General features: G+C 38.9%; 2 protein-coding genes across 6 annotated transcripts; one reads left to right on the top strand and one right to left on the bottom strand.

Annotated features, from left to right (window-relative positions):
• The first annotated feature begins 868 nt into the window (after nt 1-868).
• On the top strand, nt 869-23,199 carry tfg (trafficking from ER to golgi regulator). 5 transcript variants are annotated; one of them, XM_062974811.1, is made up of 10 exons: nt 869-1,050; nt 4,451-4,563; nt 6,736-6,935; nt 11,131-11,214; nt 11,998-12,144; nt 14,213-14,380; nt 18,185-18,328; nt 19,892-19,984; nt 21,152-21,192; nt 22,393-22,451. In XM_062974811.1, the coding sequence occupies exons 3-9, from the start codon at nt 6,752-6,754 to the stop codon at nt 21,184-21,186; spliced, it is 855 nt and encodes a 284-aa protein (XP_062830881.1). In that variant the 5' UTR covers nt 869-1,050; nt 4,451-4,563; nt 6,736-6,751; the 3' UTR covers nt 21,187-21,192; nt 22,393-22,451. The 5 variants fall into 5 exon arrangements, with proteins under 5 accessions (XP_062830881.1, XP_062830882.1, XP_008106027.2 ...); XM_062974812.1 differs by having other exon boundaries at nt 22,396-22,451; XM_008107820.3 differs by lacking the exon at nt 21,152-21,192 and having other exon boundaries at nt 870-1,050; nt 22,396-23,199.
• A 2,989-nt stretch (nt 23,200-26,188) lies between these two features.
• abi3bp (ABI family member 3 binding protein) lies at nt 26,189-207,876 on the bottom strand. The gene is made up of 65 exons (XM_062974809.1): nt 207,683-207,876; nt 171,342-171,521; nt 153,473-153,541; nt 151,279-151,411; nt 149,460-149,641; nt 147,873-147,934; nt 142,680-142,731; nt 140,053-140,124; nt 138,216-138,308; nt 136,668-136,745; nt 130,043-130,117; nt 128,909-128,983; nt 124,068-124,139; nt 123,382-123,453; nt 117,076-117,150; nt 115,942-116,019; nt 115,431-115,505; nt 114,881-114,958; nt 113,722-113,796; nt 113,271-113,345; nt 110,998-111,072; nt 103,891-103,965; nt 101,736-101,816; nt 101,143-101,223; nt 100,974-101,054; nt 100,776-100,856; nt 100,577-100,657; nt 100,178-100,258; nt 99,989-100,069; nt 99,814-99,894; nt 99,620-99,700; nt 97,088-97,156; nt 88,438-88,548; nt 88,247-88,327; nt 88,052-88,132; nt 87,857-87,937; nt 87,087-87,167; nt 86,461-86,541; nt 85,596-85,664; nt 84,754-84,795; nt 84,184-84,255; nt 83,993-84,040; nt 83,344-83,412; nt 81,346-81,393; nt 78,869-78,943; nt 77,666-77,749; nt 74,962-75,039; nt 73,094-73,168; nt 71,818-71,892; nt 71,325-71,399; nt 67,663-67,743; nt 67,146-67,199; nt 65,785-65,841; nt 64,038-64,112; nt 60,612-60,719; nt 57,023-57,133; nt 53,761-53,892; nt 50,907-50,972; nt 49,330-49,542; nt 48,896-49,004; nt 39,211-39,290; nt 36,478-36,507; nt 32,898-33,059; nt 31,817-31,939; nt 26,189-27,860 (listed from the first exon to the last, which is right to left on the bottom strand). Exons 1-65 carry the CDS (start codon nt 207,756-207,758, stop codon nt 27,745-27,747), a joined length of 5,538 nt encoding a protein of 1,845 aa, XP_062830879.1. The 5' UTR covers nt 207,759-207,876; the 3' UTR covers nt 26,189-27,744.
• Between the last annotated feature and the right edge of the window lie 80,482 nt (nt 207,877-288,358).

Genomic DNA, 288,358 nt, shown 5'->3' on the forward strand with positions numbered 1-288,358 from the left:
GATAGGCATTGAGACCTGATCTCTAGAGCTGTACAGTAGTCCAACGCTCAAACATTTATTTTGCATTTTTGCACCAGATAAATGGCAAAAAACACAGTGAATGTTGTGGATTGATTGAATACAGCATAATGGCTACATCTATAAAGTGGCCATGTTGCCTTGGGATGTTGGGAGTCATTGCATCTGGAAGGCATCAAGATTAGGGAGAGCTATTCTGGCATATTTCAGTGAGTGGTATCCAGCCTCATGTTACCAAGGTAAGGATAAAATAGTTTTGTTTCAATTTCTCACAGCCTTTGAGTCATTGGACATTGCTGCCATAGAAAGAAAAATTATAGACATCCCTTAGTGAAGTCTGTCCAAGGCTGCATCCACACTGAAGAATGAATGCAGTTTGACACCACTTTAACGGTCATGGTTTATTGATATAAAATTACTGGGTATGTTCATGGTGCTCACTATAACCTGCAATGTCATTGGAGGAAGGGCTATTGGTGTCTCCTTAGTGGGAGCTATAGCTGTTTGTGGAGGCAGGAGCTTGTCTGTGCAAGTGGATACCCCAGCCACATACACACATACATTTTAACTTTTATTATGTGTATAGATTATTATTATTATTATCCCCCAATTGTAATCCCTGTTAAGGATCTGTGCATTTTTGGGAACATCCTATATTTGGTAATATTTTTTATAGTTCAAAAAAAAAAAAAGGCAGACGGCGCTCTCAATACTAAACAATGAGATCAAAGTCAACAGCAGGGAGGGGAAAAGAAGAAAGACTAGTTATGCGCATGCGTACAACGTGGGCCTAAGCGGCCTTAAAAAAACGCAGGAGGGAGAAATGGGACACCGTGTTAGGCGTGCCGTACGCGCCTGCGCAGTGCGGGTTTCCTCTGACGAAGCGGTTCGGGAGCGGTGACCCCCGCCGGCGGGTCGTGGGTGGTGTGCGCAGGCGCGGCGGCGACGGCGGCGGCCTGACAGGAGCAGGAGGGCAGGGACCGCCTCGGCAGCCTCCCTTTGCCACGTACGACGGCGGCTGGAGTAGCCTCGGTAAGGCCGCGGGCGGAGGAGAAGGCCGAGTGGGCCTCGCACCGCCGCCTCTCTTGCCTTGGTTTGAATGGGGAAGCCGAGAGCAGGGCGTCCGCGGGGCCCAGGAGGGCGCCGGGCTGGGGACTAGGCCGCGACCCCTCCTCCCTGTTTCGCACAGGAAGGCAAGGCGGCGACCTCGGCCCACCACTCACCTGCTGCCTCCCCTTATACAGCCGGACCGCTATATCCACGATCTCGGCCTCAGGGGTCCAATTATCCACGGTTTGGAAATACTTTTTTAAAACACAAGGAAACTTCCCTTTTGAAATGTTATGTCAGGGAAAACATTGCCTACGCCTTTGCGTAGAATCGAGCCTCTCTACGGATTTTGTAGTTTCTGTAGTGGGCCTTTGGGATGTGAGAGGAGAGGCGGGTAATAAATAGCGCGCCTTCTCTTCCTTCTCTTTTCCCTCCTCTTCTTCCTCTTTCCCCTCCTCTTCTTCCTATTCGTCTCTTCCTCCTCTTCTTCCTCCACTTCCTTTTCTTCCTCTTCTCCTTCCTCTTCGTCCTCCTCTACCTTTTCTCCCTCCTCCTTTTCTCCTTCCACCTTTCTCTCCTCCTCTTCTTCCTTCTCTTCTTCCTCCTCCGCCTTCTCCTTTTCTTCTTTCTCTTCCTCCTTTCTTCCCTTTCTTCCTCCTCCTCCTCTTCCTGCTCCTCTTCCTTTTCTTATTCTTTTCTCCTTCCTCCTCCTCTTCTCTTCCTTAATAATAATAATAAAGGTAAAGGTTTTCCCCTGACATTAAGTATAGTCATGTCCGACTCTGGGAGTCGGTGCTCATCTCCATTTCTAAGCCGAAGAGCCTGCGTTGTCCATAGACACTTCCAAGTCATGTGGCCAGCATGACTGTGTGGAGCGCTTTTACCTTCCTGCCGGAGTGGTACCTATTGATCTACTCACATTTACATGTTTTCGAACTGCTAGGTTGGCAGAAGCTGGAGCTGACAGCAGGAGCTCACTCCACTCCCCGGATTAGAACTGCCAACCTTTTGGTCAGCAAATTCAGCAACTCAGCAGTTTAGCCCACTGCGCCAGCGGGGCCTCCAGTAATAATAGTTTATTTCTAACCCTCCCTATCTCCCGGGGGGGGGGGGGGGCGCTCAGGGCAGCTTACAGACATAAAACATAAAAACTGACAAATATTCAATGTCATTTCAACAACATAATACATCTATACAAATAAGTTAAAGTAGAATAAAACAATGGCTGATAATCTGGCAGTCAACATCATGGAACATACAGTCAAGTAACTAACTTGTACAAAGTATAAAAATATAAAAAATATAGCTCTTCAATATTACAATATTGTCAGTTTCACTCCTCTTAAAGTGGTAATGATGTTACTCATCCTCCTCTCCATAGGCAAGTGAGCAAAGGTGGGGTTTTAACTCTTTCTTAATTTCTTTGTCCTCCTCCTCCTCTTCTACTTCTCTGCTGAAGTCCTGGAACCAAACCCCAGTGGATACCAAGGGCCCTCTATTCAAACGAAATATCCCTTTTACCAGTTGCTTCAGTAGTGTTTTGGAATTTGAATTTTAGTCATTTTAGTCTTGAAAATGGGGTCCAAGCCTCAATGTGAAATTTATTTATGATTTTATGTAACTGATCATCATCAGCAATCACTCGTGTCCGAATATGATTGCCTTCCAAGTGTGGGATCTTGGTGGTGGGTCCATAGATGACTATGGAGACCTCTTCTTGACCTGCATGTTCTTTTGCAGTGAGGGCATTGTTTCCCGATAACTGATACACTTACACTAAAAACGGCTTTCTACACAATATTTTTTGTCTATGAAACAAAGTTTGTGTAAAGTTGCCCTCAGTGTGTTAAGATTATGTATCCATGGATTCCGCCATGCATAGCTTGAAAATATTTTTTAAAGAATCCAAACAGTAGAGCTTGGCGTTGCCATTTTATATAAAGAGTACAGTTTTATTGCATCATTATATATAACATGGCACTTGAGCACCCACAGATGTTGGTATCTGTGAGAGGTCCTTGAACTACATTCAAATGGTTATCGGGGGTCTGTTATACATTGGAATTGCAGTTAAAAAGGTGTCACTATCTCAGCCACCATGTGAATGATTTTGGATTTTGGAGCATTTCAGATTTCTGGATAAGGGTTACTTATTCTGCACTGTATTTATTTTCTTTGGAGTTGGGTAGTGGTAGATGTAGCAATAGTAGCCTGTTGCAACATTCAGTGAATCAGTGCCTTTGAAGTGCCACAGTAACATTCCTGAGGCTGCCTGATGTGAAGGAGCAACAATTATGTTTTTTCAGTGGCCAGTGATCAGTGTACTATATTTGTGTCCATTAGCTATGGTTATGGCTTCAGGACTTGTCCCAGTCCAACAGTTTAAGCTCTGGAAGAAGGGAAGGTGTTTGGGGTATGGTTAAAAACCTCTTAGACTAGGAATTCTGCTTTCAGTCATGCTTGCCCAGTGTAAATATTCATATTTATAACAGTAGGAGAGACCAAGGTTGCAGCATTTCTGTCAATGCTCCTTGCTGTGGCAAGGGATCTGTATCAATCTAACGATACAGTTTTTAAAAATACATCATTTTGGTGTTTAGTCACTTGGCAAAGTGAAGCATCCTAAGGGAGAGTGAGCCAGCAGTTCTTACTTTCAAATTTATTTTTCTTTTGACTATTTCTACAATGAAGAAGGTGTGTAGTTATGTTTCTTTATTGATAGTGAAGAGCCCTGCAGTGTTTTATACAGGGTGTTTGAAAAAGAACTCCCTAGTTTTAAATATAAATAAATTAAAACTAGGGTGTTCTTTTCCAAACACCCTGTATGTTAAAGAAGAAGAACCATCTCCTTTAAGAAGTACAAAAGCCAACATTTAAGAAATGTTTTCAAGGAATTATCTTTCTCTCTCTTGCAAAAAAAAAAAAAAGGATTTCAGAGCTCTGGCATGAGTTAACAGTAGGCATGTGTACATACAAATGGAATGTGCATATGTAAAAGTGAACAATGCATAAACACAACTTTTTCTTGGCTTGATTCACTGCAGCAAGTGGCAGTGTTGAATTTATCTTTTAGGGAAGTGGTGTTGAGATGTTTCTTTTATTTGGTACAAGCCCTATTGGATAGATTGGTAAAATGTCAAGTATGAATCACATTATGGCAACCTGATGATATGCAATCTCTGTTAATTTTGTTGAGATGGAGTGATCCCCTCAATCCTATTGCCTTTATCTGGGGGGGGCAATCCTATTGTCCCCCCCCAGTTTTATTTTAAAGATGCAATTGTATCACTAGCTTATATATAAATTGTATGTACAAGCTTGTTACTGACTACGCCTTATTTGTAAGAGGCTGAAACTAAACTAAACTGGTGTTCCAATACAGATTCCACACACCACTGCCTATTATATTGGATCATCAGCACTGTATGGCGGGACATCATATCTCCAGCTGAAAGTAAAGAAATAATCTCACTTTTTGCTATATTTGCGAGACAGGTAAGTTCCACATTTGATTTGATTGCTTAGAATTTATTTGTTAGATTTTTTAATTAATCATTTCTTAGTTTTCCATTATTAGTTAATGGAGATAAATGTTATCTTAATGTTTACAGTGAAGTTGCTGTTTCCCCCTTGAAATCATTAGATCAAGATTAAGTGATTCAACAACTCTGCCATCTGTAGTAGAAAAGCCCAATTTTGTGATACTTGATTGTTTAATGATAATGACTTTTGGAAAATAGCTACTTCATTTCAAAATATTGAAATGGAGAATGCTTGGAGGCAAGCGGAAATGAGGTTTAGAACATTATAACTGCAAGCTGAAGTGCCATTTCCCTAAATTTTAAGTATTGTGCTTGAACCTTAAGCAGCTGTTATTCATTTGGGTCCAGTTAGAACAGTGGTTCTCAATCTGTGGGTCCTCAGGTGTTTTAGTCTATAACTCCCAGAAATCATAGCCAGTTTACCGGCTGTTAGGATTTCTGGGAGTTGAAGGCCAAAACAGGTTGAGAACCACTGAGTTAGAAGATCTTTATGTTCTAAGGAAAAATAAAGTAAACCTTGTAAGTCTGAGATTAGTCTGCAGATTAGGAACATTCTTAGTATTATAATTCACCTGTTCATGCTAAAAATGATATTTTGAAATGTGATCAGCTTCCAGTATTTAAAAATTTCCTTCTAATTTGACTTGAAGTAGTTCAAATAGTGATCTACGTTTAGTACTTTTATAGAAAGCTGGAACTATGTGCCTTTAGATCACCCCAAAAGAGAACAAAAGAACTGAGCAGATAGCTGTGAGCGGTTTGTATTACAGTAAAATCAATCCTGTTTGTATTATGTTGATAGTCGTCCCATATATAAGTAATTTAGAATGGTAGGATATATTGTGCTTCACAAAGATCAAAAGTATAGTGACCTTTGGTATCCCCCCTCCCCCCCCCCCCCCCCCCAATATGGAGAGACAAGTCCTATAACATAAAACGGTGTAGTAAAGTAGTGGCAAAATCCAGGCTTGCTTTTGGATATTATATTGTTCAGGAATATTTTCAAACCTTGGATGGATACAAAATCTGTTGATAAGGAGGGCCACCTGTATTATATTTCTGTCAGTCTCTCTTTTATTTCACATAGTCAGTTCTTTATCTAGAGTAGTTCCAGAAATATTCATACATAACTTGAGGTCAGAAGTATTTTGGAATTTGGATTTTTCAGATTTTGGAATACTTGTATTTGCATATATGTACATCATGAGCTCTCTTGGAAATCGGATTCAAATCTAAACACAAAATTCATTTATGTTTCATATATACCTTGTACACATATAGCCCGTATAAATTAATTTTGTACAACATTTCCAGTAATTTTGTACGACATTCTGAATAGTTTTGTGCATGAAATCAAATTTTAATCAGAACCATCAGAAAACAACACTTTTTGATTTTGGAGTATTCCAGGTTTCTGGACAAGGGAAGCACAACCTATAGTAGATCTAATGTGTGTACAGTTTTCTTCTAGGTAATTATCTTAAATTTCACAATATTTCTTTCTTCCCAGAAGCAATTTAACTTTGTTTTGAATACAATTAGCATACAGTATACACAGATTTTGCATTTGTGCATTTGGCCAGCCACCGATTAAGAATACAGTAGAGTCTCACTTATCCAACATAAACGGCAGAACGTTGGATTAGTGAATATGTTGGATAATAAGGAGGGATTAAGGAAAAGCCTATTAAACTTCAAATTACATTATGATTTTACAAATTAAGCACCAAAACATCATGTTTTACAACAAATTTGACAGAAAAAGCAGTTCAGTACACAGCAATGTTATGTAGTAATTACTGTATTTGCAAATTTAGCACCAAAATATCACAATATAGTGAAAAGATTGACTATAAAAACATTGACTACTAAAAGGCAGACTGCGTTGGATAATCCAGAACATTGGATAAGTGAGACTCTACTGTATATATTTTTAAAAGTTTCAAAAACAAATATTTGTGTTGTTTGTTAATTTATATAAGAGACACCATTTTACTACACCATTGTATACAATAGGACTCATGCATCCACAAAATACTGAGTGCCCATTGTACAAAAAGTCCACTTCATTCTATCATGGGTGATCCTTAATGTACATTTCTTTTATTCCTTATAACTCTTTAAGAAGAACGGAATCAATCATGAATGGACAGCTGGATTTGAGTGGAAAACTCATAATTAAAGCTCAGTTGGGTGATGATATTCGGAGAATCCCCATCCACAATGAGGACATCACGTATGATGAGTTAGTGCTGATGATGCAAAGAGTTTTTAGGGGGAAACTTCTGAGCAATGATGAAGTCACAATAAAATACAAAGATGAAGGTAAGATTTTTGTTTTACCTAACAGTAAATTGAAATTTTCTTTTGGTTTCTTCTGGTTATAGAATTTATTTACTTAATTACTTGAATTTTTAAGTAGCAAAAATTGAAGTAGCTAACTCTCCATATGGACTCAAGGCTATTAACAATAACATGACACAACAGAATAGAATTTAAAAACAAGACAAATACACAGAATGTCACCTGTTGGGGGTGCTTTGAATGTGATTTTCCTGCTTCTTGGCAGAGGGTTGGACTGGATGGCCCACGAGGTCTCTTCCAACTCTATGATTCTAAAACGATTTTTAAAAAAATATTTATTTCACGGATACAGACGTTAAAATACAATGCAAATAGAATTAAAATTACATTTAAAAATGAAACATTCCTACCCAATCCCTCCCACAACATCTCATTCCCTTAATGCCTGTTGGTAACAGATATGTCTTCACCTGCCTGCGAAAGGCAAGCATATATGGGGCCATCCTGGTCTCTCTAGGGAGGGAGTTCCAAAATCTTGGAGTAGCCACCAAAAAGACCCTCTCTTGTTCCCAACAAACATGCTTGAGAGGGTGCTGAGACAAAGAAAGGAGGCGCTCTCCAGATGATCTTAGTATTCTAATAGGCTCATAGAGAGACACAGTCCTTCAAATAACTTGAACCCAAGCCATATATGGCTTTATAAGTCAAAACCAGCACTTCGAATTGTACCTGGAAATGGGTTGGTCACCAATGGAGCTGATACAACAGGAGAGTTGTGTGCTTTCTGTCACCAGCCCCAGTTAATAACCTGGTTGCTGCTTGTTCGAATGTAGCTCTCCCTCTACTGATCTGCCTTAACCTATCCAAAGCAGTGTAACTTTGAAGTTAATCAGGGTTGTGCATTGTTTCATTGCTCATTGAAAGACCATCAGTGAATAGAAGGAATTTTCTGTTGGGACTAAGACTGAAACTTGGGTTCCCACTACTGGACTAATTATGCATTAGAACAGCTTTCGCTGTGGCACTGCCTTCCTCAGCATAGGAAAGAGGATTTTACTATGTAAACCCCGTGTTAGTGGACCATTTACTGCTATAAGGAACATCTCAAGAACACCTTTAGACAGTTTTCACCAGTCTCTGAAAGAAAATTATTTAACAGTTCTCGACAGAGACATAGCACTGAAGTAATCCGAATATAATTTCTGAAGTGTCTTATAGTTGGCAGTGAAATTAGGATGGGTAGAAAAACTAAGGTTTTGGTTTGTGTCGAAAAATGAAATGGCCTATAGTAATATATACAGTGTGGTTAAAATCTCCAATGTACATAAAACACCTTGACCATGTAAATAAGCATAGAAGGATTGGATAGAGCAGTGGTTCTCAACTGATGGATCCCCAGACGTTTTGGCCTTCAACTCCCAGAAAGCCTAACAGCTGGTAAACTGGCTGGGATTTCTGGGAGTTGTAGGCCAAAACACCTGTGGTCCCACAGTTTGAGAACCACTGGGGTAGGGGGTAGACTAGTGGTAATAACCACAGCATGAAGCAATTATGAAAGGCTTTCACTGTAAGCATTTGCAGCATTTCTCTGTATGTGTACCAGTGGTATCTGTAGATACTGTGATAGTATCTGTAGATACTGTAGATCTGTGTGGTACTGTGATAGCTGCTTCATTTTTTTTATTTGGGGTTTGAGTTTATTTTGGTTCCTCTAATCTAAAACCTAGTGAAACCTCTGCCATCATCTGTGTTTCAACTCACTATGAAACATATACCCCTTTTTAGTGACTTCTGAAGCTTATCTTTGGTATTTTCTATCACCGAGAAAGCCTTTATTCCTGTCATATATGCTTCTGAGTCCCCTTCGGGGTGAGAAGGGCGGCATATAAATGTAGTGAATAAATAAATAAATTCTGTGGATAGGGTCACTGAGGGTGCATCTACACTATAGAATTAATGCAGTTTGACACCACTTTAACATGTGACTCAATGCTATGGAATCTTGGAAACTATAGTTTACTGAGGTATCAGCACTGTTTGACAGAGAAGAATAAATGCATTGTAAAGCTACAATTTCCGTAGCATTGAGCCATGACAGTAAAAGTGATGTTAAACTTAATTACTTTTTTGCTTCAGGATGATCTACAGTGCCCTATATCCCAGGATCTGATGCCACATTTTCTGCTTTGAATTGGATTATAGGAGTCTCCACTGCCATATAATCTGGAATATGCAGATAATTTTGGATCATATCATGGGATAAAGGGAAGTGTAGAAGGGGTCTTAGAGAGGGATTCTGATTAGATACCAGCTTCTAATCAACATATTTAGAGATATAGAAAGAGTAATGCTCGTTCAAACCCGAAGCCGGTTTAGTCCAGCATTCTGTTTACGCAGAGGGAAAGCACATGCTTATTGGAGGCTCCCTAGCAGGACATGATGCAACTGTAATCCCTTCTAGTACTCCCCTGCAACTGATATACAAAGATGTACTATCTTTGGTTAGAGCAGGTGATTTATAGTCATCCTAACTAAGGCACCTTCTATACTGCCATATAAAACCCAGATCATCTGCTTTGAACTGGATTAAATGAGAGTGTAGACTCATATAATCCAGTTCAAAGCAGATCATGTGGATTATCTATTTGATAATTTGTATTATATGGCAGTATAGAAGGGGCCTAAAAGTTCCTGTTGATCATGACTTCCAAGTTGGTTGTATTTTTTTATAGAGCTGCTATGTGCACAGGTTTCGATTTACATCAAACTTACATTCCTGGACTTACGATGTAAATTGAGACTCCCATAAACGTGGGAGGCAATTGCTTAGAAAATAGTTGGGGGGTGAAGGGTTGCATTTTAGCAGAGCTGAAGTAGCCATGAAGTTAAGCCTTTGTCAGTTTTAAAAAGTGTCACAGCATAAAATGTTTTTAGGCAAAAATTGCTGATCCCAAAGGGACTTGGCTAGGATTAACCCCACTTCCCATCACAACTCCCCCACCTAAACAGAGGAAACTGCATTTGAGATGGTAAGACCCCAGTTTCTCACTCCCTTCCCACTCCAAGCACTGGAGACCTTTTTCCAGCCACACCAGAACTCCATGGTTCCAATTTCTTTATCCCACTCACAGTTCACTTCCTTTCAGCAACACCAAGATTGTACTTCCTTACTCTCCCTTTGAATTTATCCAATTTTAAAAGCTAAAAGAAATCCACTACAGTTAGCTTTTATTACAGTTTAAATCCCTACTTTTTTCTGGCATGCACAGGCAAGCTAGAACAACCAAACTTTGTGGGAGATACTTTATCTGTTTCTAGAAAAGACTTTGCTTGAAATGTTGTAAATTGGGATTATGCATATTGGGACTTGCCTTTATTTATTTATTTACTGTATTTCTGTCCTGCCCTATCCCAAGCGGCTTACAGCTTGGCACTGTAGATATTTCTATGATGCATAAGGTTATATCTTTTCAGAGAATTTGAACAGGAACAGTTTAAAAGTATTAGACATCGTCTTGGGTAGAGGTGTATATTTTCACTTACTATATTTTGTTCATGCACAAGAATAAATAACTTCAGTAATTTCTCCCTGCTATGCAAAATTATCAGAATTATTTGCATAAAACATATTATTTTCTGTGCAATAATGGTATTTGCAGAAACCATTTCTTTTTGCAAAGCAGGTTTTTTACTTTTTACTTGAAAAATATGTTGCTGCATACACTATGAATCTAACAACAACAACAACAACATTATTCTTATAACCCACACCCATCTCCCAGAAGGGACTCGGGGCGGCTTACATGGGGACCATGTCCACCATAAAACAAGGAATACAAAGATACATAATTAAAACATATAATAAACATTACAATTAAACAGTTAAAAAAGTAAAAACATCATAAAATAACATCAATCAGCATCAACCTATTATTTGACTGCTCTTTTGCTTGAAATGGCACAACCTAATATTAAAGGAACAGTTTTCTAGTTTAGGGATTTGACTGTTAAAATCAATTAGGGAGTGAGATTTTTCTCTCCCACCTCTGTTCTCTAAAAGGGCACAGTGTTTATTTTGATGCTATGACCATGAATCTTAATGTGCTGTATATTATTCTATTATGTGTGCTTTAAATTATTAACATGAACCTGCTACACGACTCATATTTTAACTGATGTTCTTAGATCCCGATTCCATGTTCTCTTTATTTGACAGATGGAGACCTTATAACAATCTTTGATAGTTCAGATCTATCTTTTGCTATCCAGTGCAGTAGGATACTGAAACTGACATTGTTTGGTATGTACATGTGCTTCTGGAGTCATTCAGCAGTTTTTATGTTTCTTCCTCCCCTCCTGATTATCTTAGTAACAAACATCCCTTTATTCATGTAGTCCTGTAGTAATTCAGGTAATAGACATTACAATAAATCATGTCTTGTACTTTAGAGAAGTATGTTTAATTTTAAAATGCTAAATTATAGAATTACAGTGTTCCCTCACTTATTGCGGGAGTTACGTTCCAGGACTACCCGCAATAAATGAAAATCTGCGAAATAGGGACACTATATTTACTCTAAATGTGTAGGAGAGCAAACCACAGACCACTTACTACAATGCAGTCTGTACTTAATTTTTGCAATTACAATATACAGTACACAGGCAGAGAAGAAGACCCCTTTTTTATTTCCAACCCTTTCCTACCCTCCCCCTCCCTTTTTCTCCCTCCCCCCCCCCCCTTCCAAAACCCTTTGCACACTGCAAAATCCCGCGAAACAGCAAAAATACAGTGATAAATGTGTACATTAATATTAATTGAAAACCCACGAAACAGCAAGGGAGCAAAAAGTGAACTGCGAAGTAGCGAGGGAACACTGTAGCTATAATAAAGTAGTAAGACAATGGGGAGGAACCTGTAGCATTCCAAAAGTTAGGACCACAAGGCATGCTGTCTGTGTCTGTTGGTTGTTTCTCACTCTTCCTGAGATCAAAAGAATGCTATAACTCTTAACTGTGGTGCATCATATTATGATAATTGATGTTTGTTCTATGAAAATTAGTTAGCATTATATCTGTTTTATAGTTAATGGACAGCCAAGGCCTCTAGAATCCAATCAAGTAAAATACCTCCGCCGAGAACTGATAGAACTTCGTAACAAAGTGAATCGTCTGCTGGATTGCTTAGAGCCACCTGCTGAGCCAGGGCATTCTACTAGCCTTCCTGAAAATGGTAAGTTAGCATTGGTCCTGCTTAAATATTACTTGAACCTTTAAGACATTGTGTAGGTGCACATATATGCACATGCCATATATGCCTGTACAATATTGTTTTCAACTGGAGTTTGCCTGGCAATTATGTCTGTAATGCTGTGGACCTTTAGTTTTTTTTTTTAAGTGCTTACACTTGCCATTTCTGTGGCCCTTGTTAGGACTGGTTAAAAAATAAACTGTGTCTAATTGAATAACAATCAATTACATATGAGCATCTCTATCTAGTCATGCTATGAAATAAATACTCTTAATAATATACTCCTTTTTGTTGGTTGCTGTCATGTACTAAGATATTCACCTTACCCCATATTCATCTTCCCAGCTCAGCTGTGACTGTGAGGAGAAGGTTCTGAGTGAACTTTGAGATCTTTTGAACAGTTTGAAGCCTAATTATTGGAACATCTTGTCTTATGGCATATTGCTCTTACATGTTAGTGCTATTCATGAAAATGTTTCCCATTCTATTATTTGTGAGAAAAGTAGTCTTCATAAACAATCAAGAAAATGCATTAGTGTATAATAAAGTTCACTTCTCTACAAGGGTTGAGAAAAACCAGAGAAGGTAGAGATGAGTGTATCTGAACTGACAAGGGGTCTCTGAACATAGTGGGGGTAAGGAAATAGGGCAGTGCTTCTCAACCTGTGGGTCCCTAGATGTTTTGGCCTTCAACTCCCAGAAATCCTAACAGCTGGTAAACTGGCTGGGATTTCTGGGAGTTGTAGGCCAAAACATCTGGGAACCCACAGGTTGAGAACCACAAACTAGGGGGAGAAGAGAATATCTGAACTGTGGTAATGCTGTGCTTATTACTAGTAATTTTATTTCTAACCCGCCTCCTTGTGGCACAAGGCGCGTTACAACATACAGTAGAGTCTCACTTATCCAACCCTCGCTTATCCAACGTTCTGGATTATCCAATGCATTTTTGTAGTCAATGTTTTCAATATATCATGCTATTTTGGTGTTACATTTGTAAATACAGTAATTACTACATAGCATTACTGTGTATTGAACTACTTTTTCTGTAGAATTTGTTGTATAACATGATGTTTTGGTGCTTAATTTGTAAAATCATAGCCTAATTTGATGTTTAATAGGCTTTTCCTTAATCTCTCCTTATTATCCAACATATTCGCTTATCCAACGTTCTGCCAGCCTGTTTACGTTGGATAAGCAAGACTCTACTGTAGCTAAAAGAATAGGAGCTGGCATGTGAAAAACATCTTTAAAAAGCCTCTTTGTGATAAGCTTTTAAAAATGTGTATACCTGTAACTACAGTATAAATTAAAGCCCTTGCACATTGATTTACAAAGACATACGGTACTGAAGACTGGATTTGGATTCAAATGAGTTCCCTAATATTTGGCTGAATTACGTGGCCATCATTGTGGACTGTTAAGCTCCTTTGAGTCTTTTCATTTTTATTAAACAAGAGCTTATTGTAGCTGATAGCAAAATCTAAATCAAACTGAGTAGCTAAATATTTTTTGTAAAGCAAATTAAGTAAATTATACTATATGGTTATATGTTACTAGTTTGTTTGTATTTTAGAATGACCTAGAACATAAGTTCTACATTTTGGCAATATCATTCTGTAGAAAGTCTCCTCCCCCGTTTGGTGATTATCAGTCACATTGTAGATGCAAACATCATATACTTCTTGTCTAAAAATGTTCAGCTGTTTATACAGTATCCTTGTACTAAGACAAAGATTATATGTCCCTTTAATCAGCTGCAAAATACAGGAACTTGATATGCTTCCTTTGGCTATAGTTATTTAAAAAAAATAGAGCATGTTGTGGAATATCTTACATTGTGTTTTGCCCTTTTTTAATACTGCTTGTAGAAGAATTGAAGAAAGTAAAAGCCCCAAAATATTGTAGTTTTTCTAGAATCCTAACAGATCATTACAATTCAATTATTTTTGAGGAGCAGAATGTCTTTTTAAGGATCAGCATAATTCTAAAAACAATAATTTTATACCAGTCATCTGAAATCCTCTGAAATTTTCCTTCTGTTTTACAGATGTTGCAGAGGGTAGAGAAGACAAGCCTACTACTACGGACTCCACTGTCAAGCCTTCTACTCAAGTTATAGCAGCAAGTATGTCTGCCTTTGATCCATTAAAAAATCAAGATGAAATCAACAAAAATGTCATGTCAGCATTTGGGCTGGCAGATGATCAGGCATCTGGTAAGAATATATATTTTATTGAAATCCTTGTTGAAATTTGGCCATATATTGTGAAGATTTGTACAATGAACATGGAGGAAGTACCAGATTGTTTCATTACATTTAAAAATATTGGCTAAACAAGGCAAGGTTTATCAAAACTGAAAACAAGTGTACAGTATAGCATTGAATTAGATACTCATTCTTATGGTATCCTCGGCCAAATAAAGGAGTTACTGAAATCTTAAATTAAATAAAAACTTATGTACGGGATATGATGGTGTTGGATGATCTTTGCATATCTGCCAATAGCTCTTGTTTCCAGTGACTTTTTGGTCTGTTGGTGAAGTGGTTATATAAGTAGTATGTTCCCAGTTTCAACAACTATTTCATGAAAGTCTCTTTTTAATGTAGGTTGATGTCTTGTTGGTAAAAAAAAAAGTACTAGTATAACTGTTTAGGTGTAGCAGAGAATGGAATGCAGTACTTCTCACACAGTGATCCAAAATCTCTCAAAACTTGTCTTCCTCTTGCAACCTCCTTTCCTTCCAAAATGACTATATAGGGCTCGGGGAGAGCAAGGGACAGTGGAGTGGTGTCCCTATAGCTGGATGCACAACAAAATAGCTTCTGGAACTTCCAGAGGGACACCTCGAAATTGTGTGTGTCCAACTGTAGGGATATAGCTAAATACTTCTCTAATGTTCCTGGGCTACAATGGGAGAGAAAAATAGTTCCACTGTGACAGGCCTTTACACCGTATTTATGAGTGCAGTATCTCTCCATTTGCCCATAGAGATAACACTGAAGTCTTATAAATTTTTTGGGGTTCTTCTGTCTCTCGTGCCATAATTCTAGAGGGAATTACTAGAGACCTTCTAGCTTTTTATATTATGGATATAGCAGGAACAGTCTGTGGCTAGGCGCTACTGCCAGTTAAGAATATGGGTTCCTTTTGTTATAAGCATAGCTTACACAAACTGAAAAGGGATGCTGTGTTAAAGGCTCAAAAAGCAGAAAATCAGTCCAAGTAGTTTCTCAGTGCAATGCTTTTTTCTGTATTGTGTGAAGGGCAGAATGGCTCGAAGGATTGTTGTTGATATGTTCATAGCACACAGAATTTTCATGGCACACTCTGGAAACAGGACCAAAAAGGTGGCTTTGCTGGAACAGTAGTCATGCAGCCAAAGAGTACACTGTCACTTAACCTCTGAATATGTCAGGATAAGGAGATGAGGTCACAAACTTCCTCTGGAATATAGTGGCCTTTGTCCCCTGCCTTCAGCCTACTGTGAGTAATACAGGAGTAGCAAACACCTAGTATAGGTGCTCTACTTATTCATTCTTAGTGTTTGTGAAATGAGGAAGCTTTCCCTTTCTCTAGACTTTTCAGCAACCTGTCTGAAACCTTTGCTGCCTTTGGCTTTCTCCAGAGTTTAAAGTGTATTCATACTTTGTAACATGTATGGTCCCTGAACACATTTTTTTGTGGATTGAAGCTTTCCACTTGGTTTTCTTTCTGCTGAATTTATCAATAATTCTTTGTATCACTATTTTATAATATTGTTTGTATTTATATTATATTTTATATTTCATTATATGTGAGTATTTTAGATATGCAAATAATTTATCTTAAAATCTGTTTTGATCTATGGAGCTCATATATTCTTATTAAATGAATAATATATGTCCAAGGCCGAAGCCCTCACAAATACATGTAGATAATAACATTATGTTGCATCTACTTACATTTCTATGAGGTTGAAGAAGCCTGCCTGCCTGAAGGAGCAAACCCTCCACTTTGTTCATTCTTCCTTATTTTAAGAGATCAATGTATTTGAAATGATAGAGAGTGTCAAGTTTATTAGGTTTGTTCTTGGACAGATTACTGTGACTATTAAAGGTATTCTCATTTGAATTGTCTCTGTAGTTTCACAGTTGCGTTGATCTGCTTCACTTGGTGCAAAGTTAGCTCTTGTCTGAGGCAAATTAAGCATATTACAGCTGTCCATGTTGATTGTACTTTGAGTGATGAAAATTGATCTGTCAGAAAGCAGTCAGATGACCAGTTCATGACAGCTGTCACATAGTTTGAATTTGCTGTGTGCTCAGCGCTGACCTTCAGTTGCATAAATTTAGTCTCCTGGTTCTATAAAACGTGAATATATTGGGAATATTCTACTCTGGAACTGAAAATAGAAAATTCCTGAAGATCAGCAGGAATAATTACCCTAGTGACAGTAGGCTTGATCTGACAACTAGAGCATAAGAAAAGAAGGAAAAATAATGGGGATTAAAGATGTGTGCTTGTAGGAGGAAAAAAAAAACCCTGTTTCCTGATTTGTGCATCTTTATAACCCTGAAAGAATAAAATGGTAGAAAATCGGAGCTGGAGATTACATAATATTATTTGCTCTGTTTTTTAAAGATATATATATATACACACACAAAGAAATCCTCATAGGGACTAGTAGATACATATACACCCTTCACTATATTTGAGGTAGAGGAACAAATAAAGTTGCTTTGGTATAGGTGAGGGAGGATAAGTAAGCAATGTAGACTCACTAAAATCAGATCGAGATAGTTCAACCCTGACTATTCACTTGTGGCAAAAATATATGTGATAATACTTCTGAGACATCCCTCAGGCAGTGCTTTGAAATGATATAAAATGCTTCAAAATTAGTTTGACCAAAGGCAATCACAGAAAAGAACAAAACAAATTACCTTTGGCAGATGACAATTCTGCTAGATGTAGACCCCAGCATCATTTTTGGGATTCTTAATATGCTCCAAATTCACTCCCAAGGGGCATAGATGGCATTTTCACTATATTAGGAGGCTTTCTAGGCCCCATGGGCTCAAAAATGAGTTTTAGAATTTATTTGAAAAATATATATATTGCCCTCAAGCACTAGTGGGTATGGGGCACACGTCCCCCACATTTTTTGAAATAGGAAATGAATTGTGCTTACTCCTATTGAAAAAAAGTGTTTTCCAGGTCTTAAAGTGGCACAGTGAGGCACTAAAACATGGCAAAAATGCTCCCATGCGTTTTTGTGAGAATTTGGGAGAAGAAATTAGTGCTTTTGTGGACGGGTGCAGTGGAGGAGTGCAGCCCTGCAAGATGTCCTGGGAGCAAATGTAATTCCCTAGGCTTCCACAGTTGCCCACCTTCTATACTATCACAGTTACTAACTACATCCTCAGTACCTCAGTATATACCTTAAAATAACTGCTGCTCAAATTGCAAAGTTGATAAAGCATTTTTTTAAAAAAAATGTATCAGGCAATTGTAGTTTAGTGGAAATTATTACTTTTTCTTCTAAGACCAGGCATTGAACTCATAATAAAATAAGTTTAGAAATTCTGAAAAAATGTAACAAAGCCCTTCAACACATCACACATAAACAAGCCAAATAAGAGTGTTTTGTTTTAAGCAGTTTATTAAGGAAGACAAGATTATCCCTTGTTGAAGTTGTCTGAACTATACTGTGAGTCCCAATGTCTTCTGCAACTCTCTTAGACCTAAATCCAGTCACTTATCCCATCTGTAATAGATCAATTGAATCAGTGGGATAAACATAAACTAATTTAACATTCATTCAATAGGTGTACTCTAGTTGGGACTAGCAATTCGCTTTATACCCCCGTTTTATTGTAAGAAATTGCCACATTTTGCAGTCTGTGCTAATTGATGATTCAGTATTAACCCTTTTGAATATGGAACCCAAGTATGCACATAAATGTTCATGAATACAATTAAGAGATAATACTGTTTTGCCAGTATTGTGTACAGGATATTTTCCCTTTCTTCCCTAGGACCCCCCAGTGCTCCTGTAGAAGAGCGTTCAGGAACACCTGATAGCATTGCTTCTGCCTCCTCTGCACCGCACCCACCAGGTGTTCAGTCCCAGCAGCAGCCACCCTATGGAGGCACTCAGCCCCAGACTGGTCAGATGGAAGGTGAGCAAAACCTATACTTCAGTTTACTGCTAGTAATGTATGGACTTGCTTTACACGTTCTACTTCCTGACATGCGCCTAACATTCTCCACTGTATGCAGATCTCTTGCTTCCTTAAACTACTCTGCCCAGTCCTTCTCACTATCACACCTTTCATGAATATGCATGTTAGTTGTCTCTCTGCCTTTGAACTCACCCAAATATACCCCTTTTAGAAAACCCGTGACTTTTCTCCTTAACCATTGTCTCCACAGGTTACCAAGTCTTAAGTGCATGTTACTGTGCTTGCTTACATTCAGCTCTCACTATGTTTGCCTTTCCTTTCCCATTCCTTTTGTCTTTCCTACTGCTAGAGTTCTGATTTTAAGTTCCTCAGGGCAGCAATTGTCCTGTGCGATAATTTGTAAAGAATCAGGTACTGTAAATTAATGACTTTATATGTCATAATACAGAGGTTTGTTTGAGTCACTTTAGTATAATTATCATTAATATAATACATATAAAGCGTATGTATCCAGGTTGCATTTTTTCCGTTCTGGCAGTGTAAATTTTAAAACACCAGATGGTGCTATTGCATTGTAACAGGACAGTTCTGTCAAGTTATGAAAGTTACCTTGCAAGAATTAGTAAGAAATAATATATTTCAGCAATGAAACATCTGATTTGTCCTGTGACATAAATGAATATTCCAGAAAAGCCTGCAGTGCACCTATGTAGATTTGCAAAGTAGAACTTATTTTTTATGTTGTGTACTAGACACTCAACAACTATGTTGTTATTATCTTTCCCAGCTATATACTATTCCTAAAAATAACTTGCACTATGAGCAGATAGTGGGTAGTAGAAGGTTGATAGATAAAATTAATTTGTGGCATTGAATACAGTAGAGTCTCACTTATCCAACACTCGCTTATCCAACGTTCTGGATTATCCAACGCATTTTTGTAGTCGATGTTTTCAATAAATCGTGATATTTTGGTGCTAAATTCGTAAATACAGTAATTACTACATAGCATAATTTCATATTGAACTACTTTTTCTGTCAAATGTGTTGTATAACATGATGTTTTGGTGCCTAATTTGTAAAATCATAACCTAATTTGATGTTTAATAGGCTTTTCCTTAATGCCTCCTTATTATCCAACATATTTGTTTATCCAACATTCTGCCAGCCCGTTTATGTTGGATAAGTGAGACTCTACTGTATTGGCAAAAACTTGTAAGCCGCTCTAAGTCCCCTCAGAGTGAGATAGAGCGGGATAAAAATAAACAGTCATGCAAAGCTGCTTCCTTGTTTCACATATCAGTATATATCCCTTTGAGAGGACTGTTCTTCCATGCAAAGGATATAATGTATTAGGGAATGTATCCTTTCACTGTTAAATTTAATGTAAAAATATAAAAGTGTTTATGGAAGGAGATTCTGTGAAAAACTTGCTTTATGAAAGGCTACTTAGTCATTCATTATATTCTAAAAATAATAACTGAAAGAATAAAATATGAGACAGATAAAACTGAAAAACACCAGTTTTAAGTTTGTAAGTGTTTAATTTTAAATTGTTAGGCCAAATATATCAACAGTATCCACAACAGCCAGGATATCCTGCTCAGCAGCCCCAAGCTCAGCCTCAGCAGCAATATGGTATGCAGTATCCAGGTAAGCAGGTGGTGGGTATGTTGGAATTGCTACATAGTATGGAATATGGTTATTTAGTTGCTTTGTGAACATATCTTTGTAGCTAGGTTCTCCTAGTAAATAAGGTTCTTTCTTGAATCTCCAGCTTCTTAACGCATGCTTTTGACAGAGCTGCACAAGTGCTCTTTTTGGAGAAGTAATCCCAAGCAGCATGGAACCATGCAACCATTTTATCAGCACTGACTGCATTGGGTTTGCTCAGTTCACAGGAACATAGTGTTGTGATGTAGGGTGGCTCCAACAAAGCTGTTTCTGCTTCTAAACAGCTCCCCAGTGATAACAGACAACATAAAGCTTACTGAATGTGTAACGTTCCTCCTCATTATTTTGGGTAGGGAATTTGCTCAAGAAATACCTTTGTGATAGACCAGCTAGAATGCTTTTTTATTAATCTGGTTGTGGAGTGTTTGCATATTAACACAAGAAGCACCAGAAAGAAGTACTTACTTGAAAATCTGCTTGCTTGCTTTTCCACTTGACCTGCAGAAAGCTTCTGGAACTCTTCAGCTGTAGTGCAACTGGTCAGACAGTCTCTTAAAGTGCTCAATAAATTAGATGAACATTTCAAACATAAAGGAATCTTTCTTTTGAAGAAAACGTGCATCTAAGTGTTTGCATCTGCTTTAGACATTGAGTTGTTGCAGCCATTAGTTATGAACAGCTATACAAGATTTAAGCCCTTACTGTGGAAGTAAATGTTAAACCTTCTTGAGCTGTTACCTACACCAGCACACACAGTGGATAGGAGTTCATTCTTCAAATTGAAATTGGCACAAAGTGTCCCCTTTCTGGGTTTAGTCTTATTACAGAGAAGTCATTCTATTTCTTTTTGGTCTTTAAGTATCCTTAGTATTGGAAGGCTTCCCCTACATAGATACTGAGAAATTGGTTTTGTTTCTTATGGTCCCCTTTGATCAGATGTGCTTAGAATTGGTCGGTTTAGCCATATTAGAAATCTAAATTTGGTAGTTTCCCTCTCTTTCAAAGATTTGCTTCCATAGTAAATTTTGAGCCCAAGTTCCAGGTGAGTTCAAAATTTACTCCAGTTTATTCTTCAGTCCTTGCTTTCTTTGTTCAGGGTCCTGACATTTTAATAATTGTTATGTATCTGGTATTTAATGCTAACAGGATTCCAGTCATTGGAGAGGTTTCATTGCAAGTAGCTTCAGGTGTGTTTCATGCTAGCAATAACTAGAATTACACATTTTTTCTCTAGGCTCTTTTGTTTTTATATGGGAAATCTGAAATTACATTTAAACACTGTTTATTAGAATGATAGATAGCAAAGCATAGTGTTAAAGACACTTAAACTATTGTCATCTTTGTACTTGTGAAAATGTCTCAAGATATTTTGTGTGTTTAAAATATGACTTTTCATGCGAGTTAAAGCTTTCAATAAAATAGGCTGAGCGTACATGAACTGACTAAAATGCAAGCATACAATAGTTGAGATATTCTTCAAGCCTTCAATATTTAATTATTATTTCATGAAACATACATGTAAGGCACTGTAATCAGCTCATATAGTTTCCTCCTCCTAACCACAATTGGCTCAGATATTATATACTAACTTGATCAAGCAGTGAGTGGACTCTCTTCCACACAATTTTTCTGTATTGGCATGCACCATGAAAACATTGCAGTTTGTTTGTGGAGGTCGTCACTTAATGCTGTAGCCAGAAGAAGGCCAGCATGTTCATGTTATTAGTCACCCTGTAGAGTACTTCTTTTGGGCTATGTTCTCTGTTTTATGCAGTGGACTTCATTGTATTTATTATTTACTATATTTACTATATTTTTATCCCGCCTTTCTCATCCTTGGGGGGACTCAAGGTGGCTTAAAAATGGCAGTACATAGTGCCTACAGCACTATGTTTTTCTTTTAAAAAGCAGTTCATTTTTCTCCACTCCATGCTAATTGAGCCTTTACATTCTTACAAGTCAAAAGATAGTCTAGTACAGACATGCACAACATCTGTTCTGGAGGCTGGATATGGCCTGCAAAGGACTTCCCTTCGGCCCCCAAAAGGCAGGCAAAGGAAGGGCTGACCATAGGAAAGGTGCGAGGCTGTCAAAGGGGCAAGGTGGCTGGAGTTCTCATCCCCTGTCGGCCCTTTCCCTGCCTGCCTGACCAGGAACGCAAGAGAAAAGGGCCAGTCAGCAAGGAGAAGCTCAGCCCCTTCATCAGCCTTGCACCACCAAAGAGGGAGCAAACTGGTGATGAGTTGCAGCCAATCATGATTAAGCACGGAGATAGGGAAGAGGAGAGGCCCCCAGAAGTTTTTAAAAAAAATATTGGCAGGTCTGAGATAGTATGTGTAACTTGCTGCTTTCACTTAAACATGTTCCTGTTTGTTTGCATTTTTCAGCAGGCTACAACCCACAGACTGCGCCTCAACAAGCACAGCAGCAGTTCCCAGCCTATAGTCAGCAGGCCTCCCAGGCTCCGGGTCCTGGCTTTGCCGGCCAGGGTCAGCAGTTGCCCGCTCAGCCTCCCCAGCAGTACCAGGCCGGCACCTATCCTGCACAGAACTATACCACACAAGCCTCCCAGTCAGCCAGTTATAATGTGCCCCCAGCCTCACAGCCTGGAATGGCTCCGAGCCAGCCGGGTACTTATCAGCCCCGACCAGGCTTCACTCCCCCGCCTGGGACTACAATGACCCCCCCTCCAAGTGGCCCTAATCCTTATGCTCGCAACCGCCCTTCTTTTGGCCAGGGCTACACCCAGCCAGGTCCTGGCTACCGATAAGAAAATTGTGTGCTGTTGAAAGGCCCCAGGTAAATCTAAGCAGCTGCTGATGCTATTCCATCCATACAGACTCCAAGGTTCTTAAAATAAAATACAAAAATTAATGAAAGGCAGAATATTGTATGGTATTGCTGTTGCTGTTTAATTTGCTGGAATAGATGACCAAACAAATCTTGTTTCCTGCTTTAAATTGTATTGGCTTTCTAGTTTAATATTGGTTCTCTGGAGACACTACCTAAATGTTTGTAAAGTAATGACATTCTAGCTTGCCCTATTAAACTGCTAGGTGAAAATCTAGCTGACTTATCTGGCTTGTTTTTACTAATAAAATGATGTACTAAATTAGATCCACTTGTTAAAAACTAAGTATAATGTATAAATTGTAACATGCACACAGAAATTGAATAAAACATTCAAACCTTCATTTAATTGTTGCATTTTTGAACTATGTGTGTAATACATACTAGCACATATAGTGACTTGTTTGAACCAAATCTTCATATAAAGATACATACTGTTCCCATATGCACATTCTTCTAATGTGTGAGTGGATAATTCCCATGACTGTAGGAGCTGAAAAATGACAATTTTAACTAGATGTTCATTTGGTGTATATCAGCACCATGTGCCGTCCGGAATGTCATGCTTGGGACAAAGGGGCTATTATGAGAGTTTATATTAAACATTTCCTAGATCAATGGGACAATATAAAGCTCATATTTGGAGAAATACTGAGCGAGTCGATTGAGTAAACTAAAGTACAGGTGTAATTCATGCCTGCAGTTGGTTTGATCTAATCCAGTATCTGCAGACTTTTCTTCTTATATAATTACACAGGCATCCCCAATCTGCTTAATTGGAATGAAAAGGATACTTTCATGTATGCGAGTGCGGTGGCACCCCTGGAACCGGAAAAGGCTGTTTGGACTGATGGGAGTATCTTATCTAAGCATCATTTAATTTTCACCTGGCAGTATTCATACAACTTCAGATGTTTTTTTATTATGTCAAAACAAAGGGTCATTTCTAAATGGAGCTGGGGGGGGGGGGGCAACGTGTTTTTAAAATTGATCATTTTTAGCCCAATATTTGCATGCACAGAAACCACACCCAGATTTGTTTTCTCACCTCTTTCTTGGTGTAAGTATAGAAGTGAAAGATTGTACAGGGAGTCTACAGCACTGATAGTGTATCTGGGAGAGAAAGAGAAAGAAAGGGAAAGATGCTATAGTAAACCACATGTTCTTTTAAGCATTCAGGAGAACAACCTCTGAGGATGCCTGCCATAGATGTGGGTGAAACTTCAGGAGAGAATGCTTCTGGAACATGGCCACACAGCCCAAAAGACATACAACAACCCTGTGATCCCGGCCATGAAAGCCTTCGACAACACATTCAGGAGAATTTTGGAACTGGCTACTGAGGAAGGTCATTGGGCAAAGCACAATTTAATAAATGTGCCAAAATGGAGTTACAGAAAACAATGTAAAAAGGTAAATGTTTCCCCTTGACAATGGTGCTTATCTCCATTTCTAAGCCAGCATCCATAGACGCTTCCAAGTCATGTGGCCGGCATGACTGCGTGGAGTGTTGTTACCTTCCTGCTGAAGCGGTACCTATTGATCTGCTCACATTCTCATGTTTTCAGATTGCTAGGTTGGCAGAAGCTGGGGCTAACAATGGGAGCTCACCCTGTCCTGCGGATTCGAACTGCTGACCTTCCAGTCAGCAGGTTCTGCAGCTTAGCAGTTTAACATGCTTAGCGCCATCGCAGTGAAATTTCTATGAATTTTGGGCAGATGTTCACTGGATTAACTATATAATAATAATAATTAATAATAATAATAATAATAATAATAATAATAATAATTCTTACCCGCCTCCTTGTGGCAGTTTACAACATAGCTAAAAATACACAATTATATGAAATACACACATTAAAATGTCTTTCTACAAATTACATTTATTAAAATACAAAGAATAATGATTAAAAGACAGTGGACATAAGACGCGAGTTTAAAATTCATTATTAAAACTGGCTTGATAGGCCTGCTGGAAGAGATGGTCTTCAGATGTATTTTAAAACCTGACAGCTCATTTAGCTGTTGGAGCTCTTCTGGCAGGTTGTTTCAGTCTTGGGGCGACCGATGAAAAGGTCCTCTGGGTGCAGACACAGTATTTCAGGTGGAGTGTAACCCCGTTCAGAACTGGTTGACACACCTCCAGCCCCAGATTAGGATTCTTGATGACAAGTACCTCTGTTTTGTCTGGATTCAGTTTCAGTTTGTTTCTCCTCATCCAGCCCATTAACCCCTTCAAGCATTCATTCAGAGGGGGCACTCTATCCTTAGCTGGAGCTGTTTTGGAAGAATGGAAAAATATATTTGGGTGTTGTCAGCATACTAATAGCACTCCATCCCATCCCTCCGGATGATTCCTCCCAGTGGTTTAATGTAAATGCTAAAAATCATTGTGGATAGAATAGCGTGCTTTGGGATGCCATATAACAGCTACTTTTATGAGGAACAGCTATACGCAAGCACTACCATCTGGAACCTGCCAATATTTGCATGAAATGTTAGCTTTAAGAATATAAAAGAAAAATATGAACACAAAGAAGCAAGAAGCATGTTTCTGACACACTTTAGCACTAGGAGAGTTCACCAAATAGTAATTTAGTTACCATCTGACCAATCAATATATGAGGCATGCCACTATTTCCTATGAATGGTCAGTATTAATAAAGTCCTGAAAAGTTTTCCACACAGAGTGTATCAGTGAACATGAGCAAATAAAGTGCCATGGGCTTCTCTTGCACCTACCTTGGGGAAACGGGTTTGTGTATGCAGGAGCTCCAGCCCTTTCTGAGGCAGAAGCAGCTGTCTACAGTGTTTTATGATCTTGTTGCCTCTTGATTAGTGCTAAGTTCAGTCCAGTAGTTCACCTCTGATCCTAGAACATGACTATCTCATTTATGTATTTTTCAGAAATATATACATCATTTTTCTAAATAGCTTCATTCATTTTTCTACCCTTTCAAAATGTGAAACACATAGTGTACATGTTCCAGAATGAGCAAAACAAATTAGAGTAAAGTCTAATTATAATGAAACTGATCACCTTGTGTGAAAAATTTGGCATGAAAAATAGAGCCCGTGGCCTTAATGCAATGTCTGAGATCTTTATATGATCTGATCTTTCCAACAAGCAGTTACTCTGGAATAATCCAACAGGAGATTGTCCTAATATTCATCTTGTACTATTAAATTGACTATCTGAATCTAGTGAGAGACCTTGTCAATGTATTTCAAGTAATCATTGGATTGATTCCCTTTTAGGATTCAAGTATTGAGAAATTTCAAATATAACTTTCAATTGTGTGTGTTTGCTGCATAGAAATGAAACAAATACTATTTATGATTAAAAAATTTATTAAGTGTACAGTGTACCTGCAATGTACTTAGAAGATTTTTTTACAATCAACCAACCCAAATATTCCTTGTATTCTTTCTTTATATTTTCTTACATTGAATAAACACCTTTAAAACCTACATCTCTTTATATATAATGTTTACATGTTTAAGCAATACAAATATAGCACTTGGTGTAGAGGGAGAAGGATATCCATTTTCAACAACAGTCTTCATATTGCCATTCTACAAAGCGGATCACATTACTCTTCAGTTTTATATAAAGAAAAAAATATCATTTAAAAATACAACAAATGTGTAGGTGCTTTTGTATATTCTGGACGTAATTCATTCTACACATTTTATTATCTTCTGCATTCATCTACACTTTTCTTAGACAAAGCTGCATGATCATTTTCAAAAGTACATGTAAATCTTGTTTATTGATGTGACAACATTGGCTTCTCCTTAGATACAGTGTGCCAATTATGTGTGGACATGCACTTATTTTGAAGGAAAATTTCCTTGGAAGCAATAAGCAAGTATCTACATAGGTGTATTTTAAAGGGAAAGGCTGTAGTTGAAACATGCCTTTCATAAGAGACTTAATACATGTGTACCTTATACTTGGTTATTCTTGCTGGAACATCCAAAATTTTGCCAAGTGGCCTTGTATTGTTTGCAGGATTGTTTTAAGGTTATACATGTAATGCTCTTGTCTCATCTACTGCAGCAAATGGTTGCCCTTAACCTTTGCACCAAAGCAAAAATTAAATTTCTGTAGAGAAAGAATCTACAATGATGGATAGCTTCAATTTATACCAAAAGTAAATGCCACAAGAAAATATCTGTACAAGCCCTTTAAGAGTCAACTCCAGTCATGCAGGACCTTTAATGACACATTATTGTTTCCTCATAATGATGTCCTATTTAACATGCAGAGTTAATACGGATGATGAGTATTTTACCACACATCTACATGGTAGAATGGTTGCAAGTATGGTGTCTGTCGTGTGGTTCACTGGCATAGTTTTACAATGTTTTCATCGGTACGGACTATCTGAGTGCAAACATACATATAGCACCATCAGCTGTAGAACTGTATATTTTCAGAAATGTACATATGAAGTAGCACAAACATTATTCAGGAGTTAACCTGACTGAATAATTTAAATGTGTTTGAAAGATGAACAAGAACATGAACTCCAGTAAAGCTCAGAATACATACTTGTTCCTTAGCAACTTTTCAATAAAGGTGCCTCAAAATGTTGCAACACTGATAAATAATAAACTACATCTTTTAAAATATGTTGATGGTACCATAAAAGACTAATAGGGAGCCAGCTTCCCAAGACATCCTTTTATGACATCTAACTCTTCCCACAAAAGATCTGTAAATATGGAAACTTTAAACCAGCCAACAGTACAGTTGAAACAGTTATTGTCATTAGACTTTAGCATGACAAAGATAATACCATGACACATTTCCATTTCTGAGTTTCTCTGGGACAGTCATAACTGTATCCAATCTTTTGTTGTTCAGTTCATCTGTTTTCTCACTACCATTTCCCAGGTATTGTCGTTCCACACTCATACCAATGAACGTAATTAGTATGTGTCTCAGCTCCTATTCTCCCAAAATGGACAGGTTCCTGTCGAACAGCTCTAAAAAATCCTGGTAAAACAAAATGGAAAAGCCCAACATTTAATGGATTCTACTTTAAAATTTCCAGCACCATTAGCTGTTTATATGGGAACAAAAACTAGTATATTCCATGGAGAATCAGAATTTTCCTAAAAGTGAAAGTCACTTTAATTTTACATTAGGACATGCATAAACAATAACTATAGTGCTATGTATTGGATTCTGGCCAGACTCCCGCAAGCACCAATAAGCAGCTGCTGAGATTGATATGGGTCTGTTCCTTGGTCAAATTGAAATGGTATCTTCCTGATGGTCTTTCTTCCTCCTGTGAGCAATCTTTGACATGATAAGCAGAAAAAAGACTGATGTTGTAAATCCCTCTTGTGCCAGAGATCGGTCATGAAAAGGATGGGTGAATAGGAATTTCAGGCAGCCACTTCTTGATTGACAGAGGAACAGATCTCAGTCAATCCCAGCAATTGCTTATGAGTGGGATTTAGGGGATTCTCATGGTTCCTATGTAGCCCCTAAATTATAGGGTGTGTAGGGATTGTGAATATGTTGCATTTACAAATAGATAACTTTAGATTATTTATTCATAACTGTCCAACAGGATTCTCACCATTATTTGGAGTTCTGAAGTTGGTTGTCATCAGTATACAGATGTTACCCAGCGCTCTCTCTCTCCTTCCCTCCCTCCCTCCCTCGCTTTCTCTCTCTCTCTCTCTCTCTTTCTTTCAGCTAATATCAAAGGTGCCTTGTTAGACTACTATAAAGCGCTGTATGTGGGGTTGCCCTTGAAAAGTCCAAAAGTTGTAACTAGCATAAAACATAATTTCAGACTGTTGTCAGATGTGTGTTTTTGTAACATCTGATGTGTCAGATTTTGTAACATCAGTTTTACAAGAACTGCACTGCCTTCCAATGTGCTCCCAAGATCACTTCAAGCTGTTGGTTGTAACCCACAACTTTTCAAGACAGCCTGGAGCAAGAACATCTGAAATACCTCTTCCTCTGGTGTGAGCCTGGCTGAAATTCAGGATCCTCAGCAGATACTCCATTGTGCTTTTCACTTCTCTCTAAAGTTAGGTGGGTGGATACACAAAATGCGGCTTTCTCTGTGGCAATACTACAACTGTTGGGATCTCCCAAGAAAAGTCAGGCTAACCCCATCCCTTCTGAGTTTCTCATGAGCAGCTAAGTATTGTTTCATTTGGTTTTCAAACTTTTATTAGAGATGGCTGCTCTTGCTGTTTTAACTACCTGTGGTTCTAAACTATTTTCAAACTTGGATTCCAGTCTGTTTCTAACTGCTTTTATTTGTATATTTAATGTTTTACAAGTTTTTATGTCTTGTACATCAATTGCCCTGGGCACCCTGGTGGGTTGAGAGGGGAATGAAACTCATGGCATGATATAAATTTGGTATCCCACTCAATGGAATAGCAGGGAGAGGAGATGGTTTGTGTCCAAGAACTGGAGATTTCCCTCTCCACTGTGTGAGCCTCTTTCCCCATGGGTGACAGAGAAATCTAGTCTGCCTGAATGTCTGTTAGACAATTAGTTTTTATAAATCAAGAATTTTAAAATGTTTAAGCTGTGGTTTAGTATTATTTTAACTCTGGTAAAATATATTTACCAGCTATAGTTCTGTAGATGGTACACAAAATAAAGCAACAACAAAACTGAAAACCAGTAAAATAAAATAAAAAAACTATTTTTTCCTATTTTAATTTTTGTGCTGATGAGATACTGTATACGCTATTAGATTTTTAAAAGCATAGCTTGTCATTGTAACTTTTTTTGTTGTACAGCCAGGGGCGGTTCAACCAAGTGGCAAACTAGGCAGTTGCCTGTGGTGCCATCCTGTAGGGGGCGCAGTTGAGGCAACTCCTGCCTCCGCAAGGAAGGCGTTTGTCGCTTTGGGGAGCAGAGAAATGCCGCTTCTCTGCTCTCCAATGTGGCGAATGCCTTCCTTCTCGCACCTTCCTTGCGGCCAGGTCTCTGGGCTGCCTGGCCATGTTCCAGAAGCATTCTCTCCTGACGTTTCACCCACATCTATGGCAGGCATCCTCAGAGGTTCTGAGGTCTGTTGGAAGCTAGGTAAGTGGGGTTTATATATCTGTGGAAAGTCCAGGGTGGGAGAAAGAGCTCTTGTCTGTTTGAGGCTAGTGTGAATGTTGCAATTGGCCAGCCTGATTACCATTTAATGGCCTTGCAGATTCAAAGCCTGGCTGTTTCCTCCCTGGAGGCATCCTTGGTTGGGAGGTGTTAGCTGGCCCTGATTGTTTCCTGTCTGGATTTCCCCTGTTTTCAGAGTGTTGTTCTTTATTTAGGCTTTTCTTTAATCCCTCATTATCCAACATTTTTGCTTATCCAATGCTTTTATTTTTCAGTGATTGGTTTGGGGGGGGAGGGGGGGCAAAATTCTGTTCGCCTATACAGTAGAGTCTCACTTATCCAACATTCACTTATCCAACATTCTGGATTATCCAACACATTTTTATAGTCAATGTTTTCAATAAATCGTGATATTTTGGTGCTAAATTCATAAATACAGTAATTACTACATAGCATTACTGCATATTGAACTACTTTTTCTGTCAAATTTGTTGTATAACATGACGTATTGGTGCTTAATTTGTAAAATCATAACCTAATTTGATGTTTAATATGCTTCTCCTTAATCTCTCCTTATTATCCAACATATTCGCTTATCCAACGTTCTGCCGGCCCATTTATGTTGGATAAGTGAGACTCTGCTGTACTTGAAAATTACCTGTGTACAGCATATAGAGAACTATTACTGGTAGGCTCACTTATACATTCAGTGAAGGCAGGAAAACTGTTTAGTCAAAATAAACTTGATAGTTGTCATCCTCTTATGGACGGACATCAAAGTAATACTGGCATATATCTTTTTTGTCACTGAGGAGAGAATTTCACTTTCTCTTGCACAACATCTTACACATGCCTCAGAAGACACCTGATTCATGCTGAGATAGTAACACTTTTGCTTTCTGATCGTTCAACAGAGCTAAAAGGGATAGGCTAACAAAGCTGCATATGTTTTGCCAGAGAAGATTGAGAGGAGGCATGATAGACATGTATAAAAATTTGAAAGGATGTCATAAGGAAAAAAGCAGGCTTGTTTTCTGCTGCCCTGGAAACTATGACTCGGAGCGATGGGTTCCAATTACAGGAAAGGAGATTCCACCTGAACATTAGGAAAAACTTCCTGACCATAAGAGCTGTTCAATAGTAGAACTTTCTGCATCGGAGTGTGGTGGAAGCTCCTTTTCTGGAGGTTTTTGAACAGAGGCTAGATGGCCGTCTGTCAGGGGTACTTTGATTGTGCTTTTCCTGCATGGCAGGGGGTTGGACTAGATGGCTCATGTAGTCTCTTCCCATTCTATGATTCATGCACCATTTTTTTGAAAATAAATTGCCTTCAGGTTATGTGTATAAAGTGTATATGAAACAATAGATTTTCTGCCTAGACTTGTGTTCCATCTCCAAAATATCTTATTATGTATGCATATCAAAATACAGGAATTCCAAAATCTGGAAAAGTCACACATTAAAAACATTTATGGTCCCATTCATTTTGGATAAGAGTCTCAGTCTGTACTATCGCAATTGGAACACCATATATTTAACATCTCTTTGCTACATTTTGGAGGGAAAGTATTTGGTAGCACAGTATTTTCCTGGAAAGGGATTGCTTCTTTGGATTATATGGGTTTCTTGTTAAGGCTGAGGGCTCTTCCAGACAGGCCTTATGTTCCAGGATCTAATCCCAGGTTTTCTGCTTTCAACTGAATTATATGAGTCCGCACTACCAGATAATCTGGAATAAACAAAAAACCTGGGATCAGTTCATGGGATATAGGACCTGTCTGGAAGGGCCCTAAGTGCTTTACACCCAGTGCTAACTTGTGTGTGTAGATTGTGTTTGAATGCAATATAAACCCTTAAAGACATACCATCTTTGGTAGATAGTTGATCTGATGGAATCTGTTGCCCAGTTCTTCCGTCTAAATATGAGTCCACAAACTGACAATGATCTTCTCCATATCCTCTCTGGTCTCCTATATTATAAAATTTACCTGAAAATATTAAGAGTACTTTTAATAATTAATAAAATGTAAGCACCATAAAGAAAAATAAGACAAATATTTGTGATATTTCTTACAAATGTTGGCAGATTCGTACAAGCAGTCGGGTGTACATTCACAATATCTCTGTAAATTGTGTTGAGCTAAATCTGTTCAAATAGCGAACTATGAGAGCCCTTACCTCCTTTGTATGCTTTAGGGTAAGAAATGGCTTTTAGTGTTTACATTTTCAAATTGACATTTCGGGCTCCTTTTCACATCCACTGGAGCAATACTCAACATGTAACCCACTCTTCTTTTTTGTAATGGCTGTTTGCTGAGATGCTTACATTAGAGGTTTGTGAAATGAGATCAGTAAGGGCTGAAGTTTTATAGGATCAGTGCTGGCATGTTTACATTGGCAGACACACTCAAACAAACTAAGGTTGTGTGACTAATACCTATACATTTGTTTTAAATGAGAGTAATGCAAATAATACAGCCAGCAGGACCCTGTCTCAGTCTTAGATGGTATCAGTTACCCAAATAGCTTTTGTCTGCCATAGGTTTATGATGTCACACACAATACTTATTTCCCAACAATCTGTATTTCTGTACTGTGGCTTTTGGGTTTATGCCCATTCCAGTGGGATCCTGTGGGAAACATCATATTTCAAGACATGTGTTACCAGTGAAACAACATACTTACGTAGCAGTGTCTTTGTGATGGCTTACGGCTTTTTGATCACGTGCACGTGAGCCATTCCCATGTTTTATAGTCACACCTTTCATTATTCAATAATGTATCATGCAACTAATTTGTGCAGCAATGATATCATGCACCAGCTATTTTAAGTGTATCAGGACTGACACATACCGCTCTGCTTCCACAAAGCCCTTTACTAACAGTGCGTATAGTTAGTCACCCTACATGGCTACTAGTTGATGGTGCTTGCCTTCAGCATCATACCTGTAAGTGTATCGCTGAGATAGATTTTGTATCGGAGTGAATTGCATAGTTGTACACCAACAAATTTCTTGTACCAGGTTCTTTTGACATACTGTTTCCCTTTGCATTCAGAATAGGTATCAGAATTAAATTTGATTTCAGTCCAAATGGCATCTTTTCCCACTGAAACAAAACAAGAAATAAGAAGCTGGCTGTTATATGCAAAAATGTGTGATAGGAACATTGTACTCAAGTGAAAGAGGGAGTAAGTAATTAAGTAAGTAAAAGTTTATTTGTATATCGCCCTCTCTCCCGAAAGGGACTCAGGGCGGTTTCCAATATAAAATCAGCATAAAACATTGTACAATAAAACACCGAAAACACTATAAAACGCTATAAGAATTAAAAACAAAAACAAAACATAACAATTGACTAAAACAATCACATAAGCAGAAGGAATATAATCACTCAAATAATATATGAATCTGCAAAGAAAAAAGAAAAAAGACCACTGGGATGGAGGAGAGGATGGCCTGGAGGGACCACTAGAACTAAAATACAATGTTATATTCTAATATGCTTTCGGGCAGAGGAATATAGTGCAATGTTTCAAGTCAAAGAGATGGCCTGTGCAACTACTATAGCTATGGGCTCGGTTATCCAAAAGCGCAGTGGAAGAGCCAGGTTTTAAGCAGCTTTTTGAAGGAAGCCAGGGTGGGTGCTTGCCAGATCTCCTCCGGAAGGGAATTCCAGATCCGGGGAGCAACAGTAGAAAAGGCCCGCTCCCTTGTCCCCGCCAACCGAGCCTGGGATGGTGGCGGGAGCGAAAGAAGTTCCCTACTGGATGAACGAAGAGGACGAGTGGGTTCATAGTGGGAGATGCGGTCAAAAAGGTAGGCGGGTCCCAAACCGTTTAGGGTTTTATAGGTAAGAACCTGCACCTTGAATTGGGACCGGAAAATAATCGGTAGCCAGTGGAGCTCCTTAAACAGGACAGCAACACAATTACTTTGCATCTATTTATAAAAGTCTCCCCTGATTTTCACACTCCCAGTTCAACTCATAATAACAACACACAAAATGAACCAGGCCAAAGAATTGACAGTTTCGGTGCAGTGTGAGACCAAGTATCCCTCCTCAGAAGGCAATGTTTCCAGCTCCCTGAAAATGTTATCCAGGGCTTGGGGGGCTATTCCAGTTGGGGCAAACTGTGATGTTGGGGATGGGATCAATGAAAATCTAGAATAGCTTTCCCCAAATTCTGGTCTTCTGGACGGTTTGGATTTCAGTTCTCAGAATCCCTGACCATTGGACAATTCCAAGATACCTGGAGGATTAGAGTTTGGGAATAACTGATCTACAAGAAGTATTTTTTTTGTGCGCTCATACATCTATATAAGACAGTTTCTGGGTCCAGTTCAATGGCACATACAAAATAAAGCTAACCGACTAAAAGAGAAATATGTTGGCAGATTTCAGAAAAGAACTAGATAAAAGGCCTTTAAATTGGCTTCATGTGCCATTTGGATGCAGAGGCGTTAGGATTCAGAGGCCTTTGAAAGAGCTATGCCCTTGGAGGCAGTTCCAGTGAAGAGTTGCCCACAGTTCATCTATCTCTATTGCCTCCTTCTTCTACAACCTCAAGGCATAGAAAAGGGTAGTCCTGGTGCCTAAGGCACCACCCTTTCCTGGTAGTGCCTTAGGATCTCGTTTTCCTGACAGTGGCTTGGAGTTTCTCTGCCAATGACTGAGAGTGATTCCCTTTTTAAACTTTTCCTGCCTCTCTTTTAGGGCAAGGGAAGGGGGGATAGGGGAGATGTCAGATTGTAGGATTAAAGTACTCAGTGGGAAATTTCCCTTCTCTGAAGCCCAAGATAATCAGATCATCTGCATTTGGACCCTAGAGGGCAAGAGAATTAATGCTGCAAGAACAAATTCTATAATCTGGCTTTACCAGAAGAAAAAAAAAATTCTATCTCATATAGGACTTATATGAACTCTATGTTCATATGGGAATGAAATGTTAGTGTAAATTAGGTGACTCTTGAAGGACATTGGGTAAATAGGCAAATTCACACTAGGTGAATTCATACTGGTGGTGAATCATTTGCACCAATTACTGATAATTCTTTGAAACAAATGAAGAGTAATGGCCCTGAGGTGATGAGGTAGGGTGGAAAAACAAACATAATTCACTCTGCATATTTTGGTTTTGACATAAGACTGACTGCACATTTATTCAAGTTCTGAGAATAACAGGTTCTAATCTATGAAGAAATTTAACATATAGTTGGCCTCCACAGTTGCAGATTAAGCATTCACAGATTTTTCTGATTGTTGTATTTGCTGCTGCTGCCTCTAGTCAAGTCTAGTCATGTCCGACTCTGGGGGTTGGTGCTCATCTCCATTTCTAAGCTGAAGAGCTACCATTGTCCGTAGACACCTCCAAGATCTACATGGAGACCTTGTGTGGGGGGGGGTATATATATATACACATACACATACCCCCCCCCCCCCCCCACATATTTATATACATAAACATGCATATATTTTCTCTCCATGCATTTTCTACATTGCCTTGTCTCAAGCCAGCATGGAATGAAGTCCACATAGGCATGATTTTTCCACTTTTGCAGGGATCCTGCACCCTCTACAAATGCGGAGGGACTAGTGTATTATACTGAAATATAAAAAGATGCATGAAAGTTGTATGGCATCCAGATTGTGGAACTTTATTTTTCATGAAATCCAGTTGGTCCATTTCCAAAGACTCTTCAGCATCTGGGAAAAATGCATTGCTAATTGCTTGCATTGTTTCAAGCTTTTTTGCACTCACTTCTCTATTATTTTTGCTGGCTCTGTCTTTTAGTGCTTTGTTCTTTTTATTGCTGTTTATATCATTGTTTTAATGGTGATGTAAGCTGCCTTCAGGGGACTGGGTGGCAGGAACAAAAGGCAAAATGCAAACAACTTTACAAATTAAATTCTGAGGAAATGTTTCACTCAGAGCTATATGTAATGAAGATAGTTGAATGTCAAAGCACAAAAGAACCAGTGTCCCAAACAAATCTTCTAAATGAAGAAAACTACCCTCTCTGGATTATATTGAATCTTTTCCTGCTTGCTAGGAATTTATAAGGAGCATAAATTCCTCCTGCACAAACTGATGGCAGTTTTTTCTCTCTCTAGTGCAGTTCAACTTTTTGAAAGCTCAACCAGAAGCTGACGGCATATTTTCTATAGCACAGTGGCAGAACACTGCCGTGTGTTCTGCTAAATCACTTATTAAGTGAGAAACAGCCTATTCATTTCACAAGCCTGTCTTTTAATTTAATGACAGGCCGAGAAAATACGAGCTGTGCCTGGCTTCTTTCTGCCTGTTGGTTCGGAGCCATTGGAGTGCCACATCATGTTGATGGGACAGTTCTCAGGTAAACATTGAAACTGGCAGAGATGTCTTTGCAAATGGTATAGGATGAAAAAAGTGAAATCATGTGAAAATGTTTTTCTCTTCCAGACCCATTCTGTCATATGGCAGTACATTATCTCACCTCAGAAAAATGTTCTCAACAGACTGTGCTACATGTATAAAAGGACTTACTTGAAATTGGCTCAGTTACTCTTGGGTCCGCTGAGGAAAAAGAAAGAAGCACAGGGTCAGACTGAAAATAATAGCACATCCAATCCATAAAGATGCCAGAAAAGTTTCTCCCCACTTTCTGACATAAATTATAATCTCTGAAATTACAATTTTGTCTGAATTTGGGATAGAACTGTTGGGAAACTACACTGAACTAATAAGTTATTCACAGATGAGTTCCAGTGACTGCAGGACAGTGCCATTAAAAATTTGGCCAGCATTGTCTATCAGCTATTTTTAAAAATATGCTTAGTTACATATACTTACATTTATCTAGTAGTGATCGTGAATATGGAATAGCTATGGATGAATACATCTAGGTACTCATGATTGCTACTCAGTCATGATTGTGACACTACCACCATGATTGTAACGCCTTACCACAACTTACTTTACTTAAGATTTTTGCTTACTTTACTCTATCCCCAATTTACTAGACTTTACAACAACTTGCTTTAACATCGGCTGCATGGCCAGAAGGAGGAACATGAGTGAATGTTGTTTCAATCAGGTATTGAAGGGCTGGGTTAGAAAACGTTATTTAGGAATAATTGAGACAGGCAAATTGCAACTACAGCAGGACAGCAGTATCTTTGCTCTAGACCAGTGGTTCTCAACCTGTGGGTCCCCAGATGTTTTGGCCTTCAACTCCTAGAAACCCTAACAGCTGGTAAACTGGCTGGGATTTCTGGGAGTTGTAGGTCAAAACACCTAGGGATGCACAGTTTGAGAACCACTGCCCTAGACGTATCACATGATGCCTCTCCTTTCCAACCGCTATCCCAGTGGGAGACTGTTGGAAGGCATTATTTTTACAAATGGTGATCCTTAATAGTTTATTTGTGCTCATAACAGAAATTGTTTCCAAGATGTTTCCCATCAAGAGAGCAGCGGGAAAGAAGTGATGTCCTGTAATAAGAACAAAGCAAAGGTGCCGATGTTCTGCTGTAAGGGTGATTTCTCTGCCTTGTGTAATGAACTCCTTAATTAAGTACCGTAGTTGATACAGAGTGGGCAGACATTTGCTCTGTACTTTATACTTTGCTTCTCTCAACCCTGGTATGCACCAGTTTAAACCTGGTGCCAGATAATACCTATTTGGTGTTTTACGACAGTGTAATGTTATGCTGATATTGTACACATTCTGAAGGGGTGAGCAGCCGCCATGCACTCTTACAAAATGTGCACTATGATGGTTTAGTAATGTATATGGCTTTTAAAATTCCAACAGTTCATTAATGAGTGAGATGACACCAGATCCTCTCTGATTTTGAAAGGGTCAGCTTCAGGTAATACTTGGATGGGAGACTGGCAACAAGTAGTAGTAGTAGTAGTAGTAGTAGTAGTAGTAGTAGTAGTAATAAACAACTTTATTCTTAAATCCATCTCCCCGAAGGGACTTAAGGCGGCTTACATGGGGATCAAGCCCTAAAAACACAATGATACATAGCCTAAAATAACATTCCAAAATTAATACATAAGATATATAAAAACATCAAACATCATAATTCAATAATTCAACAACTAATCAATGCTGTGGACATATTCAGAGTTGGGGTGAGGGATACAATTTGTGTATAGTAGGAGTAAAGGCCATTGGTAAAGAGAGGCATAAATCAATAGTAGGTGCTATCGGCTATGTTTCAGAGAAAGGACCTGGCAAAACCACATCTGAGTATTCTTCGCCTGATAAAATCTTCAAAAATTTATAGGGGATAAGAGATGACTTGAAGGCCTAGGGCTGCCAAGGAATGGTTATGGTTATGTCGAGATTATGGAGGTGTTGCTTACTATCTGGTTGCATGACAAGCAACACATGCTGAAATCCCTTCGTTTACACCCCCATTAAGGATACAAGAGTTTTCAATTTGACAGTTCTAACTAGAAAGCTGCTCTTATTTTAAAAAAAGAAATCCCACTATAGCAACATCCTTTTTCTCAATAACATTACCCCAACCACTAAACCTAGCCACAAATGGTTTAATAACAAAAGGTTATGGTAGGACCATATTCCCATTATTAAGAAAACACCACAGATCAATCCAATATTTAAAGAGAAGACACAGCACATGGATTTTTCCCTATAGCTATGTCATTTAAGCTTGCCTCTCAAAATCCTCAATACTATAAGAAGCGCTCTCTCTCTCTCTCTCTCTCTCTCTCTCTCTCTCTCTCTCTCTCTCTGTGTGTGTGTGTGTGTATATATATATATATATATATTTCATGTTGGAAGCGGCTTGAGAACATACTACAAGTCAGTTCTGGTGTGAGAGAATTGGCTGTCTACAGAGACGTTGCCCAGGAGAAGCCTGGATGTGTTGCTGGGAGGCTTCTCTCATGTCCTCGTAAGCTAGAGCTGACAGATGGGAGCTCATACTGTCTCACGGATTTGAAATGGCAACCTTCAGGTAAGCTGTTCAGCCGGCACAAGGGTTTAACGCTTTAACCCATTGTACCACCGCGGATCAGTTGCAATATATTACAAACAAAGCATTATAAACAAAGTAGCATTATATTATAAACAAGCATCCACAGTAAGCTCAGAAGTGTCCACCAGAACCTACTCATAGCAGCATGGGTCATAAAACCACAATTATCACTTACAGTTGCCATTCTATAACACAAACCAATGTTAAGGAAAGCAGAGACCTAAAGAGACTTGTAAATACCCGATACAATTATTGACACTCTTACCTGATTCAGTTTTGAATGGCATTGATTCACTACTTGGACCTTCACCAAGGGGATTGCTTGGTATCACCTGAAATGCGTAACTAAGAAGAAAACAATGAAAATTGTGAGTTCTGATTCTGAATTTTAATATCACTCCTACCTCTTGTAAAACAATAATACTTTGAAGACTATTGTAGGGTTCATAAGAAAATAAAGATAATATAGTTTGAAAATTTAACAAAAAGTGTTGTCTAAATACACCCCACATGACATAATATCTGTGTTTGAAACACTTTGTATTTTGAAAACATACTATCACATAAGAAGAATGCACATATTTTATTTTGTATCATATACATACTACAGAAACCCAGTAGGTATTTATTGTATTATATTATATTATAAGTGATGTAGGCAGGTTCCAAAAAAAACTAAACAAGAAGATACAATTTAATGAAATGTAGTAAAAAAAAGCATAGAAATGTATATAATAGCAATCACAAAATCTAAAGAAAGGGAGTAAAGATAAATATACCGTATATACTCGAGTATAAGCTGACCCGAATATAAGCCGAGACACCTAATTTTTCCACAAAAAAACTGGGAAAACATTGACTCCAGTATAAGCCGAGATACCAATAAAATTACATTAATTGAGGCATCAGTAGTTTAAATGTTTTTGAATCTTTACATCAAACTGTAATTTAAGATATGACTGTTCAACTCTGATTAAATCATTATTTTCATCTTCTTCAATGTAAATGTGCTTATGCATCCTTTTAATAATAATAGAGTGAAATAATAAATGTAATAATAATAATAAATGCAGTAAAATAATAAATGTAATAATAAATAGAGTAAAATAATAAATGTATTAATAATAATAAAAATAGAGTAAAATAAATGTAAAGGTAACAATAATATAGAAACATAATAAATGTAATAATAATAATAATTAATAAAGTAAAATAATAAATGTAACAATACCCATAATAATAGAGAAAAATAATAAATATACCATATATACTTGAGTATAAGCTGACCTGAATATAAGCCCACCAGGACCCTCACCTGAGTATAAGCCGAGGAGGGTTTTTTCAGTCCTAAAAAATGGCTGAAAAACTAGGCTTATACTCGAGTATATACAGTTAGTATCAAGCACATATCTTTGAAGAAGTCTAAAAAAGAAGCACCATAACTGAGAAGTCCTACTCTCTCTTGTAGACACTTTATCATGAAAGAGCATCAGAAAATGACTTTAAGACTCCAAAAAAGCACATATAGGAAAAAATAAATATTGAGAGTTTTTGTTGCCAAGTTGTTTAAGGTTTTAAACCTCACAGATGTATATTCCCACTGAACAAACAATTTCTAATGGAAGCATACCATCTGGGGCCTCATCAGAAAGGCCAAGCGAAGTGTCCTGGCTTCCATGAGAAAAGAGAGGGTTGGAGGGGTGAATCTGTTGCCCTGTGCTTTCTGCAGCGCTTTCCCTATCACATGGGGAAAGTGTCACCGCCTTGGAGAGGCCTCCCATGTTGGGGAGCGGGGCCTCCATCAGAAGTCACACAATATCATGTGATGTCCACAAGGGACTCCATCCTGAAGATGGGGTATAAACTTCTTAGGATGCTGTTTAAGGTAGGTATGATGAGGTCCAGAGTCACACCAGAGAACTAAGGAAATGTCTAGGACTAGCATCATGGAATGAAATGTATTAGGTAAAGGTAAAGGTTTCCCCTGACGTTAAGTCCAGTTGTGACTGACTCTGGGGGTTGGTGTTCATCTCCATTTCTAAGCCGAAGAGCCGACATTGTCCATAGACATCTCCAGGTCATGTGGCTGGCATGACTGCATGGAGCACCATTATCTTCCCGCCAGAGCGGTACCTATTGATCTACTCACATTTGCATGTTTTTGAACTGCTAGGTTGGCAGGAGCTGGGGCTAACAGCGGCTGCTCATTCCGCTCCCGGGATTTGAACCTCGGACCTTTTGGTCCACAAGTTCAGCAGCTCAGCGCTTTAACACACTGTGCCACCAGGAGCCCAGTGTATTACAAACAATAAGTCCACTAAGTGGTTTTGTGTGCCTTTTGTTTTCAGCTAACTGGAGTAAGTGGAGGATTAGCTACATGTACATTTCAACCCATTCCACACAAGATAATAAATTCACTAGCACAGATTAAGTGTGTGTTATTTATACTGCAATAAGAACTTTTTCCATAGGAAATTGCTATCCCATATGGAATTCTGGCAAGCCAAAGGAATGGTACTATTTTCCAAATCATGCAACAGTAGAGAAATGTAAGTGCATACGACAGAGAAGAAGGAATTTTAACTGAGTTTTAATATGCAATTTAAGACTCGCTAGTTAAAAAGGTATGTGTATTATGGTCGTGCCTTGTTTAGTAAAGAGTTATATTGATACTGAATGTTTTCAGTAATATTATATACTACTAGTTTTTATTTTTAGACATACAATGTTGTCAGAGAGCCAGCATGGTGTAGTTGTTTAGGTGTTGGACTATGACTCCAGAGACCAGGACTGAATCCCCACTTGACCATGGAAACCCACAAGGTAACCTTGGATAAGTCACACTCTTTCAGCCTCTGAGGAAGGCAAGACAAACCCCCTCTGAGCAAATTTTGCCAGGAAAATCCTTGATAAGTTGTTTTAGGATTGCCACAAACTAGAAATAACTTGAAAGCACGCAACAATAGAATGTTGTGACATTTACTGGTTATAGAAAGGACTAGTTTGTTGCTATCTTAAAAAACTAACCATAGAAAGTTATTTAAATTGGAAATATCTATATTTTATCTTCAGTAAATCAATCTACGCCAGGTAATAAGGTGGAGTCACTCTGAAGACCATATGGGAATCGAGTCAATGTTTAGCATCTATGCATCATGTTAATTTCAAATAGCTAGTGTAGCATGAATAGTCACTGACATGTTGACATTATCCAGGAGTTTTATGTCTGAGAGAAGGGAACTGAGCTAAAATGAGATCACAAATTACTACACAGATTAAAATTACATAAATGTAATGTAATACTGGTGACCCATGGGCTGAATGCTCTCCTCTCAGACCTCAAACTGAGACTGTAGATACAACCAGGATGTAGTACTATCTTAGTTACCATAATATATCCTGGGATGCATCCAAGTTTTACTGAAGAGAGTAGAATGGACGGCAGTGAAAGTCATGCAGCAACATGGAAAAAAAAGGTCACTTTTTGTCATGTCCTGTTGAGCAGTGGGAAGTCCTGTTGTGTGAAAAGGCTTTTTGTTCAGTGCCCTGTTCTGTGGAAGTAATCCCTGTTGCCTCATTACAAATAATCACAGTTCTTTAACATTACCAACACCCATATCAGTCTCTTCTGGTGTACATGTATCCTGCAATAAAAGTTCTATCTGTTACCACCCACATAGACAACACATGGACACTGGTATATATGTAATATAACTATTACACTATTCTGAGTCATGACAGATTCAGGCAATTTTTTCCATTTATTCCACAGGGCACCTGAATAAAAAAATGGGAATCTTAGGAAAAGTCTGTAGCGGTTTTCCAGCATGCAGTTTTAGGTGTCACATTGATTTGTTTTTATTTCTTTCATATGGAAAATTATGCAAGTGCAGTTATAAATGAAAAATAATGAAAGTCAAATATACAGTTGTATGATTCTTGGCAGAATGTTGCATATTTCTACATAATAAAATGTTTTTAAAGAGAAGAATGGCAGAGTTAGGAGGGCTTGAGATGACAAGCAAGCCCACAAGTAGCCCACCTGCATGGAGACTCAGAGAATATTATTCCAGGAATTCACATTTCAGAAGCAGGAAATAATTAACCTGTAATGGCTACAGAAGATCAGCTATTAGGGTGTTTGAAGGACAGGTATGTTAGAGCCATGGCAGTATAAGAGCAATCTGAGGAACTCTAATTATTATTATTAATGATAATGATAATGATGATAATGATAATAATAATAATAATAATAATAATAAGCTTTACTTATATTCCACCCCCTCTCCCTGGAGGGACTCGGGGCAGCTTACAACAAAACAAACAAATGCAATAAATAATATAATTTATAAATTATTTATACCTCGCTTTATCTCTCCTGAAGGAGACTCAAAGCAGCTTAACATAAAAACATTAGCATAAAATTTAATATATGCAAATATACAAACATTAAAACAGAATTAAATATAAACAGTATTAAAAAAATTCACAGTCAAAACATATTCAAAGTTAGAAACCACAGCACCCCCTGACTTGATCTTAAAAACCTAATGTGCTGGACCAAAATGCAAGCAGTCAGAGAAAGGAAGGCCATACTGGAGTACTGAGGAGCCCATTCTGCATCTTGCTATCTGCACACCACCTTCAGGATTGCAACCTTTCACATTGCATTCCCATTACATAGAAACCCTAATACAGATTATTTGCTCACATTTTCAGTATTTTATGAAGTACCGGTATGTGAAGTAGCTTAAACACCACTATTTTGGCATCAGTGGAAGTTTAACTTTACATTTCCTTTCATTTCTGTTCAATGTCTGCTCTTCCTAATACTCTTTGTAAAATGTATAGAATTTTGTAGAAAAGTTTCTTTACTTAGAAAGATGTGCTATGTAAATTTGGGAGCCTTTAAAACCAAACAATTTAATGAAGTAGGAATAAGATTTGTGTGATCATGAAAACATTTCTCTTAAAGCCAGTGGTGTTGGCTTAGCTGCAAAAAGCAAAAAGCAATGGATTATTGTAGATGTACTTGTGAAAATAGCAGGCTATTACCACTAAACGTGTCCAGATCATAGAGAGACTAATGGTTAAGATGGATTGTTCAAATATAAAACGTTTAAACAATGGCCTAAAGCAAACAATATCCAGCTTCTAAATGAAATCCAAGATCCTGCATCCTGGCTTGTGATATACTTATACTTTACAACAATGGAACCACACCATGGAGACAATACACAGTGATGTTAAGAGAGCTGTGATGATGCATAATGAGATACAATCGATCCTCTTTTGAAAGGGAACTTACATCCCAAGACAGGATATTTCACAAAATGTCCAGTTGCAGAAAAGGGCTCCCACTGCACGATGGAGCAACACACACAGTGGGACCATTTTCCAAGTACAGGACTTTCCACTGCCCTCCATACTGGATTACTAGTGCCCCATGGCTCTTTTGGGAGGGTCACTACCCCTTTGCATTGTGATTTCCCAAGGGAAGACGGTCTCATTAATTGCCTATGCCATTGCATGTTTCTGCTGATTGTGAAATTGCTACACTGCTTGTTCTGCTTGTGCAATGATACAAGTGGTGCATCTACAACAATGCTTCCCTTCTGTGTTCATGGGGTGGAAGTGACAGGATCCTTACATTGGCTGTCTTATGATTGGCTGCCACAGTGATTTTGTCCATACTTAGCTGTAAAGGAAAAGGATGAGGGAGGGATAAATAAGCACTACATAGATACACAGGTGCTAAATGGGCAGCAATGCCTACTGCAGGTGACGCTGGGCACAGATAGCCAGTTAACAGAAGGAAGTCATCACTCTGCTGATCCAGGAAACTCCACTTCCTTGAGATGCCATTTGGAAGGGCAATCGTGTACCCTCTATTTAAGATAATAAGTATTGCTGACAAATTATTGCCATTGTTGACAATCACTTTACCCACAAGTGTTTGTCTCCATTTGTTTGTGGCACAGATCTGCAGAAATGAGTGGAGAGGCATAAGTTTCATGGAATGAAACATTTTAACTGAAGTTTCCTCTGGTATTCATGATAACATAAGGCCCAATCACATTACATTTTTATAGTGCAATTATTCTACTCTGCCATGATCCATCTGAAGGAGTCCAGGGATTTGCAGTTTAAGGAGAGGCATATATAATTCCAAGGAGCCCTGGTGGTGAAGTGCATTAAAGCACTAAGCTGGAGACCGAAAGATCCCAGGTTCAAACCCCAGGAACGGCGTGAGCGGCCACTGTTAGCCCCAGCTTCTGCCAACCTAGCAGTTCGAAAACATGCAAATGTGAGTAGATCAATAGGTACTTCTCCAGCGGGAAGGTAACGCCGTTCCATGCAGTCATGCTGGTCACATGACCTTGGAGGTGTCTATGGACAACGGCAGTTCTTCGGCTTAGAAATGGAGATGAGCACCAACCCCCAGAGTCAGACATGCTTACTTACTTACTTACTTACTTACTTAGGCGATCCCTCGTAGTTCGAGGACGATAGTCTTCCATCCTTGATATCTTGGGGGTGGGTTCTTAGGTGGCTGAAGAGACCTATTCTTGACCCGCATATTCTCCCGCAGTGAGGACATCGGTTTCCAGGTGGAAGGCGGTCCCGGTCAGGGTTGGCTTGACGCTCCTTCCTCTTGGCACGTTTCTCCCTTAAGCCCTCCGTTTGTGCCTCTTCAAACTCCACAGCACTGCTGGTTACAGCTGACCTCCAATTGGAGCGCTCAAGGGTCAGGGCTTCCCAGTTCTCAGTGTCTATGTCACAGTTTTTAAGGTTGGCTTTGAGCCCATCTTTAAATCTCTTTTCCTGCCCACCAACATTCCGTTTCCCATTCTTGAGTTCGGAGTAGAGGAGCTGCTTTGGGAGACGGTGATCGGGCATTCGGACAACGTGGCTAGTCCAGCGGAGTTGATGGCGTAGGAGCATCGCTTCAATGCTGGTGGTCTTTGCTTCTTCAAGCAAGCTGACATTTGTCCGCCTGTCTTCCCAAGAGATTTGCAGGATTTTCCTGAGGCAACGCTGATGGAAACGCTCCAGGAGTTTGGTGTGACGTCTGTAGACAGTCCACGTTTCGCAGGCGTAGAGCAGGGTTGGGAGGACAATGGCTTTATAAACAAGCACCTTGGTCTCTCTACGGATGTCCCGGTCATCAAACACTCTCTGCTTCATACGGAAAAATGCTGCACTCGCAGAGCTCAGGCGGTGTTGTATTTCAGTGTCGATGTTGACTTTTGTGGAGAGATGGCTGCCAAGGTAGCGGAAATGGTCAACATTTTCTAATGTTACACCGTTAAGCTGTATTCCTGGCTTTGCAGAGGGATTAGCTGGTGCCTGTTGGAAGAGCACTTTGGTTTTCTCGATGTTCAATGAGAGGCCGAGCTTCTCGTATGCTTCTGCGAAGGTGTTTAGAGTGGCTTGTAGGTCTTCTTCTGAATGTGCACAGACTACGTTGTCATCAGCATATTGGAGTTCTATAACAGATGTTGTGGTGACCTTGGTTTTGGCTCTCAGTCTGCTGAGGTTAAATAGCTTGCCATCTGTCCGATAGATGATTTCCACTCCAGACATGACTGGACTTAACATCAGGGGAAACCTTTACCTTTTTAAAATATATATAATTTCAGACAAAGAGCTCTTGAATGTCTCTAAACTACAAACCTCAAGATTCTGCAGAACATTGCCACAGCAGTTAAAGTGGAATGTAATACATTAAAACCGTATTGTGACAGAGCACATAGTGTGAACAAAAACTATGATCTATTTCAGCTGAATGAGCCTGTATCTGACAGTCAAACCAACATTATCCAAAATGGATTGAACTGAAACGGCCCATTATAACAGACTCGAACTTAGTTAAGGTCATGCTGGAGTGTAATCAGAATACATAACCAGTCATGGCTTGTTAGGGGATTCATCAAATGTATGGATGGTCTAACTGTAACTATAATTAGGCTATATATTCCTTAACTATTAATGAGTATTTTATTATTATTTGTGAATTGCTTCATGCTCTTCCAATGAAATAAAAGATCAAGCCACTTGAATAAAAAGATCCACAACATGCCATGTTGTTTTGATTGACTAACTAGCCAATTTTGATTCAGTCCAACAACATTTAATAATTTGATGAATGTCAAATGAACCAAATTATGGGTAGATTGTTTTGTACTTTCCTAGTGGCTTGCATTTTCATAAGTCTGAAAATGCTATTTTCCCTTGCTCTCAAAGATGGCAAACATTATTTTTGATAGCTCTCCAGGTTCAAAAGCCAAAAAACTCCCCACCTAAGGAACAAGAATCAAGTTAACCAATGAAAAGTACTGATTATCAGGCATGTCTGGGAATGAGAAAATAGAACACCTGCATCAGTTTGGCATCTTTAACAAATACACAGAATTTTTCCAGTAATACAGCCGCCCAACAATGTCAAAGGGGGAAAATCTTAGCAAGTTTGAAGATTTCCACTGTGGAAAGAAATTAATGTCCAAAGCAAATCTCCCTGTCGTTAGTCTTCCATTTCACTTTAATTTGTGTTTTCAAATATAATAATAAGATGCATATTGCAGGACATGCCATAACATCCTCCCTCATTTACCCATCAATTTTTTTTCTAGTGGATGTGCCATTCATTTATAACACTCACAGTGATCCTGAAAAACCATGTTAGAAATGTTCTGCAGTTACATGTTGTGCTCATAATAAATCAAGCTTTACATCCTGTTTTCACCACTTGCCTGATATGTGAAGATGCATCTATAGCAGTGGTTCTCAACTTGTGGGTCCCCAGATGTTTTGGCCTTCAACTCCCAGAAATCCTAACAGCTGGTAAACTAGCTGAGATTTCTGGGAATTGTAGGCCAAAACCTGGGAACGCCAGGTTGAGAACACCTGGGAAACACCATGTTGAGAACCATTGATCTATAGAGATAATCTTGGATTACAACAAGGAATACCCTTCAGTGTGTGCAAGAGGCACAATTGTATCAGCTCTTGCTCTGTGGATAAATGATGCATACTCCCCAGCGTGCAGCTACAACCTGTTGTTTAGTTCTAAATAAGCAGAATACAGAACATGCTGGTGAAGCATCATCAAAGCATCTGATATGTGTTCCCTGCCCTTTCCAAGGATGCTTAAGAGCTGGATCTGTTACATGGCATCAACTGCATTTATTAATAGTGTTAGCAATACAGGAAGGGGAAATGGGAATGAGAACTGGGGAGAACACTCCTCAAAATAAAGCTCTTTCTTATTGCATCTAACAGAGGTTTTAATTCAGAGTTTTAGAACATACAAACATTTAATTAACATGGGATATTAGCTTCAGGAGCCTAAACTAAGTATAAAGTGAACGCTGCCATGCAAACTATCAGGTGATTTTCAGTTTTGTGATCTGATAGCTTTTAAGTATATACTCCCAGGCTTCTTCCGGGCAGCATTTTAATCTGCATTGAAGAGGGTTTAACCCCCCCCCCCCAAAAAAGCCTTAAAATAGAAAATAACTTACCTGGTGGCCATTATCCCTTTTGGCATGGTTTTTGGAATGTACCATTTTGGCCACCCTGTCTCTTCAGACCTCCCATTGCGCCTGAAGAAGCAAATTGGGCTGTGCGGACTGGCCCCTCTGTAGTCCAGGACTACACACAGGGTTCAAACTCCATTAGACACCAGGTCTTTCAGGAAGACCCAGGCCTAATGGAGTATCAAATTCATTTGGGACAAAGCAGGGTTTTCCTGCTTGTCTCAAATTAATTTGGTTTTACCGGATATGTCATTTGACCATCTGATAAAACCGTGGGAGCTCATGCATCATGGGCCCTGTCTGGGTGGACCCCTACTTGAAATCATCTTGCATGCAAGAACAAATTAAGAGCCAGTTTCTAATCTTACTCCAGGCATACTATACGATTCCTGAATTTTCTAACAGCCTTACCTTGTGTTAGGTTTCAGGTTTTCCACTGTAGAATGGGTTTGATTTGTAGTTATAATGGATGTGTCTCTTACATCAGAGCTCCCATTTTCAGTTGACACAACTTTATATTCTAAAATATAGAAAGATCTTATTCAAACAAGCATTGTTACTCATTTTATCTCCTAATCACAACTGTATAATCAGTACTTCATTTTTCTTATAAAGTGAAATCAGAAGTTGCTTATCTGTAAATACATTGTGTATGCACACAAATTGTGACTCATATAGAGTCACAAATGGAACATTCTATAGCTGGATAGCTCTTGACAAGAGTACCCAGGCCCTATGTTCATACCCATATGTACAATGACTAAAGTGGGAGAAGGGATCTAAGTTTTTAAAATTAAAAATACCAATACTGAGATGCTCTCTGGTGGAAAAGGAGAAAACCTAACCTGTAACAGTTTCATTCTGTGGCTTTTCCCAATCCAGTATGACAAAGGATGGGCAACCCTCAACAGTCACCACAGTGAGGTTAGTTGGAGGCTTTCGTGGAGGAGTAGTGGCTGTGTCTATATTCTCGCCATCCTCTGTTGGAAAGTGTTGGAGTGTATCTGTAATGGAACATGGTACATCTTCTTCTTTTTTCATGTACTTCACATGGTCACCTAGAAAAACACACATACACACATAGTTACTTTCTAAAATGATGCTTTATGCGATAGGTTCCCATAATCAAGAACTTCTCTACAAAAAGCATTTTAATTGTCAACCAGCATATATCAAAGAGAAAGTGCTGGGTTAATAGATTTTACTACAATAATGCAACTCTAACATGGTTCCTATGGAGGAAGTGTCATTAAATCAACAGGATATCTGTCATTACTGTCTATCTAATGGATATCTTTGGGACTAACCCAAAACATGTGTCACACAGTAGCCAAATCAGTGGAGTAGAAAGTAATAGACATTTTAATCTGATGTTTCACGAATGTTCACAACTCAGGAAGGCTTCTTTCCAGGCACACAAGCAGAGAGTGAAGCTTAGGGTATCAGGAATCCTGCATGATGAACTACACCTCTTGAATTACCTTTTCTACCAAGGATTAAAGATGCAGTGGATCTATTTTCATCCCTAGTTCAGCCGTAAAATTCCTCAGAAGGTCAGGGTATATATATATATATATGTAGCATTTTCAATGGCACATCTTTTTTTAGACCTCCTAGGTAAAGATAAAGGTTTCCCCTGACGTTAAGTCCAGTCATGTCTGACTCTGGGGATTGGTGCTCATCTCCATTTCTAAGCCGAAGAGCCGGAGTTGTCTGTAGACACCTCCAAGGTCATGTGGCCGGCATTACCTTCCCACCGGATTTACTCACATTGGCATGTTTTCGAACTGCTAGGTTGGCAGAAGCTGAAGCTAACAGCAGGCGCTTACTCTGCTCCCGGGATTTGAACCTGGGACCTTTCGGTCTGCAAGTTCAGCAGCTCAGTGCTTTAACACACTTCACCACCGGGACCTCCTACATATAGTAATATACCTCCAAACAGAAAATAAGTATGCCAGGCAGAAAGGTTGAGCCTAACCTCTGTTTTTCTAATCATAGAGAAGTTATTTTTTGCATGAGTGGGGAAAGAGGCAATATTCCAGTTTTCTTGCTTTCCAACTGTATTTTGTAACTACAATATAGAGTTTGTTGTTGTATAGTAGATGGAAATCTAAAATACAAACTTTTGAACACTGCTGCTTTTAAAAATCTTTTTGTCGAAAACATCCATTTTGCAATCAACACCTGACAATGCTATGATCAGTTACATAGTTATTTCCTTGGTATTGCACATGTTGACTGGATAAGTCCAGTGACCAAGCTATCGACTGTATATCAAGGACTATAGTGGTGACAACTTGGGAAAATGATTGTAACCCCAGAGTACAAGTGAAGGAAAATGAATGGATTCTTTGTTCTGGAATTTGAAGCAAAACTAATACATTTCCTTAGTACCTTACAACTGCAGATGTTTTAGTCATACCTGTATACCTTGGTGTGCCTGCAACATCCGTCTCTGTTGTAGGAAGTGAGCTGAACATTGGATTACCTAAGGAGAAGAAAACCAAAATAGTGCTTTGCAAAGTTAAAATGACACTTCATATTTCATCTCGCATTTTAATCTCAAGCAGTCTCTTAATTCCTCCCCTTGGTGTATGCTTGGAGTCATACTGGCTTTTTCTTCAGGGTGAGCTGGATTTGGCTGTGATGGAAAATACATGCTTCTTTGCACTGCCAAAACAAAGATAATCATAACCCAAATGACTGAGCTCATTATTGTTGTTGGAGTCACTTCATGCATAATATACATAATCCTCTTCAGAGCTCTAAAAAAAGGAGTTTGAGTTTCACCAATACTGCTGTCATTTCACTCATTGTCTGTCTCCTCAGGGAGCATATCCTAAACCTAGCAACACTTGAAATATGTTGATAGCAAATCTGAGCCAATTCTCTTTTTTATGTTCCTTAGTATCCAGGGAAAGATGCGGACACCAGTGACGCTAGCCAAGTGGAACATGCCAAGCAAAATTAGGCCTGATGAATTTATGCTGGTAAATATAGTAAAGAATGTAATGGGCCAAATTCTGAATTAGATATATACATCCTACTAACATAAGCAAGAAATAGAATATGCATTTATGACATAATTCTAAAATGCCTTTAAGTAATGCAACATTTTATTCAAAGGCTAAGTATGTTTATTTTTAATACTTTCTAGAAACAAAACAAAACTGTAGAGTAGTGCAACTATACTACAGTGGTAAATCTCCCCTGAAGAAATCTTTCCTTGAAAATCCTGTGATAGGTTAGGGTTGCCCTAAATCAAAGATGACTTGAGGGCACATAACAACAAATATTAACCCCAGCATATTCCCTTATCCCTATATCATATCCACCTTTAAAGTCAAACAAGCAATGAGTTTATAAGGGGAGTCTCCCTTCTCAAGGAAGCTATGGATGAGAGAGCATGGCTTACAACCTGCATGACATTGGGTAAATCACTCTCTCAGCCTAACAGGAAGTCAGTTGCCATTTATTGGAGTCAATACAAACACACACACACACCGCCGCCGCCGCCACCACCAACAAACAACAGCAATTTCCTATGTACTTTTATTAATTAGCCATTACTTATGCTTTCTCTGGGCGTTTACTGTATTAAATAATGAGAAACAGCATTTTGTTATTGGTTCCTGCAAATGACTACGCTTTTGTTGTCCACTCAGGCCCCTTATACACTGCCATATAAAATCCAGAGTATCTGCTTTGAACTGGATTATGTGGAAGTGTAGACTCATATAATTCAGTTCAAAGCAGATAATGTGGGTTATCTGTTTTGATAATCTGAATTATATGGCAGTGTAGAAGGGCCCATAGTGCCATTATTCCACTTCAACTGCCATGGCTGCATCCCAGGTGTAGTGAATCCAAGACTCTCTGGATGAGAACCCTAGATGCTTCTCTTTAAACAGCAGATCCCAGGATTCCACAGGATGTTGCCCTGGCAGTTAAAGCAGGATGATAATGCCAGTGTATTGTGATAAGACTTTAAGTTCATTGATCAGGAGCTGGTGGCCACCCCATCAAATTGCACCCTAACCCTAATCTGAATTTGAGTTTATTTTCCATCTTTTCTTCTCACTTCCTCTCCCATTATCCCATGGGATAACTACTCAAATTTGCAGTGTTACTGTGTAGGATTTGAAAGGCTAGTGGAACATTTCTGGCATTTAGAATGATGGAACATTATGAGCTATCATGAACATAGAACAGGGATGGAATTCATGCGGCCCTCCAATACTGCTACAGTCCAAGTATTCCTAACCATTGGTTATGCTGCTGGCACAGAAGCTAGGACTGCACAATGGGCAGTTCTACAATGACAAATATTGAGGGTTGGTTTCAGCCTGCATCTTAACCTGAGAGGCATCCAGAGCAAACTTGGGAGGGTGTCCATACTGCTAAGCTGTACTGAAGCAAGTTTGATGCCACTGGGCAGGATCCAAATGCCACCCCCTGATATCCCTGTGAGTGCCAGCTGCAGCAGAGACCAGGGGATGGGGGGACACCTGCTGCTATGCAGCCTTCCTCCCTTGTTCCATGTCATGTGACTGGCAAAGGAACCTGAGAGAAGTGAGAAAGAAGGGGGACAGCTACCTCTGTTTCTGGGCTGCCTGAGAACAAGGAGTGCAGGATGGCTGTCGTGACACTCACCACTGGATGGCTGTCGGGACACCCACCACTGGTTCCACATCGGGACCTATTAGTGTCTGCACTGCCAGAACACAGGAAAGCTTGAATTCCGGTGCAAGATATGGGCTTTCCCTTGTGTTTTTGGAATGCTCTCTACAAAGAAATCAGACAGGCGCCATCTCTAGCTAACTTTAGGAAAGAACTAAAAATCTGGATGTGGGAGCTGGCTTTCAAAAATGGTTCACTACTTTTCATTTGATGGTGGTCTTTCAGTTTTGTCAATACCTATTGGTTTTTAATGGTTTTGCTCCAAAGTACAATATGTTTTAAACCCAGTACAATTTCTAACCCATGTATTTATTTATTGTGATATCTTTTAAAAAATTGTTTATGATTATTGGTTATATATTATGTCTTGTCCTTTTGGTTTCTCTTTATATATGTATAGTGATTTGATTCTGTTGTGAGCTGCCCCAAGTCCTTGTGGAGAGAGGGCAGGATATAAATAAAGATGATGATTATTATAATATTTGAAATATTGTTTCTGCTGAAATGCTATAGTTTATTTTGCCAGTCTAACAACCCCGCCCCCCCCCCCCACAAAAGCAGAGAAAACCCACAAAATATGCAACCACAGTTCTTACTATAATCTGGAGAAGAAGCTGCTGTAGGTGGCTTTTTATGTGAGCTTGTTTTTGCAAGACCAGTTGGCCCAGCGGGCTTAATTGGGGAAGATGCTGCAGAAGGTGGAGGTGCTCGTGGCATCAAGATATTTCCTGTTTGAAAATAAATGTAAATCTGAAAGGCAAGTTGAAATTACAGTAGCCTTGATTCTGTATAAAACATTCATAGGTCATAAAAGAGATATAATTTTTCAGAGATTTTATTCAGTCATTCTAGAGCAGTGGTTCCCAACCTGTGGTCTGTGGACCACCAGTGGTCTGCAAGAACTAAAATATGGTCCGCGGCCTCACCGTTGCAATGAGAGCGACTAGTTATATGAAACCCTCTTATAGTGCCGAAGCTGATTAAATATGATTTTCTATGGGTGAGCAGATGGGGACTATTGAATGGCATATGTTCTGTATTAGAAACAAGAGCTGGTGTGGTCTGTCCAATGCAATTTTCTGAATCAGCACCCCAAATAACCAAACCAAATCTAAAGTTGACCAAAAACTGATTTGTAACCCTTTTGGTACTAATGTTGGAGACTGGTCCCTGGTCAAAGTGGTCCATGGTAAAAAAAATGTTGGAAAACACTGTCCTAGAGATACATAGGCAGATAGGGATTTTCATTTAAGTATAAGATGTAGAAAATTTAGGTTGAATTTGCTTAAAAACTTGCCCTGAGGGTAGTGAACCTTCTAATATCTTTCTACTTATTTCTGCCACAAGCCATCTGACAAAAGCGTTAAACATGGGTGGAGCTTGTAAGTAAAAAAGAGGCAAGAAAAGACTGTCCCATGGATGACATAAAGAATCATCATAGACCCTTACCCACTCTATCTCATTAATAGGGTTGTGATAAGTCAAAGTTGACTTGGTGGCAATTAAAAATGACAACAAAACTTAAATACATATATTTGAAATAAATGCATGTTTTCCCTATTTCTATTTTTCTTCTACTTCATTAATTTTCTCTGCAAATTATCAATTGATAGTCCCTTGGGAAGAAATAACACAAATAATAAGTGTACCTGGATCAAGAAGACACTCGAAACTGAAATGTCTTCTCTGCATTAAAAACAGGAGATAAGCTACTAAAAGTTATAACTGTTAGGTAACTTTAATAAGTGCTGAGAGATTTACTTATATTAAACATATGTAAACCTTTTTGGCAAATCTGAATGAAGTTATTTGTTATTCCTTGTTAGAAGTACTTTTCTATATATCTAGAAGATTTGAAACTGTTTGATACTTTTGATTAAGACGAGTAGAGTGAGTGTATTTAAAATCTTGTCTTGCCAACAAAAATTCAGAAGCTCTTGGTAAGTTTATCAAAAGGTCTGACTACTCCCTTCTTTGTCAATTATTTTTAGTGTCCCTTCATACAATGCATAATGAAAAAATATGTTTACATGATGAAGGAAAGAAAAATGAGATATTTTTAAAAGTTTAAAAAAATCAAGAAAAAGAAAAACAAGTCTTCTCAAATTCCTTACACTTCTGTACTGGAAATCCACTATTGAGAAATACATATTCCCATATGATAGCCTATCTCTCCTTCTCTAGAGTTTACTAGACCCTTTAACACATATAAATTCTAGTTCAAATTAATCCAAGGCAATCCTGTTTTTTTGGATACTGGAGATAATAATAATAATAGCAACAACAACAACAACAACAACAACAACAACAACAACAACAACAACAACAACATTTATTTATATCCCACTCCCCTCACCCCGAAAGGACTCAAGGTGGCTTACAACAGAGAACAACACAGTAATAATATAAAAATAATATACTATATTTACACCCTGCCCCATCGGGGTGGCTTACAACATGGATGAATACAATAAAAATGCATAGAAAATAAATAACAAACAAAAGAATAACACATCAGATCAATATAAGACAAAACAAAATAAGCTAAAGCATGAGTAAACAAAAATTAAACAAGCATTATAAAACATTAGTTAAAATCACAGTAATTCTTATAAGTTAAATAAGAGTCCTACTACCTGATGCATAATAATACTCAACAACCAAAGTAACAAAACTCATCAACTAACAAATCAACAAATCATAATACATAGACAAAAATAAAGCCAGACAATAAACATATTAATTATAACATCACAAAACCATCAAAATATATAAAACTTTCTGATAAGTTAAAACATATTAGGCACAAGAGGTAAAAAGACCAGCTCCTATTGATAAAATAGGGCAGGCAGGTACCTCGGGTACATTTATTGGTACTGCATCAATGCCGGTGTCTAAGTCAGAGCGGATATGAGTAACTTTGTCTGTAAAATAGTGTGGGAAATCACAACACTGAGCCACTGAGTGGTCAGGGGTCCTGCCCTGAGAATCAGGGTGAAGGAGCCCGCTGACCACTTGGAACAGCTCTCCTGGTCTATTAGTTGCAGACACATTGCAGGCAGTCGAGTAAGATTTCTTGGCTACCTCCATTGCTGCGGAGTAGGCCCTAAGGAAGGCTCCAACTAGTGCTTGGTCAGATTTGTCCTGAGTCTTCCGCCAGCGGCACTCTAGTCTCCATCTCGCTTGCTTCATCACCATTAGTTCCCTGGTAAACCAAGGAGCCAATTTGGCTTTACTAAGTGAAAGGGGAAATTCAGGGGTGATTGTGATAGATATTCCACATATCATGCCCAGGACTAAGGAAGCTATAACATTTGGACTCTAGCAAAAACTATTGATTTATTTCCATTTGTGGAGTTTCCAAAAAGTACCAAATCCAAAAAAAGAGAGAGAAAAATGAGTTGTGGTGGCAGCACATTGGTGGCTAGGAGTAGAATATTATGTACATATAAAAACTATCAAAATGTATCAAATCACTTTGGTACATAGCTTGTAAAAATGCATTTTATAGCAAAAGAATGCATATCCTCAGCATGTCTCCCCCGCCCCCCCAATTTGTTCAGATGGATATGGTACCTTTTGGCAACAAGCTCCACATTTGGACTTTGAAGGCTAACAACATCACCAAAAACAACTGAAAAAATAAAACCATTAAAATATTAGTAAAAACCACTTGAACAATCATTAGATATGCATTCTTCCTAAAAGCACTGAGAATAGGAACTGATTGCAACTCTGAGTGGAATGTTATGCACAGGTGCAAACAGCCTGGAAACATCAAAAGAGAACTGTCTTATGAACATAAATTATGAATAAATGTATAAATAAATCAATCCACTGCTTGAATATTTTACATACCTGAGCGCCCAGGTTTACCAGTCACCGTGTTTGGCGGCAATGGTTTTCTTCGGACTGGTGTAGGTTTGGCGGAAGCTAAGGGAGATCGTGGAGGGCCGGGTGGTGTAGCTACTGTATAACGTTACAAGACACCACTGTTAGCGGAGGAACCCGCACACCACGAAATCAGAAAGAGAAAAATGGCTAAGAGCTACACTTCTCAAGCAAAAATTTAAGGCATGAGCTTCAGCGAGAAGAACTGCAAAAGAACACAAAACATAGACAGGGAAGAGCTGAAAGGAGTTATTTAGAGCTTTTTTCATTTCTTGCATGCTTTCAGCATTAGACCAAACAATAGCATAGCAAGGCTGTTAAGTCAGTTCGCCACAATTTATCCTTCTCCTTCAGTTAAATATCTTTACAGTGTTTGGGCATGGTATTATATTAAGGGAATATCTAAGATGCTATAATTAAACGGTGTTAGTAAAACAGTTAGACCAAAGTGAGAACAATGTCCATTGTTTTCTATTGATATGGCCACTGCTTTACCAATGGAATGATGAGGAAAGGGGGAAAATAGCGACCTAAAGAATGAATCAGTAAACGTCTCCTGCCAAAGGACATTTAACGTATGTAGTGGAGCCAGGGCTCATGGAGTCAAAACTCCAGGAATTAGCAAGAATTGTGACATTATTTGTCACCTTCTTAGACTCTCCTCTTCTGACTTTAGCAGTAATCTATAGAGCAGCTGGAGGGGAAATGGACTTCCCCAACAACAAGGCATTGCTACAAACTATCCCTGTTGTATTGCAGGTGGCTCTATACAAGACATACAACCTCATCACATAGAGGTCGAGAAGTGTCTTCTACCCGTTTCTTGGTTCTGCCAGCACACTGCTGGCACAGAGTCTGTCAGAGCCCATCAGATGATGCAGGGCTACTTCTGGCAGGGCTCCATTGAGCTCTGAATTGGCAGCACAGAGAGATGGAGCCCTGTGGAGTCCATACACCCAACTCCTCATAGAAGAAGTTGAGGAGGAAGCTGGGGACAATGGGGAAACATTGTGGGAAGGGATCTCACGACCAAAGACAGTAAAGGCACAAAGTGGTATACTGCCCCTAGGTTTGCCACTCTGTCCCCCGGCTTCTTTGCCTCCATGAGATGAGGTTCTTATTCCTAATAGAGATGAATGCTTCTACAAACTGTTTTTGAATCAACACAGTGAGCTGCACCTTTGAACTCTCCATGGAGGTATTTTTGTGAAGACCGTGATGTTATGTGTTTCAAAATTCATCCCTACATCTTTATTTAATATGTCAACTGGTAGGAAGAGGAAAACTTGATTTCTACATGTTTAACTTGATTTCTAAATGTTTAATGCCCAGGAAGACGGCAGCCTGGCTGCTTTGAGAATAATGATTGGGTTGAGAATGAATGACAATACTAGTTCTTTATTTTCTGCTGTATTCCTCATAATTATATACACACAGTAGCGGAAGAGCTGGTTTGCACAGTCTCAAATATTCTATATATCTGCCCACAGCAGTTCCTATCAAAATATATGTTTTCAATCTTGTGCCCATCTTCATGCCCGACTAATGTTCTTATACACGGGGTCCTAAAATATAATAAAGGAGAACTGTACATTTTCAGAGGCAGAAATAGCTGTACCCACCCTGCTTCAAGGAATTGCTATACAGTAATAAGAATACTTAAATTTATTGCCCTAGTTCTTCAAAGCCTTGTATATTTATGGTGGAATGTTTAAATTAATGAATGATGCAATTGCTCCTTTGCTTGAGTGGATGTCTTAACTGCCAGCAGCAAACATTTTATGCACATGTCATGAATCCCAATGTTCTTTAAAGGAATTAAAAGAATTATGTAGTTCACCATTTTAAAACCTTTCTTTCCATGCACTATTCCCAAGCTTTAATACTAAGAAAATTCAATGGGCATCAGTATAAAAACAAGCTCATGCATAGCTTCAGAGAGATTGTAGTACATGAATGAAAGACCAGCAAATAGAAATGCCATAGCACTGCTAAGTACCAATGTGATGAATACAAATAAATATAATTTATATTCATTTCAGTAGGACACATGTTCAAGAGGATTATCAATTTATTTTTATTTATTTTATTTCTTAAATTTATAACAATTATGAATTATAGCAATTACCTAATTACATAAAATTTAATTAAGATTTCAACGTATGCAATCCTCTTGGAGAGAAGGTCACAAAACTCATTGGAACTTGCTTTCAGGGTTGTTAATTTATTAGCTAATATTTTGGACCAGAATAAAGTGACCTGGAACCTAAAAATGACAATGAACATGTGGCTACTTGTTCCCTATTGCCTTTTTTCTAGGGAGTGGCAGATATGTTGAACAAGTGGGGATGTAGTGAGGGAAGCTACACTCATGGAGAGGACTTGGTGAGCACAAAAGTGTCCTCAATAAGATCCAATCCAAAATGCCTAATGATTTCAATCCAAGATTTTACTTAGTAGAGTTCTGCAGATGATGGAGTAAGGGATTACAAATATGGTTGTCTTCTGTCATCCTGTATTTCTGGTGCACCTTCCTATGCTATTGGGGAACCTTAGAGAACATTATGAAAAGTGGGTTGTGCTTCCCATGGGCAAGGGGGAATCAGAAAAATACCACATTACCATATCCTCCAGTAGGAGACATTAAACCTGTCCTGATTCTCAATACTAGTGGAAGGAGATCTTCCATTTGCAGAGAAACAAATCAATTTTTCAAAGTGAAATAATTTTTATTTTAGGCTTGCTTATGCTTAGGCAACAAAATGCACTTTGTAGTGATAAAGTTTTGAAGGCTTAGGCTTTATTCATTTGAGAGCAATGCTTGTCTGTCCCATACTCTGCAAAAATTACTATAAAAGAAAATGGTGGAAATTTGTATGTCATTTTTCATCACAGGATTGGAACTATTGATAAATAACAATAAATATTGTATTTATATTGGCCTAAATAAATGTGAAGGTAATGGTGGTATCACTGTTTTTGATTCCTATCACAAATAGATTTCTGTAATACTGAAAATATACTCTGGAGTCGTCAAGCACCCAGAGCAGGTATTTTGGGCAAAGGTGGCTGAAAGGAAAAGGTGGATTGCTCCCTCCTCTTTGAAGTCATGGACAATAATAATAATCAATAACGCATAATCAAAAATTAAATGATAATATAACTGATCAATTACTTGACATCTAACATTAAAACACAACACAAATCTAGCCAAATTTAAAAATAACATTAACATTATAAAAATTTTATGCAGCCAACAAAGCTAGGGTGAAACAACATTTCCGGTTGATGGTAATTTTACCACCAACATTGTCTCGGCTCTGTAGAGATGTATGTTTGAGTGATATGACAGCTTGGCCTTCAGGGTGTCAATATGTTTGCAAGTCTATGAACATAGGCTAAGAATCAGAACCATCAGTATCATTGACAATTATTTAAAAAAGACTTTCAAAAACCTCAATATTTACATTGATGGGGTAAAAATATAATGTTTGGAATGAAAATTAAATTATATAGTGTAATTTATGTTGCTCAAAAAAGTAGAAACTAATCTTACCAGGGTCTGGCTTTTTTCTTGACACTGAGGAATGAATGGATGAGTTGGAGCGTACACTAGAACTTGTGCTGAGAAGCTTGGTAGCATCTTGGTCAGTTAGTTTATCACCTGTGAGATAAAAATGAAATACATATGTACTATATCACAAGTTTACGAAATCACGAGAAACAGTTATCCCACCTAATGATATCTCATGAATGCTTATAAATGATAGAGAAATACCAGTGAATGTGGCAATTGTTCATTATATATATTCAGTCCTGTAAATCCACAATTTATCAACTTTCCTAAATGTATGGAATGCTTATACTTTTGAAAGGTTCAAAATTCAGAGTTAGCATGTACAAGACAGTTCAGTTGATAAAATATTAGAAAATGTATTCAGCACTGTCTTATAATTTGAGTGCAACAAAATGTCAGACTTGTAGCACCTAACATGTAAAATCTGTTTCACACTGAATTCCGTGTAAAGTAGACCAAAAACAAGAACTTTCAGAACCACAACAAGAAACAGAAAAAAAAACCAAAGGCCTAAATTTTGGGTGAAAATATTTATGTCAACCAAAGAGAAATAAATGCATTTCAATAAGATCAAGTTAATATACATGGTTTTTCTGCCCATGTTCTGCTTCAGAAGACCTTTTGGGAGAGTTGGGGCTTAGATACAATGACTTGGCTCATGACACTCATCAAACTCAACGCTGAGTGCAATGTTGAATGTGGGTCTCTCCAGTCCTGGTCGATTATTACACCAAGGTGTCTTCAATCAGTTTTGGTTGTCTGCTTTTCCCTGACCGACCCCTGTACTGTTGCTAAACCTTGGAAGAGGGGGATGACAGAGGATAACAGCGTGAAAGAAATCACTACTACTAGAAAATTTCTGTATCAAAATCTACCAATATAAAGATAGGTCTTCTTTTACTGCTATGTTTTAGTTTGAGGAAAGATTACTGTGGTTTTAATTCAATGCTTGCTGGAATGTTACCATTGGGAAAATGCAAGGCATCCAAGACAAAGTATTTCTCAAGAGCTAGACATTCTGATTTAATTACCTGACACTGGGAAGCTATAGGAGGATTGAGTTTGTTCTAATCCCTTGACTAATCCCTGTAAATCTACATATTAGGCCCCTTGTCCAAATGACATATTGTGAAGGGAACAGTGGACAAAACATGCATAATTTCCGGGCCTCTTTTTGGAAGGGAATTTTTTCTCCTCTGCATCTGCTTGGTCACTACATCACAGAACTGGCAGTATAAGAAGCTGTTGTGATCTGATATTTATATACTTCTCAAAGTTTTTGTAGAAATCAGTCATGCAATGATTACTTTTGGTAAACCAAGAAGATGCTTGACTGAAATTTTAGTTGTGGTTTGATCTACTCCATTTGTATGGCTTGTACCTTTTTCTGGATGATATCACATAAAGTGAACATAGCTGGGAAATGGAAAACTGATGCTAACCACCTATATGAAACTGATTTTTTTAAATGAAGGCAAGTTTTAACTGGCAAGGACAGCATCAACACCTGGCATTTTTGGGCAGATTCCGGGGACTCAGTACCGTGGCAGAACTTTTTATTGATTTCTACCCCGGGTCTCTGCATTGAAGTTGGCATTTAGAGAAGCACTGGGTGGTATTGCTCTGAGGCACAGTGGAAAATGTAATGGGCTAGACACCCAGGCACCCAGTTCTGTTGGGAAACTGCCATCATCACAAGATAAACTGTTAGAGACAATTAAAGAGGAGTGAGGTACTGCAGGAAACTTTATCCAAAGCTCTCTCAAACACAGACCTAGACCTGGTCATTGATTCATTGGACATGCTGCCTAAGAGTAAGATGGCTAAATACTTCTGAAAAGGATATCCTTTATAGAGAATGTTCTGGTGTAGGAACAGGTACTTGGACTTTCCATCACATCATCAGCTTCATTGTCATCACCACTTGAAATGAATGGCTCAAGTGGAATATAGGAAAGGTAGCTCTCAACCACATATTTACCAAGAATAAAAACTGATCATGGGCCTTAAAATTATTTCAGATTTCCTAGTTCAGGCATGAAGTTTGTAATGGGAAAATATTTTTTCCAGCTCTATAAAATTGGAGGTAGGGGTTGTGATCATCTGGATCATCACATTCTTTGTTGGATTGTATCTCCACCAGCTCTAGCAGCATAGCCAATGTTGACGGATAATGAGGGTTGACTTCCAAAAACCTCTGAAAGACAGTATGTTCCTCATTTCAATATAAATATAAAAGGATGTTTTGTCCTCTATATTCTTGCAGCTCCTTCCCACTTCTAAAAAAAATACTGTTGTAAGACATGCAAATAAAAACGGTAAAACATATGCTTATATGTCTCCCATTCTATATCTTGATTCAGTTTGTTGATGCTATGACAATCCTTGAAAATTTTATCCTATTACCTGTATAAAGTATATTCTGGTAACATTTTGTTTGATTTGGCAAGGTTTATTAATGAACGGCAGCCGTATACAAGAAGACTATTTAAAGGTCACTTGTCAAATTACTAAGCAGAAATAGTTACTACATTTGAGAGGATGGAATAATTTGCCTAACACCATTTGGAACAAGCTTTAAAATCCAGGCAACCTGACCTATTTAACACAGTTTATCCTCATAAATTCTCCATAAAATAATAATTAAAAAAAAACCTTTAGGTGCACTTCAACAAATCTTATATATTCTCTATATAACCTGAGATGGATTTTCATTTTTCAGACTGAAATTACCTGTATCAGAAACACAAGATTCCATCTGTCAGCCCACTCCCAAGCACAATGTATGGTAATTACCCCAAATGCAGAAACTTATTACATTATTAATACGTAATCTCCCATTATTTCCATTAGGCTTCCTTTCAGTTAACTGCATTTAGGATTGTACCTAATTCAATGTTCTAAAATAAATAATTCAAAACATTCAGCCAGATTACCTATCTGTTCATTCCCCACAATTTAGTTCAGTTGATGTTGAAGGCCTTGAGGCCACTTCCGAAATGTGGAGATTCTAAGGGGTTTTCTTGACAAGGTTTGCTCAAAGAAGGGTTGCTTTTGCCTTACTCTGAAGATGAGAAAATATGACTTGCCCAAGGTCATCAAAGGGGTTTCCACACCTGAGCAGGATTCAGACTCTGGTCTTCAGAGTCATAGTCTATGCTCAAGCCACCACATCACAATGTGCCACAATACCACAGTTCAGTTAGAAGCACACAAAACACTTATCAAGGCAACATAGAGCTGGAAGAGGCCACAAGGGTTACCCAGTTCTTTCTCCTTACATGCCTTTTAAGAGAGAGAGAGAAACGGAAAGAAATGAAGAGAAATAAAAAGGAAAAAGAAAAGAGCGACAACTGTTCTTGTTTATCTCAGTTACAACAGTTAAGAAGACCATACAAGTAATACCTCTTGATAGTTTATTCCATGCTACTCCTCCAGGTGTTCGTGTTCTACCTGGGACTGGTGTTGTTTTATTTACGACTGAAAATAAAAATACAGATGATGGAAAGTAATTTAAAACAATTATTATTGACTATTGCAAAACTTTGTACTGATTACTGTAGACAGGAAAGAAGTTTTATGGATATATATTTGTTACACCTGATTTCATGGAAGGGTGTGTGTGTTTGATTTCCCCCTCCATATTACAGACAACTCAGTTCACAATGATACTTCACCCATAGTTTGAAGGTCAATATTCTTGGTACTGATATCAACAGGAAGGATGACATGTCCTTCCATCTTTAGAGTGTCCCAGAAAATGTCATGTTCTTCACCTTAGCATCTTTCACAGTATCAAAATCTTGAGTTTCATTGGCTGTCTATCCTAGACTATGAGGTAATGCTAGGTACAATGAAAGCGGAATTAGCATTTTTAATATTAATTTGTTGTTTATTTACTAGATTGATAATTAAGGACCTCTTTAGGAATGAAATAATTTTAAATCTCCCCTTAAGAAATGAATTCAATGAACTGGGCATCTGGTAGAGTTTCATAATGTGGAAAACACATTGGAAACATCTCAGTGCTGAAGTCATCCAATGGAAGAGTCAAGAGAACAGGGAGTCGGGTGGGGTTTGTAGAACCTGTTCTATGGGCATGTCTAGGAGGTTCCACAAGGCATTAAAATACAATTTGGAGCTGTATCGAGGTCAAGATGTTCACAAAAATACATCCCTAATACATATCCAGCCAGAAAGAGTGTACCAAAAAACCTCACTGGAAATTCTGGAATAAGTCATAAAATCTTCTGCATCAGTTTATATCCCATGCAGAGTTGAACTCAATTCAGAAAAGGAAGGGCAAATGTTTGTGTATTTGAAACAACTGGAAACAGAGCTTGTGCCAGAAGGCAAACAAACACCTACCCACATAGGAAACTACAGCGTTCCAATGAGAACGCCTGCTTTCCATCCTTTGTACCTTTGCTCTTTCACTGATCCCAAACAGACATGCTGCTGCACATACTGGTCTTTTTGCTCTCCATCAGTGCTCATCATGCCAATTGTCATTGGTGCATCTCGCCAGATAGGGTAAGAAAAAAAATCCTGGGTTCAGATTGACTTGCAACCAGCAGATCATTTTAGTCACCATCCCAGTCTGGAACTGGTTCCTGGGGTACTTGTGTAGGTGCTCCACAGTGAACTGGTTCTCTTTAATCCATGTCCTGACTCAGTTCAAATGACTGTATAAAACCACCCTCAGAAGATTTCTTCTGGCTTTTCAGGAAAAGTCTGATCTCCTTTATGTAGCCTTTACTCATACAGGATTTTTCTTCAGGTGGGGCAGGTATAGGAAGGAATTGCAAGCCAAGATCTGGAATCTTGAAACCAATGCAGTTTTGACATAGATTAACTGTCTGATTCTCACCCAAACAGACCATAGCATTTGTGAAGGGGGTCTTTCTGTTGCAAGCCACACACTCCTTAAAGAAAAATTATGAGGCCACAGGTCTAATGGCTGATATTCTTGCCTCAAAAGTATGGTTGGTGTCCTTTTAAATAAAAATTTAGAACAAAACTCCCACAGTATGTTCATCATTCTATTATCCTCTTTTTAAACTTTTCTAAGGTTTAAAAAAATCAAGATAATTAAGATGCTTTAACTGTAAAGACAAACTTAAAAGAACATCTAAAAAGTGATATATATTACCAGGCCTGGAACGTGTCTTATCAGTAGTCTTAGGTTTAGCTGTAGTAACATGCACGGCTATTAGAAAGAAAGAAAAAATAGTTTAATTTTTGAGAATATGAATAATAATAAAGATAACATACAGCATGAAAGAGGATCCAAATACCATAAACTGTAATAAAAATGGGCATACTTTACAGAGAATAGCATTATCTAAGATCTATTTTAAAGGGTTATACAAGTTTACAGAGCATTTATACAACCCAAACCATGATTTGTTTGTGCACAATCCCTAGACCAAACATTTGATATATTCTTTTTTAAAAAATAATTTGTATTGAGTTTTATAACATTTAAAGGGGAGAGAAAGGAAGGGAAGAAAAAGATGTCAAATATATCTACATTTCAGGAACTTAGCCATTAAAGAGTTTGTCTGGACTTATGCATTCATCCAGCATATCTTTATACATTTCATAAATGGTACTGCTATAATATTTTGGACACTGAGCTACACTGCACCATGTGGATTCTATTGTCTTGCTTTTGCTATAAACTCTGTGTGCAACATTAATTAGGCAAATATTTCAGCCTAACTTCCATGGGAGGAGAGTTCCACATTTGAGGCACTGCTACAGAGAAAGCTTTGTTATATGTACCCTAACTTCACACAAGAGGGCCTATTCTGAAGATCTCCAATTTCTAGCAGGATCATATGGGAAGAAGTGGTCTTTGAGATATCTTGGTCCCAAGTCACTTACGGATTTTAGGTCAATAACAATATCTTGAATTGAGCTTGGAAGCAAATAGGAAGCTAGTGCCCTTCTGCAGGACTGGTGTCACATGGTCTTTAAAATGCATAGACACAAGACTTGCTGCTCCATTTGGCACTCGTTGAAACATCCAAGCACTTTTCAAGGTTAGCCTCAAAAGTGGCACAGTATAAAAGTCTAATCAAGAGGCAACTAAGGCAGAGGGACTGCAACCTTATCCAGAACAGTCTGAGATCCCAATTCCAATAAATACATCAATAAAGCAGAATTAATATTTCTACAGCATATTTGAAGAAGTATTTATTTACTATAATTCCTAGATTGTGATGTAGCGTAAAAGAAACCCTTCCAAGCTGTTTTGTGCAAGTCATGTCCATCTACCACCCCTGCAAAGTTAATGTTTAGACAATTGTGCCTCAAAGTGATTCACTCTGATCCAGAAAAAAAACTCTGATGGGGAGGTTAAAAAAGATGTGATTAAAAAGCAAATCTGGATATTACAATGTACATATTATCAAACTCATAGATGCAAACTATATATTTGAAGCTCCTGAGATGTTTAACAACAACAAAAAAAGAATGAATTCAAATAAGACAGAATATATAAGTTACCAGTTTTCAAATGTGGACTCTCAGTTGTTACACCACTATGGGTCTTGGTTGAAGCTAAAAACAAAACATTTGAACTTGTTAGTTATGAATGGTGCCTCCTTTAAATGGAATGCTATGAAGTTCTAACAACAAGTAAAACTTTTTCAAAGGAATTTAGAAGTTAAAGCACACAGTGCTGGAATCCTGGCAGAATGTAATGCTTTCATAGAAGATGGACCCTTTGATTTAAAGAGGAATTTTAGAATTAACAAGCCCAGCTAGGTAAGCATGCCTGATGAGAAAACATAGTTTGTGCAGGAGGTGAAGGTTCTATATGAAAAAGCAAGGATATGATCTGGAACCAATCATGAGGAATGTGTTCTATAGCACAGTCAAAATGAAAAGAAGCAAGTAAAATCTCCCCCCCCCCCACACACAAACATGTAGAGTTTATATACCCTGTAAGAAAGGCAAGTAAACAAAACAACATTTAGGCTAGCATTAAATAAATACATAAATGAATAAATAAATAGATTACCCAAACCATCTTTGGGACCATTGAAAACATGAATATGAAGGTTAATTGATCCTGGATATGTTGGGTGTATTGCATCTGGAACTACAGGGGACAAAACAGGCATGGCACTGGGATTAGTCAGAACTTGTTCATATAAGATGAGAATGAGTACAGATTGATATCCCCTATCTGGAAATCTGAAATGCAAAATGTGCTGACATTCAAAATTGTCCACATGGGAGTGGTTGAGACATTGCCACCTTTGCTCTCTGTTGGTTCAATGCACACAATTTTTGTTTATTGCACAAAATTGTTAAAAGTATTTTGTATAAAAATATCTTCAGACATGTGTAAATAAACCATAAATGAATTCTGTGTTTAATTTGAATCCCATACCCACAATATCCTACATATATTTGAAATATTTGCATATGTGTGTGTGTGTGTGTGTGTGTGTGTGTGTATGTGTGCAAAAAATCCAAAATTTGTAATCCAAAACACTTCGAGTCCCAAGCATTTCAGATAAGGCATTCTCAACCGGGAGTAAGAAATGACATTGAGTATACAAAATACATTTTCCATTTTACCATCATTAATTCACTTTAATTATTATGAATATACTTATATATTTTTCTCTGTGCTCAGGGCAATCAGAATGACTTATTTCTATGATAAAAATGTCAACATCAAAAGTAGTTTGGTTGTTGTGGGTCTTCAAGTCATTTCCAGCTTAAGGTGACACTGTCATAAGATTTTATTATATGAGGAATTAAAACTTATGAATCTAAGACAGACCTGCACAAGAATCTGATTAAGTATTAATGGGTGTCTTGTTATACTTAAAAGCAAGTATCAGACCTGCAGTCATTTGTTATTTTCTTTCCCAAAGAATACCTCAGCACCCATGTGGGCTATAAACCATGTGTTTTGCTTTGGCAGCATTCAAGATATGGGCAATGTTGATCTGGGGTCCCAGGGAACCGCTATATCTAGATGGCATGTAAAGTTCTCTGATGTAAAGCTCCCTGACGTAAGATATCTGGGTTTGAGAAGAAATAGGACCAAGAGAGAGTAACAAAAGGGAGGTTCTATTTCTTTTCCCTACCTCACCCATTCCTCAGCTCCCATTATGACCCAAACAAATGGGTCATATGAAGGTCTTGAAAGAAAAATTGGGAATCTTCAAAGTAGAAAAGGTAGGATGTCTTGAGAAATATGCTGTCTCCCTGTGGCAAAAATCCACCATGTAACTGACCGGCTGATGAGACTCAGCAAGCTCACTGACCTGACCACCATCCTTTCCTATTGATTCATGTAGGAAGCAGCAATATTGCAAAACATAGTCTTCAAAAGATCAGAAAAGATTTTGAAGCTCTCAGAAGAAAGCTAAAAGATCTTAATGTACAGGTTGTATTTTCATCTGTCCTCACAATTGCATGATGTGGCCCAGGAAGGGTGAGAAAAATAGTAGAGGTGAATGACTGGCTCCGCAGATGGTGTCAAAAAGAATGATCTGGCTTCCTGGACCATGGTCTGCTTTCATAGGAAGATGGGCTTCTGGCACAGGATGGACTTCACCTTACAGAAGTTGTAAGGAATGTTTTTGCTGAGAGACTTGCAAACTTGATCATTCGGACTTCAAACTAAGTTGTGTGGGGAAGGACGACAATAGCCTTGGGAACAGTAGTTTATCAAGGCCCAGAGGGAACAGCCTAAAAGCTAAAGAGATGGTTGGACTAACGAAACAAGTACCAAAAAGTGAAAGGACAATAATATCAAATAAACAGCTACAGTGAATATCCCATGGGCTTAGATGTCTCTACACTAATGCCCAAAGGATGGGTAATAAGTAAGTTGAACCAGAACTTTTAGCATAACAAAACATTTATGTAATAGGCATAACGAAAACCTGATGGGATGAGTCCTATGTGGAATGTGGTAATAGAGGGATATAACTTATTTCAGAGAAATAGGCCAAACAGAAGAGGGGCTGAAGTAGCATTATATGTCAAGGAGGTTTACACCTGTGAAGGGATGCAAGATTTCAATCCTGGAAATCAGGTTGACAGCATCTGATTTAAGAATTAAGGGAACAATGACTGAAAAAGATATAGTTGTGGATGTTTACTACAGACCTCCGAGCCAGACTGAAGAACTGGATGAAGCCTTCCTTGAACAGATGACCAAGCATGCAGAGAGAGATATAGTAGTAATGGTAGATTTCAACTATTCTGATACATTTGTTGGAAAACAAGCTCTGTTAAGAGTACAAAGTCCAACAAATTCCTCACTTGTCTTGCACACAATTTTATTGTTCAGATGGTGGAAGAGGCAACAAGAGGATCAGCTATTCTCTATCTGATCCTAGCCAACAATGAGGACCTGGTAAATGGAGTGGAAGTGGAAGGATCCTTAGGTAGGAGTGACCATGTGCTCCTGGTGATACAGATGAAAGGGGAAAGTAAGGGCCCTTCCACACAGCCATATAACCCAGAATATCAAGGCAGAAAATCCCACAATATCTGCTTTGAACTGGGTTATCTGAGTCTACACTGCCATATATTCCAGTTCAAAGCAGAAAACGTGGGAATTTATTCAGCTGTGTGGAAGGGGCCTCAAAAAAGTCAGGCATGCATTTCAGACTTTAGGGGAGCTGAATTTAGGAACTTTAAGGAAATATTGAGCGTGATTGCATGGATAGGAATACTAAAAGAGAAGGGAGCTAATGATGGATGGGAATTTCTTAAAAGTGAGATACTGAAGGCACAATTGCAAATAGTGCCATCAAGAAGAAGAAAAAATAGGAGAAGTGTAAAGAAACTGGAATGGATGTCCAATGAACTTTCAGCTGAGCTAAGATTTAAAGGAGACATGTATAAAAAATAGAAAAAAGGGGAAATCACCAAAGAGGAATTAAAACAAATAACCAACTCATGTACGGAAAAGGTCCTAAAGGATAAAGCACAAAATGAACTCAAGCTTGCCAGGGTGATAAATGACAACATAAAAGTTCTTTGGTTATGTCAGTAGAAAAAGAAATACTGTGCCCAATTTTGGGCACCACAAATTGAAAGAGATAGGGCGACTAAAATGATCAAAGGTCTGGACAACAGGCCCTATGAGGAGCTGCTTAAAGAGCTGGGGATGTTTAGTCTGCTGAAGAGAAGGCTGAGAGGAGACATAATACCCATGTATAAATATGTGAAAGGATGTCACAAGGAGGAGGGAGCAAGCTTGTTGTCAACTGCCCTGGAAACTAGGACTCAGAGCAATGGGTTCAAATTACAGGAAAGGAGATTCCATTACAAAGACCTTTCCGACTGTAAGAGCTGTTCAACAGTGGAACTCTCTGCCTCAGAGTGTGGTGGAAGCTTCTTCTTTAAAGACTTTTAAACAGAGGCTGGCCATCTGCCAGGGGTACTTTGATTGTGCTTTTCCTGCATGGCAGGGAGTTGGAGCAGATGGCCCACGAGGTCTTTTCCAACTCTATGATTCTATGATTCTACGTTTCTTCATGTGTCACATGTAACATCAATCAAATGGCATACTTTCTGAATATTTACATTTGAAACCACAATAAAACTGATTAGAACAAGATGCTATTAACTTTCTTAAAGACTATTAACTCATTTTAAAAGCTTGCAAAATTCCTACCTACACAATTTAAAAAAGAATGCAATTACCAGGTTTACTTGGAGGACCATCTAGTTTGCCAGATGTTTTGGGTTTAGAAGAAATAAACCATGTTTCTTTTGGAGCTAGAAAAAAGGAGTGGAATTGTTATTGTAGTATTTAGAAATCATAGACTCATGCTATGTTTAGTTCAAATGAAAGTACAAGTCCATGTGTTGCTGAATATCTGATTAAAAGAGCTTGAAAAATTAGAAAACAGTGCCATGATACACAGTGACTGTGGATGAAGAATGTTTATGCTTTGTGGATACCAATATCTTAGGTTTAAGATGGAAGAGGAGGAGAAATTTCTTGTTAATTTATGTTCTGAGTTCCAGAAAAGGCATTCCTAAAGCAGACATGAGACAACAGAGCCAAACAAAGACATTAATGGAGAAGTAGTAAATAAAGTAAATGGCTGTCACAACATAAAATAATGGTGCAGGTTATTTTGATGCTGAAAAGAGAATGAACAGCAAATTAACTTCACTATGGAAGTTTTACCCATAATTGTCTTTATTTGTTCAGAAGACACAGTAGGTTTGAGTACAAATGGTTGAGAGGTTGTTCGATGTACTGCTGTTGGAAGGAAAAAGTGAACATTTTTATAAAGCTGGGATAAAAGAAATGTTAAGTTGTTATAGAAAAAAAATGACACTGGTAATAGTGTAATAGCTCGTCCATTGCAAATAATACTTTTCAAAGGAGACTGGGAAAAACTATGATAGCTATTTAAAACAAATATTGAAAAAGTGTTGAACATTCAAAAGCACAATGTATAAGGAATAACAAAAAAATGGAAAGAGTTTTTGTAAGTTGTGATGTGTGTGTTTATACCTTCAATTCACCTTTCACAATTCCATAACTTTCATAGGTTTTTCTCTGACAAGGAATACTCAGATATAACCTCCAATAATGTATAGAGCTGACAAAATATGATAACAAAATATTCTGAAGCAACTACAACTTTTGTTCTAATTACAAACATAGCTATATATGAGTGCATATGTATTTTTGATATTAACATTTAATGTTGTATGTAGGAAGTAGCTTTCATGTGTAACCCTAAAAAATCTGACTTGTAAACTTATGGAAGTAAGCTTGCTGCAGAATCTAGGATTGATAAAAAATGAAGAGCTGTGGAATATTCCCACAATAGGTAGGCCAAGTGCATTTCATGGTCCTCCAGGGCCCTATAGTTCCCTGAAATATCTCTTCCCAGCTACTGCCCATTTTTACACATTTGGTGGCTTTGTGTAATCCACTGGAATTTGGGCTCTACACCTCACAAAATGGTTCACCTTGACTTTCACGATCTCTAGATTTCTCCCTAAAAATTGTGCAGGAGGGGGAAATCATGGCATTCCAGATGTTTTTGCACAGCAACTTTCTTTCACCATTGGTTATGCTAGCTGGAGCTGATGGGAGCTGTAGACTAACAACATTTGAAGAGCCACCAGGCATAGATAACTACATTATCTACTCCTGGTGACAAGGATGACACTGTTGTTTAGCAGTTGATCTTTAAGTGGTACTTCCAAGAAGAAGAAAACCCAGACATTTCTGTCTTCTCAAGTCAAATTGATGTTAAATCTGGAAAGCATATAATAGTTTCTACAGAAGACAAGGGATGGGGATATCATGTTCTACCCTTATGACTATAGCTGCTCAGGCATTACCAGGAGGAATTTGGCTCTTTTTCTCTAAAAATAAAGAAAGTGAGGTTTGGCTAACAATAGAATTATATGAATGTATAGAATTACAGAAGTGACTCAATTACCAGGTTTTGTCTCTACCATTCTTGGCTTGGTGGATGGATTTGATTTATTAGGAATGAACTGTTCCACTGTTGAAGCTGAAATAAAAAAAATTAAACCTGGATTTTAAACCACAAGAATATATTTGTCCCTCAGTCTGAAAAAAGCTAAGTATGTGAAAGCAACTATGGAAGCCAACTAGGAGAAATCATAACTGCAACTATTATAACAGTCATCATCATCATCACCATCAACTTTTGAATAATAAATGTTCTCCTCATTAGTGTTCATAGACAGTTGTGGACAGAAGCAGACAAAATAATGTTAGGGACTACTTTCCAGCTTTATTCGGGAAACATTGAGTCAAGAAAAAATTAGCTAAAGACTAAGGACCTCATCACATTGAGGTCCAAAAGCCGGGGGACAGCAGGGAAAACTGTGGGGTAGCATAACGTTTCATGCCCTTACCATCATTGGTCATGGGATTCCTTCTCACAATGTTTCCCCGCTGTTCCCAGCTTCCTCCAACATCTTCCCTAGCTTCTACAGAGGAGTCATGTGTACATCTGACTCCTCTGGGCTCTGCTTCTTGGTGCTGCTGGCATGCTGGCAGCATGGAGCCCTGCAGTAAGTAGCGCTGCAGTAAGTAGCCCTGCAGTATTTGATGGGCTCCCGGGGTCTTCCTGCTGGCAACATGCCAGCAGTGCAGAGAAGCACAGGAAAGACTCCATGTGATGAGGTGGTAAGGCATAGAAGCACAGAATGTTGAATCTGGGAAGAATCGCAAGGACTGTTTAGTCTGATCTCAATACATAATTAAAACACTTTTGAAAAATAGTCATACAATGTCTGTTTAAAGACCTCCAAAGTCCACTACCCTCTCAAGTAGTCTATTCCACTGTCAAACATAGTTGAGATGCATAAGTGGTATGTCTTTAATTTTCTAGACCATGGAGCAAAGGAAAGCACACGCTTTCTAGATCTTCACTCCACTGGACCAGAACCTAACACTCACCTGGCCATTTTAACAACTTAAATAATAATAGTGATGTAAACATCGCTATTATTATTTAAGTTGTTAAAATGACCAGGTGATGGTGATGATGGTGATGAACCTACAGTGCCAAATAATAGCATCATTTGTCTCCAAATAATGTCGATAAGCTGCACTTGTGTTTAATGTTCAAATGATCAGCAAGTTTTAAAACTGTGCATTTTCCTTTTCTGTATTCCAAACTACATATTTAGTTCATCACTTCATGTACTGCATGAGATAGGAAACTCATGCCACAATAATAAATGACTTAGGTGGTGTATGAGAAAGCTGCATGTGTGGTTAGAGAAATTCTTTGATATTTTCACAGCAACTGTTCTCATTGCTTTTCACAGTGAATAGAAGCAGTGTGTCCTTTGCCATGGGGAATCACTGCAGGATATTTTCAAAGTTCTGTTTCCATGTGTGGCTTACTTCATCTCCCTGCCTCATGTGAATGATTGCAGGCATAATATTTTCAAGATAATTAATTACAGATATTTTATAGCCTATTCTAAACACTTCAACAAAGTATGCAAGACCTACAAATGTCAACTCAAGGCTAATTGTGATAAAAAATGAATAAAATAATCAATATTTTCCTTTCTATAGAAAGAGTGTTGAAACAAAATTAATCTTGCTGTCATTGTTGAAGTAAAAGATGGAGACTGATGTGGAAATGTTGTTGCTGTACTAATTTTTTCATGTGAAAATCAATCACATTTTGTGCCAAATGGGTAGTTGAACATGTGGAAAGAAAAACTGTATATTAGTTGCTGTAGTCTGACACACAGTTCTTCTGGGAATGTCTTCTGCAAAAGTTAAGAGAAAAACATGACTGTGAATAAATACAATTACCCAGTGTTGCTTTTGCCTTTTCAGGAACATGAGGTACCATGATAGTTATAGGGTCTGGAGAAAATGGAGTAATTTCTGCTGGAAAATAAAATAAAGGATATGCCAAAATAACATGAGAACTGGAGAAAATGCATAATTATTTGACACCGCTGTGCCAAGATAGTTTCAAATCACTTTAAGCACTACTCTCATATGTATAACATAACTCCTTAGTTGTGAACGTTTACCCCTTTTGCTTTTTCATGCTAAGAGTGGATTTGAGGATACAGCCCAAGTAACTTCTTTCAGACATCTTCTGCAGAAAAATCTTAATACATTTTTATTCATTTCTTTTCCCCGCCCCTATTTCATTGTCTTTCTGGGAGTGTTTTTTTTTCCTATGGGGAAATCACACATTCTTGCCCATAATGAATAAGAAGTGATAGGGAAGCAAAAGATGGCTTACTTCCCATTATGCAACTTGAAGAATGACTGACACCAACAACTTCTTCATACATCAGGATCAGGGCTTATTTAGTTGAGAAAAAAGGCATAAAGAAAGACCTCTATAGTATACTAAAAAAAAAAAACAAGCATGAAGAAAGACCTCCTCTCAAAATAAATCTCTTGGTGTTGACTAGTGAAGTTATTTGCCAAGGGGCCCCAGCTGTTCTGCACAAACTTCACAAATAGAAAATCACATAGACTTACAATGAAATGCAAAAAGGAGTATAGTTGTATACTAAGAATTACTTATATAAGTTTATATAAATTTGATGATAAAGACATCAAAGTAACACACACACACACACACACACACACACACACATCTTGGTTCAGTCATGAATCAAAATGGAGACTCTAGTCAATAAATCAGAAGATTAAGACTTGAAAGTGCAACTATTAAGGAACTAGATATGAGTAGAATGTGTAAATATGTAACATTAAATAATGAAGTCAGACTCATCCAGGCCATAGTATTTCCATTTTCTATGTATGGTAATGAAAGCTGGACAGTGAAGATAGCTGACAGGAAGAAAACCAACTTATTTGAAATATGGTGCTGTGGGAGAGTTCTAGGGAAACCACTGGCTGCCAAAAGACAAATGAATGGATCTGAGGTCAATTTAAGTGTGAACTCTCACTAGAAGCCAGAATGACTAAACTAGGCTGAAGTGATGCTTTGGACCCGTTACGAGCTGACTTATTTATTTATTTACAACATTTTTACCCCACCTTTCCCACCCAAAGGTATTTAAGACAGCTCAAGAATTGGTTCAACGGAAAATATGATAATGCTAAGAAAAGTGGAGGAGAGTAAAGAAGACAAAGATCATATTCTTGATGGATTGGCTCTCTAAGAGCATGGCCCTGCTCTTGCAAAACCTCAACATAACTGTTAATAACCAGTAACAACGGCGTTTTGGGTGGCCTCTCATTCATGGCTTGACATAAGCCAAACATGACTAGATGGTAAATAATAACAACAGACTTTTATATAATTGCATTTTTTGTTTTGTTTTATGTAGGCAATGTAATAAATCAATTTATTAAATCCATGCAGAGTAGTACACAGGGGTGTTTTGTCTTTGAAGCCCAGGCTTTGCTCTTCCCATCGACTTTTAATATCTGATTGTGTCTTTATTTTGCCTTTAGAAGCTCTATAGCTGTTGTGAATAAACACTTCCATATGGGTAATGTATTGAAACAACTGTTTCTTTTTAAGAACATTCATGAACTGATTGCTTTAGACTACTATAGAGTGGAAAAAATGATTTTGAAATCCAGTCCTCACAGAATATAAATCAGTTCTGCTGTATTTCAACATTGCTTCACTGGGAAATCTTTTCATTTATTAAAAAAAAACCTTTGGAAAACAAATGTGTTAGAAAGCAAAATTCTTCAATATAGGTCAAAATATTGCACTGGAACATGTTGATCAAGTTCCCCATTGGCAAAAAAGAGAACTTTTCTATTCAATACTTTTAGTAGCGAACATTCTTCTAAGGTTTTTAATAATACAAGTTCTATAAAACTTCAGACTTCCTTAGAAATCACAAATCCTCCAATTCTGGCACAACAATCCTAATCCTTGATGGGGTGAGAACAGATTGTTACAAGTGGTAACAAAAAGGAATTATGCATGTTCAAAGTAGTTAAATATTCACACACTTAAAAATTGATCCCTTCACGATAGTTCTGTGAGAAAATTATAAGATGTTAGAGCTCTTCTACACATGCTGTAAAACCCGGAAGTAACCGGGTTAAAAAGGGTTAGCCAAATACGTTTAGCCAAAGTCCAGGAGAAATCGAGTTAATAACTGAAAAACACGTGTTAAAAAGGTGCACTTAAAACCTGATTCCGGTGGAGTTGCAGTGGTCTATCATTTTTGTATCCTCCTGACCAGGTTCCCCATCCCACAGTCAAAATTGTTCTAGTGTATTTACTTAAGGGTGGGTAACCGGGATTTTTGACTCCATTATAAACATGGATTTTGGCACTGTCTGGAATTGCCCTTAGTCTCTAGTCATAAGAAAAGGTAGTGTATCAAATATTAGAGAAGTTGAAGAATTATAAACGCTAATCATATCCACTTTCTCAGCTTAAGTTGGAGCATCACATACATGCATGTGCCCAAATACTCATGAGAGAAAGTTTAATTACACGAATTTGTTCAAAGACCTAGTGTGTTGTGAAATAAACCATGAGTTATGAGCTATTTACCTGATTTTGTTGGAGGTACTTTGAGACTGGATTTTGTTGGAGGTACTTTAGGCTTGGATGAAACACGTCGGTTGCCTTTTGGACCTGAAAGAAAGTAGTAAAAATAAAGTTGTGCCCTCACCATCTTAGTATTGCTCAGGGCAAGGAGCAATTTTTCTTGAATGGCCTCCTTATCCCAATACATTTCTGTGCTAGGGCTTCCAAATATGCAGGAAATGGCTTCAGCCTTCCAGTTCATATGTCAAACGGCTCTTTTCTTCAGAAATTGACTTGCTGGGGATAAGGGAAAGAATGTAGTTTTTCTTCTTAAGGCAGGAGACTCCAATGGAGCCATATGTCATGGTGGAGTTGTATTAAAGTATGCACAGATTTAGGATTGTAGTTGCAGCCTTGGCTTTATGTACTATATGTTTAAAAAACTTTAGTTAAAAAAATCAATTCAGAAATTTTCAATGGCTGAATCAAATGTATAAATACTTGCCATAAGCACTGTGTATACACATATATCCATGTACATACACAAAATTGAAACCTGTCAAAGTGATATCAACATATCCAACACTGTATTAATTTTAAGTCAGCTGTGCTCTAGTCCATTTTTTAAAGATATATTGGGCACAATCCAATTTACTATAGTATTTCAGTTTACCTAAACCAAATTAAAACTGACAACATAGCATGGATGATCTCTTAAACCCTAGAAAATGACTACGTGTACTGAGGAAAACAAAAAACCTAGCACGATATGTATGGAAATGTATTTTACACAAGGCATTACAAGAAAAATGACTTACACAGTTGGCCAAACATGTGATTTGAAAGGAAAAACATTGTTCTGGTTGCTAAGCAGTGATTCATCTATTTTTATATATTCAGTTGGCATGTTTGTTCCACATACTCAACAGATAAGAAAAAGAATCAACAAAGATACATCTGGCTGTTATTTTTGACTAATCATGCACATCACTCTTCAAATATTTTAATAAAGCTTTTATGTGCTTGGGTATGTGGCATTGTGGGGAGTGCTGCATATGGTAAAAAGCTGGAGATTACTAAAGTGTCCCTTTTCTCACTGGGTGGAGAAATTTTTGTAATCATTTGTTTTCAACCTGCTTATAGGTCTGTGTAGGTCAAATCGTTCCTAATAAAAGAGAACGATTCAATATTATTTTGCATAAACTAAAGATATGAATGAATACTTACTAGGTTTGGTTCGCATTACACTAGGGCTGGGAGATGTTTTTAACCTGGCAGGAACTCGACTTGTTTCTTTAGGAGCTGAAACAATTAATCACAAATCCTTTTAGTATAATTTCGTGACCACAGTGCTGCCAAAAGAAGCTTCAAACAAAGATCCATTCTACAATGGATATGAAAAAACAATACATAGAGACTAACAGTGACCATGAGCATGCTTAATGGAGATGTTGAAATCAAGGTTATAAATGTTAGTATAAAGGCAATGATGTAGTGAAAGGCTTGGAATGTCACATTCTAAAAATGTTGTATGAACAATAATTTGAAACAGTTGTGAACAGACATGGCAGGCCATTTCAGGTAATTTTTCATGCAATTGGCTTTCAGCAGCCCATTGGAATTTTGTATCCTTTCTTTGAACAGGTCATGCTATGTCATATATTACATATAGTTTTAGAAATCCTTTCTTAATTTTGAAAGCAGTTTGTTGTGAAGGTGTGTTTGTTGGTTTTACTATAACTACAGCCCCTTCCAAACTGCTGAATAAAATCCCACATTATCTGCTTTGAACTGGAATATATGGCATTGTGGACTCAGATAACCCAGTTCAAAGCAAATATTGTGGGATTTTCTGCCTTGATATTCTGGGTTATATGACTGAGTGGAAGGGCCCTACATTTCTCCTGCCATGGTCTAAGATAAAAACTGTCAATATAAGCTATTATTAGCTCCTAAGTAGTTTTTGAGAGTAGGGAATTTTTGGCTGATTTATGGCAAAAGATTCTATCTCCATTCTTGTATATTTATTTACCATATTTGTACCCCACCTTTCTCAACCCTGAGGGGACTCAGAGTTCATCAGAACTATATTGTAGTTCTGATGAAATTTAGAGTTATTGATGCCAATTAGTAATTCAATTAAGAAGACAGACACAGGGCTTATCTTCACTAGTTTTTAAAAAATCAGTATTCAGTCCAAATCTGGCCCTTGCAATATTTTTGACGCATGGCAGTTTCCAGTAAGAATTGAGCATTTTTTGCCTCTAATTTGACTTAGCTTCACTGAGTAAAGCCAACACTGAATTGCCCTGAGCCCCCTTCGGGGTTGAGAAGGGCTGTATATAAAAACCACAAAATAAATAAATAAATAAACAAAGTAAGGATATACCCCAGAATTTGAAGGATGGTTTTGTGGCCATCTGGATTACTGGATCAAGTCTTTTTCAGACTGATCCATTGTCCACACACACACACACTGATGTTATTATCCTGCCCCTGTGCTGATCAATGCAGGGAAGGGGATGGGTGTCTATATGTCATCACCACCTCTTTTTGTCAGCCATTAAGCTCCTTGTGAGTGCCTGGACATCATGGCCGCCTCTGTTACGGTCAGAATGGGGAGCTTACATGATTAGCAAGCAGGACAAGGTTGGTCTATCTCCTGATTGTGCAGGTTCCCCATTATGACTTCAATAGATGTGATTGAGAGCTCTGTGGCTGATAAGAAATAACAGCAGTGGTAACACTGATGACAAGAAGTTGCCCCAAAGGAGCTAATGTGTTCTGTCTGAACACCAGTGTGTCTGCCTGCCTGGACACCAATGTGGCACCACAATGCCTTCAGCCTGGGGTATGGGGCCGACAACACAGTCAATCTGAGACCAGACCAGATCATAATGCTCCAGACTGACCCCAGATTAAATTGACTGGTGTAGACAAAGCCATAGTTGCTAAGGCTGCATTCAGCAATCTCATTTTAACTCAAGGCAAAGCATTTAAACTCACATAGACCCTTAAAAAAACCTTGAAAAGAATTGTATGAAGTCTTGTGCAACTCCAAGACCTTTGCCTGGTCCAGGATCCCCTTTTTCATGTACCATTCTCTGACTAGGTTAGGGCCAGACTTTCTATAAAGAAAAAGGCTTTTTTGTAATAGAAAAGCAAACATTCCTTCATTATGATTTCACATGCTATGCATCTTCTTGTGGAATTTCATTTTCTAGATCTAGCACAGTAAAATGCTATGGAAGAGACATCAATAGGTAAACTAAAAGTGATGATATAATTTCCAGCATGTTACAGACATGGCATGCAATTTTAGCTAGTTTTATTTGAAAAGGAAAACAAATACAGTAGAGTCTCACTCATCCAAGCCTCGCTTATCCAAGTTTCTGGATTATCCAAGCCATTTCTGTAGCCAATGTTTTCAATATATTGTGACATTTTGGTGCTAAATTTGTAAATACAGTAATTACAACATAACATTACTGCGTATTGAACTGCTTTTTCTGTCAAATTTGTTGTATAACATGATGTTGTGGTCCTTAATTTGTAAAATCATAACCTAATTTGATGTTTAATAGGCTTTTCCTTAATCCCCCCTTATTATCCAAGATATTCGCTTATCCAAGCTTTTGCCGGCCCGTTTAGCTTGGATAAGTGAGACTGTACTGTATAACCATCCATAATTAAAATGTTTTTACCCAGAGTTGATTTTGGCTGCTCCATTCTAAAGGTAACTGGTTCCATGTCTGCATAAATAATATTAATAAATAAAAATACCAAAATTGAGTTTTAATTTTGTCAATCATTGTGACAGCTAAGAGAAAAAGGATTATTGACCTTGACATTATATATTTGTCTTCTGTAGTGGTAGGAAAGCATCTTCTGGATAGGTTGCTCTACCTCATTTACTGCTAATATTTTTAATCAATAAGGGTTGTCTAATATAACAACAACAATAACAACAACAACAACAACAACAATAACAACAACATCTCCCTGAAGGGTCTTGCGGCGGCTCACAAAAGCACTCCAAAGTGCAATACACAAAAATACACAATACATAGCATATAAACAATGACAACTAATTTACACAATGATTTTGCATAAAACGACACATAAACCCATGTTACTAAGATTTAAAGACTCCGCGCATGAGAGAGCATGAGATCCGATAGCCATCACCAGCCAATTTCTTAGCATTAATTTGGGAGTTCTGAGTGAAATATAGCAGTTTACAGGAGAGGATCTGATACAAATGATGACAGACAGTGATCTAAGATCAATTCGTGAACTATGCAGTTCATGAACTATTTCTTCCTGGGTGATAGAGGAGAACAGAGAATAATCCCCGCCTTCTCAACTGAACAATTCTTGGGGTCAAGGATCTATCAGAGAATCAAAGCACAATTGCCACAAAACAGGAGAAAAATCTGTTCATCTTGCAATTTGCTAGTGAATCAAAGATCCACTACCAGATATCAGTCCAAATGCAATATCACAAGGTGAAATAGCTTTGTCATCTGCATAGTCCTTGTCATCTGACTCAATGCAACTCTTTCTTTAAAGTCTCCTGATCATGCTCACAACTAAATTTAAAAAGGTGCTTGTGTTGCATCATTGTAAAACAGGAAGCATTCAGGAGGAGGAGGAAGAAGAAGAACTGCAGAAGTAAGACCATGAGCAAGAGGAAGAGTGGGAGCTAGTAGTAGTAATTAGAGTAAAAGGATGGAAAAGTCAGCTGAAAGTAGCAGCACACAACTTAAACCTAGTCAGAATTGAGGAAAAACTTTCTTCTCTTGCTAAGGAGATATTCAGTTCAACATTATTCATTAAAAATATTGCCTGTTTGACTGACTGGAATAGAGCAACCCATCTAAAAGATGTCATCTAGATGGAAGTCACTCTCAATTAGTGTATAACTCAACTAACATGAAGACGTCACCCAATCAACTTCAAGTAAAAGTTGAATTTCATTCCACATGTGTGTCCTTTGGCTACTACTAATAAAAAAGGGCAATGAATATGAACATTGTTTCAAATAGCCATAACAGGATGAAACTGCAAATGTAGTAACTACAGGATCTCTTTCATTATATAAACAATGAATATTGGAATTGTATTATAATTTCATTAATATCTGTTTATTAGCAGGGAGGACAGTTGTCAGGGAGATAAAATTAGTTTATACAGTAGGATCAATTGACAGCGATTTAGATCCCCCCTAAGATTTGTCATAATTGAAAAGATACTAGCAAATTAAAACCAGTATGAGTATTTGCATCCATCAGCTTTTCTAGGCTGTGTCATATGGGATATGCTCTAGAAATGTCAATCAAAGCCCATTAGAACAATCAATTTTCCAGCTATTATTTATTTATTTACCACATTTATATGCCGCCCTTCTCACCTCAAATGAGATGCAAGGTGGCCTTAAAGATAGGCAATAATTCATTGCCATATAAAACAAAGGTAAATTAAAATAAGCAATTACATTAAAAACATGGAGTTAAAACAGCTTAGAAGCAACATTTAAAACCCACACAGTCCAAAAAACTATCAATAAATCAGATTTTCCAAGATAAAGCAATACTGTCTTGAATCTTTAGGAGAAAGAAGAAAGTATATTTTAAGCTATAGCAAAATAGGTTTAAAATTAAAACTGATGGACTCATTCAGAGAAAGCATAAGGAATTTACCAGGCTTAGTTTGTGGCACATCAGTGATTAACCAGTTTTTAGGTCTGGTAGACATAGGAGGTCTCTCTTCTGAAAATAAAATAATAAATTAAATTTATAACTGAGATCATTGTTCAGAAATCTGGTTCTGGTATCAATGAACATAGATACTGTTCAAGAAAAGTACTAATCCCCATTATAGATTAAGGAGTAGGGAAGGCAAAGAATTGAATAGGGGAAAAAAGAGTTCACTCTATATGAAGATTAAATATTAAGTTGTCTACCCATGAACCAGGGAGGTCCCGGTGGCGCAGTGGGTTAAACCACTGGGCTGCTGAACTTGCTGACCGAAAGGTCAGCGGTTTGAATCCGGGAGCGGAGTGAGCTCTCGCTGTTAGCCCCCGCTTCTGCAAACCTAGCAGTTCGAAAACATGCAAATATGAGTAGATCAATAGGTACTTCTCTGGCGAGGAGGTAACGCCGTTCCATGCAGTCATGCTGGTCACATGACCTTCGAGGTGTCTATGGACAATGCTGGCTCTTCGGTTTAGAAATGGAGATGAGCACCAACCCACAGAGTTGAACACAACTAGACTTAATGTCAGGGGAAACCTTTACCTTTACCCTACCCATGAATAAGCATAGATAATAATATCATATGATTAATTACCTGTTTCTATCTTTGGTGGATCAGTTTCAAGGACAATTGGTTCAATAACTGTATAGACATAAAACAATATTTTTACTTAATCGTAAAGTTTCTTGTTCTGTATTTGTTTAATGTACTTTATTGATGTAATATATACACAGGATAATTAAAATAAATAAATAAAATATATGTGATAATATGAAAAAAATTACCAGGCTTCGTATGTAGCGGATGAGGTGTCATCGTTGTTTTGGGACTGTAGATGTGTTCCTTCACTTTGGGAGCTGAAAGAGAAAACACAGTCCAGAATAGTTAAAACTTCTATAGGCTTGGATTTTGCATTTTAGCTCTGGAGGTAAGGTGAAAAAACAAAAGCATGCTGTGGATATATAAAGGCAGACATACACAAAGAGTTCAGAAGGAAGAATTGCCTTGATACAAGCAAAAGAATTAATTTAGGTAGATTATGACATTCATGACAGCTTCTGGAATCCAGCTTTAAAGGGTAATGTGCTGCCTTCATTGCAGTGTAATGTGGCAACCTCCAGCTGCTTTCAGAGCTAACAAAATCGCTGTGCAAGGAAAGGAAAAACAACATTGTGGGAGAAAAAGAAACAAAATGATTAAAGTGCCAAGTGATCAACATACCTAGAGAGAAGATGAATTTTAATGGGAAAAAATGGATGATGTTAGATGATCTTGCAGAAGGAGAAAATGGAAATAGGCTTCTGATATAAGAACATGTAACAGGAAGATCAGCCAGATCACCAGAAAAACTTTACCTACTATTGGAAGTTCATTGCTAAACGTAACAGGTTCCAAGACTGTACCAGAGAAAAAGGGAACTATTAAAATGAGGAATACCTTGCTTAATGAACTTAACTATTACATTAATTAAAATACAGAATGAAAAACAGATCATTCCTGGAGCAAGAAAACGAACAGCTGGTGCCCACGTAGGGTAAAGAACTTGCTTTAAGTTGGCACAGAGTCACTGAAGTCAATGAAATCATATTATTTAAAACTAATCACTCAGGTTTACTAGTATATAGATTAGGAAGTATGCAATAAGCAAAATTGTACACTTGTTTGCTTTTGTCAATCATCAATTTGGCCATTAGCCTTTGGTAGCAAGCAGATTAACAGTGATACATTAAGGGCAGCGAAAATTGAGATGAATATGAAAAAGTGACTTCAGAAAGAAACAAGGGAACATCTAGGCTCCTTCTACACTGCCATACAATCCAGTTCAAAGTAGATAATCTGGATTTTATATGGCAGCGTAGAAGGGGCCTTAGGTGATATCTTTGGAAAAGTAACTAGCTTTCAGTGTAATTTACCTTGCAGAGTTTGGCGAGTATTAAATAAATTAAAATATATGTGCTGATCTGAGCTTTTTAAGAGGTAGATTTGAGGAAAGATTTGACTGGAGGAGGTGTACCACCTGCTATAGCCATTTATATTATTGGCTAATACCTTCATATAACACAGTTAACTGTATTTTCATTGGTAAACAGCGCTCTTCCATCTCTAAGTTGGCACTGTACCCCACCAGCAATACATTGTAACAAGTGATGCATCACAGAAGGCTTTATCGGAATCATTTGCAAAAACACATAATTACCAGAATCAATAAATGGGAGTTCTGTTGTTGTAGGTACTTTAAAAGAAAAATTATCTGCTTCAGCTGAATCTGGGGAAAAATGAAATCATTCAAGTGTCGGTGAATTGAAGGGCATTTTTATATCTCTTGCTGTAGAATATATCTCAAATTCTGCTCACATTTAAGACTTTATTTGTATGCACATTTATTTTGAAATAAGTTTTTTTTGCCATCAGTGGGCTTAATTTTCTACCAAGTGTGTTGCTTTTCAAAGTACTGCAAGACTAATTCCACATGTTCAAATGGGTGTTGAAATACGACACATCTCTCAATGTCATCAATCAAATGTCTACTAAAATGCAGGTATGACAACAATATGGGAAATTTTCTTCAAGTAGTAGAGGACAAAAAGTTTCACAGGATATGCCCAAGACCAAGTATATGCCTAGCATCCTTTTATCTGCGTCAAATCTCTCTTCCTGGCTTGGCCATGGAAACCCACTGGATGGCCTTGGGCAAATCATACCCTCTCAGCCTCCAAGGAAGGCTAGGGCAGAATCTCTCTGAACAAATATTGCCAAAAAAGCTTTATAATATGGCTATCTTAAGTTCAGCATAAGTCAGAAACAACTAGACAGTATACAGCAATAACAATATTCATTATTCAGTTTACAGCTGCTACCCATCTAAACTAAAAACAGCACTGGCCCTACTTCCTTGATGATTTTGAGGGTCTTCTGCTTTATAATATCCTTGACACCTTTCCAAGTGTCTATCTGGAATGTATGCATAATTTAAAAAATGATTTTTCTTGTTCACAATAGAATGTAGTAATGTATTGCTTAGCACAGATAACTAAAACATATTTTTTTAAAAGTTACTCTACCAGGTTTGCTATCTTGTACTTCTGGCATGATATAGTCAGGCTCTTTGGGCTTAGAAGGAATGGAGCTTGATTCAGAAGAAGCTGGGGAAAAGATCCAGTCCAGAATCAATTCATGCTGTACTGGCAGCAAAATAAACAATCAAACACACTAATGTATTGTTTAGAGTATATTATTAGAACACATTTTTAATAAGTTACTCTACCGGGTTTGCTATCTTGTACATTTGGCATGATATATTCAGTTTCTTTAGGTTTAGAAGGAATATAGCTCATTTCATAAGAAGCTAGAAAGAGAGATCCAGTCCAGAATTAATTCATGTTGTACTAACAGTGAAACACACACACACACACACACACACACACACACACTAATGTACTGTTTAGTGTAAATAACTAAAACACACTTTAAAATAGTCTACCAGGTTTGCTATCTTGTAATTCTGGCATGATATAATCAATTTCTTTAGGTTTCGAAAGAATAAAACTCGATTAATAACAAACTGGGAAAAATGATTCAGACCAGAATTCATTCATATTGTACTGACAGTGAAACAAACAAACACCCACACCCACAAATGTATTGTTTGGCACATATAACTAGAACACATTTTAATAAGTTACTCTACCAGGTTTGCTATCTTGTGCATCTGGCATTATATAGTCAGTTTCTTTAGGTTTAGAAGGAATATAGCTCGTTTCATAAGAAGCTAGAAAAAAAAGATCCAGTCCAGAATTAATTCATGTTGTACTGACAGTGAAACAAACAAACACATACACACACAAATGTATTATTTGGTGCAGATAACTAGAACACATTTTAAAATCGTTTGTCTACCAGTCCTCCGTGTCCTTATGCCAAAAAAGACCAGGGAGGCAGGCACACAGCACCTGAGAGCCCTCTGAAGCACTCTCATTCACTGAGAGCGCTCTCATTCATTGAAGCGCTCTCATTCACTCATTCACCATTCAACCGGCATAAGGACGGTGCAAGCGGCCTCATCCTTATACTTGGAGGACAGCTCAAGGAAGGCACACGGTGGCTGAGAGCCCTCTGGAGCACTCTCAGCTATCACCTGTCTTGCCCTCCTCCTGGCAAGAGGACAGCCCGAGGATCAGGGGAGGAGGATCGGGGAAGTTGTTGCAGGTCCTGCCTTTCTCTTGGCATAAGGATGAGGCAAGCAGCCCTGTCCTTATGCTGGGAGGACAACCTGAGGATGACCAAGGCCCTGGCCTGCCCCCTCCCAGGCCCTACACTTGCAGGCCTGCCCTGTCCAGCGCACAAACAACTCCCCTCTCTCCCAGCCAGGCCCACAATGTGGCCCTAAGGCAAAAAAGTTTGCCCATGCCTGGGGTTAAGTGCATATAACAAGAACACATTTTTAAAAAGTTACTCTACCCGGTTTGCTATCTTGTACTTCCGGCATGACATAGTCAGGTTCCTTAGGTTTAGAAGGAATGGAGCTTGATTCATAAGAAACTGGAAAAAAAGATCCAGTCCAAAATTAATTCCTACATACTGGCAGCAAAACAAACATATTAAGGTATAGTTCTGCACAAATAATTAAAAGACATTTTAAAAAAGTTACTCTACCGGGTTTTCTATCTTGTATGTCTGGCATGATATAGGCATGTTCCTTAGATTTAGAAGGAATGGAGTTTGATTCATAAGAAGCTGGAAAAAAGATCCAATCCAGAATTAATTCCCACTACACTGACAGCAAAAGAAACACACGAATGCATTGTTAAGTGGAAATATCTAAAACACATTTTTAAAAAGTTACTCTACCGGGTTTGCTATCTTGTACTTCTGGCATGATATAGTCAGTTTCTTTAGATTTAGATGGAATTGAGTTTGATTCAGAAGAAGCTGGAAGAAAGGCCCAGTCCTGAATTAATTCATGCCGCACTGACAAATGAGCACACTAATGTATTGTTTAGCGCATATAACTAGAACACATTTTTAAAAAGTTACTCTACCAGGTTTACTATCTTGTACATCCACTCTACCAGGTTTGCTATCTTGTACTTCTGGCATGATATAGACAGTTTCTTTAGGTTTAGAAGGAATGGAGCTTGATTCAAAAGAAGCTGGAAAAAAAAGATCCAAACCTGAATGTAATCACACTGTACTGACAGCAGAACACACAAACACGCATACATCATGTATATAATAATAATAATAATAATAATAATAATAATAATAATAATAATAATAATAATAATAATAACCCCCCCCCCCCAGGTGCCAAATGGCCAAACAATAAAGTGTCACCAGCCAGAGGCCTAGAAATATCTGGGCATATTACAGCTGGACAACATCAAGCATGAACATGTGAAGACTGTGGTCAATAAAGAATACACACAAAGGGTCAGAAAAATTCTCAAAAGCAAGCTCAATGGAGGCAACACCATCAAGGCCATAAACACCTGGGCCATACCTGTCATAAGATATACTGCTGGCATCATAAACTGGACACAGATGGAACTGGACAATTTGGACAGAAAAACAAGAAAACTCATGACCATTCATCATTCACTGCACCCTCGCAGTGATGTTGACCGGCTATATCTGCCTAGAAGATCAGGGGGCAGAGGACTCTTACAAGTAAAACAAGCAGTCAAAGAAGAAGAACACGCCCTGGCAGAATATGTAAAGCAAAGTGAAGAACCTGCTTTGAAGTCATAGAATCATAGAATAGTAGAGTTGGAAGAGACCTCAAGGGCCATCTAGTCCAACCCCCCGCTAAGAAGCAGGAAATCGCATTCAAAGCACCCCCGACAGATGGCCATCCAGCCTCTGCTTAAAAGCCTCCAAAGAAGGAGCCTCCACCACGGCCCGGGGGAGAGAGTTCCACTGCCGAACAGCCCTCACAGTGAGGAAGTTCTTCCTGATGTTCAGGTGGAATCTCCTTTCCTGTAGTTTGAAGCCATTGTTCCGTGTCCTAGTCTGCAGGGCAGCAGAAAATAAGCTTGCTCCCTCCTCCCTATGACTTCCCCTCACATATTTGTACATGGCTATCATGTCTCCTCTCAGCCTTCTCTTCTGCAGGCTAAACATGCCCAGCTCTTTAAGCCTCTCCTCATAGGGCTTGTTCTCCAGACCCTTAATCATTTTAGTTGCCCTCCTCTGGACGCTTTCCAGCTTGTCAGCATCTCCCTTCATCTGCGGTGCCCAAAACTGGACACAGTATTCCAGGTGTGGTCTGACCAAGGCAGAATAGAGGGGGAGCATGACTTCCCTGGATCTAGACGTTATTCCCCTATTGATGCAGGCCAAAATCCCATTGGCTTTTTTAGCTGCCGCATCACATTGTAGGCTCATGTTTAACTTGTTGTCCACGAGGACTCCAAGATCTTTTTCGCACACACTGCTGTCAAGCCAGGCGTCCCCCATTCTGTATCTTTGATTTCCATTTTTTCTGCCGAAGTGAAGTATCTTGCATTTGTCCCTGTTGAACTTCATTTTGTTAGTTTCGGCCCATCTCTCTAGTCTGTCAAGATCATTTTGAATTCTGCTCCTGTCTTCTGGAGTGTTAGCTATCCCTCCGAGTTTGGTGTCATCTGCAAACTTGATGATCGTGCCTTCTAACCCTTCGTCTAAGTCGTTAATAAAGATGTTGAACAGAACCGGGCCCAGGACGGAGCCCTGCGGCACTCCACTTGTCACTTCTTTCCATGATGAAGACGACGCATTGGTGAGCACCCTTTGGGTTCGTTCGCTTAGCCAATTACAGATCCACCTAACCGTAGTTTTGTCTAGCCCACATTTTACTAGTTTGTTTGCCAGAAGGTCGTGGGGGACTTTGTCGAAGGCCTTACTGAAATCTAGATATGCTACATCCACGGCATTCCCTGTATCGACCCAACTCGTAACTCTATCGAAAAAAGAGATCAGATTAGTCTGGCATGACTTGTTTTTGGTAAATCCGTGTTGACTATTAGCAATGACCGCATTTGTTTCTAAGTGTTTGCAGACCACTTCCTTAATGATCTTTTCCAGAATCTTGCCTGGTATTGATGTGAGGCTGACCGGACGGTAATTGTTTGGGTCGTTCTTTTTTCCCTTCTTGAAGATAGGGACCACATTCGCCCTCCTCCAATCTGCTGGGACTTCTCCTGTTCTCCAAGAACTCTCGAAGATGATTGCCAGTGGTTCTGAAATAACTTCCGCTAGTTCCTTCAATACTCTTGGATGTAGCTGATCTGGCCCTGGGGACTTGAATTCGTTTAGAGTGGCCAGGTGTTCCTGGACAACTTGTTTCCCTATTTGGGGTTGGATTTCCCCCAATCCTTCGTCCATTCCATGTTGCTGAGGTTGAAGATGGCTTTCTTTTTGTGAGAAGACCGAGGCAAAGAAGGCATTAAGCAGTTCTGCCTTTTCCCTATCCCCTGTCACCATCACCCCATCTACTCCTTGCAGTGGCCCTATCGCCTCCTTGTTCTTCCTTTTTCTACCAACATAAGCAAAAAAACCTTTTTTGTTGTTTTTTATGTCCCTGGCAAGCCTGAGCTCATTTTGCGCTTTAGCCTTGCGAACCTTTTCCCTACAGGAGTTGGCTATACGTTTGAATTCTTCTTTGGTGATTTCTCCCCTTTTCCACTTCTTGTGCATGTCACTTTTGAGCTTTAGCTCAGTTAGAAGTTCTTTGGACATCCATTCTGGCTTCTTTGCACTTGTCTTATTTTTCTTCTTTGTTGGCACTGTTTGCATTTGCGCCTTGAGTATTTCACTTTTGAAAAACTCCCATCCATCCTTAACTCCCTTGTTTTTTAATATCGGCGTCCATGGAATGCCGCTCAGTAATTCCTTCATTTTTTGGAAGTCAGCTCTCTTAAAGTCCAGAATGCGTGTTTGACTTGTCTTAGTTTCAGCATTCCTTTGTATTGCAAACTGCAGGAGCACATGGTCACTTGCCCCTAAGGATCCAACCACTTCAACTGTATTGATCAGGTCTTCCACATTTGTTAAGATTAGGTCAAGAGTTGCTGATCCCCTTGTTGCCTCTTCTACCTTCTGGACCATAAAATTATCTGCAAGGCAAGTGAGGAATTTGTTGGACTTTGTACTCTTGGCTGAGTTTGTTTTCCAGCAGATATCGGGATAATTGAAATCGCCCATGACTACTATATCTCTTCTTTGTGCCTGTTTGGTCAGCTGTTGACAGAAGGCTTCATCAAGTCCTTCATCCTGACTCGGAGGTCTGTAGTAGACACCCACGACAAGATCTTTTTGAGTCCCGGTTCCCTTGATTCTTATCCAGATGCTTTCAAGCTGGTTTCCCGGATTACAGTCTTGCATTTCTTCTGCAACGTAACTGTTTTTGACATATAAAGCTACTCCCCCTCCTCTCCCCTTTGTTCTATTTATGTGAAAGAGGTTATAGCCCTCAATGGTTAAATTCCAGTGATGGGAGTCATCCCACCAGGTTTCAGTGATGCCTATGACATCGTATGTGTGGTGCTGTGCTAGGAGTTGGAGTTCGTCTTGCTTATTTCCCATGCTCTGAGCATTGGTGTAAAGACATGTAAGCCCCTGTGACCTCCCCTCGAACTGTTTATTTGGGATTATTGTGCTCTCTGTACTTGGTCCTTGCTGTGTTTGTGCAGCCCTCCGTTTAGCCTTACGGCGGTTCCCTGTGGTCGTGGGTAATATAGTGTTCGCCAGGCTGTTGTTCCCCTCCCCCAGTGGATTTAGTTTAAAGTGCGCCTGATGAGGTTTGTGAGTCTGTGTGCAAAAAGATGTTTTCCTACTTGTGTGAGATGCACCCCATCGCTTGCCAGTAGTCCATCCTCTTGGAAGAGTAGACCATGGTCAAGGAAGCCAAAATGCTCCTCTTGACACCATTTTCTGAGCCAGTTATTGACCTGTACTATTTTTCCGGCCCTTGTAGAGCCATGTCCTACAACGGGGAGGAGGGATGAAAAGATCACATGTACATTATACAGTTTTAGCTTTGTTCCCAGAGCTCGAAAATCATTTGTGATCTTTTGAAAAGTATGCCTAGCGGTGTCATTGGTACCTACATGAATCAACATAAGGTGGGGAGGGTGATGGGGCTTTAGGAGCCTGCTGAGCCTCTGAGTGATATGGTGTATTTTTGCCCCCGGGAGGCAGCATGTTTCTCGAGCCATCCCATCTGGTCTGGAAATGATGGCTTCCGTTCCTCTAAGGAGGGAGTCACCTACTACCAAGACCTGTTTCCTTTGAGGATTGACAGGGTCCCTTTTGTGCAAGACAGTGTGTATGTCCCCTGAAGAGTGTTTCTGTTGAAGTGAATCATGTAGGTGTAAAGTGTTGTCCTCCTCCTCAACATCCCCAGTGCATTCATCAATGACAATCCATTGAGATACATCCGAGAGCCCATTACTCTCCCAAGGATGTTCCTGTTGCTCCTGGTCTATGATTGGGGATGGAGCATTTGCATGATTACATAAGTGTGACTGTGGTGATGCACTGTCCCTGTCAGGGCTATCCCCTGCGCATTGATCCAGGATGGTCCACTGAGTGGTATCTAAGAAACTGTGGTCCTCCACAAGATGTGTTTCCTGATTGTATGTTAATGATGTAAGAATTTCAAATCTGTTGTGTAAATGCAGCTGAGCAGAGGAGTTCTGTGGAGGCTGCCTGGTCCTGCGTCTCCTTCTATGGGTGACCTCCTTCCAAGCCTGAGGGTTGTCTACCTTTGAGTTGATCTCCCCATAAGGTTCCTGATCATGGTCTTGGTGGTGTTGGTGTGATGCAGGCTGCAGATCTACAGCAGCGTGTTGTGCAGTGTCCAAGAAGAGCTCGAGTGCCTGAATGTCCTTAAGGGTCTTAATACGGTGCTCGAGCTGTTGGATCCTCTGCTCCATCAGAGTCATCTGTTTGCACTTGGAGCAGATGTAGTTGTCTAGTTTTTGTGTGAAAAAGCGGAACATGCCACAGCTGGTGCATGTGATGGGAATGTTTTGCTTTTGTTGCATCTCTTGGTGAGCGTGGTGGCCAAGTGGGATCTTTGTACAGTTAAGTAATATGCACGAACTTTATGTGCAGACTGCAACAAACCACGTCTTTGTGTATTTGTTTATGTTGCTTTGTTTCCTGTATGTACTGCAAAGGATAGTTAGTAAAGGTGCGACACTGGCAAATAAAGCTTTCCCAGAAACTCAATTAACAGGGGACAATGCCTGCTGTCAATCAACTTAAGTACCTGGCTCTCTTTCAACACAACAGTCACACAACAGTTAGACTTTGACCACAGGAGCCAAGCCCAAACTCAGTTTAAAATCTTAGCCAAATCTTAGCCAAATCCTACCTGAAGCCAGGGAGCAAAAATGTCCTCCTGCTTCCTCTGCTTCTGCGAGAACCAACTGCCCTTCTGGGATCAGGCTCTGGCAGAAACTCACACTGGCAAATAAAGCTTTCCCAGAAACTCAATTAACAGGGGACAATGCCTGCTGTCAATCAACTTAAGTACCTGGCTCTCTTTCAACACAACAGTCACACAACAGTTAGACTTTGACCACAGGAGCCAAGCCCAAACTCAGTTTAAAATCTTAGCCAAATCTTAGCCAAATCCTACCTGAAGCCAGGGAGCAAAAATGTCCTCCTGCTTCCTCTGCTTCTGCGAGAACCAACTGTCCTTCTGGGATCAGGCTCTGGCAGAAACTCACACTGGCAAATAAAGCTTTCCCAGAAACTCAATTAACAGGGGACAATGCCTGCTGTCAATCAACTTAAGTACCTGGCTCTCTTTCAACACAACAGTCACACAACAGTTAGACTTTGACCACAGGAGCCAAGCCCAAACTCAGTTTAAAATCTTAGCCAAATCCTACCTGAAGCCAGGGAGCAAAAATGTCCTCCTGCTTCCTCTGCTTCTGCGAGAACCAACTGCCCTTCTGGGATCAGGCTCTGGCAGAAACTCACACTGGCAAATAAAGCTTTCCCAGAAACTCAATTAACAGGGGACAATGCCTGCTGTCAATCAACTTAAGTACCTGGCTCTCTTTCAACACAACAGTCACACAACAGTTAGACTTTGACCACAGGAGCCAAGCCCAAACTCAGTTTAAAATCTTAGCCAAAAATCAGAAACTCCTCAAAGCACAGCAGACAAAAAACCAATGCAAGAAAGCCACACTACAAACTAGAGCTGACAGCTGGCACAACAAAACATTGCATGGGAAGTTCCTTGACAAAATTGAAGGAAAAGCTGATAAGGAGAAGACCTGGCTCTGGCTCACAAACGGGACCCTGAAGAAGGAGACAGAAGGCCTGATCCTTGCAGCTCAGGAGCAAGCCATCAGAACAAATGCAATTAAGGCCAAGATCGAAAAATCAGCTGATGACCCAAAATGCAGACTGTGCGAGGAAACCGACGAAACCATTGATCATATCCTCAGCTGCTGTAAGAAAATTGCACAGACAGACTACAAACAGAGGCACAACTATGTGGCCCAAATTATTCATTGGAACCAGGACCGGCCCGAGGAAATTTTCGGGGGTGCGCAAAAATTTTTTTGCGCCCCCCCCACCGCGCCGTGGGAGGCGTGGTCAGATCTGGCCCCGCCTCCCACACTGCGCGCGGGTGCCCTGACCCCGCCCCCTATGGTGGGGGTGGCACAGGAGGAGTGGCCAGACCTGGCCCCGCCTCCCATGCTGTGTGCAGGCGCCCTGACCCCACCACCACGCGGTGAAGGTCCAGCTGCGGCTTGGAAGGACTGGACTCCCGCCACAGTCTGGCTGGGACAGGGCTGGCCACGCCTCCCGCGGCAGGCACCCTGTCCCAGCCAAGCTGCGGCGGGAGTCCTTCCAGGCCATGGCCTGGAGGGACGCCCGCTGCAGCAGGCGGGCGCCGCGGGAGGCGGGGTGGGACTTGGCCACGCATCCCGCGTCGTGCGGCCATGCCTCCCGCAGCGCAGGAGGCAGGGTCAGGGCACTGGAGGTGGGGCCAAGTGTGGCCACGCCTCCGCAGCGCGGGAGGCAGGGCCAGGGTGCCAGAGGCGGGGCCAAGTGTGGCCCCGCCTCCCAGGGGGCTCAATAGCACCCCTTGGAACATGGTGCCCAACGTGGGGGCGTGGCTAGCGTCCCGTGTTGGGCCGGGCCTGATTGGAACTTATGCCTCAAGTGCCACCTCCCAGCAGCAAAGAACTGGTGAGATCACAAACCTGCAAAAGTATTGGAAAATGAGCACGCAAAGATACTGTGGGACTTCCGAATCCAGACTGACAAAGTTCTGGAACACAACACACCAGACATCACAGTTGTGGAAAAGAAAAAGGTTTGGATCATTGATGTCGCCATCCCAGGTGACAGTTGCATTGATGAAAAACAACAGGAAAAACTCAGCCGCTATCAGGACCTCAAGATTGAACTTCAAAGACTCTGGCAGAAACCAGTACAGGTGTTCCCGGTGGTGATGGGCACATTGGGTGCCATGCCAAAAGATCTCAGCCGGCATTTGGAAACAATAGACATTGACAAAATTACGATCTGCCAGCTGCAAAAGGCCACCCTGTTGGGATCTGCGCACATCATCCGAAAATACATCACACAGTCCTAGACACTTGGGAAGTGTTCGACTTGTAATTTTGTGATATGAAATCCAGCATATCTATCTTGTTTGCTGTGTCATAATAAAATAATAATAATAATAATAATAATAATAATAATAATAATAATAATAATAATAATAATAATCTGAAACAGCACATTAAGGAATGTTAAAATGGAGGAAAATATGATGCAAGTAAGAAAAAAGTGACTTCAGAAAGTAACAAGGGAGATTTACTAAATATCTAATGGATTGCGAAATAAAGCCATCAAACTTTCATGGGTAAGTCACAGTTTTATTCAGGCCAGTGATATGGAGGCCAGATGGACTTAACAAGATATTGGTTCAAATTTTTATTTGTGGCAGAATTCTAGTTGATGCTTTAAATACATGGCTTTCAGTGTAATTTAAATTATAGACTTTTGAGAAATAAATAAATTAAAATATTCATATTAATCTGAACTTTTAAAGAGGGAATTAGGGAATTTTATTTACAGGATTGACTGACCATCTAGTATAGGCCATTTATGTGCTTTTACTATTGTCAATGTAACGTTTCCGGATTGTTATGTGTTTATGTGCTTTATATGGTTTCTTATTGTAAGCCGCTCCAAGTCCCTTTGGGGAGATGGGGTGGGATATAAATATAGTTTATTATTATTATTTTATTATAACACAGCAAACAAGATAGATATGCTGGATTTCATATCACAAAATCACAAGTCGAACACTTCCCAAGTGTCTAGGACTGTGTGATGTATTTTCGGATGATGCGTGCAGATCCCAGTAGGGTGGCCTTTTGTAGTTGGCAGATTGTGATTTTGTCAATGTCTATTGTTTCCAAATTATTATTATTATTATTATTATTATTATTATTATTATTATTATTATTGCGTATGTTATTGGCTCATACCTACATAGGTAGGTAGCTATATAACAACAACATGTCAATGTTTCTGTTGGTAAAAGCTCCTCTATGTCTAGCTTTGTGCTCCAGCTTTTAATTTCCACTGTATCTTACTAGCAATATAATGCAATAAGTCACATCATAGAAAGCTTTATCAGGGTCATTTGCAAAAGCACATAATTACCAGAGTCAATAAATGGCAGCTTTGATCCCGCAGGTGTTTTAAAATAAAAATTATCTGCTTCAGTTGGATCTGGCGGGGAAAGAATGAAATCATTCATGTGTCTGCAAATGGAAGGGTATTTTTATATCTGTTGCTGTAGGATATAATTCAAATTATATGCATGTTAAATTGTGTTTACTTCTAAGCACACTTATTTTGAAATAAGTTTTTTGTCTTCAGTAGGGCTTGCTTCTTACCATATGAGTTGAGGTGTGTTCCACATGTCAAAGTGTATTCTACATGCCAAATGTGGGGTTGAACGTGTTCTTAAGATATGGAATGACTTTCAGTGTCATGTGTCTAATGTCTTCTAAAATTCAAGTGTGATAATTATACCAGGGATTTTCTTCAAATGAAAGAAGTTTCACTGGACATGTCCAAGCCCAAGTACATGCCTAAAATCAAGTATATAATCTTGGCTGAAAAGCATAAAAGTTGAGAAAGAAAATTGAGCTCTTTGGAATCAAACCACAGATCTATCTAATGCATATTTATGTTTTCACAATTTTTGAGGTCTGGAAGCAATACATGTACAATAGCACTCTCCAGGTAATGTTTCCTAGCAACTAGTCTCGTGCATTTGTATGGAATCGCTATCTGCTTCTGTTTGCCCCATTCTTATGGCTGTGTTTCCGGTTCTGTCGGCCATTTTAAAAAATGAGTGCATATCCGAATGAGTTTTTCCACCCAAGGTCCAAAAAACCCTGAAGATTTTTGTCCAATGGGTGGCAAAGTGCCAGGGCCTACATCCAAGCATGCCACACTCCTGGCGTCCAGTGCTCAGCTGTAGGCCCTATCAGACCCTGCCAGCTGGGCCTATGAGTGTCGAGTGTTCAGTGCTCAGCTGTAGGTCCTGTCAGCTCAGCTGTAGGTCCTGTCTACATCCAAGTGAGCCTAGTGTTCAATGATCAGCACTCGGCTGTAGGCCCTGCCAGCCAGGCCTACATCTGAGCGGGCCGGGCACCTGGTGATTGGCAATAGGTGCTTGGCTGTAGGCCCTGTCAGCCAGGGCCTATATCTGAGCATGTTCGGTGATTGGCACTTGGTGCTTGGCTGTAGGCCCTGACTGGCAGAGCATACAGCCAAGTGCATTGAGCATCGAGTAAGAGGTGCTTGGCGTGCCGAAAATCAGAGACGGTAACCGGGCCCATGACTACTAGCAACTGACAGTGGGTGCAATATATCCTTAATAGTGAATGTAATATATAGCCACCATGATTAGTAACCACTGATAGCTATCTCTCTGAAGTATATGTCTAATCACCCATTAAACCTGCCCAACTTAAAAACGAATACACCTTTTGACTGCAAAATTCAGGATTCTTATGAATCATGTATAATTCTTCTTTCTGTTTGCCTCAAATATTCTATCATCCAGTTTAGTGAAATAACTTCAGGTTCTATTATTATTGCAGGTTGAAAAAATCTATTTTCTCCATAACATTCAGCATTTATACATATCTCCCATAATCCACTTTATTCCTTTCTAAAAATGACCATTTTGCTCTTTCCTTTGTTCTACAATATTCTTGGTTGCATTCCCAGTATCCAGGCTATAGAAATTCCACATAAGCAGGCCGCCAAAGTCACCCAGAAGGCACAAGATACACTCAATGCAGTCCTCCCACTTAAATGAATTGAAGGCCAAATTAGGTATGATTATGAATGTGTCACTTTCTAGAGCATTTTTTTTATTTTTAACCACCAGTAACAGCTTCCCTCCCACATTCTTTGTGATTATGTTTAATAATGCGGATTTTAAAAGCCACGTTCTTCTTTCACTGAACTCACAATATTAGTGCCCTAGTTGCTGCTAGGAGGAAATCCCAGAAGTCATAGGGTTGGAAGAGACCACAAGGGCCATTCAGTCCAACCCCTGCCATGCAGGAACAGACAAACTAATTGGCTCTGAGTAGTTCATTTGCTTATGCTTACATGTGTGCATCAGGATCGTCAATGGGAACTGCTGGAGTGGAACATTTTAGATGCCCAACATGACCAAGGCATCTTAAACTGTAAACTATACAAAGCACACTTTTCGTCATATCTAGTTTATCATCAGAAAGTTTATCTGGAACATACACATTTTTAAAAAACATCACTTTCTTCACTTAGTAGTTTTCATTCATAATAATAATAACAACTTTATTTATATCCCACCCTATCTATGCATGGGGACTTAGAGCAGTTTACAACAAGTTGTGGCAAACATTCAATGCCGTACAATACTAAACAAAAAATGAACAAGCCAAAACCACCCAATTCCAAATCATACAGAATATCCCAGGAATGGGCAAACTCTGCCCCCAGGTGTTTTGGACTTCAACTCCCACAATTCCTAACAGCCCACTGGCTGTTAGGAATTGTGGGAGTTGAAGTCCAAAACACCTGGAGGACCAGAGTTTGACCATGCCTGCAATATCCACATAAGACACTGTACTAATGCATTGTTTAGAACAAATAACTAAAGTATATTTTTAAAAGTTACTCTACCCGGTTTGCTATCTTGTACTTCCGGCATGACATAGTCAGGTTCCTTAGGTTTAGAAGGAATGGAGCTTGAGTCATAGGAAGCTGGAAAAAAGATCCAGTCCAAAATTAATTCCTACATACTGGCAGCAAAACAAACATATTAATGTATAGTTTTGCACAGATAATTAAAAGACATTTCTTAAAAGTTACTCTACCGGGTTTCCTGTCTTGTATGTCTGGCATGATATAGGCATGTTCCTTAGGTTTAGAAGGAATGGAACTTGATTCATAAGAAGCTGGAAAAAAGATCCAATCCAGAATTGATTCCCACTGTACTGACAGCAAAAGAAGCAGAAATATCTAAAACACATTTTTAAAAAGTTACTCTACCGGGTTTGCTATCTTGTATTTCTGGCATGATATGGTCAGTTTCTTTAGGTTTAGAAGGAATTGAGCTTGATTCATAAGAAGCTGGAAAAAAAAGATCCAGTCTAGAATTAGTTTATGCTATACTGACAAACGAACTCACTGATATATTGTTTAGTGCAGGTAACTACAGCACAATTTTTAAAAATTTACCAGGTTTGCCATCTTGTACTTCTGGCACGGTATAGTCAGATTTTTTAGGTTTTGAAGGAACAGAGGGTGGTTCATAAGAAGCTGGAAAGAAAGATCCAGTCCAGAATTAATTCATGTGTAATGATAGCAACCCCCCCCCCCCATACTAATGTATTGTTTAGCGCATATAACTAGAACACATTTTTAACAAGTTACTCTACCAGGTTTGCTATCTTGTACTTCTGGTATGGTATAGTCAGGTTCTTTGGGCTTAGAAGGAATAGCACTCAACTCATAAGAAGCCGGAAAAAAGATCCAGTCCAGAATTAATTCATGATGTAGCAACAATGAAATAAACAAACACACTAATGTATTGTTTGGCACATATAACTAGAACACATTTTTAAAAAGCTACTCTACCAGGTTTGCTATCTTGTATGTCTGGCACGATATTGGCAGGTTCTTTAGGTTTAGAAGAAATAGAGCTTGATTCATAAGAACCTGGGAAAAAAGATCCAGTCCAGAATTAATTCATGGGTACTGATAGTGAAAAAAACAAACACACTAATGTATTGTTTAGCGCATATAATTAGAACACATTTTTAACAAGATACTCTACCGGGTTTCCTATCTTGTACTTCTGGCATGGTATAATCAGGTTCTTTGTGTTTAGAAGGAATAGGACTCAATTCATAAGAAGCTAGAAAAAAGATCCAGTCCAGAATTAATACATGCTGTAGCAACAGTGAAACAAGCAAACACACTAATGTATTGTTTGGCATATATAACTAGAACATATTTTAAAAAGTTACTCTACCAGGTTTGCTATCTTGTATGTGTGGCATGATATTGGCAGGTTCTTTAGGTTTAGAAGGAACAGAGCTTGATTCATAAGAACCTGGGAAAAAGATCCAGTTGAGAATTAGTCCATATTGTACTGATAGCAAAACAATATAACTAGAGCATATTTTTAAAAGTTACTCTACCAGATTTGCTATCTTGTATGTCTGGCGTGATACTGGCAGATTCTTTAGGTTTGGAAGGAATAAAACTTGATTCATAAGAATCTGGGGAAAAAAGATCCAGTCTAGAATTAATTCACGCTCTTACTAACAGCAAAATAAATACAGTAATTCTTTGTTAAGTGCAAATAACTAAAACATATTTTTAAAAAGTTACTCTACCAGGTTTGCTATCTTGTATTTCCGGGACAATATAGTCAGGTTCTTTAGGTTTGGAAGGAATAAAACTTGATTCATAAGAATCTGGGGGAAAAAATCCAGTCTAGAATTAATTCACGCTGTTACTAACAGCAAAATAAATACAGTAATTCTTTGTTAAGTACATATAACTAAAAGATATTTTTAAAAAGTTACTCTACCAGGTTTGCTATCTTGTATTTCCGGGACAATATAGTCAGGTTCTTTAGGTTTGGAAGGAATAAAACTTGATTCATAAGAATCTGGGGAAAAAAGATCCAGTCTAGAATTAATTCACGCTGTTACTAACAGCAAAATAAATACAGTAATTCTTCGTTAAGTACAGATAACTAAAAGATATTTTTAAAAAGTTACTCTACCAGGTTTGCTATCTTGTATTTCCGGGACAATATAGTCAGGTTCTTTAGGTTTGAAAGGAATAGGGCTTGATTCATAAGAAGCTGGAAAAAAGATCCAGTCCAGAATTAATACTGTACTAACTGTAAAACACATACACATTATCTGTATTGTAGCAATAATGATCTTAAATCAGGAAATAATAAATTGGACACCTGACTTCAGCATAATCTCAGGAAAACAAAACAAATTTTCAAACATTCTTGACTTTTACATATCAAAGAAGATTCTGGTAAACATATTAAGGATCACTCCACGATCAAGAAAAGAAACAGCTGATACCCAACCAAGGTAAAATACCAGCTTTAAGTAGACACAGTGTTACTGAAGTAAATGAGAACACATTATTTAAAATGTAGCAACCTCAATTTGGCCATTACTCCCAGGCCAAAGACAGATGAAGAGAAATATGTTAAGGAAAGAGAAAACAGCGGAGAACACGATGAAGCAGGGAAGAAAGTGACTTCAGCTTTCTGGGAATAATGGATATAAAAGTAGGCCAATATTTTTTTCTAAGACTAATGTTAACTCACTATTTGGGTTATCAGACATGCAGTTTTATTTTGTGTATGTTAAATATGTATGTCCGGTTCTCATATAAAGTATGGGCAAGGGGGTCTACTATTAAATAAAAATAGAACATAGGGAATCTACTCTCTACTCCTACCTTGGTTGTCCCATACATCTACTTTGGCCTTGGCAGTCCCACCATTTAATTGCTGACCCTTTGAGAGAAACTGGGCATTCAGCGGCTCCTCATGCCTCAGTGTAATATCCAACCTCCCTTGCCTTTCACCTTTTTTCAAAGTTTGTTTCACAGAAAGGGAATTCCAACTTCTCATATGAAACTTTCCATATTGATTCATAGGCTCCTTCTGCATTGCACTATATCCCAGGATTTGATCCCAGATTATCTGATTTGAACTGAATTATATGAGTCTATACTCTTAGATAATCTGGTTAAGAAGATAATCTGGGATCAGATCCTGGGATATAGGGTAGTGTAGAAGGGGCCATATATTCATAGGCAGGCTGGCTAAACTTTGATTCTTTTGCAGATAATGAAGACAAAATAGTCCATCTACGAGCTCTTTCCAAAGCTGGTCTCCACCCTGCAAGTGAAACACCCCTTCTGTTAATTTGGCATGGTTGATTTTAAGTTGAGTCCATTTATGCTTTCTCAGGCATATCATCTATTTAACCCCATGCTACAGTCATTTATCTGGTTTGAAAAACTAGCTGAATCTAATTATGGGAGGTTTCTGGATTCTGGAGCCTTTTTTCTATGAGATTATGAATTTAGTAAGAAACCACAAATACGAGACAACGTTTCCTGGTACTGTTTATTTTGAGAACAAAATTATTTTAATGCATAATGCTCCTAAATTTTCGCAGATGATCTACTCAATAACTCTATTGGCAATGATTGAAAGGATTATGAAGGCTGACAGACTGGAGAGGGTGGCAGTTGGAATCATTTATGGAGAAAACTGGCACTGTGGCATTCAAATGCTAACTCAATGTGTCTACAGTAATTATGAGAAGTGTAACTAAGTCAAACTGTCAACCATCACATAACGAGATGTGGCAGTCCGTGTTAATACTTTGGTTTGAATTATTCTGTTCCTAGTGGGAGTTCTATGACTTAATACAGAGATGACAACATGTTCAGAGAAGTGTTCCAACAGATTAAGTCTAAAGCCTAGTGCATACTGTGATATAGTCCCCTTTTCTCTCAGACTACTGAGCTGAGAAGCAAGTAGCACGGAGGAAACAAATAAAGACCCATGCTTAGGTCTCTGCATGCCACAAATGTTTGCACCATCCATAACATAAGTTGGACTGCTAAGTTGCAATATACATGAAAAGGTTTCTTGAAGACACTTGTGGAAGATATGGGTTGAGTAAGATTCTACAGTTTCACATTTGGAGGTAGTATATCAGAACAATATCATTAACACCACTTGTATATATGACAATAGAAATATTCAAATATTTAAAAGGCTAATTGAATACTTATAAGGAATACGGTGATGCATAATGCACCAGATGAAAGGTTCTTCTAGAAGTGATAATAAATTATGAGAATGTTGACAATTAATTGAACTAAGATATTACCCATTGTTGCCACTGGAAGCTCAACAGCACCAGAAACCATAGTTGTGGCAGGAACTGGAATCAATGTTCTGGTAACTGCTGGAGTAAAGGATATTTTCTTGAGACAGAGAAAGGAAAGCTCAGAGATCAGGATTTCAGATCCAATATTTTAAGAATATGTGAGTCAGCATAGTATAGTGGTTTGAGCGCTCTGGGAGACTGGGGCTCATATCCCTATTTGGTCAAGGAAACCTACTAGCTGTCTTGGATAAATCAGGCTCTCTCAGTCTCAGAGGAATGAAATGGTACATCACCTCTGAACACATCCTTCTAACCAAACCTTGTGATGTTCAGATTCATATGTTCATTCACTTGTGATGTTTACATAATGGCCATAGAGAATTCAATATATTCAACACATACTAAATTGTCATTTGTTTAGATTTAATGTGAAAAAGTTTAGTCAGTGAATTGGATATAGAGCTAATATATTTTTTAAAGTAGCCGTAAATGCATTTTCAGAAGATTGAATCAAAGGCATATTTGCTGACAATTTCCCAGTAAGATGCATTTGGAGAAAAAAATGCACTTTCCTAAAACTCCAGAATATTTCTAGACCATCAAATGGTTGAATTATTCAGTAAATAAAGAACAGCAAAATGTGCCATATTTTAGAGTTGGAAGCATACAGTCTGATCCCAAAAAGTTTTTTTAGCACCAGAACCATGAAGGAAAAACATATCTTAAGGATAGACCCATGATTCAAAAGCAAACCGGCTGTTTACCTTTAATTGTGGTTCTTTGATTAGCCACCAGGGCCTTAACATGCATGGACTTGTACTAGCACAGAGCATCTTTCCAAAACATTCTAAAGCAGTGGTTCTCAACATGTGGGCCCCCAGTTGTCTTAGCCTACAACTCTCAGAAATCCCAGCCAGTTTACCAGCTATTAGGATTTCTGGGAGTTGAAGGCCAAAACATCTGGGGACCAACAGGTTGAGAACCACTGTTCTAAAGCTAGCAATTATTTTTGATGGTAGTCCCATCCCTTCTCCCTCCTACCTAAGTATCACTGCCCTTAACTGACACAATAGAATGTTAATAATACATATGTGTTGATGCCAGTAGAAAGGACAAGTGTCTGCATGCCCAGATGGCCACTCAAAAAAACATGGCTACACACAATTAATCTCTTCTTCATCATGGTCTCTGTGCATCATATATATGGCTAACAACTATCAATCTTACTTCAAGACATAGGTTGAAGCAGCTCATCAACAAGGGCCACTCATTGAAATATTGTTTCATTTCTTGAGTACATTTCCAGATGCTGCAGAAAGTAGTGCATAAAGATTGAAGGGCTGCACCCATGTAGCAGCTCTACATAAAAGGTAAAGGTTTTCCCCTGATGTTAAGTCCAGCCATGTCTGACTCTGGGAGTTGGTGCTAATCTCCATTTCTAAGCCGAAGAGCCGGCGTTGTCCGTAGACACCTCCAAGGTCATGGGGCCGGCATGACTGCATGGAGCGCCATTACCTTCCCGCCGGAGTAGACCTATTGATCTACTCACATTGGCATGTTTTCGAACTGCTAGGTTGGCAGGAGCTGGAGCTAACAGCGGCCACTCACGCTGCTCCCGGGGTTTGAACCTGGGACCTTTCGGTCTCCAGCTCAGTGCTTTAACGCACTTCGCCATCGGGGCTCCAGCAGCTCTACATACATCTTGCAAAAACATCTTGCAAAAACATACAGTGTCAATGTGGCTATTGCTGCAGTTGAATGACAACAAAGCAAGAAGGTAATGGCCAACTTGCTAACTGAAATAAAGTTGACTATGGAAACAGTGTACATAAGATAAGAATAAGGGGATCAGCCCAAAGCTGAAAGTAGATCAGGATAAAAGCAGGCAAGTTATGTCTTGAGATAAGTGAACATCAGAATGATATTTTTAGTCACAAAATTACCTTGTCTTTTATGCCAAATCAGATAAGCAGCACAGCTACAGTGTATCTTCTAACAGTGGTGACATTAATTAAAACACCAGCTTAAGTGACAGGTTATCCAAAAAATCTGTAGCCAATAGCTCATATGGATATTTGGTACAATGGGCCAAACCTACAGACAACCTCAATGACATGGAGTTCTTCTTAGTCGACATTTTTCCTCTGGCAATGCAAATAAAGCTGAATATGGAATTATGGCTTAAGATAAGCAGCCAATGCAGCTAGGCCAACTTTTATAGGAGGAAACACAACTCTGCATCCAACAACTCTAATAAAAAAACACTAATCACTATACACATGGAACTGCCAACATTTATGGCTGTTTTCTTGGAATCAATAAAATATCTTCAATAGAATCCTCCTGCACAGAAGAAGTTATCCTTTTCATTGTATTGCTCTGTAATCATTTCAAGATTTCTCCAACATACCTTCAGGTGGGAAGAGTTCTGAACTCTTTTTGATTACTGTTCCACATAATACCAAAAAACATCCAGTTACTAGTAGTGATGTATTTTCCACCAACAGTAACAAACAATTGTCCAGGACAGGATGCATTTGATGTTCCAATGTAGGATGCTGAGTGATAGAAACAGCAGTGCAAGCCCAGTTTTTTTTTTAAAAAAAGTCTTTGGAATCAGTAGGCTTTGCTATAAAAAGTACTTGGAGCATCCAAATAAAGAAGAACATTTTCTTATTTGACTGTGAGGTTTGACCCCGAGGAACACATTTGTAATATAATCTTAATAAAGTGCAAGTTTTGTATCCTGCTGAAAAGTTCTATGACAGTGTTAGACACTCTGAGATAGGTCCAGCTTTTTGATATCATTTTCCCACAGAGCAATTCAGTACAATCAATGACCTAGAATAAGCATCTTGACACAAGGCTCTAGACCTGAGCCACATACGTTCACCAATGTTCATGATAGAAATTAGTTAGGCTAAAAATCACTACTAGAGTCTGACTACCAGACATCATATCCCTTTTATGTCTATGAAAATTGGCACATTTAACTAAGGATTTGCTACACAATGGATCTGTTCAAGTGCCGACATTAACTGATTTCAGAAAAAATTAAATGGGTTAGCTTTCTTTCTTTTTCTTGAGACAAAAGGTCCATTAATTAAGCTATTTTGTGTTGTAAAAATACCTGCTTAAACAGGATTGCCATTAAATGAAATGGCACAAGAGTCATAATCCAAAAAGGGTAATCCAAAAATACAAAGGAGAAATCCAGGGGTTTATATAGGCCCCATCTACACTGCCATATAAAATCCATATTATCTGTTTTGAATTGGATTATATGGCAGTGTATGTATTATATGGCAGCCACCCCGAAGCCCCACAAAATAACCCCTAAACAGTTTTTAAAATTTACCGGGCACCATTACCTTCCTCCTCGTGCTCTCCTGGCACAGGGAAATGTTGTGAAAACCTGCTTTGTTCTGAATCAATTTGGTTTTACCTGAGGTGTCACTTAGATACCTCTGGTAAAAACAATACAGGTCTTGGTTTAAAGGCCTGTCTGGATGGTCCCTCAGTGAAATTACTAAGTGGAATGGAGATACCATCAAAAGATCTCCAGCTGTAGAAGGTTTTGGAAAGTTGCTCTGTGCCAATACATATTTGTGCTATGCATGTAGACCATATCACAGATATTTCACTATTTTAAGAGAGTTAAAAAGAGGAATACCAGCTTTTCTGGATGCTGCTCAAACTGCCCAAAATAACTTAGTTAAATAAGAGCTTAGTGTGATATTGTTGATTTAAATTACTAGTTGTAATTGATATATCTATTCCATAAAATATATGATGTCATTGTAATACATTTAAACTGGATTAAGATAAAGAAATGGTGTCACTAGAGGCTTTTGATCCTGCTCCCCAAACAAATTGATCACATTTGTATTTATAACTGGGTATACTGGAAGGTTCAGGAGTGTTCAGGAGTGACATCTCTGAAGTAACATAAATTTTTCTCCATGTGTCTTCCATAACCAAAAATAGATGCCTAAGGAATAGAATGTGTCTGATCACTTTTAAACTCAGTTTCTACTTTCCAGAACTTCTGTAACCTTCCAGAGCTCTAGCTAGTTATGATGAGAATAAGCAATTTTGAAATGTCAGTTTACATTATACATTGAAATGCAGCCTCTTGGTTAAATCTCCTGATTCATATTTAGGGAAAGATACAAGAAAGTCAAGTTTTAAATATCTAAAGGCACAATATTCTGTCTGATTTTGGAAGCTAAGCAGGGTCAGCTTTGGTTAGTACTTGGATGGAACAGTGCCAATGCATGCCTGATGAAATTTCAGAAAAAGGAACTGGTAAATTCCACCAATGAGTATTCCTTGTCTTAGAAAACTATATGAAATTTGTGGGATCACCATAAACTGACTGGCAATTTTGGTAAGAAAAGGAAGAACAAGGAGGTGATAGGGCCTCTGCGAGGAGAAGATGGGGTAATGCTGACAGGGAATAGGGAAAAGTCAGAACTAGTTAATGCCTTCTTTGCCTCCGTCTTCTCACAAAAAAAAAAAAGCCATCCTCAAACTTAGCAATATGGAGTGGATGAAGGATTGGGGGAAATCCAACCCCCAAATAGGGAAACAAGTCATCCAGGAATATCTGGCCGCTCTAAGTGAATTCAAGTCTCCAGGGCCAGATCAACTACACCCAAGAGTATTGAAGGAACTAGCAGAAGTTATTTTGGAACCACTAGCAATCATCTTTGAGAGTTCTTGGAGAATGGGAGAAGTCCCAGCAGATTGGAGGAGCGCAAATGTGATCCCTATCTTCAAGAAGGGAAAAAAAGGACAACCCTAACAATGACCATCCAGTCAGCCTCATGTCGATAACGGGCAAGATTCTGGAAAAGATCGTTAAGGAAGTGGTCTGCAAACATTTAGAAACAAATGCGGTCATCGCTAATAGTCAACACGGATTTATCTAAAACAAATCATGCCAGATGAATCTGATCTCTTTTTTTTGATAGAGTTACAAGTTGGGTAGATGCAGGGAATGCTGTGGACGTAGCCTATCTGGATTTCAGTAAGGCCTTTGACAAGGTCCCCCATGACCTTCTGGCAAACAAGCTAGTCAAATGTGGGCTAGACAGAACTACAGTTAAGTGGATCTGTAATTGGTTAAGCGAACGAACCCAAAGGGTGCTCACCAATGCGTCATCTTCATCCTGGAAAGAAGTCATGAGTGGAGTGCCGCAGGGCTCCATCCTGGGCCCGGTTCTGTTCAACATTTTTATTAACAAATTAGGTGAAGGGTTAGAAGGCATGATCATCAAGTTTGCAGATGACACCAAACTGGGAGGGATAACTAATATTTCAGAAGACAGGAGCAGAATACAAAATTATCTTAACAGATTAGAGAGATGGGCCGGAACTAACGAATGAAGTTCAACAGGGGCAAATGCAAGATACTCCACTTAGGCAGAAAAAATGAAATGCAAAGAGACAGAATGGGGGACTCCTGGCTTGACAGCAGTAAGTGTGAAAAAGATCTTGGAGTTCTCATGGATAACAAGTTAAACATGAGCCTACAATGTGATGCAGCAGCAAAAAAGCCAAAGGGATTTTGGTCTGCATAAATAGGAGTATAGTGTTTAGATCCAGGAAAGTCATGCTACCCCTTCTATTCTGCCTTGGTCAGACCACATCTGGAATACTATGTCCATTTCTGGGCACTGCAATTGAAGGGATATGCGGACAAGCTGAAAAATGTCCAGAGGAGGGCAACTAAAATGATTAAGGGTCTTGAGAACAAGTCCTATGAGGAGCGGCCTAAAGAGCTGGGCATGTTTAGCCTGCAGAAGAGAAGGCTGAGAAGCTGATAGCCATGCATAAATATGTGAGGGGAAGTCATAGGGAGGAGGGAGTAAGCTTGTTTTCTGCTGCCCTGGAGACTAGGACACGAAACAATGGCTTCAAACTACAGGAAAGGAGATTCCACCTTAACATTAGGAAGAACTTCCTCACTGTTAGAGTTGTTCAGCAGTGGAACTCTCTGCCCCAGAGTGTGGTGGAGACTCCTTTTTTGGAGGCTTTTAAGCAGAGGCTGGATGACAGAGAAATAATTACCACATTTTCCAGTACCACATGTTTTACAAAGAGCACTTGTGGAGATGTGACTTTGTTTCCAAGATCAGATAGAATTAGGTGCCTGCAGAATACATGTACATAAAGTATCAGTTACTTGAATCCACCTGTATATTATGCTCTGACAGAAAGAAAGAAATGAATATGCTATATGTAGTAAGAGGTGAAGAGTGATGAAATTTCTGTCTATTTTCCATCTCAAAAGCTGATCATGTCAACCATCAGTTCAACACTATGTGCAGGATTTAACGTCAACAGTCAAAAACCTACAAATTTCCAAGTGTAAAATGCAGAGAACCAGTCTTAGAAACCCTATGCCTATATGGTTCCTAACATATGCCATCTTCATAAAAATGAGCTATTTCTGATTTTAAATGTTCAGCTTCCAACTTATTAAGACTTAATAAATGTGGATATAAACAATGTTAGTAAGAAGCTGATCACAATGGAATATAGTTGCATAGCAATCTCAACCTTTGCAGAAACTATAGCATGAAAGTAAAAAAAATTAAGCAATTACATTTTCTCAAGACAGATTTTTTTTGCAGAATTAAACTATAGCTAAATCCAGCTAAAATGTTACTTTAGCTTGATTTTTATTATCATTTTTCTTTAGAAATCTTTCACATTTAATTATTATTATTTATTGTTACTTCTGTTGAGCTATCTATGAAATGCTACTAACTTTACTGTCATGAAAAACCAGGTTCAAAGCAAATTAGGTAACCACGAATTGATTTTCTCCAATACTTCTAAAAGAAACACAAGCTTTAGTGTTACTGTGAAATCTAAATGAATGTATAAAAGTTGTTTTTAATCACAGACATTAAAAATAGTGGTGATTATGTATAATATTATATTTAAAGAAAATATAATATGATTTTCTTATAAAAGAAAAAATACACGTGAGCAACATATGTTCAGTTTTTATGAAATATGTCATCAGATCAGTCAGAAGAAAGCTTGAGCCATGCTGTGGAACAAAACAGTTATAGGAAATTACATAGCAATTACCCGGTACAATCTTTGGCTGTTCCAGATGGGGATGGATTTGGGGCTTGGAAACAGGGATTTTTGTTTTACTGGGAACTGAAAGGAATAAAAGTGAAAATGTCATTCGAACGTGTTCAAGACAACATTAGCTGGTACCAAAAAGACATAAACAGCACAATCCACAGAGGGCTGCTCTTATAAGCCTCTAAAAATGATTGGGAACCTTCAATTCCAAACTTGCAATATTTTAGACAGCAAATAATGACTGAGATTTTTTTAAAAAAACAGCAATTGCTCAGCGTACACAACAAATTATATAGGTTTTGTGGAATTTTCCTCTTTTAATTTTTGGCTAAATTGAAAGCCACAAAGTTCTTTTGGGAGATCCCACAAGAATAAAGCATAATTTCCCAAGCATACGAAAGGGCTGCTGCTTACGAAAAATAATTTTGAAGTAAAATCTTATACACATTTTTCAGATGCACATTTCCTAATTTCAAAGGGAATTACTTTTAGAAAAGCATCCACAGCATTATACACAGAAGCACCACAGGATCTCATAAATAGTTTAAACATAGATTCTCATCACATGAGAATCTATTTAATTATGGAGAAGCAGAAGCCTTCATCAGTATATATACTGTATGTGGTTTGCAGGCCAGAAATTTTCAGAGTTAGAATGGAAATGGGCCAGCCTGTTAGCAGAATAGTGGCCAATCCCAGCATCCATCCATGTATCTGAAAGCTTCTTAATGCACTGCAAAGGTCAACTGTAACTATTTCAGGCCATAGGTGTGGTGGTGGGGGTGGGGATGTGAAGGCTGGAAATGTCTCCAGCCATTAGACAGGTAACTGCCAGGTGAACAGAGGGAGCAGGTTGCCTTAAAAAGGAATTTGATGCTTTGTTGTATGTATTTTTAAAAAGAAGTTAAAATCACTAGTGCTCTTGGAAATTCTGCAAGTGCAGTGATTCAAGATTCGCTTCCCGTAAATATCATGGTCATCTTCCCAGAAATACTAAAGATGTGCTTAGTACTATCAGAGGTTAAGCAAAGAGGGTTTGGGGCTCTGTTGAGAGGCTCCAATCCAGTGAAGAGAACAACACTAGATCATGAATATTAGAGGTAAATCTGAGATTCAGAAGTACAAACACATAGTGTGCTTATTCTGGAAGTATGACAGCAACATGATCCCTCATTGGTGTCACGATGGATCCCAACCAACTAAAGAAGAAAACAGCTTTTAAAAAGATACCAAAGAGAAACTACCAAGAAGTTTGTCAAAAAAGAGCAAAGAAATGCAAAGAAAATTTTTGGGCGTTTTCAACATTTTGCTATAAATGTTACACTAGTAACATTCAGCAGCATTGAAATTCTTATTGCTTTCAAGGAAAAATAATGAAAAATGAAAACATAAAAAATATAAGAAAAACTTTTAAGAAAATAGAAGTACAAATCAGGTTAGTAATATGTGAGAATCTACTACATTGTATTATATAGATTTGTCCTCTAGCCTTCTGCCCTGGAGACCAGGCAGTAGAAAAATCAAGTAGAGTTAGACAGAGAGAACTGATTCTATCCACATGAGGCCCAGAGGTCTCCATCTTGTATTCAACTATGTCATCATCTTTCCACAATTGAAGCCACATGACCATCTGCCACTGATGGGATAAATAAGTATACTATATACAGTCACACCTCTCCAGGAATTTCTAGTCTTCTAGCACAACTCTATGGCCAACTTCCAGAGGAAGCTGGCCATAGAATCACATTGGAGAATCCAGAGATTTTCTCTAGAAATCTCTTGAGCCTCATAATGAAGGACCTAGGGTTTCATAGAGACAACATTTTAATCAAATCGACAAAAGTCAAAACCGGAAATGAGGAGGGAAGATGGATATTCATATAAAAACTGACCCAAAAGTTCTGGGGTCAATATACGTATTGTACCATAACTCTTATAAAAAAAGGAACCATCGCTGAATAAAGTGAAAAAAAGGCTAGATCTTAGCCTGTCCTAAAACCTAGAAGCAGCACTGGTTACCCCTCTCTACTCTCACCACAGTGATATACTTCTGGCCTTTTTGGTTGGAAAATGGCAATGGTGGATGGGGACGGATAGACATCTCTCCACTCCAGAATTACCCTCAGCTTATATATGGGTCATATCAAAATTTGTACTTTAGCCCCCAAAACTCACCCTTAATTTATACATTGTCAACTTATATATTATTATACACATATTTAACTATTATTCCCCCTCTATAACTTTATGTAAACCTAATTATTCATTACCCTTTGTTGTTCTTGGAAATTCAACGGGTTTAAACATTTTACGTGTAGTGGTTTCCCACTGATGTTCTTTTTCTGCTATTTGAAAAAAAGGAAAAAAATAAATAAATCATGAGGGATTAGACATTTTTAGATAAATGATGAGTAAAATTAGACTTATTCCTATTGTCCAGGCTCAGTAAAGTACTTCTTGTTATGGAAAATAAATGAAAATTTGTTTCTTTCTGATTCTCCCCCCTCCCCCAATATTTCTGACTGAAGTTTTGTTACTACAAATGCTTTTATCCAAAGACGTTATGAATATTGTAGATAGTACAAAAAAGAACCACAGTAACCTCCCCACCCTGATAAATGGTTTTGCATTTATTCAGAGAAACTATATTTTATATAGGCTAACTTAACAAAATGAATGCTTTGAATGTTGATTATAATCCATGGCATGAAATGTAGTTACCATATTTAACGTCTGGCATTTTAGGTCTGGTAGAAGGTTTAGGTATAGAAGGAATAAAATTTGTTTCCACTGGAGCTGAAAAATAGGATGCATTACAATTTTAGCTTTCTATTGCCTTTTCCTTGTTAGGAAATTAGAATTCTATGAGCTACAGTGCCAGTGAAACAATATATTTTACAAAAACCTGTTTCAGTGCTAAGAATAAACCTTTTAAAGTTTATATAATAGCTAAAACACAGTTATCTTTTTGTTCCTTTCCTATAAGGGGCTTTTAGGAAAATTGCTACTCAGTTCATTGTTCGGTTTATATGTATGTTGTATGAGATTGTTTTCAATCTGTTGCATTTGCTATATAAAAACCATGTATAAGTACATAATATATATAAAATGGATAAAATCTGATAATCGTACAACAATAATTATGTTATTGGGCAGAAATATTTATTTATTTATTAATTATTACCCCCATTTATACCCCGCCTTTCCCCACCCTGAAGGGGACTCAAGGCGGCTTACACATGGCAACTATTCAATGCCTCACCACATACAGAAAGCTTAAAATAAATCAAATTAAAATTAATACATTATTAACAGTTAAAAAACAATACATTCAACATTAAAACCACGTCATCCAAACTGTAGTCCGAGGCCATTCCGTAATAATTTCACATATGCTAACTATAGTGTTACTCAGATATTATGTGGAGTTGGGGAGGATCCAATTAATTAACAGCATAATTGATTATTTTAATTAAATTGTTTCAAGTACCAGTCAAACTATTTCCCTATATTTGGCACATAAAAGGAAAGTTCCAAACCCACACTGAACTGAAATTTCCTCTCTTTCATGTATAACAGAGGAAGAAAGCAAGAAGTACAACGATTGATTGATTGCTGTCAAATATTCTTTCATCTGCATGGGGTCAACGGGATGTAGGTAAGCATGAATATTATAATGAGTTTCTAGAGATTCTTGTTCAAATGACTAACAAGAAAGTTTCTGAACCTGGTGAAAGAAAGCCACATATGATTTTTACTACAGTTTCTGTGTCAGGAAAAATATCTAAGTCAAAAAATAAAGAGAAGCTTAATAAGCAATGAAGACTACAATATTTAGGTATTAGAAAAACAAATATCAAGGATAAGCACTATGGAATACCTCCTGGTGTAGTCGTAGTTTTTTCAAGAATCCTAGAAGTTTTAGGGGTATTGTGCTTCAAAGGTGGTAGATTAGGGGCTAGAGAAATAAAAGAAATGAAATACTGAACAGAAAAAAGATAATTTTTACTATTTCAAGAACTGAAATATTTTCTGTTTACTGATAGCACATATATATTTAATATGGAAGTGGAAATATTATGTTGCAGAGCAGGGTGGGATATTGAAACTGACAATAATCATGTTGGCATACACAATTTTTTTTCTCAGAATCCTCCCTCCTGAGCAAAAATCAGAACAAAAAAAGAAAAGAGGAAAATAAAAACACCTATCACAGTATAGTTGCACAGTATAGTGGTACAGAATAGGCTGTGGCTCCTTTCCTGAAGAAATCTATATACAAAGAAAAATACATTCTTAGTTCCTGGGATCCTCAGAGGAGAAACAGCTATAAATGAAATGCATGTGTTAATTATACCGAGGTCCCAAAATGTTGTTTATTCATTTATTGATTGTGTCACCTGTATTAATAAATTTGCAGATTTATTTACCAGGTTTCACCTGCCTTCCTTCTGGGGTGTCAGAAGGTTTCCGTTTAAAAGGAATGAATGCCGTTTCAGGCGGCGCTGAAAAGAGGATCAAGGTTAGAATTGACATTTTTTAGGATTCAGTGAAGATATTCTGAAATACATAGAACATGCAGCAGGCTTGTAATGATAATGACAGCATTCCAGATGGAAGGATCAGCCAGTGGCTGAAAGTGATGGAGCTGTGAACCATTTACACTGATCTTAAGCAGTATTCCAGGGATGTAACACTTTCAGACAAAGACAGGTGTGGATAAATGTCAGTGAAGAGTGATGAATAACAAAAAGATGAACCATGCAACTTCCACAACCAAAATGAAATGTAAAGGTATGAGCCATGACTTGGTAGAAATAGGATAAAGATCACTACTGAAGGATGGTGATTATGTTCTGGAAAAATGAATTCACATGGAAAGAAAATAGCTTCTGATGGATCATGACATGTATAACCATTCAGAGTGAAAAACAACATTACCCAGTGTTGACTTTGGCCAGTCAAGAGGCTTAGCTGATTTAGGTGTGAGAGATTCCGGTGTGGGTTCATTTGTTACTGCTAGAAGAAATGTTGACAATGACAAGCATAAGAAACAGATAGAGCTACCCTGAAATAAAGGTTGTGCATGAGATAAGCTTCTTCTTTTTCTTTTTTTTGCAGGACAAAATCTGAAGAGCTTCCTTGATTCCAAGTACAGTGGGTGTTATAGATGAAGTACAGTAATTCGATTAAATCACATACTTTAAGGATTTTACAGCATTTGCGAATTTGAACAAATTCTGGGTGGTCATCAGTGTAGTTCAGTGATTCTCAACGTGTGGATCCCTAGGTGTTTTGGCCTAAAACTTCAAGAAATCCCATCCAGTTTACCAGCTGTTGGCATTTCTGGAAGTTGAAGGCCAAAACATCTGGGGACCCACACATTGAGAACCACTGGTCTAATTCTTTGGATTACGTTTCTTCAATTCACTGCTACTCTTAGCATTTAAAGGTTGTTTAAAAAGAGTTGAAAAACATGTGATTAGAAAAGATATAAATTTGCAAGTTACCTTGGTAGTAAAAACAATTACAACACTTGATTCCACTGGTTTACATTTAGTAGTGCTGCAGTTGTTGCTCATGCTATTGCTGAATTTTCAAGCTACCTGGTGTAACTTATGTAGTTGGCAAACATAGGCATGACTTGCCCCAATAAATTCCCAGTATCAAATAGAGTTCAAAAAAGGAACAAAGGGAATAGATGATAGGGGAAAATATATCTCCAAGGGGAAAGTAGTTATTACTCCTTAAGCTGAGATAAATCTTACACCTCAGAATATATAAATAGTAAGGGGATAAAACAAAGCAGAAGAAGAAAAGATGGCTCCCAGGAAGGGATATAAATAAGGTTGCCAGATCAGGATCCCCAAGGTTTCCAGAATGTAGATAGTAGAGTACATTCTTGTGCTAGTCCCACGTCAAGCAAATCACTGAATCCACTGCTCAATGTTAGGTCAACATTTATGTGGGTCCTGTTGATTCTACAGCTCTGCTTTAGCTGGGGCTACCAAAAAAAGTGAAGTTACTCTAAGTTAAGTAGTTGAAATTTATAATTATAGGATGACAGTTATATACCTCTTTTGGAGTCTGATATGTCAGTCTCGTCAGATGTTCTGGGCCTTGAAAGAGCAGGTTGTGTTTTGCTGGAAACTAAAAATAAATTAATAGTAATTGTATTTGTGACTATTTTGTTTAAGCCATCAAGACAGCTAGCGATTTTCCCCCCACAAAAGATATAGTGTGAGAGTTGATTTTTTAAAATGTTTGATTAGGCAAGCTCCCACTCTATTAACTTTTAAAAAAGATTTAAAAACATGGCTCTTCCGCTGTGCTTTTGGAGAGTAACTGTTATTTCTTTCTTTTCTTGCTCCTCTCCAACATCTTTCCTCTAGACGGTTCCACTTTCGTATGTCCCTGCTCCCCGTGGTCTCCATTCCCTTTATCTTTCTCACCGAGTTTTATCTTCGTATTCATGCGGCCGGCCCTGTTTTTACTGTTTCTTTGATTTGCGTTGTAGTGTATATTGTATATTATTACTTATTGTACTGTTTAATTGTTTTATGTTATGTTGTATTTATACTTGTTATATTGTTTTGCTCTGGGCATGGCCCCATGTAAGCCGCCCCGAGTCACCGTTGAGGAGATGGTGGCGGGGTATAAATAAAGTATTATTATTATTATTATTATTATTATTTGATTAGATTTCTTTTTAACTGCCCAGCTATAATTACAGAGTGCAAAATCTTGGCAAAGAAGCATTTAAGATATACAAACTAAAGTGGCAGCTTCTCCCTTGGGGAAAAAAGAGTACTATTCCTACATGGAAAGTTATAGTTTAATATCTTTTTCTTTCAAGTTTGAAAAATCAAGCTCAATCAGTATCTGTTATTGAAGACCTTTGTTTTAAATGATACGTGCTGAAAAATGTTTCACTTTTTGCAGACCTATCTGCTTCAAAGTGCCAGGAAACATGGTAATTGCCTTTACAGTATTTAGGCAGATCTTGCACTATGCACCAAAGTGTTATCAATTTTTTTATAATATATTTTTTCACTTCAAATGTTTTTGGATTTCAATATCTTTGTCCAATAATCATATTTTTTAAAAAATTAACCCACCTCTAATAGGTTAACATACTTTCAAGTGAAAAGTTAATCCTCTTTTTTATTTTATGCAGATGTTTTTCCAGTTAGTTGGCTGACTTTTTACAATTAACACCTAAAGCAGAACACAAACAAGTCACATATGGAAATCCTGGGCTAAAAAAAACCACTCCTCAGAATTAGAGTACAACAAAACAACTCTTTGTATCTCCATGCTAAGGAAAGGTTCAGACTGAGGACAGCGCAGGGAAGTGGTATGTTAATGGAACAAATAACTAACATTTGCACTAAGAAAAACATATTCTAAAAAGGCCTTTGTGTGCTTGAAGTCAGAAGAAAAAAATGAAAACAACAACTTCTAATTATGTAAGGACAAAACTGTGAGATTAAAAGATAGCTGCTATCTATTACATGGATTTAAAGTTTCTAAGTAGTCTTTAGCATTTAAATTTAGTTATTGTATTCTGGTGGTTACTGTGCTTGTCAGGATACCCTTGAATAAAATACTGTATCCCAGCTGATCATCCCCACAATTTGTGGTGATCCCTATTATTCTAGTACTAATTTCATATTTCAGAAAGAAATGTACTGATAATACATAATAAATTTGATTGCCTTTCAGAATTTTGGAATTAATTCCAAGCAGGAATTCTGCATGTTCCCATGCAAGTGTACCATGACAATTTTTGAATTGCATTTTCCCCCTACCATTTCATTATAGAGTTTAAAATGAGTTATATGGAGTTCGCAGAGAGCCTGGCATTAAGACACCAAATTATAATCAACAGTTAGAGTTAAGAGTCTGATAGTAAATGAATGTGGTTGGCAGTTTAAATATTCTGCTTCTCTACAGGCCACCATGGAATATGCTGCCTTGGAGTGTGGTGGAGCCTAGACCTGTGCACGGATCTGTTTTACTTCAGCCAAACTGGCTTTTTTGACTCTACCGGGTAGCCATAATGGCAAGGGCCCAGCCATCAGTTTTCCTGTCCATAATGTGACCACGTGGCAGCCGATCATAGTTGCATCCTGGCTTCAGTGTATTTAGTTACCTCTCTTCTAGAGTAGAAAGTACAAACAGCTTTTAGGAAGCATTAAACCCAAAGCAGAAAGGCGTGAGGGGGAAAAGGGCAGGTAGGGCCTGCAGTGCAAAAGCAGATCAAGAGAAAAGAGGGCTTTTTAAAGGAAGCCCAGGGGATAGCTCCAGGTCATTGCTCTTCCTTCCCAGTGGGAAGTGGGAAGCCTCCTTAAAAGCAGGGAGCGAGAGTACACGTTGTTGCCTATCTCCTCTAGAGTAGAAACAGCTTTAATGAAGCATTAAACCCAGGTCTCCTCTACAGACCAAAGGGAAAGGATCACAGAAAGAGTGTTATCTTAACTCTGATGCTTTTTAATCCAGGTCTTAATGAAGGATATAAGGACAAACAATGACATTGCCTAAAATGATGGGAAGGGGAGCCCAGGGAGCACAATTATTTACCACCAATGGGCCGGAGCTAGCCATATTTATTGGCTGCAGTCCGGAAACTCCATCGTGTGCCTGTTGTCGGGAGGAGCATGAAAATAGATAAGGGGTTTGATTGGTATTTGGCCAGCAGAAACTGATCGAAGTTCAGCTAAAATGCCCAAGCCTAGTGGAGTCCCCTTCTCTGGAGGTTTTTAAACAGTGGATAGATGTCCAGGTGTCAGGATTGTATTGCTTTTGTTATCTCTTTCACTCTTCTGATTCCATGATTCTATTATTTATCTCATTGGGAGATCTTTTGGAGCAAATTTGCAAGAGGTGCAAGGTGAACTAGTCTGCTTGAACAATTAGAGTTAGCTTACTGCTCACATTCAGATATGCTTAAAATTAGCATGGTTGCTGTATAATGTGTGGGTAAGTGTGGAATCTCTGCTTAAAATTAATTCCAGAATTCTGTTGTGCCTTTAAACGATTCTCTGGAAAAAGTTTAAATTAAAACATTTCCATGATGATATATGATTATGTTTAAGTCTTGTGAAACTGCTGTATTTCAGGAAATTCTGTGATTCCTTTAAAGCTTATCAGGAGTTTGTTAATGAGAACAATAAAAGAGGGAAGATTTCAAGAAAAACTGGAGCCAATGTAGGCTACTAAGTGTCTTCCAATGTCTTGCTAGGACACCAGGTTGTATCCAATGTCCACTGTCCCCTATAACACACAAGCACAACATTGGAGATGTTACAGTGTCCATCCACCTCAGGTGGATTTGGAGAATATTTTGGAAAGTTAGTGACATATAAAAATAGAAATATTGCCTATATGTAAAATTGTTTTTTTGTATTTTGACATTTTATTCAAAGTACAGTAGAGTCTCACTTATCCAACATAAACGGGCTGGCAGAACGTTGGATAAGCGAATATGTTGGATAATAAGGAGAGATTAAGGAAAAGCCTGTTAAACATCAAATTAGGTTATGATTTTACAAATTAAGCACCAAAACATCATGTTATACAACAAATTTGACAGAAAAAGTAGTTCAATATGCAGTAATGTTATGTTGTAATTACTGTATTTACAAATTTAGCACCAAAATATCACGATGTATTGAAAACACTGACTACAAAAATGCGTTGGATAATCCAGAACGTTGGATAAGCGAGTGTTGGATAAGTGAGACTCTACTGTATACTATTTACTACATTGTGAAATGGCAACTTTTAACATATTAAGGACAATGAGGCATTAATGGCAATAAGCTACAATGATCATTGTGGTCATTGCCTGACTATGTCCATATTTCATTCAGAGTAACAGAAAAACATGGATTATGCTGTGTGAGAACCTGTGTTTGGGCACATTACTATCAGATTTCCCAAGAATTGCTCAGAGTAACAATGTTGATTTAGGCATCACATAAATGATGTCTATACTCCTTTTTCAGACTCTCATACTTTAATTTCCAGTTGGTGCTCTTGCAGAAGACTATTTTTCCACACAGAACTCTTTCATGGCATATTTGTTTTTTGTTTTTTGCCATACATTTGTTTTCAAGACCTTTAAAGACATTGCACAGTCCTCTGTAATTTTATCTGTCTTTGTTGTTTCTCCTTGAAATCTACTGTAACCACTTTCTGCTTAGAAGTCAGCATTCATTTTGTATATTCCTGAATTTCCACACCTGAATAAGACTTTTAAATTAATGCTTCACTGGAAAATTTGCCTTTTTATTATCACATAGCAAGATCTGCCCTGCTTACACTTTAATTTGAAATTCCAAGGTCAAAAATACAAAAATAATCTCTTTCTGTAATAACAGAAAGTTAAATAACCAACAGCGTGAAATCATCTAAAGTAAATGGGATAGTATGTTCAGAGTGTTGTTGTTTTTTTTTTTCCAAAAAAGAAAACTGAATATTGGTCATCAAGTCCAGACAAGAAAACTATAGAAAATGAGAACATCATGGGCAGTGTTGGAGCAGTAAATTATGTGTGTTCCCCATGTGTCCTGGAACAAATGAATGAATAGGAAATATAATAATGTGTTCCATAAAGAAAGCAAAGGGAGATTGACATGTTTTGACAAGAGACTCTAAGATCTTTTAAAATTAGGCCACATCTGAATGTGTGGATAAAAAGCAAAATAAATTACTTCAGACTCCTAAAATCTGTTCACTAACAAGTTTTGATTGTCAAAAATCTACTTTAAAAAACATTTCAGATTGAGATTTTTTTTTGCTTGGATTTCTTACTATATTCTATTGACTATTCTGCATTTCTTATTTCATCTACTAAGAATTTTTCTTTAGAAGGAAATAGAAGGTCTTAAGGATCAGGCAGATCACGTATTATTAATTTCAACCATGGAAATATTCAATACATTTTCTCCCTGATTAAAACTGTAGCATTAGAAAGACAAATATCCATATGTAATCATCAAACTAAAATTCGATCAACTCATATTTGCCTGACTCACAAGCATGCACGGAGATACATTCTTTTAGCATTATAATTTTCAGTATGTTGATGCCATTTAATAATAATAATGATGACAACAATAATAATAATAGGAAATGAATTATTTTTTCCAAACAATTTTAGAATGATTACTAATAACACTGTTTACTTTTTAGAAAAATTATGAAAACAGATTAAAAATAATATTAGAAGGAATCCTAAAAATACACTGAATGGAGAACAGCTCTGAGGAGTGGTTACAAGAAAACAATATTTGAAAGGAAGTTGACTCTTATTTGGTGTCAGATAAGGAAAATGGCCAGAGTTATAAAGAAATAGGGTGTGGAAAATTATATAGGGTCAGTTTGAAACAGAGATAGGGATGAGATCAAACCAGAGATTTAGTTAGAAGTTGAGGTGTGTCATAGAATTGGAAAGGGCCCCAAGTTCATCAAGTTCAACTTGCCCTCGATGTGGAAAGTCCAGCTAGGGTACCTAGTTCAGGAAGCATCCTAATCTATCTTTGAGGATGTCCATAAAAACAAGATATCACCATCTCTCTAGGTAATTAATTGCATTGTCAAACAGCTCTTACTATGCATGTACATCCTTTATCCTGAAAGTGAATCAGCTCTGTGGCAGCTACATAATGCACAAAGCTGATTCGAGTTAACACATGCCAACTTCGCTTGAAACGATCTTGAACTGCATTAATAAAAGTAATGGTTGCTCTGAATTTTCCCCGAGAATCTGGAGCAAACCTTGACTTTGAGCACATGTAAACATATAGGTCGGTTCTGAGATGGACTGGCCACAACTGTTTACATATCCCGTATTACCTGGGTTCGAGTGGCCCAGGGACACAGGAGGACATTTATCACTCCCTCCTGTTTTCATCATAGAGGAAGCCTCTGAGTGTGATATAACTGGCGGCCATTGCTTATCACCTGGAATGATGTTGGCCAGTGTGCAAAGGCAATCAGAGAAGGAAGAGGGTAGGGAGTGATTCCTCCTGCCTCCCCCTCCATTCTTCTGTGTTGCTCTGGCACTCAGGCTGACATCACTGTTGGTTATGAATGATGGCCACCAACCATATCACACATTGAGGTTGCTGCTACAATATACTGTTGGATGATCAAGACTTCTACCCACAACAGCCTGAGTTTGTAATAAAAACCATTTAGAATTTAACACTCTGGATCAGACCTCTCTACATTATATGATGGTATAATATTTACATGCATTTACAGATGAAAGATTCAGATTTTAGATATGAAATGTTCTTTATCGTAAGACCCAACCTACTTTAACATCAAAATACAATGTTGAAATGTAGCTTTAGGGGAAAGAATAGTTACCTTGCTTTGTCCATGTGCCTTTTGGAACAGGCGTTTGGGATTCTGAAGAAACTGACTCTATTTCATGTGAAGCTACAGTAAAAGAAATGGCCAGGTCTTTACGGAAGTCACTGAATAAAAATTCATTTTGCAAGAAGTCTGTTTGTAAGGCTCATTCTTATAGTGGGCTTTCTAGGAAACAATTTACAAATACAGTAGAGTCTCACTTATCCAACACTCACTCATCCAACGTTCTGTATTATCCAACGCATTTTTGTAGTCAATATTTTCAATGCATTGTGATATTTTGGTGCTAAATTCATAAATACGGTAATTGCTACATAGCATTAATGTGTAATGAACTACTTTTTCTGTCAGATTTGTATAACATGATGTTTTGGTGCTTAATTTGTAAAATCATAACTTATTTTGATGTTTAATAGGCTTTTTCTTAATCTCTCCTTATTATCCAACATATTCGCTTATTCAATGTTCTGCCGGCCCGTTTATGTTGGATAAGTGAGACTCTACTGTAATGGAAAGATGTTTGAATAGTATTAATTGGCTGAATCATCAATTTCTATAAATCACGAAAAAAACAAAAGTAAAGTAAGTACTGCTATCACAATGTGGCTTTAATGTCATTATTTTCAAGAAATTTAAAGAAGATTTTAAAAAAAGAAAAAAAGAAAGAAAATCATTATTACCTAAAGTTTCAGTGGATATTGGGTAGGTAGGAGGTGCTTTTGTTTTAGGAAATTCTGGAAATTTGTATGGAGCTAGAAGTTGGAAAAAAGAAAACATGAAAAATCCAACACAAAAGTATCTAAAATTTAACTCTCAACTTTGTGATTTTGTGTAATGGTACCAAGATTTTATTTATGTTTCTTTACTTGATCAGCCAGAGTATGAAGCAGCTAAGTTTCATTAGATCCACAGGAAGCAGAAAAGCAAAGCTCAATGAAGGAAAATCCGTACATGTGTGAAGCATCCAGGCTTCTGCGTGTTTTGACTCGCTGCATATTGACTCTTACTATAGTCAGTTTCAGAAAGATGATGATAGTTTTTAAAAACATAATAATTCCTTTTAAAGCCTAGCTTTTTATAAATAATAAATCATTTGCTATAAATTCAAACACTCCTGTGTTGGTTTCTACTAAGAATGTTTAATTCTGCTATATTAATAGTAAATATTTTGTGATCTGCACCACAGATTTACTTGTGCCTTTCATAGTTATCGCTTTATAAAATGTAAGTAAACATTCCCTTTTCTTTTTTGAGTAATCTGCATATTGTTTTTCACACCTATTTCTGTCCTCCATTTGCTCCTGCCAAAATGGTGAATAGAAGTGATGATGTGTCACTATTGGTTGCCATTTTGGCTATGTCACAACCAATATTAGGAGGTATGGACATCTTTGAGAGTGTGGAAATGTTTGATCTATCAAAGGATGCAGAATTATCAGGACAATCCTTTTCCAAAAATCATAGCAAGGAAAATTGGGATTGGGAAACAGTGCTGAAAGTGACTGTAGAAACCCAGAAAAGTGTAAAGTGGGGGTGGTATGCAGCCCATGGATTTTACTTTCTGTATTCCTGATCTAAAGAGTGACCTAAAGAGAAGTAGTTCCCTGGTGAATTTATGTTAACACTATAGCACAACTTCTGTTGTCTTGGAAAAGCAACATTAAGGTGTAAGACAGCGTTTCCCCCCCCCCCAAAAATCACTATTTTTTATTACATCTGGATTGAATTTGAGTTTTAATTTATTTTCTCAGTAGCTAGACAAAGGAGAATTCCCCTGTCCAGTATCACGAAAGCAACAGTTTATTCTATTACTTTTCAAAAGCACAGAAAGAGAAACTCTTGGCAGGAAAGAACTTGCAAGTGGCTTTTAAAAAACCATGACATTTGTTTTGTATAAATGCAATTTAAAAACCGCTTTTGCACAATCTAACAGAGTTTCTTATATATATTTCAATTATATTAATTGTGCTTAATTGTCTTTTGAGTTGTGATTGTGGTGCCTCTGTTCCCATGAGAATCTGGCGTTGAAATCACAAAGATACCAATGTTGATGAAGAAAAATTATCATTAATGGTAGCCAAGGGCTAGCTTGTGATAATGTTTGCTTATTGGCATTATTGAAGCATTAAGAGGATAATAGATATGTGCGGCCCAGGGATGATTTGCAGTTGTTGCTGTTATATAGCAAATTCACAATCTGGTGTTATTGGCTGGTTTTAGACCATCAGTGATTTCAGTTCTTTCCAAGACTCTAGGATATTTTTGGATAACTTTGACTTTCAAAGGTGTCAAGTGACCATTGTATATAGCTGTTGCTATTACTGTAGCCACTATTATTATTATTGCACGCCTCTCCTAATCCTGGGATTCACAATGACACAAACTTCTTTTGAACATTATTTTTTTGTTCTCCTCTTTGTAGATTTCCGGCAGATTTTAAGTTTACAACATGCCTTGTTGGCATTGCTTAGCACTATTGCATCAGAAATAAAAGCAGAAAGACTTTTTAATATTATATTTTACACATAAGAAAAATAACATTTATAAACAAAAGGAAATCTAACAAATGAATGTAAATTATTGCTTGTCAAGTAACTTACATAAAAGGACAATTTCAATAAAACATTGCAGATATTTGTTAAGTTATTACAAGATCAAACTATACATGGAAACTAAGAAACAATCAACTTATTTATCTGAACTGTTTTGAATTGTTGCCAATTCTTTCTTAAGAAATAGTTTATTTTCTTAGATTCAATTTATTTTCCATTGTCAGCAATAAATATTACATGTTTCATTTTAAATCCTTGTACTTTTCTGTTTATTTTTAGTGTAATGCCTTATTATTCAAACTGAGAGTGACATATAGTAAGATAAAAAACTATAGTACTCAAATTTATTTCCCACAGTCATATTCTTTGTTTGTAGATTTAGTATTTTGCTTTTAGGTATCTATAACGATGACGGTACTACTGCCATTATTGATTCTATATATAGCAAGTAAAAAAAAACCCAGTGGTAGAGCTATAACATGTACAATATAAAATACTTTTGTTAAACAATGTGCTGAGCATTGTAAACTGGATTTATAATGCCAGGGGTATGTATATAATACATTTCAACATTATACTGGGCTATTTTATTGTGCCAAATCCAACATTAGCTCTGTTTTAAAGGAGACTGTTTCAATCAGTCATACCAAAGTTACTGGAGCATTCTACTTCTCGTCTATTTCAGTAGATTTAGTTTAGGTAAGACTAATATTGGCTTTATCCCAGTATGTTAAAGCAACCAAATGAAAGCATTTGATAATCCCAATTACAATAGATTAGTTGAATCAATGGAATGTCCAAAATTTCTATTGAACTAACAACTGGATTTAGGCCGAAAAATATGTAAGAAAGTATATAAAGATTTTTTATTCAATTTGTCCTTTGTATATATTAATTGATGTTTCAAATGAGCTTCTCAGAGTCATCATCTTCATGGGATTTATAGCTCTATCTTATTATGAATACTTAATTCAGTCAAAAATATTCTACTCTAAGGGTACATCCACATGGCCCAAACGAGGCAAGGTGGGGTATGGATTCGCCTGCACATTGTGGCAAAGTTCTGAGTAGGAACTGGCTATGGCTGTTTACATGTCCACACTGCTATCCCAAGGCTTGGGCAACCCAGAGACAGGGGATGACACTTATAATCTGTCTTTTGTCCTCGGCTTAGTAGTAACCATAGAGTGTGAAAATTGCTGGTGGTCATCACTCATTGAATCTACTGGTGCTGACTGGAATGCTAGAGTGATCAGAGAAGAGGGGAAGGAGGCGCAATTTCCCCTTATCCTCTCCCTTCTTCTGTGTTGCTCTGGTGTTCTGGTCACTCAATACACATGACAAGTAATGACCACTATCAATCTTGCACCCGGGATATGACGGTTATGGTAAAGGTGGCCATCTTGGTAAAGGTGGCCCAGGCCCAGTTTACCTGACTGAATGACTCTCCCTCCATGAACCACTGCGGAGATTAAGATCTTCCAGGGAGGCCCTGCTCTCGATCCCGCCACCATCACAGGTGCGATTGGCAGGGACGAGAGACAGGACCTTCTCAGTGATTGCCCCTCGGCTATGGAACTCCCTCCCTGGTGAGATCAGATCAGCCCCCTCCCTTCTGTCCTTTAGAAAGATGGTAAAGACCTGGCTGTGGGACCAAGCCTTTGGGGCAGTGCAATAATGGCAGCAATAGGAAATTTCACGGCTGACTTGTGATGGTTTTAAATAATGTTTTTAATTTGAAGATAACTGATTTTAGTGTTTATGTATATTTATGGTTTATTTTATGTTCCTCCATTGAATGTTTATTTATTTATTTATTTCCAGCATTTCTACCCTGCCCTTCTCACCCGGGGGGGGGGGGGGTTACTTCGTTTGCCTTATATATGTTGTGCTCCGCCCTGAGTCCCCTTTGGAGTGAGAAGGGTGGGTTATAAATGTTTTAAATAAATTAAATAAATAAATCTAGTACAGTCAAACTTGGACTCCTTCCAACTGCTGTTGTGTGGTCTATGTAGATGTGCCCCAGCTCATTTTATTTACCTGAAAGTTTATTTTTAAACCAGCCAGTGAGAGGAATGTTTTGCAGCCCTTATACAATATTGAAGCTTATGTGAAAGAAGGTCACATATTAATATTCACAAATGTGCCTGTATGGTAGTGATTGCTTGTGTATCTCTTATATGACAGTTATGTTATCAAGACCACAGAGCTTTATACAATATATAAAACAATATTTGGCACAGAAAAGTACCTTAGGATGAACCTCACACAGGGACAGAGAATAGCTTTTACCAGAACTAGATTCAAGCAACTTAATTCTATAGTAAGAACAGAACAGGACAATTTCAAAAAATACCTTACCACAAAATAACATATGTGGTGCACCAGACATAGAGAATATTCTGCATATTTTGTTTGATTGTTGTATATATACCAAGGTGAGATCTCAATATTTACAATCGCTTTCGGTCAGAACAATTTATTGTGACCCAATTGCCAAACTTTCTTATTTTCTTTCTGGGGAGAATCTATCCTTAGTCCACTGCATAGCCAAATTCATCATAAAAGCTGCCCACCTGAGAGAGCTCTTTATCTCACAAAATGGGGTTCCTTATCATGGTGATGAACTTATTTAAATTCTCTGACTGACTCTTTTACGCTCGTCACTCTATTCCCCCTGCTTTCATTTGTAATTTAATCCCATTTTAGCACATTTATTATTTAAGTTTTATTGCATTTTAATTTATTTTAGTTAACTATTACAGGTGTTTTAGCATAGTTATTAGTGTCTATTTGTCTGTGTATTTTTGTTTTTGTTTTTTATTGTTGATATGGTTAGTGCCCTAATCAATAAACAGATCTATATATCTACAAAGTGCATTCAACCCTCCACCCAACATGTCAAGAGAAGTGGTCTCCAGCAACCCCAAATTTGCAATTGAAGTACCATAAGCAAAGTATTTATTTACCCAGTATATCAAGAGACAATTCAGCCATTGGAGTTATGCTATGTTCTGAAGCTTCCAGTTCACTGTCAGTGCGTGCTAAAAAAAGGAGAAGTTCATATCCTTTCTTTATATAACAAACAAAGAATACCACAGGATAGAATGATGAGGATAGAATTGCAAAAAAGGCAATATTTTGTCTTCTATCTCATTACTCCCACAGCCATGATACATTTTGCTGCAGCGAAAGAAATATTTTGATTAACCGTACAGAATGATATATTAAGTCTCTTGCAAAGCTCTTACAACTAAAGAAGCACCAAAAAAGGCAGAGAAAAGGAACTGAAGTAATCTCACACATAATTACTTGGGAGAGATCCCATTAAACAAAATGGGACTACATTTTAAGTAAAGGAGATTGTATTATGAATGTATATAATTCAAGACTTCTTTAAAATTACTTCATAAATACATGAAGCATGCAGGATTTTTTAACAAGGTTTTGAAGATTCCAGTTCATATTCAGAGCAAGGTGGAAAAGAGTTGAGACCTTTGGTTTATCAGAACTACAAGCCTCCACGTCAACTAATATAGCAGGAATTATTATATCATAATGTACCAAAAATGTTGTTGTCCAACATTAGTCATTCTGAGTAATGTTATGCCATTGTGGCTTCTATGTTTCTCCATAGGAAAGTCCATAAGAGTATGATTAACCCTTTTTTCTTTTCTAAGCAGAAACTGTTTTAGACTAAAGAAGACAAATTTTATAAAAATACCAACAATCGTATTCCATTGTAAGAAAACCACATGCTGTATTTTTTAATATCAGAAGTGACTTGAGAAACGGCAGGTCACATCTGGTGTGAGATAATTTGCAGTCTGCAAGGTTGTTGCCCAGGGACACCTGGATGTTTCGATGTTTTACCATGCTTGTGGGAGGCTTCTCTCATGTCCCTGCATGGGGAGCTGGAGCTAACAGAGGGAGCTCATCCATGCTCTCCCCGATTCGAATCGGCAACCTTCAGGTCAGCAACCAAACCTTCAGGTCAGCAGTCGTGTCACCACAAGGGTTTAACCCATTGGGCTACCAGGGGCTCCACCACATGCTGGTCACTGTTTAAGACAGGAGTACGAACATAGAAAAGTATGTATTACCTGATGGACTCTCTGATTCTTTTAAGATGCTTGGAGTTGTTGGCTTGCTACTTTCCCAGTCCAATTCAGCCATAGCTGAAAATTAATTAAAATAAACCCGAAGTATGAATACAGGATATCATAGTGTATTAAAGTTAAATAAAGGAAAACAATTTGTATTCAGGGGAGAAAATTTGATTTCAGAATATAGATCCGACACTTATAACTTTTTGATAATAAACTTAGGAATATGTATAATTCTTCAGAAGAACACAAGGCTAAATCTAATTTTAGTGCCAACTGAAATGAATGGCATTTACTTTAATATTAACTGGTAACACCCCATTCATTTCAAAGGCTCTACTTTACTGGAGCTAAAGTTGGATTCAATCTACAGTTTCTTGCACATTTCTGCTTCAAGATGGTCCAGGGTGTAAGTAACAATAGACAGTCTGGCTGTCTGTGAAGTTAAATGGAAAACATTCCACTGAGTAGCTGGGATTTATGCTAGAGAGCCATTTGTTGGTAGTTTGAATAATGTGAAAGAGCAAGTTAATGAAGTGAAGAATTTCTGATCATAGTTTCAAAGTAGTCATTACACTGGTTTTAGTTTATGAAGAAACTCAATCTTGTGGATGTCTTCATGGCTCAATGTTTCAAAGTTAATCACAATGCATATCCAAGTCAATTAAATAGTTGACTACTATTTTTTATGTCTACTAAAAAAATAGACATAAACTACATGTAGTCAGTGCCGACAGCTGATTAATATAGAAATGTGGAAAAATGTGTCATCATTTTCCTCTTGTTTGTTAAGTTATACTAAATATGAGAATTTACAACCCATTGATTTCAGACTTGAGACTTGATCTTAATCATTGCAACACCAAAATATATGATCAGGAATTGGACACAATGACAATGGTAACACTACAACTCATGGAGATATGGCAACAATCCATCTCATACAAGGACAATGAGTTACCAAATCAATAAAATGAAAATGGATGTTGGTATATTAGAGGTGGTCTGTCACAAAGTGATACAGTACATACAATAAGACAATGATAAAGATACCCTGTTTCCCCGAAAATAAGACAGGGTCTTATATTAATTTTTGCTCCCAAAGATGCACTAGATCTTATTTTCAGGGGATGTCTTATTTTTCCATGAAGAAGAGCTCACATTTATTGTTGAACAACAAAATGAACATTTATTATATACTGTAAAGTAGTTGTCATTACAAACCAGCATAACAGACAAACTATGAATCCTATCAAGAATTTCTTGTTACTACCATTATTTACATGTGCAACAATCTATGGTACCTCTTGCAATTTAGGTTTCACAAGGTTTCCACACTGATTTCTCTCTATTCTAGTTTCAATGTAGTCATGAATGATGAATAATATAATATACTATAATAATAATATGATAATATAATAATAATATAATGATATACAATATATTAATGAGATAATATAATATAGGATATAATAATAACAATATGATAATAATATGGTATTAATAGGATAATATAATAATGGGATATAATAACAGAATAGCATAATAATATAATAATAATAGGATAATATAATAGAATAATAGAATGGAATAGAATGATATAAAATATATTAATAGGATAATATAAAATGGAATATAATAATAATAACAGAATATGCTAATAATAAAAAAATAATAATATGATAATATAATAGAATAATAGTATAGAATATAATGATATAAAATATATTAATAGGGTAATATAAAATGGAATTTAATAATAACAGAATAATAATATAATAATATGAAAATATAATAGAATAATAATATAATGATATAATAATAATAATAATAATAGAAAAATATAATATAATGATTTAAAATATATTAATAGGATAATATAATAATGGGATATAATAATAGTAACAGAATATGATGATAATAATATGGCAATAGAATAAAATGCCCCAATGGTCCGAAAATGAAATTCATGAAAGATTTAAAAAATAATATTGAAAAACAAGAATTCGATGAATTAATAGTAGTGGGAGATTTTAATGCGGTAGTCGATATAGATAAAGATAAATCAAGAAAAACTAATATACAAAAACAAGATAAAGGGACAAATTCCAGTCTATTACCCAAGAAATTCCTAAAATATTTTGAGACACTAAATCTGATTGACATATGGAGACACCATAATGAAGATGAGAAAGACTATACTTTTTACTCAGGGAGGCACGAAGTATGGTCACGCATAGATATGATATGGATGACCAGAACCCTTACTATTAGAACAAAAAAAATAAAAATACACCCTAGAACCCACTCAGATCATTGTGCTTTGGAATGCACATTACAGGGTACCAAAAACAACTTTAGATGGAGACTCAATGAAAATCTGCTGAAAAAAGGAAAGGATATTGAATATAATAGGAAGATATTAAAAGAATATTTGGATATAAATAAAGGAAATGAGACTACAAAAGAAACACAATGGGATGCGATGAAAGCAGTCATGAGAGGACATCTCATGCAACAAAATATAAGAAGGAACAGAAATAGAAACAAAGAAATAAAAGTTATACTAGACCAGATTAATCAAAAGGAGACAGTATTAAAAAAACAGCCAACTAATAAGAAGATAGCAATGGATTTAGAGTTACTTAAGAAACAGTTACAGATAACACAAACAGAAAAATTGGAGATACAATTGAAACGTTCAAAACAAAATTACTTCCAAAATGCAAATAAAACAGGGCAATGGTTAGCCAATAAATTAAAAGAGAAAAAACAGAAGACGCACATAACCAAAATACAACAGGAAGGGCTAACATACACAGAAGAAAATAAAATCACCGAATGTTTTGTAAAATTCTACAAAGAGTTATATAAGAGAGAGGGAATCCCAAAAGAAGAGATACTGCGATATATATGTAATTTAAAACTACCAAAAATAACAGATTTGCAAAGAGAAACATTGAATGGTACAATAACAACTTATGAAATAGAAAACGCTATCAATAAACTGAAAAATAATAAAGCACCGGGGCCAGATGGCTTCTCTGCTATCTTCTACAAAACGTTTAAAGATGAATTGGGACCGTTACTGAAAGAAGCATTAAATAATATTTTAGAAAAAAGCACACTTCCAAAATCTTGGGAACATGCTAATATTACATTAATACATAAAGAAAATACCGATCCGGCCGAGATTAAAAATTACCGTCCAATCTCTCTACTTAATCACGATTATAAAATCTTTGCAATAATAATGGCAGAGAGACTGAAAACATTCATGACAAATTGGATATCTGAAGACCAAACGGGCTTTTTGCCCAACAGACAAATTAAAGATAATATTAGAATATTAATCGACACTATTGAATACTATGAATATCACAATGAAAAACAATTAGCACTGCTATTCATAGATGCCGAAAAGGCATTTGATAAAATTAATTGGAATTATCTAAAGCTACTATTAAAGGAATTGGATATAGGATTTAAATTTAAAAATTCAATAGAAGCCATATATAGGAATCAAAGGGCTACACTAATAATAAACGGCCAAGAAACTAAGAAGAACATACAAATCGAAAGAGGAACGAGACAGGGATGCCCCCTGTCCCCACTTCTTTTTATTCTGATTATGGAAACCTTAGTAAGAGCAATTAATGATGATAAATATCTTGAAGGGTTAAAAATTAGAAAACATAACTTTAAATTAAGGGTCTATGCGGACGATGTAGTATGCATAATTGAAAACCCAAAAGATAGCATAACCAATTGGATAGATAAAATAGAAAATTTCGGCAAAGTAGCTGGCTTTAAACGAAATAAACAAAAAACAAAAATATTAACTAAAAATGTGGACAGAAACACAAAAGAATCGATACAGCTAAAAACAGGAATAAGAATAGAAAATAAAGTGAAATATCTAGGGGTGACTTTAACACCGAGTAATGCAAAACTGCTAAAAAACAACTATGAGCAACTTTGGCTAAAAATAAAAAGAGATTTGGAGAAATGGAAATATAAAAACTTCTCGATACTAGGAAGAATAGCTATTATTAAAATGTCAATCCTGCCACAAATACTGTTTCTTTACCAGACAATTCCAATAATTAGAAATAACTTCCTTTTTAAAAAATGGAATAGGGAAATCACAAAATTTATATGGCAAAACAAAAAACCAAGAATTAGGCTAAAAATATTGACAGATGACAAAAAAAGGGGAGGGCTAGGCCTACCTGACTTTCAAACATATTACGAAGCCTGTACCCTGTCTTGGGTCAAGGAATGGGCCACACTAAAGAATGTAAAACTACTGGAATTAGAGGACCATGACCTGCGCTCAGGATGGCACAATTATTTATGGTACAACAAAAGGAAAACTGAGAAAAATTTCGGTAATCATTATATTTGAGCATCTCTAATAAGGGTGTGGGAAAAATATAAAGACAGACTGTACGCAAGAACTCCATGCTGGATATCCCCAATAGAAGCCAAACACAAAAGGGAATTAGCGACAGAAAATTGGCTAACATACAAACAAATTTTGAGAAAATCAAACAACCAAAACTTTAATATAAAGACACATGATGAACTTAAAAAAGAATTTCCAAAAATAACATGGTTTCAATGCTATCAAATAAAACAGTGCTATAAAGAGGATACAGAAAAGGGATTTTCACAAAATCAAGGCCCTTGGGAAACTATAATACAAAAAGGAAAAAAAATTATTAGGATATTATACCAGATGTTATTAGAATGGTCAACAGAGGAGGAACAAATTAAACACTGTCAGGTAAAGTGGGCCCAAGATATAGGCCACAGCATAAACATAAACCAGTGGGAGGAAATCTGGAATAAAAAAATAAAATACACCATAGCCACAGAAATCCAAGAAAATTGGTATAAGATGTTTTTTAGATGGTACCTCACCCCTGTCAAACTAGCAAATTTTAACAAACACAATACGAATAAATGCTGGAAATGTAACAAAGAAGTAGGAACCTTCTTACACCAATGGTGGAAATGTAAGAAAATCAAAGAATACTGGAAAAAAGTCCACAAGGCATCACAATCAATACTAGGACTCAAGTTCCCTCTATCACCAGAGACTTATCTATTAGGAATATCAAATGTAAAAACAAACAAGAATCAAGACAAATTACTATTTCTTATTGGAACCGCAGCAAGACTAGTTGTAGCCAGAATATGGAAGCAAAAGGAGGTACCGTCCATCAACGATTGGATTCTAAAATTGTTTGATATAATACAAATGGACATGTTAACTCAAAGACTAAGAGAAGTCAAAGAAAAAACAGACTGGCTGGGCTTCAGAGACTTTATTCAGAAAGAAGGATATAATTTAACAATAGACTTAATTGGTATGTGATATACACCAAAACTACAAGACTGTTAATACCTGAGATGAAAACAGACTACAAGATTTTGAAACCCTCAAGAGGTCAATGGGAAGTCATCTACATTTTTTTTGTTTTTGTTTTTTTTTTGTTTTTGTGGTTTTTTTATTATTATTTTTTCTCTCTTTTTAAATTTTTTTTTTACACCTTTTTTTAAAGTTTATTATTTATTTATCTTTCCTTAGCTGGTGTTATCTTCTTATGCTTTTTTGGTCTCTGGTCTCTACTTTCACCCCACTGTCTACACACAACTGTTTTCCTCGCTTTCACTGTAATAATAGATAAAAGCACAATAAAAACTATTATTAAAAAAAAAATATGGCAATAGAATAATAGTATAAAATAATCAGTTTCATGGCATAGGATAGGAAGATGAGAGGAGAATCCCAATGCGTCCTGTACCTTTAAGGAGCGAAGCCTTGGGGAGGAGTTGAAAGCCCTCTTCCTTCCTTCCCTCCCACCCTCCCTTGCCCTGGCTCCAGGAGCCAATCAGAAGCCTCTGGGAAGCAAGGCAGCATGGCCAGGAGAGAGACGGAAGGAAGGAAGAAACGGCAGCAGCCACGGAAGGTTCTTCAAGCCTCGGCTGGGGAACAGGCAAGGAAAGGCAGGGAGGGAGGGAGGGAGGCACAGAAAGCAAGCACTTTCCCTCCCTCCCTCCCTCCGGTGTGTATGAGGAGTGCTGCTTTAGCCCTGCAGCCATGCTTCCCAATGGAACTCTGCTGCAGCCTTAGTTGCTAGGTCTTACTTTCAGGGGAGGCCTTATATTTGGCAATCCCCCCAAACCCCTGCTAGGTCTTATTCTTTGGGGAGGTCTTATTTTCGGGGAAACACGGTAGCAGTTGAGTATTAGGTATGATTCCTGTAAATACCATTCTAAAGACATCAACCTTATGAAGCCTTTTCCATCATGCATATATCCATATAATATAAAAATATAAAGACATAAAAATGCTAGTGCAAATGTTGTTGATGATGAACAAAGAACATAAATATCAATGGGCCTCATTGTATTTGTATTCAAATATCAATTTTGAAATTTTAAATCTGCTTCGAGTTCATCATTTATATTAAAGGAATATTATTACATACAGTTATATTTGCTTCAATAAATTTCACCAAACAAATGTACTTTTCTTATTTCTTATGTCTTTTTGCTACACAACATTCTGTTTTGTCAAGGTACCATATAGAAACAGAAAAGTACTACTTACCAGGTTGAGATTGTGGAGAGATTTCTTGTACTTCTGGTGTTTTGGATTCTGCAGGCCATTCTTGAGTTTCATTCTTCGCTACATAAAGCAACAAGTAGAATTTAATAAACAAATGAGACTTGGGTTATATGGTAAAGCAAAAGCCAAACTGACCACTATAACTGAAGAACATGGCAAAAAGCAAAGGATTTAAATTCTTAGCTATATAACTGTTTCTGGCTCTCTTTTTTTCTTATAATACAAATCCAAAATCCTGTTTATAGAAGAATCAAGATTTTTGGTCTCTCCTAGGACAGCATTTTCCAACTGGCCAAAATTACTTCAGAAGAGTCTCCAAACTCTGAAGCAAGTTTTTGAGGTACTCAGAAATCTATACCATGAAGAAGAATTGTACCATCCCCAACCTACAGTAGATTCAACCCTTGCACAAATTGATATCTAGAAGTGGATAACATGTTGGCATGACTACCCAAAACTGATTACCCTATCTGGGAATTAATCTTAGATCTGCTGACCACTCAACATCCCTCATTTGCTAGGGGTGCATGCAAACCGATTGACAAGGATAATAAATCTAAATCATAAGCAAGTTTCATATGGCACAACTTAAGTTAAAATGGCAGTTAGAAACCTTATACAAACAGACATTTCAGACAAAGAAGTTTGATACACACATTATTATTTTAAACTCCTAATTAAATGGCAATTGCCAGTGTCTCAATTTTGATGAACTTTAGAATCTCAGCAGAAGCTGCTGACTTCACACATAATATCCAACTATATTTTGAAATGGAAAAGAAATTTAAAATGACATACTGCTCTACCACACGTTCAACTCTTCTGTGTGTTCTATGTTGAAAATGAGTCAGTTGTTCGACTCCTTCTCCCTTAAAACCAGTAGGAAACCTTAGGCCAAGTGCTGACCCCCAGGAACTAAGCAAAACTCAGATAGGAACTTCATTGATTTCACACAGAAACCCATTACTGAGATGAACTAGCTGGAGAAAAAAGGACATATCAATCAAGAGTCTCTGATCTTTTCAAAGGCTAAGCAGAGCACTGCTAGGGATTGATATGCATTCTCCTACATTTTTCTGCATGGCTGGCACTGAACATAATAGACATTATCAGGTAGTGCACATACAGCCTTATCACACGAGGTAAAAAATGCATCCTATGATGCTTCTACCCCAGTTCACTCATGGAGCCCCATATCACCCATCAGATGATAAAGGGTGATGTCCAGTGGGGCTTTGTGGGTGAACTGGGGCAACAACATGGAATCCTCCCTGTGTTCTGTAATGAACAACAGGGCTTTAATGGACCCCGTGGGGGTGGGGAAACTTCAACTGGCAGCTGGAGCGCTGGGATTGCTCTGCTGCTGCCTCGCTGCTACCCAGACTTACCATGGAGACTGGCAAATCACAACGCTAGACCACATCCATGTGATGAGGTCCGTAGAGTGCATTTACGTTCTGCATCAGAAGAATGGCACACATGATTTATATGCCTTAGCAGAGACATCACCTTTAACAATATTTTGCTTACCAGGTGTCTTTTTTGGGTTTTCAGGTACATCCAGTGTGAAAGGTGATAGCAGCTTTTGTTGGGTTCCATTGAAATCTGGAACAATTAGGTGCACTACACACAAAGTAAATGAGTCATTTATTCAAAAGTCTGTTTTAATTTAAACATTAAGTCTAAACTTTGAGTCACGTGTCGGAGAAAAGTAGAAATCAAAGAAATAAATGAACAATAAATTTCATATCTTGGAAGTAAAGTAGTACCTAAAATTAGTGCTATACTCTTTGGCCCTAAGAAATTCCAACTTATAAAAAATATTAGGCTGTGAGGAGAGACAGATAAGAAATAACAACTATTGTTACTCATTATCACTCCAACATTTTATTTGGAGTGGAGTAATTCTGTGGACTAATATTGTAGTAGGAATTATTTTTAAAACAATATAATTTTTTTTTTCGTGTCAGGAGCAACCGGAGTTGCTTCTGGAGTGAGAGAATTGGCCGTCTGCAAGGACATTGCCCAGGGGACGCCCAGATGTTTTTGATGTTTTACCATCCTTGTGGGAGGCTTCTCTCATGTCCCCACATGGAGCTGGAGCTGAAAGAGGGAGCTCATCCGCGCTCTCCCCAGGTGGGATTGGAACCTGGCAGCTTTCAGGTCAGCAACCCAACCTTCAAGTCACGAGGCTTTTATCCCCTAGGCCACCGGAGGCTCCAACAATATAAATGTAATACTGCTTTTATTCTCAGTTTATCTTATACATACATAACTTTTCAAAGCTCCTATTAATACAAAACATTAGTGGAGAAGAGAGATTGACTGGAAGAGATAGAAGTAGAAATACTGCTTTATTTTGTATGCCTGAAAAATTCTCTGTTCATGACAATTTTATTTGTAAACAATTCTTTGAAAATTAGGCTTCATTGTGCTACCTAGAATTTCTTGTAATAAGCTCACCTTTAGGCAAGTACACATGTTTTGTGTACTTGCTGGAGGTACCAAAATCTTAGACTAAAAATCAATCCTTGCTTTCTTCTTCTTAGAATTATCATCACAATACATATGTGTGGATCCACACTGCATAATTATAACAGTTTCATCCCACTTAACTGTTAGAGTTCCAATCTACACAATTCTGTGATTTGTAGATTGGTGACGAGACATATTGAATCTTCTAGTCAAATCCTTGAACTATACTGTATGGAACTACAAACTCCAGGATTCCATACTTTGTAGCTCTGAAAGTTAAAGTGATATCAAAGTGCTTAAATTGTACAATGTATATACAGGCAGTCCCCAAGTTATGAACAAGATAGGTTCTGTACGTTTGTTCCTAAGCTGAATTTGGTTATGCTTTGGATGGCATAGGGAAGGGTTAACTGTTTGTTTTGCTGTCTGTGCCCCTGTTCAGAAGATTTCACCTCACCTTCTGTCCCAATGATAATTGGATTTTGAAAAATGTGGCTTGTGGAGGAAACAAGGATTGGCGAGAAAGCTTCAATGGAGACACCTTTCCCCATGATAACTCTTTCAGGAGTGAATTTCCCTTCCTTGGGATAGATTTCTCTCACTTTCTGCTGTCTCAACCCCGTTCTTAACTGTGAGTCCTTTGCAAGTTGGATGTATGTAACTCGGGGACTGCCTGTATACCCCAACTAACATCGTCATCAATTTAGGTTTTGCCAGAAAGATTGCAATTAGCATTTATTGAAACTTCCATCTTTAAAATACATCTTTTCACATCTGACTACACTTATATAGATTCAAAGCAGTTCATTATATCAATTCAAAGGAAAGTGAAAATTCAGAAAGTTAAAGGTTGAGGACAGCATCTATCTGGAATGAGAAACATCTTAGTCACCTAGTATTGGTCCTGCTAAAGGAGACTTCTCTGGGATTTTAGTCTTTGTCCGCTGTGTTACATTTTGAAGAACTGTGAAAATAACAAGAATGGAACCTTTATAAAAATCTATCAGCCTGACATCATGTAAAAATGTATTTCTAAAGGTCAGTAGTGAACATAGTAAAGACCTTTCAATTTAGCAGCAAGGAGATCACAAATGTATTTTAGTGGAATAATGCAGAGGTGAAACTGGAAAGAGTAAAATAAGAGTTGGAAAAGAGAAGATCGAGAAGACCATATGTTATAAAGAATCAAGACTGAAAATCATGCCCTTTCAATTGTATCGGAGAGAGATAATGCATCAAAAGAAAGTGTATGGAAAATGGAGGAGAATGAAAAGAATTTTCAGTATATTGTGAAAAGAAATTCTAGAAAAGAGACACAAGTTTATAATGTGCTGGTGCAGTATTAAGATGGCAAACAGAAGCTAAGACAGTATCAAGGAGAAATAGCAGATTAAATAAAGGCAGAAGTGTGTTCATCTCATGAAAAGAAATAAAAGGAGACGGTGGATTCACCAAAAGGAGGGATTCAGTGACTTATATCTTATAAGCAGAAAGGAATAAGCGAGACAAGCATTAGCAAAATATCGAGAATAGAAAAGCAGTCTAGATGATTACAGATAACTGGCATACAGTGACTAGCAGACAGCTTGAGATGCCACTGGAGAACTAGAACCATTATATTAAAGGCTTTCTTTCCTGCCTTCCCCACCAAAAATTATTGCAATCCAAGTCTCTCTGTGAAAAGCAAAAAGAAGGAAATTTTTGTAGTGGAATTGGGGGAAAAAAAGCAGAGGAGCAGCTTTGAGCTCTGGAGTGGATCTTTAGAGAGATCTGACATGCAAAAATGCCAGCGTTTGGAATATAAATTGTCTCGCTCCATCTATGGTTAATGCATTGGGTGGAGGCATAATAAATAAGTAAAATTACAAACACATTCAAGTTTTGCAAAAGGCTGTAAGTGTTCAGTGATCACTCTTCCCAAAGGAAAACAAAATATGGACAACGCCACACCTCTGGAACTTCTGTCTCAAGAAAGTTGGACAGACACGGTTACAAGTTGCTCACAGTTATTACCAGATCCTTGCAATTAGATTTGACCATTACTATCCAAGATTCAATTCTAGATTTTCCAGAAGAGATTATCAGCTTCCTTGAAAAACTCTTGGATTTAATTTTTTCAGTCAAGCAGAGAACTGTGTTCCAAATAGAAACAAAGCAAATAAATCTGCTGAGGAAGGTTTTTTTAAAAAAATCAGAAGTTCTCATAATGTTTTAAATATATAAAAGGAGGGCATAAAATTTATTGAACTAACTGAAGATGATAAAAATGCATGGCAGGTGCCTTGTTTACAAAGAGATTCTATGAAGACACTTGTACACAGATTAATTTGTTGTACATGTTGTGACGGCGCGAGTGGCGCCATTTATATGTCAAACTATAAGTTTCAAGATTTGGATTGTTGTATCATGCCTGATTTTGCCCTTACCCTGTAAATGTAGTTGGATTGGTTATTTATATCTGTCAATCAATGTTGTGTGTACCTGTTATATTGCTCACTCAGCAAAACTGTTTGGCTCCACCTCTTCCTGGAGTAGGACTGTGTTTCCTCCTTTTCATTCCATCAGCAAGTTCTCTATCGGATGGACGTGAAAGAGAGGCTTGGCTCAAAAAGCCCTTCAAAAGTTACCTCTCAGCACCAATTCTGAGGTTCTTACCCTTGGGACTCACACTTCATGTTCAGGGCCAACCTGAACAACGTTGAGGAGTCTCAAGCGCCTTCACATCAGTCCTTTGGCAACAGAGGAAGACTCTTGTCTTCAGATATAGGTCATTGGACTGAGGCTGAGTTTGCTCCGGCATTCACAGCCAGAGAAAGAGGGATCTGGACAAGCTTCATGGACTTAAACAATCAAAGGCTGTAATGTATATTTTCTTTTACCCCCTTTGTGAACAATAAACCTAATTTTTGAGTTATCTACAGTGTTTTGGTCCTTGGGAGTTCCAGTTTCCCTAAAGGAGGGCAAGAAGCAATCCCCTGGGGAAAGATGTCACGTCCATGCCTCTTTCACTAAGAGTTTACAGCCCCAGGCACGACGGCACACATGTTTTGTAAAATATTTTGGTCTATCCATAAATTGGGTTGCTTCTGCCTATAGAATATGATTTTGGACTGTGCATTGTTTTTACCATTTTCTACAGTGATTTGCATTTATTTATTTTTGTATTTGTACAATATTATATATCCAATGGGAATTCAGATGCTTGAATTTATTGAAGGAAACTCAGGTCGTCTTAAAACCAAATCTAACTAGTGTCAATCAATTGAATCATACTAGTGTGAATCAACTGAATCATTAAGGATTTGGTAATTCTATGTTTATATAAGACCTATGTGTACAATGGTTTACTTTAGTTGGGATTAACAACTGGATTCAGGCCTGACAATTTTCTCACAACTCCTCAAGATATTCACTGTCACCAATTAGCCAAGCTTTAGAACTACGTTCAAACATTCATTTTCATGTGCAAAACTGCTTTCAATTCTACAAATACCAAGTATAAGAAGTCATGGAGATTACCTTGTTTAATTATTGTAACTGGATGTAGTACTTTTGAATTTCCTGGTACAAACTGAAGAGGTAAAAAACATTGTTATAAAAATAGGGATCAATGCTATAAGATTATTTGTTAAAATATAAGGCTTTGGTTCTATAATTCATTTTACATAGAACAGAGACAGTTTTCAGTTGTATAAAGATAGTATTCACACATTTTATCTAGTTCCACAGCATTTTACCCGTCTTGTCAGTGTCAAAGCAAACATTTAACTTTATAAATACATGTCATACATGTCTACTGTGTGTGCTGAATGCCTGACAGAAGAGCCTTGGGCCTCTGGCATCTGAAGTTGCCAAAGCCCTTTGTATGTGCTGGATTGCACAGAAGTTACTGCAGAAACATATGAATTTCATGCCTAAGAACCAGTTCCTTCATCCTTCCATCCTTCTCTTCCTTCTCCCCCCACTACATCCATCACTCATAGCCTATCTTTCTTACAGATTGGGATCAGACCCATAATATTTCAGTCTACAGTTTTGCAAATTGGACTAGACAGAGGAACAGACTACAAAGAGATTTTTCAAGAAATCAAAATCTTTCTATAGCTGCTAGAACTGCCACATAGACTTCAGTCCTTGCCAGGCTGTTTTTAAAATGGCTGTTAAAATAATTTTTCAAAAGAGAGTTAGGATTGTGGACTGGTTTGAGTGGTGGACTGTGACTCTGGAAACCAGGGTTTGAATCCTACTCAGCCATGGAAGCCCAATGGGTAGCTTCTGGAAAATCACACTTTTTTTTTTGCCTCCAAAGATGGCAAAAGCAACTCCATCTGAACTAATCTTGTCAAGAAATCCTTATGAAAGGGTCACGTTAGGATTGCCATAGATCTGAAATAACACCAAGGTACACAACAATTCTTCAACTGTTGCCTGTTGCCACCAACCAATTCACTAGAGCCAACCAACAGAATAGGATGTCACTCAAGGTTAGACTGTTCATAGTCCTTTCAAACTTAAAGCCAATCCAGCAACACACATTTTATTCTAAGTATTCCAAATTAAGAGATACTTCTAATCCAGAGGATTGGTGGTGGCACCACATCTGAGGAACAGACAAATCGTGTCTTGCATCTTGTACTATCTCATAGTTTTGTACGTTCTGTTTGTTTTATCTCTTTTCTAGGGTGAAGGTTTTGAAAAGTAGTGATGACAGCAGTTGGATGTGCTTGAAAATAATGGTAATTGAATTAAATGGGCCTGTTTCATCTACATACATCTTTACTAGAAACAAAACAATGGGTTCAGAAGAATTGTGATACAATTTGAATAACTGCTGTAATATTATTTCCCCAAAAATTAGATTGCATGCCATCAGAAAATACTCTGAAGCTGGTTCTGGTAATAATTAAAGTAAAGAAAATAAGGCACATTTCATCAATTTAAAGATATGTAGAACTTTCAGGTTCTGTTCCAGAAAAATCAGATATATAATGCAATCCTTTATTAGATAAGTGCTGATATAGCAGATGGTTAATGTTTCCACCTGCAGCAGAAAGTGGTAGAAAATGTATAGGGATATAACAGACCTATTTTAAATGAAACAGCACTGTATAGGCAGGGGGGATACATTTGATCTAGTACATTTGAATTCTTAGAAATCTTTGTCCAACTCAGTAAGGACTTCAGAAAGACAATTTGCTAATGGACTGAAATAAAAAGTTATTTACTACACTATATAAGATTGCAATGTAAAAAACAAAAGTTTTACATATGTGACCCATGGTACATATTGTCCATCTCTGATATACAATATCACAACCTTTGATTGTATGTACACCTACTTGCCTGTAAGTCCCATAGATTCAGCAGGACCTTTTTCCAATGCAACTGTTCTGCCACAGCAAGTTAGTGTGATCAAGTCCTAAAGCTGTGTTCAGAAGTCTTTGCTAAAGGACTTCTTCAAAGGCCTTTTGAAAATCCAAAACAAGCAATAAAAGACTGACATGGTCATGCTGGCCTTCAGTTCACTGGACAAATGTTTTTATTTGAAGACGAACATATACAAGAATGCCCTAGTTAGGGAGAGAAAAAGGACTCCACCTTGCAGCTTGACATAAAAATATTTCACCAGCATCACATGAAAGTTGAAGATAGCTTTTGACAGTCTTTTCCTCCGCCTATTTCTTGCTCTTGACTTATGGAGGGAAAAAAATCCCAAGACAAGTGTGTTTACTGCTTTCCTAGAGCTCTGATCTGCCTTGCAAGGAAGATGATAGAGGCAGAATTACTATAATTTTAACTACAGCACCATCATAATTAAAACTTTTTAAAAAGAGTTCTTGCCATTGCTGCTCAAATTTAATTTAAAAAGTATCATATTGTCTTCTAGAAGAAAATAAAAAGATGGATCTTTTCCTAGTAACAGTTTCTTCTCTGGAAGTCAATTGGCAGGTTCCAAAGCTGAATTTCTACTACTAAGACATCAGAATACAGCAGAAATGGGACGGAAATATCAGCTGTCCAATTGCTACAGTAGTGTGAAAACTAAGTGGTAAACATTGAACAATTCAAATAAGTAGTATGCTTATTCAGAACATGCTAGACAAAATATGAGATAGAATATTGGGCTAATCCTTTTTATGCACAACACAGCAATGGAATTTACTGTTGGCTCCAATGCTGGCATTCATATCTATAGAATGTAAACTACATTCTCCAGTATATTAGAAACAACGAAATCACTGCAACATGTGCAATTTGCAAGGAGTCAGCATCTGGCTTGAATAAAAAATGACCTGACATTTCCCTTAACCCTGGCAAAAAAACATATTGAGAAATCATTACAGAAATTCTCCCAACTAATTTGATTGAAAGTAGCTTTGGTAGCTCAGGTGCTAGTTTATTGGTTACACAATCAGAATGTGGAGGGGAGGGATAAACACAGGAGTTGGCTGCTATACAATGGACTCTCTGGATCCATGGGCTTCAGACCTACAAATTCAACTGACCACAGATCATCACACTCCATATTATTAAATGGCTATGACATGAGCATGGACACCCCATTGACAACAAGTGCTACCCCCAGCCTTGCAAACCACCAGGCTACTCTGTCCCATTCAACCTGGCCTAGCAAGGATGCCCTATGTAGAAAACGGCCAGGCTTTGAATCAGCAAGGCTATTTACTGCAATTCCAATTCGCCACAGCAATGCGTGGCAGGGCACAGCTAGTTTTATCATATATTTAATATTTTATCGTTAGCAGCCAAGGTCTCAATGATAAGGGGTCACCCCAATCTCCCTCCTCACCATTGATCTCATGGTTGGGCTCAGATGGGGGGGGGGTGGCAAAAGCCCTGAAGAGAAGGAGACAGAAACCTTTTATCTTTTTCCATCCTGTGTGTGAGTGTGTGTGGAAGACAATTAAAGTATAAAGACATGCAGCCTTTTTGAAAAGATTTGAATTTGGGCACGGGAAATACTTGGCTAAAAATACAATAGGATTCTAGTTTATTTGGAGTAGGTATGCCGCTAATGGGGTCAATCCAGGAAAGAATACAGTGAATTGCAGCTGAATTATTTTGCTTCTGTAGGCCATTCCTCAGATGTCACTAATGATTCTATTTATTTTAAAAACTATTTGTGGATTATTTACATTTTTTCTGTGTTAAATTACTTTGTTCACAAAAATAGACTCTATTCTCAGTTTCTCCAAAATAAAAGCATATGACCCTTTCTTTCACAAACCTGTTTCGAATCTAGTGACCAGGCACAGTAAGGCAATTAAAAATTGTTATATAACAACTTAGAGTTATTTTCCATAAACTTTCCATAGAAGGTGAATTTTCCATCATCTGACTTGTTATTTTATCTATGTATATCTAAGGCTTCCTGTTCAATATATTGCTACATGAATGTCAGACTACCAAATGTGTATACCTTTCTTGTAAAGTTTTGATTAATATATTTTAAACCCCACTGTATGATACTAATGATCACCAGTGAACTGCTTTTTTTGGAAGTGATAACTTCTTTAGATAATGGGCCAAAAGAGGGAAACGTTTATGATGCAAACGTTTATAACTCTTCTAGCATTTTATCTGTTGCATCATTGGCTTCTATGAGACATAAAAACTGTTGCTTCTGGTAAGATACTAGATCAATCTGGCAGAGAATTCCAAGTACTCTTCGCTAAGACTGGCAAATCCCAAGATTCTACAGGATGTATCCATGTCAATTAAAGTGGAATCATAATGTTACAACTGTGTAGCATGAAAGAGGTGAGACATGTGTTTCCTCCTGCTCTCCAAGAGAGCAACATTTTTAGTTCTCTAAGCAATTCCCCCATCCTTTGAGATAAAAATATTTGTGCATCAAATATGTGAAAAGAAAACAATGATAAGGTACTCCAGATCAGCATCACCAGAGGCTATACTCCATACCCCCCAAGAGGCTCGGGAGCTGGGTGGAGGCTACACTCCACATCCCCAAACCCGGTGGTTTGATGGTGGCTGCATAGCTGAGCAGTGCCAGAACCAGTTTGGCATCACTCACCTGCACCCTTAAGCTGCCTTGATCTCCCATTTGCATGCTCACTGGGCCCAAAAATGGTGCTGTCATTTGGCTCCTGGAGAGATGATATCTAGAACAACAAAGTGATGGGGCAGGAGGGAGAGGAGGGAGCTCCCCCCAGCTCCCCCTTCCTTCTCTGGTTGCCTTTGCGGTCTGGATATAGTCACTCCAGGCACTGAATAACGAAGAGCACATTTTTCATGCACAAATAGGAAGTGGCATAGTTGATTACACATGCTCAAAGTTGCTGGTTACTCCAGAGTTTGGGGAAACCTCCAGAATATCCAGTTAACGTGGTTCAACATTGCATCATGCTGAATCAGCTTCATGTGTCATATAACTTCCACAAAGTTGATACGTACACACATACAAGCATTGGACTCTGCTCAACGTTCACTTCTGCCAAAAGTTTGCATCATATACATTTGACAGATTCGATCAAAAATGCAAATAGAGTTATTAAAATCAGGATGATGTGATGTCACTGTCCGTTGAGTGCTTTTCTAATTTTACAGCATGAGAAACATTGTTTACATCATTTAGTGCTTAAAAGAAAACAGAACCCACCTCCCAGATATATGTTTGATATATTAATTAAAATGTAATATATATATATATATATATTAAGAAGTAAAATATACCTGTGTTTGGATATTGTGTAATATATAATTGTTCTGGGGTTGTCCATTTTCCTTGTTTTTACCTAATGTAAGAATATAACAAAGTTACTTTCTGTTCCTTCAACATGCAAAATAAAATACAGTATGAATTATACAAATTACTACCTAATGTTTCTGACTGTTGGCTAAGTTGAGGAGGTATTTTAGTAATCTTCTACTTATATTTACATTCTAACTCATCTTTCCAATTCTTTTGGGAGTACTGTGTGTACTTAACTAATGGATTAAATATAATAATTTGGAATGGACTGACATGTAGAAGTATTCTCTCACACACTTTTTGACTTTTTCACATATTGTTATGTTACAACCTGGAATGCAACAAATTATTTTTAAAAAGGAACTTTCCACATTCTCTTCTTGAGTCCTGAAATGTGAAGAGCTGCCAACTACAGATGAGTGCTGCTAGAAACTTTTATGGTGAACAACTGTGGGTGGACAGTCGAAGGTTATTTCTGCTTTGAACTGTTTTAACACTCCAAAGTAGTGGACAGTGATTTCTCCTGACCAGGAAATCTGTAATGGGTTTCAGGTCAGACTGAGACACTATATGCAGATTTGCCAATGTGATCTATACCAATTTTTGCCAAACACATTAATATTGTTGTGAAAGAATAAATGTGTACAGTGTTCCCTCACTTATTGCTGGGGTTAGGTTCCAGGACCACCCGCAATAAGTAAAAATCCATGAAGTAGGGACACTATATTTATTTTAATATTTATACACTATTTTAGTAGTGATACACTATTTTAAGTCTTTATCAATTAATCGTGTGTTGATAAATCGCCTCCTTATCCTCCCATTGCTGCTTGGGCTCTTTTTCTCTACCTTTGGCTTATCCTTCCTCCCTTCCTTAGGCTGCAAATTGTAATTTTTATGATTTATAATAATCTTTTAGAGTTTATTGAAAAACTGCAAACAGCGAATACATGCATAGTGAACCGTAAAGTAGTGAGGGAACACTGTATATCATACCTATATATGGCTAAATTGTTCCAACAGTAATAGAGCCTGTCTGATCTTTGGGAGCTAAAAAGGTCCACACTTGAGGTACTTAGATGAAAGACTTCTGAAAGCTATATTTCAGAGGAAGGAACTGGCAAAAATGCTTCTGAGTATTCTTTGTCTAAGGGCCCTTCCAAATAGGCCCAAAAATGTGGGACCCCGTTGGCACAAGGGTTTAACCCATTGCACCACCAGGGGCTAACAGTTCAAGTGTATTTCAGCAAAGGCTTGTGTCTGCCCAACTCAAATATTAAGCAGCTGAATTTTTTTTCAAGCAATGTATTTTTTCATGCAAAGGCGAATGCAGTATATAGGTAAAACCCATCTGTCTTACTGTGTTCCATTGATGTAGGAATTGCTCCTTTCACCTGAGACCAATTCTAAAAGCATGACAAAATGGCTTGAAACATAAAATGGAGCAGAATATGGAAGATAATTTTGTTCTATTTTTGAACATAGTAGACATGTGGATAAAATAGACATGCCTGCTCTGTAATAATGAGTTTAACTTTTCAGCCAATGAATTATTACAAACTACTTACTAGGCATAACCACCTTATGATTGAAAATCTTGCTCCAGATTCCATTATCTGTGTTGTCCTTCACTCCAAATTCATAGACTGCATTAGGTTTCAGGTTGTCCACCACTGTTTCTGTAGTTGGACAAAGTTGAAGAGCCCACTTCTTGTTCTTGTCTTTTTCTCTGTAGCGGACTGTATAAAATCTAGTCAATAAAAAGCAAGTGCATACTTTAAACTGAAGAAACATAAAGTTTCAGTCATTTGGTTTTAGTAAAAAAACTGTTAGAAAACTGTGATGTCTTATACTCACTAACTTGGGAGTACAACCATTAAAATCAACTGGATTTATTTCTGAACAAATATAAGATTTAGCTTATAGGCAATGCAGTATAAACAATGTTCTACTTCTTGGAGTGAAGCAAAAAGCAAGCTGAACTTTATCATATAAATTCTGAAAATTTTCCATGAGCAAATATTTGCTTGCTTTCTTACTCTAAGGCCGTTTTGAAACCACTGGAGAGTGACTATTTTCAAATACAGGTTGAGTATTCTGTAGCCAGACTTTTGAAATTAAAAATACTCCATACTCAGTATTGTCCACATTGACGGCTGAGATAGAGACACCTTCACTTTCTGATGATTCAATGTACAGAAACTTTATTTCATGCACAAAATTATTTAAAATATTGTATAAAATAACCCCCAAGCTATATATGCATAAGGTGCACATGAAATATGAATGCATGTCTGTTTAGACTTCGGTCCCATCTCCGAGATAAATCATTATGTACAATATTCCAATAAAAAAAACCCACAATCAAAAACACTTCTTGTCTTAAGCATTTTGAATAAGAGATACTTAATCTGTGGTTGAAATGACTATTTGCACCTTGAAACTATGTTAAACCTACATTTTAAGGGTTCATTAGAGTAATTAAGATACAAAGGAAATTGTATTTCTTTTTTACATGTAATATGCAGTCCAGAGCTTTATCTCAACCCTCAGCCCTACCTTCTACTCAGGGTTAAAAGAAGGGGAAAATTTATTAGTTGGCACCAAAGGGGAGTTTTTCATTGTTATAGCTCTCATTTGGGGGCCAGAAGTAATTCATGGGGAAATGGCTAGTGTATGCATCCGCTATCCAGATCCTGTTCCTGAGTGGTTTTCAGCATGTTTACTTGATAAAAAAGAAAGGAAGATTTGCTTGCATGTTTAATGTAGACCCACAAACGAATTTATTTGACAGTAGCATCCTATATGAAGTTTTTAAGGAGGATGCATAAGATTATCATGTCAGACATATTATTATGATATGATTCCTAAAATCACACACACGGATTGCTGTATGCAGTAGGATTAATTGACACTATGGGCAAATGAGTTCAAGAATGGTATGGTAGCAAAGGAAGAAAATAAATAAGAGAAAACACACTTCTGTGAAGGCATGACTGTGCTTTCCATGTGTAAAAACATTCCTGGAAAAAACATTTTGCTACTCTGAATAAGAACATTACAAAGTGTCAGTGGTTTTGAGATAATCCTGGCATGACTGTTAGGATTTATCATGTCACCCACCACATCTATTCATGATAAAGGTTTAGAATCTAGTCTTTTGCTCCATAAATGGAGTTTCTATTCATGGAAAGAGCTGGAGGCCTGAAGCCCAGTTCATTTGCTCCATAAGTGAGTTTGTGGTCTACTCAGGGAAGGATTCCCTCTGCAAACCCAACTCACCTATGAATTCTACTGCCTTCCATTTATAAATCAAAAACACCAGATCCAAATGAAAGAGTAAAAAATATCTATTATTTTCACAATATATATCTTTTAGTTTATTACCTGTCATTTGCACAATTATTCATTGTGGTCCAGTCATGCTTTGGGTTGACTAAGATTCCCCAGGATAAGAAGACAGAAGTTGGAGTTAAAGTGCCTATTACCAACTGGAGTGGTTTGGGTGTATGTGTTTTACCTGTATAAAAAAGGCACAGAAAAATACATATATATCATTTTAAAAATAAAGAGACACATCCTCATGAATGAGCCACTAGGCAAAGGTGTCACTATTTGAATGTGGGTGGTGCAAACTCCACCTCCCTTCTGAGGGAATGACATTAAAATGACTTTACTGTATAGGTTTTGTGCAGCTGAAAATTATTATTTTTATTTAAAATATCCCTGTAGTTAGTTATATCCACAAAAACATTTTGTCAGCCCAGCCTACATGTACTATACAATATACTTAGATAAAGGTAAAGGTTTTCCCCTGATATTAAGTCCAGTCGTGTCTGACTCTGGGGGTTGGTGCTCATCTCCATTTCTAATCCAAAGAGCCGGTGTTGTCCGTAGACACCTCCAAGGTCATATGGCCGGCATGACTGCATAGAGTGTTGTTACCTTCCTGCTGGAGCGGTACCTAGTGATCTACTCACATTTGCATGTTTTCTAACTGCTAGGTTGGCAGAAGCTGGGGCTAACAGCAGGAGCTCACCCCACTCCCTGGATTCAAACCGTCAACCTTTCGGTCAGCAAATTCAGCAGCTCAGCGGTTCAATGTACTGCTCCACTGGGGACTCAATATACTTACAAGGCTAGAGTTCTGTACTAGTTGACTTTGTGAACCTTCTAATAATGCATATACACTGTAGTCAGAATTGTCATTGTTATCCAAATGTAATGAAACTTCAGATCATGTGGCTTCATCTGCCTGCACTACAAGCTCATACTATTTTCTTTGCTGCTGGTTTTTAATACTTTTTATACAAAGTATACCAGATGCTTTGACATAATCAGATACTGATTATGTCAAAGTATCTGGTACTTTGGCTATCGTACTTCGAAATGGCCTGGTGTGGGAAGAGTTACTACACCAGGTGACAGCAACTTTAGTGATGCCACTGTGAATAGCCATGTAATAGCCATGTAACCAGAGATCAACATGTCTCTTGTTTATTCTTCCTGCCTGAAATTGCATGAATGGGTGATATGATGCACCTAGTAGCCAAAACTGTGGTTGGTGGGCTGCATTCTGCTTGAGTGGCCTCATTAATATAAAGGCCAAGAATAAAATAAGTCTTGAAATGATTGAGTACTTCTCTTGCATTTCAAGTCAAATAAAAAAGAACAGTTATATTCATAATGACGTTTGGCTGTAAGTCTATGAAAACATACAATAAAAAAATCAGTGGATATCACTTTCTATTACTCATAAATTAATTTTTCTAAAATGACCAGGGTAATCTAAAATACTATGGACATTCTATAAGCCTACCAACAACTTTTCTTTCCATTTTTGTACAAATTAATCATACGTGCAGACTTCCAGTTCGTCTGAGGACACTTGTACTGATAGAATAAACACAAAAATTAGAATGTGGTGAGAAATGAAACAATGCTTGTTTTTGCCTTTAGGATTTTTTTTTTTTTTGCACATGGGGGGGGGGGGGGTCTTCCATATGCAGTCATATGGAAATGCATTTTGGACCCTTAGTTTCATGCCTGCTGCGATTATCTTTCCCTGCTCTTCAAGCATGACTCTTCTTGACCCTTAATTTCATGCCTTTCCTAATTCTTCTGGCATGACTCTTCTTGACCCTTTCCACAGATCATCAGACTATTCTTCTTTAGTGCCTTCTCTCTCCATGTTTTTGCAACAGATTTCCCTTGTCAAAATGACTGCTATGAATTTCATCTGCTATGTGGTTAGAAATTTTCCCAGTATATCACACCAGTTAACTGGCTACAGCTCTTGCCTTAAAGCACGGCTTAGTTTTATCCCCCTCACTCTATGTCTGGCCCAAAAGTGCCTAAAAAGATCTAGCCAGTAACTGAACCAGAAAACATATGCTATATCTTAAAGTTTCATGGTTCTGTGATAATGCTTAAAGGAGATTATGGCACAACAAATACACAGAACTAGCTGAATTGTGGTAAAGAATTTAGTTACCTGTTGCTCAAATGTAAGACCAGTGATTTCTATGGAAAAATATGTTTCTGATGGCTCATGGACAAATGTTTTAAAATTTGACAGTACCTGAACAAGATTTCTTGTAATTTGTAACAGGCATTGGCCTCACAGAAATCAAGTATCTTGGCTCTGCATCTGGAAAATATTAGTAGAACAATTCATAAAAACCAACAAGAAAAAAACCCTTAATAATCAACATATTTTCACTGTATTGTTATCACATGAGGCTCCTATAATGGGTTCTTCCACTGCACATCCATCTGGCTTGAAACTGGAGTAATTCCTCCCAATTTGTGCATTCTCCCTATTTATAAACCCCTAGCTTTATTTTAATATAGAACTGTGGAGTTATGAGAGTTCAGAAGTTTGGAACTGTGAACCTTTGTACTTCTGTATCCCTCATACGAAAAAATATTAATTAAAAATAAAGTAAAGCTTCAACATGCCTTGGAGATTGGTTTGCAGTAAGTTTAGGGCAACATCATACAGTAGGAAGTTATTTCATTCATGCCTAGGGATCTTCAATGTGGCCAGGGCAAGAGTGACCAGCCTACAAATATGTTTCATCTCATGAAGATCCTGGTAAGCCACATCTACCCCCTGTTTCATACCAGAAGTGACTATAAAGTCGCTTCTAGTTTGGAATGGGTAAAAAGGCTATCAAGTTGTAAAAGAGGCCATTGGGGCAGAGGCTAACATTCAGATGGCCAATCACATGGTCTGAAGGCTTCTGGGAACACAAGTGATCATTTTGAAGCCAACAAAATATATACATGGAAGGGTCTAGGGACGTCATCACAAAGTGCTAAAATCGGTGGTATGTGCCGATTTTAGGCCAGGTCACCCACGGAGCCGTCCAACTCCCATCACATAATATGGTGTTGGTTCAATGGGTGAAGGAGGGCAGAGTTGGCACATGTTGCCAGCAGGGCAACACAGGAGAGCTCTCGTATTGCCATACAATCTATGGTTGGAAGCCATGCACACCATGCTTCCCCCCATCTGATTGTCCCCGCATGGATCCAGGTGTTGTGGGGCATCAGGCACTGGATTCCCCCATCCCTATATGAACCAGAGTGCTTCTGCTACTGGCCATCTGATAAGGTAGTAAGAAAATAGAAGTGATCCAACAACATGGGCCTGTGGGCTACACAATTCCTACACTCAGTCTAAAGTATTAGTTCAATGTGTCTTCAAAATTAACTTACACTAATCATACTGGCTCTACCATTATAACAACTGCTGGCTTTTATGGCTTGTGGCAGTAGAAAACCCAAATTTTAATATGTGGACAGAAATCCCTACCACACCTCTAAAGCTTGTCGCAACCCTCCCTGCTTACACTTCAAATTGTGTCAGAGCATCCATTCATTATTTTATTACTGGGAGTGGACATGTAAGAGGCAAGATGAAGAAGAAGCCAGGAATGTTCTGTTATATGTGTAGTTTAAAATATATTTTAATATTTGTATGTTCCATGTCACAAATGACTTTTTTAAATTTTTTATATTCATCTTTTAATATGTACTGTGTCATGTTTGCTGTTAACAGTCTTGGGCCTCTATATCAGGAGAAAGATGGGATAAAATTAAAGTGACAAAATAAGTAAGTAAGTAAAAATAAATAAATAAATACATACATACATACATACATACATACATACATAAAGGAAGAATTTAATCATGCCTCTCAGGATCCAATCCATTAAGTGTATTGGGTTGCTGTGAGTTTTCTGGGCTGTATGACCATGTTCCAGAAGCATTTTCTCCTAGCCATATAGCCTGGAAAACTCACAGCAACTCAATGATTCCAGCCATGAAAGCCTTTGACAACACTTGTGTATTTCTGCCATTTTCCTATAAGTGTTTATATGAAACAAATGGAGTCTTCCATAGAGATACAGATAAAGGAGCGACCAGACCATTAGTGTATCAATTTGCAATTTTTCAAATACGAACAAAAACAAAATGAAAGAGGAAAGCAATGAAAACAGAAAATTGGGAATATTTTGTTGATCTGCTGTTTTTGTTGTGTGCTTTCAAGTTGTTTCCAACTTTTGGCAACCCAATCATGGCAATTTCTTTGTGAGATTTGGTCAAAAGAGGGTTGCCCTTGCCTTCCTCTGAGGCTTAGGAAAGTGTAATTTACCCAAGGTCACCTAGTGGGCTTCCATATCTTCTGAAATAAATGTATCAATTGTCATCATGCATACCAATGATTTTGTGTATGATTTTAATTTTCAGATGAATAATCAATATCCTAATACAAAAGGGATGTGGCAAAACTGTGTTCAGAATGTATTTCCCCAAATCTTTGTGCAGCTCTTCAAATCTGAGCTGCCATCAATCAACTGCGTGGGACTGATTGGAGGCGGAAGAAGCGAGGAGCAGAGCAGAAGCATTGCTGGCCAGATGTTGGTTTATAAGCCAAAATGAATCATCTGGTGGGTTGACATGTGCTGGATTCTACAGCTATAACACATTTATCTAAAGTGCATCCTTTCACTCTTCACATGAGAATGCACATGTATCATTTACACAGGAGGATAGATGGACAGAAACATATACAGCTGCCATCCTGTATCTACAAATTTAACCATCCACAGCTTGAAAATATATACACATACACCAATAAATTCCCTCCAATCAAACCTTGATTTTGACATTTTCTATAAGGGAAACCATTTCACTATGTAATTGTATATAATGGGATATAAGCATGAATGGATTTTGGTATCCATGGGATGTCATGGAACCAAATCCCAGTTGATATTAAGGCCCTAACTGTATACAACTCTTTTTTAATAGTGGTTATTTGCATTTGTAGATTCTGCTTGTTGTAAACTTTCTCATAAATGTTTCAGTCAAAATAAATTTCTGCCTGGTTGGAATGATGAGAACCAGCCTGTATCAGATGGCTTGTTCTTTGTTGGCAGCAATGACATTAAGCAAATCAAAGCCAAACATGATCTTTTTTTTTACTAACCAGCTCACAAATTCTTAGGAAATTTCATATGATCTGGATGAACACATGCTTATGTGGTAAGAGGCCACAAGTTCATTTGATGTTTCTAGTGAAAACCAGCTAACATTGTCCAAGAGTTGATCAAAATAAACTGATTAAAACAATACACAGGAGAGGAAAAAGCTTTTTTTTTTGTAAGGAAGCCAATTTTTTTTTGGTTGGGATCTCGGAACATCTGCATTTTCTTCACTGATAATAGCTGAGTTTTTTTTTTCCTTTCCACTCATTTTTACTATTAAAGAGGGTTTAGGGTTCAGTCAGTACTTCTTTGAAATGTATTGGCTAGATGACAAAGCATTTGAATACCTAAAAATATGGTAATAATAATTAAGAGTGCAAATTAAATAGAAATTAGAGATTTTATATGATGACACTGAATCAAGCTATCACTGAATACAAGGAAATATGGTAATTGTATTTAAATTTTTCAAAAGTGGTAAGGAGGTGAATACAGGATTTAAATATTAATAGTTTTAAAATGAATATTGTGGACTACAGCTATGCAACATTTTAAAAATCACATATACTGGGAAATGTGTGTTAAAGCAACATCAGAGTGTGTCAATGGCAAAAGTCATTAACGAGGAGAAACAAACTATCTAGGGCTGGATCTACACTACCAAATAATGCAGTTTCGGAATGCAGTTTAATTGCGTTGAACTGGATTATACACTACCACTACCATATAATCCAGCTCAATGCATTCTGAATTTGCATTACATGGCTGTGTAGATCAATCCTAAGAGAGACTACAATTTTCTGTTATCATACTCCAAAGGATTGTTAGACTGCTTTGAGAAGATGGACAATACAGACCAGAGAAATCAAGTTGCAGAAGTGAGGCAATACAAACACAACATTTCTAGATCAATAGTTCATCTTGTTTATTTCTCTCCATTTAACTGGGAGGACAGCAATGATCAATCTTGATAAAATAGTGAAGAGTAGAGACATCACACTGGCAACGAAGGTCCGCACAGTTAAAGCAATGGTATTCCCTGTAGTAACCTATGGATACGAGAGCTGGACCATAAGGAAGGCTGAGCGAAGGAAGAGAGATGCTTTTGAACTGTGGTGTTAGAGGAAAATCCTGAGAGTGCCTTGGACTGCAAGAAGATCCAACCAGTCCATACTCCAGGGAATAATGCCCGGCTGCTCACTGGAGGGAGGAAAATTAGAGACAAAAATGAAATACTTCAGCCACATAATGAGAAGAAGGGAAAGCTTAGAGAACAGAATGATGCTGAGGAAAATGGAAGGAAAAAGGAAGAGGGGCCAACCAAGGGCAAGCTGGATGGATGTTATCCTTGAAGTGACTGGCTTGACCTTGAAGGAGCTGGGGGTGGCTACGGCCGACAGGGAGCTCTGGGGTGGGCTGGTCCATGAGGTCACAAAGAGTCGGAAGCGACTGAACAAATAAACAACAATGCATATTAAATATTCCCTAGTTTGTATTATAAAAGTGCTTTTGTTAATTTTACATCTTTTAGTGGATGTCTTTTATATTTTGGTTTTGATGGTTTTTAAAGAATAATCTTTGTTGCTTTTAATATTGATCTTACATTTGTGGGTTTCATTTTATTTTTATCTTTATTTTTGTGTCTTCTTGCGTACTTTTTACATAGCAACCAACACAATAACAACAGAGTTAAAATGTTTCTCTCCATTCTTGCCACTGATCAGCACTGTATTAATTCTACCTAACTACATATGCCTGCTGTTGAAGTCAGACAAACAATTCTTTGTGTGGGGAACACACACACACTGCTGCACATATGGACTTGTAGAGCTAAGATAAATATTAATTCAACAATGAAGTTCTTTCCTCACTTTGGCATGTAATTATCTTGATGCAAAATAAGGATGTTATGAACACAATATTTTAAGTTTGGGAATCAATAATTCAAATCATGCACAGGTCAGATAAAGAATGGATAGCTAGAAATGTAACTAGGAGTGCATCAAACACAGCATTGACTTTTGGAAAGAAAGCTTTCCAACTTGCAATGTTTTGGTATCACAGAGCAACTTTGGAAGAAACACACAATTTCTTCTTGAGTTTTGTCCAAAGCTGATATTAATCACAATCTTTTCCATCAGTATACTATGTGGAAATTCACTGAACTCTAGCAATGACTTGGCAGGAAACTGTCTATGTATGTGTTTCACCAAGTCCTTAAACTAGTGACGTTTTATTCTATGAGATTATTGCACATTTGCAGGCTCACTGTAAGATGTGATGACCATAATAGAAGCAACAAGTATGTCATTAACCAGGTCTATACACAGCCATCATGATTGAAATCCAGTAACAATCTGGCACCATTAGGAGTTGAGAAGACAAGATTGAACTCCACACCACTGCTACCCTTTTTCCAATCCACCAGTATGACTAGATGGGGGCACTGTATGCACAGACAGTGAGGAACAACAATGGGGTCCAACAGTAGCAACATCAAAGGCAATAATCCTTTTTGGGATGTACAATAGGATTGTCATTGTGTTGCAATCCACTGTGTTGCCATTGGCCCTTATCAAGATGTGCTGCTAAAAAATTAATTGACTTAAGTGGAGTTTGGAAAAAGATGAGTCCTCGTGTCTCATCACATTAGGTTTGTGTCCTGCAGAATTCTGGGGTTTGTAGTTTAGAGAGGCCCAGGACCTGTCTGGCTGACCAGGTTAAAGGCCCCTCCCTAAACTACATGCCCCAGAATTCCACAGGAGACAGAAACTTGATTTAAAGTGGACCCATGCTCTAGTGCAGTGGTTCTCAACCTGGGGTCCCCAGATGTTTTCGCCTACAACTCCCAGAAATCCCAGCCTGTTTATCAGCTATTAGGATTTCTGGGAGTTGAAGGTCAAAAACATATGGGGACCCCAGGTTGAGAACCACTGCTCTAGTGTGATGAGTAGTGTCTCAAAAACCTTGGGATATGAAGACTAAGACATAATGGGAAGAGGTAAAAGCATGCCATCTGTGAGCATTTTCCACAGAAGTTGAAACCAGGGTTCTGACAGCTATGGAAAGTATACACTGCTAGTGGAGAACTTCTCTCCTGATACTTTGCCTAATATGCATCAGGAAGGGAACTGGGCAAGGGGCGGCCTCTTCATTTGTTGGTAGAGGAGATGAAAATAACAAAAGTACTGCCATACAATTCTTGGCATTAATATATCATCACTGGAGTAATGTATTCTCCAGTTTCTGTTTCTTGCTTAAGTTTTCTTCTAGGAAATTCCTGGTGGGTCTGTTGCTCTTCTATTCTGTAATATATTATGATTACATAATGTTTGGGCACTGCCCATCAATGGCACTCTCTTTCCTCAATGCTTTATTTGGATTCTCTTTATACTCACACAGACCTTGGAAACTCTGTTCAAATTTCTTTTAATTACTGGAATAATATTTTTGAGGTTATAATGTCCCTCTGTTTTCTCCTTCCTGAGGGGAGTCTTTAATAATGCTTGGGTGTTAATGTGTAGCTCCCTGCTTTGCTAGATAAGTGAAGGCCAATTTGGGAGTGGTGAATGGTCATTAACCCCAGTTTCACAGGAACATTATCACACAAATAGGACTTTATCTACATGAGCCATCTCCCCACCTATCCACAATACTAAATTGGTTGTACAGAGAAATGTCTTGATGGGTTGTTGTATGTCTTTCGGGCTGTGTGGCCATGTTCCAGAAGTATTCTCTCCTGACGTTTCGCTCACATCCTCAGAGGTTGCCTGCCATAGATGTGGGTGAAACGACGAGAGAATACTTCTGGAACATGGCCACACAGCCCGAAAGACATACAACAACCCTGTGATTCCGGCCATGAAATCCTTCGACAACACAATGTCTTGATAGTAAGAAGTCAACTAGAATATTAAAAGTTTTTTCCTTTGCCTTTTCGGAATATATATTCAAAAGAGGGAGGTAATGAGCCCCCATTCTCTGTCAATTGGAGAACTACACATACGTTTTTTTCAATCTCTTGCCCATTCAAATATATTATAGTGATGTCTGCATACAAAGACCAGAACTGGAAGTGTGATGCTGCAGAGCAAGGGAGATGCACCTGGAAATGCTTTATATAAGTCTACATTTTCTGGAAACTTTATGGATGCATGGCATAAAAGAGCAACTGTTTTATGTAAGTTCTTATTCACTGAAGGCCTACTTTAAGCATTACAAGAGGCAACTCTCTAAAATAATCTTATTCCACCTGGAGTTGTTGATCATTCTCACGTGAACCCAAAATATAACACACTTCCGGTTTGGGGTTGTTAAAATCCCAGTTCTGCATATTTTCTGCTACAGTGGCTGCTTAGCTATATAACAGAAGCATTAAGGAAAATTTCTAGTGCATTGGGTAGATGCATAATAGAGTATGGATGAACATGTCCTGATGTACTCTACCAGCATGCATCAGCACTCCCTAGCTGGTGTCCAAATGCCCACTGATACCATTATGTATAGGCCCCACTATGCATTTAGGCAGCTAGATTTGTTAGCTCTTGCTTGTCTGTATTGGTTCCACTATGCATTGTTCACTTTGCATTTGTCTTTTAAGTAGCATTATGATAACAGCCCTTTGCTGAAACTGCAATGCTATTTCTTGCAGATGTTAGTTCACTTTTGATTATGTAAGGGTGCTTCCAGACAGTGTCAAAATACATGTTAAAAAACTGGGACAAAATATCCCGGGACCTGACAGCAAGTCCACACACAGGTCTGTCATTCTCAGGAAATGGTTTTTTGCCATTCTTACACTGTCCTTTGAAGCGGATCAAGACAGGGCTCATCCAAGAGCCAACAGGTGAGAGCATTTGGAAAAGGGAAATAAAGAGCTGAAGCCTGGACTGGTTTATTGCTGGGAAAAACTTTTGTTGAACTACATAACCAGAACCCTCTGATGGTGAACTCTTATCCTGAAACTTGACTCTTGCTGACTTGACTACACTTTGGAATATGGTTTGGATTTGTGGATATTGCTTGGCTTGAACTTTGGACTGAAATCTGACAATTCTTGTGCTTTGCCTTTGCTGAACTGATTAATGTGTATGACCCTGGACTAACTGACCTTGAGATGGATGAGCGGCAGCTTTGGCAGGAATTCCTTTGTATGTTCATGACAACTTTCCCCAAATATTGTTTAGCCAGCCCCCCCCCCCCCCACACACACATTTTATCCTGGTTACTTTTGAGTCTTACTGCATGTGTAGAAGAGCCCTATGTCCTTCACTAAGCTCCAACCGTGGAATATAATACCTAGCAACAAAGAGTGTTCACATAAAGTACATGTATCACTGTATATTTTATACATAAAAATTACAATTATGCCAAAATTAAGCTGCCTCAAGAAAAAAAATTGGAATCTATCTAGACTATTTTTCTGAGCGTACTGTTGAACATTACCACATTTAGAACTAGGGATGATTCCGTTTCACAATTCAGGGAAATTCAGCAATTCGGCAGCCAGATTGCCAAAAATGGACTATTGATGTCATATTGATGTGAAATTGTTTTACTGTGTTATCACTGTTATTGTATTTTTATGTCGGGCATGGCCCCATGTAAGCCGCTCTGAGTCCCACCGGGGAGATGGGGCGGGGTATAAAAATAAAGTTATTATTATTATTATTATTAAATGGACTAGGCAGGGGGCAGCTGAATATTTGGCTGGAATGGATCATGTGGCACTAGATCTTTTGGCAACATTTGGGAGATTTGACTGCTCCATGATTGACAAGAGCAGCAGTGCATGGGTTTTTCTCCCATTGGCCTTGCTTTTGGGAATTTCCTAGTAAATGGAATGGGGGGCAGCCGAAAAAGAACCAAAAACAGCACAGTTTTTGGCGTCTCGCACACCCCTATTTAGAATATTACCACACTTGGAACTAAGTTCTGGTAAATTGAGTAAGTCTTTCTACCAGTTATAGATAGATTTGTAGCTCTGGACTCCCTAATGTGAGAATGGAAATTCAATATAATGACTGTATGAAATGACAGGGATCACCATTTATTTCCAAAATGTAATTCAATGGATTTGATTGAACAAACTTATGTATGGATCAATATTATAGTTCAAGAGGAACTATGATATACTACTGTTCTGCCCAAATGCTATCTTAACTACTTGGAAGGTGAACTGGCTACACAGGGAACAGATTGGAGGCTATATAGTTGAATGAAACAAGAATTTATTGACCGACAAGAATTTCAGACTTTCTGTCTTCCTGAGTTTTTATGAGGAGAGGTAAAATCTTTGAGAAATAGATACAGTTCTGGCCTAACTGAGGCTCTTGAATCTTTATTTCTTCTTATTGTCTCTCTTGTATGGTATTCAACTGTTTCTAAGATGGTTTCAATATTTAACTCCGACCGGACTTGAATACAGCTCCAACTGGACTTAAATAAAGCTCCAACTGGACTTAAATAAAGCTCCAACTGGATATGCTATTTTGTAGACCTTCTGGCCTTCCTCTTTCTTTACCTTCCAGTCACAAAAAGACTGACTCTTCCAAGAACCAGAAGTGTTTTGACTGAGGCTCCACCCGAGGGGATTCCTAAGTGGCCAGGGTGACAGAGGCTTCAAATGCAAAGAGGCTGTCTAGATTGACCCCCCAGAAACTTTACATAAAATATGAATCCCTCTAACTAAAAGGGACCTAACTAGGGGTAATAAGTGAGGGTTTTCATGGAGCACAACAATTACCATAGACAACTCTGCACATAGCATCAATTGCTTTGTCTCCATCGCAGTTTTGAGATTTTCCCCCGCCTTACATATGTAGCAGACGTGTGGGTGTGGGTGTACCCTTATTTATGAAGTTTACTATGTCAATGAAAGAAATAAGCCATGTGGATCTAGTGAGGAAGGACAGAAATCAGGACTCTGTTGAACAGAAGTTACCAAAGGAGAGCTCCACATATTCTGGGAGGTCAGAACCAGATGATATAGGACACATATGGCTGCTGTCAACAGCAGAAGTTCTTCCCCATAGCACTTGAGAATACAAAACATGGGAAATGGTGTCATCATTTATTTCTTAGCTCTACTTCCTGGAATTACGAGCTGTTGTGAAAGTAGGAAAACTCACAACATGTTGATGTCACACAAAATATTTTTCTAGGGTGGAGGGAGGGGAGGAATAAATGAAATGAAGCTTTCTTTAATTGTAAAGTATAAATCATTTTGCTTTGTTTCAGAGTCTTTGTTCTATGGCACAAGAGCAATTTTTAACAGCAGAGATATTTTTCTCTCACTTGCAAGTTTTAAAGTTATTTTCCAATCATTCATACATAGATTTTAAATACTCTAAAATCTACTTTATATATACAAGAGTAAATTCTATATGTTGAAGGGAGATTTTTGTTGTGACTCAGCCTTTGTGTGACTCTGATGAGGATTCTGGGATGCAGTTTCAAGATGATGGGATTCAGGTTCAGGATGAGTTTCCAGATGACTCTGATGGGAATGATGGGATTCAGGTGCAGAGTGTTCCTGCTGTGGGAGGTGAGGAGCATGGAGGCTTTCCCACAGGAAGAAATGATGTTGTTACTGATTATGGTTTTCAGGTGCAAGAAGCAGAAAGGGAGAGCAGCTCCCAGCCTCAGCCTGATAACACTAACGAGCCCTGTGGCCTTGAAAGCGATGAGATCTCTAGATCGGGCTAGTCGTTTGGAATTTCAGGGGTTGAGCAGAAGTCTCAGAATAGCAAATAAGAGGTCAAAGGGCAAAGAAATACCTTCATGTTATGCCATTAAAACAGTCTGCTGAGAGGGAAATCTTCGTCAAAGCAATTTCCTTACTTGAATCAAGAACCAAGTCTGCTGTCCTGTATTATCTTGTAGCCTTGATGTATTCTCGTTTCTGGGACTTTGGCTTCTTTTGAAAGGACCTTGTTTCATGCCTAATGTTTCTATGGATTTGTTTCTTACAGCCTTGTTTTTGTAACTATCTTTTGGAACCGAACTTTTACCTTTTATGAACTATATTTTTTCTATTTCCTAATAAACTACAAAAGACTACGTTCTGTGTGCAGGCTGGTGTCTTTAGCAAGGTGAAGCTAACCTGAGGTGCGACAATTTATATATGCAACTGTTGCTAAGGCTTTTGGCCTGAACTCTGGAATACCCGCTAGGTAAAGGTAAAGGTATCCCCCTGACATTAAGTCTAGCTGTGTCCAACTCTGGGGGTTGGTGCTCATCTCCATTTCTAAGCTGAAGAGCCAGCAATGTCCATAGACGTCTCCAAGGTCATGTGTCTGGCATGACTGCATGGAGCATCATTATCTTCCCGCCGGAGCGGCACCTATTGATCTACTCACATGTACTTGATTTCCAACTGCTAGGTTAGAAGAAGCTGGGACTAACAGCAGGAGCTCACCCTGCTCCCTGGATTCGAACCTTCAACAAGTTAAGCAGCTCAGTGGTTTAACCCACTGTGCCACCATACATGTTGCTGTGGCACTAAATGAGACAAGTCTTAAAAGATCATATTCTTTTTTTATGTCAGTTTCTCATTGTAGATTGGATATCTGCTGTGTGACTGAATCATATTGGAAAGTTCAGCAAAGCCCTTTCCTTTTGGCACCAGTTTCAATCATGTTGCTGTCCATAAAGTAAACACAGCAAGAGGCTTTGGAACTCTGCTTTGTACTTTAAAAACTTCTTTCTGCTGTGGTGATTGTGCTAACACTATTTTGTTGTTATTATTTCTAGAGTAACAAATTGCACACTTTTTTCTTGATTATCATTCTAAACTCACCAAGGCAAAATTGATTTCTTATTATCACAAATTCTGCTATATTAGCTGCAACTCAGCAGTGTTGGAATTATTTATGGAAACATTGAGTTCTAAGTTTCTCTCCCCTTTTCAAATGCTTAGGTTGTATCCAGCAGTATCTCTGTCAATGGAACCAACACTATTAGTACAATTAATTATTCCCCTCACTAAAGCACTATGTACTTCCTAATTTACTTTAGAGAAACTTTTGGAGAGCCAGGAGTACAAAGATTTAAAGTTGCCCGAAATAACTAGAAAGTATTTGTAAACTCCAAACCAGCTGCTCTTCTATCTATGAACACTTGTCAGTTATAATCCTGCAGGCAACCATCGTATCCCTGTGTCTGCTGTCATGTGTTGCAACAGCTTATTTTAGTATTATGTTAGCTTTCCCATATTGTACCAATCTCAAGGAACTTCAACCACTGAGTTCTCACCTACAGGACTTGCATAAAAACTTCTGTAGAAACATCCATGGAGCTAAAATATTCTTCATGTTGAAATAATCAGTCCATGAAGCATATTAGGTAATTCTTGTATCTCTTTAGCCTGGTCATCATAAATACCAAAGTAGCCCTATTACCTTGATTTTCATGAAAATACACATTTTATTCAGTATCTATTCATCCACAGGCTTTAGCAGATGAGCAGCTGTTTATACAATGTGTACAAGGGACTAACTTTAACAGATGAGAGTGTATTTTTTTTACTGTTTCATGGCCTTGCAGCATGTTTATGATATACTTGCGGTTTAAATTATAATTGCAAGGAATGTAGTGTATCATTACTTTATAAGAAAATAAATGTGTTCCGAATTTACTGAGCCATGGCTATAGATACTCTCAAGCATAGCAAAACATTACGTGAAGGTCATCAACTGTGGTTTTGTTGTGTCTAGATAGATTAGGGAGTACTTAGCTCTTCATTTCAAAATACTAAGGTAATTTCATTATTTGCTTGTTTTGAATTTTCCCTGCTACATTAATTTGTTTAATTACAGCATTTTGAAAATTGTGAATATGCTGCTGAGCTCCTTTTCCTTCAAAAGACTGGTCTCTAAAAGGTGATTTCAAGGAGAAAATATTTTTTTATCTATCCTGTCAACCACAGATTAGTATACTAAAAGACTAAGGAGGCAAATGATTACTTTTAGGTACTTTTCAGTCTGCTGAAATCAGTGGCCTTGAGTACCCAAAATCTTTATTTAGATATGGGTTATATTTCTCATGCCATAGCATCGCTCTGGATAATTACAGCTCATGGCACAAACAAGGTAATCATAGCCTCTACAGAAATACTTTAATCTATAAAAGAATAGAGAAGAGTTGTACTAGATTAGACACAACTCCAGCTTAGTCCAGAATTCTGTTGACAAAGGAGCCAAACACTTGTTCATGGGAAACCCACAAGCATGATATGAGTGCAATACTTTGTTAAGTAGCAAATAATACTTTCCAGTTTGTGTAGCCAAGGATGCATTTACTGCACTCTACAATTAATGCAGCTTGACCCTTCTTTAAATATCAGGGCTCAATGTTATAAAATCCTGGGATTTGCACTCTCCAGCAGGAAAGGCTAAAGATTATGTAAAACTACAACTCCCATTAATCCATAGCATCGAGCCATGATGGTTAAAGCACTGCTGGTAGTAGGATTTTTTTTTTGGGAGGAGGGGGTTGGAGGATTGTGTTTAATTGTATTTAATTATGTTTAAACAGTATGTTTACCAAACACACAGTACTATTTCAGTGGTTTTTTTTAATTGTATACACCTTATTTTGAATTGATCAAGTATGTGGTTGTTAGTTGCCTTGAGTCCTTTCAGGTAGAATGATGGGGTATAAATAATGTACATAAAATAAAATAATTACTGTCAAGCTGAATTAATTCTACCATTTAGATGCACCCAGATACCTATTTTTGTTGTTGAGGGAATGTATATCCATAATGAGAAATATATTTCTCCATGTCTTCAAAAACAGCCTCAGCTAAGGATAGTGTGTCTCCTCTGAATAAATGCCTGGAGGAGGTAATGGACTGGATGCGGAAAAACAAATTGAAACTAAATCCATATAAAACAGAGGTGCTTGCCATTAAGGGTCCTAATCTGGGGATGGACGTGTGTCAACCAGTCCTGGATGGGATTATCCTCCCTCTGAAAAATTGTGTCCACACTTTAGGGGTGTTTTGAGATTCATATCTCCAAATGTCAGCCCAGGTAGATGCGACAGTCAGGAGTGCTTACTATTGGCTTTGGCTAATATGCCAGCTGCTCCCCTTCCTGAATTTAAAATGGTAGTGCATGCACTGGTAACCTTAAAGTTGGACTTCTGCAATGCGTTTTACATTGGGCTTCCCTTGTACCAAGTTCAGAAACTCCAGATGGTTCAAAATACAGCAGCCAGATTGATTACGGGAACATCCAGGAGTGAGCTTATCACACCTATCCTAAAGTCACTCCATTGGCTCCCAATTAGTTTCTGGGCAAAGTACAAGGTGTTGGTTTAGGTCCAGGATACCTAAAGGATCACCTTCTCCCGTACATTCCACCCTGTACACTGAGGTTCTCTGGGGGTCAGTTACTCCAGCCTGCCAGAACCCGACTGGCAACCATCACCCAGGGGACCTTTTCATCGGCTGCCACAAGACTGTGGAACAACCTGCTGGTAGAGCTCAAACATTTAGATCAGCCGTTGGAATTTTAAAACGATGTAAAAACCTACGTCTTCCTGCAAGCCTACCCAGCCAGTCTTTAAGCATGAATTTTAAACTCATGTCATGTGTTTTGATCGCTGCCCTGTGTGATTAATGTGTATTTTACAGAAATGATCTGTATCTTTTATGGAACTGAATTTTAATGTGCTATTGTATAATTTTATAGTATTTGTGTGTTTTTAACTGTGCTGTGACCCCCCTCGAGCAGTGGGGACAGATGGATAAGAAATAAAATTATTATTATTATTATTATTATTATCATTATTATTATTATTATTATCCCCATCCTCCAAGAATTTGTTCAGCTTTACTGTAAAGATGCACAAAGAGCCAACCATGTCTACAAAAATTCTAGATTTTAATTACATATTAAAGCTTATCCAAAATAAAATAAGGATTCGGCTCTTTGTAAGCTTACTTTTAAGTAAGTGCCACTGAATATCTAGAAATATGCGTAGCTATACTATCAAGACTTGACAGATCTACCTGCCTAAATGCATAGTGGGACCAATTCATAATGGTACCAGTAGGCATTTGGACACCAGCTAGGAGTGCTGAGGCATGCTAGTAGTTCATGTCAGCATATGCTCATCAATATCCTATTACTTATCTTCCCAATCCACTAGAATTTTCCTTAATGCTTCTGTTCTATAGCTAAACAGCCACTGTGGCAGAAAATATTCAAAACTGTGGTTTTAACAACCCCAATCCAGAAGTGTATTATATTTAGCGTCCACATGAGAATGAACCACAATGATCAACAATTCCAGGTGGAGTAAGATTAACTTAGAGAGTTGCCTCAAATGCTACTCATTTGTAAAACATATGCTTTGCTTACAGAAAATCCCAAGTGGCATCTCCAAGTAGACCTCCAAAAGACTGAAACCCTGGAGAGCTGTCGTTGACAATACTGAGATAAATGAGTATAAAGCAGCTTCCTATGTAATGATGGCTACTGCACTTGGTGTTGGGACCAGAGTTGGAGAAGCTGTACATTAGAAAATTGCAATGATTACTAGTCATGCTGAATATACATCCCTTCCACTTTGACTCTAAATATTGGTTACTGGAGAATATAGGCAGAAAGTAGCTCCTTTACTCATATTCCCCTTTTTTTGCTTTCATTTCATCATAGTGGAAACTCTCTATTGGTCTGTATAAGACTTTGATCTAATTCAGCACAGCTGTTATCATGTCCTTCTTTACAGTTAATGCATGCACTTATTTAATGTATCTGTGTTTCATACAATATACTTATATTGAAACAGCAAGGTCATATGTTCATTGAATTATCAAAATATCCAGTGTTGTATCCAAGAGAAGAGGCATATTAGATATAGTGAAAATGAGTTACACATGGAAGATTATCTGTGCCATCTGTTCTTATCACTAGGATGGTTGAATATGTGTAATTGACTTGGTGGGATAGCATGTGACACAGCCAGATTGGAAATCTATTTACAGCCTATACATGACTTGTTAACTCTGGCCTGTGGAAATATCCCATGGCTACTCTTGTTAATAGCCAATGGATTGTCTGGGCAAGAATTTCAGATGTTTTGCTATAAATGTTGTTTTGACCCAGGAAATAAAGTTATTGCCGGTTGCTGGACATAGACTTTCAGCCAGATGGTTAAGGAGAAGCAAGAGAACTTCCCTAATGAAAGACTTTCCAGTATAGCTGTAAGATGTAAATAGGATGCTTTTAAGCAATATAATCTGTACAGGCTGAACTAGTGGTGTTTTTTATTATTAAAAAGGGTTTCTATCCTAACAACCTAAGAACGTTTTCTGGTAATCAACAGTATGTTTTGCAATTAGCCATGCACTGGTTGACAGTGTGTTGGTCAATCTGTTCCCTTCTAAGCTCAGTTTTGCTGCCAAAAGGGTGTGTTCACTTTTACTCAGCTCTACCTATTTCCATGGATACAAACTAGAACATCCAAATGAATTCTAGCCAGAAACAAACTTTGCTTTTTGGAACCCATGTGTTAAGTAAAATACACTCTAACAGCTTCCAAGCATTTTGGCCCAGTTTACCACCATTAGTCAGTACACTGCTTTACAATTCAGCTTTCACACCATGTCTTACATATCTGAATTCTGTTTTTTTAAAAAATATTATCTTATTCTACCTTAGGTTATTCAAAAGCATGACATCATAAAGCTATCCTGCCACTTGGTAACCACAAAAACCTTGCGTGCCATGATATATGGTGTTTGAATTATCTTCCCAAAATATGTTTTCATGCAAGATAGAGCAATACAGATATTTATTTTCATGTAGGAGAAACATATGTGAACCACCTCTACCATGCAGATTTTGATAAATTTCATCTGTTTTGCTTTTTGAGAAACTTAACTCTGTCACAATTGTTTTCTAATGTCTTTATTAAGGAATCTTAATGAATTAAGGAATTGTTTGAAATAGTTCAGATGAAATTACCTAGAATGATATAAATGCTAAGAACACAGTAATAGATAAAATTCCAAATTTAGTGGTGAAGAAGAGAGGGAAATTGTCATTAAAGAATATAACATTTATCAAATTAATCTTGAAATCAAGCAGTAACACAACAAAATGCATATTCACATTGAATCAACTAAATAAGCTAAATGTTGTAGATTTTCTAGACCATTGGTTCTTAAACTGTGGACCCCAATCTCAAATGGGGTCCCCTTAGATCAACGTTCTGGTCGTGAAAAATTTGGCAGCAATAAAAGGTTTCTGAATGCCATTTAGATAATTACACAAATCAGTTAGTAACAATGCACACTGTTTTACAATAAAGTCTGCAGAAGCTGTGTTTCCTAAAAAGGAAAATCAGCCTTTTTAGCAAGTCTTGCAAATGACAAATTATTATCAGTAAATGTTTTCTTTTTATACCTATTTTATATATACCCAGAGTCATGTAAAATATTTATTCAGTGGAAAGGGACTGCAAGCAGAAAAGTTTAAGAAGCAATGATTGTTAGTGATGACTGAAGTAAAGCTATAAAATAAATTGTCAACACACAGGTAATTTATTCAATAGGTTTACTCTACTTAAATGTAATAATAGGATTTAGGGCTCTGAGTCTAAATGTTTAAATTTTCATTTAAGGGTTATAGTGAACCCATAGTTTGAGTTAAAGATCAATAAATAAATGACTAACATGTTATCCTTGTATAGTCAACATTTTGATTGCATTAGTTTCAAATTAACCTCTTTCATTTACATATTTGGTGACTTTGGAAAACATCTATAATTGGAAATGTGCAAAGAATTTTAAAAAGCAATTCTGAACACACTGACATATCTATCACTTCTGAAATGTCAAGTCTTCTTTTCTTTAAAAGCTTTTATCCAAACCACAAATAAATATATTTCCAATCCAACAGCCATGTCTCAAAAATACAGTTCTGCAAATTGCCTTACCAACTTCAGTCATGTAAGATTTTCCATCTGCTGGTAGAGAAATATACTGGTTAGAGAAGAAGCTGCTGCCGTACCCCAAGATGAAGCCCTCCAGTTTAGTGCTTGTGCTCGGTCGAATATATCTCATGCACACTCCATCGCTAGTCACATTGATCTGAACCTTCAGGCTTTGTCGCTTGACTACAAGGGGAAAAAAACAGAAAATATGTTACCAACTAAAACAATAAATCTATTACAATCAGGTTATCTCTGTAGAGTGGGTGAACATAATGCATGGCAGGCAGGCTCGTAGCCAGGATTTTGATTCGCGGGGGGGGGGGGGGGGGGGGCTGAGTCTGAGTGAGAGAGGATCTACCCTAGGAAACCTTTTCTATTGTTATCCCAATACCCCCATGCATGCATATGGGATATATTGAGCATGGTGATCAGATCATGATATGAATAAACATAACAGTTTAAATAATAAATGTAAGGCCTTCTCACGGACCACCCTGAGAATTTTGGGGAGGGGGGGGCTGAAGCCTCTCAAGCCCCCTCCCCCTGGCTACATGCCTGCAACAAAGGGTTGTGAATTTCTTGCAGCCAGCCCCAATTAACAGTCTGGCTGGAGCTCCTTCGACCAGATAATGTTTCTGAACATGCTCCATGTAGAACACATTACAGTAACTCAAATGGGATTTAACTGAGGACCTCATCACATGGAGGTCCTTGATGCAGGGGATAGAGGGAGGATCTGTAGTGCAGCGGGGCAAATCATGGGACAGTGGGGCAAACCTTTCTGGCATGCTCCCACACTGTCCCCATGACTTTTAATCTGAACACAGGTAGTCTCTGTGATGACCCATGGGCCTTGTAGTCCTGCTCAGGACATTGTAATTCCTGATGAAGATGAAAACTTGGGTTTTTTACCTTCCCAGTCTGAACTGGATTCCTCTCAGCCAGATCTTTCCCAGGCAGATCTGGGAACCTTGCACCTGCAAGAAAGTTGTCTCCCAGAAGTATGTCAAACAAGCCCAGAGCCTACTTCTCCCGTATTCTTGCGCCGGGAGTTTTGTAAACAACAGAGAAGTTTGGATTCAGCTTCGCGCAGGAGTGCGAGGATTGCAGCTAAGAATGTGGCCAATTAAGACTGCTTCTCGTGAGAATCTTTGGGGAGTCTCACATCTGGTCTCAGAGTTAGCTTTCGGTTCTGATTCCCAGAGAACTGCTTCGGCGGGAAAGCTAGACTCTATTTAGGTGTTTTACCCGCGTAGTAACTTCGCGGAGTCAATTCGTCAGCCTTCGGAGCGAGTTGTGTCTGGACAGCGCGCTCCGATTCAAGCCTCGCTCCTGCTCAAGCCTTGCCTTGCTATCCAGCCTTCGCCTTGCTTCCCAGCCTTGTTTATCTACGGACTTTGCCTTGTTTCCCAGGATCAATCCTTGCCTTGTTCCACGGATTTATCAAGTTATTCCACGGACCTTGTTCTTGTTCTTAGTTACCTTGTTCCACGTTCAAGCCTTGTTTCAAGTATCAAGTTATTTCCTAGCCTCGCTCAAGTTTCATGGACTAAAGGACCTTGTCATCTCCCCTCACTTTGCTTGGCAAAGTGAGTGTTTCGGTTATTGGATTACAACTTTGGACCTTAATATTTCTTATTGGACATTGCTTTTTTGGACTAATTCTGACCTTTCCTGAAAGGTCTAATTCTGAACTATTTTCTACACTTGTTTTTATTAACTTTATATATTCCTTCAATAAAGATATTAGATAGATTCTGGCCTCTGTGTATGGTTATTGGTGCTCTGCAGCCTGGGTCGTGACAGTTTGACTCCGCCACCCTAAGCACCAATTAACCTCGGCCAGAATGTCTACCGGAGTCGTACCTGGGCCGAGCGGCCAGCCGATTACCTACACCATCGACAAGGAAGAGGTGGACCGAATCCGTGATAAGCTCAATGCACAGGATGGAGAAATAAGGGGTTTGAAGGAACGCGGAGTTCGTCTTCCGGCCATGGCGTTGCCAACCAAGTTTACTGGAGAAGCTTCTAAGGTTCATGTCTTCCGTCGCCAATGTCAAGCTTATCTGGAGGCCCGTGCTGCCGAGTTTCCCCAAGAAGACATCAAAGTGGCATGGGTTTACAGTCTTCTAGACGGGCCAGCGGCCAGCTGGGCGACGGCACTGTTCGACCAAGCCTCTCCACACCTAAGATCAGCGCAACACTTCTTGGACCACCTCAAGGAGACTTGGGGAATCGAGGACAATTTGGAGGCAGCCGGTCACAAACTCCGTTGCCTTTTCCAAGGAGACAGACCTATGTCTCAGTATATAGCCGAGTTCCGAGTGCTGGCCCACAACACCGGCTGGAACGATGTAGCCCTCAGGGGACAATTCCGGGAGGGTCTCAACATTGAAATGCTGGAAGAAATCTCCAAGGTGGATCCTCCCCAGACCCTCGAGGCACTCATTGATCAATGTTTACGGGCTGAAGTCATGATTGCCAACAGGAAACAGTGGGTTCGAGGCCAGGGCAGTAGAGCCGGGGCAAAACCCCCCGCTCCCGCCAGCGTTCAGCCACGTCCGGTGTGGAGACCCCCACCGCCAACCCCATACCCCAGAGGAGGCGAGGAGGTGCCGATGCAGTTGGGCAATGTGCGTCCCAGACTAGATGCCGCCGAGAAGGCCCGTCGTCAACGCTTAAACCTCTGCTGGTACTGCGGGAACGGGGGCCACTTCGCCAGAGAGTGCCCAGCCAAAGGGAAGCCTGCCGCCCGTCTTGCGGCGGCGTCCTCCACGGAGACGAAGGCGTCTGAGCCGACTGGCACACAGCCGGCGGGGGAAGCCAACGACCGGGTGTAGAGAGGCTCGCCAACCCGGTCAAAAAATCCATCCAAGAGCCGCCAACCGGGGTCCTGTTCCTTCTCGTGGTCACATTATGGTCAGCAAAAAGGGGACCCGTCATGATCCACGCCATGATAGACTCTGGAGCTACCAACAATTTCATCGATAGAGAGTATGCCGACTCTCTGGGATTACAATATCATGATTTCAAGAATGCCCGTGTGGTGCAAGCCATAGACGGCCGTCCCCTCAAGACGGGCCCCGTAAGTCAGTGGTCGGAACCCACCAGGATGTGGATAAGGGAACATATGGAAGAGATTTCCTTCTTTGTTACCGAGGTTCCCCATTTCCCTGTGATTTTGGGAATTCCATGGCTGACTCTCCACGACCCTAACATCTCCTGGTCCAACAGAGAACTGCAGTTTGCTTCACCGTATTGCCAAAACCATTGCCTCGTAGCCAAGGTATGCCATGCCACAGACACCGAGCCCATCATCACCTTGCCAAAGAAGTACTCCGAGTATTGGGATGTATTCAATGAGAAAGAAGCCGAAAAATTACCCCCACATAGACCTTATGACTGTGCCATTGACTTGGTGGAGGGGGCCCCGATCCCGCGAGGGCATCTCTACTCCCTGACTGAACCAGAGCAAGAAGCTCTCAGGGAATTCCTAGAGACAAACCTTCGCAAGGGATTCATCAGACCCTCTCAATCCCCAGCCGCCTCCCCAGTGATGTTTGTGAAGAAGAAGTCAGGGGAACTACGCTTGGTGGTGGACTACAGAGCATTGAACAATATCACCAAGCGGAACAGCTATCCCCTGCCCTTAATCTCGGATCTACTGGATCGGCTTCGAGGAGCCAAGGTTTACACCAAGCTGGATCTTCGGGGGGCTTACAACTTAGTTCGCATCAGGGAAGGGGACGAGTGGAAGACCGCCTTCCAGACCAAATTCGGATTATTTGAGTCCCGAGTTATGAATTTCGGTTTATGCGGAGCCCCCGCAACGTTCCAGCATTTTGTCAATGACATTTTTCAGGACTATCTAGACAGGTTCTTGATAATCTACCTGGACGATTTTTTGGTGTTTTCCAGATCACAATCAGAACATGAGAACCACGTCAAAATGGTGTTACAACGATTGCGGGATCATGGACTTTATGCCAAGCTGGAAAAATGCGCTTTTGATCTACAAGAGGTAGATTTCCTTGGTTACCGCATCTCGCCTCTAGGGCTTTCCATGGATCCAGCCAAAGTTTCAGCAGTATTGGAATGGCGGGCGCCAACTAACAAGAAAGAGGTGCAGCGTTTCTTGGGGTTCGCGAACTACTACCGCAAGTTCATTCCAGATTTTGCCCGCTGGTCCGACCCCATCACTAGCTGCATCCGTGGAAAGCAGCCTTTCCGCTGGACTGATCAAGCAGAGAAAGGGTTCCAGCAACTAAAGAAACTATTCACCTCCCAGCCAATTCTACAGCACCCAAATCCTGGAACCCCTTTTGTGGTGCAAGCGGACGCCTCTGATGTGGCAATTGGGGCTGTACTCTTACAACCGGTGGGAGATCACCTCCACCCCTGTGCCTTTTATTCTCGTCAACTAACCACACCAGAGAGGAATTACACCATTTGGGAAAAAGAACTACTGGCCATAAAGGCAGCCTTTGAAACTTGGAGACATTGGCTAGAAGGGGCCAAATTTCCCATTGAAGTCCACACTGATCATCGTAATCTAGAACATCTAAGAACTGCCCGCAAACTAAATCAGAGGCAGCAACGTTGGGCTTTATTCTTTGAACGTTTCAACTTCCAGATCCATTATGTGACCCCAGCCCAAACCAAGCAAGCAGACGCCCTGTCACGTAAACCGGAATACGCTGCAGGACGCAAGGAGACCTTTGAATCCCAACTGCTACAACCTGAGAACTTTGCCACGCTCACGGTGGGGAACACCAAATCCATTCCCATTGGTTCAACTTCCCCTACTCCAGGACCCATCTGTGCTCAAGAAATCAGGGCTAGTCAGCAAGCAGATGCCTGGGCGCAGGACCAACTTCGCCAAGGTCTGCTTTTCCCCTTTTCGCTTAAAGATGGGCTGCTCTGCTATAGAAATCATGTTTATATCCCACCCGGACCGGGCAGGGAAAAAGCGCTTCGTCTGTGTCATGACTGCAAACCAGCAGGACACTTCGGACTATTTAAAACTATGCATTTGATCCTAAGGGATTTTTGGTGGCCCAAGATCCGCAAGGATGTGGAAAAATATGTCAACACCTGCCCAGTATGCCAGCGCTCCAAGATACGAAGGGAGAAGCCCTCAGGGCTTTTACACCCCCTTCCTACCCCATCTCGCCCATGGGAAATAATTTCCGCGGATTTCATCACTGACCTACCACCTTCCTGTGGATTCACCACGATCTTAGTGGTGGTGGACCTATTCACCAAGTTAGCCCATTTCATTCCCTGCGAAGGCCTCCCCACGGCCAAGGAAACTGCGGATCTATTTCTTCAACATGTTTTCAGACTACATGGATTGCCCAAGAGTTTAGTCACAGACCGTGGATCTCAATTCACCTCTCGTTTTTGGAAGGCACTACAAAAACTATTGGGCATAGACTCTCGCTTATCTTCAGCTCATCATCCCCAAACAGATGGGCAAACGGAGCGCACCAATGCCACTTTGGAGCAGTATCTTCGCTGTTATGTAAACTATCAACAGGACAATTGGGCTTCTCTGTTACCACTGTCTGAGTTTGCCTACAACAATGGAGTTCAAGCTTCTACAAAAGAAACGCCGTTCTTTGCAAACTACGGCTTCCATCCACGTTTCTTCCCCCCTGTCATTGAAACTTCAGAGGTTCCCGCAGCAGAGGATTGGCTGCAGGAACTCACAGCGGTGCAACAACTTTTGCTCCAGCAACTGGATCAAGCCAAGGAGGACTATAAACGCCACGCTGACAAACATCGCCAGCCGGGCCCCGAAATCAAGGTAGGAGATCGGGTTTTCCTGTCCACTCGCTTTCTGCCCTCCCACCGCCCTTGCCGGAAGTTAGATGCCCGTTTCATTGGTCCCTATCCAGTGGTGGCGCAATTAAACCCCGTGACTTTCAAACTCCAACTTCCGCGTTCAATGCGCATTCACCCAGTGTTTCACCGTTCCCTGCTCCTTCCGGCGGATGGTGTGCGACCTGATACAGACCAACCGGCCCCCCCTCCTGTTTTGATGAATGGGGAGGAGGAGTTCGAGGTTGAGGACATTTTGGATTCTCGCTTTCACCGCCGCCGCCTACAATATCTCATTGACTGGGTGGGTTTTGGCCCTGAGGAACGCTCTTGGGAAGACGCCTCCACAGTCCATGCTCCTGATCTAACCCGTCGCTTTCATCAGACCTATCCCACCAAACCACGACCTCGCGCCTCGGGGAGAGGGCCCCAGTTTGGGAGGGGCCTTGAGGAGGGGGATAGTGTGATGACCCATGGGCCTTGTAGTCCTGCTCAGGACATTGTAATTCCTGATGAAGATGAAAACTTGGGTTTTTTACCTTCCCAGTCTGAACTGGATTCCTCTCAGCCAGATCTTTCCCAGGCAGATCTGGGAACCTTGCACCTGCAAGAAAGTTGTCTCCCAGAAGTATGTCAAACAAGCCCAGAGCCTACTTCTCCCGTATTCTTGCGCCGGGAGTTTTGTAAACAACAGAGAAGTTTGGATTCAGCTTCGCGCAGGAGTGCGAGGATTGCAGCTAAGAATGTGGCCAATTAAGACTGCTTCTCGTGAGAATCTTTGGGGAGTCTCACATCTGGTCTCAGAGTTAGCTTTCGGTTCTGATTCCCAGAGAACTGCTTCGGCGGGAAAGCTAGACTCTATTTAGGTGTTTTACCCGCGTAGTAACTTCGCGGAGTCAATTCGTCAGCCTTCGGAGCGAGTTGTGTCTGGACAGCGCGCTCCGATTCAAGCCTCGCTCCTGCTCAAGCCTTGCCTTGCTATCCAGCCTTCGCCTTGCTTCCCAGCCTTGTTTATCTACGGACTTTGCCTTGTTTCCCAGGATCAATCCTTGCCTTGTTCCACGGATTTATCAAGTTATTCCACGGACCTTGTTCTTGTTCTTAGTTACCTTGTTCCACGTTCAAGCCTTGTTTCAAGTATCAAGTTATTTCCTAGCCTCGCTCAAGTTTCATGGACTAAAGGACCTTGTCATCTCCCCTCACTTTGCTTGGCAAAGTGAGTGTTTCGGTTATTGGATTACAACTTTGGACCTTAATATTTCTTATTGGACATTGCTTTTTTGGACTAATTCTGACCTTTCCTGAAAGGTCTAATTCTGAACTATTTTCTACACTTGTTTTTATTAACTTTATATATTCCTTCAATAAAGATATTAGATAGATTCTGGCCTCTGTGTATGGTTATTGGTGCTCTGCAGCCTGGGTCGTGACAGTCTCAAATGTTCAGAATTCCCCGTCGTAGAACACTTTGATGATGAAACCAGCACAGAGCCCCCCACACTGAGAAGTAGTATGCGTCATGCAATAAGATCCAGTTGGCTCTGTGCTGGGTGCATTAGAGAAGTGGTCTACAATGGGGAATTTTCCAAACGTGATGAGGTCCTAAGGCATGTATTACCATGGCCAAATCTGACATCTCAAGAAACAGGCACAGTTGGTGCACAACCCCTGACTACATGCCTGATGGCAGGTGAATAATGAATGGTAGCCAAAGATATTTCTGGGGGGGGGGAATCAAAATTGTTATTATATATGTAATCAAATGCCTCACCAAGTACGTTGCATGTAATATGTTTTAAAAAGAAGTTCACATGACTTCTTTAAGAGTAATCGATCTGTATTTTCTTTAATTCTACTCAGTATGAAAAGTGAAAAGCTTCAGGATTACTGTTATACAGATACACTTCAAATAACTCCTGGGCATTATTTTAACGTGAGAGCCAGAAATAGCATGGAAAGAACAAGGATAGGTTCTTATAGCACCAAAAAGAAAAGCAGTTCAACATGTTTCAGCCAGCTTTGTATTTAAAACTGATAATATGACACATGACACAAAACAGCCAGAACAGGTAAGCCTTGTGTAAGGAAACCAAAACATTCTAACCCATTAAAGACCACGTGAAGTCTTTTTTCAAAATGCATTTCTTACATGTGTTCCCCTTTCTTTCTTTCTATTTTGCTGGACAGGCTTACTCTGTCAGAGGCATAGTCTCTTGAGGTATGTCTATATTTATCAGTTGAAATACCCATGGGCTATTCTTTGAATGACCTGAATTTCTTTTGCTTATCAGTCTTAATTGTTATCACCTTATGCTCAATCATTTATTTAAACAATGTTTGTTTGCAGTTTACTTTGTTGACTGGCATATTCATTTAAATCACTTTATTAATTTCATCCATTGTTCTGTGATAATGTGATTGTATGATCTTGTGAGGTAAGAAGCTATGCTGATATGGTAGGGTTTTCCAGTCAACCAGATATTCACTAAGGAGCCAGACTAAGGCTGGAGTACTGTTAGGGACATTTGCATGTATATATCTCCCCTTCTCGTGCAGATGTCATTTTAAGGATTTATTCAGTGGTTGGTATTCCTTTTTTCCTTCATCAATACTAAAAGTTACAGAATGGGCTACAGAAACGGAATCTATTAAGGACTACATGACGAAGTGGGCATCACAAATTGGACATAAAGTTGGAAGATTGAAAGAAGGCCTGGAATGTCAAATTAAGATATACCTATTCAAGTGACCTTAAGGAGAACTGGTATAAAATGTTCTACCAGTGGTATATGACACCACAACAATTAGTAAAGTGCTACAGAAGCATTTCAAACAAATGTTGGAAATGTGAGAACAGCCTGGGTCATTTTTCCACATGTAGTGGGGCTGCAAATGAGCAAAAACGTTCTGAAATATACATAAAACTACACAAGAAATAACGAAAATAGAATACCAATTAAAACCAGAATATTACTTATTAGGAATGTTCAATATAAAACTAGATAAGAATCAAGAAATTCTATTAACCTACTTGACAACAGCTACTAGAATCACCTACGCAAAGAAATGGAAACTCAAAGATATCCCAAATGAGGAAGATTGGACATTGAAAATATGGGACATAATGAACATGGACTATCTAAGATATTTCCTATCAGTCCATCAAGGCAAACCAAAGAAAGCAACAGACTGGACCCTAGTTAAAAATATTTACTCACAGGAAAGACTACTTGGCAAACTTAAAAACAGAGTGGGACACAAGAGAAGTTCTAAAATAGACTTATTATCCAGTTGGATAATTTGGAAGTCACGAGAAATCTTTTTCTCTCTCTTTTTCTTTTCTTTTCTTTTTCTTTTTTTTCTCTTTCCGATGTCCCACCTGTTTCCCCCTCCTAAACCGACCCATAACCGCCAACCCTACCCTACCTTACTAATACACCCCCACTTCACTCCAAACTTCCTTTTTTATGAATGTCACCTATCAACATTTTAATAAAATGTTTTCTAAAAAAGCAATACTAAAAGCCTGCCCTTTACTTACTGAAAAGCTCTTAAAGCCACCTTGTAAAGCCATTCTGTGTTTTGAAGCAGGAAGGCAGGCAGGCTTAAAGAAACATCCGGCCATGTCCCCATAGCCAGGCACAAAATGATAACAGCAGAGAGATCCACTGGGGTTCTCCAAAAGTCCCATTTCACATATCTACTTGGGTTTAGCAAAATCCATACTTGAGGACAGAAATGGAAATGGTGATGGTTTGGGATGATATAAATCAGACACTGTCATTGTTATGTTGCTGCTATCATAATTTTAAAGAGCTACTTTTAATTTTTGAATAAGTTTTAATGTTTATATTGGAAAGTGTTTATAAAGGTTGTATATTACTGATGTCATGGCCTATGGCTAGTACAATAAACAATTCATTCATTCATATCTACTTGGGTTATCGCTGTCGGAGAAACATGGAATGAATATTCAACGTGGCTTCATGGATATATTAATATGTCAAGAGTACATACTTCAGCATGGTGTAGGTGGACATGTAGATATTTATATTACACTGAGGGGAGGGAAGATTGAGGCCTCAATGTGCCAAATAGATACTGGAAGAGGATCTCTCACAGGCAATGACAGTGGCACTTAGAGTTAATATTATTGAATGCCTTGTACCTTGAAACCCCTATGACAAGATAATTCGCAATGAAACAAGAAATAGTACCAGAAGAGGAGACTCCCAATTGGGAAGGCATTCGGACAGCTTCTGAAGAATAGCAAAGGACATGTATGAGTACTGCTATATCTACTGATGAAACTATACTCAAGTCAAAGATATGTCCACCTAGTGACATGCTCAGTAGTGAAAGCAGTACAACATATGTAGTAGGAACATGAAATGTGACAAGCACAAATCAGAGAAAGCTAGAATTGCAAAACAAGAAATGAAACACATAGCCATAGTCATATGTGGTATGAGCAAGCTAAAGTGGACAAGAACAGGACATTTTTAGTCAGATAATTATACAGTGCTTTACTCTGGAAAGGACCTTCAATGAAGAAATGGGGTGAAATGAATATAGTCAGGCAAAATGTGGCAAAAGATGTAGCCAAACTGAATGGTCAAATAATAGACTCCATAATTGGAAACAAAAGATGCCCTCTACAAAAAACAAAACAAAAACAAAACCAGGAGCATACTGAGTCAAAATGCAAACATCCCTGTAGAATTTAAAGACCATATGAAGAAGATTAACACTAAGCCTAATGGACCGAGAACCAGACGAATCTAAATCAAAACCAAGGATGTGAATCATGAAATCAAAAGACACTCCAGTCAAAAAGTATAGAAAAGCATAATTAGATGATATATGAAACTCTTCAAATGGTTAAATAGAGGAAATAAGCAAAATTAAAAGATAACAAAAAAGAGTCAAAATACATAAGGACAAAGAAAATTATTGTTTAAATCTGCAAAGAAACAGAAGATGACAAAAAGACATTCCACAAAATTGAGAAATAAAAGGAAACAAAGTATGAGTAGAGATTCTATCTGATCAAGAGAAAAATGCATTGTATTATCAAAACAAAATAAAAAAAACCCATAGAAACAATAGTCTATAAAAGAGATGAAAGGATAATAAGGACATAATTTGAAGACGAACCCATAATCTTAAAAAGTGATATGGAAATGTCTTACAAAGCATTTGGGAGAAACAAATGACCAGGAACAGATAACATACCAAATAGAGCTGTTTCAATCTATAGAGAGAATTTTAATCAAAACTTGCTAACAAATGTGGGAAACAAAACAATGGATGTGTGTAGGTTTTCTGTAAAGTGTGTGGCTCAATTGTTGATTTGGTTTGTGGCTGACTAGGGGTGGTTCCACCCAGGGCTTTAATCCGCACCCAATCTGGTTTCCTAAATCCCATTGGGCCCAGGTTGAAGTCCACACACATCCCCCCAACATCCATGCTTTTCGGGGGGAGGGGCTGTGTCCAGATGCCCTACCAGACTTTCCGGCATGGCACTCAGACATAAAACAAAAGCCCCCAGAAAAGTATTTTAAAAGAAAATAACTTACCTGGCCGCCATTACTGTGCTTCTGGCCCTCTCCTGACACGTAAAAATGATGCACCAGGAGAAGAGGGGCCAGGAACAATTTCCCTCCTCCCCCTCATCCTGACTCATCATTTCTATGCGTTTGGAGAGCTCTGGTAGCATGGTAATGGCAACTGGGTAAATTATTTTCTTTTAAAAGGCTTTCTGGGAGGGTTTTGGAGAGAATTGCAGCTTTCTTGAATTTTGGGGGCTCCAGGAACCCCAAAAACCCAAGACAGCTGTTTGTATGGGCGCTGGAAGTCATGCAACACAACCCTTGGGCCCAATCCACACAGCACCCACAGCTGCAAAGACCAGGGTCTTTCCAGCTGTCAAATTACTTTGGGACAAAGCAGGGTTTTCCTGCTTTGTCCCAAATTAATTCATTTTTACTTGAGGCATTGTTTGGATGCCCCAGCGAAAAACACAGGCGGGCGCACATTTTAGGCACTGTCTGGATGTGTCCTAGGACATCTAGAAATAGTAGTTTTCCTTTATTTTCTTTTTCCATGGTAAATTGGATGGATGGATGGATGTTGAAGTGGGAATGATTGTATATAGAGTTGTTTAAATGTAATTGAGTTATAGTGTTGCAATGTGAGCTGGAGATTGCATCATGCTGTCTGCTGTCCACTATGCGAGTTTGTAAAGAGTTAACTGTGTATTGCATCAGACAGCAGGGGTGGTTATAAATAGCTTGCTGTGTTATCTGCTCTCCCCTCTGCCCTCTGCTCTCTGCACTCTGTCTGTATATATCGTCTTGAGAGTTATCCGTTTGTGAGTAAATCTTGTATAGAAAGCCAAACAGGCTTCAGCCTATTTATTGGTGCCAGTGATTCTTCGTTGATCTTCTGCTGCATGTGTGTTTATTCAAACCGCGCGCTCTGACAATGGATGTTGTTGATGTGGTCCAGGAAGTTGTTCAGTTCTTCTTCTCCATGGCTCTAAATGTATTTTCCATATATCGGAACCATATAGTGGGTTCTTTTGGTGCTGTTTCCAGGGCTTGTTTCTCAAAGTGTTCCATGTAAAAATGACAGGGCTAAGAGGGCTCCCCATGGCACACTGATAGATACCTACATAAAAAAACTCCAACCATCACCCAGGGGGAAAAAAAGAAGCATAATAAAAGAACTGGTGGATCTCGCAAACTGGATTTGTGAACCTCACCTCCTCCAAGGTGAACTGAACCACCTAAACTGGTCTCTACAGGCCAATGGGTACTCTACGACAGACTTTTGAAAAACTGCAAGACCAAGAACATGCCACGAGAGTAAAGACAAAGATCCACCTAGAGTAAAAGTGTTCTTACCATACATCAAGGGAACCACTGACCGCATAGGGAAGTTGATGAAGAAACACAACCTACAAACAATCTACAGACCTACAACAACAACAACAACAATACTTTCTGGACCGCCTTCTCTCCCCGAAGGTACTCAGGGGGGTTTACAGACACAAAACAAAAAGGCAAATGTTCGATGCCTCAAATGAATATAAACACATCAAAATAAGAAAATTCAACAAATGCTACATTCAGTAAAAGATAAGAGGGATCCTCCAGCCACTGTAGGAGTCTACCCTATACCATGCAGCTGTGGACACAGACCATATAGGCACCGCATACAGTGTCCAAAGAACATGAAAGGCACTGCAGACTAATTCAGCCAGAGAATTCAGCCATAGCAGAGCACTTAATGAACAAACCTGGACACAGAATATTATTTGAGAACATAAAAATTCTGGACCACTCTGACAGCATTTATGTCAGACTACACAGAGAAGGCACTGAAATCCACAAGCATGTGGACAATTTCAACAGAAAGGAGGAACTATGAAAATGAATAAAATCTGGTTACCGGTATTAAAAAACACCAGAATAAAGACAGGAAATAATGAACACCACTCAAAAGCAGGAGAACTCCAGACAGCAAACAATTGAGTGCCAGTTAACACCTCCCAAACAGTGGATGCCTTCAGGCAACAGAGGCCAGGCTACCTTTATGCAGACACCCTCACTGATTGACTTGGCAGCTTCATGGTGATTCAATACTATTCAAGCTTGCTAATTGCAACATTCACGCTTCAAACATATAAGAGTTCTTTCTCCCAATCTGGACATTACACACACACACACACACTCCACTTGCTTCATTGCCAACAGAACTTCCGAAGATGCCTGATGCAAGCTAAATATCAGGAGATAATATTACTGGAACATAGCCATACAACCCGAAAACTTCACAGCAATCCAGTGATTCTGCCCATGAAAGCATTAGACAATACATTTTTTTGCTTATTTGTCTCATTAAATAGAACTCTTCCTTACTTAATGCTCAAAAGGAGATATAAATAAACACTTGAAAATGCATTTTTTTAAACGTAGGCAATTATAATAAAATAAAAAGTATGGTATGCGCCATCAGCAGTAGAAAGTATTCATGCTACTGCGGTACAATCTTCAAGAAATTAAACTTCAAGAAATCTGGCAATTTTAAATGCTGTTTGGATTATTAATCATTCTGACACATTTCCCTGTACAGGGCCAATGTTATAATTCCCAGTAACATAACACTCTCTTTTCTAGTACTTACATAAACATTCATACTAATTAAATGACGCTGTCACATACACTACGGACCATTGGCGCCTGTTTGCTATTACCAAAATGTGAGATACTGAATTGCTTTTCTGGACAATGCTCTTGTCATGAAACAGGTGTAATTCAATCCACATCAAACAGCAGAATTCTTAAGTATTCTAATGTAGAGCTTACTCCCAAGTACGTTGGTATAAAACAGCAGCCTACACATTATTATTTTGATCCAAAACATTGAAATACTTATTGCTTAGTTAAATACTGAGATCAGGTTTTGGATTCAAGGCAACTTATAGTCATGAGTTCAACACTTCTCATTGTAATTCATTCTCTGTAATGTTCACCTGGGTCTTGTGGGCAATGCCCACAAGTGTGCACATATTTATGTACTAAGAAAATTATGGGAAAGTTTATTACTACCAAATTAAACATTGCCCAAACAAAATTTTCAGCCCAGTTTTCCAGATTGCCCCTTTTTTTGCCATAGAGAGAAGGAGGGTTTTGCCTGGCATCAACGTAATGGGCAGTTGCATTTCTAATGAATAGAGGTGCAATATCAAAGGTGCTCCATTTGGTATATATCTATGATGAACAATAACATGATTTCAGTGGAATAGAGAGTTTGTGTGATTTTTTTTTTCATGTCAGGAGTGACTAGAGAAACTGCAAGTCACTTTTCGTGTAAGAGAATTGGCCGTCTACAAGGACGTTGCCCAGGGATGCCCAAATGTTTTGATGTTTTTACCATCCTTGTGGGAGGCATCTCTCATGTCCCCACATGGAGCTGGAGCTGATAGAGGAAGCTCACCTGTGCTCTCACCGGGTTGGATTCAAACCGGCAACCTTCAGGTCAGCAACCCAGCCTTCAAGTCATCAGTCCTGCCGGCACAAGGATTTAACCTACTGCACCACTGGTGTCTCCTAGTTTGTATGATAAAGTCCTTAGCTGAATTCTGGATGCATAGAATTGTCTGTATACACAGCTTTATATTTTGCTAGGCTTTTGCACCTGAATGTGAAACCAAGTAGCTGATTATCTATTTGAGAAAATTATTATTGCCAAAAGGCATTGTTACAGATCTTACTGAGGTCAATGGCAATATTCCCGCTCATTTTAGTGGAACTGGCTTATATTCATTGAGGGGAAATTCCTGAAGAATTTCGTCTTTTCTGTATCCAAAACCAATTGAGCGTCCTGACTCCATAGTTTGGAAATAGGCAGATGAATAAAAGGGATATCTGTACTATTTAAATGTCAGTATCAGTCCATCTGTACAATGCCCATGAGAGCTGCTGAAATTAACATGCTAAAATTCATTTCATAGTTAAGACTTAGGGTCATTCTGCTCTTTGTATTTCCTCCCTTTTGCTTTCTCTCTAAAGGTCCCCATAGTACTGTTGGGAAGGAAAGAAACTAACATGGCATGTCAAAGTAGTTAACAAGAAAACTTGTTTAATTTACTGAATGAAGTAAAGATTTGGTATCTTTTGCTGGCTTGTAATACAATACGTGACAAATGTCGAGATGTTAGAGTGAACTTTGGCATAGTTTTACCTTTCAAGTGAAATACTGAGCTGAGTTCTCCCACACATTTGCTAATAAATAAGATATTAATATCTAGATTAAATCTTGACATATCATATTCAGCCCTTAAATGGTGCACACAATTATTTTAGATTCAAAAAATTGCCTCATTCAAATGTTAGGTAGGTAAAGGATTTCCCCTGACATTAAATCTAGGGTCCGACTCTAGGGATTGGTGGCTCCTTTCCCATTTTCAAGCTGAAAAGCTGGTGCTGTCCATAGACATCTCCAAGGTCATGTGGCCTGCATGACTGCATGGAGTGCCATTACCTTCCCAACAGAGTGATACCTATTGATCTACTCACATTTGCATGTTTTCGAACTGCTAGGTTGGCAGAAACTGGGGCTAACAGTGGGAGCTCACCCTGCTTGTCAAATTCAAACCGCCAACCTTATGGTTGGCAAGTTCAGCAGCTCAGTGGTTTAACCCACTGCACCAAATAATTCATAGAATTCATGACTGACAATTACAGAATTATGGCTGAAAGCTGGAAGCTTGTGATATATGAAACGTGGCAAGTACAGTGGTAGAAAATTTGACATATCACCTTCACTCCTCACAGCACGGCATGGTTACATCTTATAAACACAGAAATCCTTATTACTTTTCTGGGATGACAGTTGAACTGAATGCTAAGTTGTTAATGTTAATGTTAAATTTCCCATGCATCTGTCTATATAGAAGCCAATGGCATTTAAAGCCCATTTGGTTCAATTTTTCTAGGGATTTCATTTCTGAGTTTTCTAAGTTAGCCTGGATCAGCTCCCTGTAGGTTAACCAATACCCTTGTAGGGTGTTCTCCCTTTTGTAGTATGCCTCATGTGGGGACATCCACTCCGGTGTCATTGTGTAAATACTTTTTTATATCTGTTCCTGGTGTTTAGAATTGGTTTCTATATGTAATGGTCATTAAATATGCCTGCTGGTTTGGCCTTTTGTATGTCCAAATATGCATGCCATCCAAATGGGAGGTTTATGCCTTCTAAATCTAGTAACTCATTGTCTTCTAGGGTCACCCATTTTTTAATCCAATCCAAACAGCACGTATGAAAGTAGACTTGTAAATTTGGAATAGATAAGCCACCTCTTCAAACAATTTTTTTTTTGCATATGATTCTTTTTTTGGTCTTCTTTTTACTATGTATTTTAATAGATGTTCTCAACTGCTACACCATAACTATAATTACAACAGATTTCTTGATTGAAATAAGACAAATAATTGACCCATTTTAGCTATGAACAGCATGGCTTATGATTTTTTGTTTGTCTACATTAGAACATTTCAGGGCATTTCATAAATCTGTATTCAGTTTAATGAGCTGTAGTAAATGTTAGTTCTCAATGAAAATCAGAAACTGCACTGTAGCTAGTCCCAGCTAGAAAGCAATAAAACCTTTGATGGTGACTTTGGTCATTTTATTCATTTGGAGAGCTTAAAGTTTCTTGGGGTTCCTTTGCAGGAAAAGCCCTGATTTAAATTCCATTACAAATAATTGGAGTTTTCCTCTTACTCATCTCCTCATTAAACACCAGTCTTTTGACACAACATCATACACATGGCATCCATCTTTTTTATAGGATACAGAAGTTTAGCAACATAGTTTGATCCTCAGCAAGTGAAGTGGTTGTCCTTAGTTGAACCTGCATGTACGATTCAACTTTACTTCAAACTAAACAATCAAGCATCACAATCACATTTTCCCAAACAACTTAGAACTTTCCTGTCAAGCAGTTTTGTCAGAATGAAGGTTGACCTCTGGTATGGGAGAAGAGGCTGCCTAAAACATTGTTACAACTGGTCCTAAATGTCCCCTTTCACTTATGTAAATTCCATAGATTCAACAGGTCTCTTCTAATTGGGCTTGACAGTGGGATTATTGTATATACCCATATGTAAGTTTAGACATTTTAGTTAAAAAAGCAACCTCAAAAATATGGGTTGTCTTATCCATGGATCAATATTAGTACAATATTAGTACTATACCTTGATATTAATATAAAAAAATTGATGCCCCTAATCTGTGGCGGGGAAAACAGGGATAGGTTACATCTCAATGTGCACCTAAGGCACCCCTTTGTGGTGTTTGCCATGGGTGGGAACTCTTATCTGATTCAAAGAACCAAATAGGGTGAACACTAGTGGCCTTGAGTGGGGAGAATTCTGGTCTCAATATCCCCTGGAATTGGGACGGAATTCTCCATTCATTTCCCTGAAGGGTTGCCCTGGAGGCTACAGTTGGTTGCAGCTGGGGACCATGGTGTCTCACCCATGATTTATGCCTCAGTTTCATTACACAGCAAGTTCATGCCCTTAAATTGATTGGCATTTCACACAGAGATTGATTGGTAACATTCAATAAAAGTTGCCCATAGTTTAACCCACACTGTTGTGTTGAATCGTTATTTCACTGGTTAGGGAGCAATGCCTCCTTCCAAAAGTGGCTCTAAGTAGGAGAGAATTTTCTCTAACATGATGAGAGGAGTGTTTTCAATGCAAACAGAACAATTCTTGAATTATTCTTGGAGAATATAGTAAGTGTAATCATGAAATGCATATTCGTATAATTATTGAGAAACTATACATGAATAACAGTGAGATGGTTTCTTTTGGGTCCTTAATGTGTTTAGTTGGCTTTGTCTTAACTATTCTTAAGAGCTATCAATATTATTTCAAAATCACTTTTTCCCAATGAATTCCTTTCTCACGTTTATTAACAGATTTTCACTTTATCAACTCCCATTGTTCCACCTTGAGACACGGATCCGTAATTTATATTTTCTAAACAGAGAATTCACATAGCTCACTAAAAACTTCTTTACTTAGCCAACAACTATGCTGCTACTATTAGATCTGTCTTTTTTCTCAAGATCACTTAATGATATCTTTACATGACACAGCAAGTAAAATCCAAATCATACATGAAAGATGGTCACCTGGCAGAAAAATTGAGTTGGATGATTTAATGAAAAGATAGATGGTGTTGTGTGTTTGCACTTTGGAAAGCTGTTTTGGAAAGCATTATGATTAATAAATTTCTGACTGTAGACAGAAGTGAGATATTTCCACGTTATTTAAATTAATCTGTTGTGGTTTTGAAACATCTGATTTTCAGTTTTTCAATCACTGGAGTCCTCTCTTTTCCAATAATTAATGCACTCCCTGGCAAGTAACAAACATTGTTTATCCATATGCCCCTTTCTTTTATCAACCCTCTTGTCTTCTTTATCAAGATCTATGCTCCATAAATCCTATGTTTTGGAAACATGTACAGTAGCTGGAAAACAAAGAGGCAGCTATTAAAATTTATTGCCTGCTGCAATGTCAAGGACTTCTCTGCTGTTCTGACTACAAGCACAGGGTGCACGTTTACTGGAATTAGGACAAATCTCAACAGCAGTTTGAATACAGTGATTTTTACTTGGATTCACATTAAAATATTACAAAAGAATTCTTGAATCATAACTTTTGTGTCGGTCTTGCGTCCTTAACCTCAGTGAATGTGGAGTAATATCTCATTGGCTGATCAGTACATTTGAAGAATATGAAGCTGAGAAAGTACATAAAACAAATGAAGTATATGGAAAACTAAACAGTATCGGATGCATTGTTGGGGAAAATACCAATTAATATCTACTCACAGTTCATAAAAATATGTTTCCTGTAACCACTTCCTTAGTCATTTCTATAAATCTATATTGTACATTGTGGGGTATCTTTTCATTTGATAGTGTTGATAATTGTTCAAGTGCAGAATGTACCAATAGCCAAATATAAAGATAAGGTAAATGTGTTACATCTTCTATACTGGATGAAGAAAAAGGTAGGGGATTGACATGTTTTTTCCAATCATGTGTCTTTTGCCACTGAAAGTCCTTCTATTTATAAGGCTCAAAGGTGGCCAAAGTGTAGTTCTCCACATGTTGTTGGATTGCAATTCCTAACATTACTCACTTTGGCTATGCTAATGAGGACTAATGGAAGTTGCAGAAAAACAAAAGCCAAGATCCTGCATCATATGCAAATGTTTAAGATCTTATAGAAGCTGCAAAGCTTCTCAGAAGTAAGAAAATTGTCTATATGCAATTTTGAACTATAAGCAGGAAACCTGATTTGAAATGAATGAGCAACAGCATGGTTCTTAATCATACCCACTTGCACCACAACCAGCTAAACAATCTTTTAACAGACACTGACTCCATGATTTCTTGTGTTTTGTAGCAGTGGACAACCTCTATTCACTTGTTTCTTTTCTTCTGACTCACCAGAGTTTGTTATTTGATTCTTTCTTTAGTTTTCTGGGAACCAACCAGCTAATTAAAGGAGTTGCCTGTTACAGAATGAAGCTCCATGGCTTGGTTATTTCAAGAATCAAAGAGCTGGCAGATACCACAAGAGCCATCGAATTCAACCCCAATCTGTCATGCAGGAATATACAACCAAAGCTCTCCTAACAGATGGCTATCCGTCCAGCCTCTGTTTAAAAATCTCTAAAGAAGGAGACTCCAAGGAATTTCAATTCTATGATCAGAACACTACAGTAGAGTCTCACTTATCCAGGCTTCTAACTGGAGTGAATTACATGGCGCACTCAACGCCTCTGTTTAAGGAGCTCCACTGGCTGCCGTTTATCTTCCGGGCCCAATTCAAAGTGCAGGTTATCACCTACAAAGCCCTAAACGGTGTGGGACCCACCTACCTTAGAGACCGCATCTCCCCCTATGAACCTGCACGTTCTCTTCGCTCGTCGGGGAGGCCCTTCTCTCGCTCCCACCCCCCTCGCAGTCACGGTTGGTGGGGATGAGAGAGAGGGCCTTCTCCATCATGGCCCCCCGGCTTTGGAACTCGCTCCCTAGAGAGATCAGGCAGGCCCCTACCCTCCTCTCCTTCCAGAAGAGCCTAAAAATCTGGCTCTTCCAAAAGGCCTTTGATGATTAATTGTTGTGGGTTTGATTTATCTGCCCATTCTACAATAGCTCCATCATTGATGCTTTGCCATTATTACATTGCACTTTATTGTCCATTTTAGCTGTGAAACTACCTCTCCCCATTTTGGAATATTCTGCACTTTGGCCTAGATCTGTGTATTAGTCTCCTGTTTTTAACATTTTATGCTGTATGTTGATTTTAATGACTGTTTTATTGATGCTGATGTTTTTATTGTTGGGATATTTGTTTCATTGTTTTGTTGTTGTTATTATATTGTTGTATCGGGCAAGGCCCCATGTAAGCCGCCCCGAGTCCCTTCGGGGAGATGGGGCGGGGTATAAAAATAAACTACTTCTTCTTCTTCTTCTTCTTCTTCTTATTATTATTATTATTATTATTATTATTATTATTATCCAAGCCTCACTTATCCAAGCCTCTGGATTATCCAAGCCATTTTTGTAGTCAATGTTTTCAATATATCATGATATTTTGGTGCTAAATTCGTAAATACAGTAATTACAACATAACATTACTGCGTATTGAACTATGTTTTCTGTCAAATTTGTTGTGCAACATGATGTTTTGGAGCTTAATTTGTAAAATCATAACCTAATTTGATGTTTAATAGGCTTTTCTTTAATCGCTCCTTATTATCCAAGGTATTTGCTTATCCAAGCTTTTGCCGGCCTGTTTAGCTTGGATAAGTGAGACTCTACTATATTTATTATTGACAAGCCAACGTTATTGAGAACCCCTGAGTTCTTGTGTCATAAGCATCCCCCCTTCTAGAAACAAGTAATATTTCTCCAAATTGTCACCCCACTCCTACTAAAACTTTTGATTTTAAAGTTTTTAATATCTTTGCCCAAATCTAGAAAAAAACCCAATTATTTTTGGCAAAATATACCTTCCCTTTGCTTTGTCAAGTATCATTCCTGTTATAATAATCCTGAAATGGAATAATATTATGTTTCAGATTATAAAACTGCAGGCTATTTCTGTTTGAATCTTTCCAGACATAGCAGTAAAATGATTACATGTCCACAGACATAAATGCTCCTTAATGACATATTAATATAAATTTACTTTTACTCCATATTTTCAAAAGAACAGCTATAATTATAATCTGTTTTCCCATCAAACTGAATATGCAAACTACACATGCTATATCCATCTAAGTCTATAAATGCTGGCTTGAAACACATATGATTCTAGCAGCTGGGATAAGTTAAGCCATCTTTTGTCATTATAGAGAAAATGAGTCCCCAGCTCCTGATGACCTGGCTTCTTAAATAAATTGTAGGCAGAACAAAAACAGTTGATAATTTTGTCTTTCTTTTATATTATGCCAACATGACAGTGATTCCCAAATGTTCATCTTCTATGTGATTTGGATTACAACTCCCAGCAGCTTCAGCTACTTTGACCAATGGTCACAGATTCTGGGAGCTGGCTTCCAAAACACCTTCAAAAACAGACTTTGGGAATCACTAGGTTACATTGATGTAATCTCTTGTGACATTCACATTTCAAAGCTCAATAGTTCCAACAAGGTAATGTTAAAAATAACAAATGAGTCTTTGGCCCCTTCCACACAGCTGAATAAAATGGTTTTTTAGCTGCTGCATCACATTGTTGATTCATGTTCAGCTTGTGGTCTACTAAGGCCCCTTCCACACTGCCCTATATCCCAGATTATCTTCTTATCCCAGATTTGGCAGTGGAGATTCATATAATCCAGTTTAAAACTGATAATCTGGAATCATATCTTGGTATATAGGGCAGTGTGGAAGGGGCCTAAGACTCCTAGATCCCTTTTGAGCAAGGTGTCACCATCCTATATTCTGCCTTATATTTCTACCTGTTGAAATTCTTTTTGTTAGTTTTGGCCCAGCTCTCTAATCTGATAAGGTCATTTTGGATTTCAATCCTGTCCTCTGGGGTTTGATGTCATCTGCAAATTTCATAAATATGCCTTCTATTCTATTGTCCAAGTCATTGATAAAGATGGTGAATAGCACTGGTCACTGGTTACTTCTTTCCCGGATGAGGAGGTAAGCACCTTTTGGGTTCGACCAGTCAGCCAATTACCAACCTACCTAACAGTAGCATTGTCTAGCTCACATTTTGCTAGCTTATTTGCAAGAATAATGTATCCAGGCATGATCTTTCTTCCTTCCTTCCTTCCTTCCTTCCTTCCTTCCTTCCTTCCTTCCTTCCTTCCTTCCTTCCTTCCTTCCTTCCTTCCTTCCTTTCTTTCACCAGCTTCCACTTTTTTCCAATAATTTCCATTTTGCTGACAAACTTTTAAATATATGTTTTTTAACATGCTGGGAGTACTCTTGAGACGTATCTCAAATAAAGTGTATTATTATTATTATTATTATTATTATTATTATTATTATTATTATTATTATTATTATTATTATCTACTCTCTCCCTCTGTGTTTTGCTGTTTATGCATGCTCAGTAAGGGATTCCAAAAGCAGCTGCTGTATACTTTGATTGCTGTAAGGAAAAACACATGATTACAGTTGAATTGGCTAGAGTAGAATAATGCTTGTTCCCTGGTTTTATTTTATTGCACTGCTTACTACACACATGTTTCTGCAACCTAGCATTCAGAGTCTGTGGTTCTCTAGCATTCCTTCACCATCCTTCCAGTGCAAATTAAGCTTTAAAACCCCTTCTATTTAGACAAAGGATTAAAAAGAAAGGGGACTGGGCAGACATAAATTTCATAACAAAATTTCTTTTCAGAGGCTTTGTTAACTGAGATATGTCTTTATTCAATAATTTCACAGGCATGTGGCTGTTTACAGGAAATTAAGAAGATATATTTACTATACCTATTCTGATAATTAAAAACAAAATAATGAAATATATTTTATCTGTATTTTTCCTAACAATTCACTAACTAGCTTGGATTTTTAAAAAATCATTTATTTATTAGTTGCTAAATTTTAGGCATGATTGAGACATGGAATAAACTAGTCTTGCCAGAACATATGTAAACACAGCTTCAAAAGGAAAAACATATTTCTGGGAGTCTCAGCTTTTAAAATTTGTGTTTTGGTAGTAACCACAAATCACTTCTATTAAAAAGGTAAAAATGTGTGCTCTTATATAAAACAATGAAATGAACACTCAATAACTAGAAGAAAAGAGATTTCCTAAATTTAGCCCAGCAACAATGAGTTACATTTTTCCATATCCAGTGCCAAATTCCACCTTCTAGGAACAGCTTCAGCATTAACTTTCTATCTTGTTATATAAATAACAATGTTATTTTAAAAATTGAACTACAGCATGACAATAAGAACTTCATCATGCGTGTCTTCGCAAGCGTCCTAGGATGCTGGCAGTACAGTAGATCCACGGAGCCCCACACTGCCCATCACATGACACACATTGACTTCTGGCTGGGCTCCGTTGATCAACTGTGGCGCAAACATCTTACTACACTTTGCCCAGAACACGGGATGCTTCCTGTGTTCCATAGGAAACAATGGGGCCAGCATGGGGGGAGCCACATAGCAACACTTCCCTATGTGTAATGGAGAAGTGTCGCTGCAGGCAAGGCAGGGTGCCAGGCGCCGGGACTGCCTTGCTGCCCCACAGATGTACCACGGAGGCTGGCAAATCGTCCCATTCACACTCATCAATGTGATGAGGTCCTAAGAAACACTTTGCACTCCTACAACAAAACTGGCACAAAATGCACCATTCTGTCCACACAAAATATTATTTTCTCCACATATCCTATTTGTTAATTTCCATGTTCTAAACATTTTATAAGGGCCTACTGCTTTGAAAGTTCTAAAAAAAAAACCTGTTTTGTGGCCAAAGAATGAGCTTTTCAACCTAATTGAACTTGGGGTCTCTATAATGGAGATACTCCCTACAAATAAATTGCTCTAGGGATTTTGTTTCATGCAAATTCTTGTAACAGGGGATTGAAGAAAATCTGTTAATTTTCACTGGGAAGTGAGAAGGAGGCTAAGAATCATAGAATCATAGATGCATGGAATAATAGAGTTGGAAGAAACCACATTCTGCCATGCAGAAAAAGTACAATCAAACACCCCAACAGATGGCCATCCAGTCCTTCCAAGGAAGGAACTTCCACCACACTCTGAGGCAGAGAGTTTCACTGCTGAACAGCTCTTACAGTCAGGAAGTTCTTCCTAATGTTTATTTATTATTATTTATTTACAGCATTTCTACCCCGTTTTTCTCCACCCCAGAAGGGACTAATATTCAGGTGGAATAGCCTCTCCTGTAATTTGAACCCAGTGCTCCAAGTCCTAGGACCCATCGAGAAAGCCCCTTAGAAGCGTGAGCTTCCGCTTCTTTATGTGGGGCATCCAAATGATGCCCCACGTAAATGTGACAGCATTTGGCACAAAGCAGAAAAATCCTGCTTTGTGCTGAGGTAATATGTCAGCAGGAAAGATGCAGTTCAAAATCCTATTGGCTTTTTTTAGCTGCTGCATTACACTGTTGGTTCATGTTCAACTTATTGTTTTCAAAGACTCAAAGATCTTTTTATTTCAATTTATTATTTATTTCAATTATTTATACCCCGCCCTTCTCACCCGAGTGTCGAGTCAGGCATCACCCATTTTGTATCTTTGCATTTCATTTATACGGTATTGTATAAATTGTGATCATAAGATTTTTACCATTTTGATGATTTTTCCATGATATTTAGACATAAGCAAACCTTCAGTCTGGCAGTGTTCCCATTTGCCCACATAATAGTCCATTGGGATTCGTGTTATATCATAATGTAATTTTTAATGCTGTTTGTGTTTAATTCTGTTTTAATGTTTGTATATTTGTATATTTTAAATTGTATACCAATGCTTTTATGTTACTATTAATAATAATAGTAATAACAAAAACAACTTCAGATTTCTCACTTTCCACCATAAAGTCAGAAAAGACATAAATGTGTTTTCAAACTAGAATTCAAAATTTTGTTAGGCAAGAGACTTACTCAAAGATTGGAATTTCTTGTAAAAATCTATGGGCATATTGTCACTCTGCTCTCTCACCTTGCCTAACCCTGGTAGAGCTACAACATGGCACAGCTGTGTTGCATTCAACTATAGGGTTATTCAGAGAATAACTGATTGGATGTTCTTTCTTGATTTTGTAGTAATTATGCTATGAAATGCCACAGGGTGTATTCTTATGCCAATTGCTGTTTTAACATGTGTATGAAACTTCTGGGAGCAGTCTGCTGGAGTTTGGAGCAACAGGGCACTTCAGTATGCTGAGATGCCCCATTTTGATCCTCTGTTATAGCTAACTGAGGTGTGGCTGAATATTGGCAACATGAAAAATTGTGGGTGAGTTGTTCTTGGATTTGGAAGCAATATGTTCTGGGTGTGGTTACATTATCTCTGAAAGATAAGATGCACAGCAAGAAAAGGGGGTTTCCTGAGAAATGCATTTTTATTACTAGAGGCCTGTTGTCTTAATCTTAGATGGTATGCTTGAATTTGATGTGGGGAAACAGTGCAGATAGTTCAATATAGGAAAATAAATTCACTTCAAATATTTTTATTTTTTTTAACCAAGACTATAATTCAATGCAGATTGAATTCCACTGGCTGCACTGAGGCTTACTTCCAAGTAAACATACACAGGATTGTATTATTCATTATGACAAAGGACCTCATCACATGAAGAACTATGCATCACCTAGATTTTTATGACTGAATGCATACTGTGTTCAGACGGGATGCATACTGACCCCATCACACCTGATAATGATGATTCTTATCTTTTGAAAATGTGTGCTTTGACTCATCACCCAATGGAAAGCTGGCTCTTCCTAATCCATTCCAAACACCCCCTACATCACTCTTTCTAATATTGAAAATGGCAATTAGTGATTTCAGTAATCACCGAGATATTTCCCCTTCCACACCCAAAACAGAAATGGCAGCCACTTCCATCATGAAAAGTCTGGGGTCATGAGACTCTGCCCATGAATGACAAGTTATATCGTTGCTGATGGGATGCAAACAGAGTTTACATGCAAAACAATATGTCAGCCATGGAAGAAGAATCCATAGTATACCTCACAACCTCTGAGGATGCCTGCCATAGATGTGGGTGAAACATCAGTAGAGAATACTTCTGGGACATGACCATAGAGCCCGGAAAACACACGACAATCCATAGTATTGTTGAAAAAACACGATTAGAATCCTATCTGCAAATAAATCAGTTTATCCAATGTTTTGCAGATGGATTCCGATGGAATATCATGTGATGGAACCCATTCAAAATCATTCCAAAAAGGTTTCAGAAATTGAATGCTTCCTAATGTGATAAGGTCCAAAGATATGACTAAAGTACTTTGTTGTACTTTGGTCATGGGCACATAGGTACATCTATACTGACTTCAGAGCAGCCCCACGATTAAGCTAACTGAGGGGAAAACTGAATCCTGAGCCAGGAATTGGGTTCTCCCCTGAGTTAGGGGGTGTCAAGAGCCGGGCCAGTTCCTCAATGGAATCAGACATAGCTGTCTTGACAGTCATGCCGCGATCCCCAACTACCTTATCCTGTGTGGTGTGGTTGCTGTTAGCCAGACTGCAGCCTTGCTAAGTCCTGACTTCAGTCAGAGCTTCCAAAACTTAAGGTAGATAAATGGTGACATTTAGAGTGACTGGTTAGCAGCAGTTACTATGTCTGGTGTGACTGGGTGGTGGAGACTCTCTTCCACCTCCAAGCGGACTGAAAGAGTCCTTATTGAGTTATCAAGTGGACTCAATCCATCGTCTAGAAAAGTCAGTAGTGCCGGGAAAGGTAGATGGCAGTAGTAAAAGATAGAGGATTATATCAAGGACATCTTCGAGACCTGTAGAAGGCAGCTGATGAGAAGGTGACTTGGTGGCCTTTCATTCATGAGGTCACCATAAGCCAAAGTCAATTTGTAAGCAATAAATAGAGAGGGGCAAAACCCTTGTCTTCAAGGGATATTTACCTTGGTGGAACTCATAAAGGAACTATACTGAGTTGCCCCCAGTAACTGCCAAATATATTTGAAGGAGAAAATGCTGTTTTTCTTTAAATACTCACATATACTTCATTTACACTCAAATTCCCAGAAGAGCAAAATTAAATGTACAACTTGTTTAGTTGTCAAGAATGGGATGTTTGAAATGAAAGCATTACTTACTGCTATGCCAACCAATCATGAGAGCCAAATTTGGGGAAGGTTTTTTGGGAACCACTTGGAAGTGTACAAAAATGGTTCAGGAGGCTTACCCTAGAGCAGAGATGCAGACTTAGATGGACCAAGGTTTTGACTTAATATCAAACAGTTTCTGACATTCTAAACTCAAATACCTAAGCATTAGTTGTTAATAATATACCTTCTATTTGAAACACAACTGTTGTGCTGTGATTTTATAGTGTAATGTTTTGATTGCAGCTACTAATTTCTATGTGGATGTGGAAATAAATCAGGAATTAGGAACAAATTCACTGAATGAAAAATGTCAAATTCATGCAATCATTACAGAATGCACAACAATAAATTACGATTGTTTGAACTGTTTTACAAAAATAAACGAAAACACATGTTGAGGTTAAGAACAAGTACCACCTAATACAACACAGATGATAAATGCAGAAATTAGTAGAGCTAATCATACTCTGAAAAAAGGCAAATCTCAAATGATCTGCAATATTTAAAACTGAGTGGCATAGCACTGCTAAGCACTTGCAAGAAGGTGCAACTTTTGCAGTTGATGAATAGACAAAATCCATGTATTTGGCATGGATGGATAGAGAACTGGAACGTCAAATTCTGTGTATTTGCAATGGAGCAGTTCACCTTAGCATTTGCAATATTTCCTAACAAGCTGATAATACTACAGGGTAAACTTATTTTAATAGGCTTATTTCATTTCCCCTCTTAAACTGAAGTTGTTGAAAAAGTTCAACTAGCTATTTCTGCTAAACCAAAATTAATTATCGTGCCAGCTAAGTTTAATTCAGTTGCAAGATCACTTTCCATTTGTTATCCATACTTTAAAAGTTTGCATATTAGTTCTCCAAGCTAGAGGTGACCCATTGGATCAATAAACTTTAAGTATTGATTTACCATCAAGATTTAATAGATTGACTATAGTTGAAAGTATCAAAAGGAAAATGAAAGTAATATAATGAAAACATCATAGCAGCTGTATCCTGAAAAGATCCCAGTATACACCCAGTGTACACCCAGAATGCTCTTCTCTGAACATTCAGAAACATTGATTTTATGGGGCTCATGTACAGAAAAGAGCATTTCATGCATATTATGTGAGCCTTTGCGCTCTCTCTCTCTCTCTCTCTCTCTCTCTCTCTCTATATATATATATATATATATATATATATATGAATCTTTGCATAAATCACATAGTTTAGTGGAAAGAATCTGTTAATTAAATTACCAATGGATGTTAATTGTTAACAGAGACAATGTATGATGGTGAGTAAAATGATACAAATATATATATATATATAACAACATTCATTAACACTATTTTCCTTCCATATGTTATACTACAAAATGAAACAATAGGAACTAAAGAAACAACAAGAATGAGAAGATATTGAATACACTGATCATATGTTGTTAATTCTAACATGTTTGCTATAGTCATTTGGGAAGGTGTAAGAAAAAGCTGATCTATATTTTGTTGCCCAAGGGAGTTCCAGTTCTAATACAACTGACTTTCATGATAGCATCTTGCCCTATTCCATCTCATCTAACACCTACAATACAGGGTGTTTGAAAAAGAACTCCCTAGTTTTAAATTAAAACACATTAAAACTAGGGAGTTCTTTTTCAAATACCCTGTATATAAGACAATTGACACCTATATACATCTCGCTATACAATCTAAAGAAGTCAGGAGTAATAAATTTCCTTTAACAACTTTTAAAAATAAGAAACACAGAAAAGAGTTTGTTGGGTTTTGTTTCTCACACAACACAGAAGATATACATTGGTTTAGGATCCAACTTGTTTTGTCTTGTTTCTATAGGCCCTTTTTTCTTGCAAGATATTTTTCATTATTTATCAAGCTGAAACATGTAAGTTGTATGCTGTTCCAAGTTTAATTCAAGTAGCATTGAACTCTTTTCCATTTTTGTCTGATAAAGCTTAATCTGTCATCTGGTTCACTTTGCCGGTTTATTCTCTCATGGGTAGAACCATTTCTAGGTCAGATGGGTTAGTACTGTATTGTTGATTTCAATTTTGGGAGGAACCCATATAAAGACAGCCTGAGGACGAACAAGAATATGAGGCATGATGGAAAGATTGGAACATTTGTTTATATCAAATTATTTTTGGTAATATTTGAGTACATTAGAAGACATTTAATAATGAAAGTTTCTTACTGTTCCTTGGCATTATAATTAGATTGCCTTTTCTGGCTGGATTAAGGAGCAACATTGTTTTTAACACCAGTCAATAACATTATGTAACACAATTTTTGTTCCTGGGTTATAAATGTCATTTCCTATTTGGTTCTATCATAAATACATGGAAAACATTTATTAAACTGCATACACTTTGTTTTTGTGGAACATCTTGCAGCACATTTTGCTATAGTTTTTCAATGAATATCTCATAAAGTCTCAACCAATTCAACATAGTTTGTGACCACCACAAAAACAAAGTTTCTGGAGTATAACAACTACTTTCAATGTAAGTACCTCACAATTAAACAGAAAATAATACTTTTAAACCAAGAACAGAAAATGCTTCAAATTTTCTTACATAGTGTAATAAACGGAACAGGAATTCCTTGAACTTATTGATAACTTAGAACACCTTCTTACATAGCGATCAGCAATCTCTCTCTCTTTTCAATATTTTTTATTAAGAATGCAATAAATAAAATACATTAAACATAAAAAAACTGGATATAAAAAGAAATATGACTTTCAGCTTTCTTTGATCAGCTCTCTCAATGAAATGAAGAATGTCAAACCAAATAAGGTTAAAATAAGGGATGCCCAACAGAATTGTTCAGAGATGCAGTGTCCTGAAAAAAAAAACACAAAGCTACAAAACTATCATGCAATGTAGTCATACAGTATTTAGTTTGGGGTGGGGAATGTGCAATAAATGTATATGACATGTGGGGTGACATAACCACTTGATGGAGGAGTCAAAGTAGGACTGATGCTTAAAAAAGAAAGAAGTGTACATTTAAGTGATCATATTCTAGTGTTTAAGAAAACCTCCTACAAATATGTTGTAGAACTAATAAACAAGGATGAATAAAAAGAATGCCCAGGGATCTCATCATTTATACATGGGTACATATTGTTCATACCTACATTCTCTGACCCCTAGAGCAGTGTGAAGGGATGCACCACCCACATCACCCCAGCACTCCCATTCCATCACCATTACTTTTTCAAAGTTTAGTCCCCAGATGCTAACAAACTTAATTTTATGGTTTCCACATCACCTGGATTCTAGGCTTGTCATCCTGGGCCTGTCTGAACCATCATGTGGCTCAGATTCCAACTTTCCTTTTTTTAAAATACGCCTTTTGTGGAAGCTGAGATATGGCACAAAATGTAGAGACATGATTCTATCAACTGGTACAGCAAAACTTAACTCCACATGGGAAATTCAGTTGACAGCAACCAATGAGAGTGGCAGAGTACAGGAAGTCTGGAAGGGCACACCAGATGAGCATAAGGTGAAGGCAAGAAAGGAAAGAAAAGGGCAGGAGAGAGACCGGAATGAGCAATTATGCAGAAGAAGCAAGCAAGGTGCTCTGTTCTGGAAGGCAGGTCAAGGTTATTCCCAAAGGTATCCACTAAATAGAATCAGTAATCCTTCCCCCCTTCCTTTCCCTGAAAGTCTAACCCAAAAGTTACAGACAGAGCTTTACGGAAGTCAGAAAGTCCAATATCCACATGCGCATGATAAGCAAGATCTCCATTTGAAGAATCTAAAATAATAAACTACCATGAAGCCAAGGTAAGGTCAAATGGGAGAATATGAACCAGAGATACAAAGCCAAATCCTTGCCTTCACACAAGTCACCTGTCAGGAACATAGGTCTGAATTACAGCTGCTAGATTTATAGATGGTCTATAAATTCTACAGCCCCCTTTTTTTAATTACCAAGCATTTGTGATAAAGGTAGTGGGACCTTTCTTGTCTGCATTCCAGGCAAGAAAGAAACTGTGATTTCCTCTTGAGGCTGCTGGCAGCTGCTATTCTCAGATTCAGCCATTGGTTGTTCTAGGTCCAAGTCGAGTGGCTGCTGGGAACTGCTACTTTCAGGTTCAGACACTGGTATTTCCAGAGTTGGGGCTGCTGGGAACTGCATCTCTCTGACTTGGAAGGTGGCACTTCCACCTGTTCTTCCCCTTCACTGCCTGAAACCTGAGAGCAGGGCATGACACTAAGGCAGTGGTTCACAACCTGTGGTTTCCAATGCATTTTGGCCTACAACTCCCAGAAATCTCAGCCAGTTTACCAGCTGTTAGGATTTCTGGGAATTGAAGGCCAAAGCATATGGGGACCTACAGGTTGAGAACCATTGCACTAAGGGATCTTTATGAGGATATGATAGAAGTCAAAGAAGGAAATAAGAGAGACAGGGAAATCAGTGGTGCAAGCAGTTGTGTACAAGGAGCAAGCAAAGGACAAAGTTAGCGGGCATGAGGTGAGGCACAGGAAAGAGTAGGAAAAATACAAGAGTGAGTGATGTGAACAATGGAGCATAAAAAACAAAGGAGGAGCATACTCCAAGGGTGTGAGATGAGGTGAGGAAGTAAAAGAGAAGGCATAGTAAGGCAAGGATATGAGTCAAAGAAGGGAATAATGAATATTGAAGTGGCAGAGTGCAAGGTGTTACGGATTGATGATGATAAATGGAAGCTCTTACATGTGCCCAGATCCAGAGTCACCTGCAGAACAATAACATGCCACTCAGGTTTGCAAAAACAAAAATATAGGAACTTTACTGATTCCACGAGATCAAAAACAGTAGTATTTACAATGATCCCTCTGATCACTTACAGAAGTCCACAGTCATAAACAGTCCTTTCTCACTCCACAAATCTGCTTCAGAAAAGAACACAGTCCTGGTTCTTCACCCTCTTTCATCAGCAGCAAACAGGCCTCAAAATAACAAGGCCTCTCTGAGTATGCTGCTCTCTTTACCAACAGTGCTCAGTCAGCACTGAAAAACTTACCCAAACTGATTCTGCAGCAGCAGAACAGAAACAGTATCAAAACAATCCTCAGTTCTCGGCAGGTTCAGCCAATTGGCTTCATGCACTTCACTTTCCAGTTAACACACACAGCACACTGCTTTTACAAACCATGACACAAGGAAGTGAGCATGATGGGGACAACATATGACAGAGGGGGTGGTTCACAAACTGGGGAAAAGAGGATGTGACATGCAACAGTAGAGGATATGACATGCAAAGAAAGGGAATCACAGGTGAGGTAGAAAGATGGTGGAAAGAGAGCCAAGGCAACAGCAGTAGATGTCCTACTGCAATGATTCTCAACCTGTGGGCCTCCAGGTATTTTGGCCTACAACTCCCAGAAATCCCAGCCAGTTTACCAGCTGTTAGGATTTCTGGGAGTTGAAGGCCAAAACATCTGGGGACCCACAGGTTGGGAACCACTATCCAACAGGAACACGTGAATAGTTCAATTCATTACTTTCATGCTCTTCTAACAAAATCCACAGCTTTTTGAAGAGAGTTATGCAGAAAAAAATTGACACAATGCCCAAGTATCTATGAAAGTCTTCCTAGAAATAGAGAGAGAATGGGGTTTTACAAAATAGGTAGCATAATTATGCTAAAGTAAAGTTTTTGACTTGTGGGGCCAAAGGGGAAAGCAGAATAGTGTTGGAAACATGAAAGAATAAGGAACCAAATTTAGATTGAGAACAATGATATTACCAGTCTTTCTTTATATTATAATGGTAAAACTAGAGAGCAGGGAATTGAATGAAGTGCTTCATGGACACACTTTGGGAACTTAGAAATTTGAGGAGGGGGAAGGAAATAACTTAGGGACTGAGTTAAATCTTTCAGATCAAAGGAATTGAGCATGCCAATACAGTTGTGTAAGAATATTTATGAAAACAGAGTGTCATGAGGTTTTGACTCGTTATCCTCAACTTAAGCCATCTGCCATGCCATTGAGATAACCTACAGTCATGCAACTATATAGTAGTAGATGATGAGTCCCCTCGCGTGAGAAAGGCGGGATAGAAGTGATGTAAATAAATAAAAATACTATTGTGTGGATAGTAGAAGTGCATTGGATTTTTGTTTAAATTAAAGGGATCAAAACATAGGCTTTTTATTAGCACTAACAACCATTTATTCTAGTTGCGAACATCTGACAACATACCATATGCAGCGCTAAGACAGAATCATGTACAGACATACACAATGACCTTATTTTTGCACACCTGTTTTTGCCGTCATATGATTTGTTTTTCATATAGAGACCTGACTGCAATCATTAATTGCTATTTCCACTGCATTTCTCTATGTATCAAATCAACTTTCCAAGAACTCCTATAGAAAGTAGTATTTTTCCTGCTGACAATTCCAAAACTGACATTTTAAAACACATGTTTCCCATCAGTATATCCAGTCAGGTGCCTGTGGAAGTGGCAGCACCTCAAAAAAGCAAAACCTTGGTGCTGCAAGAATAGCTTATTTGTGTGGATAGCTACTCCAATGGCTCCGCAAGTAATTGGCACCCAAAACTCTTGTTGGCTTTTGTTCCTACAGCTGCAGGAAGCATTTTTCCCTTGCTTGTACCAAGGAAAGGAAATCTAATTTCATGACATAAAGCCAGGAATAAGACTTTGTCAAAGAGTGAAAGACAGAATACCAGGATTCTAGCCCATGTTAAAAACGAGAAAGTTCAGACAATGAACTTGTTTGTCCAGAAATAATATTGGCAGAAAGATCTGAAAGGGATTATGAAGTGACTAAAAAGTACTATCTCCAATTATTATGTTTATATGTGACACATTTGAAAGGGTTTAGACAATATTCCAGAAAAAATGTGATGTTTATAGTTCATAGACTTGACTTTTCTATTTGACTAGTCAATGCACTGAAGAAATCAGTCTTGTTACTATAATGCATTTCCAGTCAAATTGAAGTTCATTAACCAAAGATATTATCATTCAGAATATCTTCCAACAACATCCAGAGCAACAAATGTCACTGTGCTCAACCCATTAAAGCAATCTCATATTGTAATTCTACATTTTGAAATAGTTTTCATATTTTTACTGCAAAAGAAGGACCAAAGGAAAAACACTTCCCCAGGAGTTTCTGTTGTAACTTACTTTGAGAAATAGACTTGGGATTTTGTTTTACAATGCTTTGGGAATATTCCCAGTGATTGAAGTATGAAATGTAAAGCATGTATCAGTGCCAGAATTCCATTCTTAAGGATAGTTGTGGCTATTGTCCCACAAAAATGGATAGGAAAGACAAATAAAACCATCTGTGCAAGGTCTACGCTTTGGAAAAGATCCATGTTCCAATGGCAGACAATACACATTATTTAACCCCAGGATGTAATGCACTATTAACTACTAACATATACTTATGAACCTACTTGAACTGAAATACAGCCTCTTACCAAAGGACATTTGTAACGGTGACAGAAAACAAAAGTATAAGAAGCTACTGCATTTATTTACTGTAATTATGAAAGATGAAAAAAACAATTTCTGTTTTGAGAGTCAGGGGATAAACATTTCAAAATGTAAATTTCCAGAGGGGAAGTCTAGATGTAGACTCATTCATTATTTTACATATGGAAGATATCTCTGTGATCTTAGCTATGTCACACAGACATGTTCAAGGATGCTGTTCTCTGAGGCCCCTTCTACACTGCCATATAAAATCCAGATTATCTGCTTTAAACTAGATTATATAGCAGAGTGGGCTCATATAATCCAGTTCAAATCAGATAATGTGGATTATCTGCTTTGATAATCTGAATATGGCAGTGTAGATCCAGCCTGCTTTAGCATTCATTTAAGCAGTTGAACATTTAAAGGAAATCACTGTTTCTCTTGTCTGCTTGCACACATCATGTGCATATAGAAACTAGTACACTGTGTACTTTAAAAAGCATTTCAGCAAAGACAGCAACAGAAAGTACACAAATAGTTGTGAAGCACCACTTCAGTGCCAAGGTGCCACAAAGTACCGCTTTATCTAGATTTAGAAATATGGTATTAATTTTACATTGCAGCTGTTTGTTTTGCATTAACACAAATCAGTTGGAAGGAGGTGAGATAGAAAAAGAAGGTACTTCAGAGTTTGCACATATTTCTTCATACTTTAGAGAAGGGCAGTGTCTGCAAATCTTTTATTTCTTATAATCATACAAGCATGGATTTCAACTGAAGTTAAGAACAATTTTTTTTAAAAAGCATTTTAATCATATTTTCTAATGGAGACATATCTTATCAGCATAAGAGTAAATGCTCAAGAAAATAGTAACACTAGATTTCATTTACTTGTTGCATAAATTACCTAATATGATTCTTGCAACAACCAAAAACTATTCTAATCCTTTGATTTGTTCAGACAAATAGTTTTGAATTAATTTTCTCATTTGTGTTTCTTTCCTTTCCTCTCATTACATTTCTCATAAACTAGGCAAATCAGTTCATACATGCTGCAAACAAGGATGTCTCAGTAAGATCAAGCATCCAGCCCCCACAAAGAAAGTATTAAAATATCACATCTACTTGCCTCTTGGCAATTTCTGAGCATTTCCAAGAAGTAGTGCAAAATTTCCACAGAAAAGTAGGAAGACCAGCCTTGACATTATGCTTTCAAATCCAAACTTGCACAGTTTAAGATGCTGAGGAGTGTCATACAAGGTAATGCAGCTGCAGCAAAGTGAACCGTTCTCTCTGTCACAGAGGCAGCAAAACTTTGACAGGAGTTTAGTTTACACTGTGGGAGGAGACAAGTATGACATCACACCATTTCCCTGGAAAAGAGAAGAGGATTAAAATATATATGGCATTATCAAGTCTTCAGCCTGAAAGGGACTTGTTGTTGCATTGACAGGAGATTCCATCTCTCAAATCAGTAAAATTCTAACCACACATAGAAACAAACATTCCTTGTTTATTTTTCTTAATGGTAGCAGTAATTACACTAAAAAGACAAAGTTATCTAAGTGCACTGGAGTGGAACCAGGTTTCAGAATGTGCATAAAAACAAAGAAAAATAAGAAGAAGAAAGAAGGAGCAATGAACAGGTGCAGAGGAGATTAAGATATGAACTGAAACAATATATGGACAAATATAACTACAGTAGAGTCTCACTTATCCAACATAAACGGGCCGGCAGAACGTTGGATAAGCGAATATGTTGGATAATAAGGAGAGATTAAGGAGAAGCCTTAATCAAATTAGGTTATGATTTTACAAATTAAGCACCAAAACATCATGTTATACAACAAATCTGGCAGAAAAAGTAGTTCAATATGCAGTAATGCTACGTAGTAATTACTGTATTTACGAATTTCGCACCAAAATATCATGATATATTGAAAACATTGACTACAAAGATGAGTTGGATAATCCAGAACGTTGGATAAGCAAGTGTTGGATAAGTGAGACTCTACTGTATTTATAAATGTTAAATGAGAACAAATACAAATATAGCATCTAATTAAAGTTGAACATGAGCCAAGAATGTGATGCTGCAGATAAAAAGCCAATGGGATTTTGGGCTGCATCAAAAGTAATATAGTGTCAGTGGTTCCCAGCCTTTGAGCCTTTAGGTGTTTTGGAATCAGACTGGCCTCTTTTCAACCAATCAGAAGAGAGAGTGGGAGTTTTGAATAACCGTCAAACTGTATAAGATGTCGTGCTTTTCTGTATGTTTATGCTTGTACATTTTGAAGCACCTGCTTGTACTTTTGGCCAAATTGAATTCAACCTCTGCGGCTCATCTTCAGCCTGGTGAGTTCTTAACAGCTGGTAAGCTTGCTGGGATTTCTGGGAGTTGAAATCCAAAACAATTGGAGGCCCAAAAGTTGGGAACCACTAGTCTAGATTAGGGGAAGTCATGGTGCCTCTCTTTTCTGCTTTGGTTAGACCTCACCTGGAATATTGTGTCAAATTCTGGGAACCACAATTTAAAAGATGGAAGGTGTCCAGAGGAGAGCAACTAAAATGATCAAAGGTCTGGAGACCATGCCCCATGAGGAGCATCTTAAAGAGCTGGGTGTGTTTAGCCTGCAAAAAAGAAGGCTGGGAGGAGACATGGTCACCATGTTTAAATATTTGAAGGAAGGTCATAAGGAAGAGGGAGCAGGCTTGTTTTCTGCTGCCTTGGAAACTAGGACTCGGAGCAGTGGGTTCAAATTACAGGAAAGGAAATCCCACCTGAATATTAGGAAGAACATCCTGACTGTAAGAACTGTTCAGCAGTTGAACTCTCTGTCTCACAGTGTGATTGAAGCTCCTTCTTTAGAGGCTTTTAAACAGTATTTTGACTGTGTTTTTCCTGCATGGCAGTGGTTTTCTACAGTATGAATCTATTAGTCTAAATGTGAACAAAAGCAGGTGACTCTGAGGAGAGAGCACAAGGTGAGCTGTATTTGGGGGGGGGCACCCTTTACTGTGTTTATTAAAGACTTGTATGGTGGCTTTTGCTTGTTTTGGTTGTGTGCATCCTTTGAGTACATCATCTAAGGGGAATGGGCTTTGACTTGCTTGGAGGTGGAGCTAGCAACCACTAACAACCACTTCACACGGGGCCAAAATTGGCAGCATGTGCCAATCTAGCCTTGGTCAACCATGGAACTGGCCTACTTCATGGGAGAAGGAGGGTGGAACCGGTGTGCTGGCATTTACTTTAATGAGAAGAAGCCACATGCACCACGCATAGGATCCACAGCTGCAGGAAGCAGGTGATGTGGGGCGAGGAGCGACTACTTCCCCATGCCCTGTGGCGAAGCAAAGTCAGGTGAGCCTTTTTTCAGCAGCCATATGACGAGGTTGTAGCTCTATATTACTGTTGCCTCAATCTTTTGAGCTGAGCCTCTAAGGGACAGGGGCATGTGTCACAGTCATGTTATGTAAGGGTTGTTCTAGTCTAAAATGTGTGAAAAAATAAAAGTAAGCATTAGGCAAAAGGATCTGTCATTGCCTGTTATAATATGTGTGCAATGTTTGCCTTTTTGCTAGAAAACCTCGCTGAGTAAACTTGTAGTAAGAGCAAATCAGTGGGTCTCTTAGAAGTGAAGTCTCAACTACATGTTGAGACTCTTCAACACATCAGAAAATATGAGGACTTCCTGAAGAGAACAGAGGGAGAATTGACACCTGAGAACCAAAATGAGGCAACTGCCAATGAAAACAAAGAGGGTTGTAACACCAAGGGAGCGTGCTGGAGGATAGACACCATTAGGAACAGACAATATACAAAATATTTGGAACTGCTCCAACTAAGCAATTGCTTCCTGAGATTAACAATTTGAAGAGGTGCAAACAGCAAGCGACGCTGGAAGCCAGGGAAGGAGCCAACTAACCTTCAACTGCAGCAAGATGGAAAAAAGGATGCTGCTGCTAGCAGACACATAGCTCAGGAGTATAGAAGGAACTGTACATGATGAGTTGGGAAGTGCGTTGTCTTCCTGATGTACATATCCAGGATTTCACTGACAAGCGGCTAAAGCCCATCAAGATCACAGAATAGTACCCATTTCTTCTGATCCCTGTGGGCCCCAACAACACTGCAAATGACAACTATGAGCAGATTACCATGTCCTATGAAGCCTTGGTAAAGAAAGTGAAGATTTTATAGGCGCAGGTGTTATTCTTACTCATTCTATCAGTGAAAGCAGACCACACAAGGATAGGAAGATACTGTGGATGAACAACTGGCTACCAGAGATGATGATGATGATGATGATGATGATGATGATGATGATTACATTTATTTATACATCACTTTATCTCCCCAAAGAGGAGTCAAAGCAGCTTGACATAAAAGCAGTAGTATACAATTTAAAATATACACATATACAAACATTAAAACAGAATTAAACACAAACAGAACTAAAAAAAAAAAAAAAGCCACATTACCTTGAGGCGTCTACTCAGGGCAAAACCTTTACCCTTACTTTTATACATATACACACAGGCACACTATAATTCAATGCATATTTAATATTTTACTCAATTTGTGTGCAGATTGTGGAATCTGCTTGTTTCGATATTACATAATTTTCCCTCATCCAATTTATTTCTGTTTATCATGTCTACTGACTATGGTGTGTTCCAGCTGGTTGTCACAACTACTCCAAAACTGACTTGACTTTACTTCTGTTCCATGTACATTATAAATTCCATATGCCATGGTCCTTTGAGATTTAATTATACTTTAAATAGCACTGGACTCCTAGAGTATGTGATTTATTAATTGGGCTTCTTATCTTTACCATAAATCTATCACAGGATGTGCTGAAAGCTTTCAGGAAAATATAGATGCCAAAGAATATTGTTTCAGATTTTCTACCCAAAAAAAACACAATAAAACTCTTTAAATATGCACAATATATTCTATAAATCATTATTTTAAAATCTCCCTAATCCAAGCAACTGCACAGCAAGATTTAGTAATCACTAGTTTTGCCCGGCCATGCTGTGGCTTATGGGAATCATTTGTTGGCCAGGTGGAATAGCAGTGAATAGCCTTGCAGCCTCAAAGCCTGGCTGTTTTCTGGAGTAGCCGGAGTAGCACCCTCAATCAAAGAGCCGCTTTGAAGCCTGGCTACTTCCTTAGTAGGGGATTCCTTGTTTGGCCAGCTTGAAATGCACTGAATAGTCTTGCAGCTTAAAAGCCTGGCTGCTTTCTACATAGGGCATCCTTTCTAGGCCTTGTTGTATGGGACAGAGTAGCCTTGTGGCTTCAGAGCTCGGGGGTTTTCTATCTAAGGGAAATCTTGGTTGGCCAGGTTGAATAGTACTGAATAGCCTTGCTGCTTGCAAGCCTGGCCGCTTTCTACCTTGCGGAATTCTTGGTTGGCCAGGTTGAAAAGTGAAAGGGAGAGAAGGGACAAGAGAGAAAAAGGGGGGGGGGAGAAAAAATGTAGAATTTGTGCTTCCATTCTTCTGCAGCTGGTTTTGATTCTCATTCACAGCTTGAGGAAATTTGAATTTGCTAGACTGCTGAAAAGAAATAGGCTGTGCCAGAATGAATTGCCAGATTATCAATTTGGAGTTTCAACTAGTCCCAGAGCCCCCCCCCCCCCCCAAATTTGATGTTTTACAGTCAGAACTCTCATGCAAGATCAAAAAAAGAGTATGGAGACAATTGTCTCCAACATTCCCTCATTATTTTTTCACAGCCATACAATAAGTATTTGCATCTGAAAAGGATGAAGACTTCCATATTCTTCAATCATTTTCCTTTCTGACTTGTCTGTAACCCTGTATTTAGCAATGTTCGAGAAATTACAAATATGCAGTTTTGAATTTCCTTCAAAAATGAATTTATTTGAGGCTCTCAACACACATACTAGAGGTTTTCCAGAAAATAGAGAGGATATTTATAATGATCAAATATGTGTGCAATCACAGAATTTTGCACAGTCTTCCATTTATAAATGTCTCAATTTTCCCAAAAATTATTCCATTTTAATTCCCAGAATGAAACAAAGAAAGAATGGCACAATGCCTTTTCATTAGTGCTAGAACCACTCCATCTGGAAGTGTCCTAAAAGCTAGCCTCACAATGTTAGTTGTGTGAAAGATGTAATTGTCAGAAGTACTTGCAATGAATTTAATACTGAGCTATTAAAAAGAATGAAATGCTTATGATGAGTAATTTCACAGAGCCTAAGTTCTGATTTCAATCCAGTTTGTATACCAGTTGGAGCTGTTTTGCATTATGAACTTTTCTATGTCTTGACATCAAATCCTGATGCTTCATCACATATTTCCCCTGATGATCCCAATGGATTACAATTTCCCCCACTTTTGGCATTTTCTCTTTATAGTTTGTTTACCTAACATCATTCCCATTTCAGATTTTCATATGACATTACAATGTACTTTTTCGTAATGCTGTTATTCACATTGTTTCCCCTTATTAGTCATCATATCAGGAATCAAAATAGTTTCTCCCTCTTTTCTTTGAGAAGCCCGTACACAACTTTTTGTTTTCTCAGAAGATATCTATCTAGTCATCCTCCAATGATTCTTCTGTTTCAGCTAAAGGAAGCTGTCCTGGCACTAAACCAGTGTCTGTCATCAGTAATGACCTGGATAAAGGCAAGCAAATTGAACCTTAATCCAGACAAGACAGAAGAACTCCTGGTCAGTTGGAAGGCAGACTAAGGAATAGGGAATCCACTTGTGCTGGATGGGGTTACATCCAACCTGAAGACACAGGTCTGCAAATTGGGGGTCCTTCTGGACTCAGCAGTGAACCTGGAGGCCCAGGTGTTGGTGGTGGCCAGGAGGGCCTTTGGACAATTAAAACGTATGCAATACCTGTGCCCATTCCTTGAGAAGCCAGATCTGGCCACGGTGGAACATACCTTAGTTACATCCTGTCCGGATTACTATAACACTCTCAACATTGAGCTGCCTCTGAAGAGTTCTCGGAAACTTCAGCTGGTTCAAAGAGCTGCAACCAGGTTACTAACTGGGGCTGGCTACAGGGAGTCCCCCTGTTGCAGCAGCTCTACTGGCTTTCAGTCTGTTTCCGAGCACAATTCAAAGTGCTGGTTAGGACTGGTTTAGGTGCAGGCTATTTGGCTGACCACATCCCCTTGTACAAACCTGCTCAGGCCCTGAGATCTTCAGGAGAGGTCCTTCTCTCAGTCCCACTTCCATCTCAAGTCTGGTTGGTGGAAACAAGAGATAGGGCCTTCTCGATGGCTGCCCCATGACTCTGGAACTCCCTGCACAGGGAAGCCAGAATGGCCCTTCTCTGCTGTCCTTCTGGTGGCAGGCTAAAGCCTTTCTATTCAGAGAGGCTTTTAAAGATGGAGGTGTTTAAGCTCAAGTCAGGGGGTGCTCTGGATTTTAACTTTGAATATGTTTTGATGGATTTTTAGTATGAATTTTTCAGTACTTTTTGTGTTTAATTCTGTTTTAATGTTTGTGTATTTGTATATTTTAAACTGTATACTAATGCTTTTATGTCAAGCTTCTTTGAGTCCTCTTTGGGGAGATAAAGTGGGGTATAAATAAAAATGGTCCCTTTTTGTCAAAATCACATTAAAGTCCTCAGGTGTCTAAAAGAAATGTTTTCACTTTGAAATCAGATGATGAGCATGTGTTGAAACAAGACTGGGATTGAGGTAAGAATGAATTATTTTGCAGGTGTGGACACCTGCAAAAATTGTATAGATTTTTTGAGTCTCTGACTGCATGGTTAAGCAGCCTGAAAAGGGGCTATAAACAATGGTTGAAAACATAACATAGAAAGCAATAATTTCTTTAGAAATGTTTCTCATCTCATTATGTTCCCATAACCCGGAATAGCAGCTACTTTTTGCCACTGTAACCATCTATATCACATTGCCCTTGATGTTGTGAGAGAGCAAGGCCTTGGCAGTACAAGTCTGCACTCCCACTGTGTCACATCTCCTGTTTTTCCATTTTGTACTTTTTTAAAAAAAACACTTTGCAATTTGGTAAAACAATATAAGAAAAAATAATTTCATTAAGGGGAGAGAACAGCATAGAGGTACCTGAGATTCCACCTCACTAGATAAGTCTTAGGAATGTAGCATGACCAGGGCTTTTAATGGGTGTTGTCAATTAATAGCCAAGGGCCGGGCTGTGGCGCAGCTGTTGAGCAGCTGCCTTAAATCACTCTGACCATGAGGTCATGAGTTCGAGGCCAGCCCGTGGCGGGGTGAGCACCCGTCAATTAAAAATAAAAAATAGCCCCTGCTCGTTGCTGACCTAGCAACCCGAAAGATAGTTGCATCTATCAAGTAGGAGATAAGGTACCACTTATAAAGTGGGGAGGCAAGATTAACTAATTTACGACCTGGAATGAGGAAGTGCCGTCAGTGTGGATGATGAAGCAGCTGCTCCCCCCTGTGGCCAGAATCGAACATCCCCTCAGAAGAAGGTTAACTTGCCTCTGCGTGTGTCTCTCAGTCTCTGTTTGATGTGTTTATGGGCATTGAATGTTTGCCCTATGTGTGTTATAATGTGATCCGCCCTGAGTCCCCTTCGGGGTGAGAAGGGCGGAATATAAATACTGTAAATAAATAAATAAATAAATAAATAAATAAATAAATAAGACAACTTCATCTCATGGGAGTGGTATTACACCAAAGTTGATAGTCCTGCTTCGGTGCTGGTTTACACTTCTGTGGGCTGAAGTCCTGATTTATATGTATGCTTATACTATGACAATTTTGTATGTTCCAAAGCATGTTTTTGGAACTAATATAGCTGTTAAAAGTTTCCAGCCCTAACAGAACATTTTATGATCTCCTGCTGAAGTGACATCCATTGGCTTACAATACACCATGTAAAACATGGCCTTTAATTTGTTCTAAATTAAACAGATTTTTTGGGGATGCAAATCCTTGGCACAGCAAGCCTACAGCTATATTAAAGCCCAAGGTAGATGTTTAGAATTTGTTTCCTAAGATTCTGAACTCCCAGCAAAGAATTTAATGTTTGAATATTCTGTTGATCATAACCAACACTTTGACTTGTGCCTTGAAATGAACGAGTGGTTAATTCAACTATTTCATCAAGGGATTTAGATGTTCCATATATTCAAACCTGGCCAGCAGTTTAAATATACAGTGTTTTGGACCTGCTGAAATTTCTAAATAGTTTCCAAACACAGTTCCATACAAAGTGCATTGAAATACTCCAAACAGGATGTAATCAAGGCATGTATTACTATGACTTTGGAATAGCTGGCATACTAGTTTAAACTGTGCAAATATACTCCTGGTCACCACTAAAAACCTTGGCTGCCAAGCTCAGGATTGAATCTAAAAGTAGGTCTGCATCCAACACTCTATCCTATCCCAATCCCTCTTAGCATCTAAATAAAACTAAATTTCATAAAGGGAAATATCTATATATATAATAAAAGTGAATGTTTGTATGCGAGTATGTATCAGCATTTTGATTGGCCTGGCGGAATATGTGCTCACGTTTTGATTGGCCTGGTGGAATATGGGTCAGCTTTCTGATTGGCCGGCCGGAATATGGGCCAGCTCTGATTGGCCGCCACTTTCACAGGCCACTGGGATCGCTGAGGGAAAAACTACTACCAACTGGCTTCGTTCGGCCTACTTATCTCCTCAGAACGACGCTAGCTTTGGGACAGTTAACAGCCTCGGCCTACACTTCTGTAATCCAAAACACCACTGGGACCATCAGGAAGGCCGGAGCTGGACCAAACTTGACACACATCACCCCTACAACCCATGAACCCACTGACAACGGATCTGGACCACATAAACTCAACATGCCCAACTGTCATATTGATAATAAAAAACTTTGGTTCTAAGAATTACAGTTCACTCACACATTCACAGCATTCTGAATCCAACTAATGATGGAAAATAATTATGTTTTAATGCTTCCTTTTCAACAATGGTTGCGGGTATGTTTATGAAAACTTCTACCCCCTCACCTCACCCCCCTTCAGCGATTCTACTGACAGGTCAAGGCCTTTGCAGGCTGCTAGGCCCGGCTAGGCCCAAAGGAGGGGGCCATCTTGCCTCCTCACGATTGCTCCATTTTTTCTGAAGAGAAAAAATGACTATCTTTTTAATCTTTGCTTTCATTATGAAAACTTTTATCCCCCCCCCCCCACCTTACCCAACCACCACTGGGCTCCTCTGCTGACATGTTTAAGGCCTTCCAGGCTGGCCCCATGCTCCTAGGCCTAAAAGAAGGACACCATCTTGCCTCAAAAGAAGGCAACTTTCATCTTCTTTGTAAGGCCCTACTTTCTTCAAAAGACAGCAGACAACATCGTTATTATCTTTTTAACGATGCCTTTTCATGCTTAATAGGTTGATCTTGGGCTGATGGAAGTGCAGTAGAGTCTCGCTTATCCAACATTCGCTTATCCAACGTTCTGGATTATCCAACGCATTTTTGTAGTCAATGTTTTCAATACATCGTGATATTTTGGTGCCAAATTTGTAAATACAGTAATTACTACATAGCATTACTGCGTATTGAACTACTTTTTCTGTCAAATTTATTGTATAACATGATGTTTGGGTGCTTAAATCATAACCTAATTTGATGTTTAATAGGCTTTTCCTTCATCCTTCCTTATTATCCAACATATTCGCTTATTCAACATTCTGCCGGCCCGTTTATGTTGAATAAGTGAGACTCTACTGTAGCACCACATCAAGTAGGAAATAAGGTACCACTTATAAAGTGGGGAGGCAAATTTAACTAACTAATTTACGACGTTGGAATGAGGAAGTGCTGTCACAGTGGATGATGAAGCAGCTGTTCCCCCCTGTGGCCAGAATCGAACATCCCCTCAGGAGAAGGTTAAATTGCCTCTGCGTCTGTCTCTGTTCTGTGTGTATATGGGCATTGAATGTTTGCCCTATAATGTGATCTGTTTATATATATATAAATGGTTCTTTTTATATGGTTATGCATTTTCTAATAGCTTTATTCTTAAAATCCAAAATCCAAAAATGCCTATAATATATATCCTTACCAAATGAACCCAGGCAACATCAGGTACTTAGGCAACATTATTTATTTATTTACGGTATTTATATTCCGCCCTTCTCACCCTGACTCAGGGCGGATCACATTATATACATATAGGGCTAACATTCAATGCCCATATACACACAGAACTGAGACATCATCCACTGTGATGGCACTTCCTCATTCCAACGTCATAAATTAGTTAAATTTGCCTCCCCACTTTATAAGTGGTACCTTATTTCCTACTTGATAGATGCAACTATCTTTCGGGTTGCTAGGTCAGCAACGAGCAGGGGCTATTTTTTTTAATTGACGGTGCTCACCCCGCCACGGGATGGCCTTGAACTCATGAGTCAGAGTGATTTATTGCAGCAGGCTGCTCACCAGCCTGCGCCACAGGATGTTGTGGATGTTGTCCATCTACAACCTTATGCATTTTATTAATGGGATAATTCATTTAAAAAAAATTAAAATCCCTTTTCAAATAACCTGGGCATCGCCAGGTACCCAACCAGGTATATAGTAATAAAAGTCAGTTTTTGTGGGTATGTATGTTTGTTTGTAAGTATGTATGTATGTATGCAGCAGTGTATACTTCCGCCCTGGGATCTGACTACCACAGACCACTGCAACCCCCATAAAAGATGCATCTGGAGCAGTTTGGACAAGGATGGGCCACGGACGAAGGAATTTGCAGTACCATCACCTGCTTTACAGACCACTCAACCCCCACCAATGACAGACTAGGACCAAGCTTGGAACACAAACTCCCTATGACTTTCAACCCTGGAGAATTTGGTGAACAATGGAACATGGATGATAGGATCGGAAGTACCTTCACCCACATCCAGAGACTATTCCTAACCCCCTCAGTCATGTATCTGTACCAAAGATGGCACAGACCCCCATGACTCTTCTTATATACTGCTGAGGTTTTTGGGAGGATTGACCACAGACGATGGGATTTCCAGTACCATCAGCCCCATCCAGAAACTACTGCAAACCCCATCGGCCATAGATCTGCATCAATGGGCCAATTCATAATATCCAAAACAACTCAACGTCCGCTACTAATAACCCGGGCACCGCCGGGACCCCAAGCTAGTAAATAATAAAAAGCAAACAACCCCCCAGGCAGGGGATTGGCATGTCCAACAAGCCTCAGTAGAAACACCTTGCTCAGGTAGGCTTTCCTCCAAAGCTTCCCAATGCTATTCCTTGCCAATGAAATGCAAAAACTTTGTTCCTCTTGTTCTTGATCAAATTCAATCTGTTTCTCTTTTCTCTTTACAATAGAAATATACATACAACAGAGAGATAAACATGTAGAACACAAGCCAATGCTGAATTTATTGAAAGTGGAGGGGCATTAAAAGAACAGCATGGAGGAATAAAATAACACTTTTGTCTATATCCTTCTCTGCAATTGCTTCATCTGGTTTTTCTTCTGACAATGTTTTGAGAATCCTGCTCAAATAAGAACTAGGTTGAGAATAGGTAAGCTAGTATATTGTCAATTAAACCAGTCCACTCCTGCGTATTCATGTTTCTGGTATAGCTGAAGACAGTCTAACATATAGATTAACTCAAATTACTCTATATCATTTACTAATCATTTACTAAATAGGTATATAAAAGTTTGAAGAGATGGTAATGTTCTCATTTTGCAAAATGAAAGGCATTGGTGGGTAGAGAAACAAATATTTAAATACCACATGAAAATCATTCAGAATCTTCTCTTAAGGAAGTATTTCACAGATATTTCATGGGCAACAACACTGAATGTATGATTTGCTATGTACTTCTTTGCTATTATGAAGGCTTAACATTGTTGGAACTTTGGTGCTTTGTGAATGAACTTAAAAGATATGTGAAGTCTCTCTGGAAGTATGCAATAAAATCAGTGTTGTGCATTTAAATAGGGCTGAAGGAAAACCCTGCCAAGTGCTAGAAACAGCTGGAAACCCGGGTGTGGCTACCCCAACCAGGCAAGATAGAGAATCACTTCATCGCTACAGATAGATGAGGGCTTTATTCAGTTCATTTTAAAAATAAGACCTTGGCTAAGTTTGTATGTCCTTCATCAGTGCAACAGAAAGAACTTGAGATATTAAAAATATATGAGAAAGCAAAACTGACAAATTAACGTCCGCCTTCAGCACATTGTACCCTGTCCCCGATGGTGCCTTCAAAAGGAGGAAATGGTCTCTGGAAGTATCAACAGTTTCTTGTTTCTTGTTTGTTTGCTCTGAGTCACCTGCCCATTTATGAGATGCATCCAGCCTTTTTTCTCAAAATGTACGAGATTCCCCTCCTTGTGTTCTTCCTCTTCCCCCTTAAACTGACAATATGTCACATCCAGACTCATGAAATATTTCAGAAATTTTCACCCATTTCCACAGAGCCTTTTGTTTACATGCCAGTCATTTTATTGCCATCTTTGCAACTTGGGAAAAGACCAGTAAACTGTAGAACCTAGTGTAATTTATTGACTATAGTGTATAAGATATAATATAGGAAGCTAGATGTTCTAGAGAGTGTATGTAACAGTGAGAACTTGGCAGCAACTTTGATTTGGGAAATCACTTTCTTGAATGTCGACAAAGCATGATTGAAAATAACCTCACATTGTGGATGTGAGCAGATGAGATTGCTAATAACCTTTAGCAGATGTAATGGGCTTAACTACAGCCAAGATAAAAGAATGTCCAGTAAATTTGACAGAATTGTGATGTTGCTATCACAGATGCTGTGATGACTGATGTAATCTAGGTGGCCAGGAGTCAAACTCCAAGGATACAGTGGGTGGACTCATGGATAAAGATCTTTGTTTTGATTGTATAATGGTGAGGTATAGTGAACACCTTTGCTGACAAACCAGATAAATAAATGGACCACACAATAGTAATGGATTGAACTAAAGGCAACTTTTATTGAATAGTTACCTATTCATGCTGTTTCTTGAGGATAATCAAACTATTTGGGGGAGCGATCTGATACGGGAGCAATTGAGGCAGTCTGTCATCTCTGACTTGAGCCCCCAACCTCCCCTTGGGCATTACACCAAAACCCTGAAGAGCAATTCATAATTTACATGGTTGCTCGAAGGCTAGCTCTTATCCTGGAAGGCTAATCAAGAGGTATAAGCCCCCAAAGTTGCTTTGACTTATAACTAGAGCTAAGATCCCAAAGACCAGTCCCAAGGACAGGATATTAACCCCCCCCCCCCATCACCCAGATCGCTTGACCCACAAGGGAGGTTCAAAATTCCCATCCAACACCAAATCGTGCCAATGGGTGAACACCAAATCATAGCTGCCCCCCATACATGCCGCAAATAGGAGGCCATTGTCCACTGAGCTCCCTATCCCCACCAAACCACAAATCATGAATTTAATGGCATGTTGCAAATCCCCTAAAAACAGCTCTAATCCTAGATCAGAAAGATGAACACTATCCGACCATAATAACTCAGGTCATTTATAAGTAATTTCAGGGTGATCAATGTGAAAACTCAAACCATTAACCATGGCACATCTAATTTCCCTATTCACCTTTTTTCGGGCTATGTCCAACCAACAAACATCAAAATGATTCCCTAACTGGGGGAATGGTCTTTAAAAATGATAAATGAAAATTCAGTGAAAACAAATGTAAAGTGGCATATTGGGACAATCAATCCCAGCTTCTCATATGCACTGAGCCAGCAGCAATTGACAGTGGGTCTTGGAGTCAAATAATGACTACATGAAAATGTCAAGCCAGCATTTGATTCCAAGTTGAAATCAGAAATGAAATTTGCCTTGCAGACTCCCATGCTGCTGATCCAGAGTACCCCACTCCGGATCAGTTCCAAGGTATGTGGCCCATATGGATAGGCCTTCAGATCGGAACCATCCATGCCCCCAAAGCCAAGAAAAACTACTGCTGAACTATGCCATGTGTTATTCCACATGAAAGATATCAAGATAAAATATACCCAGCTATGGTTATTACTGAAAGTGAAAACCACAGAAAAAAAGAAAGTGGACTAAATAATATTTAGGTATCGACGGTGGCCAGGAGGGCCTTTGCACAGTTAAATTTGTACACCAGCTGCGACCATACCTTGAGAACCTGTACATGGCTTGGTTACATCCAGATTGGATTATTGCAATGCTCTCTATGTGGGGCTGCCCTTGAAGACGGTCCGAAAGCTGGTTCAAAGGTCGGCAGCCAAGCTTCTGACTGGAGCTAACTATAGGGAGCATACAACACCCCTACTAAAGCCGGTCCCAACTCAAGGTGCAGGTGATGACTTATAAAGCCCTAAATGGTTCGGGTCTTGCCTATCTTAGCAATCACATCTCCCCTTATGAACCAGCACAGGTTCTAAGATCTGCTGGCGAGGCCCTCCTCTCGGTCCCACAAGTGCAGTTGGTGGGGATGAGCCTTCTTGGTGGTGGCCCCCGACATTGGAATGCCCTCCCCAAAGAGATCAGGCAGGCCCCTACACTGCCCTCCTTCCGAAGGGACGTGAAAACCTGGTGATTCCAGCAGGTTTCTGACCATGATTAGTCCCTAGGCCCTCCCTTGGTTGCCAAGTAGAACCCTGCACTGCACTTTATCCACTTCCCCGACCCTATGATAATATGTTGTACTAGCCTTTGCTTAGCGCTTCATATCTGACCATGTCCATTCTGAAATTCAGGCCATTGGCATTTTGAGCCCGTCTGTTGGAGTAATTTGAAACTGGATTTTAATTTTTTGTGTTTGTTTTTAGCAGGATTGTATGTTTTTGTTTTTTGATGTCTCCTTTTTGTTGTATCATCTCCTTTTTGGCAATTGAATGTTTTGCCTCATGTTGGAAACTGCCCTGAGTCCTCTTGGGGAGATAGGGCTGTATATAAATGATGATGATGATGATGATGATGATGATGATGATGATGATGATGATGATTAATGAATGGCTATTGAACCCAGTCATGCTGGTCACATGACCTTTGAGGTGTCTATGGACAATACCAGCTCTTTGGCTTAGAAATGAAGATGAGCACCGACCCCCAGAGTCAGACACAACTAGACTTAACGTCAGCGGAAAACCTTTACCTTAACCTTTATAGAACTCAGTGCAATATAGTGGTTTCAGCATTGCACTAGACTTTAAAGATTAGGGTTTAAATAAGGCATGGGCAAACTTCAGCCCTCCAGGAGTCTTGAACTTCAACTCCCACAATTCCTAACTGCCGGTAGGAATTCCAATAGGCTGTTAGGAATTGTGGGAGTTGAAGTCCAAAACACCTGGAGGGCCAAAATGGGCCCATGTCTGGTTTAAATTGTGGACCTAGTTGTTGACCTTGGGTAAATCACACTCTCTTGGTCTCAGAGAGAGGCAAAGGCAATTGTGAACAAATCTTGCCAAGAAAACCCCATGATAGGTTTGCCTTAGGGTTGTCATGAATCCAAAATAACTTGAAGGCACCAAAAGTTGAAGCAATGAAGTTTCCAGCTGCATTGGGAATAAGCTGTACAAGTTGGATGGCTTGAGTTTTTTTAAAGGTCTTGTATTATCTATAATGATTTGACCATTGGACCAGTTTCTTTCCACCAGATTATTTTCTTGGCAGAGCTATGTCGATATAATGGATGTGTGCAGGTATAAGAGATAAATCATTCATATGGGTTCTCCTTTCCATTGTGAATTACCATGAGTTAGAAAATGTCTTCTGCAGACATTTTAGTTTAAAATACTTTATGGTGATAGAATAAAGATAAGATTTTATATGGAGCTGGGGGTGGTGGGGAACGCAACACATAATTTCAGCAAGGCTAAGCCAACTGGATTTTTTAAAAAAGAATTAAATCATCCTATATGCTACCTCTCTTCATTTTAAAATTATAGACTTTCCCTCTTTTTGGATTAAAATGTTATTCCCAAAATATGCTAGCCTTAAAATTTATTTTGCAGCTATTTCTGACAATCTTTCAGTTTTTATTCCTATAGTTTTTCTCAAGAGATGGCCACAATGTTTCATATGTTTGACAGCTCATGAGTTATTCACTGGGATCAAAACAAAGATATCACATGAAAGAAGAAAAATCCAGAGTAAAAGTTTACAGTAAAAACACCAATCTTAACTTAGTAGAAAAATAAAACTGTTATGTAGCTTTGTTTGAAAGCTAAATAATGTATATGTCAGACATGTAACTGGATCTGTGGGGAACATGTTAAATATTAACAAAAAGGTAGTTTTGATATTCACATGATAGTCTTTTTTATTCAAGAATCACAACCCATTCAATGATCTTTTAAGAATATAATTGTTGGTCAAGGGTAAGTAACAGGGCTAACTATGGAAAGGCAGGTATGCTCATCTTGATGCCTCTTCCATAGCCTATGACTATCTTACTGCTGCTGGAAGAATGTAAATTATGTCAAATCAGACCAAAGTCTATTCTATTCCCAGCCAACAGATGTGAATGGTAAAACAGCTGCCATTCAGGATTTAATCCTGGATGAAGTAGCAGACCTAGCATGCATTACTGAGACCTGGTTGGACAAGCTGGGGGGGGGGGGGGGTGAACCTCACCCAGCTCTGTCCTCCAAGTTTCGGGGTGCATCAGCAGACCAGACTTGGGGGACGGGGAGGGGGGTTGCAGTGGTCTATCATGATTCCATCACCCTGACCAGGTGCTCTGTTCTACAATTTTCTGGGTTTGAATGTGTCCATCTGAAAGTGGGTAACTGGGACAGCTTGGGGCTTCTGCTTGTGTACCGACCACCCCGCGACACAGCAGTCTCCCTGTCAGAGCTTGCAAGGGTGATCTCCAACCTGGCGTTGGAGTCTTGACAGTTAATTGTGCTGGGAGACTTCAACGTCCATGTGGAGGCCACCCTGTCTGGCCTCCGCATGGACGTTGGTCCGCCCCAGGAGGCTGATGGATCCAGATGGATTCCTGACGTCTCTTGGGAATTTTCCTGCCATGCTGGCTGATGATCCTGTCGATGCCCTGATAGACCTCTATAACACGGAGGTCTCTAGGGCAGTAGACACGATCGCCCCTGAGCGTCCCCTCTTGTTGCAACGATCCAAACCAGCCACCTGGTTTACCAGGGAGCTGGCGATGATGAAGCACACGAGGTGGGGGCTAGAGAACCACTGGCGGAGAACTCGAAGAGTTTCTGACCAAACATGGGCTAGAGTCTCTCTTAAGGCCTACTCCGTGGCAAAGCACGCAGCCAGAAAAACTTTCTCGACTGCCTGCATTGCGTCTGCAACTAATAGACCGAGAGAGTTGTTTCGGGTGGTCGGGGAGCTTCTCCACCCCTTTGGGGAGGGGGGGCCCTGATCACCTGACAACCCGATGTGGCGAGTTCGCACATCATTTTGCAGATAAAGTCGCTCGAATACGCTCCGACTTGGACGCCTGTGTTTCTGCAGAACCAAGGGATATACCTGAGGCATCTGCATGTCAGGTTTTGTTGGATTCGGTTCAACCTGTTCAGCTTGATGATAAGGTTCTTGGAGCGGTGAGGGTGACCACCTGTGCTTCAGATCCTTGCCCATATTGGCTTATTAAACTTGCCATTCAGGGGTTGGTTAATTGGTTCATGAGAATTATCAACGCCTCTCTTCAACAAGGGCACATACCATTTTGCCTTAAAAAAGCAATTGTTAGACCTATGTTGAAGAAGACCACGTTGGATTCTTCATTATTGGACAATTACCGACCAATCTCCAACCTCCCATTCATGGGCAAGATCTTGGAGAGGGTGGTTGCTTCTCAGCTCCAGGAATTCTTGGATGAGACCGATTATCTAGATTCATCGCAGTCTGGTTTCAGGCCTGGTTGTGGGACTGAGACAGCTATGGGTGCCTTGGTGGATGAACTCCGTAGAGAGCTGGATAGGGGGAGTGCATCCCTACTGGTTATCTTGGACATCTCAGCAGCGTTCGATACCATCGACCATGGTATCCTTCTGGGGCGACTCTCAGGAATGGGTCTTGGGGGCATTGCATTGCAGTGGCTCTGCTCCTTCCTGAGGGACCGCACCCAGATGGTGAAGCTGGGGGATACTTGCTCGGACCCCTGGCCTTTGACCTGTGGGGTCCTGCAAGGTTCCATCTTATCACCGATGCTTTTTAATATCTACATGAAACTGCTGGACAAGTTCATCCGGGGTTTTGGAGTTCGGTGCCATCTCTATGCAGATGACACCCAATGCTACTACTCTTTTCCACCGAATTCCAAGGAAGCCACCCAGACCCTAAACCAGTGCCCGGTAGCTGTGATGGACTGGCTGAGGGCTAACAGGTTGAAGCTTAATCCAGAAAAGACAGAGGCCCTCCTGGTCAGTCGTGGGACTGATCGGGGTATTGGGTGACAACCTGTGCTCGACGGGGTTGCACTCCCCCTGAAGGCACAGGTCCACAGTCTAGGGGTCCTCTTGGACTCATCGCTGATGCTTGAAGCCCAGGTGTCGGCGGAGGCTGGGAGGGCCTTTGCACAGTTAAAGCTTGTGTGCCAGCTGTGACCATACCTCGACAAGTCTGACTTGGCCACAGTGGTCCATGCCATGGTTACATCCAGACTGGATTATTGCAATGCTCTCTACGTGGGGCTGCCCATGAACACGGTCCAGAAATTCCAGCTCGTTCAAAGGTCGGCAGCCAGGTTTCTAACTGGGGCTGGATATAGGGAGCGCACAATGCCCCTATTTTAGCAGCTCCACTGGCTCCTGATAACTTGCCGGGCCCAATTCAAGGTGCAGGTCTTGACCTATAAAGCCCTATACGGCTCAGGCCCTGCCTATCTCCGTGATTGCATCTCCCCCTATGAACCAGTGTGGTCCTTGAGATCTGCTGGGAAGGCCCTCCTCTCACTCCCACCGCCGTCCCGAGTGAGATTGGTGGGGATAAGGGAGCGGGCCTTCTCAGTAGTGGCACCCCGGCTCTGGAATGCCCTCCGTAAGGAGATTAGGTTGCCCCCTAGCTCCTTCCGGAAGGAACCTAAAACCTGGTGGTTTCAGCAGGTGTTCGAAAGAATCCATTCTGTTTAGTCCATCGACTTTGACCCAATATATACTGCATAGTCCCATATTTCCTGATTATGGACCATGTTTAACCTATGGGATTATGGACCCTCGCTCCCCGATTGGAACCTGTTGTGGTTATCATTGATTTCTATTTTTAGTGTAACATTTTATTTTGTTTAATAATCTGTTTTTATATTGTTATGCATTGTATGTATTATGTATTGTATGCTGTGTATTACTGTTGTAAACCTCCCTGAGTCCGTTTTGGGAGATAGGGAGGTATATAAATATTTGACAGAAAAGTTAGTTCAATGCTATGTAGTAATTACTGTATTTACTAATTTAGCACCAAAACATCACAATGTATTGAAAACATTGATGACAAAAACATTGACTACTAAAAGGCCAATTGCACTGGATAATACAGAACATTGGATTAGCAAATGTTAGATAAGTGAGACTCTACTGTAATATGAAATATTTACTGTGGTATAATAATACAAAACAATATAATCTCTAAAACCAGGATGGTAAATAAAGAACAACACTCGGAAAGCAGGGAAATTGGGAATTCCAGAAAGGAAACAATAGGGGCCAGCTAACACTTCCCAACAAAAGATTTTCCCAGGTAGGAAGCAAACAGGCTTTGAAGCTGCAAGGCCATTAAATGCTAATCAAGGTGGCTAATTGCAGCATTCATACCCTCCACACTGATACTATTAATTGCTATTCAACCTGGCCAAGGATTCCGCAAGGTAGAAATTGGCCAGGCTTGCAAGCAGCAAGGCTATTCATTGCTATTCAACCTGGCCAACCAAAATTTCCCTTAGATAGAAAACCCCCAAGCTCTGAAGCCACGAGGCTACTCTGTCCCATACAACCAGGCCTAGAAAGGATGCCCTATGTAGAAAGCGGCCAGGCTTTTAAGCTGCAAGACTATTAAGTGCAGTTCAAGCTGGCCAAACAAGGATTCCCCTACTAAGGAAGTAGCCAGGCTTCTTTGATTGAGGGTGCTACTCCAGCTACTCCAGAAAACGGCCAGGCTTTGAGGCTGCAAGGTTATTCACTGCTATTCCACCTGGCCAACAAATGATTCCCATAAGCCACAGCAACGTGTGGCCGGGCAAAACTAGTGACACTATAAAAGTAAAGGTTCCCCCTTGACATTAAGTCTAGTCGAGTCCAACTCTGGCCGGGAGGGGGTGGTGGTGGAGTTCATCTCCATTTCTAAGTCGAAGAGCCGGTATTATCCGTAGATGCCTCCTAGGTCATGTGGCCAGCATAACTTCATGGAGCGCCATTACCTTTCCACCGAAGCAGTACCTATTGATCTACTCACATTTCGAACTGCTAGGTTGGCAGAAGCTGAGGCTAACAATGGGAACTCACTCCGTCCCACGGATTTGAACCACCGATCTTCCAGCCACCATGTTCTGCAGTTTAATAGTTTAATCCTCTGTGCCACTGCAGCTCCAATGATAGTATACTTAATTTTAATTAATCATTACTCAAAACAAACTAAATGTATGGCGAAGTAAATGATGTTGACACTGTCTAACTCCAACTGGCCTCAGTACGCAGTAGTTATCACAAACGTTAACTGGACTGGGAGCCATATTTTCCTGGATAGAATGTCTATAGTTAAATGGAATTATGGGAAAATACTCAATTTGTTACAGTGTAAGGGACAAACTTGAGTCCCAGCACACACATATAAGACTGTACCATTTTGTGAACTAGTGAACTGACAGAGAGGCAATCTTATGTACATTATCACATGCAGAAATACAGCATGCCATATTCTGACAAAATATATATTTATGAGAGTATTGTGCAATTTTATGAGAATGTTTTTATACTTCTTGCAGAAAAAATGGGCCTTTCATGGCTTGAAAATATTCTCTAAACCTTAATTTTTGCTATTTTATATAAGGATATATTTTACTGTGCTATTGTGTATAATGGGACTTGAACATCCATGGATTTTGGGGGGTATATTGCCTATGCACACTTATGGAAAGCTTCCAAGTGTTTTGTATAGTTTTTCTTTCAACTCACATAATTTTCAGAAAACATCTTCAATATTTTGCAGCAACCAAATTTTTTGCTCAAGAGACTTTCACATATGGATTGAGTGCAATCCTGTCTAGTAAAATTGGACTGGCACCTGGCCAGTTGAAACTGCACTGAATCCAAGTTAGTCTCAGCTTAAGGATGTTGGAAATTACTTCAGGGCAATCCCTGGCTTAATTCTCTGGCTTTTGCATGTGGCAAGGGAGAGACAAACCAGACAGCTGGTTCTTTGACGTGTTTGCACATCATAAGATCTATTCATTGCATACCCACTCCTGCAAGCTTAGTTAGGTAGCATGCATCATGAGATGGGCAGTTACATATCGCCCAAACAAAGGACAGAAGAGGACAACTGTCATTAAAATGTATATGCTATTAAATATGAACAAAGACAACATTACAAAGCATTTTCAGAATTTAAACTGTATCTCACTTTAGCAATGAACAACGGTGACCAGATGACCTGTATGTGTGGTGGGACCTGTTAGTTTGCTACCATTTTTTTTAAATTTAAAGGGCCTGTTGCAGTTGAAACAGTGTTGTTATCCAAGCATTGGCTGTGGATGAGCAACTGCAAGGTCTATTCTTATGTTCCTTAATCTTTCAATTAGACTAGGATGAACATTCATTTAGCTAGAGAACATATTTTTAAAAGAATTGTGCATATAAATAGAGGATTCTATATGCACCAGCAAACTTTGTATCAACATACCATATCCTTCAACATTTCATGGATGAAAACTGGAACATGAGTGGCCAAGTAACACCAGAGTGTGGTCAAAATGACAAAAAGTTATTAATGAGGAGGAACATACAAAGTCAAAGAGGCTCCAGCAGGTCTTCTCTCTTGGGTAGGTTCCACATCCTACTGTTTGGAGATAGTCTTTCGGTATAGTGTTTAGTGAAAATGTTAATGAAAAACGGAGTTCAAAGGGTAGGTAACAAGCTTTTAAATTGTTTGTTTCATATTATACACATACTGTTACAATTAGCATTCACACCCAAGTCAGTAATAGTTAAATGAATCCGTGCAGAACACCAATAAAAAGAGAGTTGTCCTCCAAGCCTGGCAACATGTTTTTTTTACATAATAGCCAACACATCATTTCAGCTGAAAGCTAAAGACATTCAATGCCAAAACCAAATACCAATTTTAAATCAAACACAGTGAAAACAAAAACAGTATTGATTACTTATCCTATAAAAATAAATCTTTTCCTTATAGATTCTAAGCAAAGAAATTGATTTCAAACATTTAAAAAACATAACCCTCAAGGACTATGAAATCTTATCCTACAGACTATTTTCCCTTGCCAATAACTATAATAAAATATAGCAATATATTGATGGTCCTGCTATGACAACATTGCACTAAAACAGATTTTCTGAAAATAATTATACCTAAACAAAAGTAAAATTAAAGTCCTCTTAAAATCCAGTGGGGCTTAGCATTAATTATGTTATGACTAACAGATCCTATTCCTTTTTTGATGGAATCTAAGGCCAAGTGTTTTTCTTTGCATAAAAGCCAAAGTGTGAGACTTATTACATTTTAAAATGCTGCTTCAAGGATCATTTGTTTTGATGGATATTGTTATCTTCCATGAAATGCTAAAAAATAAGCCAGCCGGAGGAAGATATATTGCTTATATACAAATAAAATATTTTTGTGACAGCCAGTGGCATCAATAGGGTTGGAGTCACCCATGAATTTCAGATGAGTTATGTAAGTCTCGTAAATGGCTCCAGGTCTCCATCGTGGGCACCGCTTCTCCCCCAAAAGGGCTGGGCTTGGTTCACCTAAAAGGCCCTGAGGAGGATGGTGAAGGCTTTTGAATTTTCTGGGGCTGCTGACATGGAGGCAATGCCGGACGTGTGTTTTGAAAGTAACCTCCAACTTAGAGAGGGAAAACCCAAGACCTGCTGAGCTGAGCAATGCAGCACCTACATTTTAAAAGTAACTTCTCCAACTGGGGGCTCATAGAAACAGGCCCTAAAACGCGCGCCCACCTGCTATGTAGGAACAAAAATAACTGGGAAAGAATGGGAAGATATATGGAAATCAGGATAAATTAAAACATGTCAATTAAAATAAAAGAAAATTATTATAAATTAATTTGGAAGTGGTATTTGACACCAAAAAGGTTAAGCATTATGAATAGGAAAAATAATGAAATAGAGAGGGCATCAGGAAACTGGAACCAATATGCATATTTGGTGGGATTGTAAATATGTACAAGATTTTTGGGAAATGGTTATAAGGGAAATAGAAAATATTATGAATATAAAAATTAGAAGGAATCCAGTAGAAATTTTGCTATTGAGTAAAAGAGATGATGGGAAGGACAAGAGGGAAAAAATTAATAGACATGCTATTTACAGCAACTAGACTATTAATACCAAAATATTGGAAAGGGGAAATGAAAATAAAAATTAATGAATGGTATAAAGAAGTCTAGAAAATGGTGCTGAATGATAAGCTAACATCAAACTTAAAAATAAGAAGGGACTATGGGAAAAATGACTTTGAAAATATTTGGAGAAAATTCTTGGAAAAAGTATTGGAAAAAGAAAATGGGAATTCACCTCCACATGAAGAATTGAACTTCTGGTGGGAACTTTAGAAGAAGAGATGGCTCTGGAGAAGGGGAGCACAGGGGTGAAAGAAAATAAAAGCTGGGGAAATGTATAGTATATGTCTATATAATTATAAATCCATCTATAAAAAATAACACTAAAAATGTATGTGTGGAGAGAGAAAACCCAAGCACTGCTGACCTAGAAGCAATGCAGCATCTGCATTTTAAAAGTAACTTCTCCAACTTGGCAAGCGAAAACCCAAGCTCTTTAATATGGGAAGCGAGTACAATTCTGAGAAATGTAGTTTAGGGTGGGGCCTTTTAAATTCTCTGCCACAGAGGTCTTCGCATTCCCAAACTACATTTCACAGAATTCTGTTTACCGACTCCTTCTTTTGGTGAGGGAAAACCCATGTTTGTTCTCTAAAGAGATTTTGAAACAAAAGGGGATTATTGGAAGTTGAATCAACCCTGTGAGGTACGCAAAGTTGGAAGGCAGTAACTCCAAAGTCTACCTAGTAGGTTTCCTGTTGTTGTTGTTGTTGTTGTTGTTGTTGTTGTTGTTATTTCAAAGGCTGAGTGGGCATCTGTTGGGGGTGGTTTGACTGTGCTTTTCCTGCCTGGCAGACGGGGGTTGAACTGGATGGCCCCTGGGGTCTTCGAATAAAATAGTACTGCTAAGTTTTTGTTGGGTAAAATTCCCTAAAATTCAGTGGATGTGTAAATCTGTGTAAATCTTTACGAAACTTGGGAGAGGGGGGAATAATGCCTTGGTCATGTTGTATGATTGAAAATATAAATTTAAGAAGATAGCTCTTGTAGGTTTTTTTAAAAATGTTGTTGTAAACTGACTTTCAGGTATGGAGGGAAGATATGGTTCGAGTATATATATATATATATCTGGAGGATTTGGAGGGTAAGGAAGGATAACAAAACTGATGAACTTATATGAGTAAATATGGTAACTTATATAGGAAAGTACGGTAACTGCCACCAACGTGAGGTAATGTCTTTTAAAGTATGTGATGAATAGTCAATGGTAAGCTTTTCCTCAGGCTCAGAGTGAGGCAAGGAGACTGATCTTTATAAACAACAAAATTCAAGTTTATTTGTACATAAGCGTGTGGTTTCAATATATAGATGTTTCAGGATCTTAAGTTACAGTGCAGTCTTGTTTGAATGAATATTTCTTAAACAACTTCTTTCAGAATGCAACAGATTAAACTCCCGGTCAGCTTATATCTTCAGCCTTTCCCTGAATGACACTAAGCTGCCGTCTGCCTGTGTAAACAAGCCTAAATTTCCTAATTTTCCAAGCTTTAAAAGAGAGCTAACTCCAACAGCGCCTACTTCTTCAGAAGTCTAACAGCAACCGTTTTTTTTTCCAAAAGGCTCAGCTTTAACTGCCAACTAAGCCACGCCCCCTTCTTCTCCAAGGAGAGGCTACGTTGCTATGGCAACCTGCTGTACACTGCTTCCACAGGCTTCTATGTGAGACCTGTCTTCATCAATACATAACTCCCCCTTTTTTTCTTTTAATAAACAAATAAAATCATATCAATAATTCCCATTAACTCATAACATCCTTACAGTTGTTTATAAAAACTTTTTTAAATTCCCAAAAATTAGTGGATGAGTAAAATGTTCTGATTTTTTGGGAGAGTAACAGTGGTAAATGTATTCTACCGTTCATCTCAATAGCTCTAAAGATGAAGAGTCCCAGAAGCTTCCCCCCTTGCACAATTACTTAATGAAAGAGCAATGAAAAAATTAATTATATCATTATAGTTACAATACAGACCCCAAACAATATTTTAGAAACACTTTAGAAACAATTTCCCGCTTCCCCCTAATTTAGTAATGAGTACTGAAACATTTTTTCATTGCTCACACAGGCCTAATAATTGATAGCAACTACATATCAATATGTAGCCATGCGTGAGTTAGGGCCTTTTACCCTAGCACTCAAGACCTGGCTCTTTACTAGAGCTTTTAATCTATGTTAATTTTATCAATATTTGTATGTATATATTTTTATCCTTTACAGTTTTATCTTGTAAATTGCCTAGAGCATCATGGATGGAAGGCGATTAATAAGTAATTAAATGATGATGATGATGATGATGATGATGATGATGATGATGATGATGATATATCATGCACCACAAAAGGCCATGAGTTTTTCAAATCTCTCTTCCTCGGCTGTTAGGCTGGGGAAAACAATACAGGAGATTTTCTATTCCGTGAAGGACTGGATTATATTATTCGTTCATATATTTTAATAAATGGTTTCTTTAAGAGGCTTGGGCTGTTCATACAAACCAGACGGTTTTGTACTGACAAGTTCCAGAATCAGCTCAGAACACGTTGGACTCTTGCGGCCATTAAGAGCACAGTGTTCTGTCAAATGAAATTCTCTGGGGTGCAGTCATGGATTTTAGGAACGCTTTGGGTTCGTTTAAGATGGCCAGCGGACATTTACTGCTGCTGTGACCATTTTTGTTTGCTTGTTCTAAAATTACCCTGTTAACTGAGGCCCCTTCTACACTGCCATATAATCCAGATTATCAAAGTAGATAATCCACTTTATCTGCTTTGAACTGGATTATATAAATCTACGTTGCCATATAATCCAGTTCAAAGCAGATAATCTGGATGTTATATGGCAGTGACCTCTATGACCTGAAGCAAGTCACACTTTCTTAAGCGTTGAAGGCAGACAAGAGGAAATCCACACTGAAAAAACTTTGCCTATAAATAAATGCTCGTCTTTGGGTTACCATAAATTGGAAATGGGTTGAAGGCATACAGCAACAACAAATGAAGCTGAAATGTAGAGCCTGTCCAGACAGTACCTTTATATCAGGAGCTCCCGGTTCAAAATGAAGGGTGGCCAGACGACGTCCCCTGAAACCACAGAAATCACTACAAAGCCCAAAAAATGCAAAATTTTCAGTTGTGGGAATATCCCGGTTCTGGCTGAAAAATGCGGATATTTGAATCTCTATAAGTCCCTACACTCAGAAAACACGGGATCTTTTAATGTTGGTTTGTTTCCGGGTTATACATATTCGTTCCTGATTGGCTGAATTCTAAAACATGGCAACAGTTGAGTGTAGGGTGAAAGCTTTATCTTGGCAAGAAAAACTTCATCCTCCACACGTTTAGTGAAGTTTGTGACACATAAACAAAAGTTTTGCCATGTAAACAACTTTCCCCATGTTTTTATGAAAAAAGCAATGAGGAACAGACATGTATAACCCAGGAACAGCACCCTGTAGTTCCCAGGCAGAAGTACACAACCAAACTTGCTGCACAGATGGCCACACAGCCTCTATAACCTAGGAACGGAACTTTTACAATAATTCATATATTCGTATATTCGCATTTTCAGTTTATTTTAAAACCTGCTGAAATTTCTAGCAGACATCCTGTGGCAACATCTTGGGGGCTGAAAAATCCCAGGACAAAGCAGGAAGTGTAGACAATGGAGACAGAAATCCTGGGACCAACAGGTCTGTATGTGGACCTCTTCTCAGGTCCCTTTTTTTAAACTTGACTAAAACCCTCAATTTGATGCTGTCTAGAAGCACCCACTCAAAGAAATACAAGAGTTCAAAGAAGAGGTGATGTTAAGTAAAGGTAAAGGTTTCCCCTGACGTTAAGTCCAGTCATGTCCGACTCTGGGTATTGGTGCTCATCTCCATTTCTAAACCGAAGAGCCGGTGTTGTCCGTAGACACCTCCAAGGTCATGTGGCCTGCATGACTGTATGGAACACCGTTACCTTCCTGCCGGAGTGGTACCTATTGATCTACTCACATTGGCATGTTTTTGAACTGCTAGGTTGGCAGAAGCTGGAGCTAACAGCGGGCACTCACTCCGCTTCCCGGATTTGAACCTGGGACCTTTCGGTCTGCAAGTTCAGCAGCTCAGTGCTTTAATACACTGAGCCACCGGAGGTGATGTTACCTTCTTCCAATTTACTTTCCCTGCAGTTTGGTGGTTGAAAATAAAAGCTGGTTTCTCAATTCACAAAGTATTCAGTACTTCATTCAGTCATTTACTACCTATAATTGTTTTTGGCTGTAAAGATGAAAACTCAATACATTTGGAATGAATCTCTGGGAGTATTATACTCATATTTATATGGAGAGTGGATATGTTTGGCGCTTGCTCTGCTATTAATTTATCTTCAGCATTTATAATACCATATTTCATATAAGAAAATTATAATAAAATTGTTATCTTGTGTTTTTAAATATGGTATCAATGAGACTGGAGAGTTAATTGTAACAGTGAGCAATTCTCCAATGATGTGTTAATAATATCTATCAGAAATAAAAATGCAGTGCAAACATAAATAAAATGTGGGAAATATTATAAAACTCCCATCATTCTAAATAATGTATATATCACATGTGGTTTGCTAAGTGGATAAGCTGCTGCAAAACACAACCAAACAATAATTGTGGAGTTGACTTTACCAGCATAGGAAATATGTGAATCACGTGGAAAACATGTGGCAACATGTCTTTAATCCAGCAGATACATTTGGAGAATATCTTGCAAATTTAGGAAAGCACTGCTGACATAATTGATCTCAGGGGTATTTTTACAGGATATAAACAACAAATAGCCCAGCTTTTAATGTTATGAATTGAATCCAACCATTCTAATTTTGTGGAATTCACACTCTGTGCTTTTGTTGTAACGCTCAAGTGAAAGCACGTTGAAATTCCATGCACTCTGTGGAATGGAATTAACTATGTCCCCCTTCACATTTCCCTCTATGTTGTTGAATTTCGGGCACCACGGTAGAAGTTATTTCTTGAAAAAAGGTTTTTCTATTTAGTAATGGGGTTCTGTGCAAACTGTCACCTCATTTCAAACTTCTTAGTGTTCTTGATACATATGCAGAAATATTTGCACACTTCCTTCTTTCAGCTCTTTGTTAACTCACAAATGTGGAAAATCAGCATAGAAGCAGGTCCTATTGTATAATGGCATGAACAACCCACTGTTAGTCCACCACCTCCCCATGACAAACCCTTCTCTTGCTATGGGCAAGAAAGCCCATCAATAGCCTTGATCATTGTGCAACGATCCTGATCCACTTTTATTCCAGCATGCCAGCATAAAAGTAATATCATGGGGCAGGATTGTCCTCATTTTTCTCTCTCTTCTACTCCCCTTTTCAGTAATTCATTGTTTTAAAGTGTTTTTCTTTAAAAAAAAAATTACTATGCTTTGCTGGAATTCTGAAGTTGCTTGTAAAAATATTAATTAAAACACTTTCATGGAGCAATTGCAGAAGGGCAAAGTTATGTCCCTAAAGAGAAGTATAGCTGCAGGATTACAACATGATACGTTGTTAGAATTGCGAATGGAGAGATGCAATAGCAAGGGTGATCGGCCTGGAAATTTGTTGCTATCCCAGATTGAGCAAATGCTGCAGAGAACATCTTCATGCAATAAAGTCCCTTGTTTTAAAACTGAAAATTTAATTTTACAGGGTTGTTTTGTTGTTTTTTGTTTGTTTGTTTTTGTTTTTGTTTTTTGTTTTTTGTAAACTGGCAGGAGTCAGTGCAAATTCAGGAGTCATAGAATAGTAGAGTTGGAAGAGACCACATGGGCCATCCAGTCCAACCCCCTGCTAAGAATCAGGAAATCGCATTCAAAGCACCCCCGACAGATGGCCATCCAGCCTCTGCTTAAAAGCCTCCAAAGAAGGAGCCTCCACCATGGCCCCGGGGAGAGAGTTCCACTGTCGAACAGCTCTCACAGTGAGGAAGTTCTTCCTGATGTTCAGGTGGAATCTCCTTTCCTGTAGTTTGAAGCCATTGTTCCGTGTCTTAGTCTGCAGGGCAGCAGAAAACAAGCTTGCTCCCTCCTCCCTATGGCTTCCCCTCACATATTTATACATAGCTATCATGTCTCCTCTCAGCCTTCTCTTCTGCAGGCTAAACATGCCCAGCTCTTTAAGCCGCTCCTCATAGGGCTTGTTCTCCAGACCCTTAATCATTTTAGTCGCCCTCCTCTGGACGTTTTCCAGCTTGTCAACATCTCCCTTCAACTGTGGTGCCCAAAATTGGACACAGTATTCCAGGTGTGGTCTGACCAAGGCAGAATAGAGGGGGAGCATAACTTCCCTGGATCTAGACGCTATTCCCCTATTGATGCAGGCCAGAATCCCATTGGCTTTTTTAGCAGCCGCATCACATTGTTGGCTCATGTTTAACTTGTTGTCCACAAGGACTCCAAGGTCTTTTTCGCACACACTGCTGTCAAGCCAGGCGTCCCCCATTCTGTATCTTTGATTTCCATTTTTTCTGCCGAAGGAATCAGGAAGGAAGGAAAGGAAGAAGAGAGTGGGGAGGTGAGAAGGAAGGAAGGAAGGAAGGAAGGAAGGGAGGGTCCCTGAAGTTTAAGCTGGAATAATAGAAGTACAAATCGTAAACAGATAAAGGTGAGCCAATGCCGACTTCCAGGTCCAATGAGCCAAAGTCAGGCTGGAGAAGCAACAGTGTCAAGTCAGGAACTAACTAATGCCAAGGTGATAATCCAGGGTCAAAAATGCCAGTCGCTCAAAAAGCAGCAGAGTCAGGTACACAAGATACACAATGTTGTCTGCCTTTTTATCCTTTGATCTCAACTGTTGCTTGTTTAATGCTCATTTCTCTGCTAATCTCAAAGACCTGCAATACTCTGTATATTCTTTTCTGTGCTCCAAAGGTGGAGTTATGTTTAACCCTTTGCCAGCTTGTTTCGAAGTACTTGCTTCACTTGCTCAGGCTGTTGGGGAGTGTTTGCTATTGTTGAAGGCTCATCTTCAGCAGTGGCTGACTTAGGCTGAGGAGATTGCTGGGATCTGCTGACCTCCATCGCCTCCACTGGCCCCTCTAGATACTCCTCATCCTCATTATTAGAGTTAGCCATGACACCAAAATTACCTAATCTGGCCTTAACTTGTGTGAAATGTGAAAAACCCAAATGTAGCAAACAAGCATCACTAACAATTAGCTGGCACAACTAACCTTGGAGAGACCATTGTGAAACAGGCAGAACGGAGTACAGGAAGGGCTTCCACATGGCAGCAATGAGTTCAAACACCCATCCTTTTTTCTTTCTGTATCTCTGGGCGTTTGTTCTATTATTCACCTTTTGGGGTGCTTTGATTGTGCGTTCCTGCATGGCAGGGGGCTGGAGTAGACCTTGTGGTCTCTTCCAATGCTATGATTCTTCTTTGTCACAACTTTAGGGGCATTGGCATGGGTACTGGATCTGGGGAAGGGATCGGGGGTGCCCAATGGAATGGTTTGGACCAACTTGTGGGACAGGGGGTCCAACAGGAATGATTTCCCATGTGGGCACTTCCCTTGCCATCCCATACATTCCAGCAATGGGTTGGAATTGGTCTCATTGATCAACAGGCAAGATAGTTAATGCTCGGATCTAGACCTATGTATTCAGACTAACTCCATTGACAGCTGTAACCAATAAAGTTGTGGCCAGTTTTCCCCCAACATTAAGCAGTATAGTGTATTTTTTTCAAAGCAATCCACAAAGTTGTAATCCAACAAATCATAAAAGGAAGTTGTGGAAGCTGAAGGAAGCAGGCCTGCAGAACCCATGTGAAGTACCATATACATATCATAGAAACAGATCTTATAAGGGACTTCATCTCTCTAATCTGCCCTCATTTAGTCCCACCTGTTGGGACAAGCCATTGCTTCTGATTGCTTCCAATTGTGCCAGCCACATCAGCAAGTGTTTTTTGGTGCAAACTGAGACACAAACATCAGTCTTTGTGATAAGATTTTCCCCCTCAAGGATTGCAAACAAAAAGAGGAAATGCAACATCAAAACATTATGTAGCCAAAAGCCTAAGCCTCTTTTCCCAGAATAATCAAGCATCATTTTAATTGCATTTACATGATAATTGCCCTCATGTACCACCCTGCAATGAAGTAAGTGGGAATCTTCTGGCAAATAGTGGGGGATTTCCAATGTGGAAGTTTCATTATGTGGGTTTGGGAGTTGTTATTTTTTAAAGAAAATCCCTGAAATAAATTCTAAGATGAATTATCCCACATGTTGTGCTTGGAGATATTCCCAGTGATTTGCTCAGCAGGAGACAATTGGGAGAAAGCTCCAAGCTCACTGACCCAGATCGAGTTTTGATACCATAGTGACAGTTTATTTTCTAAATAAAACAGTGCCATCTAGTTCTTCCCTTCAAGTTTTATGTTAAATGTGTATATTCATATTCTGAATTCTTTCCCTCTCCTATTTATGTCTAGTCCCCTAAAGCAATAAATGTGAGGGAGAGGATGAAATCAGAAAGAAATTTGTCTCTGCTATGCTACATCTGGATAGATAATAAGTTAACATCAATATTATCAAGGTGAAATGGTCATCAGCACCAACTGATAGGTGATTAGAAAGAACACAGAACCCGGATTAACAGGCACAGCAAACACAACATTCAATTCTCCTGGCAGCCTTACTATGTTTGGCCTGAAACCTCCTAGACAGAGAGAAGATAGAGGCATCTCTTTCTTGGCATGGACAATGGCATGCTTTAGGGCAGTTTTGTTCTGCAGAAATACTACACCATCTCAATTTCCTTTTAACATATGTGCTTCAGTTTCTCCTGTGCATAAAAGCTCTCCAGCAGAGGTTTGTCTAATGGAATGTATCTAGCTACACACTGAAAGTCCCAGATGAAATGTTACTAGAACCTATAATAAACTGAAGCACATATTTATTTACATTCTCCTCTCCCGGCTCCTTAGTATTTTGAGCAGCTGAATTTTGCCATTATGAAGCAACTGGAAAACAGAAAATCGAAGAAAATACCACAATTTTGTCATACCCCCTCTCCTAGAAATGCAAATCAGCTTTAAAGGAAAGTAGCTGTTCTCTGCATAACAAAATTTAAGCCAAAAATATTTCATTTCACTTTGGATTTTGGAAGGCTGTACAGCAGTGAAGGTGATGATGCAGTACCCAAACCTCTGGCCTGACCTTGTTCATGGTTGAGTAAGAGCTTTTTAACCAACAGTTCACTTGAGTAGGAGATGGGCCTTTGAACTGTAAGTGTCTACCTATTATGTATGTATTTATTTAAAGGATGTCCAGTCAGTTCTCCACATTCGCTGGAGTGCAGGACTTCTCTGAAAGTGAAGAAACAGCAAATAAAAGACAACCAGGGCTTTTTTTTTAACATGAGAAGATCTCCTTAGGAATCTCTAGGTCAGTGGTTCTCAACCTGGGGTCCCTAGATGTTTTTGGCCTACAACTCCCAAGAATCCCAGCCAATTTACCAGCTGTTAGGATTTCTGGGAGTTGAAGGCCAAAAACATCTGAGGACCCCAGGTTGAGAACCACTGCTTTAGATCCTCCAGCATGACTCTGTGATCAACTTCTGGTAGAAGTAGACCTTTTAGTCACACTGGAAGATCTAGAAATTCCTAGAGGGAACATTTTAATTGTATCCTCAAAAGTTAAACTCCCAAATGTGCAAAGCCAATTGTATTATTCACTTTTTCTACACATAGAGAATTTATGCTTTCTTTGCTTTATCTCTTGGGATAAGTTGAGGTGACAGAAATCTCTGCAAATGCAGTATGTGAATTTTCCCCATAGAAGTGAATTGTTCACATTTATGGTTGCGTGCATTCATAGATAAGCCACTTCTTACTCACCTCAGTCCCAGACAGTAAGGATAAAATCTACATTTATTTTTCTGGATTGATTTCTGGTTGATTCACTTGTGGAATGTCCTCCCCTTGCAGGCACAACTGAAGCAGACTTTGCCTTTATTACTGTGCCATGTTAAAACCTGGCTGTTCATCCAAGCATTTAAAGCCTAGTGAGATTATGAGTTGTTCTGATTTGTCAGTTTGCAGCTTTTGTTTGAGCTGTTACATTTTTTAAGTTTTTAAATTGTTGAAGATGGTTTGAAAGTGATTTTACTGATTGAATGTTACCCTGAGATATACTGATGTGGGGCATTATAGAAACACAGAAGGAAGGAAGGGAGGGAGGGAGGGAGGGAGGGAGGGAGGGAGGGAGGGAGGGAGGGAAGGTCATCAGACATAGGCAGACAGATAGTAGCCTTATTCAAAGGTTATTCAAGTGAGTAGCCTAAACACATATGGAAGTGGAGTGTTAACAGTGTGCTGCTTTCTTTGTATGGAGGACAACTTTTAGAAGAAGGGGACACCCCTTTATCAATAGAAGCTGTCTGCTGATTTCCCATTTTACTTTTAAGAAAGACACTTCAGTTCATAAAGAATAAGAGAAATTCACATGGCTTAAAGGGGAGGAAGCAGGTATACAATGCAGGGTCCCAGCGCTACAGAGAAGGTCCCAGGATCTGACTGTGTTACAGTAATAGTATCATTATGTGTGAATTGTTTTTGACATGTATTGTCAAATTAGTGGATTTCAAAGAAAAATATATAGAAAATTCTGCATTACAAAATGCTAAAGAGTTTCAACTGGTCCAAACTTGCTGCATGAGAGGCACAAGTAAGGGGAAAGAAAGTCACAGATTAACATAGCGACACTGCAGTGCTTTCAAGTAGGAAGAAAATAATGAGAGTGGTAGACCAGCAGTGTCTGAAAAAGTCATAAGGAAAATGACACTGAGACAATTAGTTCATTGTAACCTAAGGTGCCCAGAGAAAGAGGACCAGTAGCAACTCCTCTACCTTGGTGGCCCAGTGTTGACCAACCCTCTCAATTCTTTGCCAACTCCTCTGTCTCTGAGACCAGCTTCCAAATACCTTCTGACTGTCCCAGATTGGCTGCCTTATTCAGACTGGGAGGATGCTGGTTGTGGGTGGCATTGCGTATTTCCATACCCCAGAAATACTTGAGGGACTCTGAGGGAACAAGCAAACTTATGGCAACCCCCCCCCCCATTTTTCATTTAGGGTTGATCCTTCTATCAGAGATCCTGGAATTGCACCCTCTCCCTCCATGTGATTTAGGGTGCCTATATTTCTAATGCTTGAGTAGTGATGGCCTACAGCAGTGGTTCTCAACCTGTGGGTCCCAGGTATTTTGGCCTACAATTCCCAGAAGTCCCAGCTAGGATTTCTGGGAGTTGAAGGCCAAAACATCTGGGAACCCACAGGTTGAGAAGCACTGGTCTACAGCATAATACTTCACATCAGGAGAGGGTTCCAGACTATTGTGTTAGAATCATAGAATCATAGAATCATAGAATAGTAGAGTTGGAAGAGACCTCATGGGCCATCTAGTCCAACCCCCCGCTAAGAAGCAGGAAATCGCATTCAAAGCACCCCCGACAGATGGCCATCCAGCCTCTGCTTAAAAGCTTCCAAAGAAGGAGCCTCCACCACAGTCTGGGGGAGAGAGTTCCACTGCCGAACAGCCCCCCTCACTGTGAGGAAGTTCTTCCTAATGTTCAGGTGGAATCTCCTTTCCTGTAGTTTGAAGCCATTGTTCCGTGTCCTAGTCTGCAGGGCAGCAGAAAATAAGCTTGCTCCCTCCTGCCTATGACTTCCCCTCACATATTTGTACATGGCTATCATGTCTCCTCTCAGCCTTCTCTTCTGCAGGCTAAACATGCCCAGCTCTTTAAGCCTCTCCTCATAGGGCTTGTTCTCCAGACCCTAAATCATTTTAGTCGCCCTCCTCTGGACGCTTTCCAGCTTGTCAACATCTCCCTTCATCTGCGGTGCCCAAAATTGGACACAGTATTCCAGGTGTGGTCTGACCAAGGCAGAATAGAGGGGGAGCATGACTTCCCTGGATCTAGACGCTATTCCCCTATTGATGCAGGCCAAAATCCCATTGGCTTTTTTAGCTGCCGCATCACATTGTAGGCTCATGTTTAACTTGTTGTCCACGAGGACTCCAAGGTCTTTTTCGCACACACTGCTGTCAAGCCAGGCGTCCCCCATTCTGTATCTTTGATTTCCATTTTTTCTGCCGAAGTGAAGTATCTTGCATTTGTCCCTGTTGAACTTCATTTTGTTAGTTTCGGCCCATCTCTCTAGTCTATCAAGATCGTTTTGAATTCTGCTCCTGTCTTCTGGAGTGTTAGCTATCCCTCCGAGTTTGGTGTCATCTGCAAACTTGATGATCGTGCCTTCTAACCCTTCGTCTAAGTCGTTAATAAAGATGTTGAACAGAACCGGGCCCAGGACGGAGCCCTGCGGCACTCCACTTGTCACTTCTTTCCATGATGAAGACGACGCATTGGTGAGCACCCTTTGGGTTCGTTCGCTTAGCCAATTACAGATCCACCTAACTGTAGTTTTGTCTAGCCCACATTTTACTAGTTTGTTTGCCAGAAGGTCGTGGGGGACTTTGTCGAAGGCTTTACTGAAATCCAGGCATGCTACATCCACAGCATTCCCTGTATCGACCCAACTCGTAACTCTATCGAAAAAAGAGATCAGATTAGTCTGGCATGACTTGTTTTTGGTAAATCTGTGTTGACTATTAGCAATGACCGCATTTGTTTCTAAGTGTTCGCAGACCACTTCCTTAATGATCTTTTCCAGAATTTTGCCTGGTATTGATGTGAGGCTGACCGGACGGTAATTGTTTGGGTCGTTCTTTTTTCCCTTCTTGAAGATAGGGACCACATTCGCCCTCCTCCAATCTGCTGGGACTTCTCCTGTTCTCCAAGAACTCTCGAAGATGATTGCCAGTGGTTCTGAAATAACTTCCGCTAGTTCCTTCAATACTCTTGGATGTAGCTGATCTGGCCCTGGCGACTTGAATTCGTTTAGAGTGGCCAGGTGTTCCTGGACAACTTGTTTCCCTATTCGGGGTTGGATTTCCCCCAATCCTTCGTCCATTCCATGTTGCTGAGGTTGAAGATGGCTTTCTTTTTGTGAGAAGACCGAGGCAAAGAAGGCATTGAGCAGTTCTGCCTTTTCCCTGTCCCCTGTCGCCATCACCCCATCTTCTCCTTGCAGAGGCCCTATCGCCTCCTTTTTCTTCCTTTTTCTACCAACGTAAGCAAAAAAGCCTTTTTTGTTGTTTTTTATGTCCCTGGCAAGCCTGAGCTCATTTTGCGCTTTAGCCTTGCGAACCTTTTCCCTACAGGTGTTGGCTATACGTTTGAATTCTTCTTTGGTGATTTCTCCCCTTACTCCATTCTCTCCCCTATAGCCTGCCTCATTTTGTTTTTTCTCTAATCATTTTTCTCTCTACTCATTCACTCTTCTGTATTGCCCAAGTTTACAGTCCTACTTTCCTGCATCATTTTAGGTTTTAGGTTTAGGTTGCACTTTGCTAGAAAAATTCATTGTCAATCGCAGTGTCAAACACAAGAGACAGCATGCAGTAAGCAAGGAAGGAAGGAAGGAAGGAAGGTGAGAGCACTAGAAATATGATTTACTGTTATGTATTCTTGTGTCACATGCGTACACACGTGTTTCAATTTTGACTGAAAAGCAGGCCTGTAGTGAGGTGTTTTTTTTAGGGGTTCAACCCCCCCCCCGAAATTTTTCTGGTTATAAAAAAAACCTGGTTTACTCATGAATTTTAACTGGTTAACCAAATCCCCATGCTAAGTCCATGAGACTCAAAACATTAAGAGTCCCTCCAGGCACTATCTCAAGCAGATATTAACAGGTTTGTAGCGGGGGGGGGGGGTGCTAGGGGTTCAACCCCCCCCCAAATTTCAAAACCCCTCCCGAAATTTTTTTTTGGCTACGGCCCTGCTGAAAAGTGCAGAGGAGGAGAGGACAGAGTGGAATATATTAACACAATGGAAAGGCAGTGAGATGGGTGGGGACTTTTTCATCTTTTCTGGTTGACCAAGAAATCTTTCCTCTCCCAACCACTCCAAGGTCAAAAGCATCATAACGTTTTGCAGAATCATTTACATAACCTTCTGACTTCTCTTTTGTCATTACATACCAAACAGATTCCATTCCAGGTTTTTTTTTTTTGGCACCCCTAACTGTCATGTCCTTGTTTGCAGAAATGTCTTTCTACCTTGCAAACAAATACCCAATTACAGCATTCTTTGCCTTGACAACACTGATTGGAAAGTTTTTCTTTTACTCAGATGGACACTGGGCTGTTTGGCTAGAGTAGACAAACCAGCCATTCTTGTGAAAAAGCCCGTTCTCAAATGCCCCCATTCTTTATTTATTCCTTTTCCAATCGAAAAGGTTGCAAAGACTGTTGTGACTGCAGCAAGATAAATTTCTGTGGTATAAGTTGGACACAGAGGATTGGGGGAGGGAAGAAAAGACAGAAACTCTTGAGTGTCCAGAGTTCATGACTATTTCCCCCCTCTATGGATTTGTGTAATCATTTTAACACTGCTACACTGTTGTTTTTCACTTGATCTTCATCTGGAAAACATGTTTAATGAAGGATTCAAAGAGGCTTCACATTACAATTGGCTTGTATTTAGCACTGGCCTACTTCCAAAAAGTCAAAGCCCATACACATCTACAAACGCTCAACACAAATGCTAATGTTCTCATTTGCAATGTTAATCCTTAGAAGACAAAAAGAGCTTTGAATAATAAATCAACACATTCTGATAGCATACTAGGATGTCTGTATAATCCCAGGAGGTTCAAACCCAATTCTAAGAAGGCATTTCTGAAGGAAAGGGAATATGGAAACAGAAAATCCAGTCTTTTATTTAGAACACACCCTTTCACTTTTGTATTGTCAACACTTGATAGGAAATAATAGCTAGCTTGGTTGCATTCAGAAACCCATTGTATAGTTTTACACTCTAGCAAATGTGAAATAAGGGCAGCACAGGACCAGACAAGAAGTGTGTTTTAGCACAACATAACAAAGTTCTTGCTAAACATTTCATGAACATAACTTTTTTACTCTAGCACTAAGGTAGAAAACTGTAGGGATTTCTCCGTGTAAAAACATGTAATTATATTTCAGTAGTGATAACCAGATTTATTTAATTCCTTGGCTTAAAGTTCTGAACAAAGAATAAGTACGTACTGTAAAAATTGTTATTCTCAGCCTGGGTCCTCAAAGCAAGACCACCACCTCTGAGAATATAATCAAGACTTTTTATGTAGGGTTCATCCAGAAACGGATAAGTCTCTGGAATTATTGAGAGTGTCATTTTTTTGTTTTATTTTACTTTCATATTGCCAGGTCTCTATACAAACTCTTTCTTGAGGTTTCCCTCCTTCCCTTGTTTTTTTCCTCCTCACCTTCCCAGTGATGATTTGTCACATATAAACTCATGCAGCATTCCAGAAATGGATTTTCACTCATTTTCATTGAGCTGTCTCTCTCATTTGGACCATTCTGTTTTGGTGCAAGCATTCGTCTTTCCCTTGTGCGCTCTCTGTCGAACCTGTGTCCTGGAAACAATAACTGTGTTTACTGGTGAAGCCATCTTTACTACTTCTGGAATAATACAAACAGAAGCAAGGTTGAGATAGACTTCATTTTGGAAAATACTGGGTTAATTTAAACTAGTCTTGGAAGTAGGGAATGAAAGGTCTATGGTGATGCTGGGTGTTCCCATGAAATACTTCAGCTTGATGAAAATGTCACATGGATCTCCAAAAGAAAATCCACTGGTTTACGAATGAAAAAACTCATTAGTCCAGTTTCAGATATGTTTGAGATAATTCTCTGTGCCATCAGGCTAGGACATCTCTTACAGCAAAACAGCAAGCAAGTGTGTGATCTGAGGTCTGAAGTAGTCTGTTGTGATCATGTGATCTGCGGCCCCTTTTATAACTTCTCAGGAACCATAGAGTAAAGTAAGCTGCATACCAGAACACACATACAGGAAACAGTAAGTAACAGGATCATAGATAAACATTACTGAAGAAGTCTTGAAGAAGGTTGTCATTTCCAAGTGTGAAACTTTCAGACTTTTTTCTCATCTGAAGCACCTCTTAATGGTGTAAACAAGTTTTTCTACTTTGTTAGCAAGACAGTAATTATTGCAATACTCTTCTCTCCTGGTATTTCCCTGAAATCCTTTATATTTTCTAATTTCTCAAATTTTTCCATGTTAACTTGAATTTTTAACAGTTTCCCCATAGACTCTTAATATGTGAAATTGGCCCCAGATGTATAGGCATGTTTCTTTCATTGTGTTGTATTATTCATAATTCTCTGCTTCATTTATGAATACAACTAATAAGTCAAGAAGAACCTTAGAAAGCCAGAATAAGAAAGTAAAATTAAGCTCAGGATAAAACAATGCATTCACATGCACATGGGTTTGATTTGGGAAGCTACATTTCATTCAGTCAAAATGCAAAATAATTTTATTTCATACTTTGGTTACTGGTAATGTAATCAAATAACTAGTTAATGCTTACTGCCTTCTGTGTTGTGCTAAGAACCACAAGGAATGTCTTTGCTATGTTAAGAACCACAAGCTATATTGGATCCCATCCAAGGAGAAAGTCATGCTACAAATTTAACAAACAAATACATAAAATATGCAAGACATTTGCAGGTGGCTTGCTTTTGCAGCTTTTTGCTTCTGTGGCTGTGACATCCGCTAGAAATCTTTAAATACGTTTGATAAAATCATATGTAGAATTTCCTCTAGATACCTACGCACACACATACACTTTTATGTTTCATTTTTTAAAAAGGGTGATATTGAAAACATTTGTACTTCTGGGTTTTATGAGGCCCATCATAAATGAATATTATAAAAAACACACACACACAACAATGTAAGTTATATATACTCCATGCAAGTATTCATAGAAATCCTGGGCATTGCAGAAGACTGTGGAGTACAGTGGTGAATTTCACTATCACACATTGTAAGTTGACTATATTTCCTAAAACCCATGCATGCAAATTGCAAAGGACATTGTGGGCAGCTGCCTTTCAGCTGTTATTCTAATTATCAAATTCCTTATGAGTTTTCACAGAACCTAGGAGTTCCCCAAAGATTGAAGATTGCAACTATATTGTATATTCATTTCTTACATATTTGTCAAATAATTACAAGTATTCCGTTTCATTGGAATTTGAATCTTACATAAGACATGCAAGTGAGATGTTTTCATGCTAAAATTGAAAAAAAAGTCAGGAGAAGAAAACATCAGAGCAAAATCCAGCTGCCATGCTCCCAAAGGATCAATGACAGGCATTTCTCTCAATCTTAATACACTCCCAGGAACGTTTGGTGGGAATGTGGAAGACAGCCATTTCCATGGCTGCTTCTGCTCTCTGGAACTCCCTTCCTAGAGAGGCCTCTCTGGCTCACTGCTTGCGGTCTTTCCTTCTATTTTAGCAGTTGTGAAGGAAATGATTATTGTTTTATGTGATGGGTTCTCCATTTGAGTGCTCTATTGTTTTTACTATGCTTTAAACATATCATTTGTAAAATAATTGCAAGTATTTTAATTCTATATTAGTTTAACATTCAAATTTAACTTTTTGTACATTTTTAGCTATGTGCTTTTATTTGTATCCCTTTTTAACTGCAAGTTGCCTTGAGATCGGAAGTGATGCAAGGAAAAGAGAGCAAAAAAGACAGGCTAAGAAGTCACCAGAAGTTCACTGTCAAGAATTCAGCCACATTATCAGGAGTTTAGGTTTTAACAAATCAGCTAAGAGTCCAGTATCAGAGAAGCCCAAATTCAGGAGTCCTTGCAAGTCAAGTCAGAATAACAGGAGCAAAAACCACAAACAGATAAGTGTGAGCCAATGCCAAATTCCAAAGTCCAAGGAGCCGAAGTCAAGCCCATGAAGCAACAGAGTTAAGTCAGGAACAAAATGAAAGCCAAGGTCACAGTCCAGAGTCAGAAATGCAGCAGAGTCAGGATTCAAGACAAGAAACCATGATGAAGGCCAAGGTCACAGTGCAGAATCAGAAATAATGGTAGTCAGAAGAACAACAAAATCAGGATTCAAGACAAGGGTAACAATAAAACCAAGGTCAGAGTCTAGGAGTCAGAAATACAATTTGTCAGAGTTCAGAAACCAAATGCCAGGAGTTCTTGAAAACAAACCAAGGGGTTCCAAGTTCCAGAGCCAAGAATAAAACATTGTCTGACACCCAGTGTCAAGAGTCAGATGCCAGTTAACAAACAAAACAGAGTTTATTCTGAAGATAAGTAAAAAAAAAAAAACACAAACACAGAAAGTATCCTTGAAACACTTCACTTATCAGTGTTTCAATAGTAGTTTGGACAAAAATAACTCAAAAACAAGCCACGCTATTTTCCCATGCTGGCATTCAAATAAAAACTAAAAGACGCTTCAATTCAGCTTTGGAGAACAAATAGAGTTGACTGCAAGAAAATATGCAAAATAAACGAAGGCTTGAAACCTTCCAGAAACTGCAGAGTATAACTGAAAGTACAAAAGCCTCTTTTGGCTTCAAACCGTTTCTGCAAACAGACAGCCGGCTCTGCGGATTTAAAGGGACAGTTCCCAAAAGAAAAACAGCAAACTGGCTTGAAAACAAACAAACTAGAAGAGCAGTAAACTGCTTCCATGGTGCAGATAAAGCCGAAAGCTTCAAAGGGATGATGAATAGCCGTCGTCAGGAGAATCCAAGGTCAGGTCAGGAGGCAGCAGCAAATTCCGAAAGGCAAACCAGTAGTCAGAAGCCGGGAGTAGTCGTCAGTCAGAGGGCGTAGACAGAAGCCAGGTCAAATTCAATCCAAAGTCCGAAGAGGGTGCAGTCATCCAAACCAGGTCCACGATAAGACACAGCAAGAGCCAAGCCAGATGGTATCAGCAGCTAGAAATAGTAATCAGAATGCAGTCCAGGGAAACCCACACAGTTCCATCCCTCTGCTGCAGAGCAGTCCCAGATAACTTACATCCGAATCACAGTCCAAGTCCAGTCTTCACGGAAACACAGAGATCCCAATGGCGCCTCAGCAACACCTTGCCACACGCAAAGTGCAATGGCCAAACATTCCCATTTTATTCTCCTTCCTCCTGGGTGACCAAACACTCACACCCAAACACCAGGTGTCCCAAATCTACTCAGAGTCCGAACTCCACACAGTTAGAGCTCGTGGATCCGGAGTACCTAGCAATTCGTCGGAGTCCCAATCATCCTGCCCACACTTAGCCCCATGAACACTTAAAGAACCATCCTCCCTTCTCCAAGCATCCCAAGTGGGATCAGCTCCTGCAGAAACCCCAGGTTCAGTAGTATCCATAGGCCCCAAATCCCCAGACATCTCCGGTGGCTGTGCCCATTCAGTGCCCACTTCCCCAGCCACCACCTGTTCCTCAGCATCCATTTCCCCAAACTCTCCATCTGAATCCTCCTCAGAAGATCCCCCATATAGCTCTCTAAGTCGCTTCCTGCGCAACTCCTCCAGTGAACCCTCATCACGAGGGTTTTTTCTTCCTCTTCGAATCCCATCACCATCAACCATAATCCCCGAAGGCGCAGTCACAACACCCAGAGCCACTATACACTCTTTATCTTGAGTTCTCATCTGGTGCTTGATCATCATCCTTTCACAGTAAATGTTTTAGACTTGTGATACTTTTCCCATTCCAGAAAAAGATATAGGGTTAACCCTTCACTAGCTTGCTCCAAATGCTGGGGAGTATTTGCTTCTGCTGAAGGCTAGGCCAGGCAGATTGCTGGGGGCTGCTAGCACTGACATTCATGGAGCTGGACTGCTCTATCCATCTACTATCAGGTTTCTTATAAGAAGAATCGTTTGACAGTGGCCAAAGCAAGTGATGTAAAAACCAGGTATTTCTTCAACTGGACTGTTTTTCCCACCCATCACTGGGTTGCTGTTGTTGTGTTGTGCCTTCAAGGCAATTATGACTTACGGTGATACTAAGGGGGGGAGGTTCTGAGGTTGAACGTGTTTGACTCACTCGAGGTCACCTATTAGGTTTCTATGGCTATGCAGGGAACCATACTCTGTCCTCTATAGTCCAATTCCCAAAACACTGCATCATACTGGATTTTATTCCATCACTTACCACCAGCTGTCCTTTGACAGGAGAGCAATGAAGACAAGCAAAGAAGACTTTGTATTGAACTATTCCCTCTGTCCACATAGTGCCATCTAATACCAGCTGTTTTGGAGGTGAATCATGATCACTTGTGTTATTATTGCGTCTCTTTCTTCCACTCACTTACACATGCACACTGCCTTTGTACAAATGTTTATCTATTAGAGCTATACATCACATCACATGAGCTGCAATGACAACGTATGCCAAATAAAATGTATTAGTTTTTTAAAAGGTGCCTACAAGAATCTTTGTTGGTTTTGCTATATGCCATTATTATTAATTGCATTTTGTAATGTATTCTGTTGTTACTTGTAAGTTGCCTTGAAATGATCCTTTTTCTGAAAAGTAGAATAATTACAGTAATAACAATGGTCACAGTTTGATGTCCATGCCTTCCACATTTCAGTCATCCTTGTCCCTGAAGCAGTTTATTGCCAGAAAATAATATTCTAGTTGAACATGAACAATATATTTTTCTTACCATTCAAAATACTTCATGTCTTTTAAAATATATTCTATACTTCTCATTGTTGACAGCCAACATGTGTTATAAAAACTATATAGAATAAAATGATTTATTTCAAGCTTCTGCTCTGACAGAATTCAAATTATAGTTACATGGAAAAAATTACCGTCTTGTTCGAGGCCCTTCTATGCACTAACCATGAACAAATTATCTGAGCATGAATCCATACATTGCCAAAATGGAACCATCCACTCAGCAGACATGAAGAAATCCCAAGTTTTGAAGGAAAAATACCCCTAGAAACCAGGAGAAACACCCAAAGTGAGAAATGAACAAGTTCATTCAGCATGGAACACTGAATGACCAGGGGTTCGTCTACATTGTAGAATTAATGCAGTTTCACACTAACATAACTGCCATGGCTGAATGCTATGGACTTACGGAAGCTGTGGTTTTACAAGGTCTTTAGCCTTGTCTGTTAAAGAGTGCTGGTGCCCCACCAAACAACAATTATGGGGATTTCGTAGCATTGAGCCAAGGCACTCTTGAAAAGGAGTGGTAGAACAACATACAATTCTCATGTCATAATACAGTAATGTCCGTACAGGGAGTACCACAAGCATATATAAACCAACATTATAAACAGGGAAAGACTTTAAGAAAGGGAGGAGTTTTTCCTTAAATTCCACCTAATATAGCTCATAAATCCTGAGTCAATTCCAAACTAAGTTGATGAGAATTTGCCATCATTATTTGGTAGCCAAAATTCTTGCCCATTTCAGGAAAAAATGTATTCCTGACCAAGTGTTACTTTCTCTTTTCTGTACTGAAAGTACACAATGACACTTTTAATAACAGTTTTAATAGAGGAAAGTTGAAAGTGCGCACAAGGATAAACAACTCTGTCAACCTCTTTAATGTTTATACTTCTGGAAATGTAGTGTTTCTAAAAATAAACCTTGTACTGTTACATTCTGTTCAGTGTTCTGCACAGCAAGTTCTACTTTTACAACCAATGCATTGCGTATTAATAAATAGCAGAAACAGCATATAGTTACTTTGTAAAGAAGAAGTATTAAAATTTTATATGAGCAATACAATATGCCTGTTTTGTTTAATACAATCAAATGTGAGCTTTGCCACCATTCAATGTATTCATTCCAGCAGCACTTTTGTCTTACTTATTCCCTGTTAAACTATGGTTAGAGCATTCTTATTGACTGCTCAAACTAAGCATTTTTTCTCAGGCATGCCATATCTTCTGAGAGCCTTTCTCCTTTCCCCCCAGTCAAATGATGAGCAGCTGGCTGTGAAAAAGAAGACATTTTATATCTGCTGGCACAGAGGAGGAATGTCCTCCCTAGAGAGACTTGCCTGAGACCTTCATTGTGCCATTTTCCACATGAGACAAAGAACATTTTCCCCACAGGTTTTCTGTCTTTTGATACCCTTTAAAATGTGTTGTAGCTTTTGAAATTATTTGATGAGTGTTTTCAGCTGCTATTGGTTTAATTTTGGTTTTCCCCTGTTTGTAATGTTCTATTGTAGATTTTATTTTTTTTCTACTTTATTGCTATGTATTTATTTATTTATTTGCGACATTTATATCCTGCCTAAAGGGGACTCAGAGTGGCTTACAAGTTATATGTACATGTTGTTTGTGTTTATTAGTTCAGTTGCTTACGACTCTTCATGACCTCATGGACCAGCCTATGCCAGAGCTCCTTGTTGGCCGTTGATACATTCAGCTTCTTCAAGGCCAAGCCAGTCACTTCAAGGAAACCATTCATCCATCTTGCCCTTCATTGGCCCCTCTTCCTTTTTTCTTCCATTTTCCCCAGCATCATTCTGTTCTCTAAGCTTTCCTGTCTTCTCATTATGTGGCCGAAGTATTTCATCTTTGCTTCTAATATCCTTCCCTCCAGTGAGCAGTTGGGCATTATTTCCTGGAGTATGGACTGGTATGATCTTCTTGTGGTCCAAGGCACTCTCAGAATTTTCTTCCAACATCACAGTTCAAAAGCATCTATCTTCCTTCACTCAGCTTTCCTTATGGTCCAGCTCTCACATCCATGGGTTACTACGAGGAATACCGTTGCTTTAACTATGTGGACCTTCATTGCTAGTGTGATGTCTCTACTCTTCATTATTTTATTGAGATTGGTCATTTCTCTTCTCCCAAGATGTAAACGTCTTCTGATTTCCTGGCTGCAGTCTGCGTCTATATTATATTATTAGCATAGCACAATATTATATTGTACTACAATATTATGATCAATATTATATGTACATACAACATATCATATTATTAGCACAGCACAATATTAGTATTATATATTACTATATTGTACTATACCACTATACTGCAATATTATTAGTAATACTGCATGTAATATATAATATGCATTTATTATATTGTATTGTGGAACCTCCGGTGGCACAGCGTATTAAAGATCGCCGGTTCAAATCCGGGGAGCAGAGTGAGCACCCGCTGTAACCCCCAGCTTCTACCAACCTAGCAGTTTGAAAACATGCAAATGTGAGTAGATCAATAGGTACTGCTCCAGCAGGAAGGTAATGGAGCTCCATGCAGTCATGCTGGCCACTTGACCTTGGAGGTGTTTATGGACAAAACCAGCTCTTCGGCTTAGAACTGGAGATGAGCACCAACCCCCGGAGTCGGACACGATGTTGTGGTTCAGTCTGATGATGAAGGGGGATTTGGGTTTATGCAGGCTGACCATGGAAATGTTGATGAGGGAAATGTTGAAGGCTCTGAATTGTTAGAGAGCCTGCAAACTAGCAGTGAAGCAGAAGCCTGTGATAAGGGTGACCTTATCACAGAACATCAACAAGTCCCAGGTGTCTCTGGCAGCGGGTCAGAGGAGTTTTCCTTAGATAGGGATACAAGGTTAAGGTTAAAAGTTCATCGTCCCAGACATTCTCTTAGGATAGCTGGCAAACGTGTGGGAACCCAAGGACAAAGGAAAGCTTTTTTGGCCCGTAAGCATGGTTAAATAAGGGAGAAACAGGGAAAGATTTCAGACGAAGCAACATTGGTTTTGGAAGCAGAGTTCCTGTCTTGTCTTTGCTCATGGAAAAGTATTCTTGCTTTTGTTCATGCCTGGATCTTGTATTTTGGATTGTGTTTTGAAGTTCCTGCTGTCTTGTTTTCAGGATTGATTTGCTGTATTGGAGACTTTGAACTTTATTCTACAGACTGCCTTGCATTTGGATTATTGCCTTCAATTGACTGCCTTTGCATTTGGATCATTCCTTTCTTTACTGCTTTCTATTCAGACTTTACTATCCTTTATCAATAAACTGTTTTAACCAAGTCTGTTGTGGTGGAGTGTGTGTTAAGAGCAAGGTGAACCGGTGCTGAGGTACAACACACAACTAGACTTAATGTCAAGGGGAAACCTTTACCTTTACTTACCTATATTGTATTATTATTGGTATCATATTCTATTACATTATAACATTATTAATATTATATGTATATGCAATATATTATACAGTAGAGTCTCACTTATCCAACCTTTGTTTAGCCAACATTCTGGATTATCCAAAATAGTCTGCCTCCTGCCCGGATCCACAGTTGTTTCTCTAGGCAGCAAGAACTGAACTTTTTATGGATTTAACTTTTGACAATGTCGTTAGTGTAAGTTCATTTTATGCAATTCTATCTTTATTTGTAGTCAATTTCTTAGTAGTCAATGTTTTTATAGTCAATGTTTTCAATACATTGCGATGTTTTGGTACTAAATTAGTAAATACAGTAATTACTACATAACTTTACTGTGTATTGAACTGCTTTTCTGTCAATTTGTTGTAAAGCATGATGTTTTGGTGCTATATTGTGAAATCATAACATAATTTGACATTTAATAGGCTTTTCCTTAATCCCTCCTTATTATGCAACGTTTTTGCTTATCTAATGTTCTGCCGGCCCGTTTATGTTGGATAAGTGAGACTCTACTGTATTATTAGCATAGCACAATATTAGTATTACATATTACTATATTGTTGCTGGGGGGGGAGGGGTTCCCAACTGATGATCCAGGAGACATGGTGGAACTGTGTCTTCCTGGCTCCTCTTCTTCACTCTGGCCCCAGAGCAGCAGTTGGTGCCGCGGGGAGGAGCTCATGTATTTCAAAAACTTTCCTTAAGCTTTCCAAAGAGCTTCAGAGGCTATAGTAAGTAAACAAGCAAGAAAATACATACATACATACATACATACATACATACATACATACATACATAAATGTTTTGGCAAGACTTATGCTTGGGGCTGTTCTGCACTCTAGGCATTGGTCACAATCCAGAGACCTACTTTAGATATGACTAAAAACATTTTCATCCATTGTCTTTTGGAAAATTGAGATCAGTTTTCTATCTGGTACAGATGATTTCTCTTTGGGGAAAAAAGCCAAGAAAATCATGTTTGCAACAAGCCATGAACTTCAGAGCTTTGGTCAATATGTTTTGTGTGTCTGTCCCCATGCACCAGCAGATGTTAGTTTGAATTGCACTTGACAGCATGTTCAACTAGTGTTGAAATACTAAAGCCTTGTTTGTTTTCCTTTCACAGCAAGAGCAGCAAGACCACTCCCGGGAAGGCCAACTTTTTAGCCGCATTTTTCCTACGGGAATTCCCAAGGCTAAGACAAGCTTAACTTGAAATATTTCAAGAAATCAAGATTTTTGGCTGATTTTGCTCCTAGCTAAAGTCTGTTTACCTGCTCATTTCCCCTGTCAGTATGCATGATATTATATAAACAATACTTATTCCAAAGTACAGTGTCAGTACAAAAACACCTTTCCATGTGGCAATAATTGCTCTCTCTTGCTAAATCTTCTATCTTGGTAACTTGCCTAAGTCCATATTATCACACATGACATCACACCAAGATAAATTAGTAAAATTAGACTTCTAAACACCAATTTTCTCTTTCCTTAAAACAAACTACAGTAACAAGCTGTTTTGGGAAGGGGGCAATGCTGTTTTGTATCCAGACTACTGTCACAGAACCTGGTTTATTTCTATTTGATATTAGTGCCACCTATTAGAACCATCATGCCAAGCATGGTAGGATTTCTGGACATACCGTGTTTCCCCGAAAATAAGACAGTGTCTTATATTAATTTTTGCTCCCAAAGGTGCGCTAGGTCTTATTTTCAGGGGATGTATTATTTTTCCATGAAGAAGAATTCACATTTATTGTTGAACAAAAACAGTTGAACATTTATTATATACTGTACAGTAGTTGTCATCATAAACCAGCATAACCAGACAAACTGAATCCGATCAATTTCTTGTTACTACCAACATTTCCATGTACAGTAGAGTCTCACTTATCCAGCACTCGCTTATCCAATGTTCTGGATTATCCAACGCATTTTTGTAGTCAATGTTTTCAATACATAGTGATATTTTGGTGCTAAATTTGTAAATACAGTAATTACAACATAACATTACTGCATATTGAACTACTTATTCTGTCAAATTTGTTGTCTAACATGATGTTTTGGTGCTTAATTTGTAAAATCATAACCTAAGTTGATGTTTAATAGGCTTTTCCTTAATGCCTCCTTATTATCCAACATATTTGCTTATCCAAGCTTCTGCCGGCCCGTTTATGTTGGATAAGTGAGACTCTACTGTATTAATTTTTGCTCCCAAAGATGCGCTAGGTCTTATTTTCAGGGGCTGGCTTATTTTTCCATGCAGAAGAATTCACATTTATTGTTGAACAAAAAAAATGAACATTTATTATATACTGTACAGTAGTTTTCATCACAAACCAGCATAACCAGTCAAACTGAATCTTATCAAGAATTTCTTGTTACTACCATTATTTCCATGTACAACAATCTATGGTACGTACATTTACCAAACCTGCAAGCTCTGGTGTTCTGTTCGTTGGGCATGCTTCCAAACAAAAACTTTGCTAGGTCTTACTTTTGGGGGAGGCCTTATATTTAGCAATTTAGCAAAACCTCTACTAGGTCTTATTTTCTGGGGATGTCTTATTTTAGGGGAAACAGGGTATGCTATACAATGTCTTCACATGCAAGATCCCCCCCTCTTCCCACAAACTTCTAAAACAGTTCATATAGGAAGCAACACGAATCCCATTATACAACGTAAGGGGACTTATGTCTCTCACCCATGCTACTTCAGCTGTGAACTGTTTCTGAAGTGTAAGGAAATGGGGAACTAGAGCTGGTTAGAAAACATCTTCTAGGCTCCCAATGTGCATGGAAACAGAAGAAAATGGGGGGAAATATGTGGGATGGAATCTGTCAAATTTGCCTGTGCTGAACCATAGTGCCTAGTAGGTTTCAGACTTCCACAATTGAGAATAAGGAGATTGGGAGATGAAGGAAAGGAGCCCATGGAAAGAAGTGGCCCCTGTCTCCTCTAAGTGGTTGATCTGGGAGGAAGGTATCCTGTGTGATGGTAGTAAGTAAATTCTCAGTCTTCTTTAAAGACAGAATGTCCTGCAAATAAGCTTGAAGCAGAAACACTGGGTGGCACGATAATCCTCATATCAGCAAAGCTGGAAATATCAGTTCAAGCCAAATTATGAATTAAATAATTATTGGAGGAAGATGGAGTGAGTGTAGTGCAGTCCCTCTTAACTGGTAAGAAATAGCAATTTTCCTTTAGTAGATCCTTACAACTAAGAAATGTTATAATCCAAGTGTCTGTGTGACAAAGAATATCTTTATTTTTGATAATGGTATCTGGGAATACAGAGAAAGGGGAGAGACAGTAGTGAACTTGTCTTCAGAGAATAGTGCCTCTCCACCTATATTCAATCTACAAAGATGTGAAAACATTACAAAATTATGTAGACCTCCTATGACTGCATTCCAAAGGAGATCAAATAAAGGTAAGCAAAGCATCTTAGAAATGTTTTACTGCTATGTGAATTGGGGCACATGTAACAATGAGGTCATTATGTGAAAATTTCTATCATTGTGGAATATCAGATTTATAAGACACGTTTTCAACAACTATAAAAATTCCCATGGACCTCTAACCATAAGAAAAAAACCTGGGTTAGAATACTTTAAATTGGAGGTTTAATTGTTTGTGAATACTTGTGCAGATTTTTGATATTACGGTATGACCCCAGAATCGACAGGGCTGGTAACCATAATTTCATTTATCCATATCCAACAAAATATAACTTTTCTAGGAATTTTCTAAGTCCTTCAGTGTGACACCATGGTTTTCTTGGGCTAAAAAGCATTAATTTCAATAAGATTTGCTATTATCCATAGTTTCACAGATTCACATGAAATCCAGGAATATATTCCCTGTGGAGACGGTCATCATAATGTTTCCAGAATTTTGAGCCATTAGGAGCTCAGAAAATGGTAGGAGTGGCAAGGAATAATAATAATAATAATAATAATAATAATAATAATAATAATAATAATAATAATGGCTCTGCATTCAATATTTCAATGAAATAATTACACAAAAATCCCAGCTGTGCTTAAACACATTTGGAGAAAATGTGTTTAAGCACTTTGGAGGGAGGGGGGTGGAGAGAGAAATGATAATGTAGATATAAGCCTGGAATCCAGTGAATCAATTTTGACATATATGATAAAACCTAAACTGGAAATGAGTGAAAGGTAAGTGGGAAAGAGAGAGAGACAATCCACTGGTTTACTCAGTTGAAAGGAAACTCAATAAGGGTTTGAATGGAATGGGTTGGATGCAGATCTATGAAGCAAAGATGAAAAACAGTGGGCATAAATAATGTCATAATCAAAATGTACTGAAGTTATAAAAAATTGCATGACTTTAATAGGGTTGCTGTGATTTTTAAAAAGGCTTGAAAGACTTGTGACAGCAACAGTTTCTCTCAAAAGACTTTAAAACTGTGGCTAACAACATTCCTTTCTGTAAAATACTATGCATTTATTAAACTCATGTAGTTAATTGTGCAGACTTCTCATAATCAAAAATTAAGAAAGCAAATTAAGCTTCATAAGATCTCACACATTTTTGTCCATTCTCATTGTCTTTCTCCCATGTCAAAAATGGCTTTAAACAACCTAATACAGAAATGACATTATTTTCATTCATAAAACACTCAGCGATAGCTGCCAAAGATGATTTCTAAGCAAAGGGATTAAAAACAAAGTTATGACATGAAATATCCTCTTCCTTTTTTCCAGTTATAGAAGAGCCATGAAGATGCTTGCAACATCTGTGATGGTATGCCCATTCCAAATTTGTTCTCAACCACATTGCTGGGTCACAGGGGTGTTTAGATGAGTGGGAAAGCATGACAGCAATGCTGTGCCACTTATATGTTTATCTGATACATACATGATGTGGTTTCTGTGCCTCATCTGGAAAAGAACTCAGAAGTTTTCAGTGCAAATATTTACATCTTGTTGACTTGTATCGTGCAAATAAAATTTCACATAAGCCATCAGAAATCTGGGTCTATTAATCACAGTCAAACTGAAATCCTCAAGTGCTTGTGGGAAGCAAACTGTAAAAAACTAATTAAACTTATATGTGAAGGTCAATGAAAGGCTGTAATGGCTCATCAAATAACCCCATATACATGCCTCACTCTGAAGAGCTCATAGTCTGAGGCACTACATTAACATGGAGGCAGGTGAACTCTACAGATAAGTTGTGCAAACACAACTTTCCAGGGAGTCCACCAAGTACAAATGCATACCGCAGTGGTTCTCAAACTGTGGGTCCCCAGGTGTTTTGGCCTACAACTCCCAGAAATGCCAACCAGTTTACCAGCCAAAACATCTGGGGACCACAAGTTGAGAACCACTGGCCTGCAGGGTGCTATCTCATTACTTCCTTTTGGGGCTCTCATTACAGTATCTGCTGACAGATCAGCCTGCACCAGCAAGTTTGTCTAGACATAAAGTCATCTCTTGAATTCTCCCACTGAGGGAGAGAAAGATCACAGTTTTCATCAACTACTTCTGGTGTCCTATTTTTACACTTCAGAAATGTTTCTTGCCAACCTTTCTAAATCAATGTCTTGGATCTTTTCTTTCCCTCATTGCTCCTGATAAGCAGCTATTCTCCCTCCTGTTTCTAAAAGCCTTTCCATTTTTTGTTAACACTTCCATGCTTCAATATCTGTTAACATGTAGAAGTGTGATACAGTTGCAATCTGTGTGTGTCATGGTGTGTGTCATGGTGTGTGCCATGGTGTGTGCCATGGTTCCACTGGGTGGACACATTCTGACTCCATGATAAACACAACATTCTGACTCCATGATAAACACAACTGTAGGAGATACTCTCATGGAAGCCAGTGAAAACAGATAGCAGCCTTCCAACCAGCAATTATTCTTTATTCAGGAGCAACCCAGATCTCTCCCTCTCGTTGACAAAACAATGATAGATGACTCAATGGAGGCAGAGGCGGTCCAACCATAAGGCGAAATAGGCATTTGCCTGTGGCGCCATCGTCCCGGGGGCACCATCGTCCTGGGAGGAGGGCACCACTCTCCACCTCCTTCTCTTTCGTGCCTTCCAGCGGCCACGCTGGGCCTTCCGGCCAGCGCAGACCCACCTTCGCACCACGCAAGCCCACCTTTGGGGCCTTCAGAGATTGTGAGGTCTGTAGGAACTTGGAAGCTAGGTATGTGGGGTTTATATATCTGTAGAAGGTCCAGGGTGGGAGAAAGAACTTTTCTTTGAAACAGGTGTGAATGTTGTAATTAATCACCTTGATTAGCATTTAATGGCCCTGTGGCTTCAAGGCCTGGCTTCTTCTTGCCTGGGAGAATCTTTTTTTTGGGAGGAGTTAGCTGTCCCTGATTGTTTACTGTCTGGATTTCTTCTGTTTTCAGAGTGTTGTTCTTTATTTATTGTCCTGATTTTAGAGGGTTTTTTTAATACTGAGGGCTATCTGGGTTATCTAAGTCCACACTGCCCTATATCCCTGTTCAATGTTTAGTGCTAAATTTGCAAATATAGTAATTCCTACAGAACATTACCATGTATTGAACTGCTTTTTCTATTGATTTGTTGTAAAACATGATGTTTTGGTGCTTAATTTTTAAAATCATAATGTAATTTGATGTTTTATAGGCTTTTCCTTTATACTTCCTTATTATCCAACGCTTTTATTTTTCAGTGATTGGTTTGGGGGGGGCGCCAAAATTCTGTTCGCCTACACTTGAAAAATACCTAGAGCCGGCTCTGAATGGAGGTGTTCTGCTACCCTTCTTTTTGTTTACAAAGCCATGATCAGTTATTTAAAAATCTGGTTTCCATTTCAAAATATGCTTATAGCAAAGATGAGAGAATGTTGTAGATGTCATTAGACTTCAGTTCCCATCAGCAGCAGCAGCAGCACAGTCAGAGCCGGCCCTAGGTATTTTTCAAGTGTAGGCGAACAGAATTTTGGCGCCCCCCCAAACCAATCACTGAAAAATAAAAGCGTTGGATAAGCGAAAATGTTGGATAATAAGGAAGTATAAAGGGAAAGCCTATAAAACATCAAATTACATTATGATTTTAAAAATTAAGCACCAAAACATCATGTTTTACAACAAATCAATAGAAAAAGCAGTTCAATACATGGTAATGTTATGTAGGAATTACTATAGTTGCAAATTTAGCACTAAACATTGAACAGGGATATAGGGCAGTGTGGACTTAGATAACCCAGATAGCCCTCAGTATTAAAAAAAACCCTCTAAAATCAGGACAATAAATAAAGAACAACACTCTGAAAACAGAAGAAATCCAGACAGTAAACAATCAGGGACAGCTAACTCCTCCCAAAAAAAGATTCTCCCAGGCAAGAAGAAGCCAGGCCTTGAAGCCACAGGGCCATTAAATGCTAATCAAGGTTATTAATTATAACATTCACACCTGTTTCAAAGAAAAGTTCTTTCTCCCACCCTGGACCTTCTACAGATATATAAACCCCACATACCTAGCTTCCAAGTTCCTACAGACCTCACAATCTCTGAAGGCCCCAAAGGTGGGCTTGCGTGGTGCGAAGGTGGGTCTGCGCTGGCCGGAAGGCCCAGCGCGGCCGCTGGAAGGCCCGAAAGAGAAGGAGGTGGAGAGTGGTGCCCTCCTCCCAGGACGATGGTGCCCCCGGGAAGATGGCGCCACAGGCAAATGCCTATTTCGCCTTATGGTTGGACCGCCTCTGAGCACAGTCAATGGTCATGGATAAGGAATATTGTAGTTCAAGTTCCTCACATGTTCCTATTAGTACTTTATGATGTACTACCTAAACAACCAGTTTACTGTAAGATCACTTTGACTTCAGATTGGAAATAAGCAGTATCCTAGGACAAGTGTCATGCCATGTGACTTAATCCTGAGGGATCTTGTCATGGTGTTCACACTACAAAAGCTGGCTCTTTTCAACCTAAGCCACTACAGAAAGCCAGAAGGTCCATGTTTCAGTTGTTCATATGTCAGCCAAATGAGCAGCTGCCCTACAAATTCTTACCTAGATTAGCTTGCATGGTTGCCCTTTAACATTGCCTCTTTATTCTGCAAAGCTATATTCTAAAAGCTTACTCTTTGTGGCAGTCCAGGCAAATATTATCTTAAAGGCTCAAGGAGAAGATTTAAGCAGCAGCTAAAGTAAAATTGTGTCATTATTCATTAATAGTAGAGCTTTTGATATACATTGCTTATGATAAACATCAAAAGAGACAGACGCCAACCTTTTAAACTACTGACCAATCTGTGTATATTGCAGTGCCACTTGTTGAGACTCTAGCTAGCTTTCAAAATATTGTGCCAACAGAAGAGTTTGTGCATACCCTTAAGACCAACACTAACCAGATGCAGTGTGGACTGATACTGCTGACAGATGATTTATACTCGCCTCTTTAAAAATCACTGCAGCTAACAAAGTGTCCATTTATAATTTACTTTAGGGTATATGACAGACCACAGGTGTTCTTCTTACAGAAAAGGTGAAAGTAAAGAGTCAAGCCAATTTGGAAGATTATGAATATGTGTGTAATGTGCCCTCAAGTCACCTGTTGATTTATGTTGAATTTCATAGGGTTTTCTTAGGCATGGAAAACGCAGGTATTGTTTTGCCAGTTCTTTCCTCTGAAATATATTCTACAGTACCTGACATTCATAGGTGGTCTCCTATCCAAGTACTAACACCACTTAGTTTCCAAGACCAGGCAGGATCTGGTGCTTTTAAGTTTTTATGTCCGGTAATAATATAAATAACCAGACATGTAGCTTGGGGGGGGGGGGGGGGCTTGAAGGGCTTCACCACCCCCCCCCCCCCAAATTCTCAGGGTGGTCCGCGAGAAGGCCTTACTGGTATTATTTAAACTGATATGTTTATTCATATCATGATCTGAACACCATGCTCAATATATCCCATATCTATAGGGGTATTGGGATAATGATACAAAAGGTTTGCTAGGGTAGATCCTCTCTCACACAGACCCCCCCCCCCCCCCAGGATCAAAGTCCTGGCTATGGGCCTGTAAATAACCAACCAATTTTGAAAGTAATGCATATATTTGCCAAACTGTAATATTTATGTAATTTCAAATATCTGCTCTCTCATAGATGTTCAAAGCTTCAGGACACCTGTTTTGAAAGGTAAAGGACAAGACAAGACATAAGAAGTCAATAAACATTTGAATTGTTGTAAGTATAGGATCTAATTTCCATGCTCATTATCTCATTCTGAAAAGGCAATGAGCATACTAAACTACCATACTTAAATTGGAAATATGCTAGCATTCAGCATAACATGCAGCTTGGCCATTGCATGTGTCCCTGAAGAGTTGTGCAGCCCCACAAGTATTTTAATCACTGGCTGCTGTTGAATTCTCCCCATTCTAACATCTCATATATTTTCTACAAGTTCTTTCCCTGTAGTTACTCACTTTGGGAAGGCTGGGGAGACGTTTCAGTTCCTATTCAAACTCAGTGATCTTTCTTCAACAAGAGGAGGGGGATTGTTCTCTCAGGTGTCCTATTCTCGGCAAGAACAGAGGTGGAAACTCAGAAAAAAAGGTGTAACAGTAAACAGTAAAAAAGTAATTTAATTGTATTGAAGATCAGTATCCTAACTCCTCCCAGGGTCTGACTAAACAAACAATTTCTTGAAGGAACAGATGGAAGCTTGGCACTTTACTGGGTTTCTCTTGATTTCTTCCAAAGAGATCTTCTTTCTAGTCTCTTCTCTGTGTCCTTTGTCTGGCTTTGACTTCTGTTAACACCTCCTGTTAAGTCTCTTTTCTGCTTTAAATTGCAGACTTGGTTAAATACTTAAATACTTAAAGCTTGTTTCTCTAAGTCTCAAACTTAATTTCTACTACCTTTGGCTTCTTAAACTTTCACTGACTTTCTTTAACTTTTGAGTTTAATGTTTAGGAAAGTAACATTAAACTGAATCTCCTTAACCTTTGATGTGGAAGATATTGCATCCTCTAAGCTCCTTGGCACCCTTAGACTTAGGGCCCTTTTACACATGGGTAAAAACCCAGAAGTAACTGGGTTAAAGGGGGGGGGGGGTAGCTGAACAATTTAGCCAAAGAGCAGTCAGAATTGGATAAACAGCTGAAAAGCACATGTTAAAAAGGTGTTCTTTAATACTGATTCTGCTCGAAAAATGTGCACCTCTGCATGACTGTATATCCCTTTCCTTCCCCTGTGTGGACTGCTCCACATGTGCAAGTTTTAAAAGCCCAAAACAGCTGATCAGCTGATTGGACTGTCAAAACATGGAGCCATAGACACACAGGAAGCAGAATGGGAAAGCAATTAGATCTATCTGAAACTCTTTCTTTTAAACTTGATAATATTACAGAGCGCTTGAATTAGGTGAAGAGAGAGATGTGACGGAAGGTTTATGCACTGGACTACATATTCGCACATGCAAATCTGCTCGTGTGTATATTAAGATATTTGCATGTGCACATATGAGGTCCAGTGCATAACAGAGTAAATTGTCTTAAAAAAAACTTCCACTAGATGTCTCCTGTCCACCCTCCATCTTGATCCACTACAAAGGTGTGAGGGCAGCAGGGGACCATTTCCTGGAACTCACAGGTCTGTGTGTGGACCTGTTGTCAAGTATTGGGATTTTTTGTCCTAGATTTAAAACACACATTTTGGTGCTGTCTGGAAGTGTCTGACTAACTGCGAAGGAGTTGCTGAGGAGGACTGCAATCTCTGCCTCTGCCCGGGGGGGGGGGGGGTGTCTTAAAGCAACATGGTCTAATTATGGCTCCCTTCCAGCAAGGAAAAGAGGTCACTGGGATGTGTATGTGTGTGTGTGTGCATATGAATAATCACCCAGCCCCAGGTTTGGCATCACAAACAGCCTTCAGTCCCAAAAGGTTTGTGCACCCTTGGTCTAATGTCTCTTTTTACACAACAGGAAAATGATGTCACCACAATTCTGGAACCAGCTCATCTCATGTCAATTACAGCTATTATATTAAATGAAATTATGCTACTTTGCCAATTTGGGACTCTGTAATCTCCTTGGCACAAATGGAAACAAACGCTGTGCATAGTATGGTTTTCCTGGAAAATTCCTTGTCTCTTTTGAAAGCTCTTAAATTCACAAATTTTATATTTGATAATCTTTCCATACAGAAATAGCCAGAGCAAAACACCTCCATCTACAAACTATGATTAAAAATTCATACTTCATTCTTACCTAAAAATTACTTCAAAGGAAATATTCTGGTTGGATCCAGTTGTTCTTGCAACAGGCTCAGGAATATCAAAGGAACACATGCTGGCCATGAATAACTTTTAACCCATTGATTTCAGTTGACGTACTCTATCCTGAGTGTTTTATTCTGAGTCTCATTCCAACCTGTGGTGGACTTTAAACAAAGCAAAACTAGTTCCACGGAATCCAAAAATAATCTACATTTTTTTTTCACAGCCACAATCTGATCTGGCTATGGTAACACATGCCCTGGTTACATCCTGTTTGGATTACAAAAATGCACTCTGTGTGGGGCTGCCTTTGCATAGAAATTTTAAATGGTCCAAAGATCTGCAGCCAGATTGTTAACTGGAGCTGGCTATGTGGAGCATAAAATTCCCTTGTTGAAAACATATTTAATGGATGTTTCTCCTATTTCTAGTCTTCGGCAGGTTAAAAAAGAATGGAAAAAAATCCCTACCTTTTTTCCCCCTAGCATTCCCAGCCTTCTAAACAAAACATTAGCTTTAATGTTTTTTTTTGTTTTTTTTTTTATTTATAACCCTTCCTTTCATTAGCTGCAACAGATCTTCTGTTGGCTTCTATCATTTCAGGACTCCAGGCACTTGTTCTATTCCTTCCTATCAATTTACAACATCTTACCATGAAGTTCGATAAAGATCACTTTGAACTCTAGAGATATAATTAATTATATGGAGATGGCAGAGATAATTTCAGATGAATACATAATTATGGGTGCTTCCCCCACCCCCAGAGTGCTGAAGGGTGACAAATTCACACTGGATTTTGCTGTTGTTCCTCTATCAAATATTTTAAGTTGGTTGGTGTCTATTTTGGTACCAAACCTTTGAAGGAATTGGGTCCTGTACCAGGAGAACTCTTGTACTATTCAGAAAAGTTGTAAGAAAAGCAGCTGTAGATCAAAAGGGGATTTTCCATCTACATGTTCTGTGCATAATATCATGGTACAAAGAGGTGAGTAACTCTTAGGCCCCTTCCACACAGTTAAATACAATCTTTGAACTGGAATATATGGCAGTGTGGACACAAGTAACCCCGTTCAAAGCAGATATTATGGGATTTTCTGCCTTGATATTCTGGGTTATATGGCTGTGTGGAAGGACCCTTAGGAATATGAAAAAAAGGGAATGAAGCAAAGAGGAGAAGCTAAAGTGAAGAAATGAGTTTCTTTTCATACTACTTCAGTAAAATTGATATTTCTACTGAACTCAGCTCCAGTATCATAACTTATTTTTAAAAGGGGGAAGAAATAGTGTATGTTTTCATAAGAAATCTATATTTTAATCTTAGCATGCTTTTCTTAGAAGAAAGTCTCACAAGGCCCATTTGAATTTTCAGCATGAAAGGACTGCAGTTTTTATGTCTATAAACAAACCACTCAAATGATGTACTGAATTTTCCAAACATGAGGCTGAACAGAATTGTTCCACATTGTGCATAAGTTTCAATGCTGACTATCAGATAGTAACAGCTTAGCCACAGGCGGAACAGAATTCAGCAGGTGGATGTTAATCTGAGACTAATTCAACCTCAAAATAAAACATTAACTGGATACCAGTAATGGTAATCAAAGACCTAGTTTTAGTCCCCCATGGGATGTGGACAATTCTGTACTTGAAGCACAAACCATCAGCTGCTATAAGCAGCTGCTATGTGTAAGGATACCCACATGTTTGGGATAGGAGGAAAAGGCCTTTTTGAATCAACCCAAAATTTATTGGCATTGTTGATGACAAAATTGAGTACCTGACATTGGCATATCCATGGGCACCCCCCCCCCCCCCAATCTCATCAATATTTTATGTGCATAGGCCATATTTATGACATCTACTATTCTGGACCTAATATAAAGACATATGTTCCGTCTCAATTCATGCTTTCATACAGCTTTCCTGTGAAATAACATAATCCATTAGTAGCATTCAACAGCAGAGAGCAACAATACCTTATGAACCACTTGATGTATGCTTTCATGAAAGTAGTTAAGCATATTAGTCACTGCATAGCAAAGTCTGGGATGGGTTAAAGCAGGGGTCCCCAAACTAAGGCCCGGGGGCCGGATGCGGCCCATCGAAGCCATTTATCTGGCCCCCACGGCACAAGGTCAGAAGGGGGTTGGGCTAAATGACCCAAGGGGTCTCTTCTTCTCTTACAACCCATTATTATTATTATTATTATTATTATTATTATTATTATTATTAGAAACACAACAAGATGAGTCCACAGCAGACACTCTGCTGGCTGTTGAATGGGTCATACGTCGGACACTTCCCAAGTGTCTAGGGCTGTGTTATGTATCGGCAAATAATGCGTGCAGATCCCAGTAAGGTGGCCTTCTGCAGCTGGCAGATGGTAATTTTGTTAGCACTGATTGTATTTAAATGCAGGCCAAGGTCTTTAGGTGCTGCACCCAGTGTGCCGATCATCACTGGGACCACCTTGACTGGCTTGTGCCAGAGTCTTTGTAATTCAATCTTTAAATCCTCATATCGTGTCGGCTTTTCCAGTTGTTTCTCCTCAATCCTTCTGTCACCTGGGATTGCAACATCGACAATCCATACTTTGTTTTTTAACACGATTTGAGGTCAGGAGTATTGTGTTCCAAAACCCTGTATTATTATTATTATTATTATTATTATTATTATTATTATTATTATTATTATTATCAACATTGAGGCTGGGTGGCCATCTGTCAGAAATGCTTTGCTTGTGCTTTTGGTGCACAGAGGCAGAAAGGGGTTGGACTAAATGGCCCAAGGGGTCTCTTCCAACCCTCTTTATTATTATTATTATTATTATTATTATTATTATTATTATTATTATTATTATTATCATTAAGGCTGGGTGGCCAACTATAGTCCGGCCCTCCAATGGTCCAAAGGATCGTGAACTGGCCCCCTGTTTAAAAAGTTTGGGGACCCCTGGGTTAAAGGGAGGATTTAAATGCGGGTGGATTAAATAAAACAGTGCTGTATCTCAATTCCAACAGGTCACATGTTGAGGTAACTTGGAAGCTGTGCAGGGTCTTCATGTCTCCTCCGTAAATCCTATTAATATGAGAGTCAGCCCAAGGGATATTAACAGGCCTCTTGCCCATTAATAATAGGCAAAAATAACTGTCGACCTATTAAGCACAAATGGAAGCTCCATGGCTTAAAAACAGAATATAGAATTTGTGTAATCTATAAAACGTGGAAAGATAATTAAGGAAGATGAACAAGAGATTCATGCTACCTTCTACGACCTAAACAAGCCACAGAATACACGGACAATATTTTAGAAATTTTCCATAGCTAAAAGGCTGCCATATTATACTGTATCATTATACCCAGAAAGGCTGGGTGGAGTTGTGGTGCCAGGTTAGAAAATGGAATGATTCCACTGGGAGACAAAGCAGAAGCTACAGGACTAATGCAGCTGTTCAAGAAGAGTCATCTTGAGTCAACCAGCTGTCTAGTGTCTGTCAGTGAGAATCAGTCTGGAGGACAGTGTACAAATGCTCCCAGGAGGACTAAATTAAGCCAGAACTCACTTGAGCTAACATTCACCAAGCCAGGCTTCTGCCTGCTCTAAACATGACTTCATTTGTTAAAAGCTGTATTCCAGGCAGGTAGAAACAATGTTGCATCCCCATATTCTGTAGACAAGAAAAGTCTATTATTGGGTACAACTTTCCCCCAACTGGGATCATCAGATGTTCTGAGCCCCATAATCATTGCCCATATATGATTAATGCCATGTGCCATGATTGGGGATAATGGAATTTTTATTCAACTCATCTGGAGAACATCAGGTTGGGAAAGACTGCACAAGTGAGCAGCATCAATACTCCAAACCTTTGCATGTCTCCAAGCCTGACTGGAATAAGGTGTAGACTCTATTTCAAATGCTAAAATTAAAGGGAATTGCATGATCTTAGAAGATGGGCAGTGTTATAAGGATTAGTTTCCTGTCCACGTAAGAGCACTGTTTTTATATAAGGATGGAGTTCAGCTATTGTTGGACTACAAGTCCAAGAGGCTTTCAGCAGCATAGCCAATGGTGAGGAATGATGAAGATTGCAGTTCAGAAACCTCCTCCACTCCATATTAGGACCTCTTCACATGGGGCTTAAATAGCCACATCTTCCTTTTTTGGCTGGGCATGGATGGGGATTGCCAAAGGTCATCAGATGATGCTCAGCAGGACTCACCCACAATCCTTCCACCACATGGAGGAAGGTGTGTTTTGGGTAGCTCCCACAGAGCTACCCGCACCTTCCTCCCTATTTCCCCATATGATGAGGGAAAGGACAGTGGGGCAATGCACGTTGCTCTTTCTTCTATCTGATGGGAACAACGCACCCTGTCCCGTCCCCACCATATGAAGGGGGTACGAGTGGGAATGCGCGGGTGCCATGAGTCAGCAAAAAGGCACGGCCCAAATGGACCATGTGAAGAGGTCCCATGCTCACTTCAATAAAAACATTGAGCACCTTGAAATTAAAATGGTAGAAATAGGCTGAATACGGTAGTTATTGTTCCTCTATTTAAACAGATTATTCTACATGTTACATATACACAGAACAAGACAAGATCTCTTTGATGGCAAAACATTAGAACAAGTGTCTGGTTTATTCTGGTTATTATTGGATAAAATCAGTTATCAGAATTCTTCTCAGCCAGACGTAAAAACAAAATTGCTTTATAATATCGTTCCTAAATCTAATAATCTCATTACAGTATTATTTTTGTCATGTAAAGTTATAGCATCATTTCTCTGGCTAAGGAAGCCCTTTTCACCATGCATTGAAAACCCATATCTGATTCTCTTGAGATGTAATCAAGATGAACAGTTTAAGATAAATGACATAAATAGTTATGTCTGTATATATTGACAAAGGTATTTTTTTCTTCCCAGAGTGAATAGACACATTCCCCTTGGTCAATAAATGCCTGCCTTTTAGACAAAACAAGTCATTTGAGGCTAAAAAATTCTTGTTTATTAAGAAAAAAAGAATCAGTAGTGTTTATCCTTCACACAAACTTGTCATTCCAGTTTTGGGGACACAGGAGTCCAATACTATCTCTTCAAGAATCTTCAAGTGTTCTTTCCTGTTATCTCGCTGCTTTCAAACAAAAGTTAAAATTTCTTTCATCTGGGTATTCCCTCCCTGTTTCTAGCAGTTAAAAGAAAAAGAAACCTCTTCCCAAAATTGTCCTCCATATGGACAGGGAAGGCACTGTGAGACAATTCAAGAGTCTGACACATCTTTCTCTGGAAGTATATTCTATTGAATTTAGCACGGCTGATCAGTTCAGGCTGAGTGGTTCTATTTTCCCTTGTCATGCCAATAATTGGGCATAATCATCTTGAACAATCTTCCCAATGACCTTAGGGTCTATAATTGGGGGCTCCAATGGACTGAGAATAGATACATGTAGCACACTGGGGAAGTAGGCTATTTGTATAGTCTTGACAGAGTTCCAGGTGTATAAATATATCTACAAAGAGTATTTTTTCACTGGTGATATCTAATAGCAGTGGAATACAGCTACTCAGTTTGCATAAATTGACATCCTTGCATATTCTTCTGCATTTTTTCTTCCATTGGTTCACATGATCTGGAAAAGATCATTAAGGAAGTGGTCTGCGAACACTTAGAAACAAATGCAGTCATTGCTAATAGTCAACACGGATTTACCAAAAACAAGTCATGCCAGACTAATCTGATCTCTTTTTTCGATAGAGTTACGAGTTGGGTCGATACAGGGAATGCTGTGGATGTAGCGTACCTGGATTTCTGTAAGGCCTTCGACAAAGTCCCCCACGACCTTCTGGCAAACAAACTAGTTAAATGTGGGCTAGACAAAACTACGGTTAGGTGGATCTGTAATTGGCTAAGCGAACGAACTCAAAGGGTGCTCACCAATGCGTCGTCTTCATCATGGAAAGAAGTGACAAGTGGAGTGCCGCAGGGCTCCGTCCTGGGCCCGATTCTGTTCAACATCTTTATTAACGACTTAGACGAAGGGTTAGAAGGCACGATCATCAAGTTTGCAGATGACACAAAACTGGGAGGGATAGCTAACACTCCAGAAGACAGGAGCAGAATTCAAAATGATCTTGACAGACTAGAGAGATGGGCCAAAACTAACAAAATGAAGTTCAACAGGGACAAATGCAAGATACTTCACTTCGGCAGAAAAAATGGAAATCAAAGATACAGAATGGGGGACGCCTGGCTTGACAGCAGTGTGTGCGAAAAAGACCTTGGAGTCCTTGTGGACAACAAGTTAAACATGAGCCAACAATGTGATGCGGCTGCTAAAAAAGGCAATGGGATTCTGGCCTGCATCAATAGGGGAATAGCGTCTAGATCCAGGGAAGTTATGCTCCCCCTCTATTCTGCCTTGGTCAGACCACACCTGGAATACTGTGTCCAATTTTGGGCACCACAGTTGAAGGGAGATGTTGACAAGCTGGAAAGCGTCCAGAGGAGGGCGACTAAAATGATTAAGTGTCTGGAGAACAAGCCCTATGAGGAGCGGCTTAAAGAGCTGGGCATGTTTAGCCTGCAGAAGAGAAGGCTGAGAGGAGACATGATAGCCATGTACAAATACGTGAAGGGAAGTCATAGGGAGGAGGGAGCAAGCTTGTTTTCTGCTGCCCTGCAGACTAGGACACGGAACAATGGCTTCAAACTACAGGAAAGGAGATTCCACCTGAACATCAGGAAGAACTTCCTCACTGTGAGGGCTGTTCGACAGTGGAACTCTCTCCCCGGGGCCGTGGTGGAGGCTCCTTCTTTGGAGGCTTTTAAGCAGAGGCTGGATGGCCATCTGTCGGGGGTGCTTTGAATGCGATTTCCTGATTCTTAGCAGGGGGTTGGACTGGATGGCCCATGTGGTCTCTTCCAACTCTACTATTCTATAATTCTATGATTCTATGAGGTTAAAAATTCCTTAGACATTTTTTTCCTTTGGTCATAGTTGTCACCTTCATCTGTTTCACTTCTGGACCATAAGCTTCCTGCTTTCCCAGTTTCTGGAACTATTCCTTCAGCATTTCATCACTGCTGTCAGACTCTAATAAACAACATCTAGTCCAGCTCAGCCTCCCTACTGCATACATGCAGACAAGACTTGTTAATTTATGGAGTGTGATTTCTCTCTGGTTTATGCATCCAAGAGGACAAGGACATGTACATATTAGGTCCACTGATCATTATCCCCTCTTGCCCATTTACACTGAAACAACTGACACCACCAGGCACTATGAAGAACACATCTGACTATGAAACTCAAGGGAGGAACAGCACAAACAGACAAGGACTCTTAAGGCAGCAATGAGATTATACTTAAAGGGAGGGGGGGACCTTGGTAGCTTCAAACTCAATAAATTGGGTGTAATGTGAAAAAGGTAGAAACTGCTCCTTTCTTACATTAGCTATATCTTCTCCCTAAGGAGGATTTTTTTCCTTAACTGAGCAAGAAGTAGAGCTTGTTTATATAACTGAACATGGAGTGGTTAGGATATAAGATAATTAAATTCTGAGCTATACAATCCTCAGATTCTGAAGTTCAATTCCATTATTTGGCTCCCATGTTGTAGTTTGAAATTTTACACAAAGAATGTAGAATACTATCTTCACCAAAGAAGACTGTTTTCTCATTTAGACCAGTACTGTTTCTAATCAGCTGTGGTTGTTGGTGGTCTCATGTGGGAACATTTTTAGATGGAACTGGACCTTCTGTATACAAAACATATGATCGGCTGCTTGGGTTATAGCTCCTCTCCCTCACATTGCATTAACACCCCTTTGCTATCCTACCAGAGGCTCACAATTTGAGCCACCCAATTCAGCCAAAGAAGTACTATGCTACAAACTCCACATGATTAGCATTTAAGTTTGGCATGTATTTATCACCTCGGCCAAAACCTTTGTTTGTAAGCAATGGAATATTTTAAAAGATCCCTTTTTATTACAGGGCAGGTTTCTTCATATCTTCCCACACACTTCAAATATACGGTTGATTGTTCCATGCTTGGAAAGGAAAGTGCTGAATATGGCAAAACCACAACTATGTAAAAAGCAGGACACACAAAATAAAGGAGAAATTTATTTTAGGTTCATAAATCAAGACGTTTATACAATGCTTTTGTTTAAGCACATGACACAAGTTATAATCCTAAAAGCCTCGATTTCTAAGTGTCCCACACCAGCAAGAGTCCACAAATATTTGGCTGGCTGGTATTGCTAGTAAGCAATGGTTTGTGGTCACTAATAATGTTCCTGGAGTAAACAACGAAGAGACCCCTTCATGAACTCAGATGGTGTTCAAAGTAGGAAGAGAGATTCTTGTTGCTTAGGAGGGGGAGACCTCTGCAGAACTTCCAAAAGTTATGTTTTGTGCCTCAAGACTGCATGAATCAAAGAAATTTAATTCCCTCAAAATATTTTTCCAAGCTGTGGAGATATGTAACTGAATTTCCCAGGATCTTTCCCACCATCTGCAGAATCCCCTTGTTTAGAGTAATGCTTGAATGCAAAGAGGCAGATTAAACACTTTCCTCTGTGCTGAATTTCTGATGTGAATAATTTCTCCAGAGTTGCTATTAACTGCAGAAGGGAAAACACATACTAATATTTTTGAATAGTGCTATTTCTAAAAGGAAAGGAATAACATAATGCAAGGAAACCAATCCCTGCCAAAGAATTGAGCTGAACGTAAAGCAATTAAGAGAGCCTATTCAGAAATAATCTCCAAGACAGAGAAATGAAAACAAGGAGAGAGGTCATCTATGAATAAACACTATAGAAGAATTTTGCCCATGGAAAGGGCGTTGCTGGATAATCTCTGCTGCATGCTATTTGAAAAAGCCATTTTAACTTCACTGCCTGCCAATTGTGGAAAAACGCATATTTTTTAGCATTGCTGAGATGCTAATTATTTCTGCAGTGCTAAAAGGCTGTAGTGCAAAAGGAAGTTATGACCATATGAGGTTTAATTTGCACATATAAGTGTGTTTTGTGCTTGACAGACCAATGTTTGTGATTTGATTCCATAATGGACAAAAATATCCATTCCTCTGTAGCTGCCAGGTGACTTGTACAATGCAACATCTAGAATCAAACTAGTGGGTAGGGGGCAACTCATCCCTTCATCTATGACTCAATAGATAGTCAACAATCAGCATATGTGTGGCATTGTTCATGATCAGAGATTGTGGAAGCCATATAGCAGGAAGGTCGCAGATCCTTGGCAGGTTCCATATTTATCAGTTTTTTTTCATATATAGGTGAAAATTTCACCTTTTAAAGGAAACTTTCTTGCAGACAGACTTTGTCCTGCTCTAAATTGACAACTTGTTTTGTGTTGATTTGCTACTTGCACTATACACAAGCTACCACTTTCTGCTTTCCATGGTTATGGTTTGTCTCTTCTAGTCAACACGGATTTACCAAAAACAAGTCATGCCAGACTAATCTGATCTCTTTTTTCGATAGAGTTACGAGTTGGGTCGATACAGGGAATGCCGTGGATGTAGCATATCTAGATTTCAGTAAGGCCTTCGACAAAGTCCCCCACGACCTTCTGGCAAACAAACTAGTAAAATGTGGGCTAGACAAAACTACGGTTAGGTGGATCTGTAATTGGCTAAGCGAACGAACCCAAAGGGTGCTCACCAATGCGTCGTCTTCATCATGGAAAGAAGTGACAAGTGGAGTGCCGCAGGGCTCCGTCCTGGGCCCGGTTCTGTTCAACATCTTTATTAACGACTTAGACGAAGGGTTAGAAGGCACGATCATCAAGTTTGCAGATGACACCAAACTCGGAGGGATAGCTAACACTCCAGAAGACAGGAGCAGAATTCAAAACGATCTTGACAGACTAGAGAGATGGGCCGAAACTAACAAAATGAAGTTCAACAGGGACAAATGCAAGATACTTCACTTCGGCAGAAAAAATGGAAATCAAAGATACAGAATGGGGGACGCCTGGCTTGACAGCAGTGTGTGCGAAAAGGATCTTGGAGTCCTCGTGGACAACAAGTTGAACATGAGCCTACAATGTGATGCGGCGGCTAAAAAGGCCAATGGGATTTTGGCCTGCATCAATAGGGGAATAACGTCTAGATCCAGGGAAGTCATGCTCCCCCTCTATTCTGCCTTGGTCAGACCACACCTGGAATACTGTGTCCAGTTTTGGGCACCGCAGATGAAGGGAGATGCTGACAAGCTGGAAAGCGTCCAGAGGAGGGCAACTAAAATGATTAAGGGTCTGGAGAACAAGCCCTATGAGGAGAGGCTTAAAGAGCTGGGCATGTTTAGCCTGCAGAAGAGAAGGCTGAGAGGAGACATGATAGCCATGTACAAATATGTGAGGGGAAGTCATAGGGAGGAGGGAGCAAGCTTATTTTCTGCTGCCCTGCAGACTAGGACACGGAACAATGGCTTCAAACTACAGGAAAGGAGATTCCACCTGAACATCAGGAAGAACTTCCTCACTGTGAGGGCTGTTCGGCAGTGGAACTCTCTCCCCCGGGCCGTGGTGGAGGCTCCTTCTTTGGAGGCTTTTAAGCAGAGGCTGGATGGCCATCTGTCGGGGGTGCTTTGAATGCGATTTCCTGCTTCTTAGCGGGGGGTTGGACTAGATGGCCCTTGAGGTCTCTTCCAACTCTACTATTCTATGATTCTATGATTCTATGATTCTATGATTCTATACCCAGTAGACTGGAGTGGAAATCATGTGGCTTTCCAGATGGATTATAACTGCAAATTTTGTTCACCACGAATGTGGTTAGAGCTTCTGGATCCTGCAGTCTGAACATATGGAAGGCAACATGAATCCCACCAATGCTGATTCAATCCAGAAAATGGCAGTTAAGCTTGTTGAAACAATGTTGAATAAAGTTACTTTCCGTTATTAAAATGCTTGCGAAATGCTTTAGTTCACAGCTGCCTGTTTCATTATGGTTTGATTGTACAGAATATTTCATTTTATTGTTTTTTAAACATTTTACTTTTGTTGAAAGATGCCTCATGAACTTCATGAACCGAAGAGCATTCCACCTCTAAATATTAAGTAAAAAGCTTGCATGGCCCTTATTAAATCCTGTTGAATGGAATATGTTAGAACATGGCTATTCTATTCTTTTCACCTGATAGTACAAAAAAGTCTTTTTCTCATGAATCATTTAGACATCTTGTAAGATTTCATTCCAATAACAAGGGAGCTTCTTGTAAGAAATTTAGCCAGTTGATCCAAATCTTGTTGAAAATGGCAAATTTCCGCTGTTGACAAGGTAATGTAAAAGCCTCTGATCTGTTTGTTTCTTGTATAAATGATGTTATGTGTTGCAATAACAGGGACAAGGATGAATGAAGTTTTGAAAGTACTCTGGCTTTTGTCACAGATGAATTATTCTCTAATGAAAACACAGCAGGTTTCCTCTTCCACAAAGAATGAATCTGGAGAGATTAGAATCACCAGGGGGAAAGCAATAGAATATTCTGAGCCCTCAGATTGGCAAATTAAAATAGAAAGTGTCAATATACTTCTCATTAATTAGCAATAGTTCAGATTTAAGACAAGTGTGATCTATAAATACATAATTTTCCTGCATTCACTCACTTTGAAAGTTCCAAGCTTTGTTTCTATACAAAGCCTGGAATTTTATTTTGGGGATCCATGTGAAGCATTTCCTGGGAACACCTGGAATTATTAAGGATGTTCATTCCTGCTTCTCTTAATCCAGTGTTTTCAGTCAGTTTGTATTATACTGGAACTATGGTAATTAGATGGCTGTCACCAATAAACACAGCTATTGCTTCCAATTGTTGTGTTTATTTGAAAATTTAGTAGCTCTCAAGTGAAGGAAAGCTGAGGGTTTACATCAAAACAAAATAATCATAATGTTTAACTAGTAGAGTACTAGCTTGTACCCATAGGATCAGTACCTACGATTTCATCTATCCTTATTTGAAAAAATATGCTTCCCAGGAATTTTCAAGGTTTCAAGGTGATTCTATGTCATTTTAATACAGCTCAAAATTATCCAGTTTCCTGTGTTCATGGTAAGTAAAGGAACATGGACACGGCAGTCATACTGCATAATATTACTGTAGTAATTTTACTACAGCTCCTGAATTATAAAAAGGCCTCAGTAGAGATTGGTGAAAAAGTTAATTTTTAAGATGTTCCCACTCTGGCAGGAAGGTAATGGCGCTCTGTGCGGTCATGCCGGCCACATGATCTTGGAGGCGTCTTTGGACATCGCTGGCTCTTCGGCTGAGAAATGGAGATGAGCACCAACCCCCAGAGTTGGACATGACTAGACTTAATGTCAGGGGAAAACCTTTACCTTTACTAGTTAATATGAATTGTACATTTAGAACAAAAAACCTTGACTGCCTAAACCCTGACTAAATAACAAAAGTATTCAAGCAAGAAAGACGCTGGACAAAGAAGAAAGGAGGTAGGAGTCTTTATGAGACCAGACATTAAACGTTTCTATGGCTATATGCTCTGGTTGCTTATATTCATGGACATTTTGATGACCATGTATTGAAACAAATGAAAAAAGCTCTAAAGAAACCGTATGTATAGCACAGAGGCATGCAAAAAAACCTTTATATTACCTAAAGCCCCAATTACCTTAATAGCAAGTAAAAGAAAGGGGCATAGATAGAATGCTTCCTTGAGTAGTATTTTCTAGTAAACTGAATATGTTAAGACTGTCATGAAAGAAAAGCTAGACAAGCAAATCAGGAAATACAGTATTTCAGTCATCACGTATCTTAAAAGGAAAAGCTTTTGCTTAACATGTCTATGAAAGCATGCAGAGAGCCGGGCTCTGTGTAAATGGAATTCCACAAAAAATTGGCATCTCTTCTGAATTTTGGAATGACTTATTGTATATACCAAAAGCACTAAGACTTTTTTTCATACACTAGAAAAAATTTGTGGTTTCATGCAAATTTGAAACATCTTTTCTTAATAATCCATGTGGGGCTGGGAATGAAGTAAATGAAGACAGCAAAAATGACACATAAATATCTAGCATGATTAATATCATTTTGGGTTCTTTTATATAATGTAATAGATTGTTCAAGCATGAATTAAGCAAAAGGAGAAATATTTTGTGATGTAGCCTAAAGAAAGCCAGTGCAGTGAAAAACAGGAGGCATAAGATCTCCAAATGGACATATATTAAATCCTGTACACATAACACTAACTTACTAACAAACAGATTTGACTAATAAATTTCTAAAATTAGTTTGGTAATAACAAGAAGTTTTTTTTAAAGGGAACAAGTTAGTGGGAACCATCAAGAAGAACTTTTGAGGAGAAAAAGAAAAGACAAGCAACTTGAATCAAGATCAAATATAAGAAGATGATTAAAGAAGACAGGATTATTAGGTTTAAAAAGTAATGGACAATAAGACCCCTCTTTTATATGGAAAATACATAAACTTTTGGGAGAAATTTTTTAGAAGTTTAAGCACTGAATTTTAGATGTAATAATAATAATTATTATTATTATTATTATTATTTATTTATTTATTTATTTATTTATTTATATTTCACCCTTCTCCCCAAGGGGATTCAGCACAGATTACAGTATATAAACAAACACAGACAAACATGCAATGCCTTGTTACAATGGGACACACATACACAGACAAAGGCAAAGGCTTCTCCTTTCATTTCCGGCTCTGGAGGCAGTGCTAATCTCTGGCTTTGGCTGGCATGATTGCTTGGAGTGTCTTTTTGCCTTTTCCTCTCAGGCCCTTCTACACTGCAATTTAATCCAAATTATCTGCTTTGAACAGGATTATATAGGACCCTCCAGTGGCCTAGGGGATAAAAGCCTTGTGACTTGAAGGTTGGGTTGCTGACCTGAAGGCTCGAATCCCACCCGGGGAGAGCGCGGATGAGCTCCCTCTATCAGCTCCAGCTTCATGCGGGGACATGAGAGAAGCCTCCCACAAGAATGGTAAAACATCAAAACATCCGGGCATCCCCTGAGCAACGTCCTTGTAGACAGCCAATTCTCTCACTCCAGAAGCAAATCAGGTTGCTCCTGACACGAAAAAAAAACTGGATTATATGAGTTTACACTGGCATATAATCCAGTCCTAAATAGATAATCTGGATTTTATTTGGTAGTATAGAAGGTAGTATAGAAGGGGCCTTAGAATCTTTAGGTTAGTGGTTCTCAGCCTTCCTAATGCTGTAACCCCTTGATACAGTTCCTCATGTTGTGGTGACCCCCAACCATACAATTATTTTGTTTGTACCTCATAACTGTAATTTTGCTACTGTTGTGAATCATAATGTAGATATCAGATATGCAGAATATATTTTCATTCACTGGATCAAATTTGGCACAAATACACAATACGCCCAAATTTGAATATTGGTGGGTTTGGGGGGTAATTTTGTCATTTGGGAGTTGTAGTTGCTCGGATTTATAGTTAGCCTGCAATCAAAGATCATTCTGAACTCCACCAACGATGGAATTGAACGATGGAATTGAACCAATCTTGGACACAGAACTCCCATGACCAACAGAAAATACTGGAAGGGTTTGGTGGGCATTGACCTTGGGTTTTGGAGTTGTAGTTCACCTACATCCAGAGAGCACTGTGGACTCAAACAATGATGGATCTGGACCAAACTTGGCATTAATACTCAATATGCCCAAATGTGAGCACTGGTGGAGTTTTGGGAAAATAGAGCTTGACATTTGGGAGTTGTAGTTGCTGTGATTTATAGTTCACCTACAATCAAAGAGCATTCTGAACCCCACCAGTGATAGAATTGGGCCAAACTTCTCACACAGAATCCCCATGACAGGAGGAGAGATCTTCAGCCTTCACTGTCAGAGGGGTTCCTAAGACCATATGTGTTTTCTGATGGTCTTTGGTGACCCCTCTGACACCCCCCCCAACGTCACCCCCCCCCCCCAGGGGTCCCCACCCCCAGACTGAGATATGCTGCTCTAGGTCCTCTAGTGTGACTCTATGGTCAACTTCTTTCTGTCGTCTTGGAGGGCCTGGAGAGTTCTAGAGATAAGACCCCTCTAAGAATCTCTCGTTCTTCCAGTGATAGCCTATGGACAACTTCAAGCAGAAGTTAACTATACAGTCATGCTGGAAGACCAGAAACTGCTAGAGAAGTGTTCTGCCTGGCAAGAAAAATGGCAATTTCTTTATTTGCAGTTTTTCACTTTCATGGGAGCCTTTGGTGACAATGAGTTTCACACCCCTGATGTAAAAGGGGGGGGGGGGGAGCGAGAGAAGTGTCCTCTGCTTTTCTGATGACATTAAAACACAAAATGGAGAAATATTCAAAATCACTTTGTTTCATAGAACTTCAGGAAAGTCTTTTTAAAGAGTTTCTCTGCTGATGCTTCAATTTAGGACCTCATGACATTGAGATCTTTCAGCATCCTGGGACAATTCCAAGACACAAGGAGGGTGGAGCTTGCTGGAGCCCATCAGATGACACAGGGCTACTTCCAATGAGGCTCCATGCTTCCGGTGTCCTTGCAGTGTCCTAAGAGGCTTCCCGTGTTCTCATAGACAAGAACGGGGCAAATGCGGAAGGAAGCTGGGCGGCAAGCATGCCCCATGGGATGGGTAAGGGGGTGATGTGAGGCATAGGTGATGGATTCGCCACACTACCTGGTGAATCCCCCCACTATGGCCTGCACTTTGGACCTCAATGTGATGAGGTCCTTAATGTTGCATGGGTTTGCCGACTTGATTATAACTTACCATTTTCAGTTTTTATTCTCTCTACATGTTACTCAAGTTTTGTTTATTATTTAAGTTCATTTATACACTAATATTAAATGCAGAGCCTGAAAATCAGTCCTTATGTTGCCAACATTGTGCTGTCCACATATGAAGCCAACAGTTGAAGAGGGGTAATCCCAATATTTGCAAAAATACAAAAATAGAAATCCTTGAAAAGGGGGAACTCCAAACGATTGGAATGAGGACTAGATGTATTACAGTAAATAACCATTGAATGTAGAGTGTCTAATTTGTGTGTGGGGTGGAATCTGGAGGAAAGGGGGTGGAATGGAATATCCTCCTGGCTGAAGATTTGAATAGGAGCACTATGTCCACACACTGTAACACTTTGTTTTTGGTCCCACTCATGTGTTATATATATATATCATTATTGTCAATAGCAACAGTGTTGTTTTTTAAAGCAGTCGTTTTAAGAGAACAATGATAAACCTTTTAGAAGAGCTTTCATACTTTAAAAAGTATTTTCAGATTCCACATCTGGGAAACATCCCACATGCTGAAAATACAGGCATGTTAACTTGTTAACTTTTGAATCTGCATTTTACTCCAACATCCACTTTATAAAGGGACAAAATTGGTTGCATATCAAGAAAAGTGTGCATTAAAATACCATTTTCAAACCTCAAATTTCATGCAACTTCATGCCAGCATTCTTTTGGTTTCTGCTGTTTTGCATTTTTTAGAGATATTCAAATGACTTTGCCTTGGATGTGTTGGTATATAACAGTGAAATTCTTTGCTGAATTTATAGCAGCATAGAGAAGGAATGTTAATGTCCATATACTGAGGATGTCCTACCAATCCTCACATCCATGGACTTCATAGTACATGTTCAATTGCCTTATCCTGAAGCAGTTATAACCATTCCAGGAACTGGGTCCCCATAACCTCCAAATTAACACATTGCAAGTAACATTGATATGGTAATATGTTGCTTTCAAAGTCTGGTTGCAGAAATAAACTAGCTGTTTACAGATGTCAGGTAAGGTTGTTAAACAATGTGGTGTTGTGATTTGAGTCTTGGATAAGGACTCTATGAGGCCAGGGATTGACCCCACACTCGGTGGGTGAACTTACACACTCTCAGCCCCGGTAAGAAATGACAAACACCTCTGGATAAATTTTGCCAAAAAAACTCAGTGTGCAGCAGCTGGAAGAAGCTGAGGACATAGGAGGAAGCTGTGAGGAGGAGAGATAAACTGGAACATTTTCAAAGCAGCTGAAAAGATGGGACAGCAGAGGATTAATTGGGGACAGTTAGAGAGAAAGGTTTAATTTGGCATACATTTAATAGGCTCCAGCTCACTTCAACAGATGCTATCTGCATTGGGGTCTATAAAAGTTTGAGCCAAATAAAATTTGGTAGTCTTTAAGATACCATTATTTTTGTTGGTTTTCCTGCAACAGACTAATGTAACTATTCCCCCTACCCCACCTAAACTTGCATTATCTTCTGTAAACAAAGCCTGAATATCAAGGCTATGAAGACTCCGTGTGCATTGAGATAAGGCCATGTCTTTATATTTGAAACTTCTTAAATCATCATCCTGATAACTGATAAGAGAAAATTAAAATATTATTTGATACATGGATTGACTTAACAGTCATCACTGCCTTAGACTTCTCTAAACTAATTCCTTGGAGGTAAGTGTAATTAAACTAAAAATAAGTCTTATTTACAACTTAGTTGTTATAAAATTGATACAAAATTTAAGATAACATGGTTTAAATCTCAGGACTTTCTCACATGAAACTGCTATTCCAAGGCAGTTCACTATCACTGGGATGAGCACCTTCTATATCGCACCTCTCATCATTCATGCAATTTGTCTGCTTTAACAATTTTTGACCCCTGACTTGGGGCCTATTTAAACCATTGGAGTGGTTCCAGAATTGAACTAGTCACAAATGTTCTCACTGCCATCCTGTATTTCCCAGGCTTTATGGCTTAGGAAGACAGGATGGCACTTACCATTCCCTTCTGTCCTCCATGTCACAGTTGTTTCCAGCAATGACATGAGTCCTACCTGTCAGTTATCTCCTGCAGTGGTGTCAGCTGGACTGACTAGATGATTGGGGAAGGGAGGGGGGATATGAGGGATAAATTCCTTCTCTCCCTCTTACCTCATCAGCTCATCACCCAAGTCAACATCATTGCAGGTGACAGGTAGGAGCCGTGTCATGATCGGAGACCACCACGACACAAAGGATGGAAGGGAACAATGAGGGTGGTTGCTCAGTGGTGACAAATGCTGGGACCTGCTGATTGGTCAGAACTCTTTTCTGCCTCTGCAGTGGTCAGAGGAGTGCCTGTCTATATCATGGATAAGTTGTGTATAAGAGTTTGCTGAGTGAGGGTTTAGCTGTTGAACTAGAGCCCAGACAGGAACAGCAACTCCCTCTGTCACACCCAGAAGTAACCACTACTTAGCCCACTGAAAAAGAAAAGAGCATTCTGTTGATCAGGTTGAGGAAGAGTTAACTTTGCCTTCCTTTGTGGAACTAAGGAAATAAAAGACTCAGCTGAGGAGATCAGCATGGCTTGCTGATACAAAGACCAGCAAGCAAGATCAGCTGCAAAAGCATCATTTATGGGTTACTTAATTGTTGGCTGCAACTTATGTGTCCATGCCTGGATCTTGGAACCTTTTCTCTCATGTACCTTTTGGAATTTGGACTGCTCCAATACTTCATTGAATGTTTGCCATTTTTTGTTGGAAACTGCCCTGAGTCTCTTTGAGGATATTCTCTTTGGGGGTGGTATATAAATAAAGTTTTATTATTATATTATTATTATTATTACACCTCAATGTGTGGACACAATTTCATTGCTTGGTATTCTGGTATTTGGTTTTGATTCTGAACTGGACACTTGACTTTCCCTTCCACTCGTTCCCTTGGGTTCTGTTTCTAGCATGGACTAATTGGCTTGACCTTGGCCTGTAATATTCACCTGTCAGTGTTTCGAGGTCAAGACTCATGACAGCCTGATCCATCTGGCACATGCCATGCTGGATTAGCCCTGATATGGTGGAGATCAGTGTAGATCTGCCCTAAGTCCAACACTCAAAGCTCAGACTACTTAAACTACCATATTGACTCTTGACAACCATTACAAAAGGGCTATTGGATGTCTCATGACTAAATTTGTGAACTTATGATTAGGTTGTCTTACACCTAATGTCAACCAAACCCAATTAATTAAGACTAGTATTACTTAGCATCCACAAAAAGTTTAAATGAATATTTGCTATAACGATCTGAAAAGAAAACATCCCTTGGACACATACTCTTTGGCTGCATACCTACACATACTCACTTCAAACAACTGAGTCCAAGAGTATAGGATTCTTAGTATATCTACCAGGTTGCCATTTGGATGGTTGGACACCCAAAGGAAGTGTGATTAACTGTGAAGTGAAAAGCATTCAAAAATTTCCTATGCCAATTCATATGTTTGGACATACACACATATATACTTCATACCTCACACTGAGTTGACGTTCTCCAGCATACCACTATCAAAAAGATGGTTTAACAATCAGCTGCTTATATAAAAATTGGGTCATAAAGGACTGAGCTGGTTGCAAAGTAAAGAGGGAAAAGTTGGCCATCACAGTGGTATTTGGAAAGCTGTCTTACAGTAAATGTCACCAGCTATGGGCCAAGTCTATAAATGAGCATTACAGCTGGTATGGTATTATGGCAAGAGAGCACACTTTGTTTTTCCCTTCTTCCTTGTACCTCTTATGTTGCTAAATGTTGGACAGTGAAATACTAAAGATTTGCAGTACTGGCTATAGTGCTAAGCATGGGTAAAAGAGGGGTGATTTGCCCGAGTGTCCTATTTCTTTGTGAATTCTTTCATGTATTCAATCATATGCTTTTTCTTAATCTATTATACTATAATTATTATCCCTGCAATCAATTCCTTTAAGATCCTAATAAAAACAATAGGAATTACTTTTAAGTAAACATGTTTATGGCTAGACCAGGGGTCCCCAAACAAAGGCCCGTGGGCTGGATGCGGCCCTCCAAGATCATTTACCTGGTCCCCACCCTCAGTTTTAGACTTAGGCATACCCAGAGTCTGAAATTACTTGAAGGCCATCCTAATTAACTTGAGTATTTCTTTGGTCAGAAGCAGGCCTCCTGCTTCTTAGCGGGGGGTTGGACTAGATGGCCCATGAGGTCTCTTCCAACTCTACTATTCTATGATTCTAGGCCCACATGTCCCATTGAAATCCTGATAGGTTTATGTTGGTTAACATTATTTTTATTTTCAAATATTGTAATGTTCTGTCATTTTTTTTTCACTACAAAAAAATGGTGCATAGGAATTTGTTCGTATTTTTTTTCAACTGATAATTCAGCCCCTCAACAGGCTGAAGGATTGTGGACCGCCCTCTGCTTAAAAAGTTTGAGGACCCTTGGACTAGACTATTCTGAGCTTTCAACATTTGAGTAAACATTCAGTGTAAACATATCTTCTCTTTATTTTTACACTCATATTAACATTCCAGATAAAGACATCTATATAATAGATAAAAAAGTAAACAAATGGATCTCAAGTATGACCAAACACTGGGTAAAGGGAAGGAGATTTTATCCTTTATTCCTTACCTGCTCTTGAGGCAAGGAAGGAAGCCCCATTCGCAGGCAGGATTACAAGGAGGAGGAGGCAGCCAAAGCTTGCAAGTCATTGAAGAAAGAGGCCAGGGATAGCTCCATCATCACTGGCTTTTTGTAAGGATGCAAGGCAAGTGAAGGGAGCATGTGTGTGCTCTCATCTCCCTTTGGGTGGGCCAGTGGGAGAGGAGCACTCCTAGTGTGTGTATTGGGTGCTTACAGGAGCCAGGGCTCTGTTTGGATGAAGGAGGAAGGGATGGAGGAGAAGCAGGAGAAGCAGGGTTTGTATATGGGGAGAGGGATTATGCCCGTGAGGCCCCTTCCTTGACAGCCATGCTATGCCAACTCAGATTTTCTGTTCTGAACTTTTCTGTTCTGTGCGGACCACTGGTTGGGAACCACTTGGTTAGATAGTTTGAGTGATCCAAAGGGTCTTTCTTTTGTATCCACCTATCTTGACCCTACTGTGATGTAGACTAAAGACCTCATCAAACAGGGTTTGGGAAGTGTCCTGGGATGTTTGCCCACCAGTCCAGTGACAGATAGACCCGCTGCCCATCCCATAACATCACTGGACATCCAGCAGAGGCCACATCCACAATTGAAGTGGAAACATCATACGATGCTTCCTTCTCAACACGGGAGCTTGACCATGTTGGGCTGACTCCAATGGAGCTAGCACACATCTTTGCTGCTCGGGCAACACTTCCTTTGTCTGATAGGGAAGCGTCGCCATGAGGGAATGATGCCCTGGTTCCCCTCTGTTTCTTTTGCAAAGCCAGGCAATGTGTCCCGCTTCACCTGGCTTATGTGATTAGGTTGTGATCCTCAGTATGTATCTCCACCTCATCTTCTTTGCATGAATCCTCTCTTGACCTTCAAAGATGTAGCTAGCTGAGGTCAGCACACTTAATTCATATCCTATCTTAAAGTTTCTATAATTAAACATAGTTTCGTTCTCCAAGACATTTTGCATATTTGCTACTAAAATCAAGATCGTGTTGTCGAAGGATTTCATGGCCAGAATCACTGGATTGTTGTGCATTTTCCGGGCTGTATGGCTATGTTCCAGAAACTGGTTCTCCTGGTGTTTCACCCACATGTATTGCAGGCATCCTCAGAGGTTGTGATGTATAATGGAAAACTAAGGAAGGGAGGTTTATATATCTGTGGAAGGTTCAGGGTGGGAGAAAGGACTCTTGTCTGTTGGAGGCCAGTGTGAATGTTGCATTTAATCACCTTGATTAGCATTAATGGCCTTGCAAGCTTCATTCCTGCCTAGGGGAATCCTTTGTTCGGAGGTGCTAGCTGCCCCTGATTGATTCATGTCTGTAATTCCTCTGCTTTCAGAGTGCTGTTCCTTATTTACTGTTCTGATTTTAGAGTTTGTTTAATACTGGTAGCCAGATTTTGTTCATTTTCATGGTT

Source organism: Anolis carolinensis, chromosome 3, assembly GCF_035594765.1.
Source record: "Anolis carolinensis isolate JA03-04 chromosome 3, rAnoCar3.1.pri, whole genome shotgun sequence".
Taxonomy (NCBI): Eukaryota; Metazoa; Chordata; class Lepidosauria; order Squamata; family Dactyloidae; genus Anolis; species Anolis carolinensis.

Excerpts from the sequence above, each read along its gene's own strand:
- tfg (XM_008107819.3), top strand. The coding sequence starts at position 6,752 with ATGAATGGACAGCTGGATTTGAGTGGAAAACTCATAATTAAAGCTCAG. Across the intron at positions 12,145-14,212 it reads TACTAGCCTTCCTGAAAATG|ATGTTGCAGAGGGTAGAGAA; the intron begins GTAAGTTAGCAT and ends TCTGTTTTACAG. Across the intron at positions 14,381-18,184 it reads GGCAGATGATCAGGCATCTG|GACCCCCCAGTGCTCCTGTA; the intron begins GTAAGAATATAT and ends TTTCTTCCCTAG.
- abi3bp (XM_062974809.1), bottom strand. The coding sequence starts at position 207,758 with ATGTCAAGGCTGGTCTTCCTACTTTTCTGTGGAAATTTTGCACTACTT. Across the intron at positions 111,073-113,270 it reads ATTTCCAAGAACAACAAAGG|TTCCCAGTAAAACAAAAATC; the intron begins GTAATGAATAAT and ends TATTCCTTTCAG. Across the intron at positions 87,168-87,856 it reads AGTACAAGATAGCAAACCGG|CTTCTTATGAAACGAGCTAT; the intron begins GTAGAGTAACTT and ends TTTTTTTTCTAG.